General features: G+C 45.5%; 3 protein-coding genes and 2 long non-coding RNA genes across 14 annotated transcripts; 3 read left to right on the top strand and 2 right to left on the bottom strand.

The window, feature by feature from the left end:
• Positions 1-17,189: 17,189 nt before the first annotated feature.
• DLG5 (discs large MAGUK scaffold protein 5) lies at positions 17,190-156,841 on the bottom strand. 4 transcript variants are annotated; one of them, XM_077124782.1, is made up of 32 exons: positions 156,538-156,841; positions 105,303-105,371; positions 95,004-95,166; positions 91,028-91,171; positions 89,760-89,943; positions 71,881-72,140; positions 70,446-70,758; positions 66,599-66,783; positions 65,618-65,743; positions 62,975-63,107; positions 62,402-62,529; positions 61,132-61,307; positions 60,701-60,804; positions 56,381-56,473; positions 54,475-55,488; positions 53,609-53,732; positions 52,037-52,181; positions 50,648-50,760; positions 49,857-49,946; positions 49,426-49,576; positions 42,294-42,456; positions 42,019-42,152; positions 41,160-41,306; positions 39,747-39,930; positions 39,045-39,193; positions 37,962-38,132; positions 37,338-37,534; positions 23,332-23,478; positions 22,902-23,029; positions 21,438-21,547; positions 20,661-20,770; positions 17,190-19,023 (listed from the first exon to the last, which is right to left on the bottom strand). In XM_077124782.1, exons 1-32 carry the CDS (start codon positions 156,839-156,841, stop codon positions 18,920-18,922), a joined length of 5,763 nt encoding a protein of 1,920 aa, XP_076980897.1. In that variant the 3' UTR covers positions 17,190-18,919. The 4 variants fall into 4 exon arrangements, with proteins under 4 accessions (XP_076980897.1, XP_076980898.1, XP_076980899.1 ...); XM_077124783.1 differs by having other exon boundaries at positions 39,045-39,244; positions 156,538-156,820; XM_077124784.1 differs by lacking the exon at positions 156,538-156,841 and adding an exon at positions 107,933-108,101 and having other exon boundaries at positions 39,045-39,244.
• On the top strand, positions 155,772-158,414 carry LOC143653643 (uncharacterized). The gene is made up of 3 exons (XR_013161435.1): positions 155,772-155,916; positions 156,149-156,580; positions 158,170-158,414. It is a non-coding gene; the product is annotated as an uncharacterized LOC143653643 (long non-coding RNA).
• Positions 158,415-183,616: 25,202 nt separating this feature from the next.
• Positions 183,617-221,677, top strand: LOC143653640 (uncharacterized). Of its 3 annotated transcripts, none has more exons than XR_013161433.1 (7): positions 183,617-183,751; positions 187,556-187,610; positions 190,510-190,585; positions 217,027-217,099; positions 219,797-219,953; positions 220,797-220,892; positions 221,609-221,677. It is a non-coding gene; the product is annotated as an uncharacterized LOC143653640 (long non-coding RNA). The 3 variants fall into 3 exon arrangements; XR_013161432.1 differs by lacking the exon at positions 187,556-187,610 and adding an exon at positions 187,059-187,224; XR_013161434.1 differs by lacking the exon at positions 187,556-187,610.
• POLR3A (RNA polymerase III subunit A) lies at positions 191,156-238,341 on the bottom strand. Of its 3 annotated transcripts, none has more exons than XM_077124779.1 (31): positions 238,114-238,341; positions 235,199-235,334; positions 234,815-234,952; positions 232,709-232,880; positions 232,275-232,429; positions 225,681-225,920; positions 225,378-225,540; positions 225,114-225,250; positions 223,957-224,060; positions 223,097-223,238; positions 219,836-219,976; positions 214,948-215,017; positions 214,429-214,556; positions 214,089-214,227; positions 212,730-212,894; positions 210,454-210,626; positions 208,961-209,072; positions 207,992-208,110; positions 205,981-206,118; positions 204,002-204,172; positions 203,075-203,188; positions 198,706-198,792; positions 198,537-198,619; positions 197,744-197,914; positions 196,678-196,771; positions 196,395-196,487; positions 195,108-195,272; positions 194,470-194,634; positions 194,125-194,256; positions 192,862-192,994; positions 191,156-191,734 (listed from the first exon to the last, which is right to left on the bottom strand). In XM_077124779.1, exons 1-31 carry the CDS (start codon positions 238,155-238,157, stop codon positions 191,586-191,588), a joined length of 4,173 nt encoding a protein of 1,390 aa, XP_076980894.1. In that variant the 5' UTR covers positions 238,158-238,341; the 3' UTR covers positions 191,156-191,585. The 3 variants fall into 3 exon arrangements, with proteins under 3 accessions (XP_076980894.1, XP_076980895.1, XP_076980896.1); XM_077124780.1 differs by having other exon boundaries at positions 214,137-214,227; XM_077124781.1 differs by lacking the exon at positions 238,114-238,341 and adding an exon at positions 237,948-238,054.
• Positions 238,342-240,147: 1,806 nt separating this feature from the next.
• RPS24 (ribosomal protein S24) lies at positions 240,148-247,361 on the top strand. 3 transcript variants are annotated; one of them, XM_077124777.1, is made up of 7 exons: positions 240,148-240,278; positions 242,838-242,903; positions 242,997-243,206; positions 244,315-244,425; positions 245,064-245,081; positions 246,862-246,883; positions 247,265-247,361. In XM_077124777.1, exons 1-5 carry the CDS (start codon positions 240,276-240,278, stop codon positions 245,067-245,069), a joined length of 396 nt encoding a protein of 131 aa, XP_076980892.1. In that variant the 5' UTR covers positions 240,148-240,275; the 3' UTR covers positions 245,070-245,081; positions 246,862-246,883; positions 247,265-247,361. The 3 variants fall into 3 exon arrangements, with proteins under 3 accessions (XP_076980892.1, XP_076980893.1, XP_076980891.1); XM_077124778.1 differs by lacking the exon at positions 245,064-245,081; XM_077124776.1 differs by lacking the exons at positions 245,064-245,081; positions 246,862-246,883.
• The last annotated feature ends 4,758 nt before the right edge of the window (positions 247,362-252,119 follow it).

Raw genomic sequence — 252,119 nt, 5'->3', positions numbered from 1 at the left:
AGGGGGAGGGGCAGGTGTGGAGGGCACAGGAGAACCCTCCAGAAACCTGCAGTAGGAGGGAACCCAATGAGCCCAAGGGTCTTTCCACCCCCAACCCATTTCAGTCTTTCCCTCACTCCCTCCCCACCGCCAACACCCTCCCTACCTTCCCCAGGCCCTGCGGGCACCATGACCATTTCCCTGGACCCACACCCTCCTCTGACTCTGCTGGAACTCAGACATCCACACAGTCCCTCAGGCTGCACTCTGGGGGCTGCGTGCCCAAGCAGCACATCCCCCTGCCCCTGCCCTTTGCAGGACTCTTCTTGGGGAGAGTGTGTGCACAGTGTGACACCCTCAGAAAGGGGGCCCTCGGTCACAGCACCCAACAGGGTCCCCTTCTTGTGTTCCTCCTGCAGCCTCCAACCACCCCTGCCTGATGAGAAATTCCATAAGAGGCAAGTCCCTGGAGGCTCAGCTGTGACTTACCTAAGCTGCCACTAAACTGACCTTTACTGAGCTCCTACAAAGCACCAAGTTCAGGGACCAGAGACAGGAAAAGCCCTCAGGAGAAGGGGGGAGGCAGACCCCAACCTAGTGGGCTGGGGCATGGAGAGAATCAGATCAGAGGATCAGAGAAAGAAGCAAAGATGACAGCGCAGCCAGGGAGCAAGCCAGGGTGTTGACAAGGAAAGCAGCAGGGAGAGCAGAGTTGTTAAAAAGGGGTTTGGGGCATGAAGCCAGGGCAGCCCTACAGGGTTCTCGGTGGGCAGAGGGAGGGAAGGAGCCATGAGGACAGTGGGGGTGGGGTCATCACATGTCCTGGACCACCAGGGCCTTGATGGGCTTCAAGAGGGGTTTACCCGTGAGCCACAGGAAGCTGTGATGGACTGTGAGGGCTCCCTGCCTCTGGGCTCACGTGGCCCAGGTTTCAGTTACCTGAATGACAGGCCCAATTCATTTTTCAAGGGGAATTTCATTTAGGGGGCCCATAACTTTTTCATGGACCCAGAGGCATCTGGCATCTCTGTGGAATTCCCGAGAGATTGGGTGAGGGTCAAGGAGGCAGTTTGGTTCCCCTGCAGGAGTTGTAAGGACCCCCCAATCCACCTCTGTCATTAAAGCAACAGCACACTTCTGGTCAGCAATGGATGGAGAATGTTTAAACTGGGAGCACGGCCTGAACTTTCAGCCCCAGATTTTATAAGGCAGGGATTCACACACTCAGCTCTGGGACTTGGTCTTATTGTCACTGGCTCCAGAGACTCCTGGCCCTGCTTGAGGGACAGATGATGTGACCAAGTCCTTAGCCAGAGAAAGGGAAGCAACGTGGCAGCTTACAGCACATAGGACCCTGGCAGTTCCCCTTCCTGGGCCCCTAGGCATTGTCCCCACCTCTCTCCTCCCTAAGCCCAAGGGACAGTGGCAGACTGTCTCCACCCCCTATGCCACTGGGGGGGTCCCAGCAGGGAGACCCACCCCTTCAGAGCCTAGCTTGGTGACTGTGGCCTCCATGGGACAACTGAGTGGAATTCTGCAGAGAAACTTAAGAAGCATTTAGGGGTGGGCCACGATGGCTCAGCAGGCAAGAATTCTCGCCTGCCATGTCAGAGGAGCTGGGTTCGATTCCAGGTGCCTGCCGATGTTACAAGAAAAAAAAAAAAAGAAAGAAACATTTAGGAATCATGGAGTTGGGGGCAGGGACTGCAGTGGACAGAAGACCCACAGACCACCCCCCAAATGCCAATCAAAAAAGCTGGAGTCACTTTACTCATTAAAAAGACAAAAGATTTCAACACACACACAAATATTAGGGTTAAAGAAGATCAGTTGCTAAGGATAAGAGTTTTATTTTGCAGAAAGGTATAAACATTCTAAATTTGCATGCTCCTAATAAAACACAATGAGTGAGAGAAGTATAAGGAGAAATGGACAAATCCACCATTACTATGAGACATTTCAACATATCTGGTCAAGTAGACAAAATGCTACTAACATTTGAGAAGATCTGAATATCACAACAGAAGGAACTCTTTGCAACAATGTGATAAGCACATAACAAGAAAGCAATAGTTTTCAAAGCATTCTTCAACAAGTAATTACAGGACAGATCCCAGAGTTTGTTATGGGCTACTATATGACCTTCTCAGATTTTTCCTTCTCCAGAATATAGGAGGCTAGAAGGCTTAAATATTTTTTTTATCATCACAATGGACTTTTCTTCCCTTTTTTTGTGAAAAATAACATATATACAAAAAAGCAATAAATTTCAGAGCACAGCACCACAATAAGTTGTTGAACATATTTCAGAGTTTGGCATGGGTTACAACTCCCATAAGGTCATATAGTAGCCCATAACAAACTCTGGGATCTGTCCTGTAATTACTTGTTGAAGAATGCTTTGAAAACTATTGCTTTCTTGTTATGTGCTTATCACATTGTTGCAAAGAGTTCCTTTTGTTGTGATATTCAGATCTTCTCAAATGTTAGTAGCATTTTGTCTACTTGACCAGATATGTTGAAATATCTCATGTGCTCTGAAATTTATTGCTTTTTTGTATATATGTTATTTTTCACAAAAAAAGGGAAGAAAAGTCCATTGTGATGATAAAAAAAATATTTAAGCCTTCTAGCCTCCTATATTCTGGAGAAGGAACTAACTCTCACAATGTTAGAACAGTGAGAGTTTAGCAGGATGGCTGGATATACCAATAAGGAGAACAACTCGTTACTTCACAACAGCAATAAAACAGTTGGAAGATTTAATTTAAAACTACCAAAACAGTGGCAGTAAAATACAAGGTATTTAGGTGTGCTGGAAAGGAAGTATGCCCCCTAGAAAAGCCATATTTTAATCAAAATCCCATTTCATAAAGGTAGAATGATCCCTATTCAATACTGTATGCTTGAAACTGTAACCAGATCATCTCCTTGGATGATGTGATTTAGTCGAGTGGTTGTTAAACTGGATTAGGTGATGACATGTCTCCACCCATTTCGGAGAAAGAAAGCAATTCAGACAGAGCAGCACCACAAAGCAGAGTCCACAAGCCAGCGACCTGGCTGATGCTCCTCTGCTCTGGTGTTGCTTCTCTGCGTCCATACCTAATACATTTTCTGCCTGCTTACCCTGGGCTGTGCCTTTGAATTCTTTCTCGCAGCATGGCCACTAACCTGGAAACCCGAATCCAGCAACAGGATCTGCTGTGGCTCCCCCGACCCTGCCCCTAAGACCCTGAGAACCTCAGCCACCCTGGAGGTCCTGGCTGGGCCTTGCTCCCTGCAGCCCTGGGAAGGCCAGACAAGCTCCACCTCCCCAAGGCATCCCCATCACAGCCACCTCTTTCCCGGGGGAACCAGGTCCTTCCTTCCTTTCCTTTCCCCCATGTGCCAGGCATGGTTGTGGAGTGGGTGACATGCCAGGAGCAATGCCCACCCTAACAGTGGGGGCTGATGACGTGGAGAGAGGAATGCAGAAACTGGGGACTAGAGAAGAGGTCAGTGGTCAGGGAGGGGTGAAAGGACAAGGAGGGGTCAAGGAGCAATTCAGAGGGGGCCAGAGAGAAGTTCAGAGAGATCAGAGAGAGGTCCAGAAGGGCTATCCAAAGCAAGTAGCCTCAGCCTGGGGAGCACACAGGTGTGGTGGGTAGAAACAGTTCAGGAAACATGATGAATGAAGTACGGTGCAGGCCCTTGGCTGGGGTTGAGTCTATCGAGTCAACAAGCTTGACAGATGTCAAGTCAACAAACCCAGGGGGTGTAGGCAACCTGAAGGGCAGGGATGCCTTGGGGGTTCCTAAGCAGGGGGGCAGGAGAAGGTTGTGCAGCAGGCAATGGCCCTGGGTGCAGGCCAGGTGCAGAGGAGGCGGGAGGCTGGGTGGGGGGTTTGGGCAGAGAGCTGGGACCCAGGGCAAGGCAGGGGGTTGGGGCAGACCTGGAACAGAGTGGTAGGGACTCCACGTGTCCAGGCCTTGGGATTGCAGGGGCACAGAGAGGGCTGGTCATGAGCCCGGACACAGAGCAAGGTCAGGGAGAATGGGTGGGGCATGAGGACTTGCTGGAGAGGGTCTGGCGGGAGGGCCGAGGGCAGGGTGGAGAAGGGGCCGGAGGGGGGCACTTTTCCGGGGACCTGAGGTGCCCCCACCAGGAGGAAGCAGCAGCCCTGCCTTCTGTCCCTCACCTCAGCTCAGCACCCCCCACATATTGACACAGGGCAAGGGGTCAGGGATGAGGGGAGTCACAGGGACAGAACAGCGCCTGCCCCAAGGACTGCACAGGGTGGAGGGGGTGGCAAAAGTCCCCCCAGAGAGCAGCAGGAAGGGCTTCCCTGGGAAGGTGGAGCAGGGAGGGCCCCGCACGGCACAGCACAGGAGGCCCTGGAATACTGGGAATGAGGCCAGTGCAGACCGGGGTGTGTGGCCACACAAAATAGAAGGTAGAACGCAAAGACCTCGCATTGGAAATCTCATCAACAAGTTTAAGACTGACTGCAGGCTAAATGAGACTATTGTGGATAGAGTGGGTGAATAAAACATACTAGTACATTAATTTCATCTTTTTTCAATTAGACAAGTTGTGGATTTACAGAAAAATCATAAAGTTTCTTTTAAAATGTAGCTACTGGGAAATTTTTAAATGACTTTCCTGGCTCCCATGTGCAGCTCCCACTGCAGCTCCTCTGGACAGAGCTGCTCTGGGTGAGAACCTGAGGACCAGGGTTGGGCCCTTAGGCAGAGTGGGGATGGATCTAGACTTCAGCTTCCCCAGGGTAAAAAGGACCTTCGCAGGGAGCGAGCTCCCTGTCCCTGGCGTGTTCAACCAGGGAGCTTGCTGCGCTGGTGACGAGATTGGATAAATGAGCTCCAAGGATGCCTCCAATCCAAGGGGAGCCCCAGGCAGCTGCTATGGGAGGCCGGGAGTCCTGTCCACCCCTGGGCATGGCTGTGCAGGCCCTGGCTGCGCTTGGCTCTCCGCAGGGTGCGCTGCAGCATCTCCTTGGCTTGCAAAAGGGCGGCGTCTGTGGGCACACCCAATTGTGTGTGGGGTCTTTTGATTCAATGGAGATGTGAGTTCACCCATCTGGGTGGGTCTTGATTAGTTTACTGGAATCCTATAAGAGAAAACATTTTGGAGAAAGAGAGAGATTCGGAGAGAGCAGAAAAGAAAGACACACCCACAAGAAGCAGAGTCCATTAACCAGTGACCTTTGGAGACGAACAAGGAAAACGCCTCCTGGGGAGCTTCATGAAACAGGAAGCCAGGAGAGAAAGCTAGCGGATGATGCCCTGTTCACCATGTGCCCTTCCAGCTGAGAGAGAGGGAGAGAGAGAAGCCCTATGTTCACCATGTGCTTTCTCACTTGAGAGAGAAACCCTGAACTTCATCAGCCTTGAACCAAGAGTGTCTTTCTATGGATGGCTTTGGAAATTTCTACAGACTTGCTTTAATTGGGACATTATCTCAGCCTTAGAACTGTAAACTAGCAAGTTATTAAATCCCCCTTTTTAAAAGCTTGTCTGCTTCTGGTATATTGCATTCTGGCAGCTAGCAGAGTAGAACACATGCCATGAAAAGTAAAAACTAATAAAAGTCAAAATCATTACTCTTACTAGTTTTTAATAAACCCTGATGCACAGATAAGCAACATAAAATACATTAAGCCACGAGTCAGAGAAGCTGACATGTAGTACAGGCCCTGTTTGGTCGGGGAATGGGGAAGGGCACTGCAACTGGAGCTGCGGAGGCTGTGTTGTACCTCCCAACCTGACTTCCAGAACTAATGAACCGTCCCTTCCAGACGTCACCTGACTTCCATCCTTAAAAGCTGCCCATGCCGAAGCCTGCGTGCGCACTCACCTCCCTCCATCTTGGGTTTGGTGAGTTCTCCCCAGGAGCACAGAAATACCCCCACACACACTTTAAATTTCCTGGTTTACCTTTCCTCTTTCTCACCCTTTCGCCTCCTAAAACCTTTCATCGTGCCCTTCCCCGTTCCCCCGACCTAACAGGCCCTATATAAATATTTTTTTTAATTCATTTTGCTATATTAACTTCAAAAATGCCTTTTAACCTCTGAGCTTATTCCCCTATGTTTGAAATGGGGATAATAATATCTGACTAGTCTACTTCAGAGGAATTTTATGAAGATTGTATAAGATTATATAAAGCACTGGGAAATCCTTTGTAATTTTAAAATGCTATAGAAATCCAAAATATTGTGTTTATACCTTTTACACTTTTATACTTGAAAATCCATGGACTACCTAATACAGGCTATCCTTGTTTGCAGAGTAGTGCTGGACCATAAAAATGACCACGCAAACTGAAATCATGTAAAGAAATTGCGTTAGTTTAAAAGGATTATGTGCCCTGGAAAAGCCATGTTTTCATCCTGATCCCATCATGTGAAGGCAGCCATTTCTTTTAATCCCTATTCAGTACTATAGTTTGGAAAGTTGATTATTATCTCCATGGAGGTGTGACTCACCCAATTGTGGGTATTAACATTTAATTGGAGGGAGATTTAAGTCCACCCATTCCAGGTGTGTCCTGATCAGTTTATTGGAATCCTTTAAAAGAGGAAGCATTTTGGAGAAAGCTTGAGTGACGGGAGAGCCAGGACAGAGCCACGAGAACTACGAGAGCCCACTCAGCTGGAGACCTTTGCAGATGGAGAAGGAAAACACCCCTGGGGGAGCTTCATGAGATGAGAAGCCTGGAGAGAAAGCCAACAGAGGTCACCATGTTTGCCAGGTGCCTTTCCAGTTGAGAAGGAAACTCTGAACATCGCTGGTCTTTCTTGCGTAAAGGTAACTGCTTGTTGGTGCCTTAATTTGGGCATTTTTATAACCTGCTCTGAGACATTTTCACAGCTTTAGAAGTGTAAACAGCAACTTAATAAATTCTCCTCTTTAAAAGCCATTCTGTTGCTTCCTATGAAACGGAGCTGGAAGGATATTAAAGAATGACAAGAAAGAAAGGAAAGAGAGGGACGGAGGGAGGGAGGGAGGGAGGGAGAGAGAGAGAGAGAGAGGGAAGGAAGGAAGGAAGGAGGGAGGGAGGGAGGAAGGAGGAAGAAAGAAAGCAAGCAAGAAAGCAAGCAAGCAAGCAAGCAAGCAAGCAAGAAAGAAAGAAAGAGAGAGAGAGACATGGGTTCATGGGGTCTGAAGCTTAACTTTAATAAACAACAGACATCAGACAACTTTATTCTTATCCAGATCCCGCTTATATTACTGCAGGGTAACAAAAGGCATGCATGCATTTCTTGAGGCAACAGAGAGCTTATCTTTCAGTGCTCTCTTCCTTCATATTTAACATAACCATTTGGGGTAAACTTTCTCTTCCTCCCAGACTGCTCTACCTAACAATCGCCACAGTTTACTGCCGCCACCTGGAGGCCAGCTGCTCCCACCAAATTCTGCAGGTCTTGTTTTAACCCTTGGCTCCTACACTCTTCAACCAAAGGTGTTGGAAAACCAGATATTCATATGCAAAAGAATGAAGTTGAATCCCTGTCAGGCAACATATCTTAATGTGATATCTATGCACAAGCAACCAAAGAAAAAACAAAATTGATATTATTTAAATAAAACTTTTGTGCAAATAAGTCAGAAACAAAAGAGCAAATATTATATGGTCTCCTTTAGAAAACAATTATAAGAAAATTGGGGCCTAAATTGTAAGCTCTCATAGCAGTCACATTTAATCTGGAGCTATGAATGTTATTTCTAGATTTTGAGAGCTGTGCTATGTATGTATAACCTGGTATTTCTTTGGAACTTTGGGCGTGTCACCTAAGATTCAGAGTAGGCATTCTAGGTCCGAAATTCAGCGTTATTATATATAACAACTGTTAAAGAAACTGAAAAAGAGATCAGGCTTCAATTAAAGAGAAGAACGAAGCCGATCAGGTAGGGTCTAAGGTAAATCAGATTACAGGGGTAAGGAAGACATTGTCTGTATTTTAGAACTTCACCTACTGTATGAGACCAAAGGAAGAGAAGTTTATTTTGTCTAAAACCTAAATTTTCTGTAGCACATAATCTAACTCAACCTGTCTGGGTAGGTCATTTAAACAACTCAAAAAAATGGAGCCCAGAAGGGGAATGAGGGCTTGTAATTCGGTGTAGTTTAATTTAATGCCCCCCCCCAAAAAAAAAGACAAAACAAAACCTATTGGCAAAATCCCCTCAGGGATGGGAGAAAAAAATATGGAATATTAAGCTTTCCCACCAGGAAAATCCCTGATACTTTCTTAAACATTAGGGGTTCCCAAGTCAATAGGCCAAGACCTTGATCTTTTTTTTTTTAAAGATTTTTTTATTATAAACAATGAACAGACATACAAACATTCTTAACATGGTTATAATCAGTGATTCACAATATCATCACATAATTGTGTGTTCATCACCATGATAATTTTTTTGAACATTTGCCTCTCTTCCAGCAAAAGGAAGAAAAAAGAAAAAACTCATACGTGCCATACCCCTTACCACTCCCTTTCATTGACCACTAGTATTTCAGTCTATTCAGTTTATTTTAACATTTGTTCCCCCTATTATTAGTTTATTTTTATCCATATTTTTTACTCATCTTTCCATACCGTAGATAAAAGGAGTGTCAAACACAGGTTTTCACAATCACACAGACACCTTGCAAAAGCTATATCATTATACAATCATCTTTAAGAAACATGGCTACTGGAACACAGCTCTACAGTTTCAGGCACTACCCTCTAGCCTCTCTAATACACCTTAAACTAGAAAGGGGATATCTATATAATGCATAAGAATAACCTGCAGGACAACCCCTTGACTCTGTTTGAAATCTCTCAGCCACTGACAGTTTATTTTGTCTCATTTCTCTCTTCCCGTTTTCAGTTGAGAAGGTTTTCTCAAACCCTTGATGCTGAGTCCCAGCTCATTCCAGGATTTCTGTCCCACATTGCCAGGAGGATTACACCCTGGGAGTCATGTCCCCCAAAGACAGAGGGAGGGCAGTGAGCTTGCTTGCCATGTTGGCTGAGAGAAGAGGCAAAGCCTTGATTTTGAGGCTTGTTCTTGTGAAGTTTCTTTATGCAGCAGAGAAGCGTAACCTACCTATAATTATGCCTAACAGTTACTCTGAGAGGACCTCTTTTGTTGCTCGGATGTAGCCTCTCTCTAAGCCCAACTCTGCAAGTAAAATTGATATCCTTTCCCCTCTACACATGACATGACATCCAGGGTGAAAGCCTCCCTGGCAACGTGGGATAGGAATCCCAGAGAAGAGCCAAACCCTGGCACCATGGGATCAACAATGCCTGCCTGACCAAATGAGGGGAAAAAATTATAACAAAATAAGGTAGCAGTGGCCAAAAGAGTTCAAATACAGTTGAGAGAGGTTATTCTTGAGGCTTCTCTTATGCAAGCTTCAGCTAAATATTACTATTAACCATGATTTGCCAAACCCCAACCAAAACCGTTCCTGCCAACCCTTAGGGCTCTATCTGAGATTATATAAAAGTTCCATGCACTATGATTACTTTCCAGAAACCTACCTGGATGGGTTCCTATGCCAGATAAGTCCTGACACCTAGAAGGGCCAGCCTCTCTAGAACATCAGCTAGTTCCATCCCCCTATCCCATATTATTGACAGCCCTTCCCACATGAAGAAGTTAAAATGGGCATAGTCCATTCTAAGTGCTTGTTACAATGTACTTTGAAATTGACTGTTTTTTGTATATATGTTATATTCCACACACACAAAAAAAACTTTGGTGCATGAAAGGACACTAAATATAATTAAGATGTCAGTCCTACCTAAACTGATCTACAGATTCAATGCAATACCAATCAAAATCCCAACAACTTATTTTTCAGAATTAGAAAAACCAATAAGCAAATTTATCTGGAAGGGCAGGTTGCCCCGAATTGCTAAAAACATCTTGAGGAAAAAAAACGAAGCTGGAGGTCTCGTGCTGCCTGACTTTAAGGCACATTATGAAGCCACAGTGGTCAAAACAGCATGGTATTGGCATAAAGATAGATATATCGACCAATGGAATCGAATAGAGTGCTCAGATATAGACCCTCTCATCTATGGACATTTGATCTTTGATAAGGCAGTCAAGCCAACTCACCTGGGACAGAACAGTCTCTTCAATAAATGGTGCCTAGAGAACTGGATATCCATATGCAAAAGAATGAAAGAAGACCCGCATCTCACACCTTATACAAAAGTTAACTCAAAATGGATCAAAGATCTAAACATTAGGTCTAAGACCATAAAACAGTTAGAGGAAAATGTTGGGAGATATCTTATGAATCTTACAACTGCAGGTGGTTTTATGGACCTTAAACCTAAAGCAAGAGCACTGAAGAAAGAAAGAAATAAATGGGAGTTCCTCAAAATTAAACACTTTTGTGCATCAAAGAACTTCATCAAGAAAGTAGAAAGACAGCCTACACAATGGGAGATAATATTTGGAAATGACATATCAGATAAAGGTCTAGTATCCAGAATTTATAAAGAGATTGTTCAACTCAACAACAAAAGACAGCCAACCCAATTACAAAATGGGAAAAAGACTTGAACAGACACCTACCAGAAGAGGAAATACGGATGGCCAAGAGGCACATGAAGAGATGCTCAATGTCCCTGGCCATTAGAGAAATGCAAATCAAAACCACAATGAGATATCATCTCACACCCACCAGAATGGCCATTATCAACAAAACAGAAAATGACAAGTGCTGGAGAGGATGCGGAGAAAGAGGCACACTTATCCACTGTTGGTGGGAATGTCAAATGGTGCAACCACTGTGGAAGGCAGTTTGGCGGTTCCTCAAAAAGCTGAATATAGAATTGCCATACGACCCAGCAATACCATTGCTGGGTATCTACTCAAAGGACTTAAGGGCAAAGACACAAACGGACATTTGCACACCAATGTTTATAGCAGCGTTATTTACAATTGCAAAGAGATGGAAACAGCCAAAATGTCCATCAACAGAAGAGTGGCTAAATAAACTGTGGTATATACATATGATGGAATATTATGCAGCTTTAAGACAAGATAAACTTATGAAGCATGTAATAACATGGATGGACCTAGAGAATATTATGCTGAGTGAGTCCAGCCAAAAACTAAAGGACAAATACTGTATGGTCCCACTGATGTGAACGGACATTCGAGAATAAACTTGGAATATGTCATTGGTAACAGAGTCCAGCAGGAGTTAGAAACAGGGTAAGATAATGGGTAATTGGAGCGGAAGGGATACAGACTGTGCAACAGGACTAGATGCAAAAACTCAAAAATGGACAGCACAATAATACCTAATTGTAAAGTAATCATGTTAAAACACTGAATGAAGCTGCATCTGAGCTAAAAAAAAAAACAAAAAAAAACACTTAATGAACCTGCATATGAGAATGATAGAGGGAGGAGGACTGAGGACATAAATGAAATCAGAAAGAAAGATAGATGGTAAAGATCAAGATGGTATAATCTAGGAATGCCTAGAGTGTATAATAATAGTGAAATGTACAATGTACTAATTAAGAAATGTTTATGCCTGAGGAAGAACAAAGGATTGTCATTATTGCAGGGTGTTGAAAATAGATGATAATTAATACTTTAAAATGTCACCTTATGTGTGAGACTAAAGCAAAAAATGTTTATTTGTTACAAAATTTATATTTTGACTAGAGCATTTCCTAATATAACTCATGCAGATAGTTTGATCGAATGTCATAAGTACTTGGAATCTCAGGTAGTACATGAGATTTTGTTGCTTTGTCCAGAGTGATGCCCTGATGAATCCCAGAGTGATTTGATCAGTGACTGGAAAAGTATTTGCAAGCCCCCTTCGGGGAATGGTGAGAGTGGGGAGAAATCCAACTTCCCCAAGTTGAATTCTTGATATTCTCACAAGCAGTGTGGACAACCAAAGCTATAGGCTGAGCCCCCAGGCTTGGGGTTTGTTCACATGAAACTTAACCCCACAAAGGATAGGTCAAGTCTACTTAAAATTTAGGCCTAAGAGTCACCCCCAAGAGAGCCTCTTTTGTTTCTCAGATGTGGCCTCTCTCCAGCCAACACAACGAGCAGTCTCACCACCCTTCCCCTCTCTGCGTGGGACATGACTCCCAGGGGTGTGGACCTTACTGGCAACGTGGGACAGAGATCCTGGAATGAGCTGAGACTCAGCATCAAGGGACTGAGAAAAACCCTAGAATGAGCTGAGAATTAACATCAAGGGATTGAGAGAACCTTCTCGACCAAAGGGGGAAGAGTGAAATGAGACTAAGTGTCAATGGCTGAGAGATTCCAAACAGAGTTGAGAGGTTATCCTGGAGGTTATTCTTATGCATTAAGTAGATATCACCTTGTTGTTCAAGATGTAGTGGAGAGGCTGGAGGGAACTGCCTGAAAATGTAGAGCTGTGTTCCAGTAGCCATGTTTCTTGATGATGATTGAACAATGATATAGCTTTCACAATGAGACTCTGCGAATGTGAAAACCTTGTGTCTGATGCTCCTTTTAGCTACTATATCAGCAGAAGAGTAGAACATACGGAATAAAAATAAATAATAGGGGGAACAAATGTTAAAATAAATTTAGTTTGAAATGCTAGTGGTAAATGAAAGCGAGGGGTAAGGGATATGGTATGTATAATCTTTTTTTTCTCTGTTATCATTTTATTTCTTTTTCTAAATTGATGCAAATGTTCTAAGAAATGATGAATATGCAACTGTGTGATGATATTAAGAATTACCGATTGTATATGTAGAATGGAATGATCTCTTAATGTTTTGTTTAATTTTTTTAATTAATAAAAAAAGTTAAAAAAAAAAAAAGAAAACTACAAAAAACTGTTAAAAGAAATCACAGAAGACCTAAATAGATGGAAGGGCACACCGTGTTCATGGATTGGAAGACTAAATATAGTTAAGAAGTCAATCCTACCTAAACTGATCTACAGATTCAATGCAATACCAATCAAAATCCCAACAACTTATTTTTCAAGAATAGAAAAACCAATAAGCAAATTTATCTGGAAGGGCAGGTTGCCCCAAATTGCTAAAAACATCTTGAGGGAAAAAAAACGAAGCTGGAGGTCTCGTGCTGCCTGACTTTAAGGCACATTATGAAGCCACAGTGGTCAAAACAGCATGGTATTGGCATAAAGATAGATATATCGACCAATGGAATCGAATAGAGTGCTCAGATATAGACCCTCTCATCTATGGACATTTGATCTTTGATAAGGCAGTCAAGCCAACTCACCTGGGACAGAACAGTCTCTTCAATAAATGGTGCCTAGAGAACTGGATATCCATATGCAAAAGAATGAAAGAAGACCCGCATCTCACACCTTATACAAAAGTTAACTCAAAATGGATCAAAGATCTAAACATTAGGTCTAAGACCATAAAACAGTTAGAGGAAAATGTTGGGAGATATCTTATGAAACTTACAATTGGAGGCGGTTTTATGGACCTTAAACCTAAAGCAAGAGCACTGAAGAAGGAAATAAATAAATGGGAGCTGCTCAAAATTAAACACTTTTGTGCATCAAAGAACTTCATCAAGAAAGTAGAAAGACAGCCTACACAATGGGAGACAATATTTGGAAATGACATATCAGATAAAGGTCTAGTATCCAGAATTTATAAAGAGATTGTTCAACTCAACAACAAAAAGACAGCCAACCCAATTACAAAATGGGAAAAAGACTTGAACAGACACCTCTCAGAAGAGGAAATACAAATGGCCAAGAGGCACATGAAGAGATGCTCAATGTCCCTGGCCATTAGAGAAATGCAAATCAAAACCACAATGAGATATCATCTCACACCCACCAGAATGGCCATTATCAACAAAACAGAAAATGACAAGTGCTGGAGAGGATGCGGAGAAAGAGGCACACTTACCCACTGTTGGTGGGAATGTCAAATGGTGCAACCACTGTGGAAGGCAGTTTGGCGGTTCCTCAAAACGCTGAATATAGAATTGCCATACGACCCAGCAATACCATTGCTGGGTATCTACTCAAAGGACTTAAGGGCAAAGACACAAACGGACATTTGCACACCAATGTTTATAGCAGCGTTATTTACAATTGCAAAGAGATGGAAACAGCCAAAATGTCCATCAACAGAAGAGTGGCTAAATAAACTGTGGTATATACATATGATGGAATATTATGCAGCCTTAAGACAGGATAAACTTATGAAGCATGTAATAACATGGATGGACCTAGAGAACATCATGCTGAGTGAGTCTAGCCAAAAACTAAAGGACAAATACTGTATGGTCCCACTGATGTGAACGGACATTCGAGAATAAACTTGGAATATGTCATTGGTAACAGAGTCCAGCAGGAGTTAGAAACAGGGTAAGATAATGGGTAATTGGAGCGGAAGGGATACAGACTGTGCAACAGGACTAGATGCAAAAACTCAAAACTGGACAGCACAATAATACCTAATTGTAAAGTAATCATGTTAAAACACTGAATGAAGCTGCATCTGAGCTATAGGTTTTTTTGTTTGTTTGTTTGTTTGTTTTGGTTTTTTTTGTACTTTTCTGTCTGGTTGTTTGTCTTTTTTTTTTTACTATTATTATTTTTATTTTTTTTCTCTATATTAACATTCTATATCTTTTTCTGTTGTGTTGCTAGTTCTTCTAAACCGATGCAAATGTACTAAGAAACGATGATCATGCATCTGTGTGATGATGTTAAGAATTACTGATTGCATATGTAGAATGGTATGATTTCTAAATGTTGGGTTAATTTCTTTTTTTCCGTTAATTAATAAAAAAAAAAAAAGGCCATCGGTGTCTTTGGGGAAGGCTTAGAGGAAGATTAACAGTATAAATTTGTGGCAGTGTAACAGGGTTCTCCCCCAAAGGGACCTGGCCTCCCCTTCATTCAAGGGGCTCTGGGTCTGTGAAATGTCTCAAGTCTGCAAATTGATTAAGGGGCCATGCCTCTCTCTCTTTGTAATTCAAGTTAGACTTCTGTTCACTTGACCTAGAACTCTTTTCCTTATACAGCTCAAATAAGAATTTAGTAGACTGCCCATCTATTTACTTCTAGGTACCCCATGACCTACTAGCCAATGCCACAAGTCTCTGCAGGTCAGATTCTTTTGACTCCTGCTTTCAGTCTGCTGTCCATTATGATAGCCATGTCCACCTTGTCTTTGGCAAATAAGTGCTGCCACCTGGTTTCTGCCAACTTGGAATCCAATCATCCCTATTGTGTTTAAGGATTCCAGCTCAGTGACAGCAGTTCCCACAGATATCTATCTGATCTACAGAGAACGGCAATTACAGAGCTCTTCAGGGATGTTGGAGCTAGTCTCACAAATTTATTTCTCACAGTTCTGGTAAAAGGGTATTCTTCAGACATTCCTGGGATGTATGAGCAGGCTTTCCATGATAAATGCACTCTAACATTCCAATCTCTCTAATCCATTGGATCTCCTTATCTACATTATGCCAGGGCAGTTCTGGCATTTCAACCTCAGGTAATGTCAGCCTCCTTTTGAGCCATGTTTCAGCCAGCCATTCAAACAAACTGTTAATGCCTTTTCTAACCCATCGAGCTATAACTGAATGCAGAATGTCTGCTTAGTGGGCCTATATCAGTAAATTCATCTTGATACAGCTTTATATTCCTCCCACCATTATCCCACACCCTTAAAATCCATTGTCACACATATTCCCGATTCCTGTCTATATAAATTGGAAAACTCATGCAGTTCATTTGGAATATAGTGGATATCCTCATAGGTGACACTTTGTACCTCACCTTTTGAGGCCTGTTGGGAATTTTGTCTAGTTATAGGTCTGGAAGAAATGAGGGGGCAGTGGGAGTAGGTCATGAAAAGAATTAGAAGTATTTTCTGAGCAAACTGCTTCCAGGGCATTTACCGGCAGTTTCATCTGGTGAAATGTGATTAAACACTATAGGGTTAATCCATTCAGGTGGAGGATGGGTGCCCAACTTCTCAGGGCAGGCTGGGGGTGAGGTGGTTATGTCCTCAGGGCAAACTATTACAGGGTTATTTAGAAAAGACTCAGCATGGCCTAGGGTTTCAATCTCTCCCTCCACATCATTATCAATCTACATGTGGCCATCTCAATTTTCAGGGTCCCACTCCTTTCCAATCAATGCCTTCACTTTAACGGCAGACATCATGCAAGATTGAGATTTCAATTTACGTTGAAAAGTTGCGACTCTAACAATAAGATTCTGAGTCTGATTTTTGGAGATCTCAAGTCTACAGGACTTAAAAGATTTATGAGTTACAGGAAATATGATTTTCTTTCACGGCACTCATAGAACATTTACATCTGTCATAAGGCACGTAAACTTATTATGCCTTTCCCTTATTAATGTATATAGCATACAGCCAACATCTCTATACCTCCTATGTCCAACAAAACTCCATAAATGTGTAAAAAACATTATCTCCCAGAGCCTGATGTCATACAAATGAAGAACTAGAAGAATCCAATGGTGCTATTTAGACTGTCTCTTTTGCCACCTCGCCCCATGGATTGGCAGTGTCATTCTGATTATGGGAAACATAGTGCTTAATGCTTTTGAGTCCAGTCAAAGTAGAAAATCAATTGCAAAAACCCATTTTTAAGATTCTGTTTCTTAAGAACCACTCCTGGTACCAAGCTGTATTAGGTAGGGTTCTGTAGAGAAACAGAATCAGCAGGAGATATCCGTAGGTATAAAATTTATAAAAGTGTCTCATATAACCATGGGAACCTGCAGCGCTGGTTGTCCTGGCCCGCCCTCATGATGCAGTCCCCCAAGCAAGGTGTGATCTGGGCAGGGTCCCCTGCAGGTGGGGGCCCTGGCTGCAAACAGCAAGGACTCTCACTGTCCTGCAGACCCCCAGAGCACTTAGCGGACTTTGCTTTTTGCCACCCAAGCCAAACCTGCAGGCCGGCCTGTGAGCACCTGAGGGCAGGCTCAGAGGCGGACCCAAATTAGTTGTCCAGTGGGGAGGGGGGGGGGCAAAGGGGGACACGTGCATGTTCGCAGGTCAAAGGGCCGCCAGACCATCACACCAGCTGGAGAAAACCTCACCCACGGGCTTTTGGCAACATCCTGCAGTGGAAGAAAGTTGTGTTGAGTTTAGGAACAAAGGAAAGTTGAGGGAGAAAGTAGAGATGGAACCAAGTGCAACACACAAGTTTTAGAAATTGACCTTTATTTGTCGTACTAAAGTCTGTTTCACTTTTGATACAAAGTAACATTTTAGTACAGAAAATCCCAGTCTGCCAGTACCTGTCTGCTTCCATGTACCACCCTCACTGCCTGCACAGCCTGTGGCTTAGGGAAACCAACCCCCCCCCCAGGGCGCTGAAGGTGATACAGCACCGAGACCTACTCTACAGTTTTTCTTAACTGTTTGAACTAGAAAACTTGTACCTGTAAAACAAAGGGCAGCACTGAGGACTGAAACTTGTTTTTGAAGAACTGTGCAAGAAAATATATCCCTTTTTTTTTTTTAAATGTCAGTAATGGCTAAACTACAATCTAGTGTCTAGAATTATAAAGAATAAAATGCGATCAAAGATTTCTTGCTTGGAAAATGAAATGTTAGGGCCAGTAGGAAAATAACAGGGCACACTCCCACGGCGCTCACGCGGAGTGCAGTACAGTACCTACAAAGGGGATGCACAGCTTAAGGGGGAAACTCATCGTTATCTGCAGCCAGAGACACCTGGCACCAGAAGTGCAGACACACCCCAATCGGGGACATTCATGGAGCTCATGGAGCGCGGTCCATGCCGAGGGGGACCGCGACCAAGACTAAAGAGGCCCCAGGTTTTACTTTCAGATTTGTGACGGTGCCAACACTGCTTGCCGTGTTGCCCTCAAAGCCCTCGACTCAAAGGCTGAAGCCTGGACGTTTCATGGAAGGAAGAACGGGCGGGCTCGCTGTACTCTTAAAACCGAAAATGCCAAGACCTACCCTGCGGAAATTCCACCCATTGGGGCTGTCACAGACTACACACCCTAAGGAGGACCCGATGGCACACATGGGCCCTGGCTGAACACCGTGCCCAGAACCCAGCTATATCATCGTGAGCCCACGAAGCGCTGAGGGTCCACATGGACGGCTTAAATAGTAAACACAGGTGGAGGAACAGATAGGACACGGAAGGCAGGAGAGGAAGCGAGAGAGGCAAGCTTGCAAGACTGCCAGGGTAGTCTCTCCCCCGGCCGGAAGCAGCGGGAGAACTGCTGTCACTGGCAATGGACTCCACGAAGGCACTGGATCTGCCAGCCCAGATGACCTGAGCACCCGTGGTCGCGATGTCCTTGCCAGAGAGGTGCCGCCCAGCAGCAGGGAAGGCTGCCACAGCCCTGGTCCCACGAGAACCTCCCAGAGCAGAGCAGCCCCCGATGAGGTTTCAGAGCCGATTTGCCAAAAGCAGGAGGAGCAAGACCAAAACGACAGAGGGGTCGGACAGGTGGGGCGTGGCGTGGCGTGGGGTGGGGTGGGGGGCTCGGCACCAACAACATGAAGCCATTCAAGTAAACAGAAACCATCAAATACTTAGAAAAAGGCTTGTAAACGTGTGATCTGGAAGGTTCTCTTTGCAGCATCTCTGATTGGCTGGCGAAAGAAAGGCTGGTGTTGAATCCCTCCGTCAAGTCTTCTGTAGTGCTTTTTTTGTTTTTGTTTTTTTGTGTCTTAAAGCACAGAGGTGAGAGGAGAGCGGTCTGCTGCCCAGGCCTGGATCCGTCTGGCTGGTGTCCTCCGTCCGTCCACAAAGCGGGTGCTGGTTTTTGTGGGATCCTTCCCCTTCATGCTTATGTACAGACCTCCTTCTGGTTTTAGTTGCTAAAAAGAGCTGAGCCACGTGCGTCCGTTGGCAGAGTTGGTGCAGTCACTTCCAAGGACGACTTTCCCCTATAAGGAGCAGGCTGGGATCCACAGGACTTTGTTCTGTTCTTGATTGACCATTGCCAGGATTTGGGTGCAAATGCTCGAGAGGGCTCCTCCTTGGACAACCCCTGCAAAAGAGCCCCCACCCCAGACATAACACATTCAATTCAGACCAAGAGACTGTGTTTTTGAGACCTTTTCTGTCTGCTTTGGGCTTTTTGGGCACCCCTGTCCCAAGCCCACCCCCCTTTTCCACCAAGCAAGAGGCAGGGAAGGTAGAGTGGAGAGTGGAAAGCAAATCAGTGCACTTGTCGCCTGTCCCTCTGATCAACAATTCAAGAAATGACTGGAAACATGGGCTCTGACTCACCCCATAATGTGGGCAGCCGGGACCCGACCACACAGAGGTACTGCCCACCCAGCACCAATTACACCCTGCGCTTTGGAAAGCAGTAGGGGGGGGGGGGTGCACAGGGGGAGCGTCGTGTGGTCCAGTCGGCAGAGAAATTCTTAAGGGACCTTCGGTGAGTTTGAAGAGCCCGGTTTCTTGGGCCCAGGGAAGATTCCAGCCAGGCCAGTGAAATGCATCCCACTCTGTCCCAGCTCTGCTCTGCAGGCCTGCAACCCCACGGGTCTGGTGGACACTAGATCGAGGCTACTCAAAAGCACACTCCCCAGGACAGCGCTGGTCGGTAACCTGTCCAGCTGCAATGGGCGCGTGCAGAAACCAATAGCGAGTGTTTAGAAACTGCCACAGAAATCTGACACAATTATTTTATGTCAACTGACTTTAATAAAAAAAAAAAAGTGAGGGCTTATGTTTCTTAAGTTTGGGGTATTTTAAAGTTTCATTTCTCTAGTAATTCATTTTTAATGCACTTAACAAAAGTATTGGATTGTGCTGGACTGGAAATTAAAAGACACACATACACACACAAACACCAATCCTTCACCGTGGGTCACGTGAGGAGAACTGTACTAGATCAACGACGACATACATCACAGTTTAAATAAATTCGCCACCCTCTCCTCACTGTGACTGAAACAGTAACCCCTACAGAGGACTGATTTTATGAACAGGCTGAAAACTGGAGGTAAAATGGCAGCAGGTAAATTGTAGCTGTGGTTTTCTTGTTTTCTTTGATGTTGTTTCAGAGCCCAGAGATGGGATTTTTTATTCCCCGCATGACACAGCTGAAACTGGCCACAGACATGGCAGGTGGGGTATAGACATACCCACTTCTGTCCTTCTAAGAAAAGACCAGATGGCGACCTGGTGCCCAACTCAGAACATTTTTCATTTTCATTTTTAAAATCTGCCTGGTGGTATGAGTAAAAAAATATGGATAAAAATAATAGGGGGGATAAAGGGTAAAATAAATTCGGTAGACTGAAATACTAGTGGTCAACGAGAGGGAGGGCTAAGGGTTTATGGGATGCATGAGTATTTTTTCTTTTGTATTTCTTTGGAGTGATGCAAATGTTCTAAAAATGATCATGATGATGAATATACAACTACGTGATAATTGTGAGCCACTGATTGTACACCATGTATGGACTGTGTGTGTGATCTGTCAAAATATATATGTTTTTAAATGTGCCGGGTGGTGCCCAGTGAGTGAAATCAGGACGTCTCACTGGTAGTGAAAAGAGCTTACACGACCACACCTGATGAGTGCCTGGGGAGCGCTGCTACCACCACTCCCGAGAAAGATGCCCCCGGCGAAGCTCCCACTTCCTCCTCGCCATGCCTGGGTACACCTACCTGTGAAGTACCTGCCGTACTCCTGCTCAATCTTCTGAGCCGTCTCAAACTGCTCTTTGGAATGCCTCTGGGTCACCTTGTCTCTCAGGTAGACAGGGTCTCGCTGCTCCCTGTCGGGATATCCAGGGACCAGGCTAAGCCTCTCGCCCCTCCCAGATCCTCCTCTTCCCTTGTCTGGGGAATTAGGGTCACCCTGGTGGCAGGGCCAGGCTGCAGGGTCCTCATGCACCCCTCATGAGGCACAGCAGCAGCCTGCAGGCCACGTTGGGGGCTCTGGGCAGAGCGCACAGTGGTGGGTGGCTCGGTGCATGCACACACCAGCTGGGCCCCGAATGCAGGTACCAGAAGCTTAGGGGCACAGAAAGGTAGAACAAAAAGGCGCCTTGGTGAGTGCACAGTCAGCCCCACCAATGCGGAAACTGCACCTCCATGCAGAGGCTTGTCACACTCACGAGCCAGCCTGTGGCTGAGCTGGGTCTAGCCTGGGTCTCTTAGTTCTTTGTGTCCTTCTGAGCTCCAAGCTGAGCAGCAGAGGAGGAAAGGGGGACAGAGAGGTGGGAAGGAGCTGTGCAGACAAAGCTGGGCATGCCTAAGGAACTGTGGCAGCCCCCAAGCAGGGCTGAGGGGATGGATGGAGGAAGAGGTAAAAGGGCCCGTGGGGGGCAGGGTCCCTTCCTACACGTGCCTCTTGCCTCGTTTCCCCCACCCCCGCAGCTCAGGCCACCAGCCCCCATCCCAGCAGGGTCCAGGCTGAGCCCCGGGAAGTCTGCTGCGTACTTGATGTGCTTTGCACTCTTGTAGTGGATGAAGATGACGATGGGGTAGATGTGTACGTTATGGAGCCGCTCGATGGCGTGGGGCGCAATGTCCAGGAGGCAATGCCGGTTCTATGGGAGGAAGGGTGGAGGGTGAGCGCCAAGGGCAGATGCAAGGGGGCTGGACCTCCGAGGGCAGGTGTGCGGTGGCTGGGCCTCTGAGGGTACCCTCTTCCAGCTCCTTGCAAGTCCTGCCTCTCACCTTCACTCAGTTTGACCTTACTGCAAAAACAAGCACGTAAAGTTCTGACCATGAACAAGGCAGGCAGAATCGATCTTTGATGGAGACCACACATGGTGCAGGGTGCGGGAATCTTACCCAGGATAATCTCTCCCCACCAGCTGCTGGCCGGGATGATGACCGAGGCTGGGAGCTGGACCTGGACTGAGTAGGGTCTGGACAACCCAAGTCCATGCTTCTTTTCCTGCCTTTGGCCAGGTATTGGGAACTTCTCACATCCCTACCCCAGCCCAGAACCTTATTTCTGCCAGACTGAGCAATGAAAAGTTCCTGGAGGGAAGTTATGTCTTGGCACGGCTGTGACTGAAATATGTTCCTTGGGTCGCCTGAGCCTCCAGGCTGAGTGGGAGCAAAGGACCACAGCCTTCTAGCCTGGGCCACACCCGAAGCTCCACCGAGGGGTCCCAACCATTGGGGAGCCCAGGGCACCCCAAATGGAAGACTTCAATGGGACAATATGTGCTTAGAGCTGGACAAAGCCAACTCTCTCACTTAATAGGAGGAAATCAAAGGCCAGAGAGGTGGGCCAACCAGCCCAAGGTCATAGAAACCAAGGACACGTCTGAAGAAGGTCCCATGTCCTCTGTTCTGATCCTCCAGTCAGGTGTCTTTCCAACACACCTTGCCGAGCTGCCCACTCTTCTTTCATATTGCCTGGTAAATGGGCCTGAAAGTACTCAAAAGCATAAAGAGAGAGCAGTGGCTCTTTCCCCCTCCCCAGAAGGACTGGGACAAAGATGTGTACCCTTTGCCCAGACAAGGCACGCAAACATAAAATCCTGTGCACAGGGCCGGCAGATACTCACAGGGACCCTGGTTTAGAATTCCCTGCGAGAGGTTCTTCTCTAGAGTTCAAAGCTCTCATCCACCACCTCAGACAGGGAGAGGCACAAGTGTGCAGCTGACTCCTACAAACTTTCCCAGGGGGTAACGTCATGTCTATGAAAGCAGAAACACTCAGAGACAAGACCCGCCCCAGCGACAATGGCCAGTGAGCGTGGGGAGCAGGTGAACTCTGCCTGGCAGCATGTGGATGGCTCACGGAAGGTCTGGGGGAGGGGGGGAGGGATGGGGGTGTCTAGAGACCACACAGGGCAGGGACATAAAAGCCGAGGGGCCCCTCCAGGGCCCTCCACTCCTGACACTCAAACAGAAGCCGTCCCTGCAGCCTGATGCGAGACATACCTTTTCTGTGATCTCCTTTATAGAAGCCACCGTGGTCACGTCAAAATGTCCACTTCTTCGCTTGTAGTCGACAAACAGGCAGTCTTTGACGCCCCGCTCGATAGCCTGCTGCGACGCCTTCATCACCTCTACACGGCAGGGACCCAGCAGTCAGGACAGCACGCCCTGAGCGCCCTCCCAGGCACTCAGCCCTGCTGAGCCCTCGCCACCTGCCCTGGCCCCAGAGGAGCTGCGAAGAGCACTCTCCAAAGTCCTCCAGGGATACACTCACTGCCCGCTCCCAGGAGCCAGGGCCTGGGGCTGCAGGCTGACCAGACCCGGTCTTCTGCTGCCCGCCCTCTAGGGAAGGCTCTGGACCACCGCGCACTGTGGCCCCGGGGCTGTCACAGGGATGGACACGGGCCCGGCAGGCACGGAGGGCACTCCTTACCAAGAGGACATCTGCAGAACTTGCCAGGCGCCTCGTTCACCAGCATCTCCTTCACCACGTCGAGCAGAGGCCCCAGCACCAGCACGGGCCTCAGAGCCGTGCTGTCCACCTTCTGGACCCGCTGATAGGCCAGGCTGCTCGCCGGCTCTGAAGGAGAAAAGGCACCGGCGTCACGAGGGCCCCGGCCGGCGGCGGAGGGGCAGGGGCGCCCACGGCTCCACTGCGGCCCTCCCCACAGGCCCACCTCACACACAGATCCAGCTCATCCCTGGACGCTCACAACTGGCCTCCCTGGAGCCAGACCACAGTCGTTCCTGGACACCAGCCAGGTGCTCCCCCTGCTCTGTGAGGAGTCTCCACCACCCCTTCCGCTCTCGGATGCATCCCTGGGGGTCTGAGGCTTGCTTCACTTCCATCCAACAGCCACTCAACTCCTCCTCAGAGACAAAACCTGAGCTTTAATCCAGCACACCTTCCCTGCCTCCAGGCGGGATCACGTGACCCGGATCTGCCCAGCGGGGTGCAGCAGCGGCAGCTCCCACCCCACTACCCACCCCCACCCCAGGGAATGAGGGTGCCGGAGCCAGCCCGGAGCACCCAGGTGGGGACAGGCCTTAGGAAACAGCCCCAAGACAGAGACAGAAGGGGCCTGGGCTCCTGGACAGCCCCCAAAACACAGCTGCCTCCCCCAGACCACCCACCAGCTCAGGCTTTTTCGGGGGACAGAAATAAGCTTCCCATCACGTTTAAGACAACTGTTATTTGATCTCGGCTAAAACAGTCGAAGCAGCATCCTAAGGGGTGCACGCAGGGCACTCTGCCTCCCACCAAATGGACATAAAAGCCCTTTCAGGGAGATACTGTGCCTTAAAAACCTGCCGGCAATTCAGCCTGTGGGAGTCCTTCGCAGGAGCTGGGAGGTAGAAAGGAGAATGAGACGGAGGTATTTCTTCCCTTGGCTGCTTATCTTTGAGGTTGTCTGGATCTGGCTGCACCCCTCATCACTGCTTCTCTCAAGAAGGCTATTCTACACGACTCCTTAGAATGAGTTACTTAGCCTGACTGCGACACGCTCTCAGTCCTCGTCTACACCCCTGTGGGTGCACCCCCCCATAAGCAGGGTCTCCTGAAGGTGACATTTTTACTGTAAGGTCTGGCCCAACAGAATGGGAATTACTGGAGGCCCTATAAAGAGAAAGTCACAAGTGAGGAACCAGAAGCAGGAACTCAGCAGGGAAACTGGAAGAAATGAATAAGGAGAGGATACGGCCATGTGGCAGGAGCGCGAGGGGCTCCGAGGACCCCCAGCAGCCAGCAGCAGAGCACCACGGTCTTCAGGAAGAAAGCGCGCTTCTCCAGGATCTGATGTTGAACTTCTGGCCTTTGAAACCCTGAGCCAATAAATGCCTGTTCTCTAAGCCAACAAAAAAAACCAAAAAAATCCTGCAAGCAAATATCTTCTTTGTATCCCACTGGTACAAGACACTGTGCTGCATTTCAGAAGCACAAATAGGATATGAAGCATAATCACTGCCATGAAAAAGCTCACCCCCTAACTTGAGTCATGAGATGACTAGATGGGAAAAGTAAGACAATACAAGAGCTGCCCAACCATTCTAAGCAACAGAAGAGATTCCAGATAGGGGTAGAGGGTAAGACAGACACTAGGGGTTGGGTATGAAGAGGCCACCGGAAGGGCCCTGGAGCAGATGGGATGACAGTTGTGTCCAAAGGTGGACCAAGGGCCAGGGTGTGGGGATGGGGGTGCGATGGGGGGGGGCAGAGCACATGGCGGGGGCGAGGCACTTTGCATCAGACTCCCCGAGACTGGCCGCACGGGTAGACCTGAGGGCAAGGCTGAGCCAGTGTCACTGTCACGCCGTTTTTGACCAACAACTCCTCCTATCCACTTGCATGGCCCTTCCCAACCTGAGCACCAAGTAACAAGATGATCTGCTTTAAACAAAAGCAGAGGCGTGGCCTCACTCTCTCTAAGCCCAACCCTGCAAGTGAAATCATTGCCCTCCCCTCTATGTGGGACATGACATCCAGGGGTGAAAGTCTTCCTGGAGGCATGGGAAATGACTCCCAGGGATGAGTCTGGTCCTGGTACCATGGGATCAACAATGCCTTCCTGACCAAAAGTGGGGGAAAAAAGTGTCACAAGTAAGGTATGAGTGGCTAAGAGTTCAAATAGAGTTGAGAGGCCACTCTGGAGGTCATTCTTACACAAGCTTCAACTAGATATTGCTAGTTATCATGGTTTGCCAAACCCCAACCAAAACCATTCCTGCCAAACCTAAGGAACACCTAGAGCTTTATCTGAGATTCTACAAAGGTTCCAATCACTGTGATTACTTTCCATAAACCTACAACCTCCAAACAGGTCCCTAGACCAGATAAATCCTGAAAACTAGAGGGCGCAGTTTCTCCAGAAAATCAGCTAGTTCCATCTCCCTATTCCTTATTATTGACAGCCCCTTCCAACATAAAAAGTTAGAATGGCCATAGCCCAAATACCCCTAAAGACTGGGAGAAAGATCAAAGGTAATGGTAGAGTTATACAGAGAAGGTAGGGTTTAACAAATGAATATGAGTGCTGAATCATACTGATACTTCTTTCAGTCTCCTGTATCTTAGAGCAGCTGGAAGTAAAAACCTAAAATTGTGGAATGGTAACCCATACCAAACTCTGAAGTCTGCTCTACAACTAATTGTTGCCATGTGCTGTGAAATGTATTGCTTTTTTGTATATATGTGACTTTTCACACAAAAAAAGAAAAGAAAGCGATGATAAATAAAAGTGGAAGGAGAACGCGGGGGGTCAAGTAAGTTTGGGAAACACCACATTCCACATTCACCATCTTAGAACCCATGCACTTCTGAGTAAAGTCCTTAGGAGTTCCAGCTAAAGCACTTCCTCCAAGAAGAGATGAATATGGCCTCTCTTTAAAACAAAACAAAACAAAACAAAAAACCACCAAGAAGATTGCAGATAAAGCTAAAGTTCTCTCTGATGCCCTTTTCCCAATCCTGGTTTCTGAATGGCCTCTTCAGAGGTAACTATTATTTGGGGATGGAAGCATATTCTTCCAGTTGTTTTGTTACTCTCACTCATTGATTTTTATACACTCATTAAACTAGAAAATATATTGTGCATGTGTTTCACCAAAATTGCCATGATAACACATTCTGCAATCCTCTCCCTTGGCGTTCTGTTTCTGGAATGCATACATGTTGATCCATATGCATCTCATCTATTCCTTGTAAATACCCCATTGCATGGAAACACTACATGAATTTGCATCCATTCCCCTGATTCTGGACATTAAGTCACTATTTCCCTCAACTTACTGGGACAAGAATCATATTCTCCACTACTGTTAGCATGCCACACTGGGGGGCACCCATTTAAAGAATGCATGCTCCTCTCTGAACAGTTTCCATCAGAAGTCCTCATCATTACGTTATCACAGGGCTAGATGGCAACTTTCAAATCACTGATTCTAACCAGATGAGTTAGAGGTCCAGAGAAGAAACACAGCCTGCCCAAAGTCACAAGTAATTGAGCAGAGGCTTGATGTCAGCGGTTACCAGCTTTGGTCCCTCCTGTAATGGCCTTCTTGAGAAGGAAGCATCAGCCCTCTGAACATACTCCAGAGACACATGGGTACAGGTCCCTAAGAGGCCAAAGCCAAGGCCACCCACTGACCTGTGTGGTGGTGAAGAGCTGAAGCCCACTAGGGAGCCCATGAAGGTGGGACCATATGCATGAAGGTGGAAGCATAATCATGAAGCAGGGACGAGGAGGGACATGCATGGCAGCTGGAAGTAATGAATTACAGGAGGAATCCAAAAGCCATGGATGAAAAGAGAAATACCTTTCTGAAGGCATCAAAGAGCTGCTGAAGCAGCCAGGATCTGAGATGCAAGTTCCTGGGGAGAAGGGAAGCCCAGAGCACTAAGCCTACCTTCAACAGAAATGTTTTCCCCATCTGAGCATCTGCAGACTTTTGGAGGGAGAGTGAGAGGCAAAGAAGCCAGCAGAGCTTTCTGGCAATCACAAAGGCAGGTGAGACCAAATGCAGTTTAGGGCTGCCAAGGCAGCCAGGGGCTGAGGGACCATGACTCCAGACAGAGGGGAGAGGAAAAGATTCAAGTCTGATACTCACAGGCTGTCCCTTCAAGCCATTTGCCAAATTCCTCAGCTTTGAGGAGCAAGAAGCTGAGAGTTAAGAAAGTCACTAGAAGGCAGCAGAAATCACTGCAGTCTCATGGTCTGGAGGAGACAAAGTCAGGGAATCAAGGATTCCGAGTGAGGGAGGGCCCTAGGTGACACCCCAGGCTCCTGATGGGACCACATGTGAGATCAGGGTTCTGCACAGCAGCTCTGTCTCTGCTTGGAGTGAGGCGACATGCCACCACTGGCTGTCGACAGAGAAATGAAATCCCCCCTGGAGGACATGGACATTATTCAGGGCCTCGGCAATTTCCAATACGCAGATGCTGACATTTCAACCGAAATCCCAGGCATTCCAGGAAATGGGGCTGAGAAAAACAAAGACAATTGAAAAAGACACACAGTTAACCAGACAGAGTGATGAAATAATCATTAAAATGTATGTGATGACTGTTATTCAACATTGTACTATAAGTTCAAGCGAGAGCAATTAGGCAAGAAAAAGAAATAAAAGACATCCAGATTGGAAAGGAAGTGAAACATTCACTATTTGCAGATATGATCCTATATCTAGAAAGTCCAAAAAAAACTACAACAAAGCTCCTAGAGCTAATAAATGAGTTCAGCAAAGTGGCGGGATACAAGATTAATATGCAAAAATCAGTAGTATTTCTATACATTACTATGAGCAATATGACAAGGAAATTCAGGGAAAAAGTCCATTTATAATAGCAACTCAAATTATCAAATACCTAGGAATAAACTTAACCAAGTATATAAACGGCCTGTATTTAAAAAACTACAAAACACTGCTAAACCAAACAACCCCAAAGAGAGGTATGGAAAGATCAAAGGTGATGGTGGAATTATACATAGAAGATAAGACTTAACAAATGAATATGAATGCTGAATCATTAAATTGATATCTTTTAGTCTTCAGTACTTCAGAGCAGCTAGAAGTAAAAACCTAAAATTGTGAAATTGTAACCCATGTCAAAGTCTGAAATAGGTTCTACAACTAATAGTGGTGCTGTACTTTGAAATTTATAGCTTTTTTGTATATATATGTTACTGTTCACAAAAAAAGAAGGAAAAAAAAGTTGACTGTGATGATAAAAAAGTATTTAATCCCTCTAGCCTCCTATATTCTGGAGCAGCTAGAAGGAAAAATCTGAGAGGATCATATGGTAGCCCACGACAAACTCTGGGATCTGTCCTGTAACCATTTGTTGAAGAGTGCTTTGAAAACTATTGCTTTTTTATGTCTTTGCTTTGTATATATGTTATACTACACAATAAAAACAGTTAAAAAAGAAATTTACCACCCACAATTGGGTTGGTCACATCTACATGGATAATCAAAAGGCTCCCACCCAGCAACATTGAATGCAGATTAAAGGACATGGCTTTTCTAGGGTATTCCACAGATTCAAACCAGCACAGACCATTTACATTTAATACGATTCTTGGTATAGTTAAGTTTAATCTATCATCTTAGTATTTATTTTCTATTTGTCCCAGTGTTCTATTTTCTTGCTTCTCTGCCTCCTTCTGGATTAATTGAATATTTTTATGATTTCATTTTGTCTTCTTTGTGGGCTTATTAGTTATAGTTTTATTTTATTATTTCAGTTGTTTTATGGTTAATAGCATATGTATTAACTCTACCAGTCAACCTTTAAGTGATATTATACTACTTAAATAGAGTATAAGAACCTTATGATAGTATAGTGCTATTTCCCTACCTCTCTAACCTTTATGGGATTATGGTCATACATTTCACTTATCCATATGTTATAAACCACAGGATACATGTTATGTTTGTATTCTCCCCTTTGGGGTGCATCGCTCTGCATTTTCCCATAAACCAAGCTTGTTATTTGTGTTTTCCAAATCCTCTATACTTTTCCTGACCTTTTTACCTGATTTATTTATTGATTTTTGAGAGAATGTTAATCACCCACTATGATAGTGGATCTAATTATTCCCTATAATTTTATACTTTTTTGAAGCTATGCTATTGGGAACATAAAAACAGGGAACTTTTGCTATTAAAAATCTTTTTGACTAGAGGATTAAACTTTTTATCAATTAAAAACCAAAACCAAAACCAAAACAAAACAACACAAAAATACTGCTAAAAGGCATCAAAGACCTAAATAAATCAAAGGACATTATGTGTTCACGGATTGGAAGACCAAATATTTTTTAAGATGTCAATTCTACCCAAATTGACTTACAGATTCAACATAATCCCAATCAAAATTCTAACAGCGGACTTCTGGAGAAGATGGCGGCTTAGTAAGATGCATGGGCCTTAGTTCCTCCTCCAGAACAGCTGCTAGGGAAGTAGAAACGGTACAGAACAGCTCCCGGAGCCACGACAGAGACCAAGAAGACAGCGTACCCCATTCTGGAACGGCTGACTGGCTGGGAGAACCCGCTGCGGTGAGATCACCGAGGGGCGCGTGCTTCGCCGGGCCGGGGCGGCAGGCGGCTGGAGTCCCTCCCTCCCTCCTTCCCGGGCTGGCTGGGAGAATTGGACAGGCGATCCCCTCAAGCTGCGGCGGCTAGCGCCGCCCCCCCGCCACGCACGGCCCCCTGGACCAGCTGGGAGAATTGGATCGGTGATCCCCCAAGCCGCGGAGAACGGTGACCGGGGTCCTTTCCAAACACGTGGCTTCCCGGTCCGGCTGGGAACGGTGGATAGGCACTCCCCCAAGCTGTGGCGGCTGGCGCCCCCCCGCCACGCTTGGCGCCCCAGGCCGGCTGGGAAATTTGGACAGGCTCCCCCAAGCCGCGGAGGCCGGTACCCCCCCCACCACGCTTGGCGCCCCGGGTCGGCTGGGAAATTTGGACAGGCACTGCCCCAAGCCGCAGAGGCCGGTTACCCTCCCCATGTGCGGATTCCCAGGACGGCTGGGAGATTCGGACTGGCACTCCCCCAAGCTGCTTCAGCTGGCGACCCTCCCCTACAGCGAGAGTTTTCCAAAGTTAAAGGAGCCACAGCATCTTTTACTGGTGGGACCCGCAGACAGACGAGCACCACATACTGGGCAGGATAAGAAAAACAGAGCCCAGAGACTTCACAGGAAAGTCTTTCAACCTGCTGGGTCCCACACTCACGGAAATCTGATTAAATGCCCAGACGCCAGCAGAAGATAACGGATCACGCTCGGAAAATTGAAGATATGGCTCAGTCAAAGGAACAAACCAATAGTTCAAATGAGTTACAGGAGCTGAGACAACTAATTCTGAATATACGAACAGAAATGGAAAACCTCTTCAAAAACCAAATCGATAAATTGAGGGAGGACATGAAGAAGTCATGGGCTGAACAAAAAAAGAAATAGAAAAACTGAAAAAACAAATCACAGAACTTATGGAAGTGAAGGACAAAGTAGAAAAGATGGAAAAAACAATGGATACCTACAATGGTAGATTTAAAGAGACAGAAGATAGAATTAGTGAATTGGAGGATGGAACATCTGAATTCCAAAAAGAAACAGAAACTATAGGGAAAAGAATGGAAAAATTTGAACAGGGGATCAGGGAACTGAAGGACAATATGAACCGCACAAATATACGTGTTGTGGGAGTCCCAGAAGGAGAAGAGAAGGGAAAAGGAGGAGAAAAACTAATTGAAGAAATTATCACTGAAAATTTCCCAGCTCTTATGAAAGACCTAAAATTACAGATCCAAGAAGTGCAGTGCACCCCAAAGAGAATAGACCCAAACAGGCATTCTCCAAGACACTTACTAGTTAGAATGTCAGAGGTCAAAGAGAAAGAGAGGATCTTGAAAGCAGCAAGAGAAAAACAATCCATCACATACAAGGGGAACCCAATAAGACTATGTGTAGATTTCTCAGCAGAAACCATGGAAGCTAGAAGACAGTGGGATGATATATTTAAATTACTAAAAGAGAAAAACTGCCAACCAAGACTCCTATATCCAGCAAAATTGTCCTTCACAAATGAGGGAGAAATTAAAACATTTTCAGACAAAAAGTCGCTGAGAGAATTTGTGACCAAGAGACCAGCTCTGCAAGAAATACTAAAGGGAGCACTAGAGTCAGATACGAAAAGACAGAAGAGAGAGGTATGGAGAAGAGTGTAGAAAGAAGGAAAATCAGATATGATGTACATAATAAAAAAGGCAAAATGGTACAGGAAGATAGTATCCAAACAGTAATAACACTAAATGTTAATGGACTGAATTCCCCAATCAAAAGACATAGACTGGCAGAATGGATTAAAAAACAGAATCCTTCTATATGCTGTCTACAGGAAACACATCTGAGACCCAAAGATAAACATAGGTTGAAAGTGAAAGGTTGGGAAAAGATATTTCATGCAAATAACAACCAGAAAAGAGCAGGAATAGCTATACTAATATCCAACAAATTAGACTTCAAATGTAAAACAGTTAAAAGAGACAAAGAAGGACACTATCTACTAATAAAAGGAACAATTAAACAAGAAGACATAACAATCATAAATATTTATGCACCGAACCGGAATGCCCCAAAATACGTGAGGAATACACTGCAAACACTGAAAAGGGAAATAGACACATATACCATAATAGTTGGAGACTTTAATTCACCACTCTCATCAATGGACAGAACATCTAGACAGAGGATCAGTAAAGAAATAGAGAATCTGAATATTACTATAAATGAGCTAGACTTAACAGACATTTATAGGACATTACATCCCACAACAGCAGGATACACCTTTTTCTCAAGTGCTCATGGATCATTCTCAAAGATAGACCATATGCTGGGTCACAAAGCAAATCTCAACAAATTTAAAAAGATTGAAATCATACACAACACTTTCTCGGACCATAAAGGAATGAAGTTGGAAATCAATAATAGGCAGAGTGCCAGAAAATTCACAAATACGTGGAGGCTCAACAACACACTCCTAAACAACGACTGGGTCAAAGAAGAAATTGCAAGAGAAATTAGTAAATATCTCGAGGTGAATGAAAACGAAAACACAACATATCAAAACCTATGGGATGCAGCAAAGGCAGTGCTAAGAGGGAAATTTATTGCCCTAAATGCCTATATCAGAAAAGAATAAAAGGCAAAAATTCAGGAATTAACTGTCCACTTGGAAGAACTGGAAAAAGAACAGCAAACTAACCCCAAAGCAAGCAAAAGGAAAGAAATAACAAAGATTAGAGCAGAAATAAATGAAATTGAGAACAGGAAAACAATAGAGAAAATCAATAAGACCAGAAGTTGGTTCTATGAGAAAATCAATAAGATTGATGGGCCCTTAGCAAGACTGACAAAAAGAAGAAGAGAGAGGATGCAAATAAATAAGATCAGAAATGGAAGAGGAGACATAACCACTGACCTCACAGAAATAAAGGAGGTAATAACAGGATACTATGAACAACTTTACGCTAATAAATATAACAATTTAGATGAAATGGACGGGTTCCTGGAAAGACATGAACAACCAACTTTGACTCAAGAAGAAATAGATGACCTCAGCAAACCAATCACAAGTAAAGAAATTGAATCAGTCATTCAAAAGCTTCCTAAAAAGAAAAGTCCAGGACCAGACGGCTTCACATGTGAATTCTACCAAACATTCCAGAAAGAATTAGTACCAACTCTCCTCAAACTCTTCAAAAAAAATTGAAGTGGAGGGAAAGCTACCTAATTCATTCTATGAAGCCAACATCACCCTCATACCAAACCCAGGCAAACATATTACAAAAAAAGAAAACTACAGACCAATCTCTCTAATGAATATAGATGCAAAAATCCTCAATAAAATTCTAGCAAATCGTATCCAACAACACATTCAAAGAATTATACATCATGACCAAGTAGGATTCATCCCAGGTATGCAAGGATGGTTCAACATAAGAAAATCAATTAATGTAATACACCATATCAACAAATCAAAGCAGAAAAATCACATGATCATCTCAGTTGATGCAGAGAAGGCATTTGACAAGATTCAACATCCTTTCCTGTTGAAAACACTTCAAAAGATAGGAATACAAAGGAACTTCCTTAAAATGATAGAGGGAATATATGAAAAACTCACAGCTGATATCATCCTCAATGGGGAAAAATTGAAAACTTTCTCCCTAAGATCAGGAACAAGACAAGGATGTCCACTATCACCACTATTATTCAACATCATGTTGGAGGTTCTAGCCAGGGCAATTAGACAAGAAAAAGAAATACAAGGCATCAAAATTGGAAAGGAAGAAGTAAAACTATCACTGTTTGCAGACGATATGATACTATATGTCGAAAACCCGGAAAAATCCACAACAAAACTACTAGAGCTAATAAATGAGTACAGCAAAGTAGCAGGTTACAAGATCAACATTCAAAAATCTGTAGCATTTCTATACACTAGCAATGAACAAGCTGAGGGGGAAATCAAGAAAAGAATCCCATTTACAACTGCAACTAAAAGAATAAAATACCTAGGAATAAATTTAACTAAAGAGACAAAAAACCTATACAAAGAAAACTACAAAAAACTGTTAAAAGAAATCACAGAAGACCTAAATAGATGGAAGGGCATACCGTGTTCATGGATTGGAAGACTAAATATAGTTAAGATGTCAATCCTACCTAAATTGATTTACAGATTCAATGCAATACCAATCAAAATCCCAACAACTTATTTTTCAGAAATAGAAAAACCAATAAGCAAATTTATCTGGAAGGGCAGGGTGCTCCGAATTGCTAAAAGTATCTTGAGGAAAAAAAACGAAGCTGGAGGTCTCACGCTGCCGGACTTTAAGGCATATTATGAAGCCACAGTGGTCAAAACAGCATGGTATTGGCATAAAAATAGATATATCGACCAATGGAATCGAATAGAGTGCTCAGATATAGACCTTCTCATCTACGGACATTTGATCTTTGATAAGGCAGTCAAGCCAACTCACCTGGGACAGAACAGTCTCTTCAATAAATGGTGCCTAGAGAACTGGATATCCATATGCAAAAGAATGAAAGAAGACCCATCTCTCACACCCTATACAAAAGTTAACTCAAAATGGATCAAAGATCTAAACATTAGGTCTAAGACCATAAAACAGTTAGAGGAAAATGTAGGGAGATATCTTATGAATCTTACAACTGCAGGTGGTTTTATGGACCTTAAACCTAAAGCAAGAGCACTGAAGAAAGAAATAAATAAATGGGAGCTCCTCAAAATTAAACACTTTTGTGCATCAAAGAACTTCATCAAGAAAGTAGAAAGACAGCCTACACAATGGGAGACAATATTTGGAAACGACATATTAGATAAAGGTCTAGTATCCAGAATTTATAAAGAGATTGTTCAACTCAACAACAAAAAGATAGCCAACCCAATTACAAAATGGGAAAAAGACTTGAACAGACACCTCTCAGAAGAGGAAATACAAATGGCCAAAAGGCACATGAAGAGATGCTCAATGTCCCTGGCCATTAGAGAAATGCAAATCAAAACCACAATGAGATATCATCTCACACCCATCAGAATGGCCATTATCAACAAAACAAAAAATGACAAGTGCTGGAGAGGATGCGGAGAAAGAGGCACACTTATCCACTATTGGTGGGAATGTCAAATGGTGCAACCACTGTGGAAGGCAGTTTGGCGGTTCCTCAAAAAGCTGAATATAGAATTGCCATACGACCCAGCAATACCATTGCTAGGTATCTACTCAAAGGACTTAAGGGCAAAGACACAAACGGACATTTGTACACCAATGTGTATAGGGGCATTATTTACAATAATTGCAAAGAGATGGAAACAGCCAAAATGTCCATCAACAGAAGAGTGGCTAAACAAACTGTGGTATATACATACGATGGAATATTATGCAGCTTTAAGACAGGATAAACTTATGAAGCATGTAATAACATGGATGGACCTAGAGAACATCATGCTGAGTGAGTCTAGCCAAAAACTAAAGGACAAATACTGTATGGTCCCACTGATGTGAACCGACATTCGAGAATAAACTTGGAATATGTCATTGGTAACAGAGACCAGGAGGAGTTAGAAACAGGGTAAGATAATGGGTAATTGAAGCTGAAGGGATACAGACTGTGCAACAGGACTAGATACAAAAACTCAAAAATGGACAGCACAATAATACCTAAGTGTAATGTAATTATGTTAAAACACTGAATGAAGCTGCATCTGAGCTATAGTTTTGTTTGTTTGTGTCTTTTTTTCTTTTTTTCTTTTTCCTTTCCTTTTTTATTATTATTTTTTTCTCTATATTAACATTATATATCTTTTTTTGTTGTTTTGCTAGTTCTTTTCCTAAATCAATGCAAATGTACTAAGAAATGATGATCATGCATCTATGTGATGATGTTAAGAATTACTGATTGTATATGTAGAATGGAATGATTTCTAAATGTTGTGTGAATTTCTTTTTTTTCTTTAATTAATTAAAAAAAAAATTCTAACAGCGTAATTTGCAGAACTAGAAAAGCCAGTCAACCACTTAATGGATAAATAAAATGTGGTATGCACATATGATGGAATATCATCCAGCTGTTACAAAGGAACAAAGTCATGACGTATATGACAACATGTATCAACCTGGAAGACACTGTCTTGGCTGAAATAAGACACGAAAGGACAAACATTGCATGACTCACTAATAGGAACTAAGCGCAACTAGGAAACTAACTCATGGTGCCAATACCTAGAACACAGGTCACCAGAAGGCAGAATGGGGAGCTGATGTTTAATGTGTGTGGAATATGTAATAAGGTTGACTGTGAATGTTTGGAAATGGCTGGAGGTAACGGGGGTGGCATTCTAGTGAGAGCGACTAACAGTGGTGACAGGTGGGTGGGCTTGTGGTTGAAAGGGAAAGTTCAGGGCTGTGCATGTCACTAGAAGGAAAGCCAGAGGATGAAATGTGGGACCGTATAACATCGTGAACCCTCTCAGGGTGAAAATGTTTTAGAATTGACTGGTGATGTATGCACACCTCTGTGAATACACTAGAAGACAGCGAAGGCACACGTAGAGGGACTGTACAGTATGTGAATTTATCTCAATAAAACTACTTTAAAAGAAATGCGTGTGATTGATATGTTTAAGAAAACAGATAAGAAAGAAAAGGTTATCAGGGGACAAACACACTCTGCCCACAAGCTGCTCTGCCAGGGAACACCAGACCCTTCCTGATGCTCCACGCCAGCCTGGGGAGGGCCTTGTAGGAATAGTTAAGGGAAGAAGAATGAGGCTAGAAAACGCCAAAGACCTGCAGAGAGAGATGGGTAGCCCCTGGCCACCACCCAGCAGCCTGAAACAACCCAAAAGCATACTAGAAGCGACGTCACTGAGCAGAGATTGCCTTTTGCCTCCCCAATCCAAGCCCATCTTTTCTCTCTTCCTGGGTTACCGAGGCCGGCGACACACCGGCCAGAACACTACTTCCCAGTCTCGCCAGCACATGAGAGTGGCCATGGAGCTGGGCAAACGGCTTAAAGCAAGCCGACTGGCGGAGGTACACTTTAGCCAAAGCCTCATTCCTGATGCCTGAAACACAGGCTGGAACTGAATGACATGTGGTAGTCACAGGGAGGCCACGAGAATGGAAGCCACATGCTAAGGAAGAAAAGCAAAATGACCAAAGACTGTGACACTGCAGTGCCACCATATGCCAACCCAGCCTCCAGACTTCCTCCATTTGAAAGGAAAGGAATCCTCTGTCTTGTTTGAGTGGCTGCTTTGAGACTTAAGTTATAAACCTTAACTTTGAGACTTAAGTTATAAATCCCGAGAGCCCACTGTAAAAACAAACTCAGCCACTTGCCTTCAAAGAGTGGAATGGAGTCATTGGAGAAGGTGTCCAGGGCGAGAAGGTCCTTCCCATCCTTGGACCCACTGCGTTTGTGCTTATGTTTCCTTCGAAAGAAGGATCTGCGTGCAGCTGCCGACAGCGTCTTTGCAGCATTGTTATCATCTTTGACTTCAGACATGCTGAGCCTCCTGGAGAATTCCTGGTCCATCCTGTGGACACAGAGAATGGCAGTGCCGGAGAAGGCTGGAGGGACCATCTCCCCACCCACCCACACCACTGAGGACCCCTTCATCCTACTGCCTTGGGGGGTGCCACAGGCACCAGCATCAGGGGTGAGCTCTTAGAGCAGGTGAGTCTCCACCAGGGTGTACTCGGACCCTCGGATCAGTGTTCAACAAACTGCGAGGAGAGCCTTCACTTGAAAGCATCTAAAGTTATGCTTCCATGGATTTATGCCAGGAGCAGTTCTTTAGATGAGTGTTCTCGGCTCACCACGTAGACAGAAGTTGCAGTGAACAGCAGATTCGTCCTCCCGGGAGCCCAGGCTCCTGCCCATCGCCCCCAGGGACAGCTCCACGGATGAAGGCTCATTCTGCCCATGCCCAAGCCCCCAGCCCAGAGCTGGGGTACACATACACGTATTTGCTGGGAATCTGCCCACGCTGGATCTTCTGGCCATTCTCGTCGAGCTGCCAGGCCATCCAGTAGCCAAATGTGCCCTGGGGCAAGGTGTCATCCACGTAGAGGATGTCATCCTTCTTAAAGCTCAGCTCATGCTCCACCTCTGCCAGCCGGTCGTACAGGGCCCTGGACGGGGTGCGGCAGGAAATGCTCAGGCTAAGACCCACTAGGGACAGCAGGACCAAGACAGCGACTTTCCCTAGGAACAAGGGTGGCCTCAGGCCCACTGCATAAAGAACCTCTTGCCAAGAACCAAGGCCCCAACTCCCCACCCCAAATAAGTCCTTCCCATTTGCCATCCTTCCCTTTCGGGAAGGGCCACAGTTCCTATTGCTTAGAAAATCCCGAAGATGGAAACATGTCACCTTTCATTGACCAGCGGTCCCCAGAGATGGGGAATTGTCCCACACAGTAGTTATTGTATAACTCATGATCACTAGTTATTCCTTTGCAGGTTTCAGATCTTAGGGGTCATGAAGAAAGCCACAAACCCCTCCCGGGAAATGTGTGCGCCTGTCCCTGCACATACACAGCACGTCATGGGGTATTTCAAGGCACCCAAAAGTCTACGTACTCACTTGCCAACGGGTACACAAGCCCGGCTCAGGGAAGATGAAAAGGGAGGAGGGAAAACCAGAGGGAATGGGATCTGTGGTTTCAAAACTTTCCATGACCTAAACCCCAAACAAGGAAGCATATCTTGCCTGCTAACCCAGCCAAGGGTTTCCTATGTCAAAAGTGCCTCACCTCCCAGTGCCTGCCCATGCAAAAAAATAAAAAAGTGCTTCACCGTGAGTTCGTGGACTGTGGGGCCAAGTAACGACTATCACGGCCCCACCCTTTGGGGGGCAGGAAGCACAGGGACTTTTTTTTGTTTCTGGCATGGGTAGGCTCGGGGAATCAAACCCCGGTCTCTGGCATAGCAGGCAAGAATTCTGCCTCCCAGCCACCACTACACCACCCCACAGGGGCTTTTACCAGGAACAGAGCCCCCATGGCAGTCCCCTCCCCTGGCCCTGAATCATTAGGCTCTGGCACCTGATGTAGAAGCTGTCACCAGGCAGGACCTTGATCTTGCTGAACTCCTCGGGGCGGTACTGCACCTTCAGGCGGACGCTGTCCTTGGGCTTAAGCATCTCCACGTAGACCTCCTCCACCGTCTTGCTCCGGACGTCCAGAGTGCCGTACTGCCCAGGGTCGAGGGGTTTGGAGTCAGAGGAGCAGAAGCCAGGGGTCAGCTGGGGCAGCCGTGAAGGGCCAGTGTGGAGATAAGGTGGAGAATCGCCATTCCTCCAACTGAGAGTCCACTTGCCTCCCCTCCGGGGGAAGGGCTGAAAAAAGCCTGTCCCAGTCCCCCTGCAGGCGTGGTGTACTCAAACTATGGTACTTCACCTTGTTTATGCTACCTATATCTTCAAACATATATAAGCCAGCTCTCTCATTAATTTGGGGGGGGGGGGAGAGCCTGGGAAGGGAGAGAAATGACTCTCCGAGAACAGAGCTTCCTCCCCCTATCTCCAAGCACCCCGCTGGGGGGCCCTGCCTGTAGATCCTCTCAGAGACCTGCCTGGCTTCCAGTGATCACCCAGAGGGCCTGTGCAGCATTCTGGGCTTATGAGGATATTTATCAAAAAAGAAAAGCACTGACAGGTCCTCAGCTGAGAGTCTGTGCCCCCGTCCCCAGGGCCACCTGAATCGGAACCCCAGGGCACAGGATGGAGAATGGCCTTAGGGCCTCACCTCGAGGAGAAGGTCCCCAGGCACAAGCCCGTCGGGACCCCTGGCGGGACTGTCATCCTCCACCTCCGCCACAAACACCCCATGCAGGTTCCCGCCACATAAATGCACCCCAAGCTCCAGCTGGGACTTTTTGATCAGGACGACGCGCGGCTCCGAGGTCTTCTTGTTGGCATCTCCCACGATCCTTTCAGGAAGGAAAATGAAGTTCCTCAATCAGAAACAGAAAGGGAGACGGGCACGGGAAAGACAGAACCATAGTTAATCCCCAAACCATTTTCTGCACCTCACAGGCTCTCAGAGAAGCTCTCAGAGAACTGGGAGTTTGCCTGGTTCTGCTGACCTATCTTATAGGGCAGGCGTCTAGGAGTCGGCGGAGGTGAAGAGCGAGCCCAGGGTCACAAAGCCTGATGGTAACACTTGAAATCAAGGCCCCTGCTTTTCGGCCCACAGCCGCCAACCTCATCTCAGAGGGCTGGGTCTCTCCCTGCTGCTCTGCATTTGGCTCCTAAATACTTTGTTCTGCTGAAGTTAACACTAGTCTCCCTGTCCAGAGCACAATTCAATCAGCAAACATTTACAGAGGGGCTTCTGCGGAGATGGCCTAAAGAATCTGCAAAACAAGGGAGGGAAAATAAGCCGGCCAACAACTGAGCAAAGGAAACGGGGGCAGCGAGGGATGCGGATGAAGAATCTCGCGGGAGAAAATCTGAGAGTGATTGCAATTCTAATGTAGGTGAAGTTCTACCATGACCAGTGCTGGTGCTGGAAAGGCAGAGTTGCCTGCACTAGGTTGAGGCCCAGAGCTTCCCCAAGGCCCCACGTCCCCCGGGAGGCTGCTCCCTCCAGGCCTGCAGAGCGGCTGCGTGGCTGCCCTGTCTGCCCTGCCCCACGGCCTGTCTGGTCCTCCGCGGGACCGGGCTGGACTGCGCATGGCTCCCTGAGCGCTCAGAGCCGCCCCCACAGGGATTCTCTCCCCTCCAGCCTTTGCTCTCACCCCTCCCTGCCACCCTCGTGTGACACTTCAACTGCATTCGCATATGCCTGTGCCCTCTGTCTTCTAAACCAAGAGCTCCCGGGAAGTGAAAGTGCTCAGCCATCGCTGGAGGCCAGGGTCTGACAAAGGAGCAAATAAGAAACGGGGGGTGGGGGTGGGGGGAGGGAAGTAGGGCAAGGACGAGCCAACAGGAAGAGAGAGAAAGGGAAGGGCAGGAGGGAAGAAAAGGGCAGGCATGGCACTCTGCCCCCACCAACCCTGAAGACCTGGTGTGTGGCTGGCAGCCAGGGGGACGCAGCCCCCGCGGCCCAGGGTCCTCACTCCTCAGAGCAAGGCTCCGGCTCACAGAGACCCTGCCTGGCCCCCCTGGCTGCTGGACAGACAAAGGGAAGGCTCATGACCCTCTCTGGCTGGCTGACCTGGAGCTGGGCGTGCTCTGCTTGCACACGGAGATGCCAGGGTCTTCGTCCTGCTCCAGCAGGGGGTCGATGGCAGAGGCGTGCTCTGGGGTGGCGGCACCACTTCCCTGGAGAGCGGAGTGGGTGCCGGCAGGGTCCAGGTGGGAACTGGAGCAGGGAGGGATAGGAAGACTGAGAGGCAGGAAGACTGAGGGGCTGCCATGCCCAGAGCCATGCCCCGTCCAGTGCGGAGGCTGGTCTGGGCCATAAGCAGGGACGGGGTCCACCGGGCTCCTCACCCCTGGGCCCCAAGAAGACACGGGTGGCACAGAGCGTGGACCCATGTGGCCAGTCACCTGCAGGAAACACTGGTCCTCTCCCCCCCACCGTGTCCAAGACCAGCGACATGTCCTCAACCCTGAGGTCCTCCCTGAAGGTCTCTGGCCTGGTGCATGGGGTGCCCAGGTGACACGCAAACTCACTGTCTCCTTTCCTCGGTTTGTATCTTATCTCCCTGCTAAGCTGCAAAAGAGCTACAGGTACCGGCTTCCCCTTCTCTTGTCTGCCCCGTGCACAGGGGCAGGTACAGGCGGGGGTCAGTGTCTGCTCATGAACCCCATGACTTTTGGGCCCCCCTGCAGACCATCCTACCCCTGGGCCTCAGCCTCTGACCACCCAGTGGGACCCCTAGCTGGCAGTTTACATTCCCCACTTCAGGAGGACACATGCCCGTTAAATGTCTTCTTTATCCAGAAGGTGGGTTGGTCCACTCTCCAGAACGTGCAGCTGGTGGCCTTCCTCTCCTGCCATGAGCAGCTTACCTGCCCAGCCCACGTCGCTCCCCGCAGCCCAGGCAGCCCGGGGAAGCGCAGGACCTCACCTGGAGCGGGAGTGGCTGCCGAGCTGGTGCATGTGGGGGTTGTACTGGGCCAGGATGGTGACGGTGTCGCACTGCTGCCCGATGATGAGCCGGGCCTGCTGCTCCGTGGCGCTCCGCAGGTTTATGCCGTTGAACTGCGGAGACACCGGCGGCAAGCTCAGCCATGCAGGGGGCTGGGAGGAGCGGACGTGGAGGTGGCCCTGGGGACCTGGGCAGCACCGCTTCTCCATGGGGGGAAGAGAAGAGAGCAGGAGTAGAAGGCAGCTCTTTCTCACCTCAAGCAGCTGATCTCCGTACTCCAGGCCAGCCTGGTGAGCGATGCTTCCCCCGGTCACCTTAGAGACGTAGATACCCCCCTTCTCGCCGCTCACGATGGAGATCCCCAGAGGCTCCAAGCCCTTGTGTACTTTGACATGGCGTGGCTCTTCCACGTAAGGCCTGGGAAAAGAGCCAGTGGATTCCAGGCCTCAGATACAAAGATTGGCCTGGGGAAGAGTCCAAGACCAGACGTGAACCACGGTGCAGCTGCTCTCCGGGCGACACGGCTGGAGGCATGATTTGCCAAATGTTTTCAGAACAAACGATACACACTCCTGCAACCTCATGCAGCTCGAACACGGCACCAAAGCACTCAATCCCAGAGACACAAAGAAAGGTCTATGTGAACCATAAACACTGATAAATGCAGGGGCTACATCTGGATTCTCATTATGTGAGACAAGCTGCCTCACGCAGGATGTAATTGACAAATATTAGTGGGGTCTTGAGATCCCCTCTTAAGAGAAGAAATGGCTTCTGGGATGACACTCCCTCAAGGAGAAACAGTAGAAAATAACAATTTTTATATTTACTGGCTATCCAGGGTGATGCAAATTTATCATGGAAATTTAGCTGCTGCAAACTCGAGCTGTAAAAGGGGGCAGGACAGCACGGAAGCAAAGAGAAGACCATGCAATCACGGCTCCCCGGGGAGCCACCCACCATACCCATAGGCATGAGGTCGGCACAGGGGCGCGGGCAGGGCCGCCTTGGGTCCGGCAAACCTTGGACTCCTCCACGGGAGAACCGGGCTTAGCAGCCACAGGCAGTCTCCAGAGAGATCTGGAGAGGCATGGAAACCCCACAGATGCAAAAGGGCAGGAGAGAAGAGAAGGCTCAGAAAAGGAAGGTGCGTGATTGTGAAAACCTTGTTCTGACGCTCCTTTTCTCTACAGTATGGACAGATGAGTCAAAAAATATGGATTAAAAATAAATAATAGGGGGAACAAATGTTAAAATAAATTGGGTAGAGGGAAATACTAGTGGTCAATGAGAAGGAGGGGTAAAGGGTGTGGTATATATGATTTTTTTCTTTTTATTTCTTTTTCTGGAGTGATGTAAATATTCTGAGAAATGCTGATGGTGATGAATGTACAACTATGTGATGCTAGTGTGGGGCCACTGATTGCACACCAAGCATGGACTGTTCATATGTTAAGAATGTTCATGTTTGTATGTTGATTGGTTTTATTAATAAAAACTTAAAAAAAAGAAGAAAAGAAAAGGAATCCGATGCAGCCACCCTGAACATAACAGAGAAGAAGCCTGCCAAGCGACACTGATCCCTCTCCCCCCAAGACGGGCCTGTCACATGGCCCTGAGCCTCACTGTTCCATGGCATGGAGACCTCCAGCTTTTCCTCTCCTCAGGATAAAGTCATGGCCAAAGGCTGAGGCAGAGAGCGGACCCAGCCTCTGTCTCATTGGACCCCCTTTGGGTGCACACGGTTGGAAGGGCTTGACCACCGCAACTGTGTCACCCAGAGGCAAAGCAATCCTGCAAGTTCAGCGGGCTCAGGTCGGGTCCCCACGGCTCGCGGCCAAGCCCTCGCAGCAGAGCTGAGGTTACATTTCTTTCGGTGTTGTGCTTTCTCTTCTCCCACCCTCCAGACCATTCTCACCTTTCCGAATGCCCCACTCAGCAAAGCCTGCCTTAGCAGCTCAGAGAGACCATCCCTGGCCCACAGCGGCTGTCCTTTCCGCGACTTGGCATGTGCAGAACGCCAGATGGTTCCGAGGTACAGGAACCCTCAGAAAGCAGGCACCCCAACAGCGTCCTCACCCCTTGGTCTAAGACCCTCAAAGGAGCAGCATCCCAGAGCGGAGAGGGTAGGAGCAGCATTACAGTCTGGGACTGCTCAGCCCTCATCCAATATGCCATCCCCTGTGTTACTTCTAGCCCATACAGTACTCTCAAAGCCAGAAGGGATAACTGAGCTGTAATAGCAGCCATGCATCAGAAGCAGTGGAGCTGTTATGACTGATGATGTAAATCAGTACTGACTGCCATGGAGAGATGTATAGGGCCTGCTGAGAAATGAGAAGGTAGGTTCCTATATTTAATTTCACTTTTACAAATGTACACGGGTATTTATAATACATTTGTGCATAGCAAGATCTCTATGGAAAGCTCTACCAAAATGTTAACAAACGGTACACTAGATAAGGAAACTTAGGGTAATATTTCCTTGTTAATCTTTTGCATGATTATAACTATCATAAGCATAAATAATTTTTCTTAGGATAATGAGGCTGCCTTTTTGTGAGTGGTTAAATTCCTTTTTACTACTTCAAAAATGTGTTTAATATTTTTTCATGCTTTTAAAACAGATTTATACTAGAACTGTGCATGCGCATGGCCCTCAGCCACACTTCCCAGCTCTGAGAAAGAGCCGGCCTGCACAGCCGGGTCACATGGCCCCCAATTCAGAAAGGCCTAATGCTGACCTGCTACCACAGCTCTACGCATGTGCACAAAGGGCCCCATGCTTTAGGCCTGCGCACACCAGGGTTACACCTCCCAGACTGCTGCACCCACACAGCTACACCTTCCCTGGCCGCTGGGCACCCACATTCACAAGCATCAGCGTAACATCCCCAACCTGCACCCACACTTGCCCTGAAATAAATCACCTCACTGAGTGCCCAACCCGTGCCCTGCTCCCTGCTGTATAACCATTCCACAAACACAAAGCCTTAGACTACTGAAAGAAATCAACTCCCAAAGCAAATCAATCAAGAGATTTACATGCAGCGAAGACAGCAGAAGATCACTAAGCATAATACAATGCAGAGAGATACCCCTGCCTAATGACCAAATTAAAAAACCAGGAGACACAGACGTTGGAACAACGAATCAAAGATGTTCATACAACTCTACTTAATAAAATAAGTGGGATAGCAAATGACACAAAGGAGATCAAGAAGACAGTAGAAGGGTACAAAGAGGAAATTGAAAGAATAAATAGAAAAATAATGGAAATCACAGAGATTAAAGACTCTGTTGACCAAATAAAAAACATACTAGAGGCACACAACACCAGATTTGAAGAGACAGAAGAAAGAATAAGTGATATAGAGGACAGGATAATTGACTTTGAAGACTCAAAACAGCAAAGGGCAAAGAAGATGGAAAAAACTGAATGGGAACTCAGGGAAATGATAGACAAAACAAAGGGCACAAATATAAGAATCACTGGTGTCCCAGAAGGAGAAGAGAGGAGTAAAGGGCTAGGAAGAATAGTTGAGGATATAATGGGGGAAAACTTCCCAACCCTCATAAAGGACATAAATATACAAACCAAAGAAGCCGAAAGAACTCCAAACAGAATAAATCCAAATACGCCTTCCCCAAGGCACATACGAATGAGTCTGTTAAATGTTGAAGAGAAGCAGAAAATCCTGAAAGCAGCAAGAGAAAAACAATCTACTACATATAAGGGAAATCAAATAAGACTGAGTTCAGACTACTCAACTAGCACCCTGGAGGCGAGAAGGCAGTGGTATGCTATTTTCAAGATCCTGAAAAAGAAAGACTTTCAGCCAAGAATTTTGTACCCAGCCAAATTGTCCTTCAAAATTGAGGGAGAGATTACAGTTTTCACAGACAAAGAAGTCCTGAAAGAATTTGTCAGCAAAAGATCGGCCCTACAAGAAATACTAAAAGGTGATCTGTCGGCTAGAAAAAGAGACAGAAGAAGAGGTCTGCAGGAGGGCACAGAATTGACGAGTACCACTAAGGGTAATTTAAAGAATACAAAGAGGAAGAGGGAAAAGAATATATAGATCTGATAAATAAAATAAAAAAGATAAGATGGTGGACTCAAGAAATGCATTTTCAGTAATAACTTTGAATGTTGAAACGGACTAAACTTACCAATTAAAAGATATAGATGGGCAGAATGGATTAAGAAATATAATCAAGGGCGGGCCACAGTGGCTCAGCAGGCAAGAATGCTTGTCTGCCATGCCAGAGGACCCAGGTTCAATTCCCGGTGCTTGCCCATGTAAAAAAAGAAAAGAAATATAATCAAGCTATATGCTGCTGATACTCATCTTAGCCACAAGGATACAAACAGATTGAAAGTGAAAAGATGGAAAAAGATTCTCCACACAAGTTGTAACCAAAAGAAAGCAGGAGTACGAGTAGCTATACTAATATCGGACAAAACAGACTTTAAATGTAAAGACATCATAAGAGACAAAGAAGGACACTATATACTAATTAAAGGGTCAATTCACCAAGAAGATATAACAATCATAAATGTTTATGCTCCCAGTCAAGGAGCTCCAAAGTACATGAGACAGACACTGGCAAAACTGAAGGGAGCAATAGATGTTTCAACAATAATAGTAGGAGACTTCAATACACCACTCTCCTCTACAGATAGAACAACCAGACAGAAGATCATCAAGGAAACAGACAAGTTAAATAACTTGATAAATAAATTAGGCCTACCAGACATATAAAGGTCATTGCACCCCAAAGCACAACGTTATACATTCTGCTCTAGTGCTCAGGAAGATTCATCAGGATAGATCGTATGCTGGGCACAAAATAGGTCTTTATAAATTTTAAAATACTGAAATTACTCACAATACTTTGTCTGATCACAATGAGGTGAAGAACGACAACATTCACAAATATGGAGATTAAATAAGCCCAGGGCCAGATGGCTTCACAGGAATTTTATCAAACATTCCAGAAAGGACTAACACCAATCCTGCTGAAACTGCTCAAAATTGAGGAAAAAGGAACTCTATCTAATTCATTTTATGAAGCTTTTGGTATCATTTTAATACCAAAACCGAGCAAAGATGCTATAAAAGAAAGGAAAACTACAGACCAATCTCCCTAATGAGTATAGATGCAAAAATTCTCAATAAAAATGTTTATTTGGTACAAAATTTACATTTTGACTAGTGTATTTCCTAATATAACTTATGTGGACAGCTTAATCGAACACCACAGTACTTGGAACCTAGCATATGGCATGAGATTTTGTAGATTTGTCCAGAGTGATTTGAACAGTGAATAGGGAAGTATTTGCAGAGTCCCCTAAGGGGAATGGTGATAAAGGGGGAAAATTCAACTTCCCCAAGTGGAGAATTCTTGATATTCTCACAAGCAGTGGGGACAACCTAAGCAATAGGCTGAGCCCTCAATCTTGGGATTTATTCATATGAAACTTAACTCCACAAAGGACAGGCTAAGCCTACTTAAAATTAGGCCTAAGAGAACCTCTTTTGTTGTTCAGATGTGGCCTCTCTCTCTCAGCACGGCCCAGCCTGACTCTGCCCCGAGGGGTGGGGCATGTGTAGACAGCGAGGTGAGCAGCAGGGTGGGCCCTTTCCACTGGGTGCCACGAGTGGGGTGGGCTCGGGAGAACCTGGCGGAGATGGCGACACTGCGGCCACTGTACCCTGGCCCCCAGGCTCAGCAGATGCTCAGGCACCGCCCAAGCACTTGATATGAATGAATATGATTATGATTATGCATTTAAACTGACCAAAAATAAATAACAAAACAGTGTAATATGCACAGACTCACACACCCCCAAAAGGTTAACAGTGACTGAATCTCTGGTTAGAGGAGATCATATGTAGTTTTTTTTTTCTTCTCTCTACTTTTCTAATTTTCTCAGTTTTCTATAATGAATAGTTATATGATGGCATACTTCAAAACTGGGAGGAGTAAGGATTGTTTATAAAACACAATGTGTTCTCCACTCGCATTACTTGAGTCTGAAGCTCCCTGCAGGCAGGCACCACGATGACACTTTCTATCCTAGCACAGCTCCAGCTCTCTGTATGCAGCAGGGAGCTGGGGATCACTGGCCGGCCACACGACGAAACCCTCTCTACTTCTAAGGAACTCACTTGCTTCGAGGGGGCATCCTTGTTCTCACGATGACCAGACGGCATTCGGGGAACTAAGCCCCAGGCCCAGGGCTTACCAGCCCCCGATGCGCGTTTGCACGGTGTGAGCTGAACACTTTCCCTAAGGGGGGCCGGGCAAAGGGGTCTGGGCGCCCCTGCGCCCTCCCTCAGGCTCCCTCAGGTGCATACTTGTCAGGTTGGCTGTGTAACAACTTCACATGAGACTTGTCTTGGTGGAGGGCCCCCCGGCAAGAGTCACCTTCAAGGCTCACAGATACAAAGCCAGCGGGCTTTTGGACTTGCTTGGACATGAGTTGCGTGCTCTTAATAAAGAACACAGAACAAAGAATAAGTGGTTAAATAAAGGCGAGTTCAAATTTAATCTGATGTTCTAAAGGTCTATGATCTAGATAGAACCTTCTAAATATAAATGTGCCCAGCAACTTCTCTATTGAGGAACAAGGTGGGCACTGAGCAGCACGTCTGGAGGGAAGTACAGACTCTCAGGGCCGGTGGCCCTGGGCGGACATCAGGCCGAAAACTAACAAAATCTAAGCAGAGGCTGGCCTGCATTTAAAGATGAACCAATTAACTGGCAAGCTGTATATTTAGGCCTTCTGGTTTTCTCCCCCTTTATAGTATTATATTTTACTATAAAAAGGTTTAAAAAAATATTCCAAGAGACACAAGCTCTGCTTTGGGCCAAAATGCAAAGGGAAGAATGAATCCTGACTCCCACCTAGGTTCAGCCAGCCACTGTTAACATGTGACCACAGATGGCTCATTTCCACTTTGCAGCCTCAGTTTCCCCACCTGTAAAACGGAGCTAATGACAATAACACTCATGCAGGGGTTAATGTGAGGATCTCACGAGTTAATTCACATCAAGTGCCTGAGCGGTGTCCGGGCACTGGCTGAGCCTGGGGGGCATGGAGCAGCGGCCGCAGTGCCACAGTCACCGCCAGGTTCTTTGGAGCCCACCCCACTCCCGCGGCACCCAGTGGAAGCGGCCCGCCCTGCTGCTCACCTCGCCATCTACACATGCCCCGCCCCTCAGGGCAGGCAGGCTGGGCCACCCTCCTGCATCACGGGCCCCCGCAGGACACACAGGCCACATGCCAGTGCAAGGCACAACTGGACGCCAGGGGGACCCAAACCCAGGTAGCCCAGTCTCAGGATCAAATGAAAACGGAGCCCAGGCGGCACTCACCTGTCCTTTCTCCGCTCCCCGAGGGATGCGGGGTTGACAGCAATCCTAGGGAGTGTGGAGGCCGAGGCCTGGGACTGGCTACAAGAGGACAAGGTGTCGACGTTCAGGGGAGACTGGGGAGGCGTGCTGCATTCAGAGTGTGACAGCGAACCTGCGAGAGAGAGGGAGGAGTGCATGGGCCACGGCGTCTCGGCTGCTGCAGCCAAGAGGAGGGCCTGGCCTGGCTGCGTGCTGCCCTGTGCAGAATGGGGCCTGGAGGCCAAGCTCCACGCCGCTTCTCCATCCCCACGTATCCCCGCATCGCCAAGCCTGGGGCTGGCCCAGCACACACTCACACATGGACTGAAATGCCCAGGAAGCTGTAACCTGTGCCCAGAGGCTCAACAGTGAGAGCAAAGTGCAAGAGCAGGACAGGCAGGAGATGCACTTACCTCGATCAGAGCCCACCATAGACCGGGGGTATCGGGGCGTTGACGGGATTTTAATGCGTTCCGCCTTAAACTGCAAGTTACTAGAAGACCCTAGTGATCCGAGGAGACGAGACTTTAGTCCTTGTGACTGAACACCAGTCCTCACTCCCTCACTACCACTTCGGTAGTCCAGAAAGATGCACAGCATGACAAAAACCCTGAGCTGAGCCCGGCCATTTATCCCCCGGGGGCCTAAGTGTGGAGAGACTGAGAAAACAGATGCCCAGCCCCTTGTGTTTGCATGAGCCACGCAGGTGCAGACTGCCAAGGACACACGGGTCTCACTTCCAACCCTGGGTCAGGACAGCAACCCAAGCCATCCAATGGCTGTCATGTCCTCTCTCCCCAGGACCAGGGACCCTTCCACTTGGACTGTCTACAAGGGAACTGCGAGACCCTACGTGGGGTTACGTTTTCCCCACACTGACAACAACCCCAAGTGCCCCAGATTGACCGCCAGGCTCAGGGACAGGGAGCAAGGCTCCCTCCCCGGGTCCCTGGGAAGGACTGCAGCAGGTGCACTGAAGGATGCAGAAGAGACATGGAAGAAGGCAAAAGGAAGTGGCTCTGAACGTGGGGCTGTGGGGCGCAGGCCCAGTGAAGCCGTCCGCCCGAAGCAGCCTCCACGAGGGTGGGCCGAGGCAGCATGGGGTCGAGGGCAGGCGGTCCAGAGACTGCAGATAAGGAAGCAGGGCGGAGGTAAGAGGGGGCAGGGGCCACGATACGGCGGGGGGCTGGGCCGACACGGTTACCGAGGCGGGCGCTGGAGGGCAGCGAGTTGGAGCCGTGAGAGGCTCGGGCCTCCGAGTCGTCGCTGCAGACCCTGTGGCTCAGGTCTAGGCTCAGGCGTCCTTGGTGCTGGACGCTGGGAGAGAACCAGAGGGCAAGGGGCTAAGGGAGGAAGGCCAGGCCTGGGCGCAGCGCCCGGGGAAGAAGCACAAGTGACAGGCTTCACCAAGACTCCCCTGGAACTCGGCCACTCATGGGCAAACCTCTCCCAGGCAGAGGCAGCACGCACTGAGGGCCCTTCAAGCAGGATAAAGGGCCCAAGAGATGGAGCAGCCAGTATCAAATCCACTTCAGCCAGGGGTTCCAAGAAGAAGGGAGTTCTACAGGGCAAAAGGGGGGCTCTCAAATGTGGGTGAGCCAGGGGAGCTAGAACCACTCCTCGGAAGCTGTGGGCCAGGAGGGATCCTGCTTCCCACTCGGGAGGACGTGACCAGGTTGGCAGAGTGCTGAGCCCATCAAGCTGGCCTGGCCTGCAAGCTCTCCCCCAAATGTCTTTCCAGCTGTGCAACAAGAGGACAACTCTATCCTGCATGAAATTTCCCTCCTGTGGACTCTAATGCATCCACACTTTCCTATGGCCTGCAGGCCCTTTCCCACCTATTCCCTATGACCTGGGACCGCCTCCTGAACCACCGTCCTTCATCAAGCTCCATCACACCATCCGCTCCAAACCCCCCTGCCTGGGCACCTACAGCTCTGCTTCGACGAGGCTCTGCCCCAGACCTTCCCACAGCTGCCCTCCTTGCAGCCTTCCAGCCATCAGCACCCCCTCCACCAGGAGGCCATCCCCACGCCTCCCAACCCACAGCCTAGCTGATACCCTGCTCACTCTGCCCGTCTCCCAACACGTGAATACAATGTACCACAGGAGCAGGAAGCTCGCCCTTCCAGTCCCTCACTGTACGCCCCTGAAGCTAGATCAGTCTGTAGCACCTAGTAGGTGCTCAATAAATACTTGAATAACTGAATGAATGACTAGAAGAACGTCCTTGACCCAGCCCACTCGCTTCTACAGGGCCGTTTCTTCATCTATAAAACAGTAACAGCACTTGGCACAGGCATGCTGTGGACATGAAGCGAGATACTTAGAGGGTCTGAGCACACTGCCGGGAGCATCAGCACACAGATGCCAGCCACTGCCATGACCACCTTCAGGTTACTCAGCTTTACAAACCCCGCCTCGGTGGCTGCAGAGGGCACCAGTCAAGTTCATTCCCTGGGGTCCCTGTGTCGCTCTAAGCAGCCCCTCCCCAGGTGGGCAAGAAAGCTTCTCTGCCTAAGTTCTGGGTGCACAGAAGCCCGGGCAGCCTGGACGGCAGGGGGGCTGGGGAGGTGTGGAGTGGCTGACATACCTGGGGTGCAAACCCTGGGGGCCGACCTCTCTGGGGACAGGTGGGGAGCTGCAGGGGCCGATTCGGTGGCTCCGCATGGTGTACATGGGGTTCCTCAGGATGGAGCTCCCAGCGGTGCTCGGTGTTACGCTCCGGGGGACGGTGCCTGCAAGGGGGCTGGGTAAGAACCACCACCCCTGGGCACCCCGTCAGCCTCGCACTGAGACCCGGCCCCTGAATACCAGGAAGAAGCTGCAGCAGAATTTGGGAAAAGGACCTGGGAGAGAGTGATTTGAACAGTGAATAAAATATTTGCTAAATCCCCTTGGGGGAATGGTGAGAAAGGGGGAAAATTCAACTTCCCCAAGTGGAGAATTCCTGATAGACTCACAAACAGTGGACACCCAAAGCAATAGGCTGAGCCCTCCAATCTTGGGGTTTGTTCATATGAAACTTAATTCTGCAAAGAATAGGCTAAGCCTACTTAAAACTAGGCCTAAGGGTCACCCCCAAGAGAGCCTCTTTTGTTGCTCAGATGTGGCCTCTCTCTCTCAACCAACACAACAAGCAAACTCACCGCCCTTTCCCTCTCTACGTGGGACATGACTCCCAGGGGTGTGGACCTTCCTGGCAGTGTGGGACAGAAATCCTAGAATGAGCTGGGACTCAGCATCAAGGGATTGAGAAACCTTCTCGACCGAAAGAGGGAAGAGCGAAATGAGACAAAATAAAGCGTCAATGGCTGAGAGATTCCAGAGTCTAGAGGTTATACTGGAGGTTATTCTTACACATTAAGTAGATATCACCTTTTTAGTTAAGGTGTAACAGAGAGGTTGGAGGGAACTGCCTGAAAATGTAGAGCTGTGTTCCAGTATCCATGTTTCTTGAAGACAACTGTATAATGATATAGCTTTCACAATGTGACTGTGTGACTGTGAAAACCTTGTGTCTGATGCTCCTTTTATCTACCTTATCAACAGATGAGTAAAACACATGGATTAAAAATAAATAAATAACAGGGACAACAAATGTTAAAATAAATTTAGTAGATTGAAATGCTGGTGATCAGTGAGGGGGAGGGGGACAGGGCATGTATGAATTTTTTTTCTTTTTTCTTTTTATTCCTTTTTCTGGATTGATGCAAATGTTCTGAGAGGTGACTGTGGTGATGACTATAGAACCATGTTATGATAATGTAAGTTATTGTGTATATACCAAGAATGGAATGATTATATTGTAAGAATGTTCGTGTTTGTATGTTGTTATATTTAAAAAAAATAAAAATAAAAATAAAAAAAGACCTGGGAGACCAAAGAGTTCTAACCACCAAACTGCCATCTGGCAAAAGGCTACTCGTTTTTCTCCGCCTGTAAAACAGGCAAACCCTCTTAAACGCTTTCTACTTTCCAGGTTGCCTTGGGGATAACGTGCTTCAAAAAACTTACGTCACTGAAGGCAAGACGAAACATTACAGACAGGGCACCAGCCCCCAGTTCTTTACACCAGAAGCAGATGTCCCCGTCCTCTCCTGAGTCTGGGCGTCCCATGAGTCCACACTGACCCTTCTACCCCACCCCTGCCTTATTGACTCACCCACAGAGGCCCTGCAGGGGTAGAGTGGGGGGTTGCCATGCCGGCCAGGGTGGCCTGGCGAGTAAGGGGACCACTCCTGGAGCTCCGGAGAGAGGTCTCCACTGGCCGGGATGCACTTCTGCTCCTGTGGAACCAAAGACAAAAGGGGTCTGCTGGAAGCAGAGAAATTCCTGGGCGTGTGTGAAAGTTGGCTTCCACCCCCTATAGCCCCTCCCCTCCAACAGGACGCAGGGCAAGTTCACGTTGCACGTGCATGCCAGGAAGGCAAGAACTCCCTTTATAAACACCTCACCGGAAAACCACAGAGAAGTGATCTGTCCTTTCAAATAAATAAGGCTTATACATGTAAATGGTGAGAACACGCATGTGCTTCAGACACACAGAGTAACTCAACACAGCTTGCACCATGTCACAATTCCTGAAAGCTGCCTCCAGCCCGTAGAAATCTCTCCCTTCTGGAAACAACTACAGCACACACAAAGACAATCATGCTGCCCTGCTCCAGCTAAAAGTTCCAGGTGTGCCAGGTCTCCCTACACCTGCCAAGGCAAGTCCCTGCCACTGAGTTTTCTCGTAGTTCAAAAGCTATATGAATAAGCAAATCAAACACCACACCCAAGAAAGTGTTCCTCTCTTGCTTACATGTTTCCACTAACCTGACCTTCCCAGTCATTTTCCCATCTCCCAGAGGGGCTGCTTCTTGCTGGCACCCCCGGCCCCTGACCTTCCCTCAGCCAAAGGAGCCACGGTTAAGCAGGTTTGGGGATGCGGGTGCCGTGCAGCCCAATGCGGCTCTCAGGGCTGACCCCTCACCTCTCCCCCAACCCACCCTGACGTGGGGCCCCCACTCCCAGGACGAGCGCTACCTCCAGGAACTGAGCAGGAATGACCACTGGCGCGAGTTTGGGCCGAAAACTGGGAGCAGACTTCGGCCGGCGGCGTTTCTGCCCCAGCTCGTCGGCCTTCTGGGGGGTGAGGGCCTCGTCGCAGGACTTCTTGGCCGGCAGGTGGGAGGGGTCCCCGTCCCCTTCAGGGTAGTGGCTGGAGGCGATGCGGACCCTGGCCTTGCGGGGGGGAGAAGCGTGCATGGGCTCTCCAGGGTCCGCGCCGGGGGGCAGGGCCGTCGGGGGGCTGGTGGACGGGGAGCTGCCCACCAGAGTGGCCTCAGACTCGGAGCTGGTTTCCAGTCTGTGCTGGAACTTAATGGAGTCGCTCCTCCTGGGAGGTTTTGGGGGCGTCAGGGGCCCCACTCTCTTGGAGGCCTGTGGGGAGGGAGCAGGGCCTGGGAGAAGGTAGTCTATCTTAGGGGGTGTCTGGGGGCGTTTGAAGGTGTTCGGGTCAAAGATGGACTTTCTTTGCTTTGGCTTCTTATACACGGAGAGCTTCTCGGGCTCCACCACAGAGCCAAGCACAGCCTTGGGCCAGGTCCCGCCACTGCTGGAGCTCTCGGGCTCTGCCTGATCCAGGGGGGCCTCGGCCACCCCACAAGGGCCAGCCTCCGTCTCAAAGGGCAGCAGAGGCCGCCGGCTGCGCACATCCCCCAGGCCGTAGCCATGTTCCCCAGAGAGGTCTGAGCGGAAGGAGCTTGGGCTGCGCTCAGAGGCACTGGGGCAGGCCTGGGGGGAGCCCTGGAAGGGCCCCCCAGGAAACGGCTTGTGCAGGAAGGAGCTGCTGCCTCCGGGGGGAGCCGGCTCCTTCCTGTCCTCCAGCCTGTCCACAGAGAAGATGTCCGTCTGCGTGGAGTTGTTGTGCTGCATCAAGTTCCGCTTATTTTGAGCCTGGACCTCCGGGCCTTGGGCTCGGTAGCTCAATATCTTATCAGAGTCCTTGACATTTTCAAAGATGTTCTGGCCACTCCATGAGGAGCTCTGAGGGAACACCTAAAGCAGAAGGGTGAGACAGGGAAGGTGGGACTGCAGGACCTAGCGCTGTCGCTGAAAACAGCCCAGAAGGGACAGCAAGGATCAGAAATGGGCCACACACACACCTCCAGAGAATGGCACACGCATAGGTGCACACGTATGCATGCACACGTGAGTACACACACACACCTGCTCTCACACATGTGCATACACCCACCCCTCTCCCTCTGGCAGGTGAGGTTTGCACCCAGTTCTCACAGTCCTGGCCACTCTCAACTCCCATGGGCCAGTCACATACAGCTCCCCTGAATGTGAGTTCTTTCTGAATTCACCTGCAGGATGTCCTGCACATTTTTTAAAAATTATTAATCATAAAAAAAGTAAAAATGCAGTGTAAAAATACAGCTTGTACTGAAATGGGTGAGCCATTTTCTCTAACTTTCTATATAAATTTTGCCAACTATGTAGAAAAATTAATAGAAAAGTACAACACACCCATAAACCCACCATCAAGATTCAAAATATCACCATATTGCCTTTCCCCGTTTTCTGTGTCTATATTCTTATTGCAGAACATTTGAAAGTTGCAGATGACATTTTCCCCCTAACAACTTCAGCACACACCTCTTCAAAACAAGGCTATTCTCCTAGACAACCACAACATGATCATCCATCATCACATACAAGAAAATTAATAATAATTCACTAATATCATCTCATTATTCAGTCCATATTCAAATGTACCCAACCATTTCCCAAATTTTGTTTATTAAACCAGGGTTCAGTCAGGCTCACGTATGCCCTACGAGTGTCCCAGGGATGCCAAGAAGTGGAGATGGGGATCTACGGAGCTGAGACAATGCTCCTCCCAGACAATGCAAGCTGCACCACGCAGGGGAGGGGGCCTTACCTTCAGGAGGGAGAGTGTCAAGGAGTCCTGGCAGCTACGCAGCAGAGATTCACATTCGTTCAGAGACTTGTTGTCCAGTGCAATACCATTGATCTAGGACCAGAAAGGGAGACCATCAAGGCCATCAGCAGAGCAGCCCCGGACCTGGGCCCACCAGCACAGCAGCCCAGGAGCTTGGCCCAACTGCCATCCCCTGCTTGGACAGCAGGCCTGGTTCTGCCAGTTGCCACACCTGCTGGGGTGGGCAAAGGAGAGAAAGCCCCTGGGTGGTAAGGCATGAGGAACCCAGGCAAAGGTTCCTGCAGCCACTGAAACACAAACCCTTAAAATCGCTCTAGGGAAGGTGCTTGTCTGTCTGGGACCAGAACCCAATTGCCCCCAAAGTTTGTTTGGGGGGGTCATCTTAGCCATGCACTTCCTGCTGCATGACATGGGACACAGCTCAGAACCTCCAAGCCCCGCTCCACATAAAAAATGGAAGATAAATGTGTGTGCCTCCCAGGGATGGCAAAGAGAACAGAAACTGGAAGCTGGGTTGGAAAGGACTTTGTAAACTATAGAGTTAAATGGAATGACGTGTTTATGTTATAACCTTATCATTTTTTATTTCAAATTCAAGTCTTCTCACTCTTAAAAGAAAACTTACAAAAGATCTGTTCTCACACCTTGTAAAAGTAAGGTGCTTAAATAATTTAACATTTTACATTAAAAAGTATTTAAGAGAATAATATTCAAAGACTTGTAGAATACAAAGTGAAAACTTGTATCTGCGAAACTATACTTGTATTAAATGTGCTTTTAAAATAAAAGTTCATAACACAACTAAAAAAAGTGTTTAAAAATATTATAATAATTAAAATATTTTCTATCCTTCTGTTAGCTAAATATGTGTGGATAAAACATTATTCATATATTTTAAAATTGTTTTACTATCCTAAAATCTTAATGTTCTTACTGTCGTGTTATATCCTAATACTCATCTGTATAACAACCGAATTTACTTATCCGTCACACTACTTTACTCTAAGGCTTCTCTAAAAGCCCAGGTGCTCAGCTTTAAGTCAGAACTTCATCTTTAACAAAAAGAATATTAAAGGAAAAACCTTTTACACCAAACCAATGCTGATGTGAAGATTCTCAGCAGTTCTACCGCCCTCCAGACTCCTTCCCTTTCAACCTAAATGAGACAGAGTGTTCTGTGCCCTGTCGGGCAGAGCCCACACCCCGTGAAAGCCAGAAGCAGCTACACAAGACAGACCCTCGTCCCTCAGCACCCCTCCAGATTAAGGGGCGAATCACAAAATCTAAATGTATAATTGATTCTCAATAATTATTTACTTAATGAGAGATTGAAATAGATTTTTAAGAAGTCATAAACATTAAGAATAGAAATACAAAGTGGTTAAAGAAAGAAAATAGGAGGATATTGTCGGACATAAGTTTTTTGAGAACTTGTTGGTTAAAGTGGTGATTAAAGGTTAAAAAAAAAGATTAAGGGGCGAGAACTCTCTGAGAAGGAATCTGAAGCAGACTGGAATAGGGGGAGAGGGGAGAGAGAAAACCACGAAGGAGCCCTTAAACAAGGGTGGTCCTGCAGACCCTGTGTCTGGCACAGACATCCTGCTCCAGGGGCCACCCACCTACAGGAAACACCCAGTGGCAGCCAACCCATCTAAAGCCAAAGGACCCCCATCTGAATGAGTTACCTACAGTGAAGCGTGACACAACAAACCCATCCAAACACACTATCCACCAACAGGTACCACTCTGGGGAGAGGAGAGGGTAGAAGAAAGAGCCTTGAACAAGGGAGGGGAAGAGGCAATAAGTAAAGCTAATCTATAAGTACAAATAGCCCCACATTGCCTACTGCCTCTCGCCCTCCATCCTTCTTTACCTGCCAGAGCACCTGCATGTCCTCTTACAGGTGTACCTAATACATTTCTTACCTACTTGCTCTAAAAAAAAAAAAAAAAGTATATGCAGGGTGATTTTCTTGGAGTGGAGGGTTGATGTGGTTATTTTTTTCTTTGAAACTTTTTAAAACTTTTCACAGTGGCCATAGGAATATGCTTTTAAACACCAGCTCATAAGAAAATCTGAGAAAACTGGCAAAGATGTGAAGCCGCTCATACACTGCAGGTGGGATTGAAAACGCCCCCTTTTTGGAGCATGGGGGGAGATACTACCAAACGTTTAATGCACAGGGCCTCTGATCCAACAAAAACAGCCCCAGGGATCTACCCTGTGGTGCACTTCCCAAAACGCACTCCTGCACTACTCATAAAGGCAGAGGTGCCCTGAATGGAATGCAAAATGCTGCAGCTGCTGTGGGAGACAGCACAGGGAGTTTAAACACAGAATTACCTTTACGACTCCACAATTCCAATCCTGGGTATCTACCAAAAAGAAGTAAAAACAGGGACACATACTGACATTCGTACACCAATGTTCCTAACAGTATTATTCATGACAAAACGTGGAAACACCGCAAGTGTCCATCAAACAATGAATGGATAAATAGAAGGTGGTATAGCCGTACAGTAGACTGTCACTCAGCCATAAAAAGGATTGAGGTTCTGATACAGGCAGCAACATGGACAAATCTTGATATCACATTGAGTACAATAAGCCAGACACAAAAGGACAAACACTGCATGATCCTACTTTTATGAAATATCTAGAATAGGCAAATACATAGAGATAGAAAGTAGATAACGGGTTACTGGGGGGAAGGGGAATGGGGCGTTGTTGCTTAATGGGTGCAGAATCACAGTTTGGGATGATGGGTGGGGGTGACAGCAGCATAATATATTGTGAATATGATTAATGCCACTGAGTTGCACATTTAAAAATGGTTTAAACGACAATCTTATTATAGAGGTTACCAACATAAAAACTTAGCTTAGAAAAAAATGCCGTAATGTATATCAGGAAAGTGGGTCCACAACTTATGTTGCTGACACTAAGGGAATAATGCATAGTTACTGAAATGGCTGAGACAGATCTACAGACACAAACATGCAAGGACCTCCAAGACACACTGCTAAAAACATTTTTAAAAGCATAGCCAACACTTGACTATATCATAATCCCATCTAGAGATATGGGTGTTTTAAACATTAACAGTGATTGCCTTTGGGTAGATGGAGAGTCTGGAACGGAAGAGCTCATTTTCACTGCCATCTGTACGACTGGAATTGCGTATGTGTACCAGGAGAAAGCGTATGACATTTTCAAGTTTAGAAAGTCAGCTAAAAATATGAAATGGGCATGCCCTGTGACTCAGCAACCTCCCAAAACTTTCTAGAGTTTAAGTCTCCAGCGATAGCTTTAGGTATCCCCAAAATTCTCCGCAAAAAGAGAAAGCAACGTGTATGTCCATCGAGGGGGATAACTTAAATTATATATAATCAAACCACAAAACATCAGTGAGATGGATAAAAATAATGCGACACGATATGGAAAGAAATCCACAATGTAGAATGCAAACTGCAGAATAACACAGTATGAACTCATGGATTCAAAAAACAAACCAACAAAAAAAGAATACCAGAAGTCTATACCATTTAAGGTCTGGGAAGCACACTCACCAGATGGGGGCAGAAATTATTTCCAGGAGCAGGAATAAAGGAAAGAAGGAAATGGGAACTACTTCTTCTTACTTTGTACATTTTTGCACTGCTTGAAAATTTTACAGCAAATAAGTCAAACTTTGGTGATAAAAAAATGAAAAAGAGTGGGGTGCAAGGGGAGTTCAGAGGTAAAATTCTTGCCTGAGCGAGACCTGGGTTGAATTTCCATCCAATGCAGTTCCCCGGCCAAAAAAAAAGAAACCTCAGTAAATGGTGCTGCAATTACGGGATACTCACACGGAAAAAGAATGAAATGTGACCCCCACCACCCAGCATACAAAAAAAAAGATAAATGGATATAATGTTTAGTAAAATACTCAAAACATTACACACAGATGATGTCAATCTGTTTAAAAAACAAAAGCTCACTTAAATGTACATTTACATGTAGAAGAATAAAGGCTGCAGAGAAATTAATAAAAATGTTAATGAGGCTCATCTACAGGTGATAGCATTACAAGTGATTTTTAGTTCCTCCCTAAATGCCTCTGTAAATTTCCTAAACGTCTACGATAAATAGAAACACACCATCAGAGAAAAACTCATTTTTAAACATTCACATGGGGCAATGCCCAAGAACAAGAATATAAAAACGATTCATTATCTCCTTCTCACACCTCCCAACTGTAACTCAAGTATCTACCTGCAGCAGATCACCCTGCTCCGCCCCGCCCTGGCGACACTTACCGCGACGATCCTGTCTCCCACGGCGAGAGACCCTTCCTTGGCGGCCGGGCTTCCGGGCACCACGGCGGCAGCATACACCCCGTTCTCCAGGCTGACGCCGCTGTCTGCAAGCATAAGGCAGACCGCGGTCACCAGCCAGACCTCGTCTTCCCCACGACACATCTGAATGGGGGTGCTGGCCAACTGCGCCCCGCCCGGCCCGGCGCCCTAACCCCGGCCAGGCCACAGCACACGGCGCACCTCTGCGAACCGACTCACTCGCACAACACGCCAGACGCAGCATGCAGACGGGGAGGGCGCGGCAGCACCGTTCACGGCCATCAGCTCCACAACCCCGCCAGGCCAGGCCGGGCCCCTAAGACGGGCCCCCTCGCCTCTCCCCGCTCCGGACAGGGGCACCCCGCGTGCGCGCAGCGCCCCGCCCCCTCGACCTTTGTGTCCGCTGAGGTTGATGTGCAGCGGCGTGACCACCTTCCCGCCCAGCGACTTGCGCCGCCGCACCACCATGTTGATGGCGCCGCCGCCGTTGAGCAGCGCTCTCACGGCCTGCTTCTTGTCCTTGTTGATGAGGTCCACGTCGTTGATCCTCAGCAGCCAGTCGTTGACCCTGGGACGGGGCCAAGTCAGATTGGGTCCAGTCGGCATGCCGCCGCCTCCCCCCCCCCACCACCACCATGACCTTTCTGGGGAGCCTGGTGTCTTAAGGTGGGGACCCACCTACATTCAGAGTTCCTCTTCCCAAGGGGCATGATGCGTAATCCAGCAGGTTACAGACAGAGGCTGCCGGAGCTGGGTGTGAATTCAGACCCTAGGACTTACTAGCTGTGCAACCTTAAGGGGATGACCTGACCCCTCTGTGCCCCAGTGTCCTCATCAGTAAAGAGGGATAACAACAGCACAGGTCCCATAGAACTGCAGAGATTAGTGGATTAATTTGTACATACTTAGCGAATAGCACAATGGAAGCTGAGCCAGCTTCAATCTATAAAAAGCCTATGTTCTTTAATCCACCTCTGTGGGTGCAGACCTGTTATGGGCGGGACCCAGACCCTTTGCTTAGGTTGTTTCCATGGAGATGTGACCCAGCCCATTCAAGGTGGGTCTTAATCCCCTTGCTGGAGTCTTCTATAAGAGGATAAAAGTTTAGAGAGAGCTCAAAGAAGCTAAGAGAGAAATGCCCAGAGATATTTTGGAGAGAAGGATCAGCAGGCATCACCATGTGCCTTTCCATGTGAGAGAAGAACCCCGGATGCCAGCAAGCTTTCCCGAGAGAAGGTATCTTCCACTTGATGCCTTCATTTGGATATTTTCATGGCCTTAGAACTGAATCTGTAAGCTAATAAATCTCCTAATAAAAGCCAACCCATTTCTGGTATAATGCATCCTGGCAGCTTTAGCAAACCAAAACAGAAGTATAAACTGTTTTTATTATCATTACTTTCAAGGAGGTCCTAGACTCTTACATGTTACCACCGAGCCTTTCCTACCCAGGCAAGCAAGAAATAGCATCCTGGTAACTGGGAAGGAATGAGATTCAGAGGCAACTGAAAGGCAGGAAGTTTCCTGTAAGAAGGAAATTAGGAGCTAAGTCTACAGGCCCTGGGGCATGGGTTGTTGACTTGCTGCCTGGTTCCCTGGGTCTTTGCATTGGGCTGGAGGGACCCACCTCCCCTCCAGGGCCTGGGCCTCCTCAATTCGTACCTTAAGCGGCCATCAGCAATGCTTCCTTTGTCCACTTTGGTGACAAATATGCCACAGTCCCCAGGGAAATAAGGCTCATTCACGCCTTCTGCCATATCAAACCCAAGTGCCTTCAAATCCACATCTTCCTGCCAAAACAGAAGCAGCAGCAACACACTTTACCAAGCGCTGATGAGAAGCATTTGGCTCTTAATCCCACACCTGCATCAGTGAGGAGGGCTGTCCCTTCTCCACGTCTGAGAAGCATGTGGTTCCCGGCTGGAAACCTATGAACAGCTGCCCTCTGCCCGCTTAGCCCCTGCAGACAGACACATCAGACTCCCTGGTGTGCCCCCCTGGTTCTCTGCTCTCCCCTCTGCCTTCCATACACCACGCCAGCGTCTGCCGCGTGATACGGGAACAACCTGCTGCACCCCAGCGTGGACACTGCAGGGAGAGGATGCATTTGCAGTGCTGCGAGGAAGAGTGGTGACACTGGAGAATCCCACAAGGGGACCCTCCTCAATCACTGCCACCCCCATCCAGAGTCATGCCAGGGAGAGTAGGGAAGCAAAGACACTGAAGGCAACTTACTGTCTCCCTTTCGAACTCCACCACTTCCGTTTCCCACTCCATGGAATCTGTGTCAATGGCCGAGTCGTGGGAGCTGTGGGCCAGCAGCTGCCGGAATCGAGCCTCCTTTTCCAGCTGGGATTCCATCTGCTCCCTGGGGAGAGAGTCATGGAGGCAGCTCTATGGGAAGTGAAGCATCCCACCTGGCTCCCAGCTCCACACCAAGGTGGGCCACCATGAAAGCTAAATGGGGCTCCTTTCCCCTCCTACTTCATCACAGCTTCCTACTAAATGTGAATGGTTGGGTCAAAGCTTCTTCATTCTCAGTGAGAGCTCATGGTGTTTACTGTTTTTCTTTTTAAAGAAAGACTCAAATCCTTTCCAAATTGATCTATACGTTTAATGCAATTCCTATCAAAATCGCAGCAAGAGGCTTTGTGGAAATAAGACTATTCTAAAATGTTATATGGACAGGCAGAGGAACTAAAATAGCCAAAACAGTATTGTAAATGAAGAATAAAATGGGGAATCATCGGGTGGGCCACGGCGGCTCAGCAGGCAGAGTTCTCACCTGCCATGCCAGAGACCCGGGTTTGTTTCCCGGTACCTGTCCATGCAAAAAAAAAAAAAAAAGAGGGGGGTACACTACTTGATTTCAAGACTTATTTTACAGCTCCATTAATTACGGCTAGGTGTAACTGGCAGGGGGACACAGACACAGAGGTCAATGGAAGGAAACAGAGAACCTAGAAACAGACCCTCGCAAGCAGGGCTAACTGATTTTTCACAAAGTTGTAAAGCCAATGCAATGGAAGAAAGATGGTCTTTTCAACAAATAGCACTTAAGCAAATAGATATTTATAGGCAAAAAAAAGGATGAACCTCAAGACTTAAACCTCAAACCTTACATGAAAATTAACTCAAAATGGATACACGGATTTAAATGCAAAATTTAAAACTGCAAAACTGTAAGAACACATAGAAAATCTTTAAGACTTAGGCTAGGTGAAGACAAATAGGATTTCATCAAAATTAACAACTTCAGCTCTGTGTAAGACCCTTTTAAGAGACGACCAAAGGCTCAGAAATATCCTGATGACTCACACAGAATGCCCTTTTTCCTAAAATCTGGGCCCAAACTACCTTCTGAGGTTCACCCACGTGCCCCTTTTGCTCTGGTACACTCATAACCTGTTCCTGCTCAAGTGTGCCCACCTCACACCCATGACTCGGCCTGGCCTGTGCTCCCACTGGCTGTCTCCAAATGCTGCTGGACCTCTGTGGCAGGGCCCACAGCCTCCTCATTGGGACACCCTCCCCCAGCCCCACCAACCCCTCCTACTCCACCCACCCGAGGCCAGGTAAAGGGTGCTTCCACCTGGGGCCTTCCTCCACAGGTCCCACAGCCGGTGGCCAGCGCTCCACATCTAATGCTCATTGCACCGGCCCTACCTGTCATCTGATCAGCACACCTGGGCTTCCCTAGGCTGAGGGCTTCCCTGGGAGAAGCACAGGCTCCTCGTCAGCACCCCACCAGTTAGAGAACTTAGTAGGGTGTAGGTACGACTTGAACCGTTCCAAAGAATGACTGAAAGTTTCTTAAAAGTTCTAAGCTTCTTTGGCTTAATTAAAATGCAAAACCTCCCAGGCTCAACCTCTGGAGGTTCCAGGATCTAACTTAATTTGAATTCAACACCTGCTACAGCCACAGTGGGTTCCAGGGTAGACCCTGTCACTCGGATTCCTAACCCCTGAGATTTTCCTTAGAACACTCAAGCCCCGAAGGCACTGGTTTTTTAATAAATGTTAGAAGACTTTATTGAACAGACGAGGAAGGAGACACTGTCACTCCCTCTTGAAAGTCCCCGCTGAAGCGTGTGAGGCAGGTACACTCACACTCGCACACCAGCTCGCACCTCCACTTTCTTATACTATCAGCATAGAAAATTTCTAACAGCGTATGGGGAGTCAGCGCTTCTCAAGTTCACGTTCCTGATTACATTGATGGGGACTGGCTTCTGCCAATTTCTATGTTTAGGTTTCAATCTTTGTATTTTCAACCACTGCAGAAGGCCACCCAGTCTCCACTGGTGCACGTGGGAGCAGGGCTGGAACCGGGGAGGCTGACCGACAGCCGAGAGGTTCTCCTCTGAGTGGACATCCTCTTAGCATAAGCAGAGTGGACAGCGGAACAAGACATGCTATCTTGGAAACACTGACTGGAGGCCGTGATTATCTTCTTCATTTACATATTTATCTCTCTAACGGACCCATCTCTGTTCTAGCTCCTCCTACGTGGGAGCAGGAGCAGGAGCAGGGGCAGGGGCAGGGGCAGGGGCTTTGCTGATTTAGCATTGTTGTCCCAGCGCCATTCAGAGGACCCGGCCCATACTGAACACGTCCTCAACCAATAGCCACAGAATGAATGAATGACTGGCAAGTCCCCAGAGGCCCTTTGCACCCGTGTGTCTCTGCACACAGCTAGGAGGGGCTGGTGCCACCCTCCACGGTGCTCTGAGAATTTCTAGGGAATTCTCAACACGGAGGCAGCACTTGGACCCACCCTACAGACTGAGAGAGCGAGGCAGAGAGAAGGGGCCGGTGGCCAGGCTGCACGCAGGGAAATGCCCCTGGCCTTGTCCCCAAGCCGCCCACCCAGCATACTTGAGCTCCTTGAGCTCCCGGCTGATGTCGTTCTTCTGCTTGCGGGTGTCGTCCAGGCTGCGCAGGGCCTCGGCCAGCTCACTCACCGCCCGGTCCCGCTCCCGTCTCAAGTTGTCACACAGGGTCCTGGCAGAGAGGGGGCAGCAGGCAAGGTCAGCACAGGGGCGTGGAGGAGGGCTGTGTGCCTGCCATGGAGTCCGCCAGATGCACGGAAGGAGGCCTGGGAGTAGGAGTGAAAGCACCCAGGCCAAGCCCATCGTGAGACAGAGGGGACGCAGAGGACCCCAGAGCGAGGACACCCCAAAGTCACCAGGCAACAAGTGTCAGGTTCCCAATGTCCAGTCTAGGCTCTTCTCACTGTTCCACCACGGCGTGCCCGTAGTTAAAGAACCCCCTCCACCCTCCTGCACATGCTCACCCCTCTAAGACCTAGCTTGGCGGGGGGGGAGTGCCTCCATTTCAGCAAGGCCCCCAGCCCACCTGGCGGGCCTCTGTGCTGCAGAAACCACCACCTGTCTCATAGCTGCCACAAACAGAGTTTTCTAGGGCCATCTCCCACCCCACAATTAGGCAGGAGCCCCCACACGGCCACCCGCCTGAGCCGCCTCCAGGAGCCAAGGGCAAGCCTGGCGAGTCTCTACTAGGGGAATGTGTGGCTTGGGGGACCCCAGAGTCACCTCAGTTGTTCCAGAGAGGAGGTGGGCACGGACGACCCTGGCAGCAGTGGTGTCTGAGCTCTGAGCTACCTCTGGGACTGCCCGTCAGTGATACTCAGACGGCTGGTCCCCACCTCTCCCTGGTCCCAAATCCCACACTCCGGCCCTGATCAGAGCCCACACCCTGGAGAAACAGTGAAGAGGGTCAGAATTGGAACAGACGGGGAACCCAGCCCCTCCCCATCATCGGGCCACATCTGCCTGCCTGTACTGGGCACCAAGCTGCTCGCCCTCGGCGCGCACCAGCGGGTGGGGCAGGCCCTACCGGATGCTGTCGCGCTCTGCCACGATCTTGTCCCGCTCCTGGAAAGCCCAGTCCCGCCGGCACTTGGCCACCTCTGCCTCCTGGAGGGCTTCCTTCAGCTCCTGGCACAGAGCCTTGCACTGCTTTCGAAGGATTTCAACCTCCTTGTTGGCTCTCCCGGCATCCATTGTCACCGTGTCTTTGATCTGAGTGGGGGGGCGAGGGGACAAGCAGAAGGGACTCTTGCAGGGCTTTCTGGCTCCGACCAGGGCCAGGGCAGGGGCTGAAGCTCCAGGGAGCTGGGCTGGGGAAGCCATGGATCAGATCCACAGCCCACTCCTCTTGCTTAGACTGCACGCCCCACATCCACAGCCACGTCGCTCGGGATGCCAGGTTAGGGCCCAGTCCAGACTCCACCGACCCAAATCCAGCCTCCCTTCACCATGGGTAGTCGGGGGGGGAGGGGGGGAGCCGTGGCTGCAGGCTCTGTCGGAGGCCATGCCTGGCTCCTAACTGGCTGGTATCTTACTGAGAGCACAATGCAACTCTCAACAGAGCCTGACAACAAATGTCATGGTATGAGGCTGGATTGCAGTGAAGGGTGCAGACACCCGCATATTCTGAGCAGAAATAAAATTCCCCTACCCTCTACGTCTGCGATTCCAGTTGCTAAAATTGGGCATACTATATTATTTAAGTACTAAATCTCCAGGATTTTTTGTTGATGAAGGACTGTTCAGCTCAGTTCACTTAAGAAGCTGAAATCTAAAGCATTTGCATTTTGACACCTCCCCAAAGAGTTCCAGCTCTGGTAAAATTTCAAATCAAACTTTTCTAAGCACTCATGTAGAAAGCTCCCTCTATGCTTCTGCACACTTAAAAAAAATAATAGTGAATCGGGACAAATGTCAAAGTAAGTGTCTACTGCAAGAACAATTCCTGCTTCTAGTTCAAAGGCTTTCTTAAACAAATCGAACAGACACATGACATCGCTTAAACTGATGCTGACGTTTCTGTACCAGGGGTCTTGACCGCTGCATAAGACCAAGGAAGACGAGGGCAAACAAAAACTGCACCCAGCTCCTTCTCCAGAAAAGGACAAAAGAGAGAAGACTCTGCCCAAAAAAAGTTCTTGGGTCCTAACTAAGAGAGGATGAAGGACACAGAGGAAATCCTAGGACTCAATAGCTGCTCCTCACCTTTCAAGTAGAGAGTCAGAAAGAGCTGGGAAAACTACACCACCAATAAGCTAGAAATTGAGTGCCCACAGACCCACCCTGTTCAGACCTCATGTTTCACAAGATCAACTTCAGTTGTTTCAGTTTCCATTTTCTATGGTTTCTTCACTTTTACATAGTGTTGAGTGTTTGATGTTTACTATTAAAAAACCAAACTCGTTATATTACTCTTATATGTCAAGTATGATAAACAATATATTTAACATTCACACTTTTGCAATTATATATCTTACTTGATGTTTTGTAATATATGTATACAGTCTTATATTTGAGATGTGTTAATTCCTACTTTTGCTGAAAGGTTCTTCCATTTTGCTCTGATACACAATCATCTTGAGTTGAGGCCAGAGGTAGAAACCCCAAGGAGAGGCAGCTCTCACCCTCTCACCCCTTCCTTCCCACTAGACCCCACGGCACTGGTGATCCCCAAAGCGAATTCACTCCCAAAAGAATGTTTCCTCCTAAGATGCACAGAGAAGAACTAGGCTTGGTTTTATGGCGAGGGGAGGAGAGGAAGGCGGTAACTTATAAGGACCTGAGAGGACCCAAGGAGCCCCTTCATCCGATCCCTGATTGTACACCGAAGAGAAACCTCAGGGTACAGGAAGCCCCCCAAGGCCCCCAGTGAGTGGGAGGGCTGAACCCAGACCTCTGGTCTTCAAGCTCACACACCAGTGCTCCTCCCTCCACAGGGCGCTGTCCCCAAACGTCAACACCTGCTCTGCAGAAGCACTACCCGAGGTCTCCTCCTGCCGACCCTGGCTGGCCTTGGGGCCACAAGCTTGGGAAGAAATGGGCTGGTTTTCCCAGCACTCACCTGGCCCGGGAATGAGGCCAATTCGAAAGGCCTATGGGCTGCAGCCCCGCCCGGGCAGCAGGGAGGGTGAGCTGGGGGCACATGGCCATGCTCTCTGAACACAGATGCTCGTGGGGTAGCCACCTGTCTCCTTTCTGAGCCATTGCTCAGGAGAAGGGCATACGAAAGGGAAAGGGCAGAGAGAGAGGAAAGAAGGTAATTCAAGAAGGTACAGAAAGGAGGGCAGAGAGCATCAGGGAAGCCCAATTCAAATCAGAAACAGAACCACTCACTCAACTGAGCAGTGGGGATGGTTCTGAGATCAGGGGGGCAGGCCAGCTGGAAAGCCCACCACAGCTGAGCTTCTGCACAAGGCACTGCTGGAGAGGTGGGGCTGGGGGGCAATCCCAGGGGCCTCAACAGGCCAGGGGAGAGGGCCAGATCCTCCAGCCACACCTCAGAGCCAGGACGGCCCAGGCCACTGGCCCGTTTCCTTAGGCCATGTGGGAAGTGGTTTTGTCCATGAGGCCGGGCAAAGTACAGAAGGAGCTGAGGATTTCAGCCCTGTAGGCACTCGACTGCCGGCAAGGGGAGGGGGTTCTCCTTTCTGCCTGCTGACTCGGAACAGTGCCCAGAAAAAGATTCCAGCCTCAGCTGACAGATGGGCTTGATGCCCGGCCAATGCCCCCTGTGCGGGCCGCGAACCAGACTCCATTCTGAAGGGCATGGGACGAGGAACAGGGCAGGACTGCCACACACACCTTGCTTCTCCGAGGCCACAGGCAATCAAGCTCAGTCCTGCAGGCTAGCACCAAGGAGGGGGGGGGGGGGGTTGGGCGCTTCTCAAACTTGCAACAAGAGCAGAGTTGACCCTTACAATCACAGACGCCCACCCAAGTAACCTCACTGTCAATGTGCCCCCCCATAAGACCCTGCTCCTTGCTTTTCACAGACCAATCTTTAAACCTGCTTTCTGACTGAGCTGCACAGGAAAGCAACAGCGTGGAGAGGCATAAACACAGAGTGGTTTGGATGGGAAAAACATTTCCTATGATTAAGTTCAGCAACTCAAAGCAGAGCCACAACACAGACCAACAGGTATGAAAGGGAATCTCAAATTTGGGGAGACCACGGGGCCAGCCAAGCCCCAGATCGGTACACAGGTCTTGAGGGTGAGCTGGGACCACAATAAGGATCCGGAGTGACAGAGTAGGAAGGACATACAGATCGCGAGGATTGAGCAGAGTGGCCAATTCTGATTCTGATGAACAACTTGTCCCCTTGAACTCTAGAGGCAGGATCCCCCGGGAGCAAGGCTTCAGAAGGGCCTTGGGCTCATCCTCGTACAACCTCTTCCCAGCACAATGCTGACCACCCCCACTAAAGAGCAGATGCACGTGGCTCAAGTTGTTCTTCTAGACTCAAAAGATCAAACCCATCTACAGTTTGGGGAACTTGGTTTTGGCATCTTATTCCTTAATAAGCAAGCCCTTGAAATCTCCCCCGACTTTTAGCATGGCTGCCGAACCATGAAGAGTGAGTTTGAGGGCATCTGTGTATGCCACCTGACTTTCTTCCCAGACTGTGAGCTCTGGAAGCCACAGACCATGGCTGGACTCCACTTGCTTCCCCTGCAGACGCAGAGCTGAGCCCTGAGCCATGAGCTCAGCCGTTGCCTGGCCAGTGTCCAAAACTCAGCTAGCAATTTGGCCTATACCAAGCAGCCCTTTGCTCCAACTCAGAAGGCAGCTTCTATCTGCACTCTGTGCCCTCTGAAGCCCCTTCCTTCCTTGTGGCTTTAGGAGACGCTGGAAGGCCACCGTCCCCCGCCTACCTGTCGCAGCGCCTCCATCTCTTCACTGGCCGCCTTTTTCTCAGATGTGCTGCTCTTGAGCTTGGACTCGGCCAGCTCCACCTCGGTCTGCAGCTTGTCCAGCTCGGAGATGACCTGGTCCCGCTCACTCATGATGAGCTTGTACTCGCTGTACACGGCATCCCGCTCCTCCTTGTACTTCTCTGACTCCTTGGCCGTCTTCACCTGGGTGGTCCGCAGCTCCGTCAGCTCCAACTGCAGCAGTTCCATCTCCCACTGCAGGTCCTTGTTCTGGGCTGTGGCCTTGTCCAGCTCATGGTGGATCGCCTCAAACCTGGAGGAGAAAGACGTGCAGCGTGGTGGGCAGGGCTGGGCGGCCTGTGTGGTCAGCTGCTGGGCCTCAGCTACCTCCCGCCAGGGCCACTGCGCTGGACAGCCAAGCATGAAAGTTTTGAGTGAGGTCATTTTCCTGCACACCCGGGATAGAACAGTCAGAGTCCTGGTGCCCCGGACCTGGAATTTTTCTCAGCCTTTTACAAATACCAGAAGTTGAACTGAGGACTTCATGCCTCCTGCTCTACTAGAAATTTTTCTTCCACAGCCAACCACGTTCTTTAAAGAATAAAAACAAAACAGAGGGTGCTGAACCCCAGCATCCAGGAGCTAAAAAGCAGCTCACCAGGCCAGAAGGAGCCCTCCACATGAGGCAGCCTTGAAATGAGAGTCTGCAGCTCCCAAAGCACGTTCCCTCGACACCAACCCTGCATGAGCCCCTCCAAAATAGTGCTGGGTTCTCCGGTGACCTGCGTTCGGGAAACACTGCATCCTGTGTTCCCCACCCCCTTGGAAAGTCACCCTGCATGATATCAGAGACAGGCCCTGAGAAGTCCGAGGTAAAGAAACTTGTCCCAGCAATTCCCAGGCTTATTCATCCAGAAAAAACACCTTTTTACTTATGAAGCTCAGGAAGACCCTGGAGAATAAGTGTTCTGCGGGAATGCTTCTTACAAAATGCTGTTTGAGGGCAGGAAACACATCTCTGAAGAAGATAATACTCTTCATAAAAAAATAAAACTTTAGAAAGAACAATGCCTAGGACAATTCACTGTCCTATCTGCTGGGTAACTGACCAAGAGGGAGAGGCCTGTGGGGAAACCTAAGAAACAGAATGCTCAGAGCACGCAGAGGTGCTCAGAGAGGAGGAAAGAACCACAATTCATAAGACATATCAAGTGTCAAAAAATGTTCCCTGCGACCTGTAAGTTGTGCTGTTTTTAATCCCTAAAAGTGGCTAGAAGCCTTGCAGATGGCCACAAGCCCACAAAACACAGGGACCCCACGACAAAGTCCACTCGGCTCTGTGACCGCCATTGGAGAACGTGCAGCAGGTGGAGGAGGCAGGCCGTGCCCCCTTGTTGTCATCAGGCTGTGTCCCACCCCCATCCCCGGCTCCTACCTCCTCAGGGAGAGGGCGCACTGGTGCTGCAGCTGGATGGCCGTGTCCCTCTGCTGGGTCAGCATCTCCGTCTGCTTCAGCAGCCGCTGGTTCTCCTCCTCCAGCTGCTCCAGGCGGTTCAGGTCCGAGTTGTGGATGGCAACTTTCTCGCTGTACCTCTTCCACAGGGCGTCGTAGTCCTTCTTCACCACCTCCAGCTTGTCCATGGCCGTGTCGTACAGCTTGTTGAGAATCTCGGATGACCCGTTGTGCTTCAACACCTGGGGACACAGAGGGTGGCGCTAACCAAGGGCCTGCGGGAGGAGGAAGCCTAGAACTTGCCCCTCCCCCCTTCTGTCTGTCTGTCTGTCTGATTCCACAGGCCCAGCAGCCCCACAAGATTGATATGTTCACGAGCAGCTATTAAGTACTGTGCAGAAAGCACTGAACCAGCAGCCTAAGCCTTCTCTCCTCAAAAAGGCCTCTTAGCAAGGTTGGCCCTGGGCTGGGTCCACGAACTTGAAGGGTAAAGAGCACCCTGTACTGACGTAAAACGTTCCCTAAACGACCAAATTGGCTCGTGGTGCCTCAGCTGTACCAACAACGCAATATGCTCCAAACCCCTGCTCTCCTTCTGGGAGCTGGAATCCTGGTACGCGCCAGGCAGAGGGTGCCTGCCTGACCAGACTTCCTTGTAGACAATGTTTCACTGGGTTAAGAAGCTAGAGGAATGACACATGTCCCGTGTGACTCGTGGGGAGAGAGGACTCCTGGAAACGTGGACTTGGTTCCGTGAGCCTTTTCCCTTTGCTGATTTTGCTCCGTATGCTTTCACTATAATAAATCTTCACCGTGTAGTGAGAACTACACACTGTACCTCGAGTCCTCCCAGTGGATCACCAAATCTGGCAGGGGAGTGGAGGGGAGCTGCTGGGGGCCTGACACAAGTACTAATATGTTAGCGTACTGCTCCACAGGTTGGCGACACTGGACAGGACAGATAGAGACGATGCCCCTAGGGACTTGATATTCTAATGACAGGAGATAGATAGATTAAATAAACAAAACAGAAGAAAATGACTTTAGATCATGATAAGGGCTATCAAGATAATTAAAAAGAAAATAGAATAATGGGCTAGTGAGAGAGACTTTGGAGTGGCAGGGAGTAAAAGGTCTGGGGAGGCCTCTCCAAGGTGACTTCTGAGCTTAGATACAAATGAAGAACAGTAAGCAGCCAAGCATAGACCTGGCAGAGGGGAGAGCAAGTGCAAAGGTCCTGAGGCAGGAACAACCTGGCATGTTGTCGGCACAGAAAGAAAGTCAGGGCAGAATAGCTGGATCCTGCATAGAGAAAAGGGCAGGGCAGAATAGCTGGATCCTGCAGAGAGAGAAGGGCAGGGTGGAATTGCTGGACCCTGCACAGGGGGAAGGGCAGGGTGGAATAGCTGGAACCTGCACAGAGGGAAGGGCAGGGTGGAATAGCTGGAACCTGTGAATAAGTGGAAGTGGGATCAAAAGGAGGATGGAAATGTGGGCTCAGACTGGGTCTTTCAGACCTTCAAGACCCACAGGGAAAAATAAATCCTGCCTGAGACAGGAAACCGTAGGAAGGATTTAAGCAACAGAGTGTTATAGGCTGATTTACAGGCTCTCAAGTTCACTTTTAGGACATCAAGAGAAAAATTAAGAGCTAAGAAGATGTCAGGGGTCTGTGGACTTCTGCTAAGCCCCTTGGGGGACCCTGAGACCTTTGGTGGGTTACTCTGCCTCTCAGGGTTTCAGTTCCCTTATTCCTCAAACAACGGGACTGAACCAGAACATCTGCATTAGCCGGTCCAGCTCCAGGCATCACGGGGCCCTTCAGCACGGACCCTGAGCTATCAGATCTGTGCAGCCCGGAGCGCCAGACCCTGGGACGATGGGAAATTCCCTTTGGAGGCGTGGAGGTGGGGTCAGCCCTAACAGAAACAAAGCCAAAAAGAGTTAACCAGCAAACCAGAGTCACAGTGCGTGAGCTCCTTCCTCTAAGACTAAAGTTTTAGATCCAACAACTGCAGAACACGAAGGAACAGCATCTAAGACGGGAGCTCACTCAGGGCTTTTAGTCTTTTTCTTTTCTTTTCTTTTTTTTTTTTTAAAGCAGAACCCTTTCTATCAAAGCAAATCTTTCAGGGACACCAAAAACAAAACGTACTTTATAAAGTAGTAAATGGGTTCCACAGACAGTCAAAATCTTCACTGTCATGTTAAAAAAAAAAGAGAGATGTACTGTGGTGGAACAGGATTGCATACTGAGTAATTCAGCCAGAAAACTGTTGCTCTAAGCCCACTCTATCACTTAAAACCTGTTCTTGAAAAGAAAAGAAATATCTTCCAAACCTACAGAAAAGCATAGTAAATATAATGCACTGAGATTGTATGTACCCATTACTTTGCTCTAATAAATCTTAATATTGTGTCACATCTCAAATTGTGTGGAAGGAAATGCAAACATTCCTAGTGTAAAAGCCCCAATGCACATTCCTTGCCGATTCCACTCACCTCCTCCCCCTAGAAGGGACCGCTCCCCTGAATTTCCAGTGATTGTTTCCATATATAACATGTTTACACAATTTATATTCCCATAAAAATGTTTAGTAGTATCACACCATTGTGCATTCATCACTTCTTTGTGAGATTTAGTCAAGCTGATATAGGGTATATTTCACTATATGACCATATAACATTACCCTTTTTCCAAGTGATGCATATTGCCTCCATTTGTTTATTATAAATCACACTGCCATGGGCATTATCGTACACATCTCCTATCATACACCTGTGAGACTCTCCTATGGGGTGGTTATCTAGAAGCAGATAGGCTAACTCTTGGGATATGTACTTTCCCAATTTACTGGATAATCCCAAATTGTTCTCCAAACAGTCTATACTAATTCACGCCCCACCAGTTGTGGGCAGAAGTTCTGAGAGTTTCTGTTGTTGACACATACTCCCCAACATTGCATATGGTCAGATCTTGAAAAATATTGCCGAACTCATAGATTCAAAAACATTATATATTTTTTTAATGTGTAGTCCTGATTACTAAAGAGACCGAGCAACTATCCTTAGGCTCTTTAATTATATTCTCTTCTGTGAATTACCTGTTCATAGCCTTTGACTTCTCCCCCTTCCTTTTTTCTGAACCCTTCCCTTCTCGCTCTCCCCTATAGCTCCCCCCACATAAGAATTATTTTTAAATTCCAAGCACTAATCCTTTCTCACTTATAGTCATTAAAAATATTTTCTCCCAATATGTGGCTTTTAGATTTCTTTGCAGAGTCTTTAATGTTACAGAAGTTTTATGTTTTAATACGACAACATTCATCAATAATTTCCTTTATGGCTTGCACTTTGGTTGTCTTTGTTAAGAAATTCTTTCCTACCTTGAGATCATAAAGATACTCTGCTACTGGAATAATGTTTTACTTTTCACATTTTCATCTTTCAAGAACCTGGGATATACTTTTGTGGATGGGGTGAGATGGAGATGTGTGCTGGTTTGAAAGGATGTATGGACCCTAGAAAAGCCATGTTTTACTCAAAATCTCATTTCATAAAATGGTAGAATAATCCCTATTCAATATTGTATGTTTGAATCTGTAATTAGATCATCTCCCTGGAGATGTCTCCCAATCAAGAGCGATTGTTAAGCTGAGGGGAGATGTGTCTCCACGCATTTGGGTGGGTCTTGATTGGTTTACTTGAGTCCTATAAAAGAGGAAACACTTTGGGGAATGAGAGATTTGGAGAGGGCAGAGAATGCTGCAGCCCCATGAAGCAAAGAGTCCATCAGCCAGTGCTTTGGAGATGAAGAAGTAAAATGCCTCCTGGGGAGCTTCACGAAACAGGAAGCCAGGAGAGAAAGCTAGCAGATGATGTCGTGTTCACCATGTGCCCTTCCAGATGAGAAAGAAACCTTGACTGTGTTCGCCATGTGCCTTCTCACTTGAGAAAGAAACCGTGAACTTCATCAGCCTTCTTGAACCAAGGTATTTTTCCCTGTATTTGTTTATTTGGATGCCTTTGATTGGACATTTCTATAGACTTGTTTTAATTGGGACATTTTCTTGGCCTTGGAACTGCAAATTAGCAACTTATTAAATTCCCCTTTTTAAAAGCCATTCCGTTTCTGGTATATTGATTCCGGCAGTTAGCAAGCTAGACCAAGATGTAACATCCTTCTTTCCCATAAGTCACCCGGCAAACGGGAACTGGGCCTACGAGTGCATGACAAACGGAAAGACAGCCGAATGTGCTCAGGTGCAGACAATGAGCGGCTGCAGGCACCAAGGACACTGCCTGGTGCCGGGCCCACAGCTACAGGTGAGGGCCCCACACTCTGTCACACACTGTCTTCCTCATGAATCAACACCCTGTACCCAAGTCTGGAAGAGGTTCACCATCTAAACTGGATTGTCCTTATTCATGGGAAATACTCAAAAATCCCAATAAAAACGATTTCCAATGTTCACTGACCAAACATCCCCTAAGCCAGGTGACAAGCCCACTGGCCCCAGATGAGTCGATCTGGTTCACTGCAGGGCCAAGTTGCCACAAGGGGGCAGCCCTGGGCAGACCAGTCAAGTGCTCTCCTTCCAAACTGTCTTACAAGCTTCACTAAGAAACAAAATAGTTTAAAAGTTGGCCTGGATAACTAATATTTTAAAACTTTAACATAAGTGTGAGACAAGCAAACATAAAATGAACATGTTAGCATATCAAGAAGAAATTATCATAGAATGTTATGAAGAGTTGAAATTCAAAGTTGTTGGAAATATGTAATCAAGAGTTCAAATTGTTTTTAAATTGAAAAAAGAGGGCAATCTAAATATTTTATTTAGGATTTGGTATTTTATAAGACAAAGATACATTTTTTCTAATACAGTGCAGCATAAGAGAATTTGGAAGGCAAATCCCTACACATAAATTTTTAAGGGTGGTGTTAAGGTGATTCAGCTCTTGCGTACAAAATTTATATTTTAACTAGTGCATTTCCTAATATAACTTATGTGGACAGCTTAATTGAACACCATAGTACTTGGAACCTCGCACAGGGCATGCGATTTTGTGGGTTTGTCCAGAGTGATGCCCAGGTAAATCCCAGAGTGATTTGAACAGTGAATAGGGAAGTATTTGCAGAGTCCCCTAGGGGGAATGGTGAGAAAGGGGGAAAATTCAACTTCCCCAAGTGGAGAATTCTTGATATTCTCACAGGCAGTGGGGACAGCCAAAGCTATAGGCTGAGACTCCAATCTTGGGGTTTATTCATAAGAAACTTAACCCCACAAAGGATAGGTCAAGCCTACTTAAAATTAGGCCTAAGAGTCACCCCCAAGAGAACCTCTTCTGTTGCTCAGATGTGGCTGCTCTCTCTTGGGCAACACAAAAGCAAACTCACTGCCTTCTCTACGTAGGACATGACTCCCAGGGGTGTGGCCCTTCCTGGCAACGTGGGACAGAAATCCTAGAATGAGCTGGAATTCAGCATCAAAGGACTAAGAAATTCTTCTCGACCAATAGGGGGAAGAGAGAAATGAGACAAAATAAAGTGTCAGTAGCTACGAGATTCCACACCGAGTCAAGAGGTTATCCTAGAGGTTATTCTTATGAACTAAATAAATAGCACCTTTTCGTCAGATGTAATGGAGAGGCTAGAGGGAACTGCCTGAAAATGTGGAGCTGTGCTCTGGTAGCCATGTTTCTTGAAGATAACTGTATGATGATATGGCTGTCACAGTGTGACTGTGTGGCTGTGAGAGCCTTTTGTCTGATGCTCCTTTTGTCTACCTTTTCGACGGACAAGTAAAACATGGATTAAAAAATAAATAAATAACAGGGGAACAAATGTTAAAATAAGTTTTGCAGATTGAAATACTGATTGGAGAAGGGGAGGGGTAAGGGGTATGGTATCCATGAATTTTTTTCGGTTGTCTTTTTATTGCTTTTTCTGAATTGATGCAGATGTTCTAAGAAATGCTCATGATGATGAATATACAACTGTGATGATAGTGTGAGTTATTGATTATATAACAAGAATGGAATGATCATATGATAAGAATGTTTGTGTTTGTATGTGGTTATGTATCATAAATAAAAAATAAACAAATTTAAAAAAAGAAAGGGAGGGGTAAGGGTATGGTATGTATGAATTTTTTTCGGTTGTCTTTTTATTTCTTTTTCTGAATTGATGCAAATATTCTAAGAAATTATTATGATGATGAATATGCAACTATGTGATGATATTATGAATTACTGATTATATATGTAGAATGGAATGATCATATGCTAGGGATGTTTGTGTTTCTTTGTTGTTATATTTTTAAAAGACAATTTAAAAATTAATAAAAGTTTTAGAAAAAAAAAAAAGGTAGCCTGGAGGTGATGTAAATGAAAACCTTTTCTGGACCCTGGCCTAGTTCTGTCCACTTTCACTGGTGGGCTACATGCTCTGGGGTCTACATGATGGCTTGGCCTCTCTTCATTGGGAGATAAATCACCCAAACACTCCGGGGGGGGATTACTGGACCAGGGACTGCCTGACAATCAGGGTCAGAAGGGACCACAAGCTCCCAGTGAGCCAGGGAGGTCAGGGGAAAACCCAGGGTTCCTTTCTGACGCTCAATCAGCTTTGATAAGGTATCGAGCCTTGGGGTCAGAAGGGATCCTGGAGGATGCCAGGCCAGTACCCCACCCGTTTCCACGTACTAAGTCTGTGGCTCAGTCTACCCCATGGGCAAAGACTGCACAAGAAGGTCCTGCTTACTCTGAGCTGAAACCACCTACTGTAACTTCTAACCTTGGGATCATACAGGACAACCCCTTTTCCACAGGACAAAGACGGGCTCACAGGCTCAAACACCTCTCATCTTTTCACTCCAGGTGGGGCTCAGAGGCCGCCGGGTGGGAGTGGTGGTGGGGGAGGCACAAAATCAGGGATGGGTTCTATCCACCCAGTGCAGCAGCTGCAGCCGGGGCTGCTCCTGGAAAAGAAGCTGACCAAGAAGAGAACGCTCTCCGAGCTGTGCTCCAGGATGGACCAGAAATGTTCATTATCTGGGCTTCACCTGAGGGCTGCCCTACAGACACCAAGAAACTGCTTTCCTCTTTCCTGCCTCTCATCCTCCCTCCAGGCTCCTGAAAGGGCATTAACCTGGAGTTCCTGGGAAAAGAAAGTCACCTTCAGGAACTACAAAAGACAGAGGGCGGGGCAAGAAAGAGAAAAGAGAAGGCTTCTCGGGACTTATTAAATTTCCCAAATAGACTAATAGGACCTGTAAAGAGAGAAAATGTGCACCGCCTTGAACCCAGCCATTTTATCTCTAAGAATCAAACTGAAGAAAATACATGAAAGTATGCGGGCAGATGTAAGCATGCCCGCAGAAAGAATACTTGTAATCTGGCAAAAGTGTGAACAAACAAGATGCTTCACACACTCAGAATGTGGCCAGGCCATTGCTGACAACGAAACTACAAATGCCTTGTTGGATGCTCTGAAGTTAGAGAAAAGAGTAAGGGACTCATGATCTATTGTTGGGTTTAAAAAAGAGGTAGGTTACAGAAAATGAAAACAAAGTCTGTGTTTGGATTAAATATGAGAGAAAAGTATCTAAGACAAGATTTCAGGGGTTAGCAGAGAAGTCATCTCTCAGGACTGAGCCCGAGGCTGCGCTGGGGGCCGGTATCACCACTGCTGAGGTGTTCCGTGGTTACTTTGTTCACCTGTTTTACCAAACTATATATATAATTTCAACATCCTCTACACTGCTTCCCCAGCCAAGGCTTGGCAGCATCTGCGCTGGTCGCTGGGGCGCTCCCAGTGCAGCCTGAAAGAATCCAAGATGGCGCATCAGGAGACTGTGTGTCCGGCTGCGGCCTTCCCCACCCCCTCTGCACCCACACGAGCAGCCTCTCTGCTGCTCTCAGCCAGGAGAGGGGCCAAGACCCAGGCCCGCATTGCCTCCCCCCACCCAGGGCTGACTCATTTCCTCTGTGATAAATCATACTGAGGCAGGAGAGCCCCACAAATCCCTCGAGCAAACACGCAGGTCAAACAGCACCATTTACCCAGCAAGGGCCTCTTCAAGTTGACAAGGCGTGGGAGGAACCAAGCAACAAAACCGGCCTTGTCCACGGAGGCTAACTTTTGCCCTCTGGGACCAGTGGAGGGCAAACCTGGGGCCATCCTGCCCAGGCTGAGGGGAGCACTGGCAGCCCTGACAATTCACAGATGAAATCACCCCGAGAGCTGGGTCCCCTCCCCTCCTGGGGTTGGAAGGTGGCACCAGCCAGGTGGCACCAGTCTAGCCGAACAGGCCGGGGGAATCGCAACCACCAACATTTAACCCTCCCCTCTAAAGGGTAAGCCTTGAGGAAAAGGAAGCCAAGGGATGGGACAAAGGGGTAGGACAGAAAAAACCTTCTACCTTCATTTAGGGAATGGGGACAGGAAAAGGGAAAGAGAGAGGAAGGGAATGGGGGGCAGTGATGTCTCAATCTGAATGTCTTTAACAACTGTGTAAATCCTAAGGAAAGTCAGAAATAGGAAGGCAATAAAACTTTATGCTCCATGAGGGCAGATTTATATATATATATATATATTATATATATGTATAATGAGACAATAAATGGAAGGTTTTCTTTTTAATATAATTCACTGTTTTAAAGTGAAACTTCAGTTGGTGTTTAGTATATTTACAAGGTTGTGCAACCACCACCACTATCCAATTTCAGAACATTTTCATCATCCTGAAAATAAATCCCATACCTATTAAGCTGTCACTCTCTCTTCCTCACCACACCCCCTCAGCCCCTGGCAACCACTCACCAGCTTTCTGTCACTATGGATTTACCTACTGGACATTTCACCTGAATGGAATCCTGCAAAATGTGATCTCCTGTGTCTGGTTTCTTTCATTCAGCATAATGTTCTCACGGCTCATCCACACTGTAGCATGTGCACAAGTACATTCTTTTTTATGGCTGAATAATATGCCACTGGATGGACGGGCCACATTTTATCATTCATTAACCTGTCGATGGACATTTGGGTTGTTCCACCTCCTGGACATGTTTTCGATTACACGGAGCATATACCTAAGAGTGGAACTTCTGGGTCATAAGGCACCTTTGTTTAACTTTCTAAGGATCTGCCGAACTGTTTTCCACAGTAGCTGCACCATTTATGTTCCCACTAGCAATGTACAAGGGCTCCAGTTTCTGCAAACCCAGAACTGAAAGGACTTTATAACAGCAAACACCATCAGTGCTTCAAACGCACCATGCATGTGGCACTCGTGTTTTGCGTGCACCCCTCATTTAACCCTGTTGGCAGCCATGAGCTGAATTATGCCAGAAGCCTACTCTGCCACTTTCTAACAAGGCTGTGAGGTTCTCTTGGGGAAAACTGGAGTCACAAACACTTTTGAAACTATGAATCTCTCAAAGAAGAATAAAATCCAAACTAAACCCCAAGGCAAAAGGTTATGTGAGCCAAGGTCAGAGCAGGCAGATGGGCAAGGAAACAAGGGTGGCAAAGGGTGAAGCCAGGGAAGGGTATCTGCCCCTTCGTCAGGGAGTCAGCACGTGTAGTCCCACAACCAACAGAGATATCGGGGAGCGCAGAGGCAGGCTGGCCCTGATTCACCACAGGGGCTCCACACTCACCTGCTTCCGACAGGTGAGTGAGGTCTGCATGGTGAAACCCCACAGTCTCAACGGCTGCTCTAGGAAGCTCTGTGCACATGCGTGCAGGAGAAAGGCCCTCTGCGGGGGACTCACGAGTGGTGTGCACGTCCGTGGACACAGTACTTTCTCCTTGGTGCTTCCTTTCACCCTTAAAGCACTGCTCCGGAGCATCACCCCACCCCCCTGGAACTGTTCCCAGGACAGGGGAAAGGAAGGCAGGGGTGTGGAGCAGGCAGCAGGCCAGTCACGGAGTCAGGCACAGGGGACTGCGGGGCCCAAAGTGCTCCCCGCAGGGCACAGGATTCCAGGGGCTGTCCCGGTCTGCACTTAGCTCCCCCTCCTGGGAGATTCGGCCAACAGCTAAGTATAAGCCCAGCGTCCAGCCCAGGCCTGCCTCTACATGACCCGGGTCCCCAGGCAGAGGGGTCAGGGTATCAGGGCGTCCCTCGCTGAGGTATTCCATATAGGACCTCAACAATTACCAGATAAACAAACAACGGAAGCAAACTTTTAAATACAATATAGTTTATAATGGAAAAATATTTAAAAGAGCAGAAAGGACGGTCAATAGGAGACTGGTTAAATCGGCTAGGGGCTTCCACGGAATCCAATACTCTACAGAATGTAAAAACAGTGACACAGAATGTGCTAAAACAGAAAAATATACATGACCTATTAAGCAAAAAACAAAAACAGTTTTAGCAACAAATTGTATTGTATGATGCTATTTTGTAAAATAAAAAGGGTTCAGTGTGTGCAGATAAAAGTCTCAAACCTTTCACTGGTAATACACTACCAGTAGTTCTTTCTGCGAGACGAGACTAGAGAAAGAATTCTCCTTTTTATTTTAAAAATTCCTATAGCATTTGATTCTTTTGTTGTTACAGAATATATATTAATTTTGCAATCAGGAAAAATAACCATAGTATAAAAATGAGAAGAAAGTCCTTCCTCTTCCCCTTTCTGAACCTGAGGACACTGGGTGTGGCAAAGCAAGGCAGGGTCCCTGCAGGAGAGGGACCCTGAGGAAATGGGAGTCCATGTGGGATGGGGAGGGGTCCATGCAGGTTATGGATGGGGGCGCTGGTCAAGGAAGTAAGTACCTCATGGATAATGGGCGCCAGGCTTCTCACTGTGGGAGGAGGACTTACAAAAATGGAAAGAGAGGATTGCAAGGGTAGCTCAGTCATAGAATTCTTACCAGCCATGCAGAAGACCCAGGTTCCATTCCCAGTCCATGTACTCTTCCCCCGCAACAAAAAAATTTTGGACAAATGGTGCTATAATAATAGGACAGTAATATGGAAAAAAGAATGAAATGTGACCCCAGCCATAGAACATATAAAAAAAAATGAAAGGGAGAAACCTGAATGAACCCCACAGTACTGGATTGGAGGTGTGAAGTATGACTTCATGGTGACTGACAGACACAAATGCAAGTGTGTGTGTGTGTGTGTGTGCGCGCGCACGCGCGTGTGTGTACAGATATTCCCTACTTCTGCCACTGAAAAGACCTGGGAGCAGTGAGACCTCAATACCTATCAGCATATCCAGCATTTAGATCTTGCCTCTAAATACCATTCTCCACTAAAGAAATGAGAGCTCCTTGGAGAAAAGGTTGATTTCCAGGGCTAGGGCGGGAAAATATTAAAAGGAGCCTAGAACATCTTGTGCCAGAAAGCAAGGAAGTGCTTCGATTATGATGGTATGCTGCCTTGAAACTTAAATATCCCAGGAAAGCCATGCTCTCTCTTTTTTTTTTGTATGCTGTACGGCAGGGGTCATGTTTCATTCTTTCACCATGTGAGTTATTGCAGCACCATCTGCTGAATTTTTTTGTTTGTTTGCTTCCTTGTTTGTTTTTGGGGGGCAGTGCATGGGTCAGAAATTGAACCCAGGTCTTCCACACAGCAGGTGAGAATTCTGCCACTAAAGTACCCCTGCACCCCTGAAGCCGTGTTCTCTTCATTCTAATCCAGTCCTGCGGGGGCAGCCATGCTTTTTCAATCCTAATTCAATATTGTAGGGTGTGACCTTTTGATTAGATGGAGATGTGACTCCACCCATTCAAGATGGGTCTTAATAAGTTTACTGGAGTCCTGAAGAGGGCTCATGGAGCAAGAGTGCAGAACAGATACAGACACAGCCTTTTGGAGGTCGAGATAGAAACAGCCCAGGTGTTTAAGCAAGGACTCACACAAATAGCCAGAACCTGAAAAGAAGAAATCTTTGGCCCCGGGAAATGCTAAACTAAGAGATGAAACCCTGAGTTTTACCCTGGAGGTGGTAAGCGAAGGCCCACAGATGCTTGGAGAGAAAGCCACTGGAATCAGAAGCTGGAGGCAACAGAACTGGGAACAAGGACCACCAGCCACCAGCCACATGTCTTCCCATGTGACAAGGTTTCTTTCTCTGGATCCCTTAATTTGGACATTTTTACGATCTTAGAATTGTAAACTTGAAACTTAATAAACCCCTTTATAAAAGCTGATCCATTTCTGGTATATTGCATTCCAGCAGCAACAGCAAACCAGAACAGATGAGAAATGTCAAAAAGACAAACACTATTTTTCAGAAACTTAAAACTTCCAGATTGTTCCTAGGCCCAGATAAGCCCTGAAACTTAGAGGTACCAGTCTCTTCCAGAACATCGACCAGTTGCATTCCCCCACCCCATAATGTCTATACCCTATTCAACATGAAGAAGTTAGAATGGTCATTGCCCAAATATCCCTGAAGATTGAGAATGATCAGATGAGAGGAAGGAGTTTTAACAAAGAAATTAGGATTTAATAAATGATTATCACTACTGAATTATTACACAGATACTTCTTTTTAGTGGATTAGAAGAGCCAGAAGGAAATACCTGAAATTGCAGAACTGTAACCCATACTTTACTTGGAAATTTGATCTATAACTTATGATAAAGTGAACTTTGAAATTTATCACTTTTCTATATATATCTTACATTTCACAACAAAAAATGTTTCTAAAAAAAGACACAAATGCAAGGCTGAAGGGGGTCCCATTGGCCATAATGGATTATAACCTAGTAAATAAAACAGAAAACCATAAATTCACATAGAGATGGACAGACAGATGGGTACATGGGTAGATTTGACAGATGCATGACAGACAGGTAGATAAATAGATAGATGACAGATAGATGAATTGAAAAGCTGATGAGGAATGACATGTTTGTAGTGTCAAAGGATCTCCTTAAAAAACACTCATTAATCACAAAGGGGAAGAGTAATGTCGTGGTGGAGAAGCCTGAAGAGCCCAGGCTTAGTCAAGAGAGTCCAGTAAACAATATGAGGATCAGATCAAATGAAAAACATGTCTTTCGATTGATAGCCTACAACAGAAGATGCAGCATTACTTCTGTGACTCTCACCGAGATGATCAGACAAAACCTACACAATACCTGGCCTGCACCCCAACTGAGATGGCAGAGTGAGAAACTTCAGGGCTCTTCCCCCTCAAGAATCTCTGAATAACCAGCCAGAATGGGCAGAAAGAAATTTCTGAAAGCTCCAGAAAACAGCTATGAGACTGTAGTAACAGGACGAGTACCGACTCAAAAAAAAAAGGCCACTTAAAACTGGTAGGATCTCATGGCACCCTGGCCGGCCCTGCCCCCGCCTCCACCAGCCTGGCATGGAGCTGCAGTGCTCCCAGTACTGGATCCTGGTTCCAGGGAAAGCGGAGTAACCCTCACGCAGATATCAGGAGCACAGACGTCTGGCCCAATCTGTCTGGTGGTGGCCTGAGGGACTCGCTGTCCCAGAGTTTATCCCGGTTACAGAAGAGCTTGCCTACAGAGTACTGTGGGAGAGGAGTCAACCCACGTTGCCTGGGGCTAGGGACTGCTGGCTGTAGAACACACAGCACAGTGCCAGGACTGGTGAGGAAACTGCTTCCTACAAAAGAAGGGACATTCCTATCTATGTAAATGGGGGAACTCCAAGGGCCATGTACACAAGCTCAAGAAAAGATGTATGCACAGAAGGACCAGGGAAGCCCCAATACTATGCCTGAAGCTATTTTCTAATTTCATATGGATAAGCTCTGAAAGAGAGCATCTGCACAGGTCGATCTGCAAAGGCTTGGAAAGGTTTTACTCTTTATTCTACTTTTTCTTTTTCATTAGCTCTTGATATTCAAAGAGAGCTGTCATAACATTAGCTGGATACAGGCTTAAGGAACAAACACCTCAGAGTCTAAATGCCAGCGAAAACACATTAAAATATCAAAATGTCCAGGTTTCAAGAAAGGCTACAAAATACACAAAGGAAAGGAAGTTTTGACCCAGGGAAAGAAGATTAAAGCATTAGAAACCATCAAAGAGAAGGACCAGAACTGGGACATATGAAAGACTTAAAAAATCCTATATATGCTCAAAGAGCTAAAGGAAAACAGATAAAGAACTAAAGTAAATCAAGAAAATGAGAGATGAATGCAAAAAGAGTATCAATAGAGTGATGGAAATTATGAAAAAGAACCAAACAGAGCTGAAGACCTCAGTTAAGAAATCTGAAATTATCTGAAGGGATTCAACAGTAGGTTGGAACCAGAAAAGTACTCAGCAGTACTTGAAAAAAAGACAAATGAAATCATCCAGTCTGAGCAGCAGAAAGAAGGAAGAATAAAGAAAAGCGAACAGAGCCCAAGGAGCTTGCAGGACACCATCAAGTGAACCAATAAACGCATTGTGGGAGTCCCAGAAGAAGAAAGAGAAAATTCAAAGAAATCATGGCTGCAAACTTCCCAAATTTAACAAAAGACATGAATGTACATATCCGAGATGCTCAATGAACTCAAACTAAGATAAAACCAAGTAGCTCCACAGCACATTTTATAATCAAACTGTCAAATGCCAAAGATAAAGAGAATTCTGAAAGCCACAAGAGAGAAGCAACATACCATACACAAGGCAGCTGCAATAACATTAAGTACTGACTTCTCATTGAAACCAAGGGGGTAGTGACATTTAAAGTGCTGAAAGCAAAACTGCCAATCAAGATTTCTAATATTCAGCAAACCTATCTTTCAAAAATAAGAGTGATTGAGACATTTCCAGATAAACAAAAGCTGAGGGATTTTGTTACCAATAGACCAGACCTGCAAGAGATGCTAAAGAGTTCAGTAGGTTGAAAGGAAAGGACACTAGACTATAGATGGAAGCCATAAGAACAAGTAAGGATCTCTAGGAGGGTAACAAGTGGGGTAAATATAAACGCAAGCACTATTGTGTTTTGGGTTTGTAAAACTTTTTATTTCCTACAGGATCTAAAAGTCAGCAGTATAAAATGCAAGACAAATCAGTGGTTTCGGAGTCATACTGTATAAAGCTGCAATTTGTGACAAGAACTACATGAAATAGTGTGTGTACATCACTTTAGTATTTATGCAAACAAGGGAATTATGGATTTTTAACTAATTACAGGATGTTAAACTTAAGCCCCATGATAACTACAAACAAATATCAGAGAATATGCAAATGTACAGCGTCAGAAATTACAACACAGCAGTCAGGCATGGGGAGAGTGGGGTCGGACGAATAGGGAATTAATGCATAGCGGGCATAGGGTTTCTGTCTGGGGAGACAGGAATTTTAGCAATGGCAGGTAGTAAAGGTTCCACAACAGTGAAAATATGAGAAATCCCATTGAATGGTATGCTTGGGAGTGGCTGAGACGGGAAAGTTTATGTTGTGTATCCACTCCCATAGTTAAAAAAAAAAAAGAATGAGCAACTAAAGAGACAAAGACAATTACATGTAATATGTGAACATGGATAAGATCTAAAAAGGGGGAGAAAAGACCCAAAAGGATATTTGGGGAACACAGGAGATAATTAGAATACAGAGTAGAAGTTTTATATCAATGCTAAATCTCTCAAACTAAATAGCTGTATTTAAGGTGGTTACATAAGTAAACATTCTTGCTCTTAGGAAACATAAAAGGCAGTGTTAAATGTTCAAGAAGTACAACTTACACAACCCACACTTAGATGAGAGAAAATGGGTTGATAAATAGACAGCTAGATGGATGCAGATAGACAGATGGACTGATAGACTGTTGCACAGACAGAATGAGAATGGCAGAACATTAAAATTGGTGGATGCAACTGTCGGGGCATAGAGGTAGTTTGGAATTCTGTGTTCCAAAACTGTCCTGTGAGTTTGAAATTATTTAAAAATACAAAGTTTTAAAAATAATAATAATCGGCTTATAATCTTCAAAAGCATCAAGGTCAAGAAGATAAGGGAAGCGAGAGGCACTGATCCCAATGGAAGGCATCTGAAAAGACATGACAACTACATACTCTGCTAAATACAATATGAACTGAACCCTTTTCTTATAAAAACACCGCTGAGACAACTGGCAAATTTTGCACAGGATCTGATGATTAGATGGTATTAACATATTTAGCTAATTTCCTGATGCTCATGGTTGTTTTGCTGTTACATGGGAAAATATCTTTATTTGCAGGAAATACGCATTAGACCCTTCAGAGCTGATAAAGCACAGGCTGGCATCATGCTCTTGAGTAAGGCAGAGGCAGAAAAATTTCTTTGTACTGTATTTGCAACTGCTCTTATAATTGTATAACAGCTTAAAAAACTTTCAAATGAAAAGAAAGCAATGAATATCAAGTCATGCTAAGTTATGAGATGAGTTCAGACTGTTATACACCAGCATTTTTCAAGCAAGACCCAACAGTCCTGTTTTAACTTGCCAAGGGACCCCCATGAGTGATTTCAATGGACTTGGGCCAGGTGCTCAGAGGAGTCTCTGCCTCGCCTGGGGAATGCCCTCCAACTCCAAACATCCAACGCACCTAAAGACTCAGAACATGCCTGAGCCCTTTCCCTATGCCTGAGTTACCGGTAGAGTTCCAGATCGTAAGCTATAAGAGGGGAAGAACTTGCAGTGTTATCATGCAAGCTCACGTCTGACTTCCTGCTAGCGTACGTTCCATCAGTGTGAACCACAAGCTGAACAGCGAAGAAACTCAACTGCAACAGAGAGAGCACCAGGAACAGAGGCCACACACCCATCCAACATAAAACAATGATAATAGCTCTGGCTCATATCTGCATAGGGCTTAAAATTTCCAATCTTTCCAACCATAATCTCGCCCGATCCCTACAAAGGAAATAAACTACAGAAACCCTGACCTGTCCCCAATTAAGTCAAACATCTGTGATACACACTGCACTGCACCAAGTATCTCCTTGCTCAGTAACTCCTGCAACATTTGCAACAGTACACAGGTGTGTGTGATTATTTGGTTAATACTCATCTCCCCCACTGAAATGTAGGTTCCAGGAGAGCACAGGCTCAGGGTTCGCTCAGGGATATCCCAGGGCATCACAGGAGGCAGGCGCTCCAGGAATACGTGCTAAGTGATCACAAGCACTGTGCTGGTTTGAAAGGAATTATGCCCCCTAAGAAAAGCCACGTTTTGATATAAATCCCATTTCTTAAAGGTAGAATAATCCTTATTCAATGCTGTATATTTGAAACTGTAATGAGGTCATCTCCCTGGTTGATGTGATTTAGTCAAGAATGGTTGTTAAACTGGATTAGGGGATGACATGTCTCCACCCATTTGAGTGGGTCTTGATTGGTTTACTGGAGTCCTATAAGAGAGGAAACATTTTGGAGAAAGAGATTCAGAGACAGCAGAACGATGTAGCCATGAGATGCTTGAGAGTCCACGAGCCAGCGACCTCTGGAGATGAAGAAGGGAAATGCCTCCCAGGGAGCTTCATGAAGCAGGAAGCCAGGAGAGAAAGCTAGCAGATGACGCCGTATTCGCCATGTGCCCTTACAGCGGAGAGAGAAGCCCTGACTGTGTTCACCATGTGCTGTCTCACTTGAGAGATAAACCCTGAACTTCATCGGCCTTCTTGAACCAAGGTATCTTTCCCTGGATGCCTTAGATTGGACACTTCTATAGACTTATTTTAATTGGGACATTTTCTTGGCCTTAGAACTATAAACTAGCAACTCATTAAATTCCCCTTTTAAAAAGCCATCCTGTTTCTGGTATATTGCATTTCAGCAGCTAGCAAACTAGAACAAGCACGAACAGGGGTGGGGTGAGGGGGTGGTGGTGCAGGCAGGCCTTGTTCTGCCCCCAGCCGCCCAGCCCAGCTCTACCTGCTGCTGCTGAGCCCGGAGGTCATCGATCTCCTTCTGGTCCTCCTCATGGAGCCGCTTCATATCCTCCCACGACTGCTGCAGCAGGTTACGCTCACGCAGCAGCTGCCCGTTCTCTCTCCTCAGCATGTCCACGTTGTCCTTCAGCTGTGTCTGGTCACTCAGGAGCCGGCTGTGGAGTGTGCTGAAAGCCACACGTGGTGAGCCCCAGCCGGCCTGCAACCCCCACCCCGAGGCACTGCCCCGCCAGGTCCCAACACTCGTAAAAGGCCAGAGGGAAGCCTGCCCTGACCAGGTCGGGGGCACTGAAGGACAGACCAAAGCCTGATTCCGCTCAAGTTCCAGAAAGATCCAAACCATTTTTTGTACCAAAAAAGACACATGTACAAAGACCAAGGAAAGGAGATAAGCTACCAGGTACAGGCCTGGCACCTCCCAGGACCGAGGCCTGGACAAACATCGGCAGAGGGGCGGGCAATTACCCTCAGTGGGGCTCCAGAGACAAACCGGAGCATGCCCGTCTGTCTGTCCTGCGGCCACATGAGGCAGCAAAGCCCCCAGTGACACAGAAGCCCAGTGGTTTGCCCAGCCTGCCACCTGTGCTTCAAAGCACTCTCCTGCCAACTGTGCTCCAAAACTGGCTATAAGAAGGTACAGAATATTGGGTAGATGGAAATACTAGAGAGAGAGGGGTAAGGGGTATGGCATATATGAGTTTTTTCTTTTCTCTTTTTATTTCTTTTTCTGAAGTGATGCAAATATTCTAAAAAATGATCAGGATGATGAATATACTACTACGTGATGATGCTGTGAGCCACCGACTATACACCACGTATGGAATGTTTGTATGATAGGAATGTTCGTCTTTGTATGTTGTTTTGGTTTGTCAATTAAAAAATAAATAACAATGAAAATAAAGCAAGGAAATGGACCCTCTCCTAAAATGGACAGAAAGCAATGCAGCCCTGCCCATCTTGACCTTAAGCCAGTGAGCCCCGTATTGGGCTCCTGATCTACAGAATTGAATGAATGTATTGTTTTAAGAAAAAAAAAGAAAGTACAGAAGATGAAGAGCCTCATTTACACCTAGGAAAACTGAGGCAGACCCGAAGGCATGAGGTCCCGGTCCTGAGTGCAGAATGCTTGCTAAGTGGGAGAGGCAGAGCTAGAGCCAGAGGAGGTGGCTCCAAGTCCAGAGCCAGAGGTGAACAAGGGAAAGGGAGGCCGTCCCAGGGCATCAGGGGCCCTGGCCAGGCAGGTCCACTCACTGGTAGAAGTCAGTCTCCTTGGCCACCTCCTCGCACCTCTTTAAGGCGTTGGTGTGCTGGTTCTGGAGGCTCTGCAGGTCCGACATGGCCCGCACACACTGGATCTTCAGCCTCTCGTAGTCGGGGTTCAGCCTGTGATAGGGCCTGGCCCAAAGCAAACAGTCCCATGACCACAGGCCCGAGGTTGGTGGAGACAGTGAAGGTCTCTCAACTGGGGGGCATGTGCTGACCCTACAGAAAGCCTTCCTGGATTACCCCAGTCCAGCAGCCCCCAAATATTGGTCTCCATCCACCAGCACAACCTGGGGCTTCTTGGACCCAGAGGTCCTGGCCTCCTGCAGAAGGAAAAAAAAGATTCCCCAGGACAGAGGAAGCCTGGGTTGCCTGAGATGCCTACAGGGAGCTGAAAAGGTGCCACCTCATCCTCTAGGAGCTTGCTGGGGACCATGCAAGAGACCAGCATGCACAGTGAGTCCATCTGGAAAACTGTGGGGAGATCCTGGTATTCCCCAGAGTGGGATGAAGTTTCTCCTCTATTTAGACTCATTAGTCTCAACCTTGGGTATTTATTTAAAAACCATTGCCCATGAGGCATGTAACTGGCTGAATGAACCTAAGAGATGTTGAATGAAATGTCAGGAACAAAAAGACAAATATTATCATGCCTCAATCACATGTACTAATTATAATATGAAAATTAAGGGAACTAAAGTTGAGAGCATGGGTTATCAGGTTGGGGCTTGTTGTAAAGGGTCCTAAGTTGTAAGCTCCTACAGCAGTCACCTATATTTAGGAGTTGTAACGATTATTTCTAAATTCTGAGATGCTGAGCTGATTGTTTAAAACCTGGTTGTTTCCAGAAACTTCGGGTATTTCTATGACACTGGAAAACTCAGAGTTAGAGCTCTGAAGCTATCAAAGTCAGCAGTATTCCATATAGGAACTATTTCAAAAATTGAAAAAGTGATCAGACATCGAGTAGAAATATGAAGAAGCTGATCTAGACAGGACTAAGGTATATCAGAAGACTGGGTAAAGGATGATATCATCCATATTTTAAAACTTCAACTTCTGTGTGAGACTAAAGGGAAAGATGTTTATTTGGTGCAAAATTTATATTTTGGGTAGTGCATTTCCTAATTTAACTTGTATGGTCAGTTTAGTTGAACACTAAATACGTGGAATCTTGACTAGGGCATGAGATTTTGTTGGTTTGTCCAGGTTTGTGCAATGCCCTGATAACCCCCAGAGTGATTTGGACAGTGGATAAAAAAGTATTTGCAAAGTCGCCTTGGGGGAATGGGGTGAAAGGGGGAAAATTCAACTTCCCCATTTGGAGAATTTCTGATATTCTTGTAAGCAGTGGGGACCGCCAAATCAATAGGTCGAGCCCTTGGTCCTGGTGTTTGCCCCTATGAAACTTATTCCTGCAAAAGATAGGCTAAGTCTACTTAAAATTAGGCCTAAGAGTTACCCACAGAGAACCTCTTTTATAGCTCAGATGCAGTCTCTCTCTCTCTCAGCCCTCCCCTGCTGGGGGGTGGGGCATGACTCCCAGGGGTATAAATCTCCCTGGCAACATGGGACAGAAATCCCGGGATGAGCCAGCACCCAGCATCAAGGGATTGAGAAAGCCTTCTTGACCAAAAGAGGGAAGAGAGAAATGAGAAAAAATAGTGTCAGTAACTGAGAAATTCCAGAGTTGAGAGGTCATCCTAGAGGTTATTCTTATGCATTATATATATGTATATATATGGTATATATACCATATATACCTTTTCAGTTTATGGTATATTTGAGTAGCTAAAGGAAAGTACCTGAAACTGTGGTGCAGTGTTCCAGTATCCTTGTTTCTTAAAAATGATTATATGATGATGTAGCTTTCGCAATGTGACTGTGTGAAGGTGAAACCTTAATGTCTGATGCTCCTTTTATCCAGGGTGTGGATAAATATGCAAAAAAAATGGATAAAAAATAAACATACAATAGGGGGGACAAAGCTTAAAATAAATTGGGTGGATGGAAATCCTAGTGGTCAATAGGGGGGAGAGGTAAGGGGTATGGTAGGTATGAGTTTTTTCTTTTTTCTTTCTTTTTCTGGAGTGATATAAATGTTAAAAAAAAAAGATCACGGTGATGAACACACACTGTGCGATGATATTGTGAGCCATTAACTGTTCACCATGCATGGAATGTTTGTTTTCATGTTAAGAATGTTTGTATGTTTTTATGTTATTTTTATCAAACAAAATTGATAAACCAATGCCCAGACCAATCACACCAGCATCTCTGGGAGTGGCATCCAGGGATGAGGAGTTTTTAAAGTTCTCCAGGTGATTTCAACATGCAGCTCAAGTTGAAAACTATGGCCAGGAGCAGAGAGGTCCTCAAAGTGTGGTTCCCCAACCATCAGCACAGGTACCACCTGGAAATTTGTTTAGTGATGCAAATTATCAGGCCCCACCCAAGACGCTCCGGGGGAGGGGGTAAAGGGGATGGCTAAATGACCAGTGATATGTGATTTAACAAGCCCTTCGGGTCGTTCTGATGCACCCTCAAGTTTGAAAACCTGTGCCTTAAAGCAGGAACCGAATAACCTTTTCTGTAAAGTGCCAGACAGAAAATATTTTAGGCTTTGTGATTTGTGCTACCTCTGTTGCAACTTTTGCAGCATGAAAGCAGCCACAGCAACATGTAAAAGAAAAATGTGGCTGGGGTCCAATAAAACCTTACTTAAAATAGCCAGGGAGCAGGATGAATTTGGTCTGCAGACTGTAGTTTGGGGGCTCCTGCTCTATAACACTAGTGGCTTCACTAATCCTGTCTTTGTGACATCTGACTAAGGGATGTACTCTTATAAAAAACAGTCTCAAGGATCAGGCTTTGAAGCCCTGATGTCATTCCAGAGGGACCTTTCCTGGGAAGCAAGATCTTTGATGTCACCAAAGGAAAGGGTTTAAATCAATTCCCTTCCCCTCAAGATCCCTGCCAGCATCGCTTCAGACCCCTGTGTCTCTCCTCCTCCAGGAAGCCCTCCTGGACCGTGCAAGTGAATAAAGGCTTTTCTCTTGCCCCATCCTTTGGTTGCCCTTCCCTGCTGTCTCCCCCTAGTCCCAGTGAAGAGGCAGAAAAAGATCTTCTTCAAGACAACCAAGAAATCAAATGAAATATACCCTTCTTAAACCAAACATATGACAATGGAAAGATCAATGTGTCAAATCACACAGAGATCCACTCAGCTGGGGTCTTTTGGGAGGCAGCAGTGCACACATGGACACACAGGCAGACAACACATCTGTCAAAAGGGCTAAGCAATGGGGTGACTGTGTCTACTAGGGCAGGGGCTTCACATGGCACCAGAAGGGCACCAGAGGGAGGCAGTCTCTGGAACGCAAAGGTGGATCCAGAGAGGGGAAGTGATGAGCCCAAGGCCATGCAACCAACCAGGGAGGAGGCACTCAAGCAGGACCAGGCCCCTCGACCTGCTGCCAAGACCACCGCCAAACGGCCATTCACAAGGACGTGGAAAGGCCCGGGCAGTCCTGCCACATACACACGTGCAAACACACCATTGTGGCCTCTCCTTGTGCATGACAGGAAGGACAGACGGACAAATGTAAACACACCTGCAGGGGCCTCTCTGCATGTATGACAGAACAGACAGAGATGCACAAGCACACCTGTCGGGGGCCTCTCCAAATATATGATAGGACAGACAGATGGACGCATGCAGCATATATACATACTCAAATTGATGACATGGGGCATGGGTTCCGATTTGGATGTGGAGGAAGCCTGTGCTCCCTGGGCCTGCAGGCACCGCCCCTGGGTGAGCCTTTCCAGGTATGTGGTGGGGACAGGGGTGGGGGGAAGCAAGCAAGGAGACACCAGGAGCACCGCACAGACCCTCGGGAGCACAGGTGGGGGGGTGACCCTCATCCATCGGGCCTGAAAGTGGACCAGTTGCAACGTCTACCTTTTGTCAAAGGTGGTCCCATGAGAGGCAAAGGCTAACCGCTTCCGCAGCTCGTTCCTCTCTCGGGTCATCAGGCGCAGCTGAATCGAGAGGTTCTCTACCTTCTCAGTCACGTGCCGGTCGCTGAGGAGTGGCGGTGGGGACGGCGCCTTCCCGGTGGTGCCTGGGGGAGGGCAGCAGAAGAGGGTCTTGCATTTAGGCAGCATGGCTCCGAGTTCCCAGCATGCACTCACGACTCAAAACAATCCTGCCTGGTGGGTGCTCTGTGCAACCCTCTGCACAGAAGAGAATGCTGAGCCAGAGAGTAGGAAGTGGAATTGAGACTTGAGTCCATGCACCCAACCACCTCCCTCCCCTATTCTAGGTGAGAAGACCAGGTTTCCCTGCTCAGGACCCTGAGGGTGCCCCTGTTTCCCAAACCTGGCTTTGAGACTTCCAGGGACTCACTGGCTTCCCCTAATCCCCGAATCCTTGCCTGGGCTGGAAACACCAGCTGCCATCCACCTGTGCATGGCAATGGCCTGGCACATGGGGCAGGAGAGGCTCAGAGAACTCTGAGAAGGGCACAGACCCGGCCTAAAGAGGAAGGTACACACAGAACCCAGCAAAGTGTCTACAGACTGTGGCATCTGGCTCCAAAACTGGGGCCCCAGGGCCATGTCTTCCCTTCCTCCCCCAACCACGTCTGGACATTCTGCAGAAGCTCCCTTTTCCAATCTTTCTGGCTACCTGAAGGACCTGTCCAACTGGCCCCAGGTATGCAGGCTTGGAGGAGGCAGCTAGGAAGAGCCTCTTACAGCACAGGTAAGTGTGACATGAGGCAGGTTAGCCCTGGGGCGTCTGGCTGCACAATCCGCAGCAGGCGCTGATCACCTGCCCCCAGGACTAAAAATGTCCTGAAAGGAACCCCACGTCTTCCACTCTTACTAAGGAACAGCAGCTGCTGCCACCACCACCTCTGACAAGCCACAAATCTTTCTCTAGGAAGAAAGCAATCCATCCATCTAGGAAGAAAGCAACTTACTCAAATGTCCTAGAAAACAGAATAATCTGCTGTGTGTTCACAGCTGACCCTGTAAAGCCTGATCACCCATCTCCTCTGATCTCACAAGTTCCTTGGTGGGGTCAGCAGCACTGCCATCGGCCATCTCAGTTTATGGATGTCACCTGGGATGACTCACCCTGGGGAAACAGCACTTGTTTCCAAAGAGACCTGCTGAGCCGGCAAAGAGCAAGCAGGGCATCTTCCGACTCTGTCCCGTCCTGAGCCACCCACCCCCACCCGCTACCCCGAGGGCCTAGCAAAGGGCTAGAGACAGAGATCAATCAGTCCTCAGGTTGACTGGACATCCAAACCAAGCGTTCCCCAAAATCCAGCTGAGGCTTTGTGCCTTCCAGGACTGCCAGGGAGGATGAGTTAAACGCGGTGGAAGGCAAGCTATATCGTGGTATATGAGGCAGGGCCTCAAGCACTCAGATCAGTGTTTTTCGAAGTTGGAACCCCACCTCCTGAATCTACTGCCTCATGAAATGTATGCTATTTAGCCTCCACCAGCCTCCACCACCACCACAACCACCGGGATTCCTGTGTTCCTGCAAGACCCTCGGGAGCAAAACACTCTCTGGAAGGGGGGACCAGAATCAGTCCTTCTCTGGACAGGGCCCCTTTCCAACGTGGCTCTACTCTACAGCTTGCAAAGCACTCCCTCACGTCTCCCCCAGAGGCCCTGGATACCGACCCCTGTCCCCAGGAGGTTTGGAGTTCAGGCTGGTGACAGCTCTGCTGGGCTGTATGATCACCTCTTCTCCCAGATGAAGGCAGTTTAGAAGCATCAGCCCAGGGCAGTTTAGCCACCAAGTCATCTGATTTGCAGTAACCTGTAGGCCTGACAAGTGGGGCTTTTCTTTGGACATGTGTCTGATACCCCTTCTAGTGATGCCTACTACTCACCCTCTGGGAGTGAGGGGGCTGGGGAATAATTAGCTACGGCGGACAGACAAACCAAGACAGTGGGTTAAAAAGACTCTTAATGAAACAAAATATTTAAATAAAGAATAACAAAAAAATAAAAACAAGAAAAGAAATAAGAAAAGAAAAAAACAAAAAGTAATAAAAATAAATAAAAAGAAAAAAAACCATAGAAAAAAAAAGATTCTTGGTGAGCACCCAGCAAAAGGGAGTTTCTATGTTCACAGTCATAGCCAGCCACTCTACTGAGCACTGTGTTCCCGGATTACTTTGATCTTCACAACAGGCAGGTACTCTTATCAGCCCCCCCATTTCACAGGTGAGAAAACTGAGGCACTACAAGGTTAAGTAACTGAATCAAACTCACACAACGAGCCAGGTAGGAAGTATAGCCGAGGCAGCCTTGATTCAGGGCAAACGGTCCTCACAAGCCATCCATTTTTTCCCCACAGTTTTTGAAGTGTTTTTCATACATTATTTCACTTAATCTCCATGGGGTGAATGCTGTTTTTAATCCCTTTTTTTTCCTTTTGCATGGGCAGGCACCAGGAATTGAACCCGGGTCTCTGGCATGGCAGGTGAGAACTCTGCCTGCTGAGCCACCGTGGCCGCCCCTTTAATCCCATTTTACATATAAGGACATAAGACCTTATCAGGGTTCAATAATGGATCCAGGTACAGAACCAGTAAGTGCCAGAGCTGGGATGTGAAACTCTCTCTGTCCCAGAGCTGGGATGTGAAACTCTGTCTGACCCCAAAGCCCAAAGTTAACCTAAAAGTAGGCAAACTTTTTGACCTTAGGTCCTGTTTACATGCTTAAAGACAAATGAAGACTTGTACAGGTTTATCTATTGACATCTACCTGATTAAAAATTAAAACAAAGGAAAGAAATTTTAAGATTTACTAATTCATTTTACAATAACCAAAAAAAACACATATTAATATTAATGAAAAAATAACTCTTTTACAAAATAAAACAAAAAATGTAATGAGAGTGGCACCTTACATTTTTGTTAAGTTCTCTAATATCTGGCTTGGTAGAGGACGGGCAGATTCTCATATCTTTGCACTATCACACATCTTTGGAAAACTCTACTTGATATTGCATGAAAATGAGAGTGGAATAGAAAAAGCAAACACCCTCTTAGCACCATTTGGAAAACAGACCTCCCTGACTCAGACCACACTTTGAGAACAGCTAACTGATGCTGTAATCAAGTTAAAAAATTAAGGAAGTATGAAACCTCCAGCTTTGGAGCTGAAAAGCACCGACAGGCCCCACTACCTGCTTTCAGGGAGATGAGGACTCCTTATTCCCATTTTATGAAGGAGGCAATAGGAAGATGCATTCCTTGGCTTTCACAGAAGCCGGAGAGGGAAGAGGCAGGAGAAAAACAGATGACGGATCATCAGAAGCTCACGACGCACAGCAGGGCAGGAGGAGGCTGTGTGCTTTGTGGCTGGGAGCACCCCCACCCCAGTGGGGCAGCTGCGCGATCCTGGGGACGATGAAGGGAACCCTGATGTTTACGGAGCACAGTCGAGATGCTGGGTTCTGTGCTAACCGCACGCAGCCAATAGCACATTAATCCCCAGGCACCCACACCAGGTCTGTGCTGCGGTTACGCCGTGAGAAAATGACGTCTGGAAAGATACATCCCTAGAGTGGACCCCGCACAAACTCACCTCACCGGCTCCACCGGCTACGCACCCAGGGGACTGAGGTCCGATCCGTCTTCCTTGCCCCCAAAGTCTGAGCACCCAGGAAACACGCACTCAGTGAGCCAACCAGGTCCGAGAATCCAGCAAGTGGCCCCTTTCTGACTCGGTAGAAAATGCTGCCTCGCTGCCTCCTGTCCTTTCACAATAATGGGCGGATGAGGGACTCAAGGGACCTTCAAGTAGAATCCCCAAATGAGGCAAGCCAGAAAGTTCCAAAATAACAGCACATGTTTTAAATACATTAAAAAAAAAAGTTTTGGGAATTTTACTTGCATTTCTGGGTTTGAGATATTTTGAAAATGACATAATCCTAACATCATCCATGTGGCCCCCAAGACTGCTGGAAAAGGTAGCACACTAATGCAAAATATTGTAATAGGAGGGTCTATGGGAACTCTATTTTCTGCATGATCCTTCTGTAACCCTACAGCTTCTCTAATTTAAAAGATCTGTTTAAAAAAAAAAAAAAGGCCAAACACCTACAGAATCAGGGAGCTCACTATCAAATGAAGCCCATTTCCCTTTCCCTGTCTCAATTTCCTAGGACTGCGGTAAGAAGTTATCACACACTGGGTGTCTTAAACAGCAGAAATCTATGACCTCCCATTTCTGGAGGCAAGAAGTTCCTTGGCCTGTCACATGGCTGTCTTCTCTGTCTCCCATCTGGATTTGGACTCACCCTAATCCAGTTTGGCCTCATTTAATTAATAACACTGTCAAAGATCCTATTTGCAAATAAGTTTTACATTCACAGGACTGGGGGTTAGGACTTGAATTTGTGTATTTCGGAGGTACGATTCAATCCATGACACTCCCCTTAAAACTATTCTCTGTACTGACCCTAGCTCCACCTATGAGAGCCACAGGACACACTACAATCCCTCTTCTCTACAGCAGACCTACTGTCCTTTTGAAGGCAACTATCAAGTCCTGTTACCACTACATTCTTATCAGAATGGCCTAAAACAGAGAAAAGTGACAACACCAAATGCTTGCAAAGATGCAGAGAAACTGAAACTCGCAAACATGGTTGGTGGGAAAACAAGATGACACAGCCACTTTAGAAAGCAGTTTGGCAGGCTCTTATAAAGGTAAACATGCACTTAGCACAGCACCCAGCAATCCTACTTTGAGGTCATTTACCCAAGAGAAATGAAAATTTATGTTCACACAAAAACCAGTCTATAGCGAATGGATAAACAATAGTGATATAGCCATACAATGGACTTCTATTCAGCAATAAAAAGGAATAAACTACCAATATACCCAGCAATACGTTTGAAACTCAAAAGCATTATGGTAAGTGAAAGAAGCCAGACTCAAACAGCTATGTACTATATGATTCCGTTATGACATTCTGGAAAAGGCAAAAACTATCGGATCGAAAGCTAAAGGGACTAGGTAACGGAAGGCCTACTACAAAGTTGGAGAAAGGAATATTTCAGGCTGACGAGACTGTTCTGTATCTGAATTGTGATGGTGGTTACACGACATCATGCATCTATTACCACTCATTGAAATGTACACTTAAAAAGGGTAAATTTTACCATATTCAATCACACCTCCACAAACCCGACTTAAAAAAAAATTAAAAGAAAAAAGATGTGGTGCCCTAGACTGAAGCCCTCACCCAGAAGAAGAGTGAGGCTTGTCAAGCTCTCTCTGCCAGTCACTGCAGTTATAGTAACCATTTAAAGGAAACAAGCACAAAAAGAATGAACACCAAGTAAACTGTCAACAAAAATCTCAAATGTCTTTTCCACAACTCCCTTGTCCTATCCTTGTGTGGGTGTTCTTTTAGATGCAAATGTAAAACCATCAATTTTCTTTTATCTCAATCCCTCCTCTTCCTAAATCAGAAACCCACTTAGAAGGTAAGGGCTTGGACTACAGAGACCTGAAAAGAGGTGCTGGAAGCACAGACCCTAGATTGTGGACCAAGGGGCAAAGGGAGCAGAGCCCCGTCACAACCACTGGGACCCTCTGGCTCTTCCTCCAGCCACACTGGCTAATGCAGCTCCCACAGATGCCACGGATCAGCAACAGCCTGGCAGCAGCTACAAGGCTGCTGGCCCTCTGTCCTTGGTCCCATTGTCACCACTCCCCAGCTAACACTGGAAGCGGCCTCCTTGGTCTTATTTACAGCTGGATAGTTGCCAACTTTGCTTCAGAACTCTGTGGGCCTATGGTGCCAGGAACCAGCAAGGAAACTGGCACAGGCATTCGGTCTGGTGCAATGGGCTGCAGGGTAAGCTTCTGGGCCTCTGCCAGGTGCTATCAGGAAGAAGCAAAGCAGCTGCAGAACATGGCCCTCAGATCCACTACAGAGCCAAGCCACGCCATCCTCACCTACAGCCATGAGAACCAGCACCATCCAGCATCAGTCCCACGGCCTAGACCCTGATTTCCCTGGCAGCCTGAGCTTCACTAAAGAACTTCTCAGAAATGCAAACATTCAGTGCTCTCCTTGGACCTGCTGAATCAGAAACCTGGGGGTGTAGCCTGGCAGTAGGGTATTTTTAACAAGACCTCCAGGGGATTCTGATGCCTGCTAAAGTCTGAGAATCAAGTCTGGAGCTAGGTTTCATTTAATGGCCAGAGTGGGCTTTCCTCTCCAGTAGCTACCTTATGTGAAGGAAAACTCATGGATGAAGGGCAGTGCTGCTCCCCCTACCCCACAACTACAAAAGTCTACAGGTAGTCCTCTCCTTTGCCAGTACATGACTCGAACTCAGCTCCTTCCCCGAACTTAGAATGAAAGGAGCCAAGACAAAAGGAGGTTACAATTTCAACACAGCAGCGGCAGCTCTCCTTTGAGACACAGTATTTGATCTAGAATCCTCAACTTAGGTTCCGCTTCTGCAGAAACCCAAACAAGCAGCAACATCCTATTGCTTCTCTACTGTTCCCTCTGTCTGGTGCATCATTTCTGGAAGGCCCAACTCAACTGCCACCTCCTCCACGGAGGTCCCACTGACCCCCTTGTCAGAATTAACTGCTCTACCCCTTGAGCTATTTCTTTTTTTCCATAGGGCACAATAGCCAGTCACTTTTCTCTCTGCCTCCCTGACCGGATGCTAAGATTAGGGACCATGCCACACCGTGATTCCTATGAGAACCGAACACATGCTACAAGATAAGGCATTTCTACAGACCCGATAAATAAAGAGAAAATGGGCTTTCCAAAGGGGAGAAGGAAGGGTCAGAGGGCAAAGGGAGTCAGAGAGCAGGCCTTGGTCCCCAACACTCACCCCTCCCCTCCCCGATCAACCAGAAGCCACTTTCAAGGAATCTCTGCAGGGACACGAGGGAAGCCCTCCAGTTCCTTCTCCTGCCACAAGCCAAGAGAACTCTCTGTTTAATAAAACATCTCTCCTGTTACTTCCGTTTGCATGGAATTCAAGGCTCACTTGGTAAATGCAGCCCAAGAACGTCTCTTCTCCTTAAAACCTCCCCAGCCATCCAAGAAGAAATTAGGTCAGGATGAAGAAGGAAGAAAAAAATATCTGTTGCCTGAAACGAGCATGAGTTCCCTGAGCAGATGCACTGGCTGTCCACACGTCTGGGGTGAAGCCAGGTTATAACAATGCCACAGATGGGGTGGGAGGACACCTCAGAGAAGCCACATGTGCAGAGCCTAAGAAAACTGTCTGGAAAAAAGTCCTCAGGAGAAAGATACCGCAACCTCCTGGGTGTCAGGCTCTTACCACAGGCACGATGAATCATCAGTAGGGTTCAGGTGGAGATGTAAAATGGGTGGGAGCACCTGAGGACCTAAAGCCAACCAGGTGTACTTACCAGACACTAGCAATCCGGGAGAAAATGCTGCACTCTGGCTTCCCCTACAAATATTGTCTTACGCCGAGTATAATTTGCTCTTCTTTTTCCAGATGTTCTTTTTAGGTAGTCATAGAAAAGTGGAGGGTATCTTTTTATTTTAGAGTCTTTGTCCTTATCTTATGTTCATGGACAAAGACCAAACAACTAAAAACAACCAGTCTCCATCTAACCCCCCAGTGCCCTCCTTCTGTTGGGTGGTGGTGTGCTTGCAAAGGCCGGGAAAGGAAAAGCTCTCTGCCTTTTGCTTAGGTGAGGATGAGCCAGTAGGAAGTCTCCAGCAGGTGCCGGAGCCCATGATTCTACCCGGAGTGACTGGTCCCAGCCAACCGCAGACATCCAGGTGCCTTGTGGAGGGCTGGGCTAGGCTCGAGCGAGCCTCCACATCACCTGGTGGGCTCTGAAAGCACACACTGCCAGGCCCGACCCTCAGAGTTTGATGCAGCAGGTGTCGGGTAAGGCTGAAGAACCAGCATTTTCAGCCAGCACCGAGGTGCTGCTGGTCCAAGGGCCCACACTTTGTGAGCGACAGGTTTGGGCACAGACAAGGAACCCAGTTCTGGTTAGTGGGAGGAGAGGCCCATTTGTGCAAACGGACTTCTGGGGAAGACTGCTTCATTCCTAAGGAGACAGGAGAGGACCCAGCCCTCTTCTTCCCAGGGATCATTTGTGATGATAGAAATATTCTAAGTCTGTGCTGTCCAATGCAGTCGTCATTAACCACAGGGGGTTACTGGACACTTGAAATGCGGCTGGTGTGGTTGAGAAACCAGGAAATTTTATTTTATTTTGCTTTAATTTACTTAAATTTAAATGGCCACCCGTTTTAGCTCTGGATATTGTCAGCTCTGGATATGATGCTGAAACTGCTGCTACAGATGCCCAACCATCAGCCTGAGGGTAAAGACCCCACAGAGGGGAGAGCAGAGCTAAGGGAGCCACGCGCCTGTATACCAGCCGATCTCAGGACTGCGTATTAGGTGAGCTCACGCATCTCTCTGTTGTTTACGGCAGTGTGAGATGGTGTCTCCACTGCAGCCAAAGGGCTCCCGGCCAGTATACCCTAGGGGACCTTAAGTCAGCCTGTGGACAAATGGAGCTACACATCCGAAGGACAAAGGCAGCTGCAAACAGAAGAGTGGGAGAACCAAAACTTGGCTTCCCATGACCCTAAGGGGGTTTGTTTGGCCTGGAAGGGGTGCACCGGTTCCTCCCGCATTGGAGACCCGAGCACAGACAGGGAAGGCTCCACCTGCCACAGGAGGCCCATAGAGTATTGCCCTTTGCCTGTCCTGTCAAGCGGCGCCCGGGGGCATGGCTGACCCCTCCGTCCTAGGGCTGAAGGGACTCCACATGTGCGCAGCGGTTTGCTGACTGGGGCCTGGTCCAGGGTACACAAAGGTACAGCCACACGGAAACATCTTCCTACTCATGCTTCAGATTCCACCATTAGTAATAACTGCTGTGGGTTAAGCAATTCCTCCCTCTGGAATCCCCTTTCAAAACTCAAAGGCTCCTAGGAAAGGTTTCAGCCCTGAAGTCTCAAGGTGAACGGTTTATGAGATCACTGTTCCTTGTTTCCAAAGGGAACTGGGGTGCCAAAAACCCATAGGGAGTCCAAGCAGGGGTGAGGCGAGAGGAGTACACTTGGGACTCAGTTCCATTTTGCAGCGGCTCCCCCGAACCCCTCTGCTGACCCTGACGGCCCCTCTCCCGTGCACTGCCTCAGGGGCCAGCCCCACATCCAAAATGCCAGCAATTCCATTATCCACTCGATGGGTCTCAGGTACCCAAAGCAGGCAGCACAATAACATGAGTGCTCTGAGCGCCGGGCGCTCTGAGCTCTGGTCCCAGAGGGCCCCCCGATGCTCTGACAGGACGAGGACACCTACCCATGCCTGCCTTCCTGCTCACCACCTCGATCCCACTTACTGTCGTCACCTCCACAGAGCCCCAGACCCGTATGCACAGTGAGGGGACCGGGCCATCCTGTTCACCACCGCGTCCCAAAGCCCACACGGGCCCACTGGAGGGCCCCAGTACCGAAAGGCCTGCCAGGGCCTGAGACTCCCCTACTCTTGATTGTCAATTTCCCTCTCTGTCAATAAAAGGGGGCAAGAAAAGAAAATGGACCAAATGACCTCTGTGACCTTTCTGACTCTAAACTTCAGGACTTACCACTAAAAGGGCACCCGTCAGAGTCAGACTGGAACCACAGAACTGACACTGGGGGTGTGAGAGGCTGTTGCACAGGGAGCTGGTCACAGAGGTGATGGAAGGCAGAGAGAATAAACACCTGCGGGTGTGTCACCAGTGACGTGAAAGCAGGGCCGGCCTCGCCTGATGGGTCTCTGAAACCCATCCTCGGCATGGATTTCAGCATGCTGAAACTAGTTCATCACGGACGGCTGCCCCTGTCCCCCAGGCCACACACTGCCCAGCGGGCTGTGCCTGCTTACAGACGAGTCTCAAAAGGGACCAGTCTCATGGGTGGTGGCCGCAGAGGGCAGCAAGTTCACTGAAAGGTCTATGTTCTAACAAGGTGGGCGGGGGCAAATGGCAATACACGCACCTCCCCCGGCACCTCTTCCTCTCCAACATCCAAGCCAGAGTTTGCCCTCCTCTGTTAAGAGGATTTATTAATGATGGGAGGATATGGGAATGGAATCGACAATGAGAGAAGATGATCCAATGGGTGACGTGGCCAGTGAGGGCCAGCGTCCCAGCAGAGCCTGAACCCCCCAGAGCCGTCCAGGAAGGCGGTACTCACCCACACTGCTCAGGGAGCTGCTGCTCTCGGAGTCGGAGGGCATGATGGACAGGACGCTGTAGGTGGAGCCTGGGGACAGAAGGGGAGACCAATAGTTAGTAAATTCATCGGGGTAGTTCATCTCGACCCCAAACCACCTCAGACCAACTGGTCTTCGATCAACGCTGGGACATTCCAGCACCACCACTCCAGGGATGAGAACTCAGGAATCAAGGGCCGGGCAGACAAAGGGCTGTCAGCAAGGTCTGGTCTCCTGACGTGTCTGCCTGTCCCTCCACTGAGCCTCTGCAGCACTCAGGAGAGCATATCAAGGGGCAGAGGAGCAACTTGGAGTCACGGGGCTGGCTTCTTATTGGGCCATCTGGGGAAAGGCTTTGCAAGCATGTGACCAGCCCCGGGTTAAAACCCGGCCTGGGGAATGCCTGCAGATGGTTATCGACGCGGTTCTGGCAGAGACAACAGGGCATCACTGAAGCATCAGCTGAACTATGTGTTCTTGTTACCTGGCTGTCCTGCTATGTCCTAACTCTATTCAAGCTCAGTCTTCATAATTCACTCAGCATCTTCTCCCTGAGGAAACACTACTCGTAAAATGATGAGCGAATGCACCGCCACCAAAGTCAGGGAATAACAGCACATGCTTTCTTTTTTCTTTTTCTTGGTCAACACGCAATGTGGGGAACTCCTGGTCTGTGGACACACCACCACTACGGTCTGGTGTGAATTCGGATATTTTCAAAGTCAGGATGTTACCCGCCTGATATCTGGGGGAAAACCCGGGATCAGGAATCCCAGTTTCTACCTTCAAGTAGCTGGGTCATGCTGAGCAAGCCACCTCAGTTTTCTGGGACTCAGTAAAATGAAGGTGTTCAAGTAGGCGTTGGAGAAGGTCTGTCCCCTGTACAATTCCATTTTTCATTTTTCTAATGATTTTTTTAGAAACAAAAAGAGCTCTGCTTATGAAGACTACAAGTGACATAAAATTGAGAGGGAGGGAAAACCAACCCAGACACTTATTTGGGAGGTGGTAAAAAGCACAATACGCAGAGATTACAGCTCAAATAAAACAAGCTAATGAGAGGAATGCAAAGTTTTGTACTTGGAACCAAAAGAACTATACCGTGAAGGGCTGGTCGCATGCAAGAGTAGGCAGGCCGGAGGTGGGTTTTTGCATCGGACCTTTGAACAAGCCTTACAGCTTTGGGAACAAAAAGTTGCCAAGAATGAGATCTTAGGCTCAGGAACAGAAATATGTGGGGCCAAATTTAAGGGGTTCTCTTCCATCTCGACTCTGGACTAGCAAGCCTATACCTGATACTCTGGGAAGGGGAAGAGATGAGGAGAAGGGGAGAAATAGGGGGAGCGAGAAGAGAAGGAAAACACGAAGACACAGGGACTATGAGGGAGGGGCCACCAGGGGGACAGAGAGACCCCCATGAGAAGGTGTCAGAAGTGGGGAACAGGGAGACCCTCCAGGGGAAGTGGACACTGAGAGGGGAAAGACCATACATGGGGGGAGGGCAGAGACAGAGAACCTTAATAGAAAGACATGCAGGTAAGCTGGTCTGTGTGCACATCAGGAAAAGAGACAAAGGGGAGAGGAAGAAAGAGAAACAAGGGAAACAAGGACTCGGGTAATGGGGAGAGCTGGGCCAGGGGCGAGGGCTGACAACCAGCCACAGGACCCTTTCTGATACAGCTCTGAAGAACCCGAGGGTGTCCAGCCTGGTTTGAAAAGGAAGATTAGGGAGAACGGGTAGGTGTCTTGTCTTCAAACAGGACTGTCAGAAAGGATTAAATGTGCTCTATGTGGCCTCCAGCAACAAGGGAGAAGACAGCAGTGGATGCTGGAAGAAGCTGAGCTTTCACTGTGGAGGCTGGTGCTAGCCCCTCTCTCACCGCTGGGCTACGACGGGGAATATATGTGCCCATCTCCAAAGGGAGATGAAACCAGAAAATCTCAGTTCCACCCTGAAATTCTATGATCCTACTCAAAAATGAATGAGCAGTGCTCGATGTTTAACCTCCAGTATTTCAGGTTCAACCCACACTGCTACAGTCTCGCCATCCATTCAAATCTCTGCATTTTGTTCTCAACAAAACAATGAGCAACATGAATTTTTTTTGAAGTCTTTATCTTCCCATATCATAAATATTAAATGCTGCTTACGATCTGTGAAACGAAGTCAGTTCTCTTCAGGCAAATCCATAGACATCTTTAAAGAACAGGAACCCAAGACAAGGCCTATTTCCTAAACGCGATCACCATTTCTAACAAGGAAGGCTAGGCAGCTGGTATGGTGGTGGATTGTTTCTGGAAGACGCCTCCTCAGAAAAGCAGGCACAAACACTCTCTCCCACTCACACCTCCAGAAGCTTCTGCTAAGCCCAATCCTGCTCACAACACCTTGGCCCACTCTCCGTTCGTTTTCACTGCTGGCATCAAAGTGCCCCATCTTCCAGTAAAGTGCCCTCCTCTTCCAAACCATCTCTCTCCTCCCCCAAGGCGGGTTTCCCAGTTAATTAAACTTGGCAGACGCCCCCCCACGGCCCCCACCTCCCTGGCCGCGGGAGTCCACTGGCCAACCCCAATACATGCTGTTCCTCTCCCTGGTCCCCCAAGTCCTGACCTGGGGCGGCGTGACATCTTTATCAGCATCTCCGGGCATCACTTCCGTCTGTCTCCCCCACCGTCCCCCCTCCCCAGTCAGCTGGCGGGGCTCCTAGGAGCTGGAGGGGAGGGGGCAGCAGGGAGTGATTAAAATTGGAAAGGGCCCAGGTTTTCACAATGTTCCCAGGGTTTTGGACGTCATCAAGGGGGAGGAAAAAAAAGCCCGAAGACAGCGTTGCCTTGGTCATGCTTTGTCTTGGCTGCTATTGCTGTCTTAAACGCCCGTGTGGTCAGGGCTGCTGGGAAAAAGCAAGGGCTCCTCCAAAGTCACGTGGCCACCTTTCAAAGCCGATGGCTTCTGAAGGCCAGGCGCCCAGCATCGTTTCCCCCAGGGGCTTCACGATCAAATCCCAGAGGAGGCCCATCCGACCAGGACACACTGCCCTGGCCCGGTGCCCTCAGTCTCTGCCCAATCCAAGGGAGGGCGACAGTCTCCCCTAGGAGCTCCCACAGGCACCTCCACTCCGCCTATTCTGTACCCTGAGGTAGCTCCAAGCGACCAGTTGAGACTCAAAGGGCAAAACAAGAGGTGAGGAACATTCCTCAGCTCACGGGGAGGCCAGGCTACTGAGGAAGAAGAACCAGCCCCCCAGCCCCACATCCTTCCCCACTTCCACTCCAGAGAGCACGGACTGGCTTGGAGTGCTCACATCAACTCATGCAGCTACCTGAGCTGAAGCCAAGCCTGTGCTGAAGTCTTCGGAGGATCCAGAGAAATTAGTCGGATGAGAATGATCTGGAAGCATTTCCAGGAAAGGAAAGGTCAAGGCCAGGATTTGTAGGGTCAGAGTGATACAAGGGGATTCTCAAAGTTTGCTGTCATGGGAATTATCTGGGAACCTTGTCAAAGGGCAGTTTCTGACTCAGCAGATGAGGGTGGGGCCTGAGAGTCTGCATTTCTAACAGGCTCCCAGGGGACACGGTCTGGACCAGGGCCCCCCGCCTCCCGGCACTGCGGATGAGGGCAGACAGGGTGCCAATGGAAGCTGCGCAGAGCCCTGGGGGGAGCCTGACTGGGCCCAGTGACCCCGTGGGACCAACCGGCCTGGCCCCTGGGCAGCTCGTCTGCGTCCTTCCCAAAGCCGGGGCTGGCCTCTGCTAATTCTGTTTACTCTGTGACTCAGCCCCTCGGGTCACGGATACCACTTCAAAAGAACTTCCAGTAAAACCATCCAAGCGAAAACGGAACGCCCCAGCCCTCCCAAGCACCCTCCCGCAGCCTGGAGGGCCAAGAGAGATGGGCGCACGTCCCCGCACACAGCCCTTCATTCACCTGGAGCTTGTAAAGGGCCCAGTGACTCACCCAGGGACCCATGCCCTCCCAAGCACCCTCCCGCAGCCTGGAGGGCCAAGAGAGATGGGCGCACGTCCCCGCACACAGCCCTTCATTCACCTGGAGCTTGTAAAGGGCCCAGTGACCCACCCAGGGACCCATCCCAGCTTTCGGCCTTGAACTGACACATGGCGTTCTTTCTGTTCTCTCTGACCTCCATAAGGCAAGCTGTATTCCCTGGAGACTCTGTGGTCCCTGAAGACAGAGCAGGGAAGTGCTACCCAGGCCCCATCTCCAGCTCACACCCCAAAGAACCCCAACTTGGGGCGCTCATTAACCCCCCTCCCTCCACCCCATGTGTTGATCAGGATGCCTGACACATGCCCTGAGCCCTGAAATGTACTGGGCCAGGTTTCAGTAGAAAGAAGACAGAGCCTGGGGGGCTATTCAGCTGCTAAGAAACTGGGGAAGTCCTTGGCCCTCTCTGAGCCTGTAAACTGAAGCAACACACTGCAGTGACTAGAACACACACCAGAATCGGCCTGCCTGGGTTCACTACAACCCTGCTGCTTATCAGCTGTGTGACCTTAGGTAACTGACTAAGCCTCTCTGTGCCTCCATTCGCTTATCTAAAATGGGATCACAATAGCCTTTACCTCATGGAGGTATTGTGAGGTCAAGTGAGTTAATATGTGAAAATTGCCTCAGACAGCACTCTAAGTGAACACTCCTGTTATTATCAGACCAGACCACACTGGAGGCCCTTCCAACTCCACCCTTCTCCATCCCTGGATTACCCTAAATCGAAGCTGCAGTAGAGTGATGAGGTCAAAGGGTCCACAGATGACAAATTGCTCAACATCTGGCACTCAACAATAACAGCACCTAATATTTATGGAGCACTACTTAACACGATTCCATAAGAATCCTGAAGTTGTCATTATCCCCCGTTTTACAGAGGAGGAAACTAAGGGTTAGAAACATGACATAACTTGCTTAAGGTCATTACAGAGCTAATAGAGATGAGGCTACAAACCTAGGCAATCTGACCCCAGGCCTGTGCTCTTAACCCCTATATACAATGCTGCTGCCCAGCTCTAGAGATGCAAGAGCTATCTGGGAGGACATCATGGAGGAAGGGGCTTAGAGTGAGTGGGCCCTGGGGGCTGGTGGACGTGGATAAGTACAAGAGAAGCCAGATCAAATAGTAATAATAATTTTAATAGATTCCTTTTATATTTTCTTCTGGCTTGAAAGTTATATTATTATTACTATCATATTACTTCACAGTTTATTATTCAAAAAAAAAAAGAGACAGAGAGAGAGAGACGCCAGATCAGCTAGAAGCAAGACAACACACGGAACCTGTTCCCTGTGCAAGTCTCAAAACAGGGCTGGCCTAGCCCCAGCGCCTCCCAGCCTGGATGCTCTAGGGGTAGGCTTGTTGCCTCCCTGCCCTCCTCTCCTGACTAAGAGGCATTCTACGCTGAGCTAGGAATGGAAACTAAAAATGGGAAGAAAAAGAGGAGGAGTCCTGTCTTCACGGTCCCTAAACATGTGCTGCCAAATTCTGCCCATCCCAAACCCCATACCCGGCTGCGTGCAGAGGCAGGTACCATGTGGATCAACCCTCACTCATGAACTGCGGAGATGAGGTGTTGGGACGGTGGAAAGTGGCATAAGCTAGTCACCTGGTGGGGAGCTCCTTTCCTGCTTCAAGGACCTCCAAGGTGTTGGAAGGTGAGTTCCTTTGGCTACTAAGAAGGCTTCTTGAAAACCTACATTTAGTGCCCTGCAGCTCCTCCACGGGTCTCAGATTCCATCCTTTAAAAACACGGTCCAGTGCTGTGGACACAAGAGACCCAAACTTGGAGGCTGATAGGCCCCAGCATCCCAGGAAGGTGTGGGGCAACTGCGGCCCTGAGAGTGGCTGCTCTGCACATCTGCATGCCCACCTCCAAGGGAAAACTCAGTTCTCCTAACATGCACCAGGGAAGCTGATAACAGAGGACCCCAGCTGTTATCTCTGGGTTATGTTAATGGCCATAATACACCCCCAAAGTATCAGGTTGATAAAGTTAAGATTTAAAATTAGTTTTCGCACACTGAGATAGAGCTGCAGTATTCCTGACCAAGTTTTAGAACAAGAATAATCAAATTGCTATCACATCACAGTAGTGATGCTTATTTCCCCCTTTTCCAGGTCATTCTGTAAGTCGTCCAAAGGTGAACAGAGGCATCCATTTCCTAGGTAACTGGAGAGTTATATCTGAAGGTGTGCACAGGAAATCTGTGACAGGGTAGCATGAATTGGAAGCACGCTTGCTAGGCTCTACACTCATCCATTAAAGTCTTGTCTGGAATCTTGAGATCACTTAAAAAGTAAGGAAACTCTCAACTATCGATTTTGTCCCCCTATCCAGCTTAAAACACCCCAAGACAAAAATATGAAGAGGGGAAACAAAACATGCACACCCAGAATTAATCATTCAGAATATATTAAAATAAGGACCCTTCTCTCACTAACTGTTGGACTTATTTTGTTCATTTTGTTGTTGTTTTTCCTGGCACATGAAGAAGGAAACAAAGAAGTCTGTAGAATTTTCAAAGATGAAAAACAGTCAACAGTCAGAAAGCTTGCTTTCCCTCATCAGCTAAGCAAAGGCTCCTGGAGGCCTTCAGATAAGCATGAAGCATATGTCCCATGAAAGACATCCTTTTTTGTTCTCCTCCCTTTAGAGTCACAGGATGGAGGCCGGGGGGGTTGCAGGGGGGAGCACTGCAGGACGCTGAGACCATCAACTCAGCACTAGGTGAGAACACGTCTCAGTCCAGCCTTTCCACCACCAAAAACAAGCCATGCTTTCTGCTGTCATCTCCTGTCCAGGTTGTGTGACAATTTTACCCCAGAAGGTACAATGGGGAGGCCCAAAGCAGGGTGCGGTAAGCTCACAGGGTGGAAAGCTGGGCCACTGTGCTGCCCTGGAGAGCAGGGGATAAACTGGGACTGGCTTCAGGAGTCCCCCACTAAAAGGCAAGGATTATCAGGGGGCAAGATCATCGTAGATGGACACAGCGAAGCCTGACCGCACCCCAAGGAAAGGGCTTCGGAGAAGACAGCAGCAGCATCTGCAGCAGCAGCAGCATCTGCAGCAGCAGCAGCAAGCTCGCCTCTGCCCTGCCACCCCAAGCTCGCCTCTGCCCTGCCACCCCAACACCAGTGAGTGTCTCCAGCAGAGCACGCAAGAGGATGCAACCAAAAGGGGACAGGAAGCCTGAGTAGCTGCTGCATCTGCCCTGGAATAAAATTCTGACGGCACGAGAGATCACGACAGGCACAAAGCAGCACTCAGAGAGGCGTCTGGCCCTGCTGCCCACCTCGGGCTCTGGGCCCAGCACCCCAGGAGTACTCTGCTTCCACTACTCAGTGAGATGGAGAAGAGGCTAGCTCCCTTGTACAGTGCCCTGTATACCCCATGGGGTACCGACATCAAACCAGCTCGGGGTACGGGTTCGAGCACAGGCTCTGGAGTCAGACAACCTGGCTCAAACCTTGCACTTTGCAGCTATGTGACCAGGGCAAGTTGCTTAAACTTTCCGGCCTTATTTCCTCACTTGTACAACAGGAAGAATAACGGTGTGCTCTGGGGACTAAACGAGTTCTACAGCAATGAGAAAAGACACACAGAGCCCTTAGAACAGGCACACGGCAAGCGGTCCATAAAAGCTGCCTCTCCTCCTAAATAAGGCAGGGTGTGGAACTGGCTGGGCCATGCAGAGTAGAACTTGGCAGGTGACCATCAGCCTCCCTGACACACTGTGCCTCCCGTCACCCCAGAACCTAAGAGCTCTCCCCTCCAAATGAGCATGCTCATCTCTATATACCAGCCCTCTCAATATCTGAAGATAGCCGCACGCCTTTGCTTTCTTCTCCTTTAGGATAAGGAACTCCTCGACCTTTCTACCATCCTGCTAACCATGGTTACAATTCTAAACCATCCCCCTCCTTCCCTGATCATCTTCCAATTCCTACAGAATAAACCAGGTACCTGCCAGGAGGTTGGCACTGTACCTGGCCCTGCATCTACTTTCTCATCCAGACCTCACAACCGCCCACATGTGGCCTCAGTCACCCCACTTCAGACGAGGAGCCTAAAGCTCCAGAGAAAGCAGTGCCTCAGCTCTGGACTAGACACCACCCCGTGGTGGGCACGTCTGCCCCTGGGACTCAGGTGCTCACTGAACACTGCCATAGGTGCTGGGGATGCAGTGCGGAACAAAACGGGCAAAGTGCTGCCCTCATGGAGCTCATATGGGGAGGGGGGCCAGCAAAATAAAACAATGAACAAATGTAAACTGTAGCAGGTGATAAGTGCTATGGAGAAAAACGCTGTTGGATAACATGGAAGGTGACTAGAGTGGGGAAGAGAGGTGGCTGTTCTAGGTACAAGGGTCAGGAGGAGCCTCTGACAGTCACACTGAAGCAGTGGAAGGCTGGAGTGCTGAGATGGGGAAGCCTGCGGGACGAACAGAACTGGGATGGGTGAAAATACGGAGTTGTCCTGTGGCCGGGCTGTGTCTGGGATGCCTATAGACTTTCCAGTGGAGACGAGGTCGGCACTCGGATGGACCACTCTGATGGTCAAGCCGGGGCTAGAGAAATAATTTGGGAATTGTCAGCATATGCTTAATATTAAAAGCAATCAGATTTAACTTTATATTTCAAAGTGGTTAAAATGGGAAATTTTAGGTTGTATCTATGTTGCCAGAATAAAATTAAAGAAAGAAAAAACACAGGACTGCACAACACAAAAAATGAACCCTAATGTAAACTATGGACTACAGTTAATAGTAGCATTAAAATAATATCGTTTTATCAATTGTGACAAAGGTAGCACACTAAGGCAAAATGTTAATAATAGGGATGGGGCGGGGGTACATGGGAACTTGGTATTTTCTGCATGCTTTTTCTGTAAACCCACAACTGCTTCAATAGAAAAGGAAAAGAAAAGGGCAGCAAGAGTTGTTGGGATCACCTAAGGAAGGAGTGTGGATAGGAAGGGCAGAGGAGCAGCCTGGGACCAAACCCTCAACATTTGCGGTGGGGGTGTAAGAGGAACCAACAAAGAAGACAGAGAAGGCATGGGCAGTGGGGTAGGATGAAAACCAAAGTCCAAGTGAAGAAACTGAACACAGCAGCATATACTCTGAGGCTTCAAGAGTGGCCTGATATGCCCAGGCTGCTTAATGGTGAAGGTTAGATGGACACACAATCCCTCCTGACTCCTGATACAAACTGTACCTGCACTCCACCTACCTCCTGAACTTCCCTGGGTATTAAGGGGACTAATGGAAACTAATCAGAGAGCTTTAGGGAGAGCCATCAATGTACATTAGGCATCTTTCTTGGAGGTAGTACTACACTCAAGACTCCTACTAGTTGTAACATTTATTGCATATTCATTACAGGAAAGGCATTATTTATATAGATTATCTCTCTGAATCCTCAACAACCCTACCAGAAACATACTATTATCAACTCATCTTCTAGACAGTAAAATGTAGGCTCAGAGAGATCAAGTAACTTGCCCAAGGCCACAAAGCTAATGACTCATCTACTAACCCTATACTATTTCCTAACCCACTGGTCTCTTGTACCAGTGGACAGCAGAGTCCATGAGCAGAGATCCACATGCTCAGTGATGATGCTCAGAAGCACCTGGGAGCTACCAACTTGAAGAATTATTAATTAACAAATGGGGGTGGGGGGAGGTGTTGCAGGAAGTAACCTGTGGGACACCATTTAACCCTTGGCCAAGGTCATCCTTGCCAACAGTAGAAAAGAAGAAGGAGAAGCAGGAGAAAGATGGGCTCTTGTCCTTTCTGCTACACATCCTCAGCTGTCAGCCTCATCCTCTGGTTCTGGTTTTGGCTAGGCCTTGACCCCTGACCCTGTCACTCCTCCCACCATCAGCTTCTCCAGGCCCAGCCATGAAGACCAGTCCAACCTCTGAAACAAGTTAGAGAAATATCTCCACTCTGGGTGAGAAGGCAGCAGGCAATGGAATGAGCCCATGGGGTTTGAGGAACGCTGATCATGACTCCAATGTTCAGGCTGAATGCAAAAGGGCTATAAAAGGTGGCTCTCCCCACTGTTCCCTTAGTGCCACATCACCCCATCAAATGGCCATTTTCCATCCATCATCTCAGTTCCGGGTAAGCAGAGGAGTCAGCTGGAAGGAATGGAGGCCCTGGGAACAGCCCAAGAACCATAGCATGAGTTGGAAAACAGGACATGAGCAGCAGGTTAGGAACATTCAAGGAACTGTTGCAAAGGTCATTCCCAGGTGATTTTAGTCCACAAAGGCTGAACAGGGAAAATACACAAAGGAAAGTTCCTGTTGCCATCAGCAACCAGGTGCTGTTTCTACACTTCCTTCAATACCATCAATACAAACTATGGCCACTCGATTCCTTGCCACCCTCCTCATACCCTTGTGGGGCACCTTGGGAATTACTGATTACCAGGGCAGCATGGTCATGGCGAACCCCTCCTCTATCACAATATTCCTGCTGAGTTTGAACTCTCTAAGACCCTGGCCACAGGTGTGGGAGGCACAAAGGAAGTGCACAGTAGAGGCCTACCAGATGTGGAGTGGAGTGGACCTGGGTTCTCCCTGGTTTAGCCACCTACCAACTGGGTGGCCATGGGCACAACACTTTTTTCCAAGCCTCAGTTTCCTCATCTGTCCAGCAGGGCTAAAACATCTGACTGCATTTCAGAGGCAGCTGTGCCCAGCAAAGGCAGTAACAGATGTTGAAGTGCTTTGTGACTGTAAAAACTGCCATTCTTGTTACAGCTAACAGGCTTAGGAGATGCCCCAAGGATCTCCTCTCCCAGAGGCCACTGTGCACCATTTCCAGACTCCTCTGCTCCTCTTTACCGTTAGCTTCTTTGCTCCCAGAAACTACTCCTTCTTTTCTCTACTCTTATTTAAAACACACACACAAGGAGACAAACCATAAAAGGAAAATGAATACAAAAACAAGGTTTTCACCTCCATGAAATCTTTGGGTCCTGAGGATGCGTCAATCCCCCTCTAGTTTCACAAAATCCTACAGTGATGTATGTGGGTTCCTACAGGCTAAATAAAACCCCAGCTCCTCAGCCTTGGAATTCAAGAATCGCAGACCATTTTGAGAGACGTAAGCAAGCAGGGATGGACCTTCAAGAAGCTATCTCCAGCAACCACAAACAGAAAAGACTCTCACTACTTCTACAAGAAGTAGAGGGAACAGTCAGGATGTACTTGCAAGAGCTCCCAGGAACACTGATCACGGGGAGTCCCAGAGACTGTGCAGAGACGGGAGAAGATGAGGTGACCGAGACAGCAGGTGAGGAGGAATGCAAGATGTGCTGGGATTTTTGGTTGGGGTGTCCAGGAAGAAGATGCTCCATTTAACAGAGGCCAGGGTTCCAAAAGGGACGAGCTAAGTAAAAGGAATGAGACTGAGACATGCCAGGTGGAATGTACTACACAAAATCCCTGCAAAGATGACCTGGCTGACAGGCAGAAAGTGGAGTCTGGAGTTGGGAAAGAGTTCCCAGGTCATGCAGTCCATTTGGAGGTCATCCCATGGAGCTTGCAGGGTGTGAGTGACAAGCCCAGAACCACTGCTCAGCAATGTGAAGTCCTGGGATAGAAAAGCGAAGGGAGGAAGGGAGGGCCCGACCTAGGACTCACTAAACCACAATGAGAGAAGTGTTGTTCTAGGCACATACAAGCAGTATTTGGGAAATACTACCTGCAAGGACTGGAGAAGGAAGGTTTCTGGAAGGGATACAAAGGAGATACAATAGGAATCAGTAGCAAGAGAATGACTATTCTACAAAGAGGAAGGAGGAGCTAGCTGGCTTGCCACATGGAATGCTGAAGGAGGGTATGAAACAAAAAAAAATCTTTGATTTGGTCATCTGAAGGTCAACAGTGACTGCATGGAGCCAATTTAGTAAGGCAACTGATTGGCCTTGATTTCTCCACCTGAGAACTGAAGGGCTTGGATCAGGTCAAAAAAGGCAACCAAGCCAAGAATTCTAAAAAGAACTGCCCTGGCCTCTAACAACTGCCTTAAATGTTAAACAGAGAGCACGAGGCCACCCTGGGGAAGGAGCCCATGAGAACCAGTGAAGTCGCCACGTGCAGGTGAGGAAGCATGAATGTCTCATCCTGGGTGGTTCCTTGCCCCCTACCTCTCCAAACACTATCTGATGGTGCTTGATTCTTAGCAGGCTTACAAATCTTCATTACTCATCTAAATTAAACTCTAAAAATCAATCTGTTTCTCCAGTTTTCTTTAAATGATTGGAACTGAAAGAGCCCTCAGGGAAAAATTAAAGAGGGCAATTATCTTCTTCCATCTCTTCTTTCTTTGAGGTCCAAGAGTTGGGTCCCTCAGGCAGGCCTGAAGGAGATGGCTTTCCAACCCAAGAAGAGCCTGCAGACACTTGACCAGCCTTCCTCTTGAATCCACATGCAATCCAGGAGGGCTCACCCCCCACTGACACAGCACTCTGTGTAGACAGTGGAAAAGGTGACCCTCAGAAGAGAGAGGAAAAGAGTCCATTCCCAAAACCACGGGGACCCGTTTTCCAAAAAAATAGGATAGCGGCACACGGGCCCATGCAGAAATCCACTTAGGTATCAGGCGTTCTGCTGGTTGCACCAAAAGCAGGCCGAGGGGTTTCTAGACCAGAGGCTGGGCTGTGGACCCACAGCACCCACACACTCCCGGGCTGCACGCTCCTCTCTGCCCGGCCAGCCACCTCCTCCCCCCACCAAAGATTAAACGTCCTGAGCATCTGCCTCATTCAAATCCAGACGCAAAGTCTACTGTCACGGTCCAGCTTCATAGCTACATTTCAGTGAATCCAAGTGCTCACATTTACCTTCGACTTGCGCACACTTTATACTCACAGGCCAAGGCTCAGAAAATAATCACTCTTCCCTCAAGTGCACAGAGGAGCCCCCTCCACAGGCAAAACCTGGGCACACAGCACGGAGCCTCTCAATTCCCGCAGGTGAACCACAGGAAATGGGGGGGGGGGGGGATGAGAGGAGCATTTCAAATGCACAAAAGGACGTGGGTTATCCTTTGCACACAGGCAACCCCCAGAGAGAAAGTTAATCTTGAGTAAAAAGAGAACATATTTCACTGTTTTGCAAGAGGGGAAAAAAAAAGAATCTGTAAACCCACCTATCCACAACCACAGAGCACACCAGATGAGAGCAAAGAGGCGAGTCTCCTCCTACCTGCCCACCTGATACCCTCCTAGCTGGACTTTCAAACGTCCCTGAAGGCAGAAGCCACTTGTGGATCACTGCAGCTGTGAAGTCAGCCCCTGCAACCAAGGCTCTGTAAAGCGTGAAGAGTACGTTCTGGATCCATGTTTTCTATTTAAACTTCAGCCTTCTCAGAGCTTAAGGGTATCCGTATATGGCCCAGATGTCCAACGGGGCATGACAAGCCAGGTCACACATCAAGCTGGTGACGGCGTCAAGATTTGGTTTGGCTTCTGGCCAGTGACTCCTAAACCTGGCCCTTCATCAGGCTGCTCTTGAAAATCAACAAGTCCAGGGCACCTTCCTACATCCAACAATAAGCACTTCCAGGGGTGCAGCCCAAGACTCCAGCTGAGACGCTCCTCGGGCAAACCTGGTGGGCGCCTCAGTCTGGAAGTGCCCGTCCTGGCTGCACAGAGACCCCACCCTCCGAACCACCTGAAACCCCTCACTGCCCCTCAACCAGCAATGCCGGGTCCCCCAAGGCCATTCAGGTAATAACAGCAGCAACTGCCACAACTCGGGTCCTGATCGGATGAGGCCAATACAGGCATCACTGATGATGAGAGCCATGAAAAACCCTCTAATGTAAACCTCCCAGCACCCCAAGGAAGAAGGCTTGAGATTACACCATTTTACAGACTCAAACCCTGAGGCTCAGAGAGGTAAGGAATTAGCTCACCATCATTCAGTTAGACTTGACACCAGATGTATCCACCTCCAGAGTCCCACAACCTTAAATGCTGCTGAGCTGCCACGAAGCCCTGAGCGCTTTCTCCCGCTGCCCGTCCTCAATCACACATACGCTTAGGTGTGGCACCGCCTGCCAAAAGCACTGCCTTATTCTGCAGAGTCTTCCCTAGTCTGGGGCCCCCCAGCAGATGACTAAAGGGTCCCAGGCTTTCTTACCATAGATATCTCTGGGTTATTTTTCTTTTTTTCTTTTTCCTCTTAAATGAGCATGGCATGGCGTTGTTCATCAGGAAAAAAAATATTATTAAGAAAAAGTTAACATTATTGATTACCTGATTCTATCATCTCCAGCCTGTGGCAAATAAGTGAGCAAAAGAAATATTTTTTTACAAGAATTTTAAAAAGAAAAAGCTATACAAGCAGCCCTTGCCAGTGCACCATCAGCTAAGATGAGATAAGGGACTCGCGGGACAGAAGTTACCAGCACGGCTGGTAAGCCCAGTCAGGCCATCTCCAGAAAACATCTATTTTTAAAAGCACTTTCCATTTCATCACATTTCAGAAAAACAAAAGAAGGACTTGCAGAGCAGACCAGCAAGCTCCAACGCGACACACGGCACAGGCTGGTAGGGACAGCAGAGGTCAGCCAGCCCTTTTCATCTCAGGAACCTGCATCTCTAATGGTGGACGGGACTCAGACGTGGAGCTGCCATTAGGATTCAGCCAACAAAGCACCAATTTTCATATTTCCTCCGGCCTGTAGGGCCCCTGACTTCTTTAAACCGTCAGGCAGGATTTTGTGCAAACATGCATTGTCCTCGGGGGCAAACATTCTGAGTCTACAGCCTGTTCCTGTATTTTCTGAGCCTTCTGTCCCTCAGTGACTACATCACAGATGAGAGAGGAGTGGAGGAAGGCTCCCAGGAGCACCGAGAGCAGAGCAGATACAAAATGCGGACAGGTCTCATGGACACCGGTCAGGGAGGGGCCACGGGGCAGATAGCTCTCAGCAAGCCCCTTCTCTCCCAGCTCCCCGCTTGGCCCGTTTCCTCTGTGTTAGTCTTGGAGAGGGAACTGGTGGGAAAAGTGTGTGCAAAAAATAACAATAACTCATTTTTTCAAGGTGGGGGGAAAGGGCAATAAAACCATGACAGAAGAAATCTGAATTCCTATAGGAATCGGGTTAGTAAAAGAGGGTGTTAAATATAATATTTCAACAGGCAGAGCTTTTAGACAGATTTAGGTAATGATATGGATTCTTCTTGAACCATTTTAAAGGTTCAGCCACTTTTTCGCTCTAAGGTCATTCATTTAGACCTCTTAAAATGATCTCAGAAGGGAGACAGGTACGTGCCCGAATCCACCTTTACACAATCACTGCACATTGAGCAAATGGAATTCAGAGGCAAGGGCGTCTGAGAGGACAGTCCCAACCCCTGTTAATAAATACATATTCCTCTCTAGCTCGATGCAATAAACCTAATTAAACCAAGTCAACAAATAGTCACGAAGTTCCTTTGAGGTGTGTGGTGTTTTGCAATATGTGATGTGTTCTGGGTGTGTCTTCGGGGCCACTGGGGGTAGGGAAGCTATAGAGAGATCCCTCAAAATAACTGAAGAATTACCAAAATGAAAACATTTAAATCTCCAAAAGTCTCCGCTTCCTCTGAGACAGTGGGCCCCATCTGTTTGCATCTCAAAGGGACAAGATTAAAAACTGGCCACGATGGGCAGGCCACGGTGACTCAGTGGCAGAGTTCTCACTTGCCATGCAGGAGACCTGGGTTCAATTCTTGGCGCCTGCCCATGTAAAAAGAAAAACTGGCCACGAAGTAGACCCACAACCCCAGGGGTGGCCTCCCAGCTCTGGGACAGGCCGAAGAAATCAGTGGAAGACATTTAATCCCAGTCACTATAAAAACTCTAAGCATATTCCCTGCAACTCTGCACTCCCTTCCCCACATCGTCAATGAAAAATAAGGTCTGTTCTGGGCCTCCCAGCTCAGGGCCGGCCGCCCTGGGCCTGCTGACAGCGCAATACACACTCCGCTCCCCACAAAGGCCACTTGTTTCCCATGAGTGCCCAGAGCAGTGGCTCAACCAGTCGGCCCAGTCAGGGACTGTGAGCCTGTGGATGGGTGGTGACAAGGGCTCGCTGTGACCTCAGCAGACAATGAGCAAGGCGGTGGCGGTGTCGAGTTACCAAGTTCCATCAGGTCGCCCACCAGGCCAGCCCAGCACTGAGGGGAGACTGTAGGATTTGACTTCTGGACACCGGGGCAGAGGTCAAGCAGAGTCGGTGACAGGTCACTCCATCTCTGTCCTGCCTCTCCAGGCTGGGCCCAGAATGTCCACGTCCCTCCCACTGCTCCCTCCCACCACCCAGGCTGCCCGCACCTTCCTACCTCCGCTTTTGCTTCCACATCACCATCACCCCCACCAGCATCCAAGCCATCCCTTCAGGCCCAGCTTAAATGGGACCCCTCCAAGGAGTCTTCCCAGATCCCCAGTAGTAGGCCAGTGCCCCCACCTCACCCCCAAATTCATAGCCACCAAGAACCTCAAAACACGCCTTCATTTGGAAATAAGAGGGGATTAAGATGGGCCCTGAATCCAGTGACTGGTGTCCTTATGTAAAGAGGAAGGACACACACAGACCCAGGGAAGAAGGCCATGTGAAGTTGGAGGGAGAGATTGGAGTTGGGCCACTACAAGCCAAGGAATGCCTGGGGCCACCAGAAGCTAGAAGAGGAAAGGAGGGATTCTCCTCTAGAGCTTTCAGAGGCAGGGTGGCCTGCTGACACCTCGATTTCAGACTTCTGTCCTCCAGAACAGTGAGAGAGTAAGTTTCTGTTGTTTTAAGGTACGCAGTTTGTGTAATTTGTTATGGCAGCCTAGGAAACGCATACATCCCTCTTCCTGGAAATTATCCATTCTACTATCGTCCCGCTCGTACCTCCCTATGGTTCTGATTTCTACCAGGCCTGGGCTCACCAGTTACGGACCATGGCCAGCTTCAGGGCATGCGACCTGTGCAGTCTCACACAGCCCCACGCTTGGTTTCAGGTTCTACTGTCACCATCCTGAAATTCTTAATTGACCAGCAAGGAGGTTTGCTTTCTCATTTAGCACAGGGCCTGCATATTATATAATTAGTTCTACCAGGTCTTCTCAAGGACAAGGAATTTGTTTATCTCCACATACCTGCCAGCACGTAGCAGTGTGTGGTAGATGGTGGGTCCTCAACGAAAGGAGGCAAGACTGCATGTCTCTCTGCTCTGTGTGGGTCCGTAACAAACATCCCTGCCACCCAGCATACTTAGAAGCTGACACGCTCACCTCTTCTTCTCACACACACACGTGGAGAGAAGCAATTCACCTCCAGTTCTTTCTCCACTACACAATTCCACAGGACTCCAGGAAAATCGTCCTTGGAGTCTCTTTAAAAGGCAGTGTTGGAAACCTACAACCTCCAGATGGGTCCTTGGACCAGATAAGTCCTGAAACCCAGAGGGCCCAGCCTTTCCAGAACATCAGCTAGTTCCATCTCCTTACCCCTTAAAACTGACAGGTCTTCCAACATGAAAAAGTTAGAATGGGCATAGCCCAAATGCCCCTAAATAGTGGGAGAAAGATCAAAGGTGAATGTGGAGTTATACAGAGAAGGTAGGGTTTAACAAACAAGTATGATTTCTGAATCATTATATTGACATTTCTTTTAGTCTCCAGTACTTTAGAACAGCAAGAAGTAAAAACCTAAAATTGTGGAATGGTAACCCATACCAAACTCTGAAATCTGCTCTACAACTAATTGTTGCCATGTGCTGTGAAATTTATTGCTTTTTGTATGTAAGGTGTTTTTCACAAAAAAGAAAAAGAAGCCAATTGCGATCATAAATATACAGCTATATGATGATATTGTGAAACCTTGATTGTATACTTTGGATGATTACACGGTATGTGAATATATAATACATACCAATAAAAAATAAATAATATTTCTTTAAAGTGAATGGATTTTTGAAATAAAGAGGATTATCCAAGGTAAAAAGAAGGCAGTGTTGGGAAATGAACCATGTACCCCACAAAGACGTTTTCAATCCTCACCTTCCCTCTTCCACCCCGAGTCCTGTGGGTGTGAACTCATTTGTAAGTGGATCTTTGAAGCTCCTATATTAAGATAAGGCCAAACTAAAATAGGGTGGGCCTGAACTCAATATGCCTGGAGTCCTTATAAGCAAAGAAAACTGGACATGGAAGTGAAAGTCACAAGAGGAGAAAGACACACAGCTGTGACAGAGGCAGAGTTCGATTTCCAGGACACTAGAGACTTCAGAGAAAGCACGGCCTGCTGAGATCTCGCTTTTGGTCTTCCAGCATCCAGAACTGTGCGCCAATAAATCCCCGTGGTTTATGCCAACCAGCCCTGGCAAGCTGAGACAGACAACGGCATCTCAGAGTTTGATCTCACAAAAACACTCAGGAGTTTCTTTCAGCACAAATGGCTGGGGACTGCATGGCTACAAAACTCACCTTTCTGCAAAGCTTTCGTGTGTACACCAAATTTGGGCGCCAGACTGGGTTAGCGCCCTGGCATGGCCATTTGCTGGCTGTATAACCTTCGACCAGGTCCTATGCTCACTTGAGGCTGAAAAGGAGGCACCCTCAGGAAACAGGCCCTCTCCAGCCTCCTCCTGCCCCTCCCTGAGGTCCGGCCCAGCCCCTTCAGGCAGCCTGGCCCATGAGGACGTCTCCACATTTATAGGGCCCACTAGATTCGGACTCGTGGGGACAAACACACGCGTAGGTTAAACACAGCCTTAGGGGCCAGGGATGGTGGCAGACTCCCCGGAATCACACCCAACTCTGACTCGGAAATGCAGCAGCACATCTGACGCGTGCTTTCACACCCTCCCAGCTCCGCGACCCACGAACAGCCTGCTGATGCTGGCACCCAGTCCATAAGCCAAGCCAACTCACTGTGAGAAAAATATTCCCTGGCCATGCAAAATAAATGTATCTGGGCCCATCAGAGAATGAGTAATTGTGAAAAAGATAAATATATGGAACACAAGAGCCTCATCCCTCTCCCTGACCTAGGAGCACTTAAAAATTTCGGTTGACACTAAATATGTTCTAACTTCCAAGTTAATATGGGTTCCAAGAGGAGTCACACAGTGAGGAAGATGGAAGGGACCCCAAAGAGAGAGTACCCCAATGTACCCATTAAACAGAGAGGGAGAATTGAGGCTCCAGCAGGGTCAGGTACTGCCTCCCTGTGTATGCCTAGAGCCCTACCATGCCCCCCTTGGGCATTACACCTGTGCACTGCATTGGCGCCTGTGCACTGCATTACACCTGTACACTGCGTTGGCACCTGTGCACTGCATTGACATGGCTGTTTACAAACTGCCTCCAACACCAGGTGTGAGTTCCTTAAGACCAGGGACTTGTTATTTGTTTATCTCTGCAGCCCCAGCATCTAGCACAGGGCCAGGCAACTAATAGGAGCTCAATAACGGAGGGCTGAATAAATGAATGACCCTGAAAAATGGCCGGAGGCCACACAATTGGGAGCACAAATCTGAATCAGGAGCTCTAGCTTCCTGCTTTCCTCTCAGACTGTGAACAGGAGGTGCTGGGGAACCGGGGAAAGCACAAAAACCTCAGAATGGCCAGGCACGTGCGCCGTGTACAAGAACAGGACTAGCACTCTGACATCCGCATGCTGGCCCTGCAGCGAAGTACGTCATCCTCCCTTAACCTCAGTTTCTTCCCTTCTAAACTGAGGGATAATCAAACCTCACCCTGCCTACCTGCCAGGGTCAGGCAAGAGAAAAGAAACAAAGAAGGGAGGTGGCATGCACTGAGGAGTTAAAACATGACACATAAATAAATGGGACTTCTGGGAAGCAATGGTATTTTTTCCCTTAGGGAGCTCCCCAGTAACACTGCATCCTCCTTATTGACTCACGGATCCCTCCCCTAACTCTACCTAGTATAAGAACAGACATTCTCACCCACACCTGACAGATGGGAGTACAAGAAAGCAAGAGGCCATGCCAGTTCGGTGGCACAGTCAGGGCCTGCAGTGCCCCAGTGGACATGGGTGCACTGACCTGTCTCTCTGCACAGCATCCCTGGGTTGTGACTTGCCAAATCCGGAGGCAAGCCCTAGATGCCGGAGGGAGCATCAGCTTTGGTCCGCCCCGTGCCTTGAAGCACAAGGACGGAACACCAAGGAAGCTCAAACAGGCCAGTAAAAAAAACAACCCACAACAGTGGACCAGAAGTCACTGCAGGCGTTGCTACCTGACTTTCTAATCGCCACAGAGGAAAAAATCAGAATTAAGAGGGTAGGAGGAGACCCCAGTTTCAGACCCCACCTACCCCATCCTTACCCCTGCGCCAAGCATCTTCCCACTGCTGGGGGCACCTCTTCCCCCAACCCCACCATCTGGGCTCCTTCCCCGAGATGGCATGACCTCTGTCCCTTAGGCAACCGGAGCCAGTGGGCAGAACCTCCTTCTTTAAAACCCCAGGCCACTGGCCACAGGTGCAGGGAGTGACCGGGCAGAAGATGGTACAGAACTGCCACGCCCCCCCACCTCCATTCCTGGTGACTCCACGTCTACACCAGTTACGTGGGATCTGCATCTCAGCATCTAAATCTCCAGATGCATGTTGTATGTGCACATACAAAACAGAAAGAGTCACGCAAGCTCTCTCTACAAGCCAACTCGGCAGGCAAACTCACTGCCCTCCCCCCGCTAGAAGGGGCACAACTCCCAGGGGTGTAAACCTTCCTGACAACATGGGAAAGGTCTCCAGGGATGAGCCGGGACCCGGCATGAAGGGATTGAAACAACCTTCTGGACAAAAATGGGACGGAAAGAAATGACACAAAATAAAGTCTCAGTGGCTGAGAGATTTCAAACAGAGTCGAGAGGTTACACTGGAGGTTGTTCTTTTGCATTATATAGGTTTTCCTTTTTACGTTACGGTATGTTGGAGTGGCTGGAGGGAAGTAGCTGAAACTGTTGAGTTATTGTCCAGTAGCCTTCTATTTTTTTTTTTTTTGACTGACAAAACAACATACAAACACATTCTTTTTTTAATTTTTTAATTAATTTTTAAATTTTTAAAAAAAATATGACAACAAAGAAACACAAACATTAACATACGAACATTCCATACTTGGTGTGCAATCAATGGCTCACAATTATCATCACATAGTTGTACATTGTGTGCCAAGATCATTTCTTAGAACATTGGTATCACTCCAGAAAAAGAAAACAAAAGAAAAAACTCATATATACCGTAACCCCCTTACCTCTCCCTCTCATTGACCACTAGCATATCCATCTATTATTATCCAGTAGCCTTGATTCTTGAAGATAATTGTATAAAGATAGTACTTTTACAATATGGCTGTGTGATTGTGAAAACCTTGTGTCTAATCTTCCTTTTATTTAGCGTGAAAATCTTGTGTCTAATGCTCCTTTTATCCAGGGTATGGGCAGACGAGTAAAAAAACATGATAAAAAATAAATCAATAAGGGGGGCTGGATAACAGGTGAAATAAATTGGGTTGATGGAAATACTAGTGGTTAATGAGAGGGAGAGGTAAGGAGTACAAGATATATGAGTTTTTTCCTTTTTCTGGAGTAATGCAAATGTTCTAAAAATGATCACGGTGAAGAATACACAATCATGTGATAATACTGTGAGCCACTGATTATAGCCCATGTATGGAATGTATGTGTGTGGAGACTTCTCAATAAAAATATTTAAAAAGAGAGTCCTGTGAGGATGTTTGGTGAGCTCCAGCACCAGACTGCCTGGCCAGGAATCGCAGCTCAAGCATTTCCTCGCCATGTGACCTGAGACCCATATTTAACCACTCTGTGCCTCACCTTCCATGTTTGTAAGACAGGGATAATGAAAGTAACCACCTCCCAGGTTTTTTGTGAAAATGATATGAGATAACACTTAGTGCAAAGCTTGGCATATAATTTCAAAATAAGACAAAAGCTACATTTTCCCCAGAACAATGTTAATAGGGTTGCCTCCGAGGTTTTGTGTGCCTTTTTCTTCTTTATTAACCGAATTTTCTACATGAATGTGCATGCTTTATTATCAGCAAAGAATAAAGCTTTTTCTTCTTGAGATGGGGTAAGACACCAACTCAGAATTTCCAGTAACCCTTTCCTCCAGACACACAGTGCTGGTATACTCTCACGCAGGTTTGTTTACAGGGACCTCTTTTAGGGCAGAGGCTCTGCTGCTCAGGGTGGCCCTGGCCTTCTCTGTTCCCTGACTGCCACTACTCCCCTTCCTCACCCCTGCCATACAGTAAGACTCAAGGCTCACCTCCTCCAAGAAGCCCTCCCTATGTGCATGCACTGCCCTCTTCCCTACACCCTCCCTCCTCAACGGTCGTGCTTCCCCATAGGAGGTCTGACTTTCCAGGGGTGGTGAGTTTGCAAGGCCCCAGCCCAATGGCTGAGGGCAAAGGCAGCTTTCATAACTGCAAAGCACTCACCCTATTGCACTTACCAAATTCTCACTACATCCCTGAGACTTGGGTGTGGAGTTCAGCAGAGAAGGGGAACAATGAGCCAGTCTTACCAATTAAACCCCAGTCTGACCAATTCCAATCAAGGGCCCCTTCCACGCTCCCTGCTGCTTCCCCAAGGGAGGCAAAAAGCAGGCCGATCAAGCCAGCCTGACGTCATTAGGGCAGAACAGCAGGAACCCACCATGTCACCTCCCTCTCTGCTCTTTCCCCTCCACCTCCCTTTCCCCGCTCACACTCCTTCCTTCTTCTGCTCCTGGATTTTCCTCCTTCCCTAGCTGTGCTTTGGTCCTGCCAGTGGCCCCACAAGCAAGAATGGCCCTTCTGAGGGTGCTGGGAACTAAAGCTGGAGCCCCCATACTGGAGGGGAGGGGAGGGGGGGAGAGGGAGGTTTAAACTTAATAAAAGATACTGATTTTTCTCTGCTTTATGCCAAATGACCTGCTACACTCCAGGCCATGGTGCATTTGAATTCTGGGTACTTAAGAGAATTTAGCAGAACAGTTTAAAACGTCCAGACTAGGAGGTATCGGATTTCATAAACTGAAGAAATTCAGAACACATAAGCAAGCCTCAAAATCCAGTGATTTATGCTGAGACACTGGGAGATTCTCTCAACCATTTTAACCACTGACTCTATAAAAAGAGGCAAGCAGATTCCAAGGTCCCTCCCCAGGTTTAGGAGTTCTACATTCTCTGGGGGACTGTGCAGGTTTGGAACTGTTCTGTACCCTCAGAAAAGTCATGTTCTTCTAATCCAATCTTGCAGGGGCAGACCTATTGTCGGATGGGACCTCGGGATTAGGTTGTTTCCTTGGAGATATGACCCCGCCCATTCAAGATGGGTCTTAATCCACGTACCGGAACCCTACAGGAGGGAGACCTTCTGGAAAAAGCACAGACATCTGGAGATCCTAAACTAAGAGAGGAAATCCAGAGTTTGCCCCGGAGAAGATGAGAGGACTCACAGATAGATGCTGAGAAAGAAAACACCCCCAGGATAAGCCAGAAAGACCCCCAGGAGCTGAGAGAGCCACTGCAAAACCAACCCAGGAGAGAAGGACCAGCAGACACTGCCATGTGCCTTTCCATGTAACAGAGGAGCCCTGCGGCCTTTCTCTTTTTGTTTATTTTTCAAGAAAAACAAATTCTTTATTTTCCCTTGTTTTAAAACTAGTTCTGCTAACACTTTCTTCTTAAAATTTATGTGAAATTCTTTTTTTTTTTTTTTTTTTTTACATGGACAGGCACCAGGAATCGAACCCGGGTCTTCGGGCATGGCAGGCAAGCATTCTTACCTGCTGAGCCACCGTGGCCGGCCCTTATGTGAAATTCTTGTAACATAAAACTAAGCATGTTGGGCGGGCCATGGTGGCTCAGTGGCAGAGCTCTCACCTGCTGTGCCAGAGACCTGAGTTCGATTCCCGAGGTCTGCCCATGCAAACAAAACAAAACAAAACAAAAACTAAGCATGTTAAAGTGAACAGCTCAGTGGCGTTTAGTACATCCACAATGTCGTGCCACCATCTCCTCTGCCTGGTTTCAAATATTTTCATCCTTTCAAGTTAAAACTCCATAAAATTATCTTCATTTTCATTTTCTCCCCATTTTGCCCTTCCCCCAACTCCAGGAACCATCAATGTGTGTTTTATCTCTATGGATTTATTATTCTGGGGATTTTATTTAAACAGGCTCTTAGGATATTTAACTTTCTGTGTCTGGATCTGCCTTTGAGTGAAGCACTAGCAAATCGAGACAGGGATATATTAGTAGCACGTGCACATGTCCATAATAGAACAATGTGTTCTAACGAACATAGGTCAATCACTGACAAGTTTGTAATCCACATTTTGTTGTTTTTTTTTTAATAACAACGGTATATGAAACTGTTGAGCTGTGTTCCAGTAGCCTAGATTCTTGAAGATGACTATATAAAAATACAACTTTTACAATGTGACTGTGATTGTTAAAAACTTGTGTCTGCTGTGGTGCTGTGCTTTGAAATTTATGGTTTTGTATATATGTTATTTTTTCACCAAAAAAAAGAAAGAAAAAAAAAGTTGATTGTGATGATAAAGTATTTAAGCCCTCTAGCCTCCTATATTCTGGAGCAGCTAGAAGGAAAAATCTGAGAGGATCATATGGTAGCCCATGACAAACTGGGATCTGTCCTGTAATCACTTATTGAAGAGTGCTTTGAAAACTATTGCTTTTTTATATCTTTGCTTTGTATATATGTTACACTATACAATAAGAAAAGGTTTAAAAAAAAAAACAAAAAACCTAGGGTCTGATGCTCTTATCCAGGGTATAGACAGATGAGTAAAAAAAATATGGATTAAATAAATAAATATGGGGGACAAAGGGTAAAATAAATTGGGTATGGAAACACTAGTAGTCAATGAAAGGGAAGGTTAAGGTATATCTTATGTATGAGATTTTTCTTTTTTTTTTTTCTGGAGGGATGCAAATGTTCTAAACAATGATCATGGTGGTGAATGCACAACTACGTAATGATATTGTGAGCCATCGATTGTACCCCATGTATAGAACGTACATGTGTGACGATTTCTCAATAAAAAATAAATGAATAACATTGGCATAACCAAATGCAACATGTTTATTAGATTCCACATTTTAACAAACCTGTGAAAGACAAGTTTAGAGGTTACGGGGGCTGGGGGAGTTGTTGCAGAGTTTCTGCGGGAGGTGATAAAAAAGTTTTGTTAATAGATAGTGGTGATGGTAGCTCAACATTGCAGATGTAATGAAAACCACTAAATTGTATACTCAAAACTGGATAAAATGGCAACTTCTAAAATATGTTACTTTTTTTTAAAAAGAAAGCAAATCCTGATGAAGAGTTCATGAAGTTTGCAGAGGGGAGGATGATAAGGTGAGGGAGATGGTGGAGGAGGCAGCGTCTGACCATGGGCTGTCCTGGGACCAAGGGGGTCCAACGGAAGGGAAGGGAGAAGCAAGAGGAGAGGAAGAAGGATCCAGGAGTGGGCTAGGAGCCTTCTACAGACAGCAGGCCATGGGGCTTGCCCTCAAGCCAGAGAAGCAGAGGGCTGCTCCCCTCTGCCCATAGTTATCTATTTTTGTTTTTTTTTTCCTTTTGGTGGGGGAAGGGAGTGAGGTCGTTGGCACATGGGCGAGGAATGGAACCCAGGTCTCCCACATGGCAGGCGAGCATTCTATCACTGAACCATAGTTATCTTTCAACCTGACCCCCAGATGCTGCCAGGAGAGGGCAAGTGGGCCAGAGGCTGGCCCTCCGTCTGTTCCTGCAGGCCAGGGCCTGCCCAGTCCCTCTGAGGAAGCTTGGCCCCAGCCCTTCCAGGGCCCTCCTCCCAACAGACCTGTGCAGGTCCCGGACGCCGAGAGGGCAGACGAGGAAGGAGAGGGAGCCGCCGCACTGTGCAGGGTCACCGGATGTGCAATGCAAGGCCCCTAGGAGAGAGGGCAGCGCCCAAGGTCACCGAGCAGGCTGGCGCACGCCAGGACGGAGCAGCCATGCTAGGGTCCTTCTTCTCCCCAAATGTGACAAAGTCATCTGCAGCTCCAGGACAGCGCTACCAGCCGGCTGTGGCTGGCCGCCCGGGACACTGGGTGACAGGAATTCCATGGCCCAGGGCAGGACTGAGCAGGCTGCATGTGGACTGATGGCAGAGGGAAGAGAGGCGGGTGGCACCACAGACCTGATGCCCTCCACACACGCTGGCGATTCACAGGCCAGCCTGATGTTAGGTTTTCCCCGGATTCCCCCAAACTAGTCCCTACCCACAGGGTGGATTTCTGAGGTCCCTGCAGTCACCCAGGACCTCACAGCAACATTCTCTAAGATGCAGTGATTTATGCCTGTCCTCCTGCAAGAGCTCTCTTGGCAACAGCCTCTGACATCCACATCCCACCCATGCCTCCTGCTCCAATCCAAAAACCAGCCCTGGGAAGGATGGGGTACAGGAAATGGGGGGGGGGGAGGCAGGGGGCTAGGAGCAACGGATGGGAGGGGGCGTCGATCACAAAGTCTTGAGCTCGGCAGGGACTAGGGTGAAATGCAGCCATCTGCTTAAGAACAAAGGGACTGGCTCCCCCCACTCCCCAACCCTCACAGCTGCCCATGCAGCACCTCCAGGCTCCAAAGGCAGCTGCCCTGTGCCTGGACGGTTCTCTTGCCTCAATGCTCTTCCTTGTGCGGAGCTGAAATCTGCCAGCGGGAACTAAGAGCTGTGAACTCCAAACTGAGCAGTCTTCCTGCCACCACTCAGTCTAATTCAGGGACGGTGCAGAGGCGGAGGGTTTGCCCTGTGGATTCCAACCTCCAGGGATGACACCCTGGCTCTACCACCCTGAACACTCCTGGGAGTGTGGGCAAGTAACCTAACCTGGCCTCACTGTCAACAGCCCTTCCTCTTACGGCTATGGGGAGGATGAGCTGACAAGCAGGCAGTCAATGCTGGTTGCTGTGACCACCAACCACATCACTGCCGCTGTAGCCTGTTTCTCCAGGTCGTGTCACCTTTCTGCCCCTGTCCTGACACTCACCCCAGACTCTTGTTCAGCAAGTATCCTTATGTGTAGAATCCCTCAGAGGTGGCCGGCTGGCCAGAGGACACATTTTGAACCTTGGTCTCTCCCTCCAAAACTTCTGCCCAGAGCTCCAACAGACCATCCCAGCAATCTCCAGAGTTGGGGACATGAAAAGGAGAGGTCTCTTCTCATCCATCCCAGTTTTGGCCCGTGTCTCTAATCTCACTACACCCTAAAAGTGTCTTCTACCAGATCACCAAAGTTGTCATAAGAACATAAACAACTAAGTATAACAGCAAAAAAGATAACTTATCAATTCCCTTACTCCACAACTATCCATGGCTCACTTTGACCTATTAGGATAAGGTCTAAAAAAAAAAAAACTCACCACAGCATTTAAAGGGAAGAAAGAAACTTATCATGCATTTGATTATGTGCTAAGTTCTCTCTCATATATTTTATAAATATTATATCATTGAATTCTCATAATAACTCCCCTCTAAAGTTGGTCTGACTTACAATAAAGAAACTAAGACTCTGAAACATTCAGCAACCTGCCTGAGTCACACAGCTCCTCTGCTGACTTGGACAGCCCAGCTCCCAGCTCCTCCAGCTCAACCCCCACAACCCTTTCCCAGTGTTAACCGCTGACCTTTCACCGTGTGGTCCACTCTCATTTAACAGGCCCTACTTCCTGTGTCATGCTTTTCCTCAGGCTTCTACTACCCCTGCCTGAAATGCACCTACCCATCACCTGGTGGGCTCCTATGCAGCCCTCAAAGTCTTCAAGAGACCAACCCTCACCCCTATTCTCCTTTTCCATAGACAAAACCAATCCCTTCCTTGGATTTGTTTCCAAGGTGCCTGGTCTCTAGACAAATGAGAGCACTACTCACCAGTCAGCGGCCTGCTGTCTGCTCCCTAATGCTAATCATGGCACCGAACACTCAGGGTGCTTGAATGAGTGAATGAATGGCATCCCTTCTAGACTTACAGATCAAAAAGCACAGAGGACAGTCAAAGGCAGACACGACCTTTGCAGCAACAACTGGTAAACTGCCCATCTAGAGTAGCGTATTGTAAGTTCCACCTGGCAAATATTTAATCCTTGGCTGGGTACAGCTGAGCAACCCCACGCAGAGAACCACCCTTGTTAGGAAGCAGCACGTTCACAATGTGAACCTATGTCCCTCCGAAGAGGGAAAGACAGCATCTGACTTCAGGGCCTCCTCCACGGCCCCTCCCCACACAGACCCCAGCGCCCCAGGCGTCCTGCGTGGCACTCTCCCGCCCAGACAAGGAAGCAGCCAGCCAGGGAAGCAAGCAGCAACTCTTTGCTGACCTGGACAGAACGACACCAGGGTCTGGAGCAGCCTAGACACAGCACCCAGCTATGGTCCCTTTGGGGAAGAGAAGAAGAAATGGGCTCTCCTCTCTCTCTCTAAGCCCAATCTGCAAGTGAAATCATTGCCCTCCCCCCTATGTAAGTCATGATATCCAGGGGTGAAAGTCTCCCTGGCAGCGTGGGAGATGACTCCCAGGGATGAGCCTGGCCCTGACACCAAGGGATCAACAATTCCATCCTGACCGAAGGGGGAAAAGAAGTGTAACAAATAAGGTATCAGTGGCTGAGAGAGTTCAAACAGAGTCGAGAAGCTACTCTGGAGGGCGCTCTTATGCAAGCTTCCGTTAGACATTGCTACCTATCAAGGTTTGCCAAACTCCAACCAAAACCATTCCTGCCAACCCTAAAGAACACCTGAGGGATCCGTCTGAGAGTCAATAAAAGTTTCATGCACTAAGATCACTTTCCAGAAACCGACAACCTTCAGATGGGTTCCTAGGCCAGACAAGTCCTGAAACCTAGAGGGCTCAGCCTCTTCAGAATGTCAACCAGTCCTACCCCCATTCTGTATTGTCCACACCCCTTTCCAACATGAAAATGTTAGAATGGGCCTAGCTCAAATATCCCTAAAGATTGGGAAAAAGATTAAAGGGGAAGGAGGAGCTATAACAGGGAAGCTAGGATTTAACAAATGACTGCTGAATCATTATGTTGATATTTCTTTTAGTCTCCAGTGTTTTGGAGTAGTCTGAAGGAAAAACCTAAAATTGGGGAACTGTAACCCATACCAAACTCTGAAATCTGTTCTATAACTACTCATTACAATGTACTTTGAAATGTATTACCTTTTTTGCATATATGCTATTTCACAATAAAAAATGTAAAAAAAAAAAAAAAAAAAAAAACAAAAACGGGCTCTCTGTTCCGCCCACCTCTCCCAGAGGGGGCCCAGCCCCAAGCCCCCAGTGTGACCTTCTCACCCTGACATCAGCAAGAGATGCTCATCAAAAGCCTGACGGATAAGGAAGACTTGGCCCAGAGGTCGGTGCACGGTCCCTCTTCTGCCTCCCTGACCCGTTGCAGGTTTCCCTCAGAGGACACAGGACAGACATGGCTTCTCCACTTCCCTGGCCTGGGCAGGGCGCAGAGGAAACAACACAATCCAGTTCCCAAACACCACTGAGTACAGAAGCGCGGGCGCTTGTGGAAAATGCAGACGCTGCGCCCAGCTGGTGCCCCAGCGCTGCTGCCAAAGATCCAGGCCGCTCATGTTTCAGAAGCTTCCCAGGTGAGTCTGCAGAACCAGAGGCTGCATCTGGAGCACCTGGGAGTGACTGAGAATCAGCAGCTGGGCAATTTGTATCACGAGGCTTAAAAGGTCCACGCCCTTTGACCCAGTAGCACCACTTCCAGGAATTTATTCTGAGGAAATAAAGAAGTACACGAAGATGCCTGCATTCGAATATCCGCTGCAGCTTTAGACTGAAAAAAGAAGAAAATCTCCAAATCTCCAACCAAACAGAAATGTTCATATAAATCTTAATAGGGCGTCCATTAAAAATGATTTTTTTCTCACATTTAAAAAAAAAATGGTATTTGTCGTGATTATCTCCAGTTACTAAGATTACCTGCAATGCAGCCAACACAGCAAGCAAAGTCACCACCCTCCCCCTGTCTACGTGGAACATGACTCTCAGGGGTGTGGACCTTCCTGGCAACGTGGGACAGAAATCCTAGAATGAGGTGAGACTCAGCATCAAGGGATTGAGAAAACCTTCTCCACCGAAAAGGGGAAGAGAGAAATCAGACAAAATAAAGCGTCAATGGCTGGGAGATTCCAAACAGAGTCGAGAGGTTATCCTGGAGGTTATTCTTATGCATTAAATAGATATCACCTTGTTATTCAAGATGTAATGGAGAGGCTGGAGGGAACTGCCTGAAAATGTGGAGCTGTGTTCCGGTGGTCACATTTCTTGAAGGTGATTGTGTGGTGGTAGAAGCCTTATCAACAGACGAGTAAAACATATGGAATAAAAATAAATAATAGAGGGAACAAATGTTAAAATAAATTTAGTTTGAAATGCTAGTGATCAATGAAAGGGAGGAGTAAGGGGTATGATATGTATAAATTTTTTTTCTGTTTTCGTTTTCTTTGTCTGAATAGATGCAAATGTTCCAAGAAATGATCATGACGATGAACATACAACTATGTGATGATATTGTGAATTACTGATTATATGTGTGGAATGGAATGATCAAAATAGGAATGTGTGCATTTGTTTGGTGCTTTTGGTATTTAAAAAAATAAACTAAAATAAAAATTGAAAAAAAAGATTACCTGCAATGTATTTTCTTTGTGATTACCTGTATTTTCTAAATTATCTACAATAATCATGGTTGCTTATATATGTATTGTTTAATCAAGCAACATTTTTTTTTCGATTACCAGTATGAGACCTAAAACTTAAAGTCCACTTCAGTTAGAGCTGAAAGGGGTTACAGATGGTATCCATTTCAACTACAACCATGACTGAGGAATTCCTTCCTCGTCACCCCTGAGGTTCTACTTGAATACCTCCAGCAAAGGGGAGCGCAGTCCCTTACCTAAGGCATTTGTTTTAGTCCCCAGTATCTTACAGCAGCTAGAGTAAAAACCTAAAATTGTGAAACTGCAACCCACAGCAAACTCTGAAATCTGCCCTACAACTAATTGTTGTGATGTGCCTTGAAATGTATTGCTTTTTTCTCTTATTTTTCACAAAAAGAGAAAAAAAAAGTTGACTGTGATAATGAATGCAGATATTGTGAACCACTGATTTTACACACTGATTACATGGTATGTGAATATATAATATAGATCAATAAAAAATTTTTAATTTAAATTTTAAAAAGTTGTTCCTTACACTGAGCAGAACCCTATATTACTGACACTAAAATTCCTGTCTCCCCATCTAATACAGTTTATAGTACATGGTATCAAATGCTCAATAAGCACAATGAACTGATTTTTTTAACTTTAAACTGACCTAAGGGATGCTCTCACTTAAACTTTTCCACTATGGCCAAAACAAGGCCATCGATTTTTGCAAGAACTGCTGACACATTCTCTCGATGCCATGTTTAAATCAAGTGTTTTTTCACCTCTTGCTCCCCCCACAACCAGCTAGATGATTATGAAAAACACTTGTTTCCCTACTGAGTCAACTTTTCCACTAACTGCAGTTGCTCCTCCAGCCCAGGTCATTTTAACGGCCCTGAAACGTTATGGATGACTCTTTACTGAGGACGGCTAAGGGTGGACAACGCTTAGGGCTGCCAGCTCTGCCAGGGCACAGACACGCTGCCAGAAACTGAGTGGCCAAGCAGAGTTTCGATCCACTGGAAGGGTTTCTTTTCCTCTCTCTCGTTTATTTCCTTTTATTCTCATTTCCCTCCCCATTCTTCTCTCCCACACCCAAAGGCAACCACTCTTTTGTGTTTCTCTTTTGCTTTGTGTTCTTAATTTATATAAATAGCACGGCATTATCTCTCTCCCTCTATTCCTTCTCTGCTCAGCACGAGTTATCGTGCGCATCCAATCTAACTCAATGAGGACTCTGAGCATGCAGGACTCACCACATTTCACCCACTTGCTCCCCCGAGAGGGACAACCCAAGCTGTCTCCACCTGCCCATCACAACATACCGCATGGCAATGAACTTCTGGGAACCTGACTGGCAATCTGGGGGACTCGCGCCCAGGAGAATAACTGCCGGCCCACAGCTCTGCTCACACTCCACCATCAATCGGCATCATCCATCTAATTATCTAATTCTGCCAGGCCAATGGCAGAAAAAATAGGTTCTTACCAAACCCACCAAAACCACCTGCCAGAACGAGAGTGGAAAGAAAGGCTTTTGCCAAGGCAAGTATCAATGGTGCAGAATGGAAACAAATGGTCATTAATAAAAGTCTCAGCCAGAGACTTTTACCTTGAGTTGTCACAGGAGGCTGGAACACAAACATCGTGCACTGGCCACAAAATGCCGTGGATCCCTCCCACCCACTCCTGCAGGCAGGTCCCTCCTCCCAAGGAAACTGACTTCTCAGAGCAGAGCCTCTTAAACCACGTGACTTTTTTTTTTTTAACTTGTAACACATGCTCAACTCCAGAGGACTTGGTAAGTGCATTCACACCACCACATGCAGTCGCCGTGTATCTAACAACACTGAAGTGGGCTCTACCTGCTCAATGAATCCCAACAAGGTAAATTGCTCTAAAGGCTTTGAAACGCCTACCCTCAATTTCTGTACTTATTTCCTCACGGTCCAGCAACAAAGAGTCTGCAAACCCTGAGTGTGGGACAGCGGGGGTATAACAAACCAACCAGCCTGCCCTGGAAATCACTGCTGGGGGTCTGGCCCCATGATGACACTTAGCCATGGAACTGGGCAATAATAATAGAAACAACAGTTTATGCTTAACATAGCACGTGTGTGCCCAGCACTGCTCTAAACACTTCACAAACATCAACTACTTCAATCCTTACAGCATAAGATCCTATCGTCCCATTTCACAGATGAGGAGACTGAGCACAGAGAGGGCGAGATGACTTGTCCAGGATCACAGTAAGGCAGATGTAGAATCTGAACCTATGCTCCTTGGCTCAAGTCCAAGCTCTTTAACCACTCTACGAAACCAACTCCCAAGTTACCTAAGCTCCCCTTGTAAGGTGGGGTAATGACCCCCAAAGAGTTGCTGGTGAGATCAAATGAAAAATAATTATACAAAAGTAATAAAACAACACATCCTATGCAGTATAAATGCCTACCATCTGCACAGCATGCGGAACCACCTTCCTGTCCTGCCAGCTCTGGGAGGGAGTGGTCTCAGGGATTCCATTTCAGAGAAGAGGATGCTGATGCTCAGAGAGGTTAGGTGAGGGGGCCACAGGAGGCACAGCTAGAGAGCAAGGGTCAAACATTTCCTCTCTGCCAGCCCATTCCTCAAGCATTTCCCCATTCCTCCCCAAAGAAGAAGCCAGCAGGTCAAAAGGTGCCTCAAACTCCCAGACGACTCATGGACCATGAATTCCAAACATCTCAGCTATAATTCTGAGGTCCGAAATGCACGGAAACAATGGCTTTCAAGTTTATCAAACAATTCACAGAAAGATAATCAGTGATCTCAGGGTGCCCTGGAAAAGCCAGGCTGTCTATATCCCTCATCCCACCCACCTCTGGCTGCTGTGCACAACCCCCCCATTTCACAGACCACCCTCCCACCCTGCCCATCCCTGTCCAGTCTGGGTTCGAGCAGACTCACAAGAGAATCCACCGCAAGGAGGATGACTGGAAGCAGCAGCCAGGCCTGTTATGTATCCTCCTGAGGCTGCAGCCAAAGGCTAACTAGCCTGGCTCATTTTCCCAGTGACCACAGAGTCAATGTGCCAATCAGAAGCCCCAAGTTCTCATAAAAACCCACTATTCACAGAATGGACTCTCTCTCCCAAGTTTCTGCACACTATCTTCAGAGACCTGCCTTCCTCCTCTCCAGTATTCTTCCATCCTTCCAGTCGCAGCCTCAAGGAACCTGCCCCTCCCAGCTCACTGCACACTCTGCTTCTTTAGGTGCTCTAAGTCTGAACAGGCTCATCTGTCACACTCAGTCTGTATCGCCGGACACCTGCTCATCCAAATTTGAGCTTTCCAATGAGATAGCAAACTCCAGGGGTGGGGGTACCTTCTTTATCGCCTTTCTGAGGTTCTTACACACTTTCACCCACAAAATACCTGCCATCTGCTATAACCACAAGATGGAAGGTGAGAAGGAGGAAAGTCAATAAGCTGGGCAGATTCCTTCTTGTTTTTCTATCTGGCATTCCTAAAAGCTTCAGAATAATCAGGGCAATTTAAAAAGGAAGGCCTTTGTTCAGCAATAGGATAAGTTCCAGTTACAATAACAAAGCTGAGTGGGTTGGTGGATGGTGCTAGGGTCATCTCATCTGTCTTCCTCAACTTTGCATGCCCAGCACTTAAAAGAGTCTAGTACCGAGCATGAGCTGGTAAATGATGGCCGGGTGGGTGGGTGGATGGATGGATGGACAGAAGGACAACAGACAAAATCTGGCTCTGAATATGCCTAGGCTCCTTCCTAAAGGTTCCATGACTTCATGTAAGAAGAAGAAACTGGGGCCAACTCCAGAGTCTTCATGAGATGCCTTGACATGAGGGAGACTGAAGTCAGAAGAACGGGGTTATATGACTTTTCCCGATCTCCCTGGTACCATGCTTCTCACAGAGAACAAAGGACAGCAGTCACTGTTTTGTTCATTGTTTTGTTCTCTGTTTTGTTCTCTCTCACTGGGCCCATATAATAGCAGGGGAGTAGGCTATACAAAGATGGGCTGTCATTTCCTACCAGAAATGGATGCAGAGAATACACAGGTGTAAAAACACCCACCCACAGCCCCTAATCTCTACGCTGCCACAAGTTCAGCTATACACATATTTTTTCCGGTGAATCCAGCACATTTTGGCTTTGTTTAGTATCTTGTTTTTTCCCTAGACCCAATTCCTATTTGGTTGACCATGGAAATGGGCCCCAACTCAATGTCTATGGAGCCTTTACCCTCTTATCTTTACGACAGGATTTTTTCCTCTGGGGCAAAAGGTTCAGTGGTGTCATTTTCCTGCCTGAACTCTGTCCTGTGACTAAGCAATAAAAAGCCACAGCAAAGAGTCCAGGGAGTTTTTGCTGTGTCACAAAAAAGAATGAGACATGGGGGTACCACCTGCCAACTTCAGACCATTCTCTGATTCAGCACTAAATTTAGATGTCACCTTCTATGCCGGCATGGAAATAGTTCCCTCTGTGGCAGGTGCTCAGAAGATTCTGAACGAATGCATGCTGTGATGAGAAGGGAAGGCAGGGCCAAGACCCATCGCAGACCTTTGCAGAACAGCCTGGAGTGCAAGAACAAACAGTTTTTATGAAGAAAAAAGAGGATGCCAAAGCTTGCCTGGTCTCTCAGCAACTGGCAACCCTGGGCAAGCTGAACCACTCCTGGCCCAGCATGCTCATCTAGAGAACGTAAATACCAAGTGTACAGACTGATACAATATTGTGTGAAGTGATCAGGAAAGAGAAGCTGCGGCACAACACAGTAAAGCGAGATGTCCTGCACCTTTCTCACCTCACTGTAAAGGCTGGTACCTGCGAAGCCAGCCCAGATCCGGCAAAACCAGCCAAGGCTCCCGAGACTCTACACCCAGCCTGATCCGGGCAGACAGGCCTGGGAAGGAGCCCGAGATGGGAAGAGACCTGCATCCTGTGTCCAGCTCTGCCAGCAGCATGCTACAAGATTCTGATCAACTCAGGTTACAACTCTGGGCTGCTGTTTCTCATTTGTAAAACAAGGAGTTTGAGCAAAGTGGTCTCTAAGAGCTCATACAGACTTGGTACTCAACAAACTTGGGTTGCTTAAGAAATGTACAGAGTAAAAGGGGATATTTTAGGTTGTATACATGTGACTAGAATAAAAATCTGAAAAACCATAGGACTGTACAACTCAGTGAACCCTCCTGTAAACTAGAAACTACAGTTAATAGTATAATTATAATAATATTATTATATAGACTCTAAAGGAAGTTGCCAAACTAATGCAAAATGTTAATTCAAAAGAGTGGGTGAGGGGGGTAGGGGTTTATTGGAACTGTGTATTTTCTGCATGATTTTTCCCTAATAAGAAATAAAATTAAAAAGAAACATAAACAGGAAAAGAAAGCTCTGACCAGATGAGAAGAAATAGAGCTTACCCTGAGAACAGAGGTTACTGAGAATGTTGGAATGGTCATTATATATATGTTTAAATGAGAGTATATTACTTCTTACATCGAAACATATAAATAAAATTAAGTTTCTTTCCATCTGTTCTGTTTCACATGCCTCAATATTGGCTGGACCGATTTACATCACACTGGGAGAGATGTGGTCAAAATGATGGACCAGAAGATGCATTTGGGAGTCCTGGGGACCAAGCCAAAAAGTCAGACAGGCCACGTCCAGACAAGCAAACTGAAGACAATTTTAAGGGAGAGGCCCGAGGGAAACACGCCACACCTGTAAAAACACTGGCAGAGAAAACATGTTCTGGCTCGGGCGGCCACCAGGGCAGGAGCTGTGCACAGTGGCCAGCTCTCTGATAGCATCTGCTCTCCTCACATGCAGCTCCCAGACCCAGCTAAGGGGTGCTGATTGGTGGGGGCTCATTTATGCACCGGTGGTGAATGACTGTGTTGTGCAGCATAACAGTAACAGCCAGCTAGTGACAATATTAAAACAATCAAACACAACACAAAATAATTTTTCATAACAACAAAAAAAGGAAACTACAAGAGTAACTGTGCCGAAACCTACGATCTCTGGATGGATCCGTGGACCAGGTAATTCCTGAAATCTAGAGGGCCCAGCCTCTCCAGAACATCAGCTAGTTCCATCTCCCAACCCCGTACTACTGATGGCCCCTTCCAACATGAAACAGTGGGATAGGAAGAGCAAAGGTGATGGTGGAGTGATACAGAGAAGGTAGGGTTTAATAAACGAGTACGACTGCCGAGTTATTACATTGATATTTCTTTTAGTCCCCAATATCTTAGAGCAGCTAGAAGTAAAAACCTAAAACTGGAAATGTAACCCATACCAACTCCGAAATCTGTTCTACAACTGATTGTTGCGATGTGCTTTGAAATTTATTGCTTTTTTGTATATAGGCTATTTTTCACAAAAAAGAAAAAAAGTCAATTGTGACGATAAAAAAAGCCTCCAATATTCTAGAACAACTAGAAGGAAAAATCTGAGATAATGGTTTGATAGCCCATGACAAACTCTGGGGTCTTTCATGTGACTAGTCGTTGAAGAGTACTTTGAAAACCATTGCTTTTTCCTTTCTTTGCTTTGCATAAATGCTATATTATACAGTAAAAAAGTTAAAAAAAAAAACATGAATGAAAATATTGACTATACACCATGTATGGATTGTATGTGTGTGACGATTTGTGAATAAAAATATTTTTTGAAAAATGAAAAAAAAAAAAAAAAGGAAACTTTTTCACTGCAACTGAGGTTTTACTCTGCTCTTCCCCACACCACTGCCTTGGGCAGCAGAGGGTAGTTTTTTATGCCATATTGTGGCCATTTGTCATTTTCAAGAGCATGGCTCATAATGAGAGGAAACCTACAAAGGTAAACAGAAGCAGCAGGTGACATCAGGAGTATCCTTGGAAACCTCTGTGTCCAGTTCTGACTCACCAACCCAGCTTGGCTCAGGTAAGGAAAGGTAAGGCTTTAGAGTAGCTTTTCTTTCTCTTGGCATGGGGGATAGCGTTTAAAAAAAAAAAAAATCCTGGTCAGAGGTTTTCAAACTGTGTTCCATGGAACCCTGGGGAACCCTGCAGAAGTATCTCAGGGAGGCCAGAATGAAAGCAAGTAGACTCCAGGCCTCCACCTCCAACCACCACAATGTCTCTTGTACTATTTTACACATGTAGCTTTCACCTAAGAATTCAGTTAAAGAAAGAGTTCCACAATTAAAAAAAAAAATTAAATCATAAAGGACATTTACACTTCCCATGTATTAGTTCATTTAATCCTTTGCAAACTGAGGCTGAGGCTGAATGGTTTTATAGTCAGACTCCAGAGTCCACTCTCATCCAGACATTTGCGTGGACACTTTCAGGGAACGGAAGTCACCACTGCCTGCATGACTGGACGGAACTTATAACCTAAAAAAGCTCTTCCTTAAACCAAAGGCCTGGGGCGTGGGAACTGCGAGGAATATAAGAGACTCACAAAGTGACATCAACTAGATGTAACATGCAGACCTTATTTAAACTTTGATTTGAACAAACCATTTAGAAAAAGACATTTCTGAGACGAGAAAAACTAATATGGACTGGGTATTAGATGGGATTAAGAAATTGTTGTTTATACTGTTAGTTATAAAAATGGTCTTGCAGTGATGTTTTTCAAAAGGCCTCATCTTAGAGACACACCCTCAAGTATTTATGGGGGAAATGATGTGGTGTCTGGGAAGTGCTTTAAAATTATATAGAAAGCAAAAGTTTTCAAGAAAGCTGGGTGATGGGTAAGGGCCTTCATTATAGTATTTTCTCTGCTTCTACATTTTTTTTTTAATTTTGTAATAAAAAGTTTAAAAGGGAGGGAGGAAGGGCGATGGAGGAAAAAATGTAGGTCTTCCTTAAATTGAACTCAATTCTACTGCCCCAGAACATTCCACCGATCAACCCATGTTTGGTTTTCTAGGGTCAAAGAGAATCAGGGCTCCTCATTTTCCGCATGTCGCTCAAAAAACTGTCATCGATGCCCCCTTCAGCAAGTCTCCTTTTTTCCAAAATAAACTCTTCCCAAGGTCTTTTCAGAGCAGAACTCTTCACAACTCAAGGCAATGCCCTCCGTGAAATGCTTCTGCGCCAGTCTGATGCTATCATGGACCCCAGAAAAGCCAAGTTCTTTAATCCTCACTCGATATTGCTGGGTGAGAGTGTTTTGACTGTTTTCATGGAGATGTCACTCACCCAACTGTGGGTGGTAACTTTTCATTAGATGGTTTCCATGGAGATGTGTCTTCACCCATTCAAGGTGGGGTTGCTTACAAGAGCCCTTTAAGAGGGAACCAGTTTGGAAGAAGCTTGAGAGCCCACAAAGCCAGAGACTTTTTGAGATGAAGAACAGAAACATCCCTGGGGGAGCTTCATGAAACAAGAAGCCCGGACAGAAAGCTACCAAGAGTCACCATGTACCTTCCCAGCTGAGAGAGAAACCCCGAACTTCATCAGCCTTTCTTAAGTGAAGGTAACCTCTTGTTGGTGCCTTAATTTGGACAATTGCACGGCCTCAGAACTGTAAACCTGCAATTTTTTGGACATTTGCATGCCCTTAGAACTGTAAACTTGCAACTTAATAAATTCCCCTTTTTAAAAGATGTTCCATTTCTGGCAGCTTACAGACTAAAACAGCTTCATAAAAGTATGTTCTGAACGGGAATGAGGCCTTGTAATTCTGTAATAGCAGTAAATACAGTAATAGCTTACTGTAATACCTGTATACATCTCAGACTATGGTCGGCTGATAATTTAAAAATATTGGCAGCCAAATCAATAGGCCACGCCCTCGATCATGAGGCTTACTCTTGTGAAGCTTGTGTAGGTAGCATAGAAGCTTAGCCTACCTACAGGCATGCCTAAGAGTTACTTTTGGAGGACCTCTATTGTTGCTCAGATGTGGCCTCAGTCTCTCTAAGCCCAACCCTGCAAGTAAAATCATTTCCCTCCCCACTACGTGTGACCAGACATCCAGGGGTGAAAGTCTCCCTGGCTACGTGGGAGAGGACTCCCAGGGATGAATCCAGACCTGGCACCATGGGATCAACAATTATATCCTGACCAAATGGGGGAAAAGAAGTATAATTAATAAAGTATTTGTGGCAGAAAGAGTTCAAATAGAGTCGAGAGGCTACTCTGGAGGTTGTTCTTATGCAAACTTCAGGGAGACCTTGCTACCTATCACAACCTGTCAACTCCCAACCAGGACCATTCCAGCCAATCCTAAAGAACACCTAGGGCAATTTATAAGATTCCACAAGGGTTCCAGGCACTAGAGTAACTTGCCAGAAACCTACAACCCCCAAATGGGTTCCTGGTCCAAATAAGTTCTGAAACCTAGCCCAGCCTCTCCAGAATATCAGATAGTTCCAGCTTCCTATCCCATATTAGTGACAGACCCTTCCAACAGCATAAATTTAGAACTGCCATAGCCCAAACAACCCCAATGAGAGGTATGGAAAGTTCAAAGGTGATGGTGGAGTTATACATAGAAGATAGGACTTAACGAATGAATATGGGTGCTGAATCATTAAATTGATATCTCTTTTAGTCTCTAGTATTTTAGAGCAGTTAGAAGTAAAAACCTAAAATTGTGAAATTGTAACCCATGTCAAAGTCCGAAATACACTCTACAACTAATTATGGTGCTGTGCTTGGAAATTTATAGCTTTTTTGTATATATGTTATTGTTCACAAAAAAGAAGGAAAAAAGAGTCGACTGAGATGATAAAAAGTATTTAAGCCCTCTAGCTCCTATATTCTGGAGCAGCTAGAAGAAAAAATATGAGAGGATCATACAGTAGCCCACGACAAACTCTGGGATCTATCCTGTAACCACTTTTTGAAAACTGCTTTGAAAACTATTGCTTTTTTTCTATCTTTGCTTTGTATATATGTTATACTATACAATAAAAAAAGTTAAAAAAAAATATTGGCAGAACCCCTTGAGGGTCTGAAGGGGGGGAAAATAAATATACGTGCACTATTAAACTTTCCCATCTGGAAAACACTGGGTACCCTCTCAACCACTAGAGACTCTCAAGAAAATAGGTTAAAGCCCTTGATTTTGACTTGCCCTTATGAAATTTATCTCTATAGTGGAGAAGCTAAGACTACCTATAATGAGGTATAACAGCTGCTTCCAGGAAACATCTTTTGGTGCTCAGATGTGGCCCCTCTCTCATTAAGTCCAACTCTGCAAGGAAAATCATTACCCTCCACCCTACATGGGATATAACACTGAGGAGTGAAAATTTCCCTGACAATGTGGGGTGTGACTCCTGGGCATGAGCCTGGTCCTGGCACTTTCAGACCAAAGGGGGAAAAGAAATGTAACCCATCAGTGGCCAAGAGAGATCAAATGGAATCAAGAGGCTATTCTGAAGGCCATTCTTTTATGCAAGCTTCAGTTAGATAGTACTAATTGCCATAGTTTGCTAAACTACAACCAACATCACTCCTACTAACTCTTAAGAACACCTAGGACTCATACTGAGACTTTATGAAAGTTTCATGCATTAAGTTTACTTTTCTGGAACCTATAATTTCCAGAAGGTTCCTAGGACAGATAGATCCTAAAACCCAGAAGGACCAACCTCTCCAAGATTATCCACTAATTACATTCCCCTATCCTTTAGTGTCAACACCCCTTGTCAACATGAAAAAGTCAGAACAGGCATTGCCTAAAAATCCCTATAGATTGGGAGAAGGAGCAAAAGAGAAAGAGGAGTTATAACAGAGAAAAGAGAATTTAACAAATGAGTATGACTGCTGAATCACTATACTATATTTCTTTTAGACGCCAGTGATTTGGTGCAGCTAGAAAGAAAAATCTGAAATAGTGGAATGGTGACCCATGACAAGCCCTGAAATCTATTCTGCAACTACTTGTTGAAGTGTGCTTTGAAAATTATTGCTTTTTCTTTTCTTTGTATATATACAATATTTCACAAAAAAAAAAAAAAACGCTTTAAAAAAGGTATATTCTGAGGTGTCCAGAGAGGGGCCTCCTCATCCCATCGGTACTCCAGTCTTCTCCTTTGTTCACCTGTCTCTTTAAAAACCTGCCTGGGGGAGGTGGAAAGGGTCTACAGCCTGTGGCACCTCCTGATTCGAAGCAAGGCAGGACCCGCAACACAAAGGGCAAGTCACTGACAATAGTTCTACAACTTTAAAGGCAAGAGCTGTTTTTTAAACTTCAGTCAGAGGGGTCCCCAAGTCTGGGCTCATGGCACTCACTGTCATGAGATCTGTGGCTTCATTTTCTGGCACCAAACCCAACAACGATGCTCAGGCCACAGGGTCATTCACCCAGAGTCCCAGAAATTACAATACCCTCAGAGCAGGTGCACCATCTTCTCTGCTCCCCACGCCAGCACCTTCCAGGGACTCAGTAAAGACTTGTCTAATAGTTAGCTAATCCCAGACCTACAGTCACCAAATTGCCAGGGCAGGTCTCCACACATCCTCCAGGTTCCCCCAGAAACCTCAACTGTGGACCACAGTCTTAGAGAGTCCAGGAGATTTAGCCATCTCAAAGAATGGCAATCATGAAACCAGACCTCATTGTCATGTCATATCAGGGAAAAAGAGGGCCACAGAGCATCTAAAAAATGACGGATGTTGGCCCCAGAATCAATGCGACTATTTTAGTGGGTCTCAAAATCTGCAAGAGAAAGCAAAAGGTGTTGGTGCTCCAAGTAAGAGAGCTGGGGAAAAATGCAACCACAATGGTACACATGGATATTCCAGTTTGGCGCACTGGAGTTTCTCCAAAGTACATTTCTCAGACGACTGATGTCGCAAAATGCTCCATGAAAAAGTATTTAGTGGTCAAATAAATTTGGGAAAGGTTGCAGAGAGAACTCACTGCAGTGAAGCTCCCAGCATGCAGCCCGTCAGTACTCAGAAGAGTCCGGCGGCAAAGAAGACTGTGTGACCTGGTCAAGCCAACCCTGCTCAAATTTATTTGACCACTGAATCCTTTTATCAACTAACACCATTAATATCCTGGCAAACCAGCATTTAGAGGATGTCTCCTTGGGAAATGCTGACCTAGGCTTTTTGAATGAAAATCTGGGTAGCCAGTTAGCCCAGACTTAAGACTGAAAAACCCAAACCAACCTTGAATGGGATCAGCAGGAATCAACTACAAAGCAAAAATAATTAACATGCCTTTGGGGTTGAAGGTATTAGCAGCAGAAACACAACAGAAATTTGCCAGCATTGCCTGTGCTGGTTTATAACTTCTGGCTTCAAAAGAATCTCAGATGACTACTGAGACTAAAATCTTTCTATAAAGTACAAAGAACTGTCCTGAGACTTTCCAAAATATGTTTGGGGAAAAAATACACAATTTTTCAAAAAAAAAGAAATGAGGTTGGAACTAGGACCCCAGCCAGGCCACTCGCCCCCAAGTCACGTTCTGTGAGCTACATGGATTTCTTTATTTAAAACTCAAAGCAAAAAGTGGTTAAAATGGTGGGATCGATAATGCCTTCCAGATCAAGGGGAGGAAAAGATGCATTAAAAGATGTCTAATAATGTAAGGCATCAGTGGCCAAGAGGGATCAAGTGGAGTCGAGAGGCTACTTGGGAGGCAATTCTCAGACAAACTTCCATTAAATAGTACTGATTACCATGTTTGCTAAACCCCAACCAGCATCACACCTGCTGACTCTTGGGAACACCTATCAATCAAACCGAGACTCTATAAAGGTTACATGCACTAAGTTGCTTTCCTGGAACCTATCATTCCCAAGGCGTTCCTAGGTCAGCTAAATCCTGAAACCCAGAGGGACCAGCCTCTCCAGGATTATCAGTTAATTACATCCCCGTATCCTTTGGTGTTACCACCTCTTCTCAACACGAAAGGTCAGAATGGGTGTTACCCAGGAATCCCTAAGGATTGGAAGAAGGATGGGTGAGAAGGAGGTACGACAGAGAAAACAGGATTTGGCAAACAAGTACGACTGCTGAATTTCTATGTTGGTATTTCGTCTACACAGTGTTTAGGAACAGCTAGAAGGAAAAATCTGAGATGGTAGAATGGTAGCCTACGACAAACTCTGGGATCTGTTCTGTAACTACTTGTTGAAGTATGCTTTGAAAACCATTGCTTTTACTTCTTCGCTTTATATATGTGTTATATTTTACAATTTAAAAATGTAAAAATAAAAAAGAGAGAGGAGGGGGAAAACATGGTTAAAATGGGAAATTTTGTTGTATATGTTACCATAATAAGATTTTTTAAAAAAGGAAAACTGAAAGCAAGTAGCTCTGACCCTTAGCACAAGATGAACATCAAGGTCAAGAGTCAAGTTACCATTATCTTCCAGGGGCTCAGAGAGTTGGCTTGCCAATATGGGATGCTCCAAGTATTTTTTAAACTGTTTCTCTGGTACTTTTGTGGAACTCTGTCTCAAAAGATCAACAGACACACAGAATTAAAGATTTACAACCCGTCCAAGCAAAAAGGTGAAAAAAGATCCAATTTCCCCCTAGCACAATCCCATTTAAAATTTTTCTCTGCTAGGGATGGGCCTGGCGCTGGCATTGGGGGATTGAGAATGCCTGCTTGACCAAAAGGGGGAAAAGAAATGTATCAAGTAAGGTTTCAGCGGCTAAGAGATTGCAAATAGAGTCAGAGGTCATTCTGGAGGTTACTCTTCTGCAAGCTTCAGCCAGATATTCAAATTGCCATGGTATGCCAAGCCGAACCAACAGTATTTCTGAAAACCCTAAAGAAAACCCAGAGTTCTAGCTAAGACTCTATAAAAGCTTTATCTATCAAGTTTAATTTTTCAGAAACTTAAAACCTCCAGATTGTCCCTATTTCAGATAAGTCTTGAAACAGAGGCACCAGTCTTTCCAAGAACATCAACCAGTTGCATCCCTTCCCCACAATGTCAACATCCCTTTTCAACGTGAAGAAGTTAGAATGGTCACTGGCCAAACATCCCTGAAGACTGAGAGAACGATCGGATGAGAGGAAGGAGTTGTAGCACAGAAGTTAGGATTTAACAAAGCATTATGACCACTAACTCTTTCTTTTTCGTTTCCAGTGCATTAGAACAGCCAGAAGGAAAGACCTGAAATTGAGGAACTGTAACCTATCTTATACTTTGAAATTTGCTCTATACCTACGCATTAAAACTCTACTTTGAAATTCATCACTTTTTTGTACATGTATTTCACAATAAAAAATGTTAAAAAAGAGTTTTTAATTAACAAAATAAAAATTTCCTCTGCTGAACCCAAGCATCATCTCTACTTCACAGACTGATGGGCAGTACTGCCCCCTCACTCTATGCCTGCTGTTTCTGAGGCTCACATCTTCCCAAGGGAATACTGAAGTCCCTCACTCTGCCTACAGAATGTACAGGTGAGGTGGCCGAAAAGGAGTGGGACAAAAAATGGACACAAACTATTTCTCTTACTTGGCTTACTGTTTCAGGAAATAGAAAGCCAGAGTATCAAAAATCATTAAACACTAACATTAAATCAGGTAACAGTCATCATGCAGAAGCTGGAAAGGGCCTCAGAAATCTAGTTCAACCCAGATACCATGCTTCCTTGGACCAAATGCCACCTTGGAAGCACCGAGGACCCCCCAGGACCGAGACGCAAATCCCTAGTCGCTACTAAACCTCTTCTATTTTTACTGTTGAATTGAAAAACTCCAAGCCCCAGAGAGTCAAGAGGCTTGTCCAAGGTCAAGATGTTGCACAGTTGAGAGCTGGTCCCCATCCAGGACTCATTCGAGGATACCAAGCTAACACTCAAATTCTGCATGTAAACATAGGGAAGGCCTCACCAATCCTATGGCAGGCAATGTGGGTGCTCCACAGGGCTCCTGGCACCCCGCCCCACGGTGCAATAACCTGAAGGGTGACCTTGGAGACATCAGAAACCAATGTCACGCCACCTGCTTCCATCACAGACACAGTGTGGGTGGGGACATCTGTGCATGCATCTGGGACTCACTCAAGCCTCCCTCCTCTCCCACAGCCTTCTACCACCGCTCCGTCACCTGTCAGCAACCTGCAGGCATTTCGGAAGAAGATATGGACTTACTCAGAGACACACAATTCTTTCTACATACAGTTATTTGTCCATATTTACTGAACCAGGCCCTATATTCTCAGCATCAGGGATAAAGCAGCAAATCCGACAAATCCAAAAAACTCACGGAAATTACATTCTACTCTTCATGGCCTGCAGCCACAGTTTAAGCACAACTCCTGACATTTGCTCAGCCTGGTTAAAAAGGAGCGCTCACATAGGCTATTTTACTTGGTGCTTATGAGAATACTCAGAAACATTAAGAATATCCAAGTGTTCTGATGCTAAGGCCAAGTTTCCCAGTCTACGGCTGCACTTCTATGTTGTATTCCTCACCACGGTAACAAAATGCCCCCTCCTTCTTTTCTTACCACTGACTGTCCACTAGCCTAGTGAAGCAGTTACTGTACTGATAATTTCTCAGAAAGCTTAACTGCCTTGCCCAAGGTCTAAACCACCAGCCTACCCCACCACCCGACTCCTGTCACTACCTCATTTGCTAAACCGGATCATCAGCACGAAGATGGGAGAGCATGGAGTGGACAATCATCTGTTGTTGCTATGTGCTCCTGCTTTTCTTCCTTTGGAGAACTGTTTCTGCCCCACTCTTAAAAAACAAGCCATGTGGTACTGGAATGAGCTCCCAACTACTGCATCCCATCACCGGCAGTAATGGTTCCACTGCCAGGCACTGGGCCAAACCTGAGCTAACCTTATCCTGTAGCCCCAGCCATGGTGACCGGGCCTCCCATGGACACACGACTCTAGGCCATTCAGATTCCTCCCAGGAGACTCCTCCACCTGGCTGGTGGGATTGCGCTCCCTTCTTGTAAGTCAGGGGCTATGAAGATGAAAGTGCAGAGGGGCCGGAGACCATACACCAGGTACATGAAAGAAGCCCACCATTCAGGGGTCATTCAGCCTGAAGACCAATTCCCTCAACCATCCCAAAGTTTTGGAATTTTGAAGATATATCAATAAATTTCTCTTCTCTGCCTAAGCTTGTTTAAGCTAAGTTTCCATCACTTGCAATAAAAGTACCCTGAACTAATACACAAGAGGGCTAAGTAAAATCCATCACCACTAAGAAAGCATTACTTTCAGCTATTACTTTCAAATTCCTCTGCAAATTCTTCTCAAATAATACAGTTAAAAGAACCAAAAGAAAACTACAGTGGTTGGAGTTTTTACATATGTGCCTTCCCCTGTTGACCTTCCAGGGCACGGTAGAAAGATAACTGGTACCCAGTGAGAGTCAGGTGAGGACCCAAGGCTCTGCTGAGTTATGACTGAACCCACATCCACATATGCCCTGCTGGAAAAAACCTGGCAGAGTTATTCCCTTCAAAAATAATAATAATAATTTCCAGTTTTAACTTCCAAACCCCTCTCTCTGCCTAGCCTTCAAAGTCCTCCAGTTTACCTTTGCAACACCATCTCCCTTCCACCCAGAGCGAATACAGATCCCCTGGTTCTACTACAAAAGCTGGTCTAGTTCCTGCAACCTGAAAGCATGTTGCTGCTCCTCTCTGCTAGGCATCCATTCTTGCTGTGCCTCCTGCCTAAGATGCCCCCATCTTTCCCTGTACACATTTAGATTTCCCTTCAATACCCAGCTCTAGCCTCAACCCCTCCACGAAGCCTTCCTTGGCTTTTCCAGCAGGCATTACTGTCTCTACTCTGTTTGGTGAAGCCAGGTCAGCCAGCTAGCTAGGAAACTAACGAGGAGGCTGGAACTACAAATTCCACACTTGTCTGTCTCCTTCTAGCCCCACCCAGGCGAAGCACAGGAGCAGGCACTGCAGTCCTCTCCTAGTGACTCCGGGCAGCCAGCCTAACACACTCAGATGAACACAGTGAGGCTCCCGGTAGAAAAGGACCCCACTCCAAGGGCAGACAGGAGAGGGCCTCCAAGTGAGAAAACTCAGATGCTAATAACAGAATCAAAGCGAAGAAACAAAGCACTGCATGGGTTCCAGTGACCAAACAAGATTCTGGTACAATGGTACCAAAAATGCTAGAGTCCTCAGCTAACCATAGTTCTCTCCTCTTCCCTACCCATGAGCTGAGGTAAAGGTGATTACTTCTTCCTAGATCCATGTACTGGAGACAAGGAGACGCTACATAATTCCACAGAGTTCCCAACTGTCAGGAACTGGCCTGAAATTGTAGTGGGAGAGTCTAATCAGGTAAAAGGAAAAAGCACCCTAGATGCTGGCTTTAGCCCCAGATTTAAGCCTCAATCCACCTTTCTGCCCTTGCATAGCTGGGTGGTCCTCACATCTTAGAGATAGAGGCCCAGAACTGGTGTAACAACAATAATGAAACTGAAGTTCTTAGTATGTCAGTGAAATTAGCTGAAATTTTTTCTGAGCATTTATCTATTCTTGTGGGATAGCGGTCCATAACTTTCATCAAATTCCTCAAGGCCTCTGTGACCCAAAATGAACTCCAAAATGAACTCATGTCTCCAGGGCTGCCCTAAGAATTAAATGAGATATGAAAGTGCACGGTAAGAGGGGCAGGCCACGGTGGCTCAGCAGGCAAGAGTGCTTGCCTGCCATGCCCGAGGACCCAGGTTCGATTCCCGGTGCCTGCCCAAGTAAAAAAAAAAAAAAGAAAAAGAAATGCTAAATAGCAGTGTTTCTGGAATAATCTTGAAATAACAGCCTCTGCCCTCCAAAAAAAAAAAATCTATGTTGCTCACTCATCTTTATACCCCCATGTCAGAACATACTGGGGTCTATCAATGTGTGGGCTGAACTGAACAGTATATGGGTTTAGTCTGCTCACCTGCCTGGCACCACTCAGGCCATGTGCCCATCCCAGGCTCCTTCGGGTTCCAGGCCCCACGTGGCAGCCTGCCAGTCATCCCTGGCGCGCAGCACTGTGGACTCCCACCACACACAAGTGCAAGACAGGGGACTGGATGGTTCTGGGATGAAGGTCCACCAAGAGAGACCCTAACTGAGGATCTTGGGAGACGGCAAGACGGGGCTTCCCCTTGACATTCTGGATCCTGGGAAAGTGAGCTGGTTCCTCTCTCAGGGTCCACAAAAGCCCTACCCTAAGGCTGACTAACACAAAGAGAGACAGACCATACGCAGGGTGGAAATTGCTGGAGAGGAAGAAGGAAGGAGACAGGAAACAGTGACCTGAATTTGGTTTCTTGGGAACAAGGTAGGAGCCTCCATCCCATCAACCAGAGCTGCCCTTTTATGCACTGAGCTTTCTCCCATAAGAAGGGCTCCCTGGCTAAAAGACAAAAAAAGTTGGAAAACCTCTGCACAGTAATTCAACCTCTGCAAAGACGCCAATACTCTGTAGTTTACTTTCATACCACATCATCTCTCTTTCTCCCCGAGAACCTGCAGGTGGCCATCTTGCCATGCCAAATGCTATCCTAAGTTTTTTCTAATGTATTAACTAAAATGAACTGAACTTCACCTTAAAAATTATGTTTCTGATGATTTCATGACCCTCTGCAAAGCCACAGAACTCTGCACTGTGGCAAAACTAGTGCTCTATAGGAGAAAATCCAAATCCTATTCCATCCCTTCTTCAGAGATTAGGACTAGCTCCTTGAACTTCAGCCCCACCTTTTCCACTAGGCATAAAGGATGGGACTTAGTTAACAGCAACTCATCCACCTACTCCGAGACTCTTAGAACCGACCCACACTATTTCCAACGAGGACTTCCAGTCTGTGGTCTAATTTCTGCACATCCCCTGAACGGCTTCTGGAAAAAGATGTTTGATAAATTTTCTCCTTCAAAAATGGAAAGACAGAAAAGCAATTAAAAAAAAAAATTACCCATTGAGGTCTTCCACTGTCCTTCTCCCCACAGGCATATAAGCCCCTTCTAAGGCATCTTCCAAGGCACATGCCCAGGGGGTTGGCCAGGCACCCCAGGCAGGACCACACAAGATGGGCAGAACGCAGGTTTGAAGAACAGAGATCAGAGAAAGTCAGAAGCCCAAAGTGGAGGCCAAAGGGCTACCACTGAAATGATCTGTTGTGTGGCCGGCAGTTTCGTCTCTCTGTTTGTCGGTTTACTTTTAACTATAAAAAGTGAGGTTAAGGTGGCTAGTAAATAACAAAGCTATTAGGAGGAGCTGCTTATAAAACCATTCCCCTTTAACAGGTGAGACTTTTAAATTAAAGTGGGCCTCATCGGCCTTTTGCCTGCAGTTGCTAAGGGCACGTTTCCCTTTCTCTCAGTTCACTCTTCAAACAAGGACAAGCCCTAGAAGAGGTGGCACTCACTGTTCTCTGACTGGACATGTGAAATAAAACAACAGGTCATAATTCAAAACTCCTGGGGCCCAACAACTTCTGGACACTTTAACCCCTCCAAGTAGGAACAAAACATAGCTCTCAGGGCAGGAACAACAATTAAAGTGACAAATAAAGCCTGCTACATGGTGGGTGCCCAATAAATGTGAATTCTTTCTTCCTCGATGCTATGTCTTCTTTGTCAAGCTTCCTTGTCTACAAGGTTGGCTTACACACTCCCCAATGAGGCCAGACCACGCCTATCACTTGTCACAAACAACCCACCCACCCACTCACAAATGCCAGCCCCCTCACCCACCCACTCACCAATCAGTCATCTTCAAGACCAGAGACACAGGGTTCCAAAAGGCACCACCCAAGGGAACCAGCCCACCAGCCTTTCAGATCCACCCGCATAGAGAGAACAGCCCCAGCCAGCACCATGAGGATTTTCCCAGGGTGCAATGCAACTTTCCCAACTTTTCCAGGCCCACAGTTCCCAAAAAAACCTAGCAGGCATTGTATTGTGCATAACTTAACCACAAGTCTGGTGGAGAAAGGAGTCTGAGCTCTAGGCTGAAGGAAGGGACCTGAGACCCAGATAATGAAAAGGCACAAGTGCAGGATGGGGGGGGGGGTGAGGTCCCAAATTTTAGGCGCACCAGTGCTAGCCCTGGTTCCATTCTTCCAGACTACCCCATTGGTTAAAGGCCCGCACAGACGCCTAAGGAACTAGTGGCTGGTGAAGAGGCTTAGAAAAGAGACCGACAGACATCTCTCTTTGGTCCTGGGGAGGCTGAACCTGGTGTCCTCCGGAGGACCCCGCTTCTGTGGCACCTGGAAGATTCTCGGCCTTCTGTGCCGGACACTGCTCACGGCGAACTGCACAACTGGGTGAGGAGGTGTGGATCAGGGGGCCCGGGATGGCCCCCTCCCCAGGGCTAAAGGAGAGAAGGTTCCTCCCGCGGCCAGCGCCCGGTAACGAACGAGAGGCCCTCGAGAGTCCCCACTTGGGAAGCTGCAGAGAGAAGTCGTGGAAGGAAAGTGCGGGAAGCCGGGAGGCGGGGATGTGCCACTCACCCGCGCCCTCGGCGGGCTGCGGCGGCCCGACCACGCCGTTCAGGTAGAGAATGGGGAGCAGGTGAGGCTGCGTCTTCTCCAGCGCCGCCCTCAGGTCCTGGAAGTGGTCCCGCTCCTTGGCCAGGAGCAGCTTGAGCAGCAGCTCCGCCTTGGCGCCTCCCGCCTCCTCGTCCAGCTGACGCCGCTCGCCGGGGCTCAGCGCTCCCGCGGCCTCCAGCAGCCCGAGCACGGCTTCCACCTCCGTCATGGCCTGGGCCAGGCTCTGCTGACACTGGGCGAGCAGCTCCCGGCGCTCGGGCTCCATGGTGGCGGCTGCCCGCCCCGCCGGACGGGCTCCCGAGTTCCCCGAGGCCGGCCGGCGGGCGCGCGGGCGGGCGGGCGGCGGCGGCGGCGGCGAGTGGCCCCGCGGCGCTGCGGGCGGGCGAGTGCCGCGGCGGCAGCCCTAGCGTGCCGGGAGCCGCGAGGCCACGGGGGCCATGGGCTGGGGCCTGGGCGGGCTGGGGGGGCCCGGGGAGGCGAGCGGCGCTCAGCAGCGGCCGCCTCCCGGGCTCAGGAGCGCAGCCATGTTGGCTGCCGCGGCGGCGGGACTGGAAGAGGAGGAGGAGGAGGAGACGGAGGAGGGGAAGGAGGAGGAGGAGGTGGGGACGGCGGCCGGGGCGCGCCCCGAGGCCGGGCTCCAGCCGGGCATGCCCCCCTCCCCCTCCGCGCGCCGCCGCCGCTCCCTCCGGCTCCGCGAGCGCACGCCCGCCACCCCGCCCCCCACCCCCGAAAGATCACAACTCCCGGGGAAAAGGAGCCCCGCCGGGGCTCGCCAGGCCCCCGACGGCCCAGGCCCGTGCGCCCCGGCCGGCTCCCCGGGGTCCCGTGGCCGCGGCCCGCCCCTTCCCTCTCTCCCCTCCCCCGGCCGTCCCCGCGAGCGCCGGGCCCGGCGGCCCCCGAGAGGAGGCGGCGAGGGAGGGGACGGGCGAAGGGGAGGGGTCCCGCCCGGGAGGCGGGGAGGTGGCGCCCTTTCGCTCGCTCGCTCTCCCGGTACCCCGAGGCCCAGGCGCGGCCCGGAGCCGGGGACGCCGAGATAGGGGCCCCGCGGAAAGCAGCCCGCACCCCAGCCCCCTCGGCCGGGCACCCGGCCAGTCCTCAGTCTATTGGAGACCCTCTCAAACAAAAGCCTGCCCTCAATCCAGGGTCCCCTCCTAACCTGAGAACTCCAAAGTCAAGCCTGGAGACAGCTGGGGAAGAGAATCCCCTAAACTCGGATGCCTCCAGATTAAGATCACCCCCCGAATCTGTGGGGCTTCCCTACCCCAAGGATCGCCAATAAAATCCCCTCATCTGAGGCTCGGTTAACCAGGATCTTTCCCCTCACCACCTCTTGAGAAGGTTTGGTCTCCTGAGTCTTGAGGTTTTCCCGTGTTGGGAGGAGAAAGAGCGCGCTGCTGGATGAAAAAGTCTCCAGTGAAGTTGCTGATAATTTTAGCAAGACAGGTGCTCTCTTTCTCTTGGATGTCCCCCAGAGTCTAACTGGTCTCAGGAGGCGGCAAGCTGATGGGCTACTGAAACCTGCCTCCCTGATGCTCTAAAAGGATCTTCAATCCCGCTCCAAAGCCCAAAAACATTTTCTGTCTTCCACAACAGCCTCCTGCTGACACATCTACATCTGACCTACCTCTCTGGAGGACAAGCTCCTTCAAAGCTAGAATCCCAGCTGATGCTCCTGCAACCCACAAGGCATTAGAGGGGCATTCCAGCTCCACATTCAAACGTCTGTGTTGTGAGGAGTGAATCTCCTCTACAAACTGCGGGGATCCCAGGCGATTTTTCTACTGACACTGTCATTCCCTGCCTCGTTTCCCCTCTGACAAAAGCAAAATTTTCTTAAATATTCTGCATTATTGAAAAGAGGGGAGTAACCTCTTTTATTTAATGGAAACAAACTCTTTATATTGTGGTTAGCACGGGAGTACCCGAATTTGCTCTTCAGTTTTGGTTTTCCATCTAAACAGCTTCATAGTGTGGAACAAATGTTACTCTTCCTGATCTCAGTTTTCTCCTGGGGAAAATGGGGACGGACAAGTGTATAAGAACTGAAGTTAGTTCTTAGTATGTCAGTGAAATTAGCTGAAATTTTTTCTGAGCATTTATCTATTCTTGTGGGATAGCGGTCCATAACTTTCATCAAATTCCTCAAGGCCTCTGTGACCCAAAATGAACTCCAAAATGAAAGGACAGAGTTATTTAAAGATACCTCCCTGCTCAGATAGCCGCAGCTTCTATGGCTGAACAGGTCCAGAAAAGTACCCCTTCTCTACCCCCACCCCTTCTGCCCCACCTGAGAGATGGTTCCCATTTCTGGCCACCACCTCCCGTACAGCAGTTGCAGCCTGCATCATCCTCAAAAGCATCCATCCAAATCTTCAGCACACACCTGGAACCCCGGTCATAACTGGATTAACTAGAAACGTAAGAGATGGGAGAAAGGTGGAAATGGGAGGGATGGAGGAGAAGTTAGAGACTAATTTCCTTTACGGTTAGAACCAGCTGTGAGTAAACCCAGACGAAAAGGATTCCTGAGACAGGAAGGGGCAGGAGGGAGGTACCGTGACCCAGGAACCACTAAAAGGATGGATGCTTTCCTCCCTGGAAGCCAATCTGGAAGCAATGAAGAAGCCTCTTTGTTAAGAGTGTTTTCTCCCAGTGGTTGTGCAGTGATGGACACTACTTTCAGCAAACCCTTTATAGGAAACTCGAGGCTAGAGGGAGGTGTGCAAAAGAGAAGTCCCAGGAGAAACAATTAGCTTTATGAACACATTCTCTTTAGGATTCCTTTAAGCAGTCACCTTGGAATGGTTTTTAAGTCCCTGAATGACGGTTGTGGTTTCCAGCTAAAAGACTTCCATTTAGCTTGTATTTAAATAGCACGGGCAGGGGCTCTTTCCCTCTTGTTCTCTGCTGTATCCCCTTGGCACCAGGCCAGGCATGTGTAGGTACACAACAGATATTTTTTAGTCAATAAATGAGCTTATACATGAATGGATGAACTAAAGAGTTTTGAGTTGAGGCCCTGTTTCAAAAATAACATCTTAGAAAAAATGATGGGGAAGGAAAGTGTCTCAAAAAGGAGAAGCATCCAAAACAAAACGAGTGAGCTTAAGAAAGTCTCTGACTGTCTGGGGAATGGGCAGTGGGAAGAGAACAGCATGCAGTGTTTGGTCTGGTACTCCGTACAGGTGCCCAGGACTCTGCGCACAGCAGAGCAGCCACTGCTGGGATGCTATGGGCTAGGAGTCTGCTCTTTCCTCTCTTACCTGGCCTACAAGCTTGGCCTACCAAACCCTGCTAAAGATGTCCCTGCTCCAGAAACCCATGTCAGAGCTACAGGCACCCAGGCAGACCCCCTGCCTGCACAGCTCCCTCCAGTTTTCTATAAGCGCTGCACTGCACATTAACCCTTTGATTCATAGCTTATTCTTAATATATCAATTTACATGTTATCTATTTTAGAAAGCCATGCGTGTCTTAACACCCTCCTCACCAAAGAATGAGATGACCCCACTACTTGCTCTCATTGCAACTTTTTACACTTCTTTATTAACATTAATCCAAAATGTATTATTGGAATTGACAGTTTACTTCTCTGTATCCCTGTGGTAAGCAGAATGGCTCCCCAAAGGTGTCCACACCCTAGTCCCTGGGACCTGTGAATATGTCACATTATGTGGCCAAAGGGATTTTGTAGATGTAATTAAGGTAATGGACCTTAAAACAAGGAGAGCCTGAATTGTCCAGGTGGCCAAATCTAATCACATGAGCCCTTCAAAGCAGAGAATCTTCTCAGGCTGGAGGCAATAAAAGGGGAAGTCAGAGAAATTCCAAGCATGAGAAGGATTTCACATGCCTTTGCCGAAGTGGGGTGGAGGGGCCCACGTGCAAAGATCAGAGAGAGGCTCTAGAGACTACGGGTGGTCCCCAGCTGATAGCCAGCAAAGAAGTGAGGACTTCAGTCCCACAACCGCTGGCAGCTGAATTCTGCCACAGACCTGGATGAGCCTGAAAGGGGATTCTTCCCAGAGCACCCCACTAGCATTCCAGCATCTCACACCTTGGTTTTGGCCTTATAAAACTCGGAGCAGAACGATCAGCGGAGCTACCCCAGATTTGTGACCTACACAACTGTGACATGCTAAATGTGTGTTGTTTTAACCCTCTACATTGGTGGTATTTTGTTATGGTAGCAGTAGAAAACTCTCCCCATGACTTTGAGCTCTGTGGGGGCAGGAATGACATCCAGCTTCTTGATTCTGGTACCTTTGTGGCTAACCTAATGCCTGACATTTGGTAAGAATTCATACACACACACACACACACACACACACACACACAGATAGTATGCATGGATGGAAATCTACCTTCCACCCAGGCCTTCCTTTTTGGGTAATTATTTGTGGCATTTTTAAAAAAACAGAATTTGGTGACAGGAAGGGAAGTTTTCAAACAAAGACACCTAGAAACTAAGGCCTCTGTGCAGGCTGGGCTGGGGCCCCAGGGGCCTCTGACCTTGGATTTCATGTTCTCGTAGATCAGCTACAGCTGTTGTTCCCTGGAGAAACCGATCCTGGTGCTCTGCTCCATGTGTCCTGCTCCCGTGGAGGAAAACAAATCTGTGTGCAAGAGAGTGAGCGAGTATGTGGATTTGGGTGTACGTGTGTGTATGTTTGTGTGTATATGTGTACATGTGGGTATGTGTGTCTGTGTTTGTGTGTGCATGCAACAAGAATACGCGGGCATTGTGCATATGAGTGGAACCATTTCAGGATGAACGTGGGTGTCTGTGAGTACAAACTGCCAGTGTGAGTGTATGAATACATGATGTGTGAAAAGAGGAGGGGCCTTTCCTAGGACGGTTTCCCCAACCCACTTAGAAAATTGCAGGTAACCCAGCATCCCAGATGTGACATTTAAAAAGAGCTTCTTGCAGAGTTCCCTAAAATGATGAGTCCCCTACGACACTGAAAATAGAATTCTATTTATAAAACTGCCATATTTCACACAACTCTTTAGGAATACGATGACTGTGAAACGAACTATACCTGCTTAGAAAAGAATTAGCTTAAATTTGGCTCTTGGCAGCTTCTCAACTGGTGAAGACATTTTTCTTCCAGATGCTTTTGTTCTTAGTTCAGAATGGCCCAGAGGCAAATGCCCCAAGATTTTAAACAGGGCACCTGGGAGAGGCCCATATCTTGTAATGAATCTTGCCCAAAAGCAGCAGGAATAGGACAAAATTTTGAGATCAGAGATTCAAAGTATTTAAGGAAACTTAGAAAAGATTAATTAAAAATGAGCAATTCATTAATTAACGACTATTTATTGAGTGCTCCCTGACTTCCAGGCACGGGCCCAAGCCCTACAGCTACCTACCTCATTTTGCAAATGGAGAACTGGGAAGCTGCTTACCCAAAATCGTACAGCCAATTATTGTCAGAACAGGGGTCGAATTTAAGTTTATCACCTAAATTCATTGCTCTTCCAACTCAGGCTCATTCCTTCCTTTGGAATCCTCGATCCAAAATTTAATCGAATCCTCGATTAAAAATCCTTCGATTTTTAATCCCTCTTAGAAGCCACGAAACTTTCTGCAGCAACTCCCCAAGGCCTGTCTCCTGGCGCCTCACCCTCCTCTTTCCTGTTAAAACACTCCTAAGGTGTGTCTCTTCTACAGAAACCAGTTTGAAGTCACACTTGGAAAGGAGCTGACACTAGGCGATGATAACATCTTCCGGGTTATCCCTCCCAGAGGACTGGCGGTTGAACCACAATGGGGCTGGACCTGAAGAATGAAGGTCCCTGTGTGCTTTGTCTCAATGTTAAATTTCTTGAACTTGATAGTTGTACTTAAAGTGGTTACATAAGTGAGTGTCCTTGTTCTCGGGAACGACACAAGTGTCAGAGAATCATAATGTTTAGAAAATACATTAGACAGAGAGATGATCAGATAGATAGATATAGATAGGATTAAATAGATATGGAATGATTATAAGAAATGTGACAAAATGCTAATAATTGGTCTGGGAGTCTGGGTACTTTGGAGTTCTATGTGTTGTTTCTGTATAACTTTTGCAACTTTTCTGTGAGTTTGAAATTATTTTTAACTGGTAATAAAAGTAATAATAATAAATGAATGAACGACCGTCCTAGGTCTGAGCAACCTTCTCAGTGGACCGTAGTAGGGCAAGCTGGTCATCTCCTGGCCAGCCTTGTCTCTCATTCATGCTTCAAGAATTTCATGCTCCACCTCTCAGATAAACCATGCCACTTCCTCAGAACCTTCACTACCTCCCCATTGCCTACAGGGTAAAGTGCAGCTCTCAGCTGGACATCCGAGTCTCAGGGTCTTCTAACTTCATCTCTTATTATTCCCCGAAGCAGTGGGGCAGCCGATTATCTGTCTTCTACCAACACGGCGGAGGCGCCCCTCTTCCCTTTCCCACACCTTTCTGGCTCCTCTTCACCAACCCCTCCCGCTCCTGTCCCACATAATTTGGGGTCAGGACACTCTTCCGCTGACCCCAACTTTTCTTCCCTAGATGTGCTCTGAATCACTTCGTCACTTTGGCCGTCATCTATTCTCTTGTCCATGATTTTGCCCTGGGATGTGGTTTAGCTTTCTCTACCCTCCCTCCCCAAACTCACTGGGGACAGGGACCTTGTGCAACTTTGTTTTGCCTTTCATATCCCTCACCGTGCCTATGCCAGTGGGGGCCCATTGTAGGTGCTTCATAGATACATGTAGATGGAAAGAACCAAGGCAAGGGAAAGTGGGGCAGAGAGGGGCTAGCACCTTTTCATCCTTTAGGTCTCAGTTTAAAAGTCACTTCCCAAGAACTCCACGTAGTCCCTGCCTCCTCCCGGATAATCAAAATTTGATTCTATTCTCTTTGAGCACCCATTTTTCTTCTTGGCACTCATCTTATTTTATACTATTTTTTACGTGACTCTCTTGTTAGGGGTTCCCAGTGAACTTTAAGCTCCACTGAACACCTGTTGGGTTCACCTTTGTATGCCCAGCACCTAGTCTGATGCATGATAGAGGCTCAAAACCATGTTGAAAGAATGAATAAGGGGAAGAGGAGATCACCTGCCTCTGGTGCCCCATAATTCTGCTAAAAATCTCCCTAACAAGAGCACGTCCATCTTTCTAGTCTAGACCCAGAGAATCAGTGTCTCTGGGGTAACTACAGTCCCAGCCACAGCAAATAATAAAAATGAACCCTCTTTACTATTACATATGTGCCATGTGCCAAGCACCTGCTAATACTTCACCTGCAGCAAAAACTTACCCTTCCCTATCCTAAAGGCAATAAAACTGCCCCTGCCTTCAAAGGAGTCAAATCCTGCTCCTTGACAGCTATCTGTAGAGACATATAAATATATCAGATGCAAAACGGCCCACGGACCCAGCCAGACTCTTGGAGAAGATGGCAATACCCCAGAAGCAGAAGCTGTTTCCTGGAAGATGCATTGCAGTTTGTGAATTCCCAAAACTACCTGGGCTTCCAAGCCAGCCAACAGCTAACCTTGCAAGTCTTTTCTCGTGCATTCTCGTTCATCCCTCTGCTCCACCACGCAGCTGTAAAAGCGCTTCTATTCCACACTGAGGCTCAAAGAAGCAAGCCACCCAGCTCAAGATCACAAAGCTGGAAGATGATGGAATTAGAGTTAGCATCCATGGCCTTTGGAACAACTTCCCCCAGGTGCCAGCAAAACTGGCCTCTCTAAGCAAATCTCCTTTGCGTAGAAGCAGCAGCTGGAGAAACTGCTGCCTTAGTTTTCCAACTGGCAACTGTCCAGCTCCATGCAGGTTTCCTGGGGTTGCCTGAGAGTGTTCCCTTCGTGGGGAGGTATTTAGACAAGCACAATCACAAGAGATGTTCCAGCAGCAGAGGTAGCTGCTTGAGCGCAAGGCCATGAAGCATCGCTCAGTCTTCTTACCTGTGAAATGGAATAATAATTCTGGAAAGAAAAGCCTTGGATAGGAAAATGGCCTGGACTGTAGGGGAGCCTCCTGATACTGACCAAACCCCTGGATCATTCGGCTGCCATATAACCCACTTTCCTCTCACTCTGAGCACACTGGGGTAATCCCACATGTTCCCCACGTCCAGTTCCTTCATTTTTCCAGAGAAGAAACCTGAAGCCCAGGTAGGAAGATTGCTTACTTATCCAAGGTCCTCACCTCCAGAGGCTACTGAGAAGTCTGTCCTGGTCCCAGGCTGCTTCCCCCAGGCTCACAGACTCTGACACTGGCAAGCACATTAGCCTTTTCAGCAATTCTGCAGGTTGGGCTGATAACTGGTGAAAGTGAAGAGGGCCAAAAGAGCTTTAAAAACGTGCCCAGAAATGAGTGATCAGGTGCCATAGAGGCTTCCCAGCCAGGGAGGCCGGCTGTGGCTACTGCCTGGAGCTCTGCCCTCACAGGGATTTTTTCCTCCTTGGTTTCAGGGAGCATGAGCCGCACCCAGCCTCTCTGAGCCTGTTTATATTCTGGAGACCCTCCTGGCTGGCTCCAGAGGAGACTCTTCTCTCCTGAGGTCGGCTCCACCCAAGGCTGGCCCCACCTTTTTGCTGCAGGACAAAAGCAAAGAGAAAGATAAATAATAGCCACCATTCTTTTTAGCACTTACTATGTGCCAAGCACTCTTTTTAACAGCTTTATATGCATCCACTCTTCTAATCTTCAGAACAGCTTTCTGAGGTATGTGTCATTATGCCATTTTTTTAGTATGTCTATTTCTCGGATGGGGGGACTGAGTCACGTAGAAGTCAAGCAAAGTACCCAAGTCACCCAGCTAGCAAGTGGAGGAGTAGGGGTTCCAGCCCAGGTGCAGGGGTGAGCTCTCAACCACCTCACTGTACCACCTGTGAATGTTTTCAGATGATTCACAAGTGCCAGTGGGAGAATCTTCCAGGTGTTCCAAACGTGGCAGCAAGATTCATTTACATCTCAGAGGATTGTCAGATTCGCTCTCATTTATCCTTCCTTCATTTTGGTTTAACAAGCATTCATTAGCTCCCAAAAGAGGCCCTGGGAGGACAGGAAGGATAAGACCCCATCCACCTCAGGACTAGCACTTTCCTGCCAATTCCCCCACCAATCCCTCAGAGCTTTCCCAAATGTACCCGAAAATGTGCTTCCAGATGGGCGGATTGGACATCCAGAATCCTGGGTCTGTAGTCCAGGCTCTCCAGGGCCGGGCCTGAGGACCTGCATTTTTAACTAGCACCCCAGGTGACTCTGATTGGCAAGTCTGGGGAACAGGGCACCAGATCTCTCTGAGGTTCCTCCCTAGGAGGGTCTACGGCCTTGCATTTTAAACTTGGAGAGCTCCACTCGGCCTCCCACAGTGACCCTAAACCACATCCACCAAGCGTCTCATTGCAGTGACGGAAGGTGGGGCACATAGCGTGGCGGGAGCCCCAGGCTCTGGTGTGTGCCACCCCTGTGACAGCACAGGCCTGAGGCCACACTGCTGGGGACTTGTCCTTCTCCTCCTCTAGCCCAGGAGATGCTGGAGGAAAGAGGCCAGGTTTGTCCACCTTTATTTGTCAGTTCCTGCCAGCCGCCCCTCTGTGCTGCTGACTCTGGAGACTTTCAGTAATTGTCAACTGAATGAATAAATTAATGACAGAGGGAGACAGAAGTGTTGTGTTAACAGCTAGCAGTAATTCAAGCAGAATGGAGTAAGTGCTAAATGGTGACGGAATGAGTCATCAGTGCTGACAGGGAAGGAAGAGGGAAAACGGCACTCAGCTTCTCACCCCTCCACTGTCAAAACAGCCTCTTCACTTTTCCTCCCTTCCCGTCTCCCTTTTATTAAATGGTGAAATATGTCTTACATTCAGAAGAGAGCACAAAATATATGTGAATAGTTTTCAGAATAATTCTAAAGCAAACCCCATCCATATACTCACGCCCTTCCCTCCTCCTAGAGTAAGCGGGAGACTAAGAAACCTCCCGTGCTCCCTTCCCTGACAGCACCATTGGTCCCTCCCGTCCCCTCATCTCACTTCTATCCATTTTCTTGCTTTACCATGTACGTATGTATCACTAGGCAATACATTGCTGGGAATCGCCTGGTTTTGAATTTTAACGGTGGTGCATTTTCTCCTGTAACTTGCTTTCTTTGTGCGGCATGATGTTTTTGGAGTTTTGCCTGTATCAATGCCTGTGGCAGCAGTTCATTCATTCCCATCGCTGCGGGTTGATTCGGTTGTGAAAACACACCATGATTTACTTATCCACTGTCCCATGAACGGTCATTTGGACGGCATCCAGTGGATGGCGGTCACTAACAATGCCTCTATCTGTCACTCCTAATGCACACGTGCACGGACTTGATAAATGTAAGAGAAATTGCTGGATGAGAGTGTATGTGAGATTCAACTTGTCCAGGTAATGTCTGACTCTTTGCCTAGGTGGCTGTACCTGCTTCTGGGCTCTCTCATCTGAGGTGCGTTGTGCTCAGTGGCACGAGGGTGGAATTTCTAAAATGGGTCTTGCAATACCAACTGAACTTCCTCGGTTTCATCAGAGTGAGAGTTTGGGAGAAGCTTCAAATAAAAACGGACCAGAGAAGCCGCCAATGGGCATACATCCAAGGTTTATTGTCTTCTGTGACAGTTAAGATTATATATGGCTGTGGCAGAAACCCCCAAATAACAGCAGATTAAATAAGATAGAAGAACATTCCTCTCCCACAGAAGAACATTTCTGACAAATGAAGGTCAGAAATCCGCCCTCCAGACTGGTGTAGTACTTTGTGCTGCAGAGATCTAGGTTCTTTCAATCTCGTTCCACTCTTCTGCACATGGCTTTATTTTCATAATTCTGTAAAACTACTTGAGCTCCAGCCATCACATATATATTCCAACCAATAAGAAAGGGGGAAGAAAAAAAGAAAGTTTCATGCCTTTCCTTTGAGTACATTTTCAGAAAGTCACATAAAATATTTCCTCTTGTATCCCCCTTGCCAGAACTTAATCTCAGGGACACAGCTAACTGCAAGTGATGCTGGGAAATGTAGTCTTTATCCTTGATAACCATTTGTCCAGCTACAAGTTGGGAGTTTTATCATGAAGGAAGAAGGGTGACTGGATCTGTGGGACAATGACCAATCTCCACCATAGATTTCCTTGTTCAAAAGAGTCCTTCCAAGCAGGTCTGCCTTATATCCTTGCCATAAAAATAAACACACATAAATATCCCAAGACACAAAATGTTGGTAAATAAAGCCCATATTCAGCAAGGCCATATCCTTAAATATTATAAACTACACAATCTGTTCACCTGGAAAACTGCAGTGCCCATGTGGCTGGTTTTAAAGTAAATATTTCCCCCATTATAGTCTTGTCATCCTGCTCTCTGGGTCCTCCACTCCTGATTTTTTAAGGTTAAGGCTTCCCTTCTCAGTCTTTCCTAAGGAACTGGTACTTACAACCCCTTTCACACGTATTGGGCCAGTTTGAAGGTATAATACCCTAGAAAAGTCATGCTTCAATCTTGATCCAATCTTGTGGGAGCAGCTCTTTCTTTTAATCTGGCTTCAAAATTGTAGGTGGAAAATTCTGATTAGATTATCTCCATGGAGATGTGGCATGCCCAAATGTAGGTGTGACCTTTTGATTAGATGGAGATGAGACTCCACCCATTCCAAGTGGGTCTTGATTTCTTTAAAAGAGGAAACATTTTGGAGAGAATCAGAAACGACAGCGCCTACAGAAATGACAGAAGCCTCAGAGGTGACAGAAACTCCAGAGCAGAGCTGACACAAATGCAGACGTGTGTAGAACAGAGACACGGATGTCTGAAGATGCTTGGAGCCCAGAAGATGCTGCCATGAGATGTTAAGCAAGCCAGAACCTGGAGAGAGACAAGGGAAGCCAAGGGATGAAAGCCAGCCCTGGAGAAGTGAAGTGAGGAACCTCTGCATGGACAGAGACTAAAAAGCAATGGAGTCCTGGAGCGAGGGACCAGCAGATGCCAGCCCCGTGACTTCCCTGCTGACAAAGGGGTTCCTGACCCATTGTGCTTTCTTGAGTGAAGGTAACCTCTTTTTGGTACCTTAATTTATACACTTTCACTTCCTCAGAACTGTGAACTTGTAAGTTATTAAATTCCCCTTTATAAAAGCTGTTCCAGTTCTGGTATATTGCATTCTGGCAGCTTGCAAACTAACACACATATAGACTGTGTTGAAATCCAGGTGGGATGGCCTAGAAGCCCACACAACCAGCCCAGGTCATTCTTTAAACTTAACTGCAAGCAAATCCATTTCTAACATCCCAGAAATTCCCTGCCTCAAAAGCCTTCCAAGGCTCCTAACTGCAGGAAAAATGTGACAAAATCTTGGCAGTACCACTTAAGGCCCTTTACGCACTGACCTCAACCTACTGTTTTAGCCTCAGCCACAACCATTGTTCAACATGGACCAAAATACAATCATGATGATAAAGATAATGGCAATAATGGAAGTGACCAGTAAATAACCGGGCTATTATTTGCCAGGCCCATATTAGGCTATTGACATATTCTTTCATTTTAATCCTCACCACAACCATACAATGTTGTGTATTGCCACTTTACAGATGAGGAAACAAAGAAGTTAGGGAATTTCCCCAAAGTCATAAACCTGGTAAATATCAGAACCAGAATTCTCTGGTTTGCTCAAACCCTGCCCATCCTTCAAGGTGCAGCTCAAATGTCCTTTCCTCCATAACACCCTTCTCCACACTCCCCCAGCAAAATTCAATGCTTCTTCCTCTGGGCTTCCCTGTCCCGTGTCATTTTGCTTACAATACTTTTCAGTGAGTAGTGAATGAATTATTACTGGATGCCGGTTCCATGCCAGGCAGGACCCAGGTTGTTGCAGTTGTATTATTTCTGTAGATCTGGGTATGTTGGTGGAATGAACTGTCTTTTAAAAAAATTTCTTGCTGAACCTAGCTCATGCCCGGGTATAGCACTATGCTTGTTGTGTGAATGAATGAATCTGACAACAAACAGATGATGTGATTTTGTGGTCCAGTGTTTGTTCAATGAAGACACCATTTCCAACAAGCTGGTGACTTTTCCAAGGTTAAAAACCTGGACCTGAATTGTCTGGCTGCAAGGCAGCACACTCTCCATGGAGAAGTGGCTTTCCTCTGAGCCCATGGGGCTTTGCTTCTGCCTGCCAGCCTCTGAGGTCCACCTCTGTGTTCTCAGTGGGCAGCAAATCTATGGGAAGGCGGCCCCTCCATGGAGCCACATCCCCAAACTGGAGCCACATCGTGCAAGGCAAACAATTCCAGGAGAAAGAAACCCGTTTGCATGCAAAATCCAAGGACCCTCCTAACCCCACCAGCTATCCGAGGTGCTCTGAGGCCAGAGCTGGGCCAGCTCTCCCCAGTGCTCACATTTCAGCAACACTTCCAGACAGACTTGAAAGCGGAGGCCGCCACTGCCTCCTGAGAACTCCTCCGGAAGCCTGCAGACTTAGCCTGCGATGAGTCACTTCCTCACCTTAATTCTCCCCTAATACCTTCCCTTTCTCTGCAGCTTTACTCCCAGCACCGCTGTCTGGGGGTGGAATGTCTGGTGGAGCTGTGCAAGTGTGTTGGCTGAGCTGTCTGCCCAGATAGTACAAATGCGGTTGGGAATAGAAGATGCCGGGGCAGAAGCAAAGCCAGGTTTGTCCGCTGGCTCTGCAGCACAGCCTAATCCCCTCAGCCAGTTTGGCTTCTGCAAGCATAAGTGCAAGTCAGTGCCCCTAAACAGGCCTTAGAAGGAGTGGGGAGCAGGGACTGATGGAGCAAAGAGTAGAGAAGAACAGGTAAGGGTGGGGAGAGATGGTTGCTTTGGGTTCCAGGGACTTTCGTCCTGTACTACCTTCCCTGGGAAGCAACTGCCTCCCAACCCCAGGAGAACAGGACTGCATCCTGGAAGGTCGAGTTCAAAGGTTAAATTATACATCATGTCACCTTGTTATTCATGATGTAATGGAGAGGCTGGAGGGAGCTGCCTGAAAATGTAGAGCTGTGTTCCAGTAGCCATGTTTCTTGAAGATGATTGTATAATGATACAGCTTTCACAATGTGACTGTGTGATTGTGAAAACCTTGTGTCTGATGCTCCTTTTATCTACCTTATCAACAGATGACTAAAACATATGGAATAAAAATAAATAATAATAGGAGGAACAAATGTTAAGATGAACTTAGATTGAAATGCTAGTGATCAATAAAAGGAAGGGGTAAGGGGTATGGTGTGTATGAATTTTTTTCTGTTGTCTTTTTATTTCTTTTTCTGAATTGATGCAAATGTTCTAAGAAATGATCATGATGATGAATATGCAGCTATGTGATGATATTGTGAATTACTGATTATATATGTAGACCGGAATGATCAAAACAGGAATGCTTGTGTTTGTTAGGTGTTTTTTTGGTATTTAAAAAATTATATGTCATAGTTTCCAGGATGAGTCTAAGGGGTCTCACTCTTATCCTCAGTCTGACCCGCCTGTCTTTGGAAGTCCCACTGCTCTTCTCACCTTTGCTGTTTTCCCTCCCTGTCCACAACTGAACTTCGCTGTAGCTGCGCTATGGTGGTGTTCCAGTCTTCCATTTTCCTACCGCTCTTCTGTCCACTTGTTCCATCTCACTGAAAGTGGCATAGTGAAGCTATTAATATGGAACCGTCTACTTCTCCCTTCAGGTAGGTCAATACTTACTTCAAATATTTTGGGGCTCTGCCATTAGGAGGATATATATATTTAGAAATGTTGTATCTTCTTGTTGAACTGACTGCTTTGTCAGAGTATGGTGAACTTGTCTGTCTCTTGTAACGGTTTTTGACTGAAGTTTATTTTACCTGATATTTGTGTGGCTACCCCAGGTGTATTTTGTTTACTATTTGCGTGGTTTATCTATTTTTCCATCCTTTCAATTTCAACCTTCTTGTGTCTTTGAATTTAAAGTGAGTCCCTTATAAACAGCATATAGTTGGGTCATGCTTTTTTATCCATGCTGCCAGCCTCTGCTTTTTGACTAGAGAGTTTAATCCATTTACAATAAAATAAATCCTTATAATGCAGGACTTTCTTTGCCACTCTGCTACTGTCTTTGTAAGTCTTATACCTTTTAGACCTTTTTTTGTGCCTTAATTCTTCCATCAATGCCTACTTTCATATTTATTTGATTTTTTATAGTGTAGCATTTTGAATACCTTATCATTTCCTTCTGTATATATAGTTTAGTTACCATTGGGCTTAAATTTAATATTTAATATTATATCAAATAACATTAATGTTATTAAATAATATTAATATTTAAATGATATTTATTATTTAATTAATAAATTTACTTTAATATTAATTAATGTTTCATTTGGTACCAACTTCACTTCAATAGCATATACACTTGTTCCTGTGCCTCTCCATCCCTGACCTCTCTTTTGAACTTGTTGCAAATTATGTATTTATACACTTGTGCTGGTTTGAAAGGATGTATGTCCCCTAGAAAAGCCATGTTTTAATCTAAAACCCATTTCATAAAGGCAGAGTAATCCCTATTCAATACTGCGTGTTTGAAACTGTAATCAGATCATCTCCCTGGAGATGTGATTTAATCAAGAGTGGTTGTTAAACTGGATTAGGTGATGACATGTCTCCACCCATTTGGGTGGGTCTTGATTAGTTTCTGAAGTCCTGTAAAAGAGGAAACATTTTGGAGAATGAAGGAGATTCAGAAAGAGCAGAGCAGAACGACATAGCCACAAGAAGCAGAGTCCACCAGCCAGCGACCTTTGGAAATGAAGAAGGAAAATGCCTCCTGGGGAGCTTCGTGAAGGGAAGCCAGGAGAGAAAGCTAGCAGATGATGCTCTTTGCCACATGCCCTTCCAGATGAGAGAGAAACCCTGACTGTGTTCACCATGTGCCTTCTCACTTGAGAGAGAGACCCTGAACTTCATCGGCCTTCTTGAACCAAGGTATCTTTCCCTGGATGCCTTTGATGGGACATTTCTATAGACTTGCTTTAACTGGGACATTTTCTCGGCCTTAGAATGTAAACTAGCAACTTATTAAATTCCCCTTTTTAAAAGCCATTCTGTTTCTGGTATATTGCATTCTGGCAGCTAGCAAACTAGAACAACATTCTATATCCCAAAACATATGTTTATCATTACTTTTATGCCTTTGCATTTTAGATCTGATAGGAAATAAAAAGTGGAGTTTAATACCAAAAATACAATATAATAATAGTACTGGGTTTTATAATTCCCCATTTGGTTACCCTTGCCAGAGATCTCTACTTCTTCATTCTGCCTTGGGCCACTGTCTAGTGTCCTTTCCTTTCAGTCTGAAGAACTCCCTTGAGCATTAGCTTGTAGGGCAGGTCTAGTGGTGACAAACTCCTTCAGCTTTTGTTTATCAGAGAATGTCCCAGCTGCTCACTCCCTTTTCAAAGGAACTCTCATGAGATACAAAATTCTTGATTGGCAATTGTTTTCTTTGAACACTTGGAAAATTTCATCCCACTTCTTGCCTCCATGATTTCTCATGAGAAGTTGACACTTAATCTTAAGGACTTACTTGGCCATAACACGTTGCTTTTCTCTTGGAGCTTTCAGAATGCTTTCCTAGTCCCTGGCATTTGCCAATTTGAAAGTGCTATGCATCTGTGTGTGGTTCTCTTGTAGTTTTTCCTGGTTGGGTTCATTGGGTTTCTTAAATATGTCATGTTTTTTGTTAAATTTGGGAAGTTTTCTGCCATTATTTTTTGAATATTCATTCATTCTGTTTCTTTTCCTTCTGGGACCCCCATAATGTATATATTGGTATGCTGGATGGTGTCCCACACACCTCTTAGAGTCTGTTCTCTTTTTTGTTGTTGTTCTATTTTCTTTCTGCTCCTCAGCCTGACACATTTCAGTCGTCTTGTCTTCAAGTTCACCGATTTATTCTTCTGCCTGCTGTAGCCTGCATTTCTGAGCCGGTGTCTTGTCCTGGGCTTGCACCTGCTCGTGGCCTTAGGGATTCCCCAGCTTACAGGACTCTGAATGTCCCCCCTAGTCCCTAGGAAATAGAATCTTCCCCCCCTTCCTGGTGCTCTAGTGTAAAGTTTACAATCCTTTGCCCCAGGCTACTTTTGTTTACTGCTTTAACTGTATCTTACAGGGAGTGAGCTACCCTCAAGCTGCTTCTACTTGCAGGGCAAATTCTGGGACAGCGAACCAGAGAGGACTGCCCTCGTTCAATCTTTCAGTCTGTCACCCAATAGATTGGGATAGACATACAGGCACCCCTGTATGTGCATAGAGGTTACACCCTCCAGAACAGGACCAGGGACCCACAATAGGAGTGCAGGTCCATTGTACCCCCATCCAGGGAGGGGATGAGGAAGGAGCCAGAAAGGGTTCATGAGCTTCTCCTACCATTTTTTTTTTTTTTTTGCATGGGCAGGCACCAGCAATCAAACCTCGGTCTCCGGCATGGCAGGTAAGAACTCTGCTTGCTGAGCCACTGTGGCCCACCCTCCTACCATTTTTAAAGCTGTGTTTTTGATTCAGCACTTTCCCAGTTACCACCACCTGTTAATTATTTTCCTGAGTTTCAGGAAAATGGTTCTACCAGTTTTTGATAGCTATTCAGAGATTCTGTGGGGAAACAGAGCCCTGGAGCATCTTAATGCCACCATTGACCCGAAGCACCATTTCTTTTGGTTTTGCCGTAGTCCTCATGGCGGTGAAAGAGCAGCAGACATGGGTCCCGTGGGCACCACATTTGGTCACTCCCCAGCCATAGGCATGGTCTGGGGTCTTCTTCTGGATTCCACTTCTGGTGCCAAAACTGGCAAAAAACAAATTAAGTCACCATCATTGTCTTCTGTTTTTTGCATGGGCAGGCATCAGGAATTGGACCCGGGTCTCCGGCATGGCAGACGAGAACTCTGCCACTGACCCACCATGGCCTGCCCTCCATGGTTGTCTTTTGAACCTTTGAGTGGAGGCATTGTGGAGGCAGTTTTATTTCCTATTCTGGAATTTTAGGGAGGTGGTCAGGGCTAGAGAGATAAATTTAGGAGTCATCTTTGCATAGAAGATTTCTAAAGCTCTGAGTCTGAGTGAGGTCATATAGTGAGTGTAGAGATGCCAAGAGTGAATCGTGCAAAACAAGGAAAAGTAAAGATAGATAATGTCATGGTTTGGAGCTATGTACTCCAGAAAAACATGTACTTAAACTTAATCCATTCCTGTGGCTGCGAACCCTTGTATATAGGACCTTATGAGGAGCTTACCTCAGTTAAGTTGTTTCCGCTTTATCAGGATGGGTCTTAATCCTATTACTGAGAGAAAGGGAGGGGAAGGAGACTGAAGCTGGAAGTCAAGGGAACAAGAAGCCAGGAGAAGCATTGCCATATGACAGAAAAGCCAAGAACCAAGGATTGCTGGCAGCCAGCCCCAGAGTGCCGTGGTCTTTTAGAAGAAGCAGTTCTGGGAGAAAGCATCACCTTGCTGATGCCTCAGTTTTGGACTTCTAGCTTCAAAACCATGAGTCCATAATTTCCCATTGTTTAAGACAACCTATTGCATGGTATTTGCTTTAGCAATGAGGAAACTAAAACATGGTCAGGACCTTCATCCAACAACCCTGCTTCTTAAAATATTATCGCGTCCCCCCAAAATAAAAAATAAATATTATCCATCCCGTACCTAAATCAGTTAAAACATGTACACGCAATGAAAAACCATGCAGTCATGAAAGCTGATGACATAAAAGATGAATAATGAAAACAACTTAAAAATCATGTTACATATTAGTAAATGCAGTATTCTGTTGTTTTTGCTTTCTATAATGTATAAATCTTTCTGGCTTTTATCTGTGTATCATAGGCACAGTCTAAACTGTGTCCTGTGCAAATAACTTAATATTTGATTTTATCTTCAAGCTTTATTTTTGACCCAATAATCCAAATTTATTATAGAAAAATTAAAAGCTACAGGAAAATGTAAACATAAAAATCACCTACAATACAACGAATCAAAGACAACGAAGCCTTTTAACACACATTATTGTAGATCCTGTTTCATGCCAATAAATACAAGTAGAAATATTTTTACTGAAATGGTAAAATAATTAAATGTGGTATTCCATAACATGCTCTTATCATTTCAAAACTTTGCATTTTATTTAATTATTGTTCATTGATTATTGGAAAGATGAATACTTTCTGACTGTAAGCGTAATACCTCTCTCACTCTATGACACCTGTCTGGCTCCTGCTTTCACAGGGACAACGCATCTCTTGTTGGAGTCCAACTACCAATATGTCTCTAAAGCTGATGGATGTTCAGTCTTCAACCACTTGCTCTCTCAGCAGTACCTGGTCCTGGTGATCACTCCCATCTGTCTGCCATCTGATTCTGTGATATCTCACTCTGATTCCCCACCTCCTTCTCTGGCCATTCATTCCCTGTCTCTTCTATTCAGCCAATAAGTGTCAGGAGTCCTAAACTCTTTTTTATTTTTTTTAACTTTCTATTTTATTTTATTATTTTTTTAGATTGACAAACCAAACAACATATGAACACAAACATTCTTAACATACAAATGTTATGTTATACATGGTGTACAATCAATCAATGGCTCACAATATCGTCATATAGGTGTGTATTCATCATCACGATCATTTTTTAGAAAATTTGCCATCAGGAGTCCTTGACTCTTGAAACTGGTCTCTTAATGTCTGTAGTCTCTTACCGCAAGGATTAATGCTCTAATTTTTATCTCCACTCTAGACATCTTTGAGCTCCAGCTCCAAACTTGCATATCCTGCTCCCTTCTCTATGCCTCCAGTTGGAGGTTTTAGAGGGGATTCAAACTTGGTATGCCCCCCAAATAAACTCACGTTTGTTCCCCCAAATCTGGACCTCTCCCATCATCCCTAGCGTAGTGAATGGCATCAGAGCCCCGCCAGTGTGGTTCAGCGGGAATCTGGGAATAATTCCCGACTTCTCCATCATCGCCCATGTACAAGTCTTCACCAAGTCCTGTTGATTTGCTCTCCTTGGTATTTCCGGATACCACGCACTCCTCTCTTCCCCACCTTGATTATTCTGCAACAATTTACTGTTTCATCTGTTTTGATTTGTTATATATTTTTACTAATTTTTTATTAGAGCAGTTGTAGATTGACAAAGAAATAATGCGGAAAGTAGAATTCCCATCTCCCTCTCCCACTTGCCCCCCTCCAATTTTCTCTACTGCTGACATCTTGCATTAGTGTGGTAACTGTCACAATTGATGAAACAGCATCATTTTAAATGAACTATAGTCAGAGTTTACATTAGGAGTCACTCCTTCTGTTGTATAGCTCTAGTCTGGTAACATTTATACAACCCAAAATGAATCACTCTAACCACTTTCAAGCACACAATTCTGCATCATACGTTTATTGAAATATTAAGTAGAGGCAAAAATTGGTAACACTCTAAAAACCCACACTCGTGGAATGTTTCAACAAATTATTACAGATATTTCTATGTATATTAGCAGTTATGTATTATTAATGACATGGAAAAATTCCCTAACATAAAATTAAATGGTTAAGAGCAGAGAATAAAACTTCAAAATACTCTCTGGGCAAAACCACCAGCGTGGTTAAACCCACCTCTCCTCTGGCACCGCACCCAGCAGTGGCCCTGGTTGGAAAAACCCACAATGCCTTGACTGCTGTCCCCTCACCTCATGACTGTGAGCCCAGGTCGAGCCTTCAGGCCGCCGGACAATCACAAAATAGTTCCTGCGCTCATTCTCTTCCCCTCGCAGTCTCACGGTCCCATCCCCTGGATGACTAGATTACACCCGTTCTTTCCTCCGCAGCCTCCAGCAGTCCCTCCCTTTTCTCATTCTTCTTCAACCTTCTCCTTCCACCACACCCGTTCATTCTTGCCAGATTCAAGTTTTTTTTCGCATTGCAGTCAGAGTTGGCTTTCAAATGTTAGATGTCCTCATGTTACCATCCTGCTTAAAATCACCCACTAACTTCCCACCACTTTTAGGATTAAGACCTCATCATGCTATTTCACTTTGTTAAAAGCTGCGGGCATGTAATATACCTGAAATGGAGTGGCTTTTTTTTTTCTATTGATAAATCTTAGCATACAAATGTTCCCTATATAGTGTACAATCAGTGGCTCACAATTTTATCACATAGGTGTGTATTGATCACCAAGACCATTTTTCAGAACATTTACATCACTCCAGAAAAAGAAATAAATAGAAAAAGAAAAAACGCATGCATGCTATATCCTTTACCCCTCTCTCTTTGACCACTAGTATCCCCACCTATCAATTTATTTTACCATCCCCCCGTTATTTATTTATTCTTTATCCATATATATTTTTTCACTCATCTGTCCATATCCTGGATAAAAGGAGCATCAGACACAAGGTTTTCACAATCGCACAATCACACTGTGAAAGTTATATCTTTATACAATTGTCTTTAAGAAACGTGGCTACTGGAAGACAGCTCTACATTTTCAGACACTTCCCTACAGCCTCTCCATTACACCTTAACTAAAAAGGTGATATCTATATAATGCATAAGAATAACCTCCAGGATAACCTCTCCATTCTGTTTGAAATCTCTCAGCCACTGACACTTTATTTTGTGTCATTTCTCTCTTCCCCCTTTTGGTCAAGAAGGTTTTCTCAATCCCTTGATGCCAGGTCCCAGCTCATCCTGGGATTTCTGTCCCATGTGGCCAGAGAGATTTACACCCTTGGGAGTCATATCCCACATAGGGGGGAGGGGAGGGCTGTTAGCTGACCTGCCACATTGGCTTATAAAGAGACGTGGGTTTTTTTTGTTTTTGTATGCTGTATGGTGGGAGTCACATTTCATTCTTTTTCCATGTGACTATTCAGTTATTGCAGCACCATTTGTTGAATTTTTTGGGGTGGTGGAGGGGGAAGTGCAAGGGTCAGGAATCTAACATGGGTCTCCCGTACAGCAGGCGAGAATTCTACCCCTGAACTACCCCTGCACCCCCCCCCCCCTGGAATGGCTTTTTAAAAAGGGAATTTATTAAATTGAAGTTTATAGTTCTAAGGCCATGAAAATGTCCAAATTAAGGCATTGAGGGAAAGATACCTTAACTCCAAAGAGAAAGCCGATGAAGTTTAGGGTTTCTCGCTCAGCTGGAAGGGCACATGGTGACATCTGCCAGCTTTCTTTCCTCATTTCATTAGGCCTCCTGGGGACATTTTCTCTCTCCTCTAAAGGTCTCTGGCTGCGTGGGCTCTCGTGGTTTTTTCCAAAATGTTTCCTTCTTAAAGGACTCAGGTAAACAACCCCACCTTGAATGGGGGAGACACATCTCCATGGAAATCATCTAATCAATAGGTACCACCCACAATTGGGTGCATCACATTGTCATGGAAACAATAAAAAAGATCCCACCCGCCCAACTCTGCAAGTGAAACCATCACTCTCTCTGCTATGTGGGACATGACATCCAGGGGTGAAAGTCTCCTTGGTGGCGTGGGAGAGGATGCCCAGGGATGAGGCTGGCCCTGGTACCATGGGAACAACAATGTCGTCCTGGCCAAAAGGGGGAAAAGAAGTGTGGCAAATAAAGTGTCAGTGGCTGGGAGAGTTCAAGTAGAGTCAAGAGGCTACACTGGAGGTCACTCTTACGCATGCTTTGGTTGGACATTGCTGCCATTTCATGACTTGCCAGGCGCCTGCCTGGGTCATTCCTGCCAATCCTGGAGAGTACGTAGGACATTGTATAGGATTCTACAAAGGTTCCATGCACTGAGGTAACTTTCCAAAACCTACAGCCTCCAGATGGGTCCATGGATCAGAGGGGATCAGCCCTTCTAGAACATCAACTTATTCCATACCCCTGTCCCATATTGTTGACAGCCCTTTCTAAAGTTGGAATGGGCCTGGCCCAAATGCCCCTAGAGAGTAGTAGAAGGATCAAGGGTGATGGTGGAGTTGTACAGGGAAAGTTGGGTTTAACGAATGCATATGAGTGCTGACTCATTATACTGGTGTTTCTTTTAGCCTCCAGTACCTTAGAGCAATTAGAAGTCAAGACCTAAAACTGTGGAATTATAACCCATATCAAACTCTAGGAGTCTGTTCTACAACTGATTGTTGCGATGTACTTTGGAATTTGTTGTTTTTGTGTACATATGTTTTTTGAGGAGAGGGCTGAGTATAACAGAGAAGGTGGGATTTGTCAGATGTGTCTGACTACTACGTTATTATTTTGATTTTTCTGTTGTCTCCAGTGTCTTGAAGCGGCTGGAAGAAAAAATGAAAAATCATGGAACTGTGGTCCATACCAAACTGGAAATGTGTTGCTTTTGTGCATATATGTGGTATTTCACAATAAAAAAAAAAATTAAAAAAAAAAAAAAGAAAAGAAAAGATCCCACCCTGAAATATTGCATGAAGAATAAAGGACATGGCTTTTCTGGGGTACATAAAAGCTTCAAACTGGTACACATGGATTATATCAATGTTTTCCATTTTTCGTTAAAAAAAAACTGTCAGCAAAAAAAATACATTTTACATTAACATCCAGAACATGTACAGCTATAACTGATGCAAAAGCTTGTGTTACAGTGTGCACAGTTCTGCTAAATATCCGCACTCTGATATTTTCTATTCTGTCTAAAAAAAAAATCACTGGTTTCAAGGTGTAAGAAAGGGCTAAGCAAGTGTGAAAAATGAGAGATTAGAGAGATGTGACAACTAAGTGCAATGCATCTTGCTTTGTATTCCTTGTGCTCCAGATACACAAGCCCGCTTTCAGGTCCTCTCCAGCCACAGGGCTGTCCCCTCTGACAGGAACGCCTCCTGCCTTCCCCTTCCTCCAAGTATTTCCTCTAGTTGATCCGTACTCAAGCCCCAGATCCTAGAACCCACCTGGTTGCCTTGGGGGAGCTGGTCTTTGACCTTCCAGACTACAGTCAGGTTCCTTTCCTTCGCAGCGCCTGTCTCATGGCATGTAAGACTGCATTTGTAATAAAAATCGCTTGTGCATGTGTTATAATCTGATTAATCTCTGTCTTCTTCTCTAGAAAGGATTTCCAGGAGGGCAGCCTCATGTTTGCACACCATTGTATTGGGCATGTCAACCTCTGACAGCTGATACAAGCTCATTATATGCATTATTTTCTTAAAAAACATTACAGAAATGCATCATTTAGAAAGGAAAATTTCCCAATAATCCTACCCACCAGATGGAATCGTGAATCACCCTTTGGGTTATTGTCCATGGAGACTTTGTACTCCTCCGCCCCGACTCTTGCTTCCCCCTTCCTGCTTCCCTCCCCGGGACTGCCCTCCTCTTCTGGCACCCCCCAGGCCAGGGCTTTCCCAGGAACCACCTAGGAACCCTGTTCACCTTTTCTGCTGCCCTAACTGCTGACCTAACTGTGGGAGATGCCACAGCCCCGCCCTGGGATGCCTGTGGACTTGGGGAAGAAAATAACAAACGGTGGTGTCGGGAAACCGGGGGGCTGTTCCTCAGGAACCGTCCCTGCCAGGAGGATACTGGGCAGGATGCGGGGAGAGCTGGCATTACGGGACTGGACTGGTCCCTACTCGGGCCCTTGGCACAGCACCCTTGGCCAGGCGCAACCTACGTATACCTTGTGTACAATGGTCGTGAGTGGACACAGCTAGTAATCTGATTTTATGGGTATGGTAAGGGAGGCACAAAGGTGAGGGACTGCCTGAGGTCACGAGGGCAAGCTTGGAACCGGGCGGAATGAGGCCAAGGCACAGGGTTTTTTGTTGTTGTTAGGTGGGGGGTCACATTTCAGTCTTTTTCCATGCTACTATCCTATTATTGCAGCACCATTTGTGGATTTTTTTTTTTTTTGGTGGGGGAAGGGCACGGGCCAGCAATCAAACCCGGGTGTCCTGCATGGCAGGCGAGAATTCTATCACTGAACCACCCTTGCACCCCCTAAATTGCAGGTTCTTAATCACCTTGCCATCCTTTCTCAATGCTGTGGTCAGTGGCTTTCAAGCTTTTATTTTTATTTTTTTCCTTTTGGACCTTTTTCTCCAAATGACATCATGAGGCAGCCCCAGTTTGCTCAAGAACGCTGCTCCCGCTGAGAGGAATGGGGAGAGGGCGTGACCCGAAGCCCCCACCGCTAGGCACCCACTCATTTTCCTAAGCAGCCCTCAAGGCTGCTGCGCAGAAGCCCTTTTGGCTTCCCTGAAAGACAGTGGAAGGCGGTGAATGAGGCTGGCCATGAGGCAGACCCCTAGAATGGCCACTCAGTGCTTGCATGACCTTGGTTTTGTACCCTTCCCCTTTGTAACTGCTGTACGGAGATGAAATTCACCCATTTTTAGGGGGTGGCTTTTAGTATATTCATGGAGTTGTGCATCCATCCCCAATATTTTAGAATATTTTCCTCACCCCAGAAAGAAACCCTGCACCCACCAGCAGACACCACCCCCCATGCCCCCATCCCTTATTCCTGGGCAACCTCTGATCTGCTGCGTAGCTCTCCTGATTTGCCTACTGTGGACAGCCATACAAATGGAATCATACAATATGTAGCCTTTGGTGTCTGGCTTCTTTCACTCAGCCAAATGTTTTTCAGGTCCATTCATGTTGTAGCATTCATCAGAACTCCATTTCTTTTTATTATTGTATGGACATATCACCTTTTATTTAACCATTCATCAGTTGATGGATATTTGGATTGTTTCCACTCTTTGGCCTTTATGAATAATGCTGCGATAAACATTCGTGTGCGATTTTTGTGTGGACATGTTTTCATTTCTCTTGGAGTGGAATTGCTGGGGCATGTGGTTTACCCGTTAGAGGAACCGCCAGACTGTTTTCCAAAGTGACTGCACTGTTTCCTGTTCCCACCAGCAGTGATGAGCGTTCCTATTGCCCTATATCTTTGTCTACACTAAATATCATCACTTTTTGAGTATAGCATGCAAGCATCATGCTGTGGTTTTGTTTTACATTTCCCTGATGACTTACCTCCCTCTCTCCTGCCACCCCCTCCTTCTCTGTGCAGGCAGCATCTGGGTCCCTCTAGTTTGACCTTCCGAGTTCCTTAGGGGCATCCCTCAGAACCCTGAGCACCCACAGCTGTGGGTGGGGATGAGGGATTGGACTGAGGTACAGGAAAGGAAAGAGATCGGGCCTGACAAGAGCCCTCAGAAATCATCCTTCTACATAGCCTTGGTCACAGGAGGTCAGAGCTACAGGGACTTTTGCCTCCTTTCAGTCCAAACTACCAAACAATTCTGCAAGGTGAGGAAATTGAGGCCTAGAGGGGAGGGTAATCTGTAGGATCCCAGTGTGTGAGTGGCAGTGCTGGGCTGAGATCAGAGAACCCAGCCTACCTTAGGGGAGCTGCAGAGCCCTCAGCTGGATTCCAATGGTCTGTGTGACAGTGGGCAGTTTTGGAACCTTCCCAAACCTCAGTTTCCTCATCTGTTTAATGGCAATAATATCTGCCTTTATAGGGTTGTTTTAAGGATAGAAGATATTCAGCATAATAAACACTCAAAAATTAACTTTTATTTATTTTGAATTTTGGAAAAATTAGTATTTACATTCAAACGGTGCAAAGGACAAGACAGTGAAAAATAAGCCTCTCTCCTATAACCCTCTTCCAGGGGCCACCCGTTACCAGTTTCCTGTCTTTCATTCCAGATATATTCTCTGCATATAATTGATGTTATTTATCATATGGGAAGCTAGAGTTTGTGGACAGCACTAACTTGCCTGCCTTTCTAAGCTGGTCTTTCTTACTTGGCCCCCTCAAGCCTCCTTCTCTTGTCAGCACACAAGACCCTGAGGCCCCCTTATTTGCCTGGCCCCTGCTTCCCGAGCCCCTCCACCTGGTAATGATTTCCTAGAGAGTTTCCCAGGGGTCTCCATGGGGACGTTTCCTGCTCCAATCTCCATGGTAACTCTTTGGGTTGCCATGGTGACACTTAAGTGATTATTTGGAGACCCTTAAATAAATCACCCGTGGTAGTATATGGAGGAGCGCTTGGCTCCAGCTGGCTCCTAAGCGAGGGAGCCAGAGCTGGGGCCCAGCCCGCAGGCAAAAACGGGAGGAGGCAGGAGGCCGTGGTCCCCGCCGGGTCGCCCCCCTGGTCTAGTCTGGTGAGGGGCCCTCTCTGGGCAAAGTGGGAACGGGACCTTTTGTGAGATGGTTCGAGGAAAAGCGGCAGTGCAGTTCTCAAGCAGAGAGAAGCGCCGCTAAGATGTTTCCCCACACGGGGACTGTAAGCTCAGGGCACGGGGCAAGGGGGAGGGATCTAGAAAGCGATGGGGCAGCGATTCAAACCCACGTCTGCTGGGCCTTACTCCTTTTTTTTTTTCGAAACAAAACAAAACATTTTGTGGTAGTAATAGTATTTTGACTCAAAGTTTCCCATTTTAGCTGTTTTCAAGTTACAATTCAGTGGTATTAATTAATTCACAATATAGTGCTACCATCACCACCACCCACTCCCTAAGCTTTTCCTCGTGGCAAACAGAAACTCTGTACCGACTAAGCAATGCCTCGCCACTCCCCTTGCCCCTCACTCATTTGACTCTAAATTCCAAGAGGGGAGTTAAGCCTGAATTCACTGACTCACTTATGTATCATGTTAACCAATATTTTGTTTGTTTTTTCTTTTAACCAATATATTTTTTATTTTATTATTTATTTATTTAAAAAATTTATTAATAAAACCAATCAACATACAATGTGAACATTCTTTTTTTAATCACATAGTTGTATATTCATCATCATGATCATTTCTTAGAACATTTGTATCAATTCAGAAAAAGAAAGAAAGAAAAAGAAAACATAAAAAAAATTCATACATACTATACTCCTTCCCCTCCCTTTCATTGATCACTAGCATTTCAATCTACTAAATTTATTTTAACATTTTTAACCAATATTTTTAGAGCACCTACTAGAGACCAGGCCCTGTACTAAGCATTGGGGATATAGCAGTGAATAAAACAAACAAAAATCCCTGTCACACTGAGTTTACATTCTACTGAGGGTGATACAATTAGTAAAGCAAAGTAAAATATATAGGTTAGATGGTGGTTTAAGTGTTATAGAGGACAGTAAAGCAGGGAAGTGGGTAGGTGGTGCCAGGGTAAGTTGTAACACACACATACACAAGAGCTGAGGGTCTCTGGGCACAGTCAGGGGCTCAGCTCCATTCCCAAAGGATAGAGGGTGAGGTAGGAGGGAAACTGGGAAGATGAGACTTATATCAACAGGCTCGTCTTCTTCCCTGTATGATGGCAGCACATCCTGCCAAGCAATCCACAAAGCCTTCCAGCTTCCTGGATACTTAGCACAATGCTTTGAAGCAGAAAGACAGGGCAGAGTTCAATGCCCATTTTACAGACTGAAAAACTGAGGCCCTGAAGAAGGGAGGCAGCATGCTTAAGGCAATGCTGCAAATGGTGGCCTGCATGGTGACTAGAGCTTGAATCTTCAATTTCTTAATCCAGGGCTGTTTTTGCTGAACTGGTGGATTTGTCATCGAGTTTGCAAATTAACACTTAATCCAAACACTGTTTTATAGAAGGCTGAATAAGTGGCTTGTCTTACACACCTGGGAGACTGGTGCCATCCCTCTGGGAAGCATGGTTTCTTTTCAACGTGAACCTCAGGTGGTTATGATACGTTCCCCAGCTTTGGAATGTTATCTCAAGTCACTTAGTGCCAGATGTGTTTGACAAGTGAACTGGTCAGGCTCCTTCCATGATGGAGGAACAGACTCAAGGGGACAGGGATGTGACTCTTCAAAGCTTGGCTTCTCCAGCCTACTAGGTCATCCTCCAGGAAATGCACAGGCCTAAAGCTTGGGGCAACTCACCTGCACTGCAGTTTTTGGTTTTTTAATTTTGTCTGTTTTGTTTTTTAACACTGCAGTTTTAAGAGCTGAAGATGGAATTCGGACTTTTGTCAACTCCAAAAAAAAAAGAAAAGAAAGAAAAAAAGTCTGGATAGAGCAGAGGCTGAGACTGACAGTCCCACTTCCAGGTCTCTCCTTCTTCTTTGCTGACAGAAGCCCCTATTTTTAGCTGGGCACATGGCCACCCAGAACCAAAACTACATTTTCCAGCCCCCTTTGGAGCTGGGTTTGGCTATATAAGTTCTGGGCAAGGGGATGTAAACAGAAGTATCAAGTAACTTTTGAGAACTTTCCTTAAAGGGAAGTGCTATGCCTTTCCTTCCCGCTGTCCCCTGGCTGGAATGCCAGGAGCTTGGACAGTCAGCTAACCACGAGGAGTGAAGATGGGGACCCCCCTGAGGAGAAGGTTGGAAGAAGCCCAGCTCCCTGAAAATTTTGAGGAAGTGCCAGATCAATCCTGGAATAACTACGGCTAGGCTTTTTACGTCAGGAAAAAAAATCTATTTAAAGCTGTGTTAAGTTGGATATTTTTTTGTCACCTTGTCCTGATAACACTTCTCTTTCCCCTGAATAACTGGTGCCTATATACTTTATGTTTATATTTCTGGAAGGGGCCACTTAACTACTTTGACTGCAGAATACTCAAGTACTTTCCAGAACAAAGTCTGCACCAAGCTAACTAGACTTCTTGACCATCAGGTATTATTAAAAAAAAAAAAAAGGCAACACCTTCAGAAGGCACAAAATTAGAAAAGTACAGTAGAACACAGAGTAAAGAAATAAGTCCCCATTTGGAAAAGTTTTGGTAACGGATGGAAGTGGCGGCAGCGCAATATTGGAAAGGCAATTAACAGCGATGAATTATAATTTCAAAGTGGTTAAAATGAGAAATGTTGTTATACATGTTACAATTAAAAAATAAAACAAACACTCATGGAACTGCACAACACCAAGAGCGAACCCTAACGTAAACTCTGACTATAGTTAATAATATAATTATAATAATATTTGTTCATCAACCGTAACAAAGATATCACACTAATGCAAAATGTTAATAGTGAAAACTGTGTGTTGTGTGTGTGAGGCCATACAGGGGAACTCTGCACTTTCTGCATGAATTTTTTGTAAACCTACAAATGTTCTAATAATAATAATTAAAAAAATAAGTCATCCTTTTACTTCTATCCTTCAATCACCCATTTCCTGTCCCTAGAGGTAACCACTATTACCAATTTTTTAATATATTTGCTGATGACTTTTATATGACAACCTGTGAAAAAGAAAAAAAAACCTAAGTTCTACCTCATGAGACAAACTGCTATAAAATAATCTATATAAATACATGTATCCATATTCATATCTCTATATGAAAATCCCTATCATCTTTCCATCCAACCATCCATCCATCCATCCCATTTATTCTCAATCTCTCACGACTCTAAATGAGATCACATTTATTTTATGGCTCCAATTAAAATACCCTCAACAACAGCACCACAGGTGTCAGCCTCCTTCACCAGCCTTCTTTCTCTCTCCAGTGTAAAAATACTTCCCAGGAACCACTGATGGAGCAGATAGTGGGTCAGGATTTCTATCTAGGGACTCCTTACCTCCCAAGGCCACAAAGGACAGCTCCATCCTGGGGAAGCCGAAAGGGTCAAGAGGACTGGTTTTTAGCTCTGAATTCACCAACCACGTTTCTCAGTAAGTCCCCTTGATTGTCAAAATGGATTGAGTGCCTACTATGTGCTGTGCACTATGCTAAGATCGGTACGTGCATAAGCACATTTTAGCCTCACGGTGCCCCTGTGAGATGGGTACCCTATTGTTCCCATTTTATGAATGAGCAAAGTAAGGTAAGGAGTAAGTCACCAGACAGAAAGGGGAAGTTGGGACTTGACTTGCTATGGACTGCTTTCTTCTTTTTTACATCACAACTTTTATGTGAATTTTTACAATACAAACAAAAAATATATAGAAATGCAATATATGAATATAGTTAAACGCAGGTGGTGACTTTTTTTTTCTTTTCAAGAGGCCATGATCCCCATTTCTAGTAGAATAAAGAGACTGCACATCGGCACTAACAGGTTGGTCATTAGCTTCACAATTTTGCCTAGAAATGATCCATAAATGCATTTCCCTCCCGCTACTTAAAGTGCAAAAAGGGAGTTATGGGCAAGTTTCCTTGTTCTCTGTGGTCTCTTCTTAACCCTGATTTGCTGCTGCCCCAAGGTGAAGCCCTGTGCCTGCCCACACCAGATGTGCTTTGACTTGCCCCTCTTTCCTCCCAGCCCCAGCAGACCGCCTGGCACAGAGCAGAAGCTTAGCAGTTATCTGTGCATCCATGTCCACGTATTAGCACTGTGAGCATGATGGGGTGGGGAGAGGATGGTAGCATCCTTTCCTAGTGATGGCAGGATCACATTCTCTACTCTGGACACACCCACTAGAAACTGAGGCCCAGATCAGGGACATGATGGTCCCTGTAGGGGGGGTTTGGAACAAGGAGGCTGCAGAGGCTCCGAGGGTACTCCCTCTCTGCCCTGGGAGGCCTGTGCTGAGCCTGCCCACCGGAGCAAGGCCCCAAATTCTGTAGCTTTGACCCCAGGATGAATTGGACAGGTTTTTGCCAAGTTTGGTCCTGAACCCCTTTGCTCCACCCCTCTCTGCTGAATAATTATTTCTAGATGCTGTACCTGACTTACCTGTTTTGTTCGTAGCTGTACTCTAGTACCACAACAGTGCCTGGAATGTAGTAGGTCCTTAATGTTTGTTGCACGAATGAATGAATGGAGAGACCAGTTAAGCTAGGCACTGATTCAGGCCAGGTAGTACTTGTAGTGCATGGGCTTAGGAGAACTTCAGTTGCACCCCACTGAGTTTGAATTAGCTACAGGTCAAGGAGGCAACTTCGTTTCCTCATTCTCTCAAGTCCCAAGGCGGCAGGGAGCCTTCGTGGCTGACTTGCAATAACTGGAGAGGTAAGCTTGTGGCACGGGAAATTTCTTATTTCAGGAGTTAAAGCTCACATATATCCCAGTCACAACCCACAAGGGGTACTCTGCTATGGTTTTACATACAGCAAGTCTGCCTCTGTGAGTTTTAGTAGAAAAATAGAGTTCTGCCGAGAGACAGCAAAAATTTCAGAAGAATAATCATTACATAGTGCAGGTTCAATGAGATGAATCCATGTGAATATACATGGATAAACCCAGAAACAGAAACATGGCACCATAATTTAACTCTGACACAGACAGAAACTCCAGAATGCATGCCTCTTCCCCACCTCTGAATTGCTGAACAAAGCAGGGGGCTGTCACTGAGTTAAACTGTTATTTTAATTCCCTTGTACAAAAATGTAAAAAAAAAAAAAAAAAGGACAAAGGGTCAGAGAGATCAGTAGTCAGAAATATGTATCTGTTAGTAGAAGCAGCAGAATGTAAATGTATTTTTCCCATTTCTTACAAACAGGCTCAGAGTAAAATAAAATCTTAACCTTCCATTGAGTTCACCCTGGAGAATACATTCCTATCTAGTCTTTAAGCTTTAGGCTTGCATAAAGCCAAACGCTAAGGCCAGAGCAGATTACCACGGCAGGGAGAATTTTAACTCCCAGCCATGAAACAAAAGTAGAAACACAGAGTAGGGTTTGCCAGCCCACCTCGCCTGCCAGTGGTTCTAGGGGCGTTAGCAGTACCAGGAGGAGACTCCACCTCTGCATCTACAATTCCAGAAGCCTTGCAGACTCCCTGGCAATCAAGGAGTCCTGGGCGGGTGATGCAGATTCTCAGCGGGGCTTTATTTTTAGATGCGGGTCTTTATCGCACACAGTGTTCCACACAGAGAGGGTGGGCGCAGGCCCCTCCCACGATTCGAATCCCCATCCCCCTTCCCCTCGGGTCCACTGGGTTTGATCACTGGGTCTGATGAGGCCAAGCAGTGAGGGGCTGAGACTCTTCACAGAGGCCTAAGAGGTAGTGACCCTGGTGAGGTCTCAAGTGGAAACTTGGAATCGATTATTGTTAAGGATGTAGTCCTTTGTTTTGAACCAGACTAGCCAGTTCCAAGAAACAAGAGCTTTGAACATGAAGAAAAATGGCACTTTCTTCACATCACTAATGTCCCAAGAGAAGTTCACAGATCAACCTCATGGGTGCAGGAAGACTGGAGGGTCAAACCACAATGTTTATTAGAATTTAATAGAATTTTTAACTTGAGCGTTGGCCCAAATCACTCATGTCGGTAAGTGATAATTCAAAATCACATTAGAATGGGAGGAAGCATTAATTCTAAGGCAGGGCTAAGAACCAATGGCTACACTAAGTACTTCAGCAGCAGTAACCCAGAACCTGGGAAATCATCTAGTGAATGCCCAAAGAATCTCATTCTGTAAAATATTACTTGAATTCATTGGGCCTCCCTACTTTTTCTGTTATCACATCTATTTCTTTAATCATCAAAACCGTCTTCTCTCTCAACAACAAACCCAAATCTGTTGGGTTTTGGCTGATAAATCAGCAATGTCATTTCAGAAGGAGGCCTTCTCAAGTGCACAGAGTGTGAGAAAGGAGGGTCAAATCCCCACTTTCTACTATCATCTCACTCCCAACTAAGCTACCCGGGAGGAAGGAGAAGTCAGAACAATGGGGCCCAGGGCAGGGAAACAGGGACAGGCTCCACAGAATGTTCTCTGGGAGGGAGGGAGCTGCAGCCATCGCCATTTCTTCTTCCTGGCTCTGGGCCAATCCTAATGAGCAAATTCAGCACAAAGAACACATTGTTTCCAGGAGCAAAACCCCTTCTTCCCTCTAGAAGACAAGCTACTTACATTTCTTTCCTATGTTGCACAACCCCCCCTCAAAACTCCTCCAGTGATGGGGATGTTATTGTGTAGAAGCCTGAGCAAATAATTAAATAGGGGTCCTTGGTGGGATATCCTGCTGTTTTTCTCCTTCCAGTCTTGACATGTGCTCTTTATTGTCACAGGAGATTTACACTCTTCAAGCTGCTGCCAACTGGGGCACATCCCCAGCTTCAGCTGACACCTCCGCTCCCCACAAAGGTGAGCCTCCTTCCTTCCTCTGTCTGGGTGTCCCTTTTACCCCTCAAAACTGGCGCCTGCCTGCTTACCCTGGGGGTGTCCCTCTCCCACCACTGCCTTTGGGGTACTTTTCAGGCTGCTGGTTCTGCATCTGCCCTGCATATTCTTGGGCCTGGGAGGCAGAGCAAGAATGCAGACCCCAGGAGGGTATGGACACCAACACAAGGTGGCATGGGCCATGAGGGCCAGTCTCAATTTTGTCACTGACAGGTATACCCTTCAGGCTTCAAGCCATCCTGTCCCCATCTCAGCAGGCCCCAAACTCTGGAATAGCTTCTACCGGCCATGAGAAATGGGTGAGATTCTCATGAGCAGGTAAAGCCTGCCTAGTAGGGGTAGGGAGTAAAATAAAACAGAGAAGCCACAGTCTACCAGAGATGCTTCAGAATAGCATTGGGCTGGGCTCAGCCCCATTACAAATTCTAAATGTCACATTTGCTTAACCAGTTTTTCTAGTGATGTGTTGATGCTACCTTTACACTTTCTTGGTTTCAAAAGTAAAACCAAAATAACAACAAAAATTTCAAATCCTTCAAACCGAACAAATAAATAATGGTAACAGTATTTACATGAGTATGTTACACTGAGCGGTTCCAGCTTATCTGAAGAATGGAAAAATTGGGAACAGGTCCTGGCTTGTGTGGGGCTTAGACCAAGTTGTAAGTCCAATGAGGCAGATTGGGCAAAAGGTGTCAGGCTGTTTAAAGATTAGGTTTCAAAACAAACAAACACCCTCAGTTCTCCCAATTAGTGTGGTGCAGCCAGTGTCACTTATGTGAGCTGCTGCATAGCAGATGAAGAGCTGTTCCCGGGGGCCCCTGGGGCCTTCTCTGTTGGTTGGCACAGGCTGGGGGCTTCAGTACCTTTCTCCCAGGAAGGACTAAGACAGCCAACGGTCTCAAGCCCCTTTCAAGACAGGATGAGGAGCCTGGAACCAGGGATAGTCTCCTCTTCCCCTGGACTATGTGACAAGGGGAATGTGGAATTCCTTTGTGTCAAAGATCAGGGGCCTCTTGGGAGGGCTGGGGTCCTGGTTAGCCTTGTGGAGCAGCTTGAAGAGGCCGGTTCCGATGTTCATTGGGATTCCCATGATGATGCATTCAGACACTCCTGAAACAAACCAGAACTGAGATCAGACAGGCTCTCCAGACAGAGGGAAAGGCTATTGACTTAGGAGTCAGAAAACAGCTCTACTACACATCAGCTGGCTACATTTGGGCAAGTTACTTAACTTTTCATCTGTAAATAGGGGTGCCTGTGAAACCTGGGCTCAGCTCTTGTGTGCCTAGATGACTGGAGGGACCCCATGCAGCCTTGGGGAAGGGACAGGGCCCTCTCACAGCCCAGCAGCTGGACTGGAAGCAAGAGCTGGATAAGTGCCTTCACTGTTCCAGTCAACCTCACCCTCCATGCCAGGAGAGAGCGACGTGCCCCCGTCAGACACACTCTATGGGGTGAGGAGGCGGCACAGTGCAGAACGGGGCTGTGCAGTCTGACTTGAAAGGGGCTTGTCGTAGTTTTCTGATCTTGTGGAAGAGTTTAATACCTACACCTCTCAGGTCTGTGGAAATACTTAGCCTAAAAGGTGCCTAGCATGGAGGAGGCACCTGCAGCGTGACTATCACCTCTCCCAGGGAACTGGGACAGCAGGACCCCTCTTCTGCTCCTGGAGGTGCTACCTCTGCCCCACTCCTATGCAACCTTCCCACTATACCCAGAGTACAAGTTCAGTGGCACAAGAGACAGATAGAAAGAATGATAAGGTAAGTGTGCAAAATGTTAAAAGTTGGCGATCTGGGTATTTGGGTAGATAAGGGATACATCATTGTTCTCTATATAGATTTTTTATTATTTATGCAACTATCCTGTACTTTGAAATTATTTCAGAATAAAAAGTTTATGGAATTAAAAGTCCCTCATTATAAGTTTTCAAGGGCTACAACAATCTATAGGCCCAGGGTAGACACAAGCTTCTTGGACCATAAATTTTTTGCTCTCATAACTGTCATGACAAAGAGAGGCCCCTAACAGATGCAGAGGGTAGGGGATGAAGGATACTCTAGTCAGGTTTTGGGGATAAAAGACTGATCAGTTTCAATTCAAATGATCTTAATTTTATTTTTTAAAAATAAAAGCTCTGCCCACTCAATTTGTTCCCGCCTCCAACAGGCCCTCAGCATGGTCTAAGTGGTATCCACAAACGTCTTTGAGCACGGGCCTAGACACCTGTGACATACCGCACACAGAATCCTTTTGCCCGAAGTATGCAGCGTCAAAGAGGTGGTCAGCTGTCTTCTCAAAGGAAGCCAGCATCAGCACACTCTCCTTCATCTTCGCCAGGCCAAACCGTGTAATGCCCAGGACTTCACCCTGTGCCAGGGGAGAGGAGAGCACAGGCGCCCAGGCCCCTCTCAGAAGCTGCAAGGTGAGTGACACCCACCGCATCCCTCCGCAGAACAAAAGTTAAATCACAACACCAGGGTGAAAAAGGATCTTAGCAGCTATCTGTTGATCTTGTCACAATGAGGCCACTAATCACTGACAAGAGGGGACCTTTCACTCAACCAGATTACTCAGGAACAAAGAATTAACAATTACAACCATTATTTGAATTTGAAAACCAGAATTGAGAATCTCGCTAAAAAAAAAAAAAAGGAGTACTTCTGAAGATGTTTATATGGCTCAAAGAATAAAACCAGGAAGAATTAAAAAATTCCACAGCAGGGAAGGAGTTAAGTAAATTTAAGTACTTCCATTCAAAAGAACAGTCATCATTAAAAGAGTAAATTTATAAAAACTATGTCACAATGTGGAACATATTTACAAATTAAGAAAGAAACCATGATAAAAACTGCATGTACAACATGTACTGCAACTACAGTAAAAAACATTTAAGGATGTAAGAAAAAGGCTGAAAGGAAAGACATAAAAATGACAGTCTTTACTTCAGGGTGGTAGGAGATGGATCATTTCTTCCCAGCTATTTTCTAACCATTCGGTACTCATAGCTCAGGCTTTGTCTGAGATGCATAACAAAAAGCCACAGCCCATGGCACTGCATTTTTGGGGAAAAGTCTCCCCAGCCCCTTACTACAGATCTCGATAACTTATTCTTTGCTTGGAAATGGCTATGGAAGAGGTGGGAAGTGAGTCTAACAGAGAACAAACACCTTGGCTTGCCACAGAAAATACTGGGCTTTTGGCAAAGGCAAACTTTGTTTTAGGATAAACTTTATAACCAAGAAAAACAACACACTCCACCTCTTCTAATTCAACCGACGGGGTGTGAAAGTTTGCCACCAGGTGGCCACTGTCAGTTGAGATTTTACCAGAGCACTCAGCTTGAGCCCTCTCTCTGGTGTGTGGGTGGCTGAGACATCTTATTTTCCCTCACTGGCGGTCAGTAACAACACTGCACTCTACAGATATCTCAAGTCTCAACAGGTCCCCGGCTTCCTTCCATAAGCTGAATGCTGGGAGCCCTGGATGTGCTCACATACCTTATAGGTCATGAGGTCAGAGAGCAGCATGACGTGCCTCCTGTCAATGCTCATTCCGTGGTTCACCATTGTGTACTGGATCTCGTTGATGATAGTCGTCCGTGCAGCCTCAATGCCCAGAGTCTTCTCCACCTACAGAGAGCCAGGGATGAGTGAGGGCAGCCCCTTCTGGGATGCCGATACCACTTCTCTCTACTTCCCCTCCTCTGCCCTGCAGACTTTTGCCAGAAATGGACCAGACCAAATGGCAGGGTCAGAGAAACGTGCCGGCACAGCTGAGGGTCTGCAGGTGGTCCCGAGGGAAGGCAGCCCACTGCCCCCGTGGCCCTGCCTAGGGAGCAGTACCTCGTACGTGTTGTTGGAGCTGGTGCGGGTGCCCTTCACACCGTGGGTGGCCATGACGGCACGCAGGTTATCGCCTTCCACCAGCAGCTTGTACTTCTCCTTGCCGCTCTGCTCGTCAACGTGGATGACGGCTCTGGACACCTCAGGGATACCCTGCACCACCACCTGGATTCAGAGCCACAGAGGGTTTGAGAGGCGGCAGGACGCCATCACGCTGGCAGGTTAGGGAAAATCACAGCAGTTCAAAGAACCTGGTGCGGCAGGCCCTGGGGTGACCCTTGATCATTAGTAGGTAACAGACTCAACCTCAAAGTGCCTGTGTGTGGTTTTGGGGGTGAGGCAGAAAAGGAGAAGTCAGGGGCCTGTGCCACCCTTTATGTTCCCTTTTGTGGGAGGAGAGAGCACAGGAATCTAACAGGCAGAGATCCTGAGAGGAATAAAAACTGGTGTGATTCCTTAGGGATGTGGCAAAGAAGAAATGAAGAAACCAGGGCACTGTCCTCAGTGTCAGTCCTGACAAAAGTGGTGTCACAGTGACCCCCCTTCCCTAGGCTGCGTGACACCCGAATGCTCACGCTACAGGGAAATGCTGCCTCACCCCTCACAGACACGAACGCCCCAGGCACGCCTGAGCTCACCTTGGGGAGATCTTCTTTCAGGAACTGCAGCACGTAGTACATGGAGCTCTTGCTGTTCTCCCGGGGTGTGACGCACACCACAGCCTCGCCATGCACTGCCACGTCGCCGGGCTTCACGCGGAGCTTGGACGTGCAGATGGAGTACCGCACCGTCTCTGTGTTCACCTGCGGGGCCCGGCGTGGCCGCACGGCCAACACGCTATTGTCAGCTTTGGAGGCTTTGATTCTGGACTTCCTCCACTGCTTTTTTTATTATTGCTCCCTCCCTGTACAAAGCCCTTCATTATTTTTTCCTATCCCCCCACCATATAATTTTAATACTGCAGATATACTGTATATCTGTTTACGTATTGTATATGTATCTGTGCTTTATTCATAAAAAGTAGATTTTTCACTGCCCTCCACCCCCATCCCAGTTCCAATTTTTGTCCCTGTTGAAAATGCACGACATTCCAATTCATGGCAACGTGCAGCCTCTGCGGGACACTCTAAGGAGGCTGTAGGTTGGCAACCAGGACAGCAAAAGCTTCAGGGGTTTCCTTTTACCCGAAGTGACCACAATTGCTCATATGCTATATTCTTAGCTGTCACTCATCTAATCTGGCAAACAAATCACAAAGCAGGCAGAAAGAACAGACTAGAGAAGTATCCACACTGGTTAACTGGCTGCTAAATTTGAGTCAATTGTCATATGGACAGCAGCTGAATTTGGTACTTGAGAAGATGGGCTGGCAGAATGTGTTTAAAGGCTGACACAGATTTCAGCTTCCTGAGAGAAAAAGGAAGATGCCAGGAAGGGCCAGTCAGTACCTTCATCTCAGTCTCTCAGTGAGAAACACTGAAAATCTTTCAACTGTTAACCTTGCCATGCACAGCCCTAGAACAAGCCCGAGTAATCTACTCATCCAAAACCACTCACTGGGCCAGACAGTGTTGTGCTGGGTGCTGGAACTCACTGATGAGCTAGACACAGCCCTGCAACGTGGTTCCTCCAGACACAGAGATGGACCAGGAGACCAACGACCATGACACTGGGTTACAAGTGAACTAGGATCCTGGTCTGCACAAAATTACAACTAACTGCTTGCATGGCTTCAGATGGTAGTACGTGTGTCAGGATCAGGTTTAGAAAGAGAGAATGTGAAAGTACAATAGAAGCACAAAACAAAAACCCAAGAAAAGCTTCTGCAGTGCATCCTTTGTCTTGCTTAGCTCGTGCCCTAGATTATCAGTATCTATCCTGGGACAGAGGATGACTTCCCTTACTCATTTAATTACATGACTCACTTCCAGTCTCAGAAGTCTAATCCGTTCCAGGGAGAGTTTGACGAGAATAAAGCAATCATCAGGAAGAAACACTTCTTCAATGTATTCTGAGATCTGCAGTGTCAAAAGATCAGAATGTTATCAGGTTTCTCCTATCCTAAGAGCTCAGCCAACTTGCTTTCTTTTAAAGGCACTGGATAATATGGACTCATCTGCCTGGTAAATTAACTGCAACTGGTTTTTTAGTCTTCCTTTTGAGATGGCTGATCCAGTTTGCTTGTTATTAAGAGGGATTTCTTCTTACCTCCCCCAAGAGGGTTTTCTCAATTCTCCCTTTCACGAGGCGAGCGTAATCTGCATCATCATCCTTGTCTAGCTGGGCTGTGATAATTGGAGTGCTATGAGAAGCAAAAGAGAAATGCTTAAAGCACAGGAATGAGACTGTTTGAAGACCACTGATTCAATAAATCCAATTACTGTTTAGAATTGTAATACTAATAGCAACTACAATATACTGTGTGTCTGCCATGCTACTAAGGACTCCACATACGTTCTCAATTAGACTTCCAATTTGTGGAGCTCCCAAGGCAAACCATTTCAAGAGTGAATGAAATGACTTCCAGAAAATTCTTCCTTACAAAGTGAACCGACTTCTCTTTGGTCCTAACAAGTAGTTATTTTAGTTCTGTTCCACGATTATAACATCACCAGCCATCAGCTCCTGCTTGCACTGGCCTGGATGCCTTCTCCTGAACACAATTCAGTCTGATCACCCACTTCTGGGCATGATCTGACCAGCCCATAGAAGCAGTCAGATCCTGCCATGCTGGATGTACAGTTAGTACAAGTGCAGTTACCTTTTATTAAATGCTATACACTACTGTTAGATTCATATCCTAAGCGTTTCATGTTTTTTGTTGCTGAACACAATGAAATACATATTTCTATTTTTTTCTAGTTTCAAGTCATCTATAAATCCTTTGTAAAATCCCTAGGGCTTCATAGAATATGGCCATAGTCCAAATGGCAGCACACACCAGTCATGCTATTTAGGCTGGGAATAAGGACAGCAGAAGGGTGAAATCTACAATGACATACTGCTCTAATTTTTCCAGCAATTTGCTGCATTTTCTCTTTCCAGTGACTTGTAGCCATAAGAACCATTGCTTCAGTTTTGAATCTCTTTATTTTTGACACTAATTTTTTGAATGGTGTTTTTTAAAAAACCAAAATATGACTAACACAACAATCACACTACCCAGAGTCTGAGTCACTGTCCCTCTAGAGTGTATGTGCACACAGCAATGTAAGGATCGCTGTTCCTTGAGCCACGCGGTGAGAGTGAGAACAACAGGGAAGCCAGCGGGCACCTGATGGCCTTGGATGCGTTGATGATCTCTTTGATCCGGGGCACCCCCAGGGTGATGTTCATGGAGGCCACGCCTGCAAAGTGGAAAGTCTTCAGGGTCATCTGGGTGCCGGGCTCACCAATGCTCTGTGCACAGAGAGCGCCCACTGCAGAGCCCGGCTCCATCTGGGCCCTAGAAAGAACAGACAGATGAAAACATGACATGACAAAGAAAAATCAACAAAACTGCTGGGGAAAGGCTTCTGATTATCATCTTTTGACAAACAAAAATATAGATGCCATTAGGGTCAGGGGGGAACTGACAACAAGCCAGACTGTGTGCAGATGAGTGTTAGATGCAGGGCCCAAGGACAGGCTGGGCACAGCCACTATGTTCCTGGAAGGGCCGGCTATGGCACTGAATGCAGTGTGGCAGCTTGTGGTCAGCTAGTGATGACTGGGCCTCAAACATCTTTTGCCTGGAAAAGATCTATTTTTTTCAGTACCACTGCTGACAAATGGTACTGAAGATGGAAAGAGCAGCTACCATCTGATGCACCTTTTGTAGTTTTTCCATAGAGAGGGGACACTAGGAAATTTCTTTACAACTGTTTCCATATCTTGGAGCCTCCAGCTTAGAGACCTGCTGGAGTACCTAGATAAAAGGAAGGAGAGGAGAGCCGCTCAAATATTGGAATGCCATGCCGGCAGCCAATAAGCAGTGTGGGTGCAGGACTTTGTACCATGGAAAAGCACTTAGGGTGGATGAGAGAGTGATGGGAATGTCCTCCAGTCTAAGACAACAAGCACCCTACCTCATGTATTTGTCCCTGCAGGTCTCCAGAAACTTTTCTATTTGGGTGGGGGTGATTCGGTCTAACTGATACAGAACCCGGGGCTGGAAGAACACGAAACAAATGCAGAGTTAGGGAGGAAACAGATGAAAACACCTGGGTGTCCTACTATACCTGGGAAGACTGTTACCTCTGTCGTGCCGTTGTCATTGATGCCATATTTATCTCTGGTTTTCTTGATCTTATCAGAAACCCCCTTAATGAATTTTTTTATTTCCTGAAAGATAATACAGCAAATATCAGTTTTCTATTTCTCAGTAACCTGGATGATGTGACTTATGTCATATACTTTGGTGACAAGTGGTGAATCTGGCATATGCTGTTCGTGGCCTTAATAAAGGAGAGGCCCGAGATCATGGTTCTATTACAAAGTGTTCTGGCAAGGGCTACATCTCATACGCCCACACCCCAGACACTTCATTAGTTTAGTTTTTTTTTTAAGTCCTTTTCACTCCAACAATTGCTAAAGCAACAGCATACACAACCTACCTTCCTGACAGCACTGTAAGTGGGTCTCCCTAAGCAGGTGGAAAGTGGCACCTGGACAACCCTGCACATCACCACTTTCCTTTCCGCCCTCCTGGCGTACCAGGTTGTCTACATACACAGAGTTGAGGGGAAACTCAAAGCTCAGAACAGGCATAACTAGCATTTCTACTTTTCTACTCAAGATTTATTCAGTTTGGAGTGTTTCTTCTAAAGTTGTTTAGAAGAAACACTCTTCTAAACAATTGAAATCTACAAGCTTAAGTTAACTTTGTAGCCACTTGTCAGGTACTTGAAACACATGCTTCAAACTTACCTTCATTTCAAGGGAAACACTCCCAAATCCCAGCTTCTTTCCCTCTGACTCCATCCTCTGCATTACCACCTCCCCTAGCCCCACACTGCCACCCCATACATAATAACTTACTAGGGGTTCCTGGAAACCACTATGAAAGCCAGAAAAGAAACAATATATTTGCCATGCCTGATGTATTTAAAAAACACACTGTCAGCCCAGGGCTGTTGGTAAAATGGAGTGAGGAAGGTGAAAAACACATTTTGCACAGAGAGTTGGCAGGGCAGGGCTACAGACTGTGGATGCAACTCAGCTTTCTGGTGACCACACACGGGGGAAAACCATCTTACAGCTTAGTGTGTGCATGAAATGAACACAATGAACACTTCTCTTGGGCGTCCTTACAGACCGGGTGTGGTGTGCCTGAATGAACCACACTGATCAGCACCATGCCCTCAGTGCACCCAACCACAAGTGTGAGTGGGCTGTCTGACAGCACTTCTCAGATTGAGCTGATGGCACACCATGGAAGATCAGCCACCCCCTGGAAGCTGATGTAAGGCAGTCCAGGGAGCCAGTAGCCAGCCATTCTGATTTGCTCCAGGGACATTTGAGGATATGGGGAGGTGCAGATGGACTGCACTTGACTTGAGTGGGCTCCTGAAATATAATTTCCCTCAGTGATTTTAGACTAGTAGTGGTGGTGGGCTTCTATGGCTCTGGTCAATTCTAGGATTCCAGCTGCTCCATGTGGCTAGTTGAGGACAGACCTGTACATACGATAGACAAGTAGGCTGGTGGAAGAGTGGACTATGTATGTGGTGACTAAGAGGCTTTATTGTTTCTTGATTCCTCAGTTCTGAGATGGCCTGAGGGCTCCAGGGAGAAACCCAGCATGCTCTGCCCCATATCTACTCTGCCTATTACACAGCTGATAAAGCCTATGCCTGAAGCAGATGTTTTAAAGCAGATTTAACCAGAAGCTCACTTTTGCAAAAATAAAATCCAATAAGGTACTCATAGATGGCTTCATACTAGCCTAGCTCTGTCCCAACCCTGCAAAAAACAAAAACAAAAAAACACAAAAACCCTCATTAGCTTCCTATAAGCTACTAATAATTTCTAATTACTACCTCTTCTGCAAGCAAAACACTAAAACTCTGTTCTTAAGTGTAAATAGGCTTAGCATTCTGTGTTGACAAAGTTCGTGGCTTACAAGTCGCTTCCAAACTGGCCACTGCCCAGCAAGGTCTCCCTGTGAGGCAGTGCGGTGTTAGCCCATCACTCTAGAGAAGAGGGTCCCAAGCTGCTGAGTGATGTCAGGGGCCTCTCTGCTAAACCTGATGCTATCTCTGAAGTCTGTTCTCTGGGTAGGGGTTTCCGTAATGTCATCTTTGCCTGATGGGAATTTCAGTCTGTTTCCTCGGACCCCTGGTGGCCAGGGGCTACGTGGGGGTCCATCACACCCCTGGTGTCCATTCTCCACGGAACTGGCTTGCTCATAACGGCACGGTTGGCCAGTGCTCCTCCCCATTGAGAAAGTGCTGAGATACAGAGCGGGCTATTGTACCATGCAGCCACCATCTTCGCAGATCTACTTTAAGAAAGGGCTTTGACAATTCTCGAGGCTCTTTTTAAACAGAAATTCTCCAGAATCACATTATTAATTACACATTTTTTACCATGTTTTCAGATACAGTCGGTTTTTTGCACACCAGAGGAGAAAAATAAAGCTGGAGGGGCCAGGAGACCAATCTCTCCTCACAAGGCCCTGCTTCAGCAGGGGTAACTGTTCAAAGGCATCAGTGCCTGCTTTCACCTATTTCCCCCTCCATATCACCTAAGTTAAAGGACTGCTTTCCCTGTAGTGATTTATTCCACCCTAACTACCTGTCTGGCTGTGGACATGTCCTTAAGAGCAAGTTCCCAAAAGGCTGTCTTGGCCCAGATGTTACCATTCACTCGCTGGGCGTGAAAGACTGCCTTATCTGCTGGCACAGGCAAATAGGCCAAGCAGACCCAGGGGGTTTTCATCTCTGAGGAAGTTCGCACACAAAAGGAATAAAAAGAGCGTACACTCAAAACATTCCACAGCTCATTTCCCACTAGAAATGAGACTTTTCAGCTGCCACCCGAGTGGACACATTTCCAGGGGCTTTGCTGAAAGGAATGACCTTCCTTACTGAAATGTCAGGACAGACAGTCTAGAAGTCAGGTTAAAAAAAAGCTCATTTCACAGAAACAACTGAAAAAAGCTACTAAAAATTCAGCTGTATCAATCCATGTATATTGGAGGGAATTCACAACATCACAACTGGCAAGCAATTAATCATATGGTTAATGGTGAGTTCAAATTCTCAAATTCACCTCACAGTTTGTCTTTGAGCAGGGACATGGGCATCTGATGGGTGGGAGAACATTCCATGGGCTCACATAAATCTGTTCTGGCCAGTGGATTTCTGGATCCTCTTGACCAATCTAGTTTTTCAGAAATGTGAGCTACTGTACAGTAAGGACAACAGTCTCCTTAATGTCCCCCTGATCTGGGAAAGTGTGACACATCCTGAGTTCTGAACAAGAACTAACTGGATAAATGCTTACAGAGGTCACCCATTTAACCTCACCAGAGCGAAAGTATGCTGGTCCAAAGCAAGGAAAATAGAAGTAACATTTGCCAGAACTGGGATAAAAATCTGTCATCTCTGATGCCCGCAAACATTACAATGTTGCCAGAGTTACACTCAGAACTCAGGGGCCTGCTCATTCCATCACCTCATTACATTTTTCTTAACCTGTCTCAGTGAAGGTCTTTTGAGAATAATAATAACGAAAGAAGAATAAAGCTTCCAGAACAAAAATCGGGACACTCAGCCTAGCCATGCTCTTAATTTTAAACATATTAAAATCTAGAGAAGTCTCTTTCACAACTTTCATGCCTCAAAGCACAAATGGAAGGAGCAAAACGCTTCTTTAACTGAAACATTATTTAGGCTTCACTTTAATGTTTTTAATTTTTGATACACTGAAAGGCATATATGCTAACTCTGCAGGCAGATCTTGTGGGGCATTTGAATTACCAATCAGTACACAAAGGAACCCATTCCCTGATTTCTGTTTCTCTTGCTTTTCATCATAATCATGATTATAAACATGAAGGAGCTGCTTGAGCAGGTCAGTGAAATAAAAATAAAACAAAAACACAAACCAACAAAACACCTCAAGAAGGTACTCCAAGGTAAGAGCTCCCTGGAAGAATAAGGCTGATTCAGTGGATTTCTGACCAATAATGTGGTCAGAGAAAGAGCAGACAAAAAAATGATACCGAAACAATGTTACCAAGAAAGAATTATTTGGATGCAGAATACCTGAGGTATTTGGATGAGTCAGCCCATAGAGTAATAAAGAAAGTGGATGTGGGGTGGTGATAGGGATAGGGTAAAATAAAAATTCAGTTTTCTAACTAAAGCAGTTTTCCTCTAACATGGATTTATAAATGTGAAGGCATAAACTAAGAAAGACATGAGAAAAAGTATTCACATTGGCTGCTGAGATTTTGCTAAGGCCATTCTTGAAATTTTGAACAAAGGAACAATATCACATTAAAACAAAACAAAACAAAACAAAAAGCAGCTTATAAAACCTACCTGCTGACCCCCAACAAACAGATTTCCTAATGTCAGCCAAGCTGGGTGCGACCCCACCCCTTGGCACAGCTCACCTGGAGGAAGCTGTCTTGGCAGCAGAGGAACTCATTTTTCTTCATGATTGACTCTGTGGTCAGCATCAGCTCGTTTCTACTGAGAGCAGGTTCACTCTGGCATGGGAAGACTGCCTTGAATATCAAAAAAGAAATCGTGTCTTGAAGGTGGGGGAGTGGAGGAGGGCTCTGGAGAAGGGGAGTAGCTTTAAATGAAAGAATTTACAACAGACAAAATGACCTTACAAGATTACTCAGAGTGAACTTTCAGCAATCTGTTTCCATCTAAAGATTCAGCAGACATTGCCTATCACCCCCCAGCTCCCAGAGTCGCAGTAGAAATATATTTGTTGTTTAAAAAGCTTCAAATATTTTCAAGAGTGAAAATATCTCCGACCCCAATTACAAGGGATGTCCCCAACATTTTAATAGCTTTATAATTCTATTATATGGACAGTCCGTTATTTGTGCTCCTCTCACTTGTCAAATGCCTGGACTATAAACTGGTACAAAGATTATTCACTGCATATTTAGACCATTTCTGAAAGGTAACTTCCTGTACACAGAACTGTGAACTGCTGGGTCAGTTCAGATCAGTATTGACAAACCACCCTTCAAAAAAGTTGGTGTAAATTATATTTCCAGTGAAAGTATGTGAAATCTGTCTGCTTTTCAACATCCATGATTTATAAAGCTGGCCTCTACTACACTCCCGAAGTAGACACAGAGAAAACCCAAACCTTTTTCTATTGGCATTTACTTACCAATAATAGACTTAATTTGTTTTTCCCCTGACATTTGGGAAAATTATGCCAAGAGAAAAATACCTATCCAGTGGTTTGGTAGATATGACTGAAGCAACACTGCGTGTGATATTCCAAATGGTACATCCATGCTTAAGAACCATTCTGGACAAATCTAACCTCAGATTACAATGCTAAATCTTACTTTGATGTTGTCCAGAACCCTTTTAAACTCCAAGGGTTCATCCTTTCCCTCCATAGCTGCAGGATCTAAGCCATCTCCTCCATAAATGAACTGGATAATATCACCAGTAGAACTTCGGACAGTCAAATCATACTGCGAGCAAAGATCTTCAAGGGATTTTACGAGTCTTCTCTAAAAGAAAAGGAAACAAAAGCTCAGCTGCTTTGAGAAGACTAGTCATATGGACAGAGAATGAGATTTATGATTCAAAGTTTCAAGGGTATGAGCACCTTCATCACATAAAAACATGTTATTAGAAATCCTTAATTACAGACTCCTCACCCCAAGAACACCGTCACCAAGAGTACCTCGCTGTTCTGTGCAGGGAGATTAGAGTACACGCCAACCTCCAGCATGTTAGTGTATTTTAGAATATATGCGATTTATACCCCATCGCCCCCCAAAGGACTTTGCAAACACTGTTTTCCTAAGTTGTTTTTTACCCTCCCTCTCTTTTTCCCTAAGGTAAAAATTAATGCAATAGCTTTGCAGTTTAAAAATACGATTTAAGCCAGGACTCCTGTGGACTTCAATAGGAATTACAGAGGATCAGGCACATGCCCTCTTCTCAGACAAAAGGGAACGAAAAGAGAACAGGGACAGCCCTGTGTTTGCAATGACAGGCAGCAATCATCTCTCAAATCTGCTTAGGGAGAACCTTCTACCAGCAGAACACACCAACAGCAAAGCTATGGTGGCTCAGTGAATTAAAGGGAAAGAAATCTTCCTCTAGGCAACTTCAAAACAGAAATCCCTCATGCCAGAGCTCATTTGTTCTAGGTTATCACACTGCTCTGGGAAAGTCATACTCTGTATTTCAAAAAAGCAAAGACAAAAAATAAAGTCAAGATACATTATGGCAAGATTGTTAATAGCATTTCACAGTCTGTTGGGTTTTTTGACAAAAGCAGCATGTTTCAAAACTGAGGGACAATTTCCCATTAAAAAATGATTAAAAGGAAAGTAAAAGATAATGAATGACACAAGAGATAGAAGAGGTTATAGAAACTGATGTACTGATGAATGCATTTTCACTCTGCTCAGCCTTGTTTGTTTTGGCCCACTCACTCTCATCCCTGGTTTATCAATCTTGGCTTCTCAGCTTGCAAAGGGCCATGCGTCTCAAACTGGGATACACAGTAGGAAGAAAGGTAACACAAAGCCACAGCAAGGTCATGGCCCAATAGCCTGCAGTATCAATTTTATCTGCTGTTGTAAGCAGCTAAAAACATGAAAAATACATATTTTTTAAAGCAAAGAAAACATAGTCAATTTATGGAGTAGAGAGCAGAAAAGATAATTGGAGCCTGAAAAAAAATTCTTTACTTGATGGAGAAACACAATAAGGGTATATTTTCACACTCAGCCACTAGGGGTACTTTTGTGGCAAAGTTTGAGAAGCACAGGCACAAGGAACACTCTAGTTTAGCCTGGTAGTCCAGTGCTTGTTTTCCTAGAACTATACACACACTAGAGAACCAGCCTTCCCTGTAGGTATTCACGCCTTCCTGCAGGAACTGGAATAGGTTTATTGGAGTCAAATAGAATGACATTAAAAATTACTTCAAAGTGCTTTTGCAGAGCCCCATAACCAGGAGGATACTATCTGGATATTTATCATCTCCCTTTCCTGGCACTAGGAAACAGAGGTTGAACGATGTGGCCCCTAATGTGCTTTCAATCCACGCTTTCCTCTGTGAGAGCTGGGGTATGTATGAACCTGCTTAGTCTTGATCATTTCAGGGACATAGGAGGATCTGAAACATATTACATTTTTTGTTTGTTTATTTTCAGGGCACCTACATTTCTAAATGTTTCCTTTTAAATGCCAACAGTCGATAAAGTATAGCTTGCAAGCAAGATAAGTAAACATCCAACAGTCCAAATGCACAGATCCCTGCCCCGTTCTGTTGCTAATGGCCCACGGTTCATCAGGTTACCTGCATGTATCCTGTTTCAGCTGTCTTTACGGCGGTGTCAACTAGACCTTCCCGGCCGGCCATTGTGTGGAAGAAAAACTCGGTGGGTGTCAAACCAGAATAAAAGCTATTGGCCACAAAGCCTTTGGCAGCTGGAAGCTAAAGGGAGGTAAGAGAAAAGAAAATCAAACAAAAAAAGTTCAAGGTCCACAATTCTAAAATCCTTCAGCTCAGAAATGCCCCACCTTTGGATTATAAATACTCGGCTTCTGCACTCGTGAAATGGCAGTATTATATTCCCTTTCCTAAAGGATAAATAGAAAAGAATTGGGCACAACCCATCCCTACCAGACACAGAAGGGGTGCAGTCCTAGCCAGGGCTGGAGCTGGTGCCAGTGGCAGGTAAGTGCCTCAGAAGAGGAAAAGCTAAGCTGGGGCTACTTCCTAAAGCAGGCAAGTGGAAGCTGTGCAGGCCCTCCTTGGTGCACACTGCTACCTGGGCAGCATGCCAGTTCCTGTGGAAACGCTCCCTTCAAGACCTCCTTCCTGTGGGCCAGACCTGTCGACTTCTAAAATATAACTGTGCATTGCTAATATGTATGGGGTTTCGTTGTGGGGCATTAAAAATGTTCTCAATTGTGGTGATGGTGACAACAAATCTGTGAAAACGCTAAGTTACTTTAAGTAGATCAATTTTATGATACATGAAACATATCTCAATAAAACTGTAAAAGAAATTACAAATATATGTGTACACGTGCACAATGGCCTTTGATCTGGACAGGTCTACATTCCTCTAGACGAAAGGCCAAGCCTTTTACTCCCATTCCATTTACGGGGCTGGAAGTGCACTTATAGCCATTTCCAAGCAAGTACAGCTATCCCCAGAGCTTAGCACTGGTTTGGGACTGAGAAGCTTTGATGGCCTTGGCCACTCTTCTACATTGGTCAGGATGCCTTAGAAATCTTTTCAGCCTGCTAGCTGAAAAGAACTGGCAGGCAGCCATCCAGTGACCTTAGGGTCAGGGTTACCTGACCCCTTGTGGTGAATTCTGATCTTGGGCGGAGGAGGCCATGAATTGTACTGCATTCAGTAACTTTCTAGTCTCAGTACAGGAGTGATGCCTTCCCAGGAGGGGTCTGGACAGAACCTCTAGTTTCAGGGAGCAGGAGCAGCTGGGGCATCTAGGCTTTCGTGAGAACTACAGCTGACTCCAAATCTAGAATTTATTAAGTAAATTCTACTCTGAGTCCCTCAATACAGATTTAATACATATCTGCCCCTGAATCCCAGAAAAACCTGTGCATGGGTTTATCTTTCTTTCTCACCCTGCTTACATTAGAGCCTAAACCATGAAGGGCAGTGGAACCAGAATTAATTTAAAAATCAAGCTTAAGGGCAGGCAATGGTGGATCAGTGGCAGAGTTCTTGCCTGTGATGCTGGAGACCCGGGTTTGATTCCCGGAGCCTGCCCATGCCAAAACAAAATTGAGCTTAAGAGTTCTGGAGAGGAGAACCTGGAATTTTCCAGTCATTTCATTGTGGACCATACTATGACTATTTTAAGGTTCTCATATTTTTACTTTAAGCACCCAAAAGAGAAGTATACACATTGCGTGCATTTATAAGGTAATTATTCATTTTGATGACTGAAGGTAAGTTGGATGGGAACCCGAAATTCTCTTCCTTATAGAGAAAACATGTGAAAACACATGGTTCGGGAGGGTCACGCAGCTCAGCAGGCAGAGTTCTCGCCTGCCATGCCGGAGAACTGGGTTCGTTTCCTGGTGCCTGCCCATGCAAAAAACCAACCAAACAAACAAACAAAAAACCCCCGCATGGTTCAAGATTTATAGACTCGAGTCAATCAGGGCTCCTTCTGCAGGACTCAATTTGGGTTGAGAGGGAATAACCCTGAGCCACCCGGCCCTTATCCACCACCTACAGGAGCCTACTGGTTGACAGCCACAGAGCTTCAACCACTCTCTCCTTCATTTCTGTAAAAGTTCTGCCCAATCCACGACTGCCTACCTTTGAGTGTTTTTCAAAGTGAGGCAAGGATCTGTTTTCAAAGCCGTCTGGCACACGAGAGCCACTGATGGCCTGCTGTCCCACACAGGCAATCATCTGGGATATGTTGATGAAGGAACCTGAGGGAACAGATCAGGAAAGCAGTATTCACTTATTGAAACATTTGCTGAGCTCTGCAGGGAGAAACAGGAACACAACACAGCACTCTTTCTCATTCTCAACAAGGTCACATTCTAGGAAGAGTTCAAAGCTGAACCAGAATAACATGGCAGAAAGCTAGCATAACCTAAGAGAGGCAGAGCCTTGACTGTTGGTGCTCAGAGCAAAGGAACACTTTTAGACTGGGGTAGACTCAGGAGAGTCTTCAAGAAGGCAGCAGCAGCCAGCTTGGGTTTTTGGAGGACACTGGATTCTGACACAAAAGACAGGAAGGGGGAGGAATTTCAAAGTGGGTATAAGAATGGGGAGCAAGAACACAGGAATGAGAACTTGTGGGGTTTGTAACAGGAGCAGAAGAGAATAATGGGGTTGAAAGACAGCAAAGTTACAGAGACTAGACTTTATTCTGTAAAATAACATTTAGACAGAGGAGACGCACCAAAGGTTTTGAATTTGAGTGCAGTACCATGAAATCTAATGCTTTAAGGTCCTGGCTAACTGTGAAATTAAAAGGATTTTTCTACCACATCATTAGATACATGATTAAAAAATCCTTAGCTTTTTTTTTTAATTTTTAAAAAAATTTTAAGTTTGCTCAAAGCCACCAAACTTGGGAATCCTGCTACACACATCATCAACAAACTCCTCCGAAGGAGTTACACTCCCTAAATGGAAAACAATGGTCTCTCTAAATAATTTAAAAGCACAAGCTCTTGTAAGTGAAGTTATGATTATTACATTTTCTGGGACAAAACCAACCAAGCCCACATGGAGACTGAATGCCTGTGCCGCGGGACGGCATGAGCGCACCTTTGGAGCCGCACAGGGCCATGGTCAGGGGGCTGTTACTCTTGTCCAGCTCCCGGAGGCAGGCGCTGCCAGCATGGTCTCGGATCACAGACAGCTCCTTCAGGATCAGCGCCTGCTCAGGGAAAGGGAGAGACATGTGGGGGAGCCATTCTCATTGGCTCTGTTGATCACAAATTTTCAATCTGACATTGAAAGGTATTTGAAAAAATTTAGACAAGGTGTCAGATTTCCAACTGATAAAGGTCTCAGTCTTAGAGGACCAAAATTGCCAATGTATAAAGACCTACATCTTATTCAAGAGGTCCAGAATCAACATGAGATGCAAAAATGGAGTAGTACCTAAAACTTGGAAAATTCCTTTAAATGGCCCGCTAAGTAGAATGTACATGCTTTGTGGACTCAATACAATGATGTACATGCAGATATGTATAAAGTCTAAGATAATATTTAGTTTGCAAATGAGAATTGCTTATACTACTCATAAAATTTTGTCTCTATATTTTCTTGTCAAGAATACTACACACCTGAATTTCACAAGTTAAGTGTGATGACGTGAGTCTAAGGAAAATTCTGGCCTGTGAGCTCATCAAGATTCTCAGTCTCAAGTCACAACTTAAGATGCTGAATCAGCATTCAAGGTGGCACTAAAATTAGTGCTGCTTAGGTCTCAAGTAATTTTCTAAGTAACTACCAGTAAGAAACACCCATTTATTGCTCTCTTTCTTTTTTTAAATAGACTTGATGAGATTAAGAATGAGCTAATGGTGAATACCTCATGCAACTTTGCTTTCTGTCTGTTGCAAAGACTTCAGAAAATCTCTTACTACTTGAAGAGCCTTTCCCTCATACTTCAGCGAGTTAAAAGCTCTGAGCCACAGGATACAGGTCAGGTAGAAGAAAGCTAGGCAAAACCCTGGTGGCCTCAAGACTGCTAACCATGAATGCCTTACGGAGATTTCAGAGCTCTCAGAGACTGATGGTGATTCTTATTTTAGCAAATGCTGATCAAGTTCTCAGCAAAGCTAGTTTCAGATGTGAGGGGGCTGCAGACCGATGTGACTAGCAAGCATACATTCTCCCTCCTGTGTCACCAAGCCTCTTTTCATCCATTCACAGAACTATGGTGCCAGTTTCTACCGAAAGGAAGCTGAGACTAGAAAGGGCAGAAGTACTTAAAATAGCTACAAAAGAGGTCCAAGTGTGACATAAGAACAAGAACAGCCCTGTATGGCCAAGTGAGCAGATGGCTGTGGTTTGCCATCTAGCATGGGACACCTGGAAGGGATGTACAGGATCTGAACAAAGTCCCTTGCCTCATTAAACAAACGAGAACACCCATAACCAGCACAGAGCCATAGGGCTACAGCCATTGCCTTTTCTTCCCACTCTCCCCTTCTGCTTTCTTTCTAGGATTTATGGCACAGCCCAAGAGGTCATCGTTTCAGCTGGAGAGATCATAAAGTGGTTAAATGGATCCCAAGAGACAGACTCACCTCCAAGGTCTCCTCCGCAGTGCACCCAGGCTGCTGCTGCAGCTTGCCGGTATTTAAGGCTTCAATATACTCATCACATTTTTTATAGCCGGCATTCAGCAGTTCATACTTGGCCTTTAGCAGTCCTTGACCAGGTGTGACATCACCAATCCCAATTGAGAATCCACGGTTAGCTGTAGAATAATTATCAGGAATAAAGAGCCATGGATGTTACTTAGTGGACCTACTATGTGGTAACAAGTTTATACTTCCACAGAGTTTTTCACAATTCAATCAAATAAAAACTTACTACATCAAGTCCTATGTACAAAAAGGCTAAGACACTGATTCCTCTCCTCTAGTGGAGGAGACAGTACTGCTCCTAATATTAGTATATAAAATAGACTTACATGAGATACTAAAAGGATGGCCTGAGCAAATGAGCTATAGAAAGTGAGACTTCTGACTTCTGGTTCTAAGACAGTTGAATAGAGACTTTCTGCCCCTTTCTCTTCTCAGAAATCATTCTAACACACAGAGAATAAGAAACAAACCTATGTCCAGTGTTGATAAGATCAGGTGTCATCAATAATCCTAACGATGATAAATGGAGAAAAAAGTGGATGGACGAGCAGTGGCCGGAAGAGGATGCCTGAGTGCCTGCGGAGGGGATGACCAATGAGCCCCGGGTGTACTGTCGGGCAGAAAGCTGGAAAGGCTCAGAAACTAGGTCACCACGTTCGGCAGTCATTGGAGATGAATTACGTGTTGGAAATGGGGAAAGCTGATGGAAAATCTGTGTAAAGATCAGGCTCCAAGTCCCTAATCCTGAGGGAAGTTGGAGTTTCTTCCCTAAAAAATAGGATGAGAGAGGCTCTGGATTTAGAGATATCAAAGGTAGGAATAAATGAAAACAAAGGTATGGGAGGAAAGTCTATATTTCATGGTTGAGAGCCCTCAGCCCCCTGTCCCTGTCCAGGTCCCAGGATCCTGGCAGCCAGGGCTCTAGTTAAGTAGGAGATTGAGACTGGAAAGACCAAGCTTTTCTAGAGAAAAAGATTACGGACAGGTACATGTGATCATCCCTTAATAACAAAGCTGGCTTCCAGCTCAGTCTAGGAGATGAGAGGCCGATCAATCAATAAGCTCTATTTTCATGCAGTGTTTTAGCCATTCTGAAAATTGAATGGCTAGCCAGGGAACATCAGGTATTTGATGAAAATCTTTAATATGAAAGACAGAATAAACCAGAAAAAGAAACTATATCCAGGGATCAACAAGAAGCCTTAAAAAAAAAAAAAAATAGAAACACCTGTGAAAAACAATGAAAAAAATACAAGTGGAAATTAAAACCATGATAATGAAAGCAAACCAAAAATTCAGTAGAAGCACTGAAAGAATTCTTCCAGAAGTTAAGAAGAAATGGACAACAGGAAAAGATAAGAAAATGATAAAATTAATCTAGGAGGTCTAATACAAAGTCCAAAAAGAAAGAAAAAGTAAAGGAGAGAAAATTATCAAGTATCAGAAATTTTCAGAACTGAAAGATACATACTTGTAGATTAAAAGAGCTTAATGGTTATTTATCACAATGAATGAAAACTGACTTACAACATGGTATATCACTATGAAATTTCAGAACCCCAAGAAAAAGAGAGGATTCTCAAAGCTTCCAGAGTGACAAAACAATTCAAATACAAAAATCTAGAAAGAAGAATGGCAACACACTTCAGTAGTGACTCTGAAAACTCAGAGTTGAGCAATACTTTCAAAATTTTTAGGAAAAAATAATTTTTAAACTAGAATTCTATACTCAACATGTCAACCAAGTACAAGGGTAGAATCAAGAAGTTTTCAGGCATGCAAAACTCAACACAAGGCATGCTTGAAGCATGAGCAAACAAAGGAGATGGAATAGTGCAACGATAATCAGGAAATAGTGAGTAATCTGATAGGGCTGAATCGTGGAAGGCTGAGAGGGTGACAGTGGGTCAAGGGAACCTTGGCAGCAAGGCCTTTTATGTGACACAACCCCATCTGGTAGACAACAGGCAGGTGGTGCAGATTTTGAGAAAAGTATTGAAAAGTAAATTCAAATTTGCTGTCAAACAACCAATACTCGATAGTGAGTATCGAGTTCACTTCATTAGGAAAAGCACAAATAATTTAGCCTGGAATAATGATCCTTTTCTGCATGGGGTGACAGGGGGAATATGAAACAATAGTAAAAGAACAAAACAGCAAACCCCGGAAACCTCAACATCTACACAACAGAACAAGGGTGCTGGGATACTCACAGAGGTAGACAGGGGCCAGCCTGGCGAGCCGGGACATTGCATCTGCAGCTTCATTCTGCCCCCAGTCTCGCAGCAAAATATAAAAAATATTGTTCTTGGATCCTGATCCCAGTGTTCCTTTATCCATGCTGCCACTCATCAACTCGCTGTTCTGGATAGTAACGTCTGAAAGGATAATAGTGATCATGCATTTAAATAAACAATTGATTCTTTACTATGTTGCCTCATCTCCAAAAGAATGAGGTAGTTGATAAATTATGTTCCTAAACTGAAATTTAGAACATACAGAAATTCTCTTCAAAAGTTTTTTGAGGGAAAAAAGGGAAAACTTCTGAAAACTATGAAAGGTCCAGTTCGTTAGCTTGTATTCTTAACTCTGGTGCCTATGAGCTGCCCCTCACTCTCCTCACTTGTGAACGACGGACAACAATAAGAAGCACTTGCTATTCTTGGGTCCTGGGGGATATTTTGTGCTAGATAAAACGATGTGCAGCAAAGGGCTTTGTAACCTACAAAACAACATTTTATTTACCTAAGATGTTGAAAACTTACAGGGGAGAGTCTCGAAGATCCATTTCTAGTCACAAGGCCCATTAGAATTAGACATTTTAAACCAGCGCCACTGAAAGCAGTCTTTCGGAGAACTGCTAGGTCGTGGTCTTGGATGAGATAAAGAGATGACACCAGAAAGAAAAACAATGGGGCCCTCTTTAAAATCTTGCTACTAGAAAAAAGTTAGCTGAATTAAACATGTGCTGAGTGACCCAACTGATTTACATTCGGGGGCAAGTTCCTTATCTGGGTGGAACAGTGATAAATAGTTGGCTGAATAGCTCTGGTGCCATACTCAGGGCTGTACTGGCTTAGGTGACTGTCACACCTTACCTCTGTGTTACTGAAAGCTACTGGTCAGGTGAAGCAGGTAAAACACACTAGTCTTTTTAGTTAGACTTTTTAGTCACATTTGTAGACAATGAATACATTTTTGGTTGGAAAATAATTAATCCTAAGTAATGAGACCCTTGTTGATGGCAAATGAACAAAAAGCAAAATAAAAACCAAATTGCATTACTGACAAAAACTAGTTACTTAAGATAAAACATATTTATAGAAGACATTCTATCCAGTGGATTATGTGTCTGCATGTCTACCTTTTAGAGAAATGGTGAATTATAATTGAGAGGAGAAACTTTCACCAGCTATATTTTCCTGAAGAATAAACTTACCTTTTTTTTTTTCCCCACCTAAAGCCTTGGAGAAACATCAGATCTTGCCTGCTAAGTGAAGGAGTCTAACAATGTGAATTACTGGCTTTTCTCCCATGTCTTTCTGCCCCACAGCCCCGTTCCTTTAACTCACAGGAGTCATTGACACAGAGGTCTTCCCCTTTGCCACAGTACTGCTTGCCTTTGGTTCGGAGGTTGGCCCTCACTGGATTGTTATCACTAGGTCTGAGGATGATACTGAAGATCTGCTTTCCAGTCCAAAGCGTGACAGGCTGAAGGAGGGAAAGGAAGCCACTGTATCATCTGGCTGAGCATGGTCTCAATCACCCTTCACACAAGCAAGGCAAGGGTGTACAGTGACCATTCTTGATCCCGACAGAGCTCAAACCTGGTTCACTGGCACCAGCATGGCCATACTACCTCCGCGAGTATAGACACACGTGTGTATGTACATACACAGCTGCTGCACTGACCTTTAGTATCGTAGGGGGTGGAAGGCGAACTTTAATTTTCTCATCCTTGCCAACCAATATTGAAGCAATGATTTGGCAAGCCTTGGCTCGGTCAAAGAAAGTATCTTTAAGAGTGAGGAGATAAGCACCTAAGAATGTCAGAGAAAGAAAACAAAACAAAGAAAAGGAATGAAAATAGGAGAAAGCCACAACATTTACATTTTAAAATAATTTGGAATATAACTAAAACAGTGAGTAACAATGTACAACTGTTTATTGGCTCTCTTCTTCCACTACAATCTAAGTTCCTTAAGTAAAGGGACTTTATTTTACTCACCGGCACCTGGAAAAATGCCTGGCCTATGGCAGAAGCCCAGTAGATACTTGTTGAATAAATTAATACCCAACCACTAAAAACTATCTCAGTTGGTTCACAAACTTAGTAAACACCAAAATTTAACACAATTAATAGTTTTTCCAGTTGTCACATGAATCCTTACAAACGATAATCACTGTAGCGCATGAAGAGCACAAACCCACCTGTTAGAAAATCCTGAATAGCAGCAATCAGTGGTTCCCCATTCCTCGGGGTAACAAGATTTGCTTTAGTCTGAAGGAAAAAATTTAAAAAAGTAAATTAGCCATCCTGGATACGTGATACAATCTAAAGATCTGCATCATGGATCTTTACTTATAAACAAGTGAAGGGTAGCCGAAAGAAGATGCAGCTGAGAAACGGAAGCCAGAGGGAACGGTGTGTGTGTGTCTGTGTGTGTGCGCGCGCGCACGTGTGTGTTATTAATCTCAGCTTTGTCACCTTTGTTTCCTTGATCTGGCACAAGGAGAGAAATAACACCAGAACTAAAATGAAAAATTGAGTGAAGTTGTTTTGGAATTCTGTAAAGAACTTTACACATGTAAGACATTATTGCTATTAATAAATTCACTTCTCCAAAGAAAATTCGTTTCTATGAATGGTAAATAGCACTGTGTTACATTTGAACTCAACCAATTCCACACTTTCCCATGCTGGCAGAACTGACTGTTAAATTGCTCTCGGTTATTAACACATTAAGAATGGAATTTAAATATTAATGAGTTCCTACACTGTGCAAACACGGTGCTAGTTGTTTAATGCATAGTTAAATTGAAAGAAATTTCTGAGTTTGCTTTAATCCCGAGGTATATTTGTGGGTTTCCTAAGGTCTCCTCAACCACAGAGAAAAATCCTCAAAAACCTTATTGCCTTTTCTGGACCACTATATAGAGCAGTGAGCTTTCAACTGGTGTGAAGACTTTTTCAATGAGATTCACCTCTTCGTTACTCACTGGCCTGGCTACTGCCTTCACCTGTGCTTTAGAGACTCTCTTTGAGGAGGGATAACGGGTGGGCTGGGCAAAGAGCACGGACCTAGGTGTGCATGTTACAGACCTGCAGCCAAGCTAGGGCCCACCCTGCTCCCCTAAGCACCAGTGAGTCTACCACAGTGGGTGATAATTTTCTCATGTGAAATTGAGGGGATTTGACCAGATGGTGAATAAGAATTTGTTCATTCCAACTTCCTCAGAGCCTGTGTTTTATTGTTGTAATTTTAATCAATGAAATGTTAAAAAATATGTACATATAAAGTAGACACTATAGCAAAATCTCTACAGTATGGCTCCTCAATGGCAAAGTCAAAGCAAGTCTAACTGGCTGGTAGCAGGCCGCTAGCCATTATCACCAGCAACATCTTTTTTTTTTTTTTTTTTGGCATGAGTATGCTCTGGGACCACCATCAACATTTTAAATGTTACTTTTTATTCTAAAAATAACCCAGGCTCATTATAGGAAAAATCTAAAAATAGAGATAAGTAAAAAGAATGAAACAAAACAAAAGGAAACATCAAAACCAAATCTAAACAGTGCACAGAACAAAGTGCTATTTAAACCTCTGATACATAACCTTCCCAACTTTTTGCTATAAACACCCTTATAAACATATCAGCATGTACCAAACAAAATAGGATTATGTTAAACACATATAATCTGCTTTTCAAACAAAAATAGATCACGAACAGCTTTTCATGCCATCAAGTACATAACTGTATCATCATGTTTAAGGGCTACATAGGATTTCATTGCATGAATATACCATAGTTTAATTAAACCAATTCCTTACTGGTGGACATTGCCTGTTTTCAATGTTTTATTATTACAAATAATTTTGTATCTCAGATCATTTCCTTAGGAGAGCTTAGGCCATCCTGCCACCTATCAACCACCTCCTCTCCTCTCATCATGCACTGATACCCAATTTGGCACCCAGCATGACTGCTGCAAATACTGAAGCTTAAGAGAAAACAGGCTACGTCCTTGCTATCCCAGGTGTGATTACACCACAGGGCCTTTGCACCTACTGTTCCTCTTTTGCTTGTTCTTCCCCTTGACTTCTAATCCATACTACGCCCTCTCGCATCTCCTTCAGAACTCTGTTCAAATGTTACCTTAATTGAGGTTCTCCACAGCTATCCTATATATAACAGGACCACTCTCATTCTTACCTTCTTATCCTGTTTCATTCTTTTCTTCCCAAACCTTGTCACTACCTGACATATTTTATATGTGTTTATTTGTAGTCTCCTCCCATGAAAGCAAGAATTTTGACTTTCTTATTCACTGCTGTGTCCCTAGAAGGGTGCTTGGCAAACAGTAAGTACTCAATAAACAGCTACTACACCTTTTTAATAGGTTGAGGAGCAGGAAGAAATAATTCAAAGGAATAAAGACCCCAAATGCATAAGGATGGACTTTGCAGGTTACTTCTCATATCAAAACAAGGAAAACTTTAATTTTCAACAATAGAAGTTAGGTGAATTATGGTGGGTTAACTTGAAATATCGTGAAGCCCTTAAAATCAATAGTTATGAAGACTCTACAACAACTTGGGATACTTATGATGTGTTAAGTAGAAAAAAGGAAAACAAAAGTTTTATATATAAACTATGACCACAACCAAAAAATTCATGGATAAGGAAAAAAACATTAAAAAGTTGTGAGGTATTAAATAATTCCCATTTTGATAACTATAATGTTTGAATAAGGAAAATTCAATGTTTTATAAGTTGGGGACCCTTTTTTAGTTTATGGTATATTGAAGTGGCTGGAGAGAAGTACCTGAAACTGTTTAGTTGTGTTCCAGTAGCCTTGATTCTTGAAGACAATTGTATAAAAATGTAACTTTTATAATGTGACTGTGGGATTATGAAAACCTTGTGACTGCTGCTCCTTTTATCCAGCGTACAGACAGATGAGTAAAAAAATATGGCTAAAAAATAAATAGGGGTGCATGAGTAGTTCAGTGGTTAGAATGCCCGCTTTCCACGCCGGGGATCTGGGTTCGATTCCTGGACCATGCACCCCCTAACTGAAAAAATAAATAATAGGAGGGACAAAGGGTAAAATAAATTGGGGAGATGCAAATATTAGTGGTCAATGAGAAGGAGGGTAAGGGATATGGTATGTATGAGTTTTTTCTTTTTGTGATGCAAATGTTCTAAAAAAGGATCATGGTGATAAAGATACAACTGCGTGATACTGTGAGCCACTGATTGTACACCATGTATGGAATGTATGTGTGTGAAGATTTATCAATAAAAATATATATATTAAAAAAAGTTGGGGACGATAAGGGGGAAAAGAAATGTAACAAAATAAGGTATCAGTGGCTAAGAGTTCAAATAGAATAGGGAGGCTATTCTGGAGGCTACTCTTATGCAAGCTTCAGTTAGATAGTCGTAATTGCCATGGTTTGCCAAAGCCCAGCCAATATCATTCCTGTTAATCCTAAAGAATACCCAGGGCTCTATCTGAGATCCTACAAACTGCATGCACTAAGTTTACCTTTCAGAAACCTTAAGCCTTCAGATGGTTCCTAGGCTAGATAAGTCCAGAAACCCAGAGATGCCAGCCTCTCCAAGAACATCAACCTGTGCCATTTCTTATCCCATACTGTCAACACCTCTTTTCAAGATGAAAAAATTTAGAATGGGCATAACTCAAATACCCCTAAAGACTGGGAGAAGGGTCAAAGGAGAAGGAGGAGCTATAACAGAGAAGATAGGATTTAACAAATGACTATGACTGGTGAATCGTTACATTGATATTTCTTTTAGTCTCCAGTGTCTTGGAGCAGCCAGAAGGAAAAACTTAAAATTGTGGAATTGTAACCCACACCAAACTCTAAAATCTGTTGTATAACTAATTATTGTTATGTGCTTTGAAATGTATTGTTTTGCATATATATTTCATGATTTAAAATGTTAAAAAAAAAAAGTTGGGGACCTCAGTCTATTTTAGCCACATGCATTTCTTAGAAACACTAAACTCTACAAAGAAAAAATTTAAATCTGTATAATAATTACATGGTATATTGAACACTTCATTTATCAGAAAAGGCAGCTGCCATCTTCAGCCATGAAGAATCCAGACAACAGTCACAAAGTCAGCCCGATACCCACCAAACTCTCACGTAGTTTATATACAGATTCTCTTGTAGAACCTAATTCCCTGTATTTTAGAATCAATACTGGTACCCTAAATGGATGATAAGCATACATCAGAAGCAGTAACAAGGGTTTTTGGAGGTAGGAACACTTAAAACCACAAGACACATCAGTTGGTAAGAAGAGGAAACAGAATGCTGGCAAAAGAAAGAGAAGTTCTGAAAGTTCAACAGTTCGGAGCTGTTAAGTTAAGGAGGAAAGAGCCCTGGGTGGCAAGTACCATGAACTACTGTGCTATGGCTGGGTTCAGGAGTGGACAGTGCATGGAGGATGACAATCAAGCATCCAACTATAAGCTCCTTTATAGCAGGCACCGGCCTCACTCATCACTGACCTCTTCTAGCATGTAATGGGCAATCCTTGATCACTGATGGTAAGGGTCACTGCAAAATAATTAGGTTCAGTACACACTTTAAGGAGACAAAGAAGCATGTAATACACTCTAGGAAGGTTCCCATTCAGAATGTTCAAATAAAATGCATGAATCTTCTGCTACTGGAAAATCTACTCTATGTGCAACACCTCTTTCTCCCAAAATATTCAATGGTCAGGGTAGTGCTATAATGCTGTCTCATTTCATAACTTACACTTAAGGTATGTATTTTCTCTAGAAATCCAAATGATAGGTCAGAAAATAATATGCAATGCCCCCAATTAGTAACTCTTATAGACACTGACTTATTTATAGACCACAATTTGCAAGGGAGACTGTTTGAAGGCTCGAAAGAAAGAAAAGAAAAAAGGAGATGAAATGAAGCTAAGAGCAGAAACAGCCAGGCTTCTCTGGCACTGCTAGCTGTAGTGGTGTTTGTCCAATAGCACCTGGCCTTCTCTTCTTTTTAAGGAGCCGTTACACAAAGCCAGACTGGGCAACCCTACATACCCCCATGAGAACAAGGGCCTCTGCTTTAGCTTCTTCTGTTTGAGGAAGATGAAGATTCATCTCATCACCATCAAAATCCGCATTGTAGGGTGTGCAGACACACTCGTTAAATCTGAAGGTACGGTGGGGCTTGACCCTGGCCTGTTGGAGCAAAACAAAACAGGAAAAGGAGTCAGTCATTGAACCAAAAGCTTCTAAGTTTTCAGACATTCAAAAATGGGTTCCTGGAAAACAGTACACTTTAGATTAATCAATTTCTAGTATGTTCTGTCAAGCGATATATGTCACTTGTAGAGTCATCCAAGTAGCTTTATTGGATCTAATCAATATATAAGGCAAACATCAAGATCCAATATTATTATAAGGCAAACACCTAGTCTCCCTGGGAGTTAACAGAAAGGGGTTCCCACCAGCCAATGATGTTACTGTTTGAGTATCAAAAAAGATCAATGGCAGAAGTTGATTAAAACAGACTGAAGGAATAAAATGAGTTTCTAATGACACTATAGAAAGGGAAAGCCAAAACAAATAAACAATAACCCCAAACCCAGTGGATCTTCCTGGATATAACAACTTCTTACTGTCCAAACTGACAATTAAGAAAAAGAATTAGGCCTTTATGCTGTCTTTCATTTATGAACTGTTCTGGGTAAGCAGACAGCAATAGTTAAGGGAAAATCCTTCAATTCAGAAGAATTATGGGCAGTAAATGTGAAAAGAATGATAGAAGTAGAAAATCACCATTTTGCAGTCCGTGAAATAATATAGCAATGAACACAAATGGATGAAACCAGTAGGCATCTGGACCTAATTATCTTAGCAAAATTCCAACCGGGGCAGCCAGACACGTGCCTCCTGAAATCAGGCAAGAGGAAGTAGCCAGCAATACCTATGAGTTATTCTTGCCAAAAAGTGGAACCTGAATCTGATCATGCCTTGAGAACTAATTTCTAGTTTACAGGAATTACAGAAGAATGGAGAAACTCAATGCCACAGATAGAGACAAACTGAAAACAAGGGACATTCTTCAGGACAAATGGTCTGGTTTCATCAACAGGTTAGTGACATTGAAATTAAAAAATAGTGGCGGTGGGGGGGGGGCTCTGACAGATTAACAGCGACTTCTAATGTGTAGTGTTAGGATCCTGATTCCAACAGACTAACTGCAAAGACACCGTTGAGAAAACCAGGGACATCTGAATATGGACTGGGCACCAGAAAATAAAAGGAAATAATTTAGTTTAGTGGGATAATGGCACTGTGGTTTTCTAAGAAAATGTCTGTATTCTTCTTAAAGCTATACATTAAACACACACAGAAAAAGACATGGCATTTGGGTTCACCATAGAAAAAAGGTAAAGAGCAAAGATAAAACAAGTATAGCAAAATTGTGAAAGATACTGGATACAGAGAATGGGAAATAGTAGTTAATCACATTATTCCTTCTATTTTTGAGTATATCTAACGTTTTTCAAAATTCTATTTTAAAATGCCCCCAAACCAAACAAAAGCTTCCAGAAAAAGAGGGCTTTTGTCTCCCCCTCTAAAATCTCATAAGTGTGAATTATTTCTTTGTTATTTCCACCATTAAGTAAAGAGACAGATGTAATGTGTTCATAAATGATTGAAAAACTGAATCTAAGAAAATACTACCTTTAGGGCCTGCTTAAGTACTGTGTTCAATGGCTCATGGATTTAACAGCTTTGCAAATAAGAGAATTTATGACTATTTAAAAACCAAAGTTGCACCTCATTTCTATTTTCTATCTCCAGAAAAAGAAACTGCTGCTAAAACTAAATGACCAAAAAAATATGACTGAAGGTCTTAGATGATGACTAGTGCAAAGAAAATTCTTTTAAGTATGTTAGTTCTTCAGCTAATAAAGCCAAGTTAAATTAAAAGTCAATTTTCTGTCATATTTACTTTACATAATTTCTGGACAAACATTTATGTATATATTTTTGTGTGTAAGTGAGATCATGCTAGTCATTTTTTCAATTAGTTCCCTTTTTTTACTGTTGGGTATGACCACTGATTTACAAGTATTAAAAACACTGAAGGGGCGGGCCACGGTGGCTCAGCAGGTAAGAATGCTTGCCTGCCATGCCCGAGGACCCGGGTTCGATTCCCGGTGCCTGCCCATGTTAAAACAAAACAAAACAAAACACTGAAGGACTCCACTGCAGTTTACGTCTTCAGCAACTTCTGTATTATGTACATGGAGCTTTCCCAGAGCCAAGGAGCATATGCTACATGGAGAGCTTTCTATCTTACAATATGTCTGGGAATCTTACTGTAAGATCTGATGTCTTGTCCAAATTTCAAGTTAGCTATAGCCTTATTCTGACTTTACAGATATGAAACTTTCAAAAGATAAACACATTTTCACAGAATAGTTTATCTACTGCGAACTTAATTCTTTCTACAAGTCATTATGATTAAGCTGACTGATATAGGCTCTTAGCTTTGTGTTGGAACCACTTTTATACAGTAAGTACTGATCCTATTACTTTATTTCTATAGTAAACTGCATTTTTAATATGTTGCCATATTACATTTAGAAAGATTGCCTTTGATAATTTTTTTTCCTACTTCTGTTTATGTGGGAAGTATGTATTTAAGATGCCAAATATGTAACACTGGTTTCATTCCATTTAAGCATTATACATTGTGTAGATTGCAAAAAACTGTGATTATCATTACCTTCACCTAAAATTGTTACCTTAACATATTAATTAAGCATCCAGAATAAAAGCCAAAATATATTTAACTGCTGCCTTTATAAAATAGAAAATGTAGTTCTATACTAAACAGAAATGTATACTAACAATTTCACAGTACTTACTGAGTATAGTAGAGCTACTTAGTTGTATTTTAGATTTTCTAGTCATTGCATGTCGGCATTCTTAATGTTAACATTATATAAACTAGCTACTTTGGAACTGTCTTAGAATGCTGTTTTTATTCCATTTCCTGACTCCTCCTTGCAAACAAAATGGCACTGATGCTTTATCCTGATATTTTTGTTTTATGCTATTCTAATTACATATGTATAAATAAAAGTTGAAAAAAAAACACTGAGGGGAAGCTTGAAATGAAAATGTTTCACTCAAAACCAAAACTGACAGAAGAGGGAGATGAAAGGCTATGAAAATTTGAGATTACTGACAATTTTTATTTTAAGAGTACAGAATTTAGGACTGAACACTCGCTGTAAATTACTACCCAGTAGAAAATGAAACCTGCAACCTCATACTCACCAGGTGAGCCATGATGCTCAGTTTGTGCAGCGAGGGCTGCCGGTTGAAGAGCACCACGTCTCCATCTATGAGATGTCTCTCCACGATGTCACCGTACTTGAGCTCCTGAGCCATCTTCTCCCGATTTCCATATTTCAAAAACCTTACCAGGCAATAATAAACATGATCTCTGAGATCAAAGTTCCCTCACCAAGTCTCTCCCTCTTCATATCAGTATTCCATCTCTAAAATGATCATAATTCATTGACTCTAAGATGCCTCCAATAAAGACATATCAGTAGTTTATATGCCACCAAGAAAGAAAAAAAGCTGCCAATTAGACTATGACAAATCAATTGCAAAATATATTGTAATTTTTAAAAAGTTAAAATAGGAAAAACAAGTATCTTAGAATCCAAATATGGTAACAAATCACCTTCTCTCCTATAGGCCCAATGATAAAATCTTCTCTGATGATAAAAAGCCTCTGTGAAAAGCCAGAGTTGACAAAATGAGTGCCTCCTGTGTTATGACTATGCTAAAATAATCCCTGAGACCAGGCCATACATAAAATGACTGACTTTCACATCACAATGTATTTTGCCCACTTATATTCAATAAGGCTAAATCTGTTGTCTAATGGACGACTACTCTCCATCTATATTCAATGATCAAACAGAGCAATTTTAACATACTTTATATTTATATTATACATGCACATATGATCTATATACATAATTATATTTATATTATGTATATTTTTAGGCATGCTAAAATGCCACAAAAATTGCATGTTAGATTGCATTCTGTGGCTGAGTATGGCAACAGCGAATTATGCCATGAGAAGAGAGTTAAATCCAACTAGATTGGGAAAGCATTACCTTTTCATCTGTGTATGTCTCTGTTGAATGAAATTGGCTCCTGGGTGAATTTCAGGGCCATTTTGAACAAGTTTCCTCAAAAAATTGATGTTAGCTTTATTCACCTGCAGGGTCACAATAAAAAACATATTGGGATATTCTTAGGTTTCTATACACTAACACACTATGCTAAATTGTGCCTTAATTTTTTCATTCCTTGTACTGATGCTTGTAGAAAGATACACCCTTGATATCCTGCTGCCTGGGGTCTTGAGTGTAATAAGAAAAATGGATTGGCAATATAAAAATAAAAAAAAAAACAAAACAAAAATGGATAGGCAAAGAGAAGCCCTGCTTCCACACTCAACTCAGTCACCCATTTGCTGGCTACAGGGCCAAGTTCCCTTCCTGGCCTTTGGTCTCTCCATTGGTAAAATGAGTAGGCTGGACTGGTCTGAATGGAGCTTCCAAGCCCTCATGCTGAGACCTAGAAACAGGTGATAATTACAACTGCAATTATTTACCATGGGCTTGTACTTTTTAAAAGTTGTGAACCCAGCACCAGAGACCATGGTTTGCACAGCCATGGGAAGTTGTGTAACCTCTTGGACAGACAGTCTCAATGGAACACCGTTTCAGAGGGAAAAACCTTCGGATCATTAAGAATTCAAATAAGGACACTATACAAGCTTTACCAGAAGCATTTATTATCTGTGTGAATTAAGACTCACCAGGATAAAGTCAAATCAACATCCTCCTGTTATCATGCCCTGTTATCTTAGTGTCTAAACCTCTGTTAAGGAAAAATAGTAATCTACCCCCAAAAAATAACTAAGGGTGGTGTTTACCATTTAGTTACTTTTGAACATTAAGTATGAACCAACACAGAAGACATCCAAGATGTTAACTGGAAAAAAAGTTGCAGAATTGTATATCCTACATATATGAACACATACCCAAAAGCCAGACCTGATAGTGTTTATACGTGTTGCAGGGGTTACATATGATTATGTACGTATAAAACAAGCTTGAAAGATACACACACATACACACACACACAAACTGGCTTGGCTGTGTTATGAGGACTTTCTATTCTCTTTTGTTTAAAACCTCAAAAATTAATGCTAATTAAAAGACTTGATTGAAAATGAAATATACAGTAGCTGAATGGTATTTACCTTTTCAGGAAAAGTTAGAATTTTGGCCACATGAACTGGCACAGCTACCTCATCAATCCGGAGGTTGGGGTCAGGTGAAATAACAGTTCTCCCAGAAAAATCCACTCTCTTTCCTGAGAGATTGCCTCTAAATCGACCTAAACAAATAAAAACACATCATAGATCCCTGTGGCAATGCATCTGCTACTTGAGGGTAATATGAATAGAAACCTTCTCCCCAAAATGTACCAAAGGTGTCTCCTGCACACTTTGTGGGAAACATACCCTGCTTTCCCTTCAGGCGCTGGACAAAACCTCGGGTCCACTTCTTGGGCGCCATGTTGAGGGGGATGCCCGAGAGCTCACTGTTGATGTAGAGGGCGCACTGCAGCTGCAGGAAGTCCCAGTCCTCCATGATCATCTGGGTCTTGGCTCCCGAGATCCGGTGCTAAGAATGAGCAGACAATGAACAGAAACAAGCTTGTTTCCATGGCCAGTTTCATTTTCCTGCATTTTCTCGACCAGAAGTTTTTGTATAGATACACTCCAAAATGTACAGGCTCAACAATGCTAATGGGAAGCACTAACCTTTTTAATAACATCATTTAGGAAAATGATTTCTGTCAATTTCATTGTCAGATCATCTTCATTGGTGCCAGACTTCAAATCGCTCACAACAGAGGGTCTGATACACAAAGGAGGCACTAAAAGTCGTGTGAGGATCAAATCAGAGGGCTTTCCAGCTTCTGGGTTCATTAGAAGTAGAGGGACATCTTCGGCTGGGATTCGTTTAAATAAATTCAGAACTACCAAGGGATTCAAGTTTTCCTACAGAAGGGAAGAAAGGAAGGAAAAGAGATAGCATATTAATTTTTTATAGACTTGACAAGGATTTGCTTTTCCATGCTATCTAACCTAGCCATCACTTAACTTAAAGTATAAAATCTCTGCAATGGGAGAGATTTTTATTGATGGCATCATATATGTAAAAAGCCTTAAAAATATGCATGCCCTTTAGACCAGTAATTTCACTTCTCATAATTATTCCAAAGGGGATGCCTTTAGGTGAGAGGAATTATAATGTTGTTTCTTTCTCTCTCTTTTTTCATTATTTAGAGAATAATTTATTAGTTTCTGTAATCAAGCCCATGTAGATAAGACCTTACATATTTAATACAGTGCATTACACCTGTACAAATGGAGAAAAAATTAAGTTTAATGCCTCTACACCAATATGGCTGTTAATTTACGTATAATGCCAACTCAACACGGTACAACTGGGATACCGTTCCCAAAGTTGAGAGCACAGCTAAAGTTTTCAAAATTTCAAATTATATATATATGTGTGTGTATGGATATATATAAATATATATATATGCATTTATATAAAAAGACCAATAGCAGTATGTTATGCATCAATAGCACCAACAGCTTTTCCAGGTTCTGCAGTCATCCGAACAAAATTATAGAGACGTCCAACACACTCCTTTAAAAAAAAGTAAAAAGTAAAAATCCCAGAAAACAGCAAGTTCTACTAATGTTATGGCACCTGGCACCATTTTTAAAAAAAAATTTTTTATTAATTAAAAAAAATTATAAGCAACACAAACATTCCCAACACATACACTCAGCAATTCACAATATAATCACATAGTTGCATATTCATCATCATGATCATTTCCCAGAACATTAGCATCAATTCAGAAAAAGAAATAAAAAGACAACAGAAAAATATAACAAACAGAAAAAAAAAAATTTTACATGCCATACCCCTTACTGATCCCTTTCATTGATCACTAGCATTTCAAACTAAACTCATTTTAACATTTGTTCCCCCTATTATTTATTTTTATTCCATATGTTCTTCTCATCTGTTGACAAGGTAGATAAAAGGAGCATCAGACACAAGGTTTTCACAATCACACAGTCACATTGTGAAAGCTATATCATTATACAATCATCGTCAAGAAACATGGCTACTGGAACACAGCTCTACATTTTCAGGCAGTTCCCTCCAGCCTCTCCATTACATCTTGGATAACAAGGTGTTATCTACTTGACGCATAAGAATAACCTCCAGGATAACCTCTTGAGTCTGTTTGGAATCTCTCAGCCATTGACACTTTGTCTCATTTCACTCTTTCCTCTTTTGGTTGAGAAGGTTTTCTCAATCCCTTGATGCTGGGTCTCAGCTCATTCTAGAGTTTTTCTCAGTCCCTTGATGCTGAATCTCAGCTCATTCTGGGATTTCTGTCCCATGCTGCCAGGAAGATCCACACCCCTGGTAGTCATGTCCCACGTAGACAGGGGGAGGGTGGTGAGTCTGCTTGCTGTGTTGGCTGGAGAGAGAGGCCACATCTGAGCAACAAAAGAGGTTCTCTTGGGGGTGACTCTTAGGCTTAATTTTAAGTAGGCTTGACCTATCCCCTGTGGGGTTAAGTTTCATATGAACAAACCCCAAGACTGGGGGCTCAGCCTATAGCTTTGGTTGTCCACACTGCTTGTGAGAATATCAAGAATTCAACTTGGGGAAGTTGAGTTTTCCCCTGTTCTCACCATTCCCCGAAGGGGACTTTGCAAATACTTTTCCACTCACTGATCAAATCACTCTGGGATTCATCAGGGCATCACCTGAACAAACCAACAAAATCTCATATCCTATACAAAGTTCCATGTACTTAAGGTGTTCAATCAACTATCTACATAAGTTATATTAGGAGATGCACTAGTCAAAGTGTAGATTTGTACCAAATAAACATTTTTTTGCTTTAGTCTCACACACTAGTTGAAATTTTAAAATATTAAGTACCATCTGTTTTCAGCACACTGCAGTAATGACATTCTTTTGTTCTTCCTCTTGCAAAAACATTTTTAAAATTTGTACATTTAGTCACTACCATTATACACTCTAGGCATTCCTAGATTACACCATCTCAATCTTTATCGTCTATCTTTCTTTGATTTCATTTATGCCCCAGCCCTCCTCCCTCTATCATTCTCATATGCAGCTTCACTCAGTGTTTTAATATAATTGTATTACAGTTAGGTAATATTGTGCTGTCCATTTCTGAGTTTTTATATTCAGTCCTGTTGCACAATCTGTATCCCTTCAGCTCCAATTACCCAATATCTTACCCTATTTCTATCTCCTGATGGTCTCTGTTACCAAGGAAATATTCCAAGTTTATTCACTAATGTCAGTTCATATCAGTGAGACCATACAGTAATTGCCCTTTTGTTTCTGGCTAATCACACTCAGCATAATGTCCTTAACGTCCATTCATGTTCTTACATACTTCATTGTGGCATAATTTTATTCTTGGCCTGGTGGCTTAGTCTCTTTCTCTCCCTCCCTCGCCATTTTGGCACGTCCGGTTCTTCTACAAGCCTCACCAGCGACTAGTGATGATGCAGCCTTGTCTCTCTAACCCTATTGGCCTTCTCCTTAGTCCTCCACCTACCCAACATCCTCTGCTATGGGTACACTCAGGAACAGCATCTCTATGGTCACAGTCACTCATCCGTCCTCCCTGTGTGATTGGCTACCCTCCCCTGGAGGCCACACCCTAACTCCGCCTCTCCTCAAACTGTATATAATCCAGGGCTCGTCAAGCCTGGTGGTCTTTAGCTTCTGGCGGCCCTGGCATAAGCGTCTACCAACAATAAAGCTACCTCGCTTCATGCCTTAATTGACTCGGCCTCCAGTCCTTTAGACCCGCAGCGAGGTCTCCTGCGCGCGCCCCTTGGACCCAGACCCCCGACTCGAGCCCCTTTTCTGCGTGCGGCAGCGTCATCTAGCAAGCAGTGAGAAGCTGAGGAGTAGAGGGTCCCCGATAGTTTAGCGGTTGGGCCAAACCGCACTTCATAACTTTATTCTGTCTTACAGCTGCATAATATTCCATCTTATGTAAATGTCACAGTTTGTTTAGTCAACTGTCTATTGATCGACATTTTGGCTGTTTCCATCTCTTGGTAATTGTTAATAATGCTGCTATAAACATTGGTGTGTAAATGTCCATTTGTGTTCTTGGCCTTGTGTTCTTTGAGTAGAGACAGCATATAGATGGGTCCTGTTTTTTAATTCATTCTGCCAGACTATGTCTTTTGATTGGAGAGTTTAATCCATTAACATTCAGTGTTATTACTGCATGGGTAGTACTTTCTTCTACTATTTTGCCTTCTGGATTTTATATGTCATATCTAATTTTCCTTCTTTTTACCTTTACTCATAGTCTTCCTTTCTACACTCTTCTCCACACCTCTCCTGTCTTCTTATCTGTCTCTAGTGTTCCCTTTAGTATTTCTCGCAGAGCTGGTCTCTTGGTCACAAATTCTCTCAGTGATTTTTTGTCTGAAAATGTTTTAATTTTTCCCTCATTTTTGAAGGACAGTTTTGCTGATATAGAATTCTTGGTTGGCAGTTTTTCTCTTTTAATAATTTAAATATATTATCCCACTGTCTTCTCGCCTCCATGGTTTCTGCTGAGAGATCTGAGCATAGTCTTATTGGGCTTCCCTTGTATGTGATGGATTGCTTTTCTCTTGCTGCTTTCAAGATCCTCTCTTTCTCTTTGACCTGTGACATTCTGATTATTAAATGTCTTGGAGTATATCTATTTGGATCTATTCTCTTTGGGGTACGCTGCACTTCTTGGATCTGTAATTTTAAGGCTTTCATAAGAGTTGGGAAATTTTCAGTGATAATTTCCTCCATTAGTTTTTCTCCTCCTTTTCCCTTCTCTTCTCCTTCTGGGACACCAACAACACATGTATTTGTGTGCTTCATATTGTCTTTCAATTCCCTAAGTCCCTGCTCATATTTTTCCATTTTTTTCCCTATAGTTTCTATTTCTTGTTGGATTTCAGATGTTCCATCCTCCAATTTAGAAATCCTATGTTCTGTCTCTTGAAATTAACCATTGTAGGTTTCCATTTTTTTTCATCTCTTCTACTGTGTCTTTCATTCCCATAAGTTGTGATTTGTTTTTTCAGACTTCCAGTTTCTTCTTTTTGTTCTTTCCTTGCCTTCTTTCTATCCTCCCTCAATTCATTGATTTGGTTTTTGATGAGGTTTTCCATGTCTGTTCGTATATTCTGAATTAATTGTTTCAGCTCCTGTATGTCATTTGAATTGTTGGTTTGTTCCTTTGACTGGGCCATCTTTTCAATTTTCCTAGTGTGATTTGTTATTTTTTGCTGGCATCTAGGCATTTAATTACCTTAATTAGATTATTCTGGAGATTGCTTTCACTTCTTTTATCTAGGGTTTTCTTGCTGGATGACTTTGTTGTCTATCTGTTCTTTGACATTTCTTTCAGCTTTATCTGGATCTTTAGCTTAAGTTTTGTTTAACAGAGGAGAATTTTTCAGTTGTTTTCTTGTTTCTTGTCCTGCTTGTGTGGTGCCTTTCCCCCCACACACACTTAGGAGGGTCTACTTAGATATTATAGACCCCAGCCAGATTTTCCCAGACCAAACTGGCCTCCTATCAGGAGGAAAGAGTCACCTGCGTCGGTTTTCCCTGAGGGTGAGACCCAGCAGGTTGAAAGACTTTTCTGTGAAGTCTCTGGACTCTGTTTTTCTTATCCTGCCCAGTATGTGGTGCTTGTCTGACTGCAGGCCCCACCAGCATAAGATGATGTGGTATCTTTAACGTTGGCAGACTCTCCCTGCTGGGGGTGTGGTGGAGACAGAGGAGAGGTTGTAGGTTGGTTTTAATGATTTCAAATTACCAAGCCCTGGTGTCTGAATTCCTTGATGGAGGGATTCCACCTGGGTGGGGCTTTACCCCACCCCTGGGGAAGGCACAGGCTCCAGATAAGCCCCCAAAAGAGCTCTCTTCTGCCTATGCCTGGGGCAGTTGCAGCCTGAAAAGTCCTGCCGCTGTATCCGGAGGCAGTCAAGCCTTTGTAGATACACAGCCACAAAAACCTGTTTCCTTCTTTTTTTTTCCCCCTTTTTTTGTCAGTCCTGTCCCCTTGGCGCTGGGGCAAAAATGAGCAACCTCCTCTTTGATCAGGTTCACCTAAGCTGGGGGCCTATTTTTAGTAGTCAGAATTTGTTAATTAGTTCCACAATTGGCGTTTGATTGTGCTCAGTCCGTGCTGCTGGTAAAGTCCTTTCCTTTCCCCTCTGGGAAGCGGCCTGTGGGGGAGGGGCGCTGGCCGCTGCAGCTTTGGGAACTCATGGTTCCAGGGGGTGCTCGCAGAGGATCCAGCTGGTCCAAACTGGGATATGCTGTGTGTCTGGTCACTGATGTGGCCCCAGGAACAGTTCTGTACTGTTTCTGGTTACTTAGTAGTTGTTCTGGAGGACGAACTAAAATGTGCATGTTCTTAAGCCGCCATCTTGACCCAGAAGTCCCTACTTAAGTTTAAAGACCAGAGATTGTGCCACAACTTTCCTTGCAGGCTTCCTTAACCAACAAGTCAAAGTGACAGCTCTCTCCCTCTAATTTCTCACTGAATTTACTGTCCTTGACATTTCTGTGACAGCCTGTACATCTGCCCTATAATATTAGGTGTCTTTTCACAGGTCAATGGCTTATAACATATCTAAGCTTTGGGAACCTTGAGAGCAGATGCACCGTCATACAGGACCTGATGCTCCCCCACAGGACTGGCAGAGTTTAGGTACTTGGTTGTTGCTGTAATTATTGGTTGGTTTCATATGCTATCAATTCTAGATGTTACTATGTGAATTAAATACTCATTCAATCCAGAACAAGGAAAAATAAGACACTTCTTAAAATTCTACCATTTGAGCTTATGCCAACTAAACTAAACTAATGGCTGCCGGGGGAGCTATCGAAATCTTTTTTGTACCTTGTTACCCATGTGGGGAACAAGATCTTTCATAGTTTATGCAGTCTAGAGTTAAGTTTAAAAAATTTTTTTACGATGAAAATGTAACACTTGTATAATTTAAAATGTGTTGTTGTTAAAAAAAAAAAAGAACTAAGTTAAAAGCAAAGACAAGTGTAGTTGCAAGGCTAGACCATATTAAATTTAGTGCCAGATAAAAACTTGTCACATGAAACACCCTTGGAGAGCTAACTTAATTGGACTTCTCTTATTGGAAAGAGGGAGAGAGGGAGGAAGGAAGGGAGGGAATGCTGGTACATGACAGAGAGTGTTTGGTATGGGGAGGTAGAATGAGACAGGCATGCGTTCTCAGGCTCACCTGTGCCCTTCCCAGCAGCGGCTCAACTTCTCTATTATGTTCTATGGCAGTTTCAAAAGAGTGAAGGAAATTTGATACGACAGGGTCCACGATTTTTTTATTGGTCTTGTATTTCTCATGAATTATCTTCAATAATCCACATTTCTTTACCGTACCTATAAGAGTTAATTGATTTACAAAGATTAAAAAGTTAGCTTCTGAAATTAGGGTCTCATTTAGGCTAGCCACAGTCTGGTTAATGAAATGACTGAGATTGTTAAAGCAATAAAGATAAGAGGTGCATTTTCTAAGAATGGCTCATTGCTAGGCTGTAAAGCCTAATTCAAAAGGGGGAAAAAGAAGCTGATCTTAAAACATTACATAAAACTAATCAACTAAATAGGAGAGAATGAGTGTAAAGGGTTAACAGTAAGCCTTTTAGGCATTCCACTCACCATTAAAAGCGCCACAGTGGTGGCAAGTGTTTTTCTTTCGGCACTTGTCAGAAATTTTCTTCTTCAGTCCTCGCTTCTGAAGGTAAGTCAGGCCGGGCTTCTTTAGATAATCCAGAAACTGTTTCTTCTCTTCCTGGGACAGCATGATGTGGCAACAGGTTTTACAGATCATCTTTTAAAAATTAAATAGAGCAGATAAAATGTTAAGCAAGGAAGAAAATTTCTTTCCTTTGTAAAATGCTACTCCTTGCCTAGGACATTTAACTGAGAGACTGCCCACACAGATCTCTGCACAGATTTGCATGGAGAGGCATGTGATGTTCACAAGCACATGACCAGGAATCATACTGGGCAGCACGATTTTTGTTATGTTCATTTTTTTCTTTGTGCTGCTCTGTATTGCGTTACCATTTTTAAAAAAATTTTTATTAATAAAATCAATCAACATACAACACGAACATTCTTAACGTATGAACACTCCATTCTTGATGTGTAATCAATGGCTCACAATATCATCACAGTTGTACATTCATCACCATGATCATTTCTCAGAACATTTATATCACTCCAGAAAAAGAAATAAAAAGAAAAAAGAAAAAACTCACACACCATACCTCTTACCCCTCCCATTCATTAACCACTAGTGTTTCCCTCTACCCAATTTATTTTAACATTTGTTCCCCCTATTATTTATTTATTTTTAATTCATATTTTTTACTTATCTGTCCATACCATAGGTAAAAGGAACATCAGAACAAGGTTTTCACAATCACACAGGCACTTGTGAAAGCTACATCATTATACAATCATCTTCAAGAAACATGGCTACTGGAACACAGCTCTATGGTTTCAGGCACTTTCCTCTAGCCTCCCTAATATACTTTACACTAAAAAGGGGTTATCTATATAATGCATAAGAATAACCTACAGGATAACCTCTTGACTCTATTTGAAACTCTTAGCCACTGATACTTTATTTTGTTTCATTTCACTCTTCCTCATTTCAGTCCAGAAGGTTTTCTCAATCCCTTGATGCTGAGTCCCAGCTCATTCCAGAATTTCTGTCCCACACTGTCAGGAAGGTTTACACCCCTGGGAGTCATGTCCCATGTAGAGATGGGGAGAGCAGTGAGTTTGCTTGCCGTGTTGGCTAAGACATAGGCCACATCTGAGCAACAAAAGAGGTTCTCTGAGGGTGACTCTAAGGCCTAATTTTAAGCAGACTTAGCCTATCCTTTGTGGGGATATGTTTCATTTGAACAAATCCCCAGATTGAGGGTTTGGCCTACTGATTTTGTTGTCCTCACTGCTTGCAAGAATATCAGGCCTTCTCCATATGGGGAAGCTGAATTTTCCCTCTTTATCACCATTTCCCCAAGGGGACTTTGGAAATACTTCTTTATTCACTGTTCAAATCACTCTGGGATTTATCAGGGCATCACTCCGGACAAACCTACAAAATCTCATGCTCTACTCAAGGTTCCATGTAGTTATGGTGTTCAATTAAACTGCTCATAGAAGTTATATGAGGAGACGCACTATTCAAAATATAAATTTTGTACCAAATAAATATTTTTTGCTTAGTCTCACACATAAGTTAAAGTTTTAAAATATAAATTACCATCTATTTTCAATACCCTGCATTACTGACATTCCTTTTTGCTTCCTCATACAAAAACATTTTTTAATTTGTACATTTAGTCACTATCCATGTACACTCTAGGCATTCCTAGATTATACCATTTCAGTCTTTATCGTCTATGTTTCCTTCTGATTTCATTTGTGCCCCCAGCCCTCCTCCCTCCATCATTCATACATTCAGCTTCATTCAGTATACTAACATTATTGTACTTCGGTAAGGTAGTATTGTGCTATCCTGAATTATCATTATTTTTAACAATGTAAATCTATCACCTTTTTAGGGAAAATAAAGGAATAAACAACACTTAAGCAATTTATTACAGTATAAGATAAGTACATTAGATAGTTAGTGTAAAAATTTCCCTGAGATGTATCCTCCACCACTCACAATTCCGAAGCTCACTAATGTTCCCCAATCAATAGCTTCAGAATCTACGCCTTGGAAATCAGTATGCATGGGCTTACCTGTAAGATGCCTATAACTGCTCTGAAGTATCCCACATGAAAACATGGCAATTCCAAGTCAATGTATCCATAGTGGCCTAGACAGTCAGCCAAGTTTTTTCCACAGGTTTCACAAGGACGATCCTTCTCACTTGTACCCTTTGGATAAATGCACACTCAGTAACTAATGGAGACCACTGGAAAGGAAAGTGGGACCAGCCCTCCCATCTGCCAAGGTGGTTCAGAATCAACTACAGCTGCAATGTAATCATATTCGGCTAGCTGAAAGCTGGAGTCCCTGACTTGATCTGAAATATGCAGGGAAACAGGGGAGATGGAAAGTAGTTATCTATTTTATCAGCAAGTTGAAACAGAGGGAATGGGGAAGACGTGGAGGGGTCTTACCATCCTATGGTCAAGCACCCCATACAGCAGGGGGGCGTGGTTGTTGTCCTGGCTGTACAAGTTCTTACTCACAACCTGGATGTGTGCCTGCTGGCGCATCTCTTCTGGCGACTTCATTCCAAAACAGATGTGGCTTCTGGTACAGAAAGACAAAGGGAGTAAGCATATCAAAACCAGTCATTACATATGTGAACTACTGTAACCATGCTTATCCTTCCTGTTCTTTCTATGGGCTTTCCTTACCAGCATTAAATACCTTAAAATCTCTCCCATTCTTCCTTTATGAACATTCCTTTAACCTACTGCAATCCAGTTTCTTCTCTCGCCATTAACTGAATGACCTTGCCAAGGTCACCAAAATTTCCTTTTTGCTAAATTCAAATAAAAAGTAACTTTTCTTTTTTCACTTCTCTGCAACACTGGTAGTTAAGCACCTCCTTCTGGCACTGAACACTTCCTTCTCTCTCTTGTTGATACCACACATTCTAAATTTTCTTTCCCTCTCTGGCTGCTCTTAAAAAAAAAAAAAAAACCTGACTTAGCGTTGCAGCCTTCACCCTCTTTTTTCATTCTAGGCATTATTCTTGAATGATTATATCACTTGTTATGTTGCTGCTTCTCAAATCACTCCCTGTAGGCCAGGTACTTCTCAACTGGAGACCTCTATAGACACTTATTCTCAACAACTCTACTTGAGAATCTCACAAGTACTTCAAACATGACATATCCAAATAAGACCCCATCACTTGCTCTCTGAAATATGTACTTTCATTCATTCTTCCAACAAATACTTACTGGATGTTTACCACCAACCAAGGGTTTGAAGATATATAAGAAAGATAAGACCCCTTCCATCATGGAGCACACAGTTCAGGGTGGGGAAGACAGGTCATAAATGGAGAAAAATATACATGTGAATGAAGAGCGTTATGCAAAGAATTAAAATGGTGTGAGGCAGTAGAGAAGACTCTGAGACCACTTTATAGTGCATGGTCAGAAAACCTTTGTAAAACTGACATTTAAACTAAATTCTGAGTAAGAGGGGGTCAGGCATAGATGATAAGGAGGAAGAGCACTTGAAGTAGGGGATGACTAGGACAAGGGTCCTAGGGCTGCTGCAAGTTTGGCATTTCAAGGAGCTAAAGGAAGCCAGTACAGCTGAGAACAGAAGGCTAATGATACAAGATGAAGTCAGTGAGGTCTGCTGGGGCCAGATCAAGTACGGCTGGGGAACTCTGGTAAGAACTGAAATGTTACTGCCAAGGGAAAGTAGCTAGAGGATTTTAAGCTCAAGATTATTTTAACAAAGTCATTTTGGTTGCTTTGTGAGAATGGATTAAATGTGAATGGGGTGGGGACGAGGATGGATGTGGAGCGACAATCCAGGAGGCCACTGCGCTGATCCAAGTAAGATGCATTCCAGCAAATGGCCACATCACATAGCTGCTCAAACCATCTCTACCAATCCTGTCAAATCTATACTCCATTGGGGATTAAATTGTGTCCCCTATAAAAAGCCTGTTTAGGTACCAACTCCTGGTCCTTTGGGAGTGAACCCATTTGTAAACAGGATCTTTGAGGCCGTTATTAGTTAACGTGCACATGAAAGTGGTCCTTAATCCAATGTGGCTGAAGTCCTTATAAGAAAAGGAAATTGTACACAGAAAGAGAAACCACAGGGGGCATCCAGAAGCTGGAAATCAATGGACCCTGGAAGAGAAAGGAAAAGGTACTGCCATGTCATGAAAAAGCTAAGGAACCCCAAAGGTTGCCTGGTGGTCAGAAGATAATAATCCAGGGAGTAAGCAAGCCTTCTAGCCTCTAGGATCAATGAATTTCTGTTAAGCCAATTCACTGTATGGTATTTGTTTTAGCAGCTAATAAATTAAAACACATCCTAACCCCTTCTGAAATCCACATTCCCCCAATGACTCCATCTCCCTTGAATAAACCACCACCACCCTTTGCCTGGATCCCCACTATGCCCTCTAAGGCCTTCCTGCCTCTAATCCTCTCCCCTTGAGTCAAGAATGATCTTCCAGAAGACCCTTAACAAGACACTTCCTTGCTTAAAAATCTTCAAAAGCTTCTCATGCCTGCAAAATGACTCAACACATATTCAAGTCCCCTGCTTCCTTCTCATGACCCACCTCTTCTCCCTCCAGTATTGCTACTTTGAAGAAGGCTGTTTTGTTCTGTACCCTTCTGCCTGGACCTTCTTTCCATTAGAAGCTCTTAGAACTTCTTACACCTACACTTGCCATTGCATTTATCACACCCAACGTTGCCTTGTGTACCTTCTCCAATTAGCTTAGGAGTTATTCACCAGTGTCAATGCTCAAAGCTGGGCATAGTGCAAACTTATCTCATTACGTATCATGCAAGAAAGATTGAGGAAATAAGATTTCCTTTTTCTACTGGAAGCTCTAAGGAGAGACCATGGCTTGACAAATAAGCTTTGAAGTAGAAGACCCAGAATAGGAGCTTCATTTCTGAGACCATCATTCATCTACCCGTGGTCAGCAGATACCATCTCTGTGTCAGGAGCTCTAAGGTAAAACCCAAATTAGACACAGTTCTAGAACACGCTGCAAGCAGCAGATGAAGAAAGATTTATTAAAATGAAGGGATCATCCCTTGACCTCGGGAGAATTCAAGCTTCAGCCTTCTGTGCCCACATAGCCAAGGCTCACGCCATAATCCCGCCTCCCTCTGTGAGAACCGGAGGCTGAATTCCCCTCAGCCGGACCTCTGCGCTTTGACCACCGTCTTCCAGAAGGGGCCACTCTTGCCAATCCCTGGACCTGCTTCTCCCAACTGTTCTTAACCTCTGACCCTAGAGACCCGGGATCTCGGACCTTCCAGACCCCTCTGCCCCTCATTTCTCCGCTTTCCAGCCACTCACTCCGTCTTACATTTTCTTAGCCACATCCGTCTCCCGGAACTGCTCCTTCACCATGGTGACGGCTGCAGGGAGCTCCTCCTCGGGGCCGGGAGAGCGAGATTATAGAAACCGTGTTCGCCGCAATTCCCAAACCTTTCTCGACGCGCTAGCAGGTAACGCATCCGCTGGCATCCTCTCGGCCGCCGTCGCACGCCCCACGTGTCCGCATCCTCTTCCGTAACTCGCCAGCTAGTCTGTCTGTAAGAGAGGCTAGGGACACAACGCTCTTCGCCCTCTCACTACACCGCCACCTGGCGGCGCCTCCCCTCCTTGGTCCTGCACCAGGGCCGACACTGTTTGAAAAAAGTAATCTCATTTCCGGTCCTTTTAGACACCTGCAGAGAAACTAGAACTTCACCAATCTCCCTCGCCTCTGGGCTTTTAGGCAGTAAGAGAGCCAAAGATTGCATTAAAAGAAAAATGTCATTATCAACATCAATATCATCTAAATTAAGAGCCTTTACTTATTTAAGGGGATGTGGAGACCAAATGAACCTTCCCTACTAGCAGAGGCTAACATCTGGAGGACCAGAAAATAGACCCTGCATGCACCTCCAGTTCATAAAGGTATTTTTTTAAAAAAAAGAACTGAGTATGTGTGTATATATATATATATTGAGCTTATATTTTAAATCACAAAAACAGAAGCTGAAAATCTGTCAGTTTAGAGTGAAAACTGAGCCATGGTGAGTTAGGGAAACAAGATAAGGGGAGAATGGGAGATGAAGATAATTCATATATTGAAAAAATAAATTACTAGCAGCAGTCTGTAGGAGTTAATTCTAGCGGGACATCTTTAGTGCATGAGACTAGCAAGGAAACTACACCACCACAGAACTCAGCACTACACAACCTGAAACTAATACTTCAGTATTTGCAAGAAACTCTAAACAGAACCCAATAAAGTGGGTTCAACACCTTTAACTTTTAAGAAAGGAAGCTATCTCATTTTCAAATGCCATGGGTCCCTACTATTAACATACAAATGTCACAGGCAACAAACCAAATTAGGTTTTACTAACCTGATTACTAATTTAATATACCTTTGGAGTAATGTTGACAGTAGTATACTGATTTTGTAGGGAGTGACTTTTATCACCTAGATGTTAAGAGTGAAGTCTCTGAATCACAGTACCTCCAGGGGAGTTTAGGTACTATCACTTAAAAGTTGTGTGACTTTAAGCAAATTATTTAACCTCACTGTGTCCAGTTTTCACATTAGTAAAGGGGATGAGAAATAGATACCCTATTTCTTAGAGTTTTTGGGAAGGCTAAGCAACAAAAGGAAGTTAAAATAATTAGACTGAACAGGCACATAGCAGTCCACCAATGAATATTAACTATTCTAATTATTTTAAAGATTATTGCAAAGCTGCTCCTGATCTCCTGGTCCACACTAACCTTTGGGAATTCTTCCTAAAGTCTTTCTTTGAACATAGATATTTGTTTTTTCTTCGTTTTTCTCGTATGTGTTGTAATATAAATAACGTTTCCATTTTAACCCCTTTCACACTTACATTTCCTATTTGCACATGGATCATTTTAAGCAAAAGAAATTTCTGGATCAAGCAAATACTTTCAAAGCTCATTTTGTGTAAGGACTAAAATTGGCACAAAAAGATAAATCAAAGACTTTTTCCATTTTAATCAGAGAAACAGCATAATCAGAATTATCATAGAGGTCTCAAAAAATAATACTTGGCAAAGCAGCAATAAATTAAAATGGGCAGTGTTGTGAGTAAGGTTTACTGAAGTTTTGCAAGCTATAAAATGAGGAAGCTGGTAGAATTTCGAAGAGCGCAATTTAAATCATAATTCGGTCTCTTGAAATTCTACACATGGACAATTCAAGGTAATGAATTGAACAGAAATTGAATACTTGGTTGAGTAAAGCTAGGCCGCCCAAGTTCTTCAGCCTAGGATTGGCTAGTTCAGATTCCTAGGGGTGTGGTCAAAGGGGGGTGAGGCGGGGCCATCGGCACCTTCAGTCAGGCATCGGTGCGGTCGGCCCTACGGCTCGGGATCCGCCCCCTCGCCGGCGCCGTCTGGGGTCCTTCCGTGCGCGTTGATATGATTGGCCAGCGTAGATTGGTCCTCTTTTTCTCCCTGGCTGCCTGAGGATCACCCGCCATCATGGTGAGTTTGTCCCGGCCTGTGCAGGCATCTGCCGCGTATCCGAGCCATCCTTTGTCTCCTGGTGCTGCCGTCTCTTCAACAGCTGTTCGAAGTTCCGTTGCTGTTCCCTGGCCATGTTTGGCGGGGTCCGGTTGCCGAAGGCTCTAGAGCCATCGGCGTAAATGGAGTCGGGGTTGGCAAGGTTGCACTACGAACTTAAACACGCCGGGCTTCGTGGTCCCTGCACCTGGGGCCTGGGGACTTCGAGAACGGCTGTGCTTGTTGGCTACGTGGAGCGCAGCGGATGGGGCGGGGGTTGGATACTGGAAGGCACTTTCTGCTTGCAGTTTCAAGTTGGCATAAGCGGCTTGCTGATCATGGATGATCGTGACCCGAGAAGCAAAGAACCTGCTGGCATCATCTGGGCGACTTAGGACGAGTGAAACCCTTTCCACGTGTTAGCTAGAAAGTTGTCAGCAGAATGGATTCTTTTGTTTCATGTGGGGGAAACTGAGACCCTGGAAAGAAAAGTCACTAAAAGCCTTCCGCTAAGTTCGGTCCTGTTAACTCCATCAAGAATTTAAGCATCAGTTTCTAGCTCCACCAGTTAGCTGTTTTGTCACCCCTTCACTTTCCAGAATTGAGTAGTGTTGACTTGAACTTATTTTGTTCACATCAAACTGAGGTTGAAAGAAATGTCGTAAATCAGTTGCTGCTTTAAAATCTCAGTTGGTGATTTTTATTTCAATGGCAGCATAAGCTTGCTGAATGCCTACATTCCTTGGCAGTTATTTCTTGGGTGGAAGACCTGGTGGCCCTTTCAGGAGTAACTGGTCAGCTGTAGAGTTGACCATTTGAGAGTACATACACTTTTATATGTGTCAAAATTGAACGTTATGTTATAAATATGTTCTTGTGATTATAATGTTTGTAACAGCCACAGTGGTTATGCTCCAGAGAAGCGGTTCTCTACTGATGGGATTTTGCCCCTAAGTCAATATTGTTGGTAAAATTTGGGGACATTTTTGATTCTTACAGCTGGGAGTGCTACTGTCATCTAGTGGGTAGAGACCACAGTTACTACCAAACATTCTGAAATGCGCAGGACAGTCCTCACAGCTAAGAATTTTCTGGTCCTAAATGTCACTAATAGTAAGGTTGAGAAATCCTTCTCTATTGCCATACCCATAACTTAGAAAATAAAGTGTGTTTTATTGGTACTAAGTTTATATGTTTTTAGGTCCTGCGAGTTTGGTACTGTGCCTTGTGGTTTGGAAAGAGATGGCAATTTGTGCCTTTTTAAATTGAGGCTCTCCAGCCATTTTTTTGGTAAAAGCTAGAGATTTATTATTATTTTGTGTTTAATAAATCGTCAAATTGGTTATGACACCATCCAACGCTGTATGCTGCTGTTTGCCAGTACAGAAGTTTTTGACAAGATTTAAGTTCATAAGGCAGATCTTTATTAGTCTAGTCTAGCCTTACTGTAGCTGTGCCTCCTTAGTGACATTGTACATCTGTCCATGTTTTCCTCCTTGGGAGTATCAGAACGGTGCATGAACTGGTGGGCAACTTAGTCTCGTGACCTTTTTATAGAAAGCAACTACAAAGTAGTAGAACTTTTATTTCACTTGATCTATTGGTCTGCACTAATTTTACATTACTTTAATGGTTTACGTCAGAGAATATAATGACCGAAGAGAACATTGAATCAGAGTCAACCAAATATATTACTGACCCCAATGTTATGTTCTAATTAGTCCTAAAGAAATATACCATGTTTGCCTGCCATGCCAGAGGACCCGGGTTCGATTTCCGGTGCCTGCCCATGTAAAAAAAAAAAAGTACCACCCCAGCATTTTTGGTTAGGTAAACAGGGAAGAAAAAAGGCTATAAGTAGCTATAGTGATCAACATTGTTTAAATGGCTCTTTGTTTTTCTCACCCCGAAATGATACTTTACACTACATGCATGGAAATCTTGGTTGCCAGTATTTATGGCTAGCCCCCTCCCTCATTTTCATTCTCAAAGGCTCTGAAAGGCACAATATTCTTAATAGAATTACAAAAGACTAAAGAAATCAATAGCTCACAAATCATTTTAAATTCACATATTCCCTGTGTGTGGGAAAAGTGATAAACCCAAATGAAATTAAACATGATGCTCTCAGTGAATGCAACATTTCAATCACATTCCTGCCATTTTTAACATGAATAGTATAGCAAATGCTAGACATTCACAGCCTTCTTCCAGTGTGATGGGACCCTGTCTAAAGGCCAGCTTGTTGCTCCACATTAAAACAGGGTACATGCTGCAACTTTGCTGGGTGGCTTCTGTTATTTGCTTTATACCTGTGGTAATAGTAAATTATCTTTGAGCTCTGAAAGCAAATGTTCCAGAGCGGTGCTGTTAAGTGGAATTTTGTGTGAGATGAAAATGGGAAACTGCATTTTAAAAATTTAAGTAGCCACTATGCCTAAGGGTCAAGTTGGACAATACAGTTCTAGATCTTAGAAAACTACAGCAAGGTAAAAAAAAAAATACTAAGTAGTTTTATTAACTAGTGCGTTATGTTTTCAGAATGACACGGTAACTATCCGGACTAGGAAGTTCATGACCAACCGACTACTTCAGAGGAAACAAATGGTAAGGAATGGCATTTTAAGGTTTGATTCATTGTTCTTTACTTGGAAGGTATATTTCATTATAATTGTAATAATATAATTTGATAACTCTTAGGTCATTGATGTCCTTCATCCTGGAAAGGCAACGGTACCTAAGACAGAAATTCGGGAAAAACTAGCCAAAATGTACAAGACTACACCAGATGTCATCTTTGTATTTGGATTCAGAACCCATTTTGGTGGTGGCAAGACGACTGGCTTTGGCATGATTTATGATTCCTTGGATTATGCAAAGAAAAATGAACCCAAACACAGACTTGCAAGAGTAGGTGTCTTTAATTTCTTTAGCAATAGCATTGTGTCCTGAGTGTGATGGAATGCTGAAAAAGAGCATGCATTCTGGAGAGAAATAATGCATGTAAAGAACTCAATTTTAAGGGGAGGAAAAAGTTCTTCAGTAAATGCTCAAGTACAGGGGAGAGCGTTTCACAAGGTTTGCATTATTTGAGGGGATTGCATTTTAGCTGGGTCCAGAAATTCAGTAAAGTAGTACTTGTGAAGGCAGGGATGGGGCTGAAGATCATTTCCGGGAAGGAGAGTAGAGGGACGAGTTTAGAAAGGTAGCTTGAGACCACGATTGTTTAGATTTAATTCCGTAGATAGCCAGGAACCATGAAAGAATTTTCTCATTTACCAAGAGTGCCAAGCCCTACAAAGTGAAGGGCTTGTGAGTTAGCAAGCTCCCTAACTTACATTCTACATAGAAAAGAAGCAAACAGGTCATTTCTTTGAAATGTCTCTTGGTCTTGTCCCCTTTTAATCTTTTATTCCCTCATGTCAGATTAATCTTCCCTTAGGATAATGAGGAAAATCATGGCGATGTGGTAGACAGGTGGTGCACTATTTTCAATTGGTTGTCTGAGAAGTGACATTGAAACAGATTCTCGTGAAGATTTGGAAACGCATTCTTTTAGGGACAGCAAGTGCAAAGATGAGTAGATTGGAGCCGTCTTTGCTGGAGGCTAGAACTCTTTGTAAAGGCTTCTTGTATCAGTAGGGAGTAAAGTGGAGTTGAAACAGGGTGCCTGCCAGTTGAGCAAGCATATCTTTTTGACTGTGCCAAAAAAAAAAAAAAAAAACAAGGGAACCAAGCCTGGATCAGTAGTAGTCTCTTTTCTTTCCAAGTAGGGAGCAGAATAGACATTTGTAAAACATTTCCTGTGACAACTTGCTATCATACCATCTCTTAATTCTTAGTTTTATTACCCATTTTGTTTTAGCATGGTACTTGTTAAATGTACTTGGAAAGTTTTAGTTTGGAAAGCTGCATTTTTATTTTTTAAATTTCTGATCTGGTCAGTTTCCATACAGAGTAGTGAGTATCCATGAGTTAATGTTTGCAAGTCACTGTTATAGAATTCTTTATCCTTTAGCATGGCCTATATGAGAAGAAAAAGACCTCAAGAAAACAGCGAAAGGAACGCAAGAATAGAATGAAGAAGGTCAGGGGTACTGCAAAGGCCAATGTTGGTGCTGGCAAAAAGGTATGGTTCATCAAGGAAAATACAGAAATGTCAATAAAATAAGGCTTTAGTTTCTAGAAGGGAGGGGTTTTGTTTTCTTAATAACCTTTCTTAATGTTTCTTCTTTTCCTACTTCTTCTGGATTACAGAAGGTAATGTGTTTTGAGACCGTAACATAGTATCTTAACACCTTAGAGTAGCTTTGCCCACCCTTTGGCTCACAGATTAGCACGAGGACCACATTGGTTCATATTTCCTGGTGGGAACCTCTCAAGCCTTCTCATGAAGTTTTCATTCTGCTAATTGGCGAGACCATGAAAGGGGAACGGATCTATATCCCTGGGATTTAATTTACTTTCTTAAAATAGACAAGTCATATATAAAACATTTGAATCAATGTGGCCCATGTTTTCCTAGCATGCTGGAGAGGTAGCTGAGGTCTCTAGAATTGCCCTCCTCTCCAGTTAGTCAAAACCAAAGTAATTTTAACGATAAGCAGCTTTTTACCAGCTTTGCTTGTTAATTGTCAGTAGTTGAATGGAATTAAGGTATTGGGTTAAATTAACAAATGAAGTGTTCTGTGAATTTTAGTTGTGAATTTCAGTTGTAACTTTTTTTTTGCCTTTTTCCTCTACTCCCTTGGATTTCTTGTTCATCAGAAATGAAGTGTCTAGCAGGTACTGAGATTGTGAGCACGGTGTGGTGATGCATCACCTTCACTGAATTTGCTTTGATGCTTTGCATGTTGGCTTTGGACTATAGAGTTGTACAGTATGGTCTATTTTAATGCCAATGTTGTATTTTAGAGTAATACAACCATAGGAGAAAACTTGTTAATCATATTTATTTTGGAAACTGAAAAATGCATGTTATGTTGTGGAGTGACCTGGTGGAGGAAGGCAGGTGCCCTATCTTAAACTTGCACTTGAGAAATTCTGTATCCAATGGAATCACATACCCAAGAAATTATATTTACGAATTTATGAAGGGAAAGGGCCTTCTCCAGTTCTCCGTAGAAAGTCATGAGTTATTGTCGTAGCTTTGATAATAAATTGATTGTGAAATCTAGTGAAGCTTCTCTTTATCCTGGTAGCATCTACTCAAAGTCACCTTTTATCATATCCATTTTCTATACTTAATGAATCTGTAACTTTCCATCTGGCGTCTTTATCAAATTTTCTTGATAGTTGTTAATTCATGTTATAAAGCCTTTGATTAAATATAATCCCCTCAAACATTTGGTCAGAATGGTCCACCTCCCTCATTTTGAGTATAGTTGCAGAATTGACCAGCTAAATTAGTGATGTATAAACTGGGCTAAGAGTGGGGTGAGCTGGGATGGAATAGTGGTGCTCACAGCTCCTGTGTACTTGGCGTTTACGATGACTCCCCACCAGGCAAGGCACTGAACTTGGTATTGCCTGTCTGGGACTATAATCAAATTGACTTTCCCAGTGACATGGAACTACCAGACCGTCAGTGGAACTACTTGCTACTTAGAACCACTTGTTTGGGAGGATTGTACCTGTTGACAGAAGTTCCAGAGTTTGGAAAAAGACTGTCCAAATTTGTTCTTTGACGTTATAGGTCTGGACATTTAACACATTGGTTTCTTTCCCCATTTAGCCTTTGAATCCAATGTGTTAGTGATCCATGGGATGTGTTCCCAGGGGCTACCTCTTGGGATCTGAGCCATCACTATCCTGCTGATTATGTCAGATTTTATGATGAAATTGCACTGTGCACTTAACTAGCACTGCTCTAAAAAGTCAGCTGTAAAGTGAATGAGCACACAAAATCGGATTAAACATTTAAAACATTAAATGTTTCTTTTAATTTTATTTTGTTTGGATGTTAGAATTGATAATCTGCTCTTACACTTTTGGAACAATAGCATATTTTACTAAGTTTGAAGAGCAGTTGTAGCGTTTTACTTAACTCTTTATATTCTAACCTGCACTATTTTGTCTGAGTGGTGGCTCTAAAGAATTGAGACATGGGAGAGCTCTCCCATTGAGGACAAATTAGACTTTACTCTGTGCTGATACTAGGTCTATGAATGGTATTAGAGTGCCCAGCATGGTGTTGCCACTGGACAGCAATGGGGCAGGGGCCAGGTACACAGACTGCATCCCCACATAGGCAGTGGCTGTCTGGACTGGCAAAGACATCCTTGGCAGAATGATCTTTTCATTGCAAAGGCATCACTTGTCTGTATAAGAACCACAGTAATCAGGGGAAGGTGTTTTCGGAATTGAAAGGGATAAAATCAATGAGTAGAAATGTATGTTTAACAGTCTCTGGAATACTCTAATTGCAAAAAAAAAAAAAAAAAGCCCGTCATCTTTAAAGTATCTGATTGCATGCACTTCAATGCAGATTACTTTGGAGTTTGAAAAGATATTAACAAAATGCTTCTTTTCCTCTTCCTCTCTCCCTTCCCCGCCACTGATTCAGTGAGCTGGAGATTGGATAACAGGTATAATTCAAGCTTTTCATTTAGATTACTAGACTCCTTGAATTACCAATGCAGCATTTTAAAGTAGAGCATGTGAAGTAAATGTACAAATTCTCTGAACAGTTGTAGCCTCTTGTCTTAAAACTACTAACAGTGACCTGGTTTTGTTTTTAAAATTTAGTAATATTTAATCCATTTTAAGAAAAATTATCATTCCTAACTTAAATATTTGTAAGTTATCTTTTTGATGCTTAGATCATTTTATGATCACTCAAATGCAACTTGATTCTTGTTTACTAATAATTATTCTGCATGATTTGTCAGTAATTTTGAAACATTTTTAAAGATGTTTAAAAGCAGTTGCTAACAGCAAACTAAACTTATTTTTTCTTTGATTCACAGAAAGAGTAAAGATTCTTCAGTGACTTGATCCGTGATTGTGCAGATATTTCACCAGAGGATTAATAAAACTAAAAACTTTGATGTTTGGTTGTTTGAAGTATATTTGAAATTTATTAGAAGTGTTATAAAATCGGTCTTCTGTTACAGCAGGTTTGGATTGATGCTCAGGGTTCACATTGTCCCATTAATCATTCCGTGAAAACTTAGTCTAAGGAGGGGTAGTGTTTGTCCTTCCCTTTAATCACATGAATATCTCAAGTGCAAAACATGGGCAACATGGGATCATAGAGGCCAGACTGGTGTGCTTATGTTAATAATCACCAGCATGGTGTCTGAATCCTTTTTTGTCTTCATAGACCCCAAACTTAATGTGCTTTAAAAATTTTTTTGGCTTTTACAATGGGGATTTCCAACTTATGTTTTTGTTACTTAAAAAAAATTATCTGCTAATCACAATGGAAATTAAAATTGCTAGATCACATTTTCATCATTTATCCTGAAGTAAATAGGATGTCAAATTGTGATCTGTGCATCGCATATTTTCACTTATGGGGTAAATGGGTGGGAAATTTTGGGTGTGGTGGCTAATTGCTTGGAAAATCAATGGCAAAGAAGTCTTGATTGTACATCCCTTTCAGGCATCAGCACTGAAGACCTGAACTATGGGTTGCTATTGGTCAAATTGTATGTGGTTGGGAGACTGGTGGGAGAGGAGTCATTTTAGATTACTGGGTCAGTGGAAATGCCTTTTGAGAGGATAGGTAATAATAACCTGGATGTTTGGGGTGGGCATGAAGATGTATTAATGGCTACAGGTTTTTGCTGTTTTTTTTTTTCCCTGAGGGTGATGCTTGTTGATTGGTTTGCACTGACTGGTTTGAGTCAAACTTATAAATACTTTTAGCTAATTGAATTAAAGTTGTCAGAGATCTCAGAAAGGACTGAGTCCAGTCTGAGAAGTGCAGGAAAAGACCCAGGAGAAGGGATAATCATAAAGAGCTTGGTGAAGGGCCTTGATTTGAAGAGGGGGTTACTACTGAGGAGGTGAGGAGGGGAGACATGTGACTAGAGGTGATGGGTGGGGCTGAGCTTGCTGTCCCCTTACACCCATTGTGAAGTGTTGGTTGGTGCGGATGCTCCTTTTGTGGTTCTGCATTCTTGTGTTTGTGGAATCCATGGCTTTGGCAAGGGGATTTTCCTTTACTAGAACCTGGACGAGTCAATGGTCTACTTGTAGGGAAAGTATGAGGAATGGAGGATTTATGCCTTCAGTTTTTCATCAAAGTGACTCTCAGATGATGTGGACATAGGGAATTTGAGGTAAGGAGCAGAGAATGGAGACTGAAGGCGTGCCTAGAGGCAGCAAAGGGTGCAATAGGAGATGTTTCCTCTAACAGGGTGTGGGCGCAGAGGAGGCCTGGGGTAAGCAGCATGCAGGTGAAGCCAGGGCCAGGAGTGGGAGGTGTAAAAGAGTGGGTAGGGAAGTCAACGGGTTTGGTGCCCACAAGGTTCCGGAGTAGTGCTAGTGGAAGCAACGGAGCAAGAACTGAAGGATGTGGTGATTTGGCGGCTAGGGTAATGTCAGGCTCATGTTAAGGGCACAGCTGCAGAGACCTGAATCAAGGTGAAGGTTATCAAAGCTGCAAATTGTGGTGGGAGTGGTTATCTACTTATGTTCAGGGAGGGCAGTTGACATTCATTGAGCTAGAAGCCTCTGGAGTATTGTGATCAACTCTAGGTGGGCTTGCTTTGTCAGGGAAACCCCCTGGATCTAGGGATATTATGGAGGTCACAAATGGGCAAGTTTACCTGTGAGCTTTATTGTACACACATAACATTTTAAAACTTGGCAAATGTTACGTGAAAATCCAGTTTTCCTGCCTTTTGGCAGAAGGACAACAGGGGCCCGCCCTCCTGGGTGCTGATGGCTGGCAGGCTTTGAGGTTGGTCATATCCTTCAGGATAGGTTTATGCTCTTCAGGCCCCTACGGCCGTCTCCATAGCCTCCTCTGGTCCTCATTTCTCTGCCATTTGTGCTTGTTCCCCCATCTGCACGCTTTCCTTCCATCTAGTCCAACTGTGTGTCTCCTTGTGCAAGTCACTTGTCCCTGGATTGGGTTAACTTCCCTTTAAATTGGGGCTCTCAGATACCTGCTTTGCCTACCTGACACACAAGGCTGGTTTGAGTAGCAAATAAGTTAACATCGTTGAATAGCTTGGAGACTGAAGTGCTAGGCAACTGTTTGATAGGAAGTAAGAATTTGTAGAACTTGTTTTAAATTATGGAGGATTGTACTATTGAACTTTGAGATTCTTGGAGATTCAGACCTTTATTGGCCCTGACACTAACCAGACCAAGCTGTTCTGTCAACAGTCTTTGAAAAAGCCTTCATAAAAATGCAAAGTTGACTTTGCTAAGAATAAACAGGGAAAAAGTACATCCCTTCCCTGTTTTTTCATTGGTGGAAAGCTACGGCTTAATGAGAGGTGGTCGAGATTTTTGAAGAGGCTGATGAGGGGAAGCTAGAGGTGGTTCTGAAAAGGGGGCAGTTTTAAAGTTTGTAGATACTTGGGGGTGCTTCTTTATTTTACCGCTTGCTTTAGTGCTGCACCTGAGTTCCATTTGCAGTTGCATGTGCTACAAATAATTAGGCAGCTTTTAATAATGCTCAGCTCCCTCCTTCCCTGTCAAGCTCATTATTTTAGACTCCCCTTTAAAGATATCTTACAAAAAAGTCTCATGGAATGGAGTCATGCACTTCTAACCTATAAATTCTCTACTCTGCATAATGACCCTACAAGGCAAGTTGCTGGACCCACATTGGGGGAAGTTTAGAGCAGTTGAGCAACACGCCCAAGGTCTTTCAGCCACAAAGTGGTGGGGCTGGGATTGGAATGCAAATTGACTCCAAAGCCTTAATCACTGTTCATTTATTTACTCAATTATTCAGTAAATATTGAACAGCTGTTCATTATATCTGTTGGGACTATACTGGTGTATGAGACATTGTGTACCTACTATGTGGCGAGCAGCATCTAGTTGCTGTGGGTTATTGTACAAGTTTTAGACAACTGGATTTCCTTGCTGTGTACCAGGCCCTGTGCTGGGTGCTGAATGCTCGGGAGATGGATAAAGAAGCTGTCCCTGCCCTTAACAGCTCAGGAGTTTAGGCAACTTACCCGTGGTCTTATGGCCTGGCTGATGTTCCTTATGAAATAGTAGACAATGCATAGTTGTGCTAAATTACCTAGTAGGGGTCCAGGCACATGAAAATCCATGCAGGAAGGCTGGGACTTGGAAGGCTTCCAGAGGAAGTAATGCCAACCAGTGTTGAGACAGGATCTGATTTAGACACACAGGAACAGGGGTCTAAGTTGAGGCTATGCAAGATGAAGAAAAGTAGGAACAGGCAGGCATCTGTGAGGTAAGATGAGACCAGTGATTCTGCCAGGGATGGAGTGGGATAAGACAGGTGGATGGGGCAGAGTGGGCAGGTAGGCATGGAGCAGTGAGATGGAAGGGCCTGCGTGAATCTGGTGGCTTCCCAGTAGGGTTTTGCGCAATGAATTTCTGGTAGGAGAAATTCCATTTCAAAAAATAGATTTCAGGTTAGCTCTAAGAGCACAAAAGTATGGCACTTCATTTGTGCTGGCAAAGCAGAGAGGTTTCCTGAGTTCACAGAACTCGAATGTGGGGTGCAGGGAGCTTACACACCTTCACAAGTTCATCTGATGTTCTCATCAACTCCTTCCTGAACTTTCTGTGTGCTGGTTGTGTTCAGTTTTGATGGAACACACATGGGACCCCATCTCTGTTCTCAAAGAGCCCAGTGTGGGAAAAAGTTGCCAATGAACAATTTCAGTGGCTGGGTTGCAAGTGAAGTCCTGATGGGGAATGAAACTTGAGTGGTCAACAGGGAACAGGTCAAAAAGGACCTTGTATGCTAGGCTAAAAAGCTTGTATTTTTATCTTCAAGGCACTAGCACATCACTGAAGGAGGTTTGATAGGGAAATGGCCTGGCAAAATCTGTTTTTGGAAGGATTTCCTTCATTAGCTATTTTGGCTAAATAAAATAAATGCTGGAGAATTAGGTGTTAAGCTGTAGATTGCATGTCTGTCATGTGCTAAGTTCCTCAGTTTGACAAATTCTCCTGTTAAATAGGAAATGTTTTAACTATTTGGTTGCTCATCATGCACATAGGAGACAGGGTTGGTGTAAAGGTTAAGTATAGGATCAGTTGGCATCTAAGCAATCTAGTTTAGTAGGAAAGGGACGAGCCCAGAAATTAGGAGGTCTGGTGCCTGATGCCCACTCAGCCCCAACCAGCTAGGGCCATGGATGGGCAAGGCAATTCCCTTTTCTGGGCCTCCCTTTCTGTATCTCTACAGAAATGAGTGGTTCCCACACCTGGCATTACAGATTCCCACCCCTCTTGCCCCAATTTTCAGCTGGTAGGTCTCCCCAGAAAAGTTTTAACTTCCTAAGAGATGCTGCTCATCAGCCAAGTTTGGGAAACTTTGGGCTAAACATTCTCTAAGGGCCCTTCTGCTTCTGAGAGTTCTGTGTTTCTGAGGCATGGTAGCTATGCTCAAGAAGATGACGAACAGTAATACTATTATTACTGCTAGTAAAAAACGGTGAGGCTAGCTACCATTTATTGAATGCTTACTATGTGCCAGGTACTGTGCTAAGTTCTGTTGTATAGTTGATCTCATTTAGTTTTTACAACTAACCACTCTATGAGGGAGGAACTAGTATCTCTGTTTTTTAGATTGGAAATTGAGGCTCAGAGATTAAAGAACTTGAACAAGGTTACGTAGCTCTTACATTTTATGATAGGCCTGGGACATCT

This window comes from Tamandua tetradactyla, chromosome 13, assembly GCF_023851605.1.
Source record: "Tamandua tetradactyla isolate mTamTet1 chromosome 13, mTamTet1.pri, whole genome shotgun sequence".
NCBI classification, from domain to species: domain Eukaryota; kingdom Metazoa; phylum Chordata; class Mammalia; order Pilosa; family Myrmecophagidae; genus Tamandua; species Tamandua tetradactyla.
Note: the sequence above shows the minus strand (reverse complement) of the source record. Positions and strands in the feature narration are given on the sequence as shown.

Coding starts and splice junctions, on each gene's coding strand:
- DLG5 (XM_077124782.1), bottom strand. CDS start 156,841: ATGGAGCCCGAGCGCCGGGAGCTGCTCGCCCAGTGTCAGCAGAGCCTG. Junction 39,194..39,746: donor CTGGGGACCTTCTCCTCGAG/GTGAGGCCCTAA, acceptor GACCCTGGGCAG/TACGGCACTCTGGACGTCCG. Junction 21,548..22,901: donor TAAAGGAGATCACAGAAAAG/GTATGTCTCGCA, acceptor TTCCTCCCATAG/AACCGGCATTGCCTCCTGGA.
- POLR3A (XM_077124779.1), bottom strand. CDS start 238,157: ATGGTGAAGGAGCAGTTCCGGGAGACGGATGTGGCTAAGAAAAT. Junction 223,239..223,956: donor AGACATACACAGATGAAAAG/GTAATGCTTTCC, acceptor TTGCCTGGTAAG/GTTTTTGAAATATGGAAATC. Junction 194,257..194,469: donor GCTCCAACAACACGTACGAG/GTACTGCTCCCT, acceptor GGCTCTCTGTAG/GTGGAGAAGACTCTGGGCAT.
- RPS24 (XM_077124776.1), top strand. Junction 242,904..242,996: donor TACTTCAGAGGAAACAAATG/GTAAGGAATGGC, acceptor GATAACTCTTAG/GTCATTGATGTCCTTCATCC. Junction 243,207..244,314: donor CCAAACACAGACTTGCAAGA/GTAGGTGTCTTT, acceptor TTTATCCTTTAG/CATGGCCTATATGAGAAGAA.